Here is a 260,124-nt window from a genome sequence, read left to right on the forward strand (position 1 = left end):
GGGGATACTACACTCTAGCTGTAGAAAGACAAAAGGAAAATGTGATTCATTTACTCCCCCCAACTTGGTCCTGCACGTTAAAAATATACAGCAGTTAAAAGGTTTTATTATGTGTTGCTGGCCCAGAGCTTCTCATCAGCTGCTGACTTTCCATTGCATCCCAGAAAAGCGGTAGTAGAAATAAAAGGGGGTGGGCTGCTGAGCACTTCAGTGACTTCAGTAAATCCCTGGCAAAATAGCAATAAAGTGGTAATATGTTGCACTAAATGAGCAATGTCTTTGCAGAGCACTGTGAGTGAATCAACCTTGGTTGCACTGCTAGCAGCAAGGAAAAACAAAATTCTGGAGATGAAGCTTTCTGAGCCAGACACTGATGAGTCCTCACTCAATTCTCGCCTCATCGCTTATGCGTCTGATCAAGTAGGTTTTTATGGTTACAAAGAAAAGAAATTCAATTCTGCTGTCTCACCCAGACCATACAACATGAACTTGCATTTCTCCAAGAGAAAAAAAATAATGAATGCCTCACAAGTATGAACGAATCCCTCTAATGTTGCTTTCTGCAAATAGGGAAACAAAATCAGTGTGAGATGAGGTTTTGTACAGTCCCAGCAGTCCTCAAGACTGTTTCACATGACTCATTTCTGCACTTCCTTCCCATTTTCCACAAAGCCTTACTCCAGTAAGTAGGTACTGATCACATGCTGCTTTAGCTCTTGTTTCTTCGCAGCCTCCTTCCACTCAGGCAGGCACGCTCAGGGAGTTACCTCAGTGCTGCTCCTGGTTGTGGTCTCCACTCTGGGCTTCTGTGCTTGTTCTTGGACGAAACATCTACACAGTACTGTGGCTCTGCCTGCAAACCTGTTCTGTCCTTGGACTCCTGAACTGAGCAATCGTATTCCTCTGTGAAAACTGCAAAGGAAACACACTCATGCTGGTTCTCTTTCAGTATAACTAAAAGGGCTTTTTCTTGTGAGGGGTTTTGGTCTACCCAGATGTAGGCACACTTCAGGGATTTTTATCTTCTTATGGCAGGGAGGAAGGAGTAAACTGAGGTTGATCCATTTCTAGAGGCTCCTTTAAGATCTGAATTTTGATAAATGGCCCTCCAAACACAGGGTGAGGATGCCGATTATTACATTTTGGAGACCAGTACCCAAATAAGGGGAGCATATGTGTTCCTTGGAATTAACAGTGTATTATTTCTTCTCGTTACAAAGAAGAAACTTTCAGACTTGTATTATATGGATTATAATAAGGACCTTACCTCTGCTTTTGTTGCAACCACTGTCTTTTGTAAGACCGTAATTTATCACAGCTGTTCAGCCTCAAAGCTTGCTTTCTTACTGCTGCTTTTTTTTTAAAGGCACATTCTTCTGTAGAAAAGGCTGGCTTGATTTCTCTTGTGAAGGTGAAATTTCTGCCTGTGGATGAGAACTTTTCCCTCAGAGGTGGAACTTTGAAGAAAGCCATTGCAGAAGACAGAAAGAAAGGCCTAGTGCCAGTCTTTGTATGTTCCAACTTTCTTTATTGGGGGTATTGACATAGTGTTGTAATTTTTTGTTGACACTAAGAATACATCTGAACTATTTTTTATTGTGTTGAAATACATTAGCTGAAGGTTAAAATCTATACAAAAATGTCTATTTTATTGAACAAAAAAAATTTAATGTTTCAACTGTCTATGATAGCCTCTCCATTTTTAAAGTGCTGCATCAATTTATTAAACAAATGCCATCTTAACAGGTTTGTTTTCTTCTAGGTTTGTGCAACTTTGGGTACAACTGGTGTCTGTGCTTTTGACAATCTCTCAGAACTGGGTCCAATTTGTAAGTGTCTTTTTTCCTTATTTTGAACTATGATAGCACAGAAAAGATACTATGAGAATTTTTCATGCCAAAACCAAGAAGAGTAGAAACACTAATCAGCAGAGTTTTTCAGATGTGTCTCAAAGATTGGTGGAGTCAGCACAAGACTTTGCAGTAATTTTTGTAAGATTTAGATTAGAATGCTAAAATACATTCTACTCAAGATGGATGAAATTTGCCAACTAATAGATCTCTAATGTGGTTATTCAGGGAATACAGACTGTACAGTACAGTGTGCAGTACTGTTGTAGGATGGATACATAAATATTTCACCGAGCAAAGGAGTTTTGAAGGTAGTGTTTCATAGAACATCCTTTGTAGCCACCAGTTCAATAGGTAAATTTGATATGGTTGCAGATTCTATTCCAGCATAAATTCTGACAGTAGCTACTGAAGACCTGAAGCACTTTCTGTTAAGGGTCAGAGTGTGGCTTCTATCTCTGGGTCCTTTTTGCTTGTGACCATGGCTTTGTTCTGGCTTTGTGCAACTGAGTTGTACTGGGGAATTTCACTTAGTAAAAAGGCAGGTGAGAGAAATCAAACCTTAAAAAGCCTCACTCATATGAAATAAGGAATAATGAATTTTGTTATAGGGTCCTTCTGATTTCAGCGTTATCCTATCCACAGCTTTAGAATAAAACTAGATTGTCAGTTGTTTGTCTCTTGCTATTTTGTTGTCAGCCTGTCCACCTCCTGCAATAACATGCACCTAGTTTTCAGAGAGGAGAGATTAAGCATGTACTTTGATTCCTTATGTCCCTTACATAACAACATAACAACAATTTCAATTCCAACAGGTAATGCTGAGGGACTCTGGCTTCATATTGATGCTGCATATGCAGGAACAGCATTTGTATGTCCTGAATTTCGATTGTTCTTGGATGGAATTGAATATGCAGATTCCTTTACTTTCAACCCTTCTAAATGGATGATGGTTCATTTTGACTGCACTGGATTTTGGTGAGTAAAGGCAAAACACAAACAACACCAAAAGGATAACATGCAAATTGCCACGTCTTTCTCTGCACAATTTTTTGCTAAATACATTCATTCTACAATTGATAGGGTTAAGGATAAATACAAATTACATCAAACCTTCAGTGTTAACCCTGTCTACCTCAGACATCCCAACTCAGGAGCTGCTGTTGATTTCATGGTAAGTTGTTATTTGAGTTGATATTTTAAATTACCTATAAAATGTTCAGACAGAGTGCAAAATTCCTCACACTATGAAGCATGCATATCTTATAGCTGGTCTTATTACAATTATAGTGAGATCCTAATGCAGATTAAATAATAAAACTTTGAACTGAGGCCTGGTTATGAAAATTAATTATAGAATTGCTTTCAGGTATAGGGATTGAAGTACTTAAGATTTTTACACAGATGGGGATCCAGCCTTGCCTTTTTAGTTAGAAGGGTCATCTCTGTGCATTGTGTTGCTGAACTAATTCCTACTGATGGCATTTTGGCTGGTTTTCTTGTATCTCTGATATGTAGTAAAATAGAGAAAAGAGTAAGCAATGGAAACACCACACTCTGAAACAGCAGTAGAATGAATTACATTTTTCTTCAGATTAAGGTATTCGTAGCAGAGCTAAGAGGCATTTCACTATAGATCCATCTTACAGCAGATTTCGGTATAGTAAAACAAAAGAATAGTCACTGCTAATTGTTTCTGCTATGATCTCACCCTAGTGCTGAAAAGATAATTGTTTTCTTGGAACCAATAGTGCTTTTCACTAGAGAGTGTAGAGATGGACAGAAAAAAATATATCAATGAGTCCCTCTTGTGGTTAAATAGGACCCTACATGTAATTGTGTAGCTCCCTAGTATTCCTTTACATGTTTTGTCATTCTTCCACACATTAGGTGTTACTTCCTCTGGAAGGGTCTACCCCTGTATCAACTCTCACTGTTTATAGTTGATTTGGGAAAATGTTCCAGATGGCACTTAAATATGCAGATTACAGGATCTGAAGTGGGCACTCAGTCCTAAAGTGTAAATGGACACATCTTAAATTGATAATGATCTTTAAGTGCAAAAAGGTTTTGTTATTAGCTGGTAATTAAAAATTCTAAACATATCTAGACCATAGATTAAGGGGAGTAGCTAAAATCTTATTTTTGCAAATAACTGAAAAATATGTAGACACAGCATTTCTTCAATGGCTATTTCCTAGGCTTAGCAGATTTTCAGTAATACGAAATTATTTGTGTCAACAGAGATTTCTGACCTGAGTCTGAAGCAACAGAGGTAGCAGTGTAAGGGGACACTCCTTTCTATTCTTTTTGCACTCATTGATACACTGTTGTATTTTCACAGCACTGGCAAATTCCACTGAGTCGTCGATTTCGTTCTCTGAAGCTGTGGTTTGTGATTCGTTCATTTGGGGTGAAAAAGCTTCAAGCTCATGTCCGACATGTATGTGAATTATTAATGCAAGCATAAATATATTATGTTCATTTATTGGTAGCTGAGTTGAATAAATTCAGTGATGCAAAGATGAGTAACAGAAATCCTCTGACGTACAAAGCTTGCACGTGAATACTAAATGCATGCTGATTTTACTCTTACCTGTAGAGAATGACTGTGTAGACAAAACATTTTCTGTACCCTTCTTGGAAGCAATAGGCAATGGAAAGCGACTCAATAAGTCAATGCCTTCTGCACATTGCTGAGTACTAATCTGTAGAAGCTTTCTTTGAAGCAAAGTGGCAGCTGTTTGGGAGGCTGGCTGTGATGGATGGCTGAACCCATTGCTATGAAAATTTACAGGCTTAAGTCTCTGATGGAGTGTAAATACAAGGGATCATACTGTGGATCAACGGTTGCCACAGGACTCTAATCTGAGAAGGCACATTCTGTTTTCAAACCCTCTTCTAGAAAATTTCCACACGTAGTCCAGTTACTCTTGTTCATTGTCAAGGGTTTGCACAAATAGACAGACTTTCAACTTCTTAGCTTTGTTGTCATTCTTCTGTTTGCTACCATTCATGCACTGGAATGATGTATTTTAGTAAGGAAGGGAAATCTTTTTAACTACTTAATTTAGTGCCTTACAGTGGGTTTGTGACAAACCAAGACATGACTACTTTTTTTCCCTTAATTATAGGGTACTGAAACAGCCAAATTCTTTGAATCCTTGGTTAAAAGTGATCCACTCTTTGAAATTCCTGCCAAGAGACATCTTGGACTGGTTGTATTTCGTCTAAAGGTAAAGACTGGGCCTTTTGCATGTCTCTTTGGAATGAACTGTCTACAGCTGATCTTTCCCCAGACATTAAGAACTGTGAATAAACTTTCACATAAGAATTTGTAAAGCTGGAATTCTTACTGAGATGTCTGGATGTCACTGGAAATTTTAACTATAGTTGTTTTTTAGTTTCTTTTTCTTATTTGTATTTAAAACAGGGTCCCAACTGGCTGACAGAAAAACTCCTGAAAGTACTAAGCAGTTCTGGCAGGCTCTTCCTTATTCCAGCAACCATTCATGACAAGTTCATCATTCGCTTTACTGTAACATCTCAGTTCACAACCAGGGAAGATATTCTGCAAGACTGGAACATCATTCAACACACTGCAGCGCAAATCGTTAGCCAGAATTATGGGTTGCACTGCATCAATTCTGGTGGTGGGGCAAGAATCCCTGATATGATAGCTAAGCCTAGGTCTGATGCCATTAGTAATGCTTCTCAGCTTTATCTAGATGGAGGAAATTACAAAACACCTTCCAGAAAAGTAGTTGTTCAGCCTAAGTTAGTAGCAAGTCCCGGTGCATGTGTGATTAGTCAACAAGTGAAAGGTCAAGAGGATCCTCTAGATGACTGTTTTCCAGAAGATGTCCAAGATGTTACCAAACATAAGTTAACCTCTTTTTTATTCAGTTATTTATCTGTTCAAGGCAAGAAAAAGACAGCACGTTCCCTTAGCTGCAACAGTGTGCCAATGACTGGTAGTCTCGAGCAATGTAATCCCAAAGCAGCAGCCACTGACAAGAAGGAGTCTTATGCAAATGCCAGAATTCTTTCTAGGCTGCCTGAAGAGGTGATGATGTTCAAAAAAAGTGCCTTCAAAAAACTAATTAAGTTCTACAGTGTCCCAAGCTTTCCGGAGTGTAGCATTCAGTGTGGCCTTCAGCTGCCTTGTTGTCCTCTGCAAGCCATTGTTTAACAAGTAAAAGAGATTGGTCCTTAAGACCTCTCCACGTAGAAAGAGAACCAAAGTTTGCTTATTCATATGCAATACTACATGTTACTTTGTTCAATATGTAAGCAGTGGTAGTGACCTCTGAGAAAATGAATTCCTGTGCTTTTACTGGTGAAAACCTCATGTATTTATAGATTAAAATGTCAAATAAATCTTGTAGGCGTATAACATGAAACTCTGGTATGTAGACTGTGGTAAAGAAAATGCTAATTTCTTCCTTATCAGTCCTCGTAAGGGACAGTTTCTAGCTGCTAGGCTAGAACCATTTTGACAAAATATGCTGGCCTCAGTAGGGGGTAAGCAATTTAGCGCTCTATTTGCACCATTGATTTTTTTTTTCAATAACTTGACTTAAACTCTCTAGACTGCTCCAAGGATCTGTGTGTGCAGACAATGCCAGCGTCAATTCTGAACTGCAAAATGAAGGGTGTAACCTCTCCAACAGACTTTGCTGTATTAGGGCAATTTTAAAACTCCCTGAGTTTAAAAACACAACAGCCCTGCCATTCCATCCGTGCTAATCGCTTACAGTGCACAGGAGGCTTTATGCAACCATGCTGCAAGAGCAGTTGCCCTTGCTAAGCACCTGTGGCCTTTCTCAGCATTACCTAAGGTCTGTAAATCACAAATGCATGAGGAAAGAGAGTAGGAATGATACTTCACCCTTTCTCTTTACAGAGGAACTAAGGGGCATTACAGCAGAAAGGGTCTTTATGCAGCAAACAAACTTATTGTTACAAGAGGCCAGTGATTTACATATTTTTCAAGAATAATTAGAAAAACTGGGGGGAGAAAATCTATTGAGGGCAGCCTTAAATTTAGAGATACTACTGTTGAATCAGGAAGCATGATGAGTGCTAGGAGATTATTCTGAGAAAGCACTGCTAGATGCTCGCTGCCGCCTTCATAGTTGTTTCCAGACATGTACAATTACCCCATTTTGAAGGCAGTTTACTTGACCAGATGGATCTTCAGTGTGACCCAGAACAACTATTCTCAAGTTACATAAACAATGAGTCTAGTTAATCAGAACAATTTCCATACTCTTATACAACATTAGCTAAATTCACAGTAGGGTATTTTGAGGCATGTATTACAAGGGGCAGTAAAATTTGGCCTGCTAATTCTTTCTAGTAAGAATAGATTTTTTTTATTCCATTCTGTAATATTATTTGCCTTTTTTTAAACCCTAGGGAAATCTAAGCCACACTTTATTATGAAGTATCTGGCCTGCCATTACTCTATTTGCACCCAAAGGGAAGTATGTCTTAGTTCTTATAAATTGTTCTCATTCTGTGTATGTATTATTTGGTGCATGAAAAATAAGAGGGCATCTCTGTGGCAATGGATAAAAGTTAATGTAAACATCTAATACAGACTTTTTTGGATTAGTTAATTTCAGACAACTGTAAGTTTCATTAATGGTCTTTTTAAATGAGTTTTGTGTTTTGACTTAGGGATGTAATTTTTACTAATGCAGTTGATCATCCTTTAATATGAATATAAATGTATTTGCATAAAGATTTCTTACATTGTGCCTACTTTCACATGCTTAGGTGCACAGTATTAACATTCACAGCATTAACAATACATCCATACACAGCAGGAAGGTAGGTAAGATTCAAAGTATGAAGGAGAGGAGAAGCCAGGCTAAGATAGAAGTAGAGTCAGAGAAGTTGTACTTTATTAAAACAATCTCACATTCACACTTTATTTCAGATATTGATATTTGCTAGTATTAATGAATAGGATTTCCTGGCAAGGTTAGAATAATAGATGCTTTAAAAACTGAATATTATAAAACACAGATTTTTTGACATGCTCACAATTTGAAGTAATGTTTTTTTACTGAGTTATAAATGTCCTGGGTCATTTGTACATACAGGTTTTCTTTGTCATCCAGGAAATACAGGTGATCTTTGATGACTGCTGGATTGAAACCCTCCTCCACTAGTTGTACTTTACGGTACTTAAAAGTTGCTGTAAGTTCAATGGCACTCTACAAAACAAAATTACATCTCTACTTATTAATGTCAGCGTATAATTGTGGGAATTAGATTAGAATTCCTAAATTTAAAGGGAATCATGTTTAAAGAAAATCCATACAGCACAGAAATTGAAGCCTTACTAATAGAGGTCTAAACTATCTGCATTCATCGGATAATAACTGGACTGTGGAATATGTGGGCCAGTAATTGCTCTGAATGTAAGAAGTGCTGTGGCCACAGAAACATTATTGAAAGGCTTACCTTACTATTCTATTTAAATGAGGCAGGAAAACATTAGTTTCCAGCTTTTCATCAGAATCAAGGGGTTTACTGAGAAAATTATTTAATAACGTTCCTGGATCAAAAACCAGCAGAATTTTTCTCAGAAAAGAATAGTAAAGAAAAGCAAGACTCGATGTACTTTACATGGGATGGCAAGACAAACCACTACCTTAACTGTTCAACTCTTTTGTTTGTGTAACCCAAAAGTTTAAAGATTGATTAAATAATTAGGCATGCTAGTATCTCTTCATTAGTCCTCTTGAATCATCTCAGTGAATACTCAACCTTTCTCAAAGGAGCAATGTTTATTTTAAATAAATAACTTGAGAAGTACAATGAGAGTGACATTCTTGCAACATTTTCCTAATTCAAGTTAAACTTCAGTTTAGAATGTCGCTATTCACTAGTAAAATAAAAATCTAAAGCCCCTCTTGAAAAAGAAAGACAGCTCTCTTGCAAGCTTTTTTGTGGGGATCTTTATTTTGCACAGAACAGTCTGTAGAGGGAGCTACACTAAACTGAGAACACAGCTGTGTTACTCTGCTGAAGGAATCCAACAGGAAATTTATTTTCCACCAGGAGATCTTCCTGATTTTGTATGTTAAAATGTGCCAGGTATCCTGTAACTGCTCGTGCAACTTGTTTTTTTCAGGCTGAACTGAAACATCTGAGCACAGTTCTACTTTCATGTTGGTAAACGACAAGAGCACGTAAGAGACAAGCTAGTGTCACTAGGAAGTCCATAGTCCTCATAGAAAAGAGAAAACACAATGCAGACAGACACACAAAAGCTACTTAGGATCACTGGTTTACCTTAATCCTTATAAAACGAGGTCTTGCATAGTTTGGAAGGTGATTGTTAACATATCTGTAAGTACTTTCTCCATTAAATTCACAGTTTTCCTTTAGTCGAATACATGCCATTCCTGTTCTGCCTTCATAACCTGAAGCAATAATGACAGCAAATAACTGTAGTTCATATACAAATTTGACCTTAAGGCTAACTTTTTTTTTTTCCTTTCTCCTATAAGTGAACCCTTCCTTCTAAGCCACTTTGGAAAACATACTAACATATTTTCCTTTAAACATCTAAGTGATCAGATTTTCTTAAGGCTTCAGCATGCTAGATGCCAAACTCCTTTGAAAGCCTAGCATCAGAATTATAGATAGCAGACTTTTTGAAAATCATCCTTCTTTCAAAAGTCATTGGAAAGACTTTGGAAAATCAGGTCTCAGTACTCTGAAGTCTGCCTGCAGCAGTGTTTAACTTTGGGGTTTCATTTACTTTACAATAAATCATGGTAAATATGCTTGTGCTTGTTGTGCTGACAAGCTCATCCATGCAGGAAGAGGACAGAAAGGAATAAGATCCAGTTTACCATTGCTTACTACCATATGTACAATTAATTAAGCACTGCAAAAATCCAAGTACTTAAGACTTTTTACTTTTTAAACTACGTACCAGGAGGGCTTCTTCCCTCCCCTTTTGGTGGCTGAGGGATGGGACACCGTTTAAACACAAACTTTTTGGTGTTCCTTCTGTTTTCTGGGATTACAGGTAATGCAGGAAGAAATAGGTAATTCTTACACAAAGTTTTATGTTGGAACCATATGAATGCTTTCACAGAGTTGTGTGCAGGAGGAAGTGAAAATGGAAAGTAGCACCTAGTGCTTAAAAGTAGAGCACAAGCATAAACTAAAGATGAACTGTTCTTCAGTTTCTTTTGAGTCTTGTTTCTGTTTGCCTTTAACACCATGTATTGATGACAACTGGCATTCCAATTTGTTTATTAAAAAATCTATAGTGTTGAATTAATGAGTTCTCAGGTGATGCATCCTATCACCTCCAGCTACATTACTAAGGTACAAATATTTCTGTCATGTAAAACAGACCCCCCCCTCCAATCCATTCAGTTCTAACACATATGTAGGGTGAGAACAGGTTTGAACAATATTTTTTTTTCCATAAAGTTGTTCCATAATTAGGTATTAACAACTCTTCAATGTGGTTTTACAAGAGCATTGACAATAAGAGCATATCTTCCTCATCTAGAGTGTAATCTGAGAAATACATGAAGAACTCTAGAGCATTGACATTGTTACCTCTCTTTTGAAATGTCTCCTGGGGCAGCTGTGTGCTTATCCCTACCACAAAGCAGCTGAAAACAAGACTGATTTAAAGAGAGAGGCTTTAATTTTAGATCAATAGGTGTAGCAGACACATACATGATTAATAAAAAGTTTATTTATTTGAATTAAATTCACTATTCTAATAGATCATCTTGGTTTATAAACAGCCTTGTTATCCTAGCCTTAGAAACACTGGGCATTTCTATTCTCATGTCTTTCACTTTTAGTAGAGGAAATAGTGAGTGGATCATAACATTAACAGAATCTCTCACATGTTGAATAAATGGTGGAAGGAAATGGTGGATGTAGGAGGAGTGGCATCTTTAACACACCTTTCAATTCCAAAATACTAAATTGTCATTGATGTGACCGATGTTATGATATAGCGTAGTCTGGAAGCCTTTCTGGAAAAGTGTGATACCTTATTTAATTATAGTATAATATAATTGATTAAATTATTAACTTAATATTGTTAATGAATTCATAATTAATCTGTTATACCTGTTAATATCTATTTAGTTAATAGGGGTTCCAAAATTCCTCCTCCTCCTTAGACTACTCTAAGGGCATGCAACGTATTATGCCACCTAGTCCAAACCACTTGCACAATGCAATACTCAGGATTTCAATCAAATCTAACCTTGTTTGATTTCAGATCCCTACATTACACTGTAAGAGCAGGTTCCATTTTAACTGTCCATCACAACCCAAATGCAGTGAGGAGCTAGATGGGAGTCCTGCAAATCTTGGGTAAGTGAGAAACATGGACAGGAAGGTACCTCCAAAATACAGGAAACAAGAAAGTAGACTAAAGCTATCTGTTCCCTCTTTTGTCTTCCAATATTTCTGGGAATCTACCTGTAGCAGCAGTGCTTCTGAAATTAAAAAAAAAAAAAAAAAAAAAAAAAAGAAAAAAATCTGCCATAAGCACTTAAAAGAATTTATAAAAGTTCAAAGATTTCACAGATTCTTGAGGAGTAGAAAAAAGGCAGTAAACATGTCAGAACTTCGTGCATTCCTTCAGATTGTTAGAAAGGTGAAAAAGGGAGGAATCAATTTCTTAAGCCACGTTCTAGAAACTCAAGTCCATTTTTGTTTGTCCCACTCTACAGTAATTGCAGAGCTATATTCCTGTAAAAGATACAATGTTTATATCCAAGATACTGAATCTCAAATGTTCTTCCCTTCTCCTGTTAGTAGTCTTGTCATACTAGGCTATGATTTTTTAGCTAATTAATATTGCATACATTTAAATGATGGAATGTATCAAATGCAGCTTATGAAAAATAAGCTGAAGTATGCTTACCTATACTCTGCAGTTCAGTATATTGGTATTTTGTTAATGTATTAAAAAATCTTTCGTTGAAATACTTGAAGTGTTTCACTCATACCTGGAACAGATACTCCATATACAATAACTTCTTGAACGCCATCAATCAGTCCTAAAACATCTGCAACTTCCGTTGTAGAAACGTTTTCCCCTTTCCACCTAGAAAATAAGCAATCAATAGTCATGATTTCTATGTGTATTGTGTATAGTAATCTCCAGTGTTTTAATGTCTCACTTTACAATGGGCTGAGCACCGAGCTTGAGATCAGAAAGCACTTTTGCACTAGAACAAGGAGCTTGTTATCAAAAGCAGAGAAAAACATGCCACAAAAATTCAGCAACGCATTCCAGATTATTGAGATCTCAGAAGAATTTAATACATTTAGTTTAATCATGCTTAAAATGGCTCTAAGCAAACAAAACCCCAAAATATTACTTACCTTAGATCCCATCCAAGGCTCTATTCTTTCTGAGTTTTAAAACTATCGTGAATGTGAAACCACAGTGGTTTTGTTCTATGAATGTAACTGGCTTCTGACTGTTCAAAATAGCATCCATTCATCACCCTAAGCCGAACCTGTTGTAGGCTCTGTGTGTAACTGTGAACACAATTGATAAAATACAATAGTGGAGGTGACTTGGAGCCCTCTCTTTTTCTGACTGAAGTCAGAGAAATTTCTCTTTGTCAGCCAGTAGGAAATACTGAACATGGATTCAAACCTGAGAATGAGTCAAAATTTTCTCTTGTGACAAGCATTTAAATAAATAAACTAACCGGAATGTGTCTCCAGTTCGATCATGGAAATAAATGAAGTTGTCATGGTCAATCACTAAAAAGGTCACCGCTATTAAAATATAAATCCCCTTTTTGGAAGACATCTCTTAGTTGCTTCTTCTCTGTTTGCTGTTTTGCTCCTGCATAGCCACTAAATGGTGCATATTGGGTGATTTTGCATATCAGTAGTCCAGGTTTACCTATGAAAAGGAAAAACATTTGTTTAAAAAGCACAGTGTAAATTGCCAAAAAATAACTAATTTTCATTACATCAGTGAAGTTTGCAGATGTTATAGAATTATTTGAGAATTTTGTCATAATCATCATCTTTTAAAATCAGTTGTGGAGGTACAGATTGAGTTTCACCTTGTCCTCTCAATTCACTAGCCCTCAAAAATGCCAGCAGATAATACAATTTATCACCTGCTTTTATTAATACAGCAAAAAGGAATCTCTGAGATCTTGTCTGGTAAGTGGAAAATAGTTGCCCAGTTTCTCTAGACAGCTTCATAGACCTCAGTTTAAAACATCTGACTCAATAGGAGTTATGTCTACAAAGGAAACTTACACATGGCATCAGACATGTCTCTAGAAGGTGACCATTGGTACAGGCTACTTCCACGTAACTCAGTTGGTGTGGGGCAGCCTTACTCCTCAACCAAAAGATTCAGTTGGATTTAGGAACCAAATATTGGGGTTCAGCTTGCTTACTTTGAATGGAAAATAGACCAAAAGACTGCTTAGTATGTTCTTCAGTCTTTCACGTGCTAGAGCTGGAGTAAGTTATGAAGAGAGCAGGAACACCTGTATGTTTATGTAAATTGAAACTCAACACCATTTTATATAGAGCTTTGCATGGTTGTTACACACTGGAGTGAATTTTATCTCTATACAAAATAAATTACAGTCTGTCCCCATCAAGGCTGGGATTTTACATATTTTCATGGGTTTCTCTCTTACATTACAGATATTTTCCATGTCTCTGCAGATCAGCAACTTAAACATTGGGTGCATTTATATAAATATGGAACATACGTGTGCACATCCCTCCTCATCCCAACTCAAGAGACTGCATAGGGAGAGTTGGCATAGGAGGGTATGCCTATGGGGCAGACACTTGTAACATAACTAGTATATTCCTCAGCAATGAGAATTTAACACAGTTGGCAACCTGTCCACCTGTTCCCTTATGCACAGAGAAGGTGAGCATTTCTGGCCTCACAGTAATGACTACATATGTAACAGAACACAACAAAATCAAAAAGTACCACAAATGTTTAAACACAGGTTTACCTGTGCCAATGTATAAACCCCTCCTATGAAAACTGATATTAAGATATATTACAAAAAAAAAAAAGTATTTTCATGTGTGCTTTCTCTATTGGCAATGGCAAAAAGTTTCAGCCACTGCTAGAAAACAGAACTGCTTTCTATTTTGCAAATGTTTCTTTAGTGGCATGTTAAGTACAAAGTCTGAGAAGAATTAAATAGTTCCTGCTAAAAGTCAAGATCTGTACTCAAAAATGTTAGCGTGTCCATTATTAAAACTAGACAAGTTATTAAAATCTATGTATACAGATGCTGCATTCCCCACTGTACCTTTCTGTATGTGATCTGTTACATATTTGCTAACTTGTATTTAAAAACCTGGCTTACTCAATGGCAATTCTTAGCATCCTTCTGGATAGAAGTGATGCAGAGATGTAATTTTAAAAAGTAAATATCTTTCTGAAATTTTTTAAAGGTGTTAAGTTTTTACCTTTGGGAACTCTTATGCAGTATCCATTTTCATCTCGGACTGGTTCATCTTTCTCTACGTCGTATTTAATCAGTTCATAGTGTAAGATTTTCTAGTGAAAATTTGCAAAATGTATACACACATGAATATTCAATCTTTGAAAAATATTTTCAGAATTATACTATATAGTCAGCTTTCTGTTTAACAGGAGCCGAATTCATCACACTTCAACTTGATGTGTTGAGTCTAAATGTTCTTTTGCCTGAATTAGTGAGAGATATCTGTGATATCTAGCATGGGCAGCTATAAACTGTACTTGGGGAGAATCTTCTTCCTAAACAAATTTATAACTGAGCCTTGGGTTCTTCCCAACTTGTCATACAATTAGTCTGGTATATGCCCTGGGCAACACACCAAACTTCACCAAGGACAACATGCCAGGTTTTGTTGTTATTCTTACCTTCTGCAGGCAGTTTACTCTTCCCACTGCACCAATTTTTCCAGTGTAATTAACAAAAGAAATGTTTCCTTCAGTTGATGCATAAAACTCCAAAATATTAATATTTCCAAATCTTTGGATAAATTCCCTCCAAACATCAGCCCTTAGTCCATTTCCTATGGCAAGTCTGACTCTGTGATCCTGATCATTGTTTCTCTAGAAACAAGAAACAGTCATGAATTCACATTTCTGCTGAGTGAAAGCAGAATTTCTACTTCTGGAAAACTCTGAAGAAAACTTTAGTCTAAAAGTATTGAGCATATTCTGAAGCAAAATGTGTGCAAACATCATTACAGTTAAGCTCAAGATTTTGATGTGGAAAAGGAAAGGAAATTACTGATCAAATAAAGCTATATATCGAACTGTAGTTAGTAGTTAACTTGATTTGGATGAAGACAGGAATGAATAATTCTATGCAGAAGGTCAGAATGAAACTCAGGCACCATGTTAAACTATTTTGTTTATAAGTCTTGTGGTGACTATCTGCAGAAGAGTGTAATTTACTCTGAATTCAGCAAAACGTTTGCAGGATTTCAAATGGTGTTTGGGTGGAAAAGAAATCCCTTTTGCCAGTGTACATGCAAGACTGAGCCTGCTAAAAAAATCTATTACCACACTTCAAATCACTTTTAGTAGTGCTACTCGATCTTTCTGTTTACACAGTAAAGTGATAAATGCATAGTGAGGATGGCAGTGCATTTATGCCTTCTCTTAGATGTTTATATTTATCCTCAACAATAGGAAGTACTGAACTGGGTCAGCCACTTGTAATTCATAAACATATCTAACATGCTAATGAGTAACAATAGCCTGAGAGAATTTTAGCAAAATATGGAAAGGCTCTTTTGTCCCATTTCCTGCCTTTTTCCCCACCTGTTTTTTTTTTTTTTATTATTACATGATTTAATAGTATTTTAAGGCATGAAGAGCCTTTTTAAATATATACTGGCTTCTTAACTTGGAACACTTTGTTGAAAGAATAAGACTGTTCTATCAGCAACAGACTGGATTGTGTATTTGTGCAGAATAAGTGTGTTGGCTCTATGTCTTTCAGGAAATACAGTGCAGAGGGCAATGCAGTAGATGGTAGAAGTAGAAGATGAGCACGGAACACTGGAATTGCAAAATGCTCTTTCAAGGAGCAATTCAAGAGAGAAATCTGGTCATTAAGACAAACATGGATTGGTCCTGCAGTGTCATATTCCCAGAAAAGACAAAAAAATGCCACAATAAAATGGCTACAATATTTAAATACTGTAAAACTTTAATTTTATTTTGGACTTCAGTTGTATCACTTCTGGATTATTACTGCTTTTCTGCAGAATAGTCTAGAAATGGGTGTTTAAATTTAATCTAAAGAAGAAATACGTTAATATATAGTCCTCTCTCTGATATTGAGAGATCTGCCATTAACATGTTAGCACAGCACCAAGCTTAAAGTAGAACAATGAAATCTGCTGAAATTCTGCATAGTGTCTAAATGACTTGCTATTCAGTTTTTATAAAATCTTTGTTTGTGGTAGATGATGCTCTATAACACAACACTGTACACAACACCTTAGTCTCTCATGAGGGAGACTCCAGTTGATTGGGCATTTTTACATCTGAGCTTAAATATTTTATTTTTAAATTATTCACTGGGGACAGGATGCTGCTAGGATCCACATTGTCTCTCATCTTCTTTGGTTCTTAAGTCTGTATTTTCAATCTTTCTTCCCCATTTGCTTAGTCAGATAAAGAAAATTTGTTATTTAGCTATTAATTAGTCACAGTTAATAAAAGGAGGAAAGAAGGTCTTAACAATTCACCCTTAAGGTGATTTCTATAATATTTAGACTGTTCATTTGTTCTGAAATGACTACATAAGTTAGCTGGAAATAGAATTAGAAAGAAAACTATGACACATACTGAGTTTTTTTCTTCTGTGGATACGTAAAGGAAAAAAAGTAATAGCATAGATAAAAGTCACTAGCACAATAAGGAAGTTCAACAATTAAATGGGATTAGTTAAGACAGATGACACCCTGCATCAATGTGGATCTTGCTTATACTGTGAGTTTCTCATGGAAAAGACTGTCTCTGTTACATCTGCAATAACAGGCCAAGCCCTCTTGGCACTGTGACGGTTTAAGTAGTAATATCCATTCTGTCAAGTTCTTGCATTCTTAAAATGTTAATCCCATCTTTCTGGGAGACTTGTGCACTCAAAGTAGCATGCATGTGACTACACAGGATCAGATATTAAGCTTATAAACCTTGCTTATGTAAAGGTGTTTTCTCCACTGGTATTGAATTCTACATACTGACTAAACAAAAATCATTATATTAAACAATTGAAGCTAAGCTACCAGTGTCTATCTTAAAATCTGACCTTTGTAGATAAGCAGCCACCAATAATGAGTAATCCATAAGACAGCCTCAAATAATACTCAACTTTATCATTCCATGGGCTTCAAGTTCAGCCATTCATGTTCTTTTTGATTCATAGGTTACTTTAATGGTTAAGCTAAATGTCTCTGTGTGGCTAACATTACCATACTCACTCCATTTGGAAATTGATTTGTACTTGCCTGGCAACTGTACACAGCTTTGAGATACTGGTTGAATCTGAGAATTTACAGAGTATGCCCTATGACTGTTACATTTGTGTGTGCATATATGCTATCAAGAAACACAACTCTATCAAAAATGAGTATATTAGCTCATTCTTTAAGTTTGTTTTTCTAAAAAACATTCTGTATGAAAGCAGATAATGTAGTTTTTTACTTTTCCCCCTATTTTATTTATACCAGTTGAGTACTGGCTAATTATGAATACTTTGCTAATTGGGATTTTCCATGAACTGCAGGACTGACATAAAATGTATAGTTAAGGGTGGTGATAAGTTATAAGTGTCCAGTTCCTTTAACTCAGTTTAAATCTTCTCCAGCCACACTTTTAGATTAAAACTAGTGGCCCAATCCAGAGGCTAAGTCTTCTGATTATTATAAGACTTTATTTTATTAACTGCTCATTTTGGGCTAACAACTCATGAAGAAATAATACAAAGCATAGCAGAATCTTGCTTAGATACCTAATTCCTGAGGAATCCTACTGACTTCCAGTGAAGTTATTTTATATCTCTGTAACTGACATCACAATGAAACCTCTGTATATTTGATATTTTGTACACATACATAAATTACAAAGAAACTGTAGACCTGATTCTCTATTCTGGCTTATGATTATCAAATGGTGCTAGGAAGACTGATTGATACCTACCACCTTTGTTCTTACTAAATTCTAACTGCAGTTCACTAGGCCTTACCTCTGTGAAAGTCATTTTATGCAAACACATTTTTGAAATTAAGGATTAACTAATATAATTGCAGGGATCTCAGCAGGAAAAGTGCCTATGAATAGGTGCCCTGTGAAGACAGTATGTTAAGTACATCTTCAGAGGGGGCACTCTTTAAATAATCATATTAACACTTTCACCTGGAGATCACCTGACTGTTTTGTGTTAGGACATCTTAGCTACAAAAACCCCAAAACTCACATTGCCCAAAACACAGGTCCACTGGTTCCTAGAGAACTGCTCATTTTTGGTTTGCAGCTGGAGTGCTCATACAAGGTAAGTGTTTACTCTGCCCGTTTTAACAGAATGTCAATTAATGGATTGCCATTGTTCCACTATTCAAAAGAATTATTAATTCAAGCCAAAAGGTCCTTTTTTTTTCCACTTAAAAAAAAAAGTTAATGTTAGCATGCAATGAGATTACAGACCTCATTAGGGAAGGTTTTTGTTGGACTTTTTTTCCCCCTTCCTTCATGGTTAGATTTTTAAGCATAATGTAACAAATATACCCAGTAATTTAATTACTCAAAAAAGGCAGGCAGTTAATGTTACCTGTGGCACGCTACATAGATACCGAAGCACTTCCCCAATATACTGTATCACTGTTACATTATATTGTCTGCAATCATCCCAGAACTGGCTTGCTGAAAATCTGGCACGCAAAACAATAGTTGCACCTGTGTAGAATGAAGTAAAATAAATAAAACAGAAGGAACAATTCTTATTATATCATAAGACCATATAGAATTTCCTAACACAACACTGTAGAAAACTTGTAGAATTAGGGCTATACAGCTTTTGGAATTACTGTTCCTAAAATGTATTGAAATACAATCTATGCTGAGTAATTGGTTTTACCTCTGTTTCTGTTCGTCAGAAGTTAAAGGCTATTATTGTGGATGAAGCTCTGTACTAATTTGCTCTAAAACCATGCAAAGAGCTGTCATGTAAGATAGGATATACCCTGTTTGTCCAGGTGATAAAATAAAATTTGTACAAGATGAAGATCTGTGCGGGTCATATGAAAATGACAAAGAAATGAGAATGTCTCTTGACTTCTGGAATTTCTGGTAACAGACACATACATAATCAAGTATTTCATCTCAAAGTTTGGTAGCTAGGGAAAGGCTTACTGTATCTGTGATCATATCTGTGCATGGTACCTTTCATGATACATCCATGGACTCCAATGAGGAGGGCAGAGCTATGATAGAGTGGTAGAGCAGTATACACAGTATCTTCCGAGGTAACATTGCCAGCATCAAACAAACCACAAGCTAGCATTATGCGTTCATGGTTAATCACTGCAGCTTTGGGAAGACCTGTTTAAAATCAAGCAAAAAGGTGTGCAACTTCACTTGAACAATAAACATAGTAAGACTAGTTGGTTTCACAAGGGCTTAAGAAAAGATTTGCTCTCATTCACTGATGCAAGTGATAGTTCCAGAGTTCAGGGAAGTATGCAGCTCATGTCTATGCAACACACTGGCATTTAGCCTTAGGGAGGATGTATCTTGCCCACACGTAACTTTTACGTGATTACCCCCCGTTAAGTGCCAAAATTCCCAATACTATGGTACCTAGGAATAGCAAGTACCTAGCAAATGAGGAATTGGGATTTGGAGAATCTAGCATGCTGAGCAAAGGGAATGGAAATGCTAAAACAGAGGATAATCTCAGATCTTGCATCTCTCCTGGAATTAGGTATCTCCTTGCAGCTCCGAATCATCCTAGATGAAACTGGAATTCATACTACAATATCTCTTCTTGGTTTCCCATCAGATACAGTGGAACTGATTACTTGTTGAAACAGGTGCTAGAAGACAAAATGATGGTAATGCTTGCCTATTCTCTAAGAACAGAGATGTTAGAGCCCTTAACAAGGATGAAGGACACCTGAGTTATTTGCCTTCTGTAGCCCAAGCAGGATTGAAATTTGTACTTACTTCCTTCCAGGGGAGTTCCTGCCCTAAGAGGCTCAAAACCTGAGCTAGTACGGAGGCATACCCTGCTCTTCCTAATTAAGCTATAGGTTTGAGTGCCTTCAATCGTTGTCTTCATCTTCATCCTTGTCACCCAGTTTCTGCTGTGGCTAAATGCTCTTTAGGCTAGATGCCTTTATGTAGAGCAGGTTGCAGCTCCTATACCAGCTGCAGTTTTGCACAGTGGCCATGACTTACTGTATTTTGTGCTGCCCTCACCATTTTTGGTACTCTGACACCCAAAAACTTAATGGCCAGCATTTAGAGTTCACGATCCAAAGATACTGAGTATAAGGTAGGTGCCAAGACACATACCTAGGCCAACAGTGTCTCCAGGGGTAAGAGAGAGCAGATGTCTAGTGACCTTACCGGCATAAAACTTGTATGTTTAATTGGCTTTTACTTCAGTCCCTCCCCACTGATTTAGTGCTTGGAGTCAGCCTATATTCTACATGCTTTTTGGTTTTAGATACAGATATCAAATTTTCAGTTTCCTGAGGGGGAATGTATGAGGGTAGGAATTAATGCGAAATAACAGATTCTCTTTCCTTACTGAAATATCACAACGTTGGGAGGAACATTCACATTCTATAATGTGAATTTACATTACCTGTAGTACCAGAAGTATAAATGTACATGGCAGGAGTTTTAAAGGTGATATCTGATCTCCAAGACAATGGAGTAGGCTCATCAGAAGCAGCATCTACTTTATCAAGAAAGCTCTCAACTCCTTCTGTAGCAGATGTCTTGCTTAAATAATAAACTTTAACATTTTCTTTCTTCAAGAATGGCAGTATTTCTTCAACAGATTGCTTCAGCTCTTAAAGAGGAGAGAAAAAAGTGTTATAAGAAAATTCTGTATTACTCTGTGAACTATACTATCGGTGTATCAACTTTGGCTCAGCAGCTTTCACATTTATCTGCTGTCAGAGAAATTCATGTTCAAGTCACTTCAGGATCGAGCAGAAAGGACTGAAGAGGAACAGTGTCTCCCCACAAAACTGGGAGTGACTTGATTTGATCTGATTTTCTGCAGCAGGAACAGAATTGCAGAAGAGCAATCCAAGCACATTTCCCCTTGCCTGCAGACCCTGCGGGACTCTGAGGGAGCGTACATGTGGCATCACCAGCTCCATATTGCTACCTTCCCTCTCCATCGTGGGGAAATGCTTCGGCTGGCAAATGCCCACACAAAGTTAGGTGCTGCTTACATCACCACCGTGTTTTATGCATAAACGTGAACCTTATCTTTCTCAAGTCCCAACACAAATGGAAGAAACACTGAAAAGCAGAATGAAGTGTGACTTACTGAGTAAGTAGTGGTATTACTGAAGCCTAGACTCCTAGATAGCTGTGTTCTGTCTCTCTCTATGCACATCTCCTACATGTGTCTCGATTAACCCCCTTTCTCCTCATATTCCCTCTGGTCTCTCCAACCAACAAGAGTGCATGATTTCATTTATGTGCAATGCGTAGGCTAACTCCCTGCATGATCAAGTCCTGCCTGCCTTTCTCTTATTGAAGTAGTTATGCAGGTCTCTCTCCTCTACCCACTATCAGTTGCAACCAAGATGGAAAGAATGTAGTCGTCCCTGTGGCTTTTATTCCCTTAAAGAGCTGGACAATGGGATGAAGTGAAGGTGACCAGATGGCTGGTGCAATTGTATATATGTGTTTCTTTAGGGATCCAGACTAAAAGCCTTCCAACTCACAGGCACTTTTACTTGAATAGGTAATCCACACAGTTTAAAACAAATCCTCAACACTGAAACATCATAATAGAAAACTTTCCATAACATGTAATTTATTTTTTACCACTTCCACTTTATTTCAAAGCAAAGAATAAATTAAGTGTTATTCAACAGATAAATCTCTGAGGCAATTTAATACTGAAAACTAAATCTGTTATTGGAAATTATATCTCCACACTAATTGACTAGAAAAAGCCAAGATCCACATCAAAAGTTTGTCTCAGTTGCGCAAAAGCAATAGCTTTAATAAAAGCATTACCTTTTCAAGTCTGGCAGACTCTGCTATTTCCCATCAAACAGTTCTGTACTTCTGCTGCAACTGTGGTCCAAAAAGCATCCTGGGATTACCGTGGGTGCCCTTTAACCACCAAGCTACTCATGAAAATCTAGTGAAGGCTTCTTTTAGGGAACAGGTAAGGAAGCCTCAAAATACTAGTACGGCCTAGTCTGTCTTCCTCCATTCCACCTATGCTCTCCAGCACTGCACAGGTGCTGGACGGTGCAAAGAGTAAAAGTTGGCTGGGAGGAGAGTTCTGCTCTCTCTGCCCGCCACCTCGGCGGGCAACCGACAAGCCCCCCGTGGCTCGGCTCGGCTCGGCTCGGCTCCGCTCCCCCCCGGCCGGGGCCGGGGCCGGGGCATTCCTCACCTGGGGCCGCCAGCAGCACGCTGGCCGCGCTGCTCTGGAAGCAGCGCAGCAAGGACGCGGCCCTGATGCCGGAGTTGAGGCACGCCACGGCGCAGCCCAGCTTGGCGCAGCCTAGCCAGAGCCAGACGTAGGCGGGCCGGTTGCCCATGAAGAGGGCCAGGCAGCCGCCCGCCCGCAGCCCCGCGGCGTCGCGCAGCGCCCGCGCCGCCTGGCTGCTCCGCCGGTCCACCTGCTCGTAGGTGGACACCTCGTCGCCGAAGAGCAGCAGCGGCTTGTGCGGCGTCCGTCGCGCCCGCCGCGCGAAGACGTCCAGGAGCGTGCTGGCGGGCCGGCGGGCACCGGCTCTCCGCGCCCGCCTCGCTACCCGCGCCATCGTGAGGGCGAAGCGTAGGTCCTGGAAGAAGTAGGGCCAGGCGCGGCGCAGCAGCAGCAGCAGCAGCGGCGGCAGCTGCAGGAGCAGCAGCCCCGCCAGCGCCGCGCACAGGGCGGGCAGCATGCCGCCGCTGCCGCCACCGCCGCCGGCACCCCTTCCCGCCGCAGCCGCGGCGCCTCGAGCCGAGGCGGGGGGGGGGGGGGGGGGGAGAGGCGGAACGACCGACGGCCGCGCCTCGCGCCCAGGACGGGGCGGGGAGGACCAACGGCCGCGCCGCGCGCCCAGGGCGGGGCGGGGAGGACCAACGGCCGCGCCGCGCGCCCGCCTCCTCACAGCCCCAGGGCGGCGCGGCCGCGTCAGGTGCTGCCGACCCCCGCAGTCGATCCTTCTTCCTCCCAGGCTTCAGCGCCCCCAGAAGAGCTGGGGTCTAACTGGATGGCAGTCCCTGCCCGCCGTAATTATAGGGCCTGCGTGATGACCGCTGCAGGGCATCGAGGCGCAGGAGGTGGTGGGCGCCGAGGCGGGGTCGCAGCTTCGCGGGCGCTTGCGGGCTCCCTGCATGCACGCCGTGTCAGCAGCTGGGCCCAGCGGTGCAGCTGAAGAGCGGCGCAGATTCAGGGTGGAAGGCTGGCATCTTTCGTTGCAAAAAGGACCCGTGCCTCTCGCGGAGGCTGGATGCGTTCCACGTGGGATACGGGCCATCTGCACGTCCCCTTTTGAAGCTGCAGTCACCAGCGGCAAAGGCAGCCAAGCCTAGTCAAAGCTCACACTGGGAGAAATTTAGGATGAGGCTTCTTGGCAGATTAAGTGGTGAGCCGCCCTGGGGAACGTGTTCCTACCCTCCTCTTGTACCAGCCCTGGTGCTATTCCTCACTAGGTGGTAAACAGTCTAATAGGTAAATAGTAGCTGAGCCAACTGACAATTTGGGGTGTGACTTTTTTTTTTTTTTTAATTAAAAAACACCACGTTTATTAGTATTCTAGATGCACAAAAGGAATTCGCACTCTCAATCTCTCTGTCTTGCTCTTGTCCAAGGCTGAGACACATTAGTTACTTGGACAACCTTGACGCAAACTCCAGGAATTTCACCCTTCTGACTGGACCCAGTGACCAGAACTCAGTGCTTTTCTTGGTGAAGTTTAAGCAGCAATTACTGTGAATAAAGACTGCTTTTTTTTTTTTTTTTTTTGTAATTATTTTTAATTTTATCTTTTGCTAAGTACCACCAAGGGGACAGTTTCCTGCCCTCTTGTTCACAGTTTTCTGCTCCCCTTTTATGTCAAATCTGATACTTCTCACCACAAGGTGAGTTGATTGAGATCATTGATCTGCCAGGAAACTTTTTTCTTCACCACAGGCTTTGTTTCCCCAGCCAGATAAATTCACTTTGCTGCTAGGTGAGCTGCAGCTAGCTCTGATGAAACCCAAGTGCTGGATGTTCAAGCAGGGTGGGAGGGAGCAGAGCCATCCAGTTAGTTTAGCTGTGGTCAGACCTCCCAGGCAGCTTCTGCAGTTGAAACTGGACCCAATGGATTGCAAGTGGCCTACAGCCAGTGTTGCCTTTTCTGCTCACATACTCCTCCCCATGAGCCTGTGTTAGAATGCATGGGACTGAGTGAGGAGCTGGTTCAGGGAGATAGTGCAGGTGAAAATTAACTCTTTTATACCCGGGCTAAATTCTGACAATCATTAGGCTTCAGCATTTGGATAAATTAGAGGGGTTTTACAGTTTTCTCTAGCAGCTACTGTTTCAAACTGGTGCCTCAGGTATTTTTTTTAAGAGTTGCTTCACAGCTTAAAAGCTACAAAATATTTTTGAAAGCTTCTTTATCTGATCGTAACTGCCTGGGAGGAGTATGAGAAATTAGTACACCCTGTTGGCTATGTTCACAGCCAGTCTTTCCAAAGCATTGCTGAACTACCATAACTAATTCCAGCCTCTTGCTCAGAAGAGTGTGTAGCAATATTGTGCTGTGGTCCTGCAATGGGCTTTCTGAAGAGTTTTCCTATATATCATTTTCTTCTTCAGTTACATCTCTGAATTTCTCGCATGGGCAGTGGCATTAGTGCTGTGACTTTAGTAGGGAATCATAATCAGCAGCCTGGAGAGCTAGAAGCCTCAGGTTAATTGATCATGAATGTGTCCCAGTGACATTTTGAAGGACCTTTGGCTACCTTATTATTCAGGGCTAATTTTTTTAAAAACTTGTAAATTTTCACGCAACAAAACCTTGGTTTGCTGGCAAGCTTTTTCACAATACATTGTTCTTCTAAGCTATTCCTTGAGATAACCCTTTTCCACTGACCTCCAATTACAGGCTCCTCGTAAAGATTTTCAGCTCTACAAAGATTTCAGTCATGAGCTAGCTAGCTTGCTGAGACAGTTAAATTTCAGAGGCAATATTTACTGATGCTTAACCTAGCAATGGCAACTAGAATTCAGCAGTTTAAACAGTAATTATGTCAGCATTACTAGGCATTTGGATAGCCTCCAAATCTGAAACAAACTACACTTCTTTGGTTCCTGTTATTTTCTCTAATGTTTACCAAGCCCTAGCTACCTATGTCTGTAGTGTTCCTTTTGATATTTTTCATTTAGCACTAAGTTTTGTTTTGTTCTCTAACACCATACAAAGCTAAGCCCTCTTAGGAATTAAGTCTGTGCTGCCCACTGGGACAGTCTGTTTTTCTTCAGGAATTCCAAGCGGTGAAGGTGTGTTAGTCCACTGCTAGATACAGTTTTGTTTGCTCAAGTATTTCTCATTACTATAGCAGTTTTAATATGTAATTAACTGCTAATTCATATGTTGTTTGAGATTAATATATCATGAAATGTGTCACGTGGTGTGACTTTGAAGTGGTTGGAGCTTTTCTGGTTTTTTAAGTTATTTTTGTGAGGGAATTACTAATCTAGGCAGGGGGGTTTTTTGTGCTTGACTAACGTTATGGACTGCCATTAATGTATGTCGATATTTTTGTTCCAACAGCCGTCACTGCTATAAATTGCAGTATGTAAGCTTCAGTACTTTTGCTGAACCAAATATCAATCTAAATATTGTTAGTCTAGGGACAAGGAGTGCTTTTTTAATTGACTTAGTTGTTTGCTAATTTTTATAGTTCAGTAAAACCTATTTAATACCTTATCTTCCTTTTTTTTTTTTTTTTGTCCCCCCAGTTATCTACTTTTTTTGGAGAGAGCTAATGGAGCTTTCTATGACAAGTTGACACTTGTTTGTTGTTACAAAGAGGTGTGCATGCTTGAGCCTGTGCTGAAAACTGCCAAGGGCTTGCCAGATCGTGGGCAGTCAGCATTGCTGTCCTGTGCTGGATGTTGCCCATGGGACCTGGCTCTGCAGAAGGCCTCTTGCCAATGTTTGGCACTGCCCGAGCACCCCTTCAGAGCCTGCACATTCATAGGCTGTGTGGTGAAAAGATGCTGCTCGCAGCTACTCACCATGGTTTCAGTAGGTGCTCATTTAATGAGTTTATAACTTCCCATGTATGCTCCATTTCTGCAATCTCCTCAATTCCAGCTTTCAATCTCCTAATGCTTTGTGAAAGCACTTGAAAAACAGATATATTTCTACTATAGCTTGATGATAAATAACATTCATGGAATACTTTCTTTTCTCTGCATCAATATCCTCCATCTGGGATGGATTGAATTTCAAGGTGCCTGCAAAGGTCACAAGAGACTTTATTTCTTGTTATGTAGAAGTCATTTTTTTCCTACCTTATGAGGCTACAATTTAAACTTATGTAATTAACTTATATCATAAACTTATATAAATTTAACTTATATAATGAATGCCTAAGTATTTTGAAATGGGGGCTCCAAAATTAACCATCCAAAATCAGTCAATTTTTAGCAAAGTATTACTAACTTTTCCATTTCTTACTGTCACAACTTGAATCTGAGCTGAGTTTTTAGTTCCAGCTCCTGTGAATGATGCACAGGCATACTGGGAGGGTTAGTTGCTTAATATTTACAGGGTACAGTGAGCTGTGGTTATGAGGTGCTGATTATTTCCTTATTCCTACCACTGTGGCAAACAGTGAATAGGTTCCCCTTGACTTCAGCTAGGAAATCCTAATTACTCAACACTTGCTTATACTCAGCTTTAGACACTAGAATCTGTTTTATTAATAGAAAATATACTTCATTAAATTTGTTCACTACTCTCCTCTTTTCTCAGTTTCTGTGCTTCACTCTCTCATATGCTTTTTTCCTGCTTACATCTATTTTCAGTTCTTTGTAGGGTGCTTGTTGCTACAGTGCTCATTTGCACTATCCACAGAACAAGAAAGGAAGGAAAAAAAAAGCTAAACCTTGTTGGATGCTATAGAGCTCCTTTGGCTTCGGAAAGAGGCTCCTACTCAGCAGGTTCAGACCCGGGTTTGCCAGCCTACAAGGATATCTTGGTTTGACCCACGAGATGTCACCAGAGGATAACAAGCAACTGGAAGTTTGTATTAAATTGGGATTCAAGCTCAATGTACTGTTAGTTAAGGGGAAAGTACATGGACAGGGAGCATGGCAAAGCTCAGCAGGCTAACCATAGGATGCTCCAGGCTGCAGCATCTTCTGTGCAGACAGCCTCTTCTCTTTTCTCTTCCATTTGAGATATCACTGTAATGTTACAAGGCAGCACGCTCCATTCTAGCTAGCTCAAGTGATAATAATCATACCACAAAACAACACTTACCTAATTCTTCATGAATGATAGAGATGGGATTCAGAGAAGATGACCTGTGGCTTCAGTGAAGCTGTGTAATAGGTCAGCTGGGTTTTTTCTTTTCTTACGTGTTTCACCTGACCCTTCCCACTGAAAGCCCCAGTTGGGTATTTTTCAGGATAGCTAAACTGAAGTCTTCAATCTTCAATTTCCAGTTTCAAATGCCTTTCTGTCCTGTTTTCAAACTCACAGCTACTACAGTTGCTACTAAAGGTTCATTTGCAGTATTAGCAGGGTGTTTCTGTAAGGTTGCAATCAGATGAGACAAGCTGACCTGATCTAATTCACTGGTGCTGCCAATTCTGTTTCCCTCTCCTCCTTATGTGGCCTCCTAGCTCCACTGCCTCCCTTGCTCCGGCTCTGGTGCTCTTCTGACACTTCAGTGATGAATTTAGCTCACTAAGCCAGCAGAAAACTGTATTTTGCTGGCTGAGTTCTCTGCTGACTCACTGAGTAGAACTGGCTCATCAAGGAGTCACATTAGTACCAGTATTAGGACTAATGCAAAGGAAGGAATGAGGAGATAGTAAGCAACAGCTTGATCTCCATTCCCTACATGCTACACCTCAAATTCTCCTTCTGTTCCCTTCCCACTTGGCAAGGGGTGCAAGGTGTCTATTAGCCAGGCAAAATATTTTTTGTAAATGTAAGAACCAAGTTCATAGTTTATGGAGATATAAATCACTGAACCTACTCATGGCAGAGTTCAGGCCATTCCATTTTTGTCCTCCCTGTCTGACAGTGGTTCAGGAGATGAAGGTCAGTGAAACACATGCTTTGGTACCACTTAAACTGTGCTAACATCAGCAGTTTATTGGTATTTTTTGAGATCTTTCCCAGCTTCTGAGGGATGATGCTTACAAAATTGTAATGCATCAGGATTTCTAGTTGGTCAGCTAGGTGAGCTGACTTGCTGTCCAGTCTGCAGCTGATTTGACACCTCTCCACTGAAATACTTTGCAATCACCAACCTCCAAAAAAAAGTCTCCTTCAAAGTGAGTGAACTGCTCCTGTGACCCTGGAATTTCCAAGACAGTTTTGTCTAATGGATTACCCAGGTCCCTCCAAAAAGCAAGAAATCTAGATGTTCCAGGGTGCCTTTACTTTGCTGCACTATCACAAGCTCTTTTACATTCCTTTATGTTAATGACATTGCTTTTAAAAGATGAAAAGGGTGCAACCTGGCTATGAATAAACATGCCATGACCTGTTAGACAAAACCATATAGATAGTTCAGATTTGTATGCCGCACATATAGATATCTAATAGTATAGACATACAGGAGATCTGCTACACTCCACAGAAGATGACAGGTGTGTTATTAGGGTAGCATGGAATGACAATACTATTACTATGTATGCAATTAATAACTATGGATCTTAGCTACTCCATGCTGCATATCATGACTTAGTAGTTTAGCCCACTGTTTAGAAGCATATATGGTATCTTGAGAGGGGACCTGGTCTTCAAAAGCATCTAGTAGCTCTAGTTTGAGATCTAACCATTTTGCTGCAAAGCCAGAAGGCTTGCAGCGTACATGTAGCACTCACAGCAGACTGTGAGTGTCTGTCTTCCCAGCAGCCTGCATGGAAAACTGGAGCAGAAAGTGGAAGAAGGAAAGGGAACCTTTCCTCTGTTCTGCCTAAATTTATTTGATCTAAAACCTCTTAATGAAACCTTTCAATTTCAAGAAATTGGCATTTTGCAACCAAGAACTTGTTTTGCTAGAAAATTGCCCACCAAATCTCCTTACAATTCTGTGGTTGTTTCTAGGCTATTGAAAAAAAATCTTAAACTACTTTGTATTGAGTAGTGAGCTTAGGCTTAGCTCTCTGCTCATTTATGACTGGTTAAAAAAACTCCGGGTGAAGCTGTTAGAATCATAGTGAGACTCATCTTTCTCAGAGGTTGCAGAGGTGTTAGAAGCAACGGGTATGAAAATTCTAGGAACAAAATTGTAATATTCTACAGCAACATTTGAGAGATTCCTGGTGTTGGATGGTAACTAGATTTTTGGCACTGACCCCATCCTCATCTTCCTTGGATGACATGGTTGGGATTCAGCAGAACAGACGTGCTCTTCAAGATCAGGGAAGGGAGCTGTCAAAGCTCAGGAGTGACCTCATCTCCTAACACAGAAAGTCCAAAGGGAGCCTTGCTCAATTCTCTTTCATAGAATTGAGAAAATGTTACCATCCCATAAATAGATTTTGAATTCTGTTAGTCCATTACAGATATACAGCCAAACTCATTCCAAAGCTATCCCAGCAGAAGTTCATTCAGAGTTCAGATAGTTAGGTTAGTACAGGTATCCCAGTCATTGCAAGCAAGCTACTTGCTCTCTCCTCTCTGCTGAGGGCTTGTTATCTGTCAAGAACTGAAGTGGCCAAGACAATATGAAAGGGTAAGGATTAAGCAGAAAGCTTAACTGAGCCTTGACCTCAGGAGAATTTAAAATTACTACTTTCCACCAAATTTTGACTTTGCCATATTTTTTTCACTTGTGATGAAAGAGTAAATTACATCCATGTGTCCAAATCCAGTGTTGTTTTTTAACCACTAATGTTAGGCTTGAATCAGATTCAGCATAAAACTTACAATGAATTTATGAAATCCTCTGAAGGAGACACTCAAATCAAACCCTAATTGTATAATTTATTACTATCCTACCATCAAGGCAAGCTTATGCTCAGCAGCCTTTTCAGAGACATTACAGTATGAGCAACATTCATAGATGCTGCCAACAAGAGCATCAAGTGTTGGAATGTGCTTGTCAAAGAAAGAACTGTGTTTTCTTAGAAAAAGGGAGGGGGAAAAAGAGGCTTTATTCTTACAGCCTTATTTACTGAGCAGTAGCAAACTGACCAGACAACATCTGCCATCTAGTTTAGTCTAAGGGTACTCCAACCTCTTTCACACGAATAAACTGCATGCATATGCTAGAAGTTCGTAACTGAGTAATTGCTTGTCTGTCAAACAGAATATTCAAAAGCTCAAGAAACTGCACAGAGTTACTGAGGTTCTGTGGCTTATTCTTGTCAGGGAGTCTCTTCAGGGCATTCTGTGGTTCAGTGTAGAAAGCAGAAGCAGAGGAAAGCTGTTTTTTTGTAGCATTCTCTAAAGTAAAGAGAGGTCTAATAACTTTGGTGCATTGGGCTGTCCTCTCCTGGAAGCTTGGGATGGATTAAGAGGTTATTGGAGAGCCAAGGCTTCCTGTCTCTTCCAAGAAAGAAAACAAGTGGAATAAATGCTAAGTATTGCCACAAAAATCATGCAAACCCCCTTCACATTAGGAGGCCAGTAGCTTACTTGAAGTTTCTACTCACACAGTGGTTAAAGGAATGAGAATTTGTGAAACTGTTGTTCGGATGTATAATGTGATATGGCTGCAATTTTGACTCCAGTGAGAGTGAGAAGAAAACTGGATACAGTTATTATTTCAGGGGCACAGCAAAGTTATATTAATAATTTCTATAAATATTCTTCAGGAAAGATGTGAAGCAGTTTTCAGATTTTAAATGCTAATGTAGAACAGGCTATGTTGCAGGACCATATATTTGAGATTCAAGAGATTTCAAATGTCCTAGACCCATGAAGTTCACTTGGCAGCCCTGAGAGAAAGTATCGTCACAGTACTGACCCTAGAAAATGTTGGCAGATCATGTTACTGTATACATGGAAATACTGGTCTGAATGAAAACTATCCCACCAAGTGATGTGCCTTTTGCTGCATGAATCTCCTGTGTTTTTCAGTAGTCAGCACTGCACTGCCTCTGGAAATGACAGAGTATAAAATGTCATGGATTAAGATCACCAAATCCTTTGCCTTCATAGAACTTTATTCAGCTCTGTCACCTTTCTATAATAGAAATGTGACATCTAAAATTAAAACAGATATTTATATGTATGTTGGTAGTCATGTTTATGTGCACATACAGTGTAGCTAGTCAGAATGTGGATTTCTGCAAGCTCTTTTAGGAAAAGAAATTATTACATCAGTCATTTCTATGATGTAACATACTTTGTGAGTAGCCAGAAGGACAGTGGAAAGTCCAATCTTCCTGAGATCAGGTGGATTTAGTCATCAATTTTATTTGCTCAAAGTTCCAAACTTTTTTTTTTTGACTACTTTTAAGCCAGAAGTTTTGTCTAACAATTATCTCACCAGAGCTCTATCCTTGTGTTTGCTATTTCAATTGCAATTTCTATAGCCTCGCTGGCCAGTGTCCTGCCCTTCACATATATATATATGCACCTTTACTACATGTACTGTTTCCTTTATTCAGTTACTGAGCCTTGTTTTGGGTGCGGATATATAACTGTTTCTCTACCTCCTTCCAGTATTCCAGCTACCTGGTTCCCAAAAAAGGAGTTAAATTATTTCCTGAATTATTAGACATGCTTATGAACATTTCAATACATATTAATATTGATATGTTCTTTTGAGTTACATCTGTTGAAATGCATTTTGGTTATATGCATGATTTGATTGCATTTTGCAATGAATTTTTAATGATATTTTAACAGAAAGATATGAAGAGCAATGTTTGCATACATAAAATAATACACTAAGAATTTAGTCATACCAGTATGCTAACAATCGTACAAAATTTTTATCTATTGCTGCCTAAGCTTCATACAGAAAACATCTACATAAGTCATCTGTTTTCAAACATGAGAAATTTTTTCATCTTTTGATATCTCAAAGACAAGGAAGGTTTTAGTCTTGTTAAGAACATAAGGTTATATGGCCGTGGGTTGTGTATGTGTGTGTATGTCTGTATCTGTTCTCTCCTTCCCCTCCCTGTAACTTGAACCTGTTGGCTGCTTTCAGACAAATTTGAGTAAGGGTCATAGGTCTCAATGGTATTAAGTTCCTACAAGTTTTGTGATAATAGCTAGCTGGATAGGAATAAAAAGACCGCTTAAGTGCCCCAACTAGCAGAAACATTGCAGAGCTATTAGATACTGTGTCTCCACATAATGGAGATTCCATATAAATTCTGATCTCTGATTATGGTAAATACCATCCAGTTTATGATTATGAATTATCATTTACCATATGAATTGCACAAAAAGAGAGGAAATTAGTTTTACTTAGTTCTTCTACTCAGCGGAATGTGTAGTCAAAACTCCATTTTAGCAGATTGCATTCAGCCTGACAGAGAATTTGGCACTTCAGCATGCCACACAACAAAGATATCCTGACAAGGAAGAACAGAAAATCTTCCAAGAAGTACCCAGAATTGGCATTTGGGGAAAACTACAGGACTTGTTCTTCAATAACTATAAAAGATAAAATAGGCAGAAGCCATGTAGAGTTTGTCAGCAAGTTTAAAGATTAAATCGGGTTCGGTGAAGCTGGGATTAGGGAGAAAGAATTTCCTGCCTTTTTACATACGTAGTTTGTTTAGTTGGATAAGAGATTAAATCTAATTATATCTTTCTTTTGAGTGTGAAGAATGATAAAGCAAGGTTTATATTATTTCATTGAAATTGAAGTATCTTTCAAAGGACTTTGAAAATAGTACATTGATTTTCAGCTTTTATTATAGGTCACAAGTTAAAGTGAAATATTTTAAATTAAAGAAATCATTTTAATTATGTGTAACAAAATATTTTGACTGGTTTTAGAGTTCAGAGTTGACTACAAAATTATGAGCTCAAAGGAGAGGAAAAAAAAAAAGAAAAGTAATTTTAATATTTTGAGGTGCATTTATTCTTCCCAACTGGAACAGTCCAGACTTCTGAAATTCAGGAAGTATGAAACTGGCTTTCTAAGAAGCATACTGGATTTTTCTATGTTGTTCCTGATAGCTAACAGATAAGATGTGCTGTGCCAAATTCTCTTCTTGTGGGTGTAGTCTGTTGGAATTAAGCAAGCAGTATCCTTGACAAGGCATTAGAAAGAACTGAAGTCTCTCTCCTTTGTATTGCTGAACAGAGTAAGTTTCTGTAAGTAAAGTAAAAGTAAGGATAAGTAAAAACTGTTGAATATATGTAAATGTTAAGACCAGCTCACACCAGATATCTTATACCAAATCGTTTTAATCAGTAACATAGCAGAGACACTGGTAAGAAAGGATAGGCTGTTCCTTAACCTTAAATGTGTCCCTCAAGTGATTCAGGCATGTTGCTACACCACATTACAAATCTAAACAACAGTGTATGCTCTCAAAGGCAGGACCTCAATTCCTAGACAGATGGAAATTCATGTTTTAACAGTAGTATAATCCCTTGAGACTAATGTTTCTCTAATGCATATGTATTAGAGAAAAAGATACATGAGGCCGAGACCAGATGCTGTCCTAAAACATACCTGAATTTATACTTTAATCTTCACTAACACTGGTCTTGCTGCCAAGGTTAACTTCTTGCTGCCAAGGTTAACTTCTCTCTACTGCATGTGTCCTGTTGCTTTTTCTAATTCTGCGCTTTTAAACCAGAATTTTGCTACTTAGTATCCTATTCTCTAATACTGTTGGGCCAGAATGTTGTTCTTGGTTAACTGGAACCCCATTGCTTTAAATGGATTATTACCCAGTTATCAGAATGAGATGGTTTTATATAAGCCTGCAAGGTACCTTATGTCACTTAAAATTGATGGATAGAATATTATGAAAAATGCATAGAGCCTCATTAAAAAAAAAAACCAACAACCAAACAACTTTATAGTTAATCTTTATCTCAGCAATAGTGATGTGAATCTCCTGTTCCTGTTTCAAGCTAAAATTCCATACTGAGGTGAGGTTTGCAGTGGAAGAAAATATCTTTACTAGATCAGTACATAATTTTGAATGTAATTGGCAAGCTTTTGGGTAGTGAGCTGAGCTTTCCAGGTGTTATAATAATTCTAGCAGTTGTTTGTAACAAGATCAATGGTGTGGTCTTTATAAGATTTTTGATCCAAAGAGCTCAGCACTTGCTTAGGGAACCACATGTTTAAGTAACTTTCTTGTATTTGTATGAATGATCTTGGCTTTATATACATTTGAATAATCATTACTGATGTCATGCTCCATGATTTATGTCACTGTTAAAACGTACATTGGTAGATCAAGCCCTTCTTGTAGCAGAGGAAGAAGAAGATATAAAGAGCTACCTAGTACACAAAAAGCAAGAGGACTCTCATTTTGATGCCAAAGAGGGAACTGTGAAGAATGATACTTCCATACACCATAAATGCAAACCGTATGAAGTCTGTATTGGGTGTTAAGGGATAAAAAGATGTAAGCAGAGAAATATAAGTAAGTGACTGCTTTAAGGAGGCAAATAAGATTTTTTTCAAGTCACCCAGAAGATGGTCAAGTGATGAAAGAAGTGTAGGGATACCACTAGAGTGCATTTTAGATGGTTAGTGCATTGGTAGCACTGCAGGTATCAAGGCCCATGTGAGGGCAATCTGGGGGTCAAATGACTGGTACTCAATGAAGGCTGGAAGGAAAATGCTATTTACCATGAGTAAAGATTTCAAGGTCAGATCATAAATGTGCCAGTTAGGAAAAGGAAAGAATTTCTGCTTTGATTGTACTTAAAGGAAGATTGGCTTATTTTCAGGAGGAACTACCCTGAAAGAAAGGAAAAAACCAGACCTTGGAGATATGGGAAAGAATGTTTTCACTGAAAAAAATGTGAGCAGAAGAAATGCAGTCCAGCAGAAAAATAAAAAAAATGGTAGAGCATTCAGCACAAAGCCCATTGCAATGATGGCGAGGACAATTTTAGGGACCCTATAAAGCATCAAGCATATGTAGTAAGTAGGAAAAGAAGTATTGTGCAGAGTCAGAAAAACTATGTAAACTGAGTTGATAAAGAATGATCCAAAGGTCCAAAACTAGCTGATAAGTTGAAACGGACAGAAAAAGAAGCGAGACCTTTGGATTTAGCCACAAGCCAATCATTAATTTTTTTAGGAGGTCCATGTGAGTAGAGTGATCTTGGCAAAATCAACTGAATCAAATAACAAGCATTTGGGCAGAACTAGCATAAACTTAGGGCTGTTTTTTTTATTAAATAGGTGACAAAAATTGGTAACTAGGAATTAAGTAGCATCAAGAAAATTCCTTCTTGAAACTAAAAAAAAATCCTTTTATCCTTTTTGATACAAGAAGAGTGTTTGAGGCAATTATGTTACAAATGAGTCCTAACTAAGACCAGTGAGTTATGAAAAAGTTCTGCAGTCATATGAAACAGGGTAAAGCATGCTTGATATCATACCAACTGAAACAATTAACTTTTCTCTGAGAAATATGTAAATTCATGAAGAGAGCACTTGTACTGTCCTATTTCTCCTGGGAACGTGGAGTGTTTACCTGTGCCAAAAAGGCAAACTGCTGAATGATTTAATTACCCAGTAGAATAAAACTTGCTTACTTATATGTCTAAGGTGTGTTAAAACTGTAGCTGATTTGCTGTATTCTAAGACCATAGCTTATGTTTTAATATATGTTACTACCAGCGATGTTTACCTTTTTCCTGCTATAGATATGTCTGCTGAGTTCACTAGCTCTACCCACGATCTTACATATAGAAGTAGTGTTAAATATCATGTCTGTTCACAGCCATGTCCCACTGTCCTAGCTCTGGATAATGGCTGATGGAGTATTGACCAAGGCTGAAGAAATGCTAGGTACTGTGCGGGTGATAAAGGCAGAACCAAAAGTAATAAGGTTGAAAGAGAGAGGCAGATTTTTACAACTTTAAACAGAATAACTCTGGCAAAACTATTTTTTTTTCGCTATATCTGCTTTTTACTTTTGTAAGGCAAAATCAAATTATTTAAAAGTGAACTTGTATGCAAAGTTGAGAAAATGCAGAATAATGTATCAGGCTAGTGGGGATATACTAAATATGAGTAGAGCTGGTAGCAAACAGGTTTCTCGTTGTAGACTGCAGTTCTGTTGAGATCGAAGTATCCTTGAAGATATTTCTGTTGATTTTTTCATGGAGAGGTTTTGCAGGGGAAAATAAGTATAGGTCTACAAGGAGCTAACTGGTTTAGGTTTTCATTTTAAGATGACTTTTCATCATACTACAATATGCATTTTGAAAAGCCGGAATTTGAAATTAAGTGTTTGGGATATTCTTGAAACACCCCTTCAGTAATTAAAGAATTAAAATATTTTTAGCTGAATCTCAAAATCTTTTGGTTGTTGTCTGAAAATCTGAATTCTTAGCATATGAACTGTTGGAAATTGGGGTAAAATCGAATTTGTCTACTACAGGTTTAATGAAGAACATGCGTATTTGGTGACTAAAAATAACTGAATGATGCGCTTCAGTCCACTTTTTAGAGAAGAATTTGAAACCTGACTGGAAACCTTCAAAATCAGATTGCTGCTAAAGAGCCGTTTGTGGAAACGAGATCCAGGTATGTCGAAAGAAGCCGTCAGTCAGCTTTACAGGAGATTGCCTCATCCAGCTAGGCTGCGCCGCCCAGGGCCTGGGTCTGGGGCTCCATCTCTCCAGCTGCTCTTTCATCCCGACGGGCGGGCAGCGCCGGGCGATCCCTGAACCGTGAGCGGGGGGGCGAGGGTGGTCGGCGCCGCCGTCCGGGCCCCTCCCGCCGGGGCCCCGCCGCCGCCCGGCTGCGGCTGTGGAGGGGCGGGGGGCGCAGCTGCCGCCCCCAGTAGGGGCTCCGCGCCCCCTCAGCCCAGGGGCGGTGCGGGGGGCGTGGCGGGCCGCTATAAAGGCTGCGGGGCGGGCGGCGGGCGCTAGGTGCGCTGCCGGCGGGGGCGGGGAGCGGCAGCAGTAGCAGTGAGCGGTGCGGAGCTGCCCTGCCCCGCCAGCAGAAATGCTGCGAGTGCGGTGCTTGCGCGGGGGCAGCCGGGGAGCCGAAGCGGCGCATTACATCGGCTCGCGGGTTGGTGCCGCGCTGATCCGCCGCCGGGCTCGGGAGGCTGGGGCTGAGGACGCTCCCTCGGGAGGCGGTCCTGCGTGGGGTCTCCGCGCCGCCGGGCGCGGCGGCGCTCCGGCAGGTGGAGAGCGGGCGCGGGGCGGCTGCAGGCTCGTGTGGCCGAGGCTCGCCCGTGCGTCCTCCCAGTTCAGCAGCACAGAGTTCGGTGGCTGTGGTCGCCGCTGCCGGTGCCATTACCCTTCTAAACCGCGCGTATTCTAAAAGGCAGATTGTCCTTTAAGCATCTAGTAGGCTGTGAATAAATTAGACTGGCTGGAAGAGTGTGTTTCTGTCGATGCCCCAAATAACGTGCATTGCTTTGGGATGACAGTGTAAGGCACTCGCGGACTGAACCGTTGCTTTTTGCCCCTTTTGTAAGGGAAACGTAATTTTCATTCTTATTTTTATTTTAAGCTTGGAAGAGTCTTTACAGGATGGGTGCAGCGATCTTTCCAGAGCACCCGGGCAGCTACAGCCTCCCAGAACACCTGTGCTGCTGATGACAACAAGGCTGCTAGCCCTGTGCCTAAGGACTGTCTTGTTTGCTCATACAATGAATGGGACCCACTGGAAGAGGTCATTGTGGGAAGAGCTGAAAATGCTTGCGTCCCACCTTTTTCTGTGGAAGTTAAGGTAAACAACAAAAAAACAACCTTAAATAGGAAATAATGTGGTTTTTCTATATACAATTTTCTTAAGCTTTACAGTGTACAAGGTGTGGTGTTTACTCTTGAGGATTCTTTTTTTCAAACTAGTTGTTTACATCTGTGAAACTGGACAGCATAGCCGTGTTGGTGGGGTTATGCTTTTTCTTTGCACTTTCAACTGAATTAGCTGTCTTAACAGAAGTCAGTAGTAGAGAGAATCTCTAATACGTGCAGTCTGCTCTAGTAATATTGCCCTGATGCTATCAAAGTACATAATCTAGCTTTTGAGATAGTTGGTAGGAATGATGAAAGCTTAACTGGACTCAAAACTAAGTCGGGTTACCACTTGAAGAAAAGTGTAGTTTTCTACTTAATAGTCTGAGAAAGACTGAGTTCTATAGCTGTAGACTAGCAGGATCATTCTATTTAAATAGCTCTTAAGTAGCTCACTACAACTCTTACGTTGCATATGTACTCCTCTGTTTTTCAGGGCTTTTCTGTGCCTAAAGCTACAACAGCAACCTAAATAAATCCACATTTCTTTGTTCTCTGAAACGTTGTATTTTAGAATGGGAACACTCAAACAATGGGCTTGCCTCTGATTTTTATTGTGCACTTTACCTGGACTTGAAAGTTGCTAAGTATGTGTTGTTTCCTGCAGTTGTGGGGATGATCTTGAATTGTTTTCTTCTGGTGTCACAGTACAGTACTACCTCCAAGGCAGCATGTAATCCATGGCTATCACAGCAAAATGAGCTGGCACACTACTTCTGCTGAAGAGACCTTAGTAAAATTTTTAAAGGGTATTGTGACAAAGTTGACCAGAAGACCTCAGGTAGAAAAAGAAAGGGAATTCTTCTGATCTGACACTGAAGAAATGGCAAAGATACTGAAAATATGTTTAAAGTGCTGGAAATAGTAGTTTAGAGGAAGCTTGGGATGTACTTGTGGAGACTTCTCTTCTCCTAGCCCCTTTTACATTGGTATATTTTTCTTTAGAATCTGGGATATGAATCTGGGCAAAAGTGATTGGAGGAGTGTGAATGAATTACTGCAGCTTGGTAGCTCTAATCCCCAGACTGAAGAGTTATCATCTGATTTACATTGGGACATTTGAGATGGTATCTTGGCCCCAGTGAGTGGAATGAATACTACCACTAACTTCATTATGACTTGTATTTACTCCTTGAAAGCTGAAGCTCAGTTACCAATGTCTCGAATCCTGTTTCAGACACTCCAAAGGTATTCTAGCAGCTTCAGAAAAAGCAGCAAATGAGGACTGGTATTTCTAATATACAAGTGTATGTATGTTCATTTATGTACTTAAAACTGCTATAATGAATGTAGAGGAAGAGTAAGGAAAAAAACACGTCTAACATTTTTTACATTTTAACATTAAATGAGGCAAAAATCTGTTCTCAAGTAGCGGCCAAGGCCTTGCTTTAATGTCAGAAAAAACACTCTTTGAAATATCTAACTTGCTGAAGTGTGACATGCTATACAGCTAGCCTGGTTCTAATGCCTATGAAGGCATAACTGATCAAATGAGGTCAGAACTTCGCTTTGTGTTGCATACAATATCAAAAGCTCAATGAGGAATGCTGAACTATAGGATTACCTCTGCAATTCAAATACGTACAACTCGGGGTTAAAGCAAGCTTTAGCTTTGCTTTATGTAAACTGCCAAGTCTAAAGGATATGTTGGCCACAACAGGTAATAGTAATAGAGCGCACCAGCTGAGATGTGGTTTCCTCTGGTTTTCTCTCTTTTTTTCTTAAATTGTGCTGTAGAAACTGCAACAGTAACTTTGCTTGGGGGCGTTGCTGAATAATCCAAACAGTAGTCTAAATCCTACCTTGCCAATACTGAAATATATTAATAGATTCAGTTATTGTTCAAATCTCTATGTGGCTGAAAGGCAAGGCATGTATGTGTGTAATACAGTAGGCAGAAATCCCTGGTACTGTCCCTGTAAGTAGCAATAGTGGGGTTGATGTGTATCATGTGCCTTCTGCCAAATATGAATGAGGTCATTGTTTATAAAAACTGCAGTTTAAAACTAGCGAATTTGAGTTGTATAAGGAAAAACTGAGGCTTTAGACCTGAGATGTTTTAAAAAACACAAATTATAACAGTTTGGTAAATACTTGCTTTGAGGTACTTGTAAATTGTGTTTTAAGATTGTATGCATGTTTATTTACAAAACATTTAAGTGCAGGAAGTATGGCTGCATTCAGCAAGCACTCTTGTACTTTGAGATGTGGGTTTGGTACACACAAGTCTTTCTGCTGTGATGTGGGAATGATGTGCTTGGTGTAAGAAGGAGGAGGAATGAATTGAAAAGGGAGACTTACATATCTGATGAATATTAATGAGCTGACACTTTATTGCCTATCCTTTTGGGAGCTTGAAAGGGGCTATGTAGGTTTTGTAGAGGTAAATACACTACTGGGAAACATGGGAAATCTTAACTAGGAGGTTAGCAACTACATTAATTAGGAAGATGTCTTTTTTTGGACTAGCACTTTGGTCAAAAATCTCAGTTCAGCTGTATTCTTTTGAAGCGGTTGACACTTAATCAAACAGTTGAGTTTTATAGCTTTGTACTCTGCAATGTTTGTCAGTATATTTTGTGAATAATGATGCATTTTTTGTGAAGAGGTGTTATTACCACAGATCACTATATCTGGGGAGGGGGTGTGTTTACTACTGAGTTAGGCAAAAAGCATTTTTGTTGAATTTCTGGTTTAATGTATTAAATTTAATAACTGTCATTACTAGCTTGAAGGTACATCTTCAGAGCCTTAACACTGATAACATTAATTATTTTCCACAACAAATATTTAAAATATATAGCAACTATAGGGAGTAATTCTGCTGTTTCTTAAAGACAATCTTTTCCTTACAGCACACTCTTACATTTCTTTCTGAAAAGAAAGAGTTTTCCTGAAGTGCTGATACAGTTTCTCAGGTACTCTCAGACAGGAGGTTATAAGGTGCATTGAGAAGATTATTTAAAGCTCTTTTCTGTGTCCTGGCCATGGTACTTTTTGAAGAGTCTGAAATGAGTTGTATGTGTATGATCAAAGGGGCCTGAAATCTCAACCCTGAATTGGTATGTAGTAGATGTCCCAGTCATATACCCTTTTCCCAGTTATTTAGAAGGTAGGGAATATGAGTGTTCTTATGGTGTTATCCCCTACTGTGTTGTAACTTTAAGATTATGCCATTCTATTAGTGTAGCGCAAGTGTAATTTCTCAGGTTTGAAAAAGAGCAGTACTAGAGGACACCTGGTGAAGAGGGGAGCTGCACCTCTTAGGACTTAATAATACTCAAATACATCACTGGTGGCTCTGAAGATTACTAGCTTTGCTCCTCAGGACAAATTTGTCTCATTAGCAGAGCAGGTTTCCATAGGAATGCTAGGCACTTCATATGATCTGCCTGTGAGTTCTGAACAGCTGGCAAGGCTGAGGTGATCAAATTACCCAAGACCTCACTTAAAGAAAAAGAATAAATTCCTTCAGGAAGGACGGGAGGAAGCTTCAGTACTGGATGAGCAGGATGGCCATGCTGAGACCTTTGCCTGGTCTGCCTATATAAATGTTAAGGATGTCTAAAAGGTTGAACTTTGTCTTCCTTCTGTCTTACCTCTCTAGCATGAGGGCAAATATCCAGAAATAGTGGAGTGGATAGCCTGGATTGTTAAAGGAGATCAGGCATGCCTTCAGATGAATGACCTTCTTGCCTGCTTGGGGCTCACTGACAGTACTAGCACAAAAGAAACATCATTGCATTGTTTTTGTCTGGAAGATTGCTTTCTGGAAGGTAGTCAGGACTGCAGCATCAGGAGATAACCTCATGTTTGGAAGGGCAGGTTCTCCTTCATCCCATTGCTGTCACTTGTGCTACCTGAATGAGCAAGACTCTGTTTGGTAGAAGGAAGGCCTGACTGCTTGCTCACCTGTTCCTGACCCCTTCTGCTGTTGTTCCAGAAGGGCTCCATATGCATTTGTTTCTCTGCCATCTTAGTGTTAGCAGAGATGCATCAAAACTGCTGGTTTCACAGCTTATAAATCTGAATGAAGTACTTTCAAAGATACTCTGAACTGAAGCAGCATAATTTGTTTGATTATATCTCTGGTTTTTCTTAACCATGAGAACTAGGACATTATTTTGAATTAGTTTTTAATTCAAGAAGACTATCACAAGATTTCAGGAGCAGAGGATTTAGGCCTATAAATGTTGTACTTGCTGTAATCCAACCCTGACAGATGAATTTAGTATCTCTTGCATTTTCTAGACTGCTACTGTACCTGAAGTATGGCCCCTTCTAGCCAACAAGGCATATTACCTGTACTTGGGATGGTTTTAGAATTCCTGATGTCACCACTGTGACAGTACCAAAGTGAGGTTTTAACAAAGTGACTACAGATGTATGCATTTTGGAGATGAGCTCAAGGTTGTTTTCATTTAAAAACATGTCTGCTAGCCTTATTAAACAGCAGAGTCTGTAGTGTTTGGTGTGTGTTCATACAGGTCTAGTGTAATAAGGACCAAATCTTTCATGGCCACTTGGCAATACTAGCCACTAAATACTAACTGAAGTGTAATGTAGTCTCTTGGTTTTCATCTGTGGTTTGATAAATAATGAGGCTTTCTGTAGCACTATGGCTAAAGAGGGGAAGAGACTTCTAGAAATATTTATTACATTATTTATAATAGTATTTCCATCAGTAGAAACAAGTAATATAAGCTGCTGATCCATCTATATCAAAAAATATGAGGAAATGAAATATCCTGAAAATTCCATCTAAAAGTCAAACTAAACTTGCAAGTGGGAGTGAAATGTGTACTTACTTCTCCACATTCCAGAATGGCTTTCCCTTTTTTCCTGCTGTTCCTTAGAGGACTTCTTTCTTAGGCATCATGCCACATGTACAGTCCATTAGCAGTACTGAAGCTATCTGCTAGTTCAATGAGCCTGCTTAGCACATACAGCTGAAATTTAACTTTGTTACTGTGTGTAAATATTTGTGAAGACATCAGCTGTTCACAACTAGTCTGACACCTGCACTTATGTAAGTTTAATGGCTGGACACATGCACATCATAAAACATCTGAGTGAAACCTTGCCAATGGTGTGTATAAATAGAAGTAGTAAAGACAAAAAATAAAGACAGAGTGCTACCAGGACAGGGATTCTCAGCCAGGAATAATTGAGCATTTATCTGAAGCATTGATGCTTCTCCCTTCCTTTCCTCCCTTCCCTCCCCCATGTCCCTTTATTTTGGAAGAATCAGCAGGACATAAACAATTCTTAGCAACTCTTCAAAATATTGCAGGAATCAAATATAAGGCACACTACGACATGTTAGGGTCATAACACATACAGAACAATGGGAAGTCGGTAGAAAGAAGAACAAGAAACTTTGAATATTAAGAACTGTGTCTTATGCATCTATCTCACTCTACCAAAATAACTGATGCTTATCCTTTGTCACTTACCTGTCCTTTTGTTTTAGGCCAACACATATGAAAAGTATTGGGGGTTTTATCAGAAATTCGGAGGCCAGAGCTTCCCCAAAGACCATTTAAAAAAAGCTATTGCTGAAATTGAAGAGATGTGCAATATTTTGAAAAGAGAAGGTGTAATTGTCAAGAGGCCTGATCCAATTGACTGGTCTGTGAAGTATAAAACACCTGATTTTGAGTCTACAGGTAAATGTTCTTCCATTGTTTAAGGCCTTGTCTGTTTAGCTCTTGTCTGAGACAATTTGGGTGTCATCTAGTCTACCTTCTTGCTTGGAGCAGGATTATTGCCAGTGCTAGATGAGGTCAGTGATGGCTTTGTGTAGCTATGACTTGGAAAATCTCCAGGGATGGAGATTTTGCCACCTGGTTTGCTGACTTGTTTCAGTGCTGCGTGGATTTCCTAATGAAAGATGTTTTCCTAATACCCAACCTGAACTTCCCACACCAGCATCTGTTGCCAGATTTCCTTGCTATGTTGTTGCTGCCACTACCAAGAAGTATTCATCTCTCCTGTTTAATGTCCCTGAAAGTAACTGTAGGCTTAGTGCTTCGTCCTGTGCTTGCCACATGAAATAAGCTGAGGTCCCTCCACTTCTCCCAGGTCATGTGCTGTAAGGTGCCCCTGACTGTCTTGATAGCCCTTTGTTGGATCCTAGAGTTGGATCCATCTTAAACTATGGAGGCCAAAACTGAAAACAGTTTCCCAGGAGAATCCTCACTAGTGTCAAGGAAATTTTAATGGCTTTTTATCTCCTGGCCACATTCCTCCTTGTATAGCACCATATGGCTTTGGTTATTTGCAGTGAGAGCACAGTGGCTCACACTCAGCTTTGCATCGTGTAGTCTCCAGGCTCCTTTCAAGTCAAATCTGTTCTTAAGTTGTTCTAGTGGAATTTAAATTCATTAGGGAACAGATAATGTTAATGAAAAATCTAATGGCACTACTTCCTGCACTAGTTCTGTGTTCCATCAAGTTCCTCTGTAGCAAAAAGTCTTTTTAAAAGGGTGGCATATAAAGAAATGAGGTCCACTTGGAAAACTTGCTACCCATCATCACCTTTTCAAGTTGTCTAAGTAAATCATAAACATTTGTCTAGTTAATTTCCATTAACCAAATTACAAAGTGGAGGCTTGTAGATTGTGGATGGCTTTCATGTGGCTGTGAACTTGTTATGAGTGAGGCTTTGTAGCAAAAGTTGCATGTATTTTGAAGAAAAAAATGTCACTTTGAAAACTTACTGAAGAATGTAAGGACCTCAAATTATGCACCGGTTTCCTGACTTTGCTAAAGAGGCTTTCTGCCATCCTTTTGGATGGTAAAAAGGAGGGTGAAAAGTTAATAAGTTGAAAGAGCTGAGAAAAGCATATTTGTCTCATAGGGTAATGGCCTTTTTTCTTTCAGGTATGTATGCTGCCATGCCAAGAGACATCCTGTTGGTGGTGGGAAATGAAATTATTGAAGCACCGATGGCTTGGCGTGCTCGGTTCTTTGAGTACAGAGCATATAGACGAATAATCAAAGAATATTTCAACTGTGGTGCTAAGTGGACAACTGCCCCCAAACCCACAATGGCAGATGAACTCTACGATCAGGTATTGTTCTCATTGTGCTTCAGAACTTCAGTTCCGGTTATACAGAATTTTGTTGATAGTTTCAACCTGGTATTTAGGTTTCAAAACTGGGGGAAAGGCAACAACAACAAAACAACTCTGGGAAACTTGTGGCTTTTCTAATGTATGCAAATATTCTGTGGCCTTTCCAGCTGAAACTGAGTGTGTGCAATTAAGGAATAAGAAATGGGAAGTTGTGTCTATTGAATTGAAGTCTGCTTTGAATTGTTTTGATTATGGGCTGTAACTTAGCATTACTAAAGAAGGAGGAATGCTAGAAAGACATCACAAAGATCACTTTAAAGAATTAAGATTCCCTGATAATGTCCGTATCTCCTAAGTGTATCAGGAAAGTGGGAAAGAAAATATATTTTGTCACAGGAAAAAAACTGTCATAATCTTTGTTTTGTATGATGATTAGTATTTTGAAAGTTACATAAAAGAAATAGTGGAGGATTGAAACTGTGAGTATTTATCTTCCAAATATTTAAGTGAGTATTTTCTTAATTTTTTTCTTTTGTAATAATTTTGACTTGGACAATTTTGATAGTTTCCTATAGGCCCCCAAATGCATTAGGACCTTGGTAAGGGCATCCACAATAAGTGCAGTAAAACTAGTTGTGGAGTGATTATAACTTTCTGGGAATAGTGACATCTTATCAATGATGCAAAGAAGTCTTTGTTAAACAAAATTACCTTAATCTGTCAGTACTGGAAAATTTCCAGAGCCTGTTCTAAAGCATAGAAACTACTTATCCAGGAGTAGGGATTTTGTGCTGTTCTTCACACCTCATTTGTTCTTAATTGTATTGTTTCATTCTAAAATCTATTTAAATTTCTGAAGATCTACCTTCTAGTTTGAAGTACTGCTCCATTCTAAAATGTGGAAAAAGTAGGGAGTCTACCTTTGTTAGGAAATAGCTTCCATAACAGTATTTCTGTCACTGTGTAGTGATTTGTTGGATAGTTAAACTCCCCTGGTAATGAATACTTTTGATTCAGGAGCCAGAATATTATAAAGACATTGGCTCTGAAGAGCAATTAACTTCTCTGTATAACTGTTGCTGCTTATCTCATCACTTGTTCTTGAATGTACTTAAAACCTTTTACTCAAACTTCCACATTTATGCTTTCTTTTTTTTTATTCTAGTAACAAGTAAATCAAACCACTTCCAAGGAACATAATAGCTATCAATATAAACATATTTTCTTAATTTCAAAATACTCTTCAGTAGCAAATAGTTTGAAAACTTTCCCTTACCATCTCCAACCTAAAGTTGTTATTCCTATTTCTATAACCAGGATTATCCAATCCACTCTGTTGAAGACAGGCATAAACTGGCAGCTCAGGGAAAATTTGTAACTACTGAATTTGAGCCATGCTTTGATGCCGCTGACTTCATTAGAGCTGGAAGAGATATCTTTGTACAAAGGAGCCAGGTAAACAAAGATTTCTTCCAACAGTTTTGGTATCTACCTTAGTGATTGATACTTGTATTTATGTCTTTTTAAATCCCTGACCAGCATTAAAGTAAGAGTGCTGACAAAAGAAGTTGCTATTCGTAGAATGTCTGATATACAGGATGAGACTGTCTTACAGCTAAGGGGTTAACTAGAGGCACAAACTTATATTATTTTGGCTTTAAATATTTATTTAAATAAAACCTTAGACTAAGTTTGGATACAGTTTCTAGCCTAGTGAAACTTACTTTGTCCTGTTTTCAGGTTACAAACTACATGGGCATTGAATGGATGACACGACATCTTGCACCAGACTATAGAGTGCATGTAATATCCTTTAAGGATCCTAACCCTATGCACATTGATGCCACTTTTAATATCATTGGTCCTGGTCTTGTGCTCTCTAACCCAGACCGTCCCTGCCATCAGGTAAGAGTGTAACAGAGGCAAAAGTGTTTTGTGTTTAAAAATTACTCAGCTGGATTAGGTTCCTGCTGGATAATTGCTAATACACAAGTTTATTTTGTATACACTTGAATAATGTTATTGAATTTAAATAGCACTCAGACAGTTGTTCAGGAACTTATAGTTGTATTTGCATCTTGACTCTAGAACTTTCTCAGCAGTGCAATGACCATTTTTTCCCCCAGTTTTCTGCCACTGCTCTTTGTGCTGTCTTACTGTGAGGCTAGGCAGATGTGTTGTGTTTCTTCCTTTATACGTGGTTTAAATATGATGGAAGTGATCTATTTTGTAATAATGTAGTATCAAAGCAAGTACTTAGGGTATACTACTTCTCTGAACACTTCCACTACTTAAATATATTAATTGTATCCAAGGAGAAATTGAGGGTTTTCTGCTGCTCAGATGTGTAATCCCATGTTGTGGTTTAACCCCAGCCAGCAACTAAGCACCAAGCAGCTGCTCATTCACTCGCCCCCACCCAGCGGGATGGCGGAGAAAATCGGGAAAAGAAGTAAAACTTGTAGGTTGAGATAAGAATGATCTAATAGAACAGAAAAGAAACTAATAATGATAACACTAATAAAACGACAACAGTAGTAATAAAAGGATTGAAATGTACAAATGATGCGTAGTGCAATTGCTCATGACCCACTGATAGACACCCAGTTAGTCCCTGAGTGGCGATTCCCCCTGACCTCACTCCCCCCAGTTTATATACTAGATGTGACCTCCCATGGTATGGAATACCCTGTTGGCCACTTTGGGTCAGCTGCCCTGGTTGTGTCCTGCGCCAACTTCTTGTGTCCCTCCAGCTTTCTCGCTGGCTGGGCATGAGAAGCTGAAAAATTCTTGACTTTAGACTAAACACTACTTAGCAACAACTGAAAACATCAATGTATGCATTCTTTGCATACTGAACTCAAAACATAGCACTGTATCAGCTACTAGGAAGACAATTAACTCTATCCCAGCTGAAACCAGGACATCCCCCTTTGTATTCTTATTTTGGAAGCCTCTCCTTTGGTATTAACTCTACCAATGGCAGGAGGATGGTAATTGCTCAGGCATTTAATTTTGAATAACTGAGGAAGAAATACTTTTTGAATAGTAGGGAAGGAGAGACATGGCTCAGTATGTAAAACTGCTACTTCAATCTGAGAAAAAGCTAGTATGGCTAAACAGTGCAATCGGATCAGAAAGCCTTCCAGAAAGTGAGAGGTCATCTCTGTTGGACATGTTACCTGTATTGTCAGCGCCTGAGGATTTTTGTGAGGATGCCCGTGACTTCAGAAGCTGTACAACCACCTGGGAATAGTTGAGCTGATACTGAATCATTGGATAGAGCTGTGTGCAGCAGAGATTATGGAACACAGTGCACAGCATAGCTGTTAGAGGCAACATTAGCCTCTTCTCAGCAAGTGGCTTCAATGCAAATGGTCCCATTGAATTACTGCTTCTTGTAATATCCATTATGAGAATATAATTTTTAAAACAGTAAGTCTTTTCTTCCCCTTTTCCCTTCCGCCTGTTTTTCATAATCTTACTTGCAAGAGGAGCCTCTTAGTCTCCTTGTGTTAAACCCATGTGTTGGGACTTTTTTCATGGAAAACTGCTGTCTGTGTAGATAGAAAAGATAGATGCAGCTTTCTTTCAGAAAAACTGATTTGGGAGTTCTGGATGACTGGGAAATGGGGGATGGGGGGGAGCTCGGGTGAAAGGGGGCTTTTCTTTAAAATCTTGGCAGGTCAGGGTAGTTACTTCAGAATCAGAGCTCCACCTCGTGGTAACACATGAATAAAGAGCTCTTCTAAGTGTTTAGGAAATTGAAAAGTCAGTTCTCCTTAGCCAAACTATCCTCCTTATTTTTAACTTGATTGTGTAATTCTTAGAGACGCAAAGTATTCCTTAGGATGCCTATATTTTGTTCCATTTGTTAAATAACCTGCATATTAAGTTTCCTATGAAGCAGGATGCCAACATAATTTTATGTGGTATTTCTGGTGGGTTTTTTCTATGAATGGCAGTGTAATTCATATCAATGGTTTTTACAGTCATATGGGAAGAAATAATACCAAAAATAAAGAATTTAATTCTTTCGTGCTGTTGCTATTATCTTTACTTCACAGGCTCCAAACTGCATCTGTGTTTAACATATCTAAAAACAGTAGAAGAAAAATGCTAGTGGTATCCAAAGTTTGAAAAGGCTTTAAAAAAAATGCTTGTATGAAAACTGGGATGGTTTTTAGAGGGCAAGACTAGTGAACAGTGGGAAGGGCATGTCATGTACATTGAAGTAGCCTGAGAAAATGTGGAATAGGTTGGAGTACATAGTATGATACTTTAAGAACCCTGTTTTAGAATCTAATTAAATTGTTCTTTCAGATTGAGCTCTTCAAGAAATCAGGCTGGACCGTGATTCGCCCCCCTGTGCCACTCATCCCGGATGGTATATTTACTCTTTCTTTTCTAAGAATTCCAAGAGTATTCTTAAGAGTATTAATATGGGGCAACATTGGTACAGTAGAAGGTTTATTCTCATGTGTTTAGATCACCCCCTGTGGATGTCTTCTAAATGGCTCTCTATGAATGTCCTAATGCTGGATGAGAAACGTGTGATGGTGGACGCCAATGAGACATCAATTCAGAAGATGTTTGAAAATCTGGGTATGTCCTAACATATTTCAACATACACTTAAAATTAAATGATCGTGATACCAGCTATGCACATCAGGATGAATGGAGGTTTCACTTAAAGTAGTCAAAGCAGTCAGCACTGGAAAAGGTACTCAAACAATTGGATTAGCAAGTAAGAATCATTCAGTGATTTCTCTCCTGAATATGTCAGTCATGTGAATGCATCTTACAGCTTGTACCCCCTACAGCTTGCAGCAAATAAGGGTGTGAGTAGCAATTAAAGTTACAGTGAGCATGCTTTTGAATCGGCTTTTTAATATAAAACTGTCTGTTCAATTTGAAGGTCAAAATCTGTCTTGGAGAGGTTGAGTGCACCTATTGCTGAGTGATGTAGAGCTGGCTATCCCTCAGTGCCAAAATGCTTTCAGATTTTTCTAGTTTCTAACTCATAGTACTTTAAACTGACTATTTAAGACCACTTAATACAGGTATTTCTGCTCATTTATGGGGAATTTCAGTCCTGTGAGATGTGACCTCATGATAGAGTGAAATTCCTTCAGAAACACAGTGGCAGGAGAACTGTAATTGAATATAAAAGCTGAAAGTCTTATTATGTACAGCTTGCTGTGAAGGCAAATAATATAGACTTAAAAATCTGAACTCATGCCACTAATCCAACTGCTTCCATCGTGCTGGGAGGGAAAGATGTAGGTAGATCTACTCGTGGTTTATAGTTGGTTAGTAGGAAGGTAGCCAGATTGCTTGGTGCTACAGCCAGCTGACTATTGCTGCAGGATAAGCACATGGTGATGCAAAAGTTGATAGGGTAGAAAGAAGACTGATGGGTAGATGAGCAGTCAAGGGAAGTGAGAGATCATTGTACTGTAGAGTAAAAATACTCCCCAGCAGCAGAAGAATCCTTTAAAGGGAGAAAAATAATGGGAAGGAGAGAATGATCCAAAGTGTGGAAGATAGCAACTGTGAACCTAGAAGACGGGTTGGTGCCATGGATGTGAGTGCACTTATTGAAGCTTCCCTCACATGTGAGATGATTGCAGGTGAGAACCATGCAATCTAATCTAATGCTTCAATCTGCTTTTAAAGACTGGCTATGCAACCTTCAGTGTATCACTTAGCTTTTCAGTCTTAGATTGTTTTAATTCTCTGTGTGACCAAGGAGCTGAGGATCTATAAATGCTTGAAAGTACTTAAAAATGAGGCTATTAATGCTAACCATGATATGTCTTTCACACTTGAACTTCATAGTCTGTGTGAGTTCCAAATAAACTCCTGTAGTCAGTAAGTTCCTAGGACTGAGATGGGTCTACTGGGAACAAAACTATTGCTGACCTAGATGATGGATTCTATTGAGCTGCTCCTGAAAGTACCAAGAAGCAAAAAGGCAATCTTAACAGAAAGTCTTCTGATCCTAGTCTGTCTGTTGGGACTTTGTATAAGCTGAGCCACAGCTGAAACATCAGAGCTGAAAAGTGAGAGGAAGCTTAACCTGGGTAATAAGTATAACAACCTCTTTCCCCTTTCAGAGAAAGAGGGACTCAAAGCTCTGTACTTTGAATGTTTCTTTTCTTGAAAGGCACTTGAAAGAGCACATTCAGTGTCTGAACCGTAAATGCTCACAGATTTATGTAAATGTGCCCTGGTCATATATTGTAGCAGAATTTCAGCTAATTCTTCACATACCGCAAAAACTGTATTTCTTTTTATTACTGGCACATCATAACACATCAGACACTGGCTGTGCTCCAGGGACTGTATATTCCTGAGGGTATTGCTGGAATAAGCAAGCCAGCTATGTTCCTAGCTTGTTCCCCTGCCTAGAATTTGGGAAAATAAATTCTTAACAAATGAGTAGGAATTACTTTCTGTACTTGCATCTGATGTTTATGATCTGATAAAGCATTATTGGTTCTGATCAATGCTTACCACATGAATTTGAGATTTTAAAGTATGCAATGTATGTTTCTTGCAGGCATTTCTACAATTAAAGTGAATATTCGCCATGCCAATTCATTGGGAGGTGGTTTCCACTGCTGGACATGTGATATCCGCCGCCGTGGTACCCTGCAATCTTATTTTGACTAGTTATGAGCCAGATAGGTAGCAATGGTTCAGCTTCTAAAATAAGCATAGGAAATGAACAAATTAATGTCACTTTTGTTGAAATGACTGCATAAGCTTTAGTGCTTGATCAGTGGTGTCCTTACAGCGGTCTGGTAAATGACTTATTCTTACATATTCTTTGCTTTCAGCAGTATAATTGAAACTACTTCCATCAGCAATACAGGTTTTCTGGCTGGCTTTTTAAAATATATCCTTCATCTATGAAGCCTTTTCACATTGGCTTTGAATATAAAAACTTGACAAGATAGCTAAAAGGTCTTGCTAGAATAGCTTGGCCACTAATATTGCTCATCTACCCCTGTCCAATAGATTAACTAGATAGGCAGCTTGAAATGTTAAACTTGAGTAAACTTTTCTTATTCCTTTTGATCAGTTTATTGTTCTAATATATTTTTGTTTAATGAAGTTAAAATAGATGCAACTGTACAGATCTCTTACGGAACCAAGTAATTTTATAAAGTTTATCATGTTGAGCCATACAGATATTTACAGAGAGTTTCCAGTATGATCTAACTTTTTTAAGACATGTTCACTTACTTGCCATGTTCTTCTACATTTTCTTCTGATGCATGTTATGCATCCGAATACTTTTTTTTATATTGCTTTTTTGTATTGCTGAAGTTGGGTTTTATTTAACTTTTAAGTTGTACAGGTTTCACTCTGAATGTTTACATAATTTAAAAGCATTAAACAAAAAACTCCACCGCCAACCCCTCTAACCCTAAGCCTCTGACATTTTGCAACCCCTTCTTCCTCCAACTGTAGCAGATACAGAAAGATGTATCAAACATGCTGGATGCTGTGAAGGAATTTGAGTATTGATTACTGAATATGTACTTTTTATGCTAATAAAGGTTTTTTTTGTTCTTGATTTTGTTGCCCTTCTGAAAATGAGTAAGCATGAAATGTCTGGATAGGTATGTGTTTGTAGAATACAGGTGGAAATAAAAAATAGATGTGGAATTTTTTTCTGTAAAATGTGTAACATTTTAGGTGCTTGTATAACACAGAAAACCCTTCTACTATATTGTTTATATAGTATGTTTGTCTTGCACAGAAGTATTACTAGTGGGGGAGAGTAACACTAATAGGTGTTTCTTGCCAGAATGGGGAGGGAACATACTAAGTTAGACAATGCAGTGCAGCTTGACAGAAAAGATGTCGGGCATAACATGCTCACATATAAGCCATCTGGCCACATTTTACCCAGAGCTGGGTAGAACTAAATAGGTTATATGTCAACAATCTAGAATGCTTTAAGATATGCCAGACTGTAAGAGCTAATGAGACAGCTGCCAGCACTTGACCATGTAGAGATGGTCCCTCTTTTCCCTTTAAAATTGAGGCTCTTTAGACAACGAAAATTCATCTGAGTCTTTCTGTAACCAAGCTTTGCTTTCCAGTATTGACAATGGAGCTGGATGGCTGCATAGAGGAGTATGCACAGCAGGTGACCTTTCCTGTTGTTCTGTGTTGAAATGATGTCTGTGTGTTTGTGCTTGGTATAAGATATCACAAGGTACAGCTGAAACCATCAAAAACTCTGGCCAAATGTGGATTAGTAGCAGGACACATGCACTCCTGCTACCTCCAGGATTAAGGAGACTATATTTCCTATGTTATATGTGACCCCTACTTGACAGGGTCATGGTGCTTTTTATGAACATTACAAATGCTCTGACTTCATCTTGGTGTACTCTTCTGAAGCAATTGTTGTTTAAAACAATCATATTTTCTTTTTTTTCTCCCCTCAATGAACATGACTGAACCCCAATGATGAAGGCGCTGCATGGGCCATGACCTTAATGTTCCCTTTCTCTGGAGAACATGCTGCTTTCTGCTCTGATGTTATCAGTAATTTCTTTCTTGTTCTTCAGAGCAGCAGGAGAGGAAGGGTTGGTGGGGACATCTGCCTGTTTATTCCAATAATGAAGGTCTAGTTCCTTCAAAAATAGGAAGGATAGGCTGGAGCTTTTGACATCACAGGGAAACACTCAAAGACACATTTAGCTTCAGTATTAGGCTAATAGCTTAAGTGCAGTTCCCAACAAATGCTTGAACTCTAAAGTTTTTCAGTTACCACCTTTCATATGCTATTCTGAATTATAGTGTTGAATTAAGGCGTGGGTATCCAATGGTGAACATGACTGAAAAATTATAAAGAACTTTGGGTATTTGTTTATACCTATATGGGAGAAATGCAAAAACTAAATGGCAAAAAATCCAAGGAGGACTGTAATTTACCCTTTGTGTTAAATTAATTTTCTTCAGTTTGAGGGGAAAAATGCTAGAATTCTTTTTTAGCCTTTTCTCTTTTCTATGGATTCTTGCCTCTGTGATTCTTAGGTTCTGTTGCTTGTAGGCTGTTTCTTTTTGGGCATGTGATGTAATTCCATGGAACCAGGTACTCTCTGAATCTACTCAACACTTACATATTGTCCTAGGGTTTTAAGAAGGTGTAGTAATTATTACTTTGACAAACACGTAAGCTCTAATGCTGGCACATAGCTGTCTTTACAGCAGGCCTCGTTTGTTTGTTTGTTTGTTTGTTTTCTTCAGTTCATTTTAGGAAACTGAAATAACTAACCCAACCAAACAAAAGTAATGACTAGGAAGTTTAGGCTTCTAGTTTTACAGAAAAGCAATGATTTTACTATGCTTTCCTGTTTAGACCATGATAAAAAATAGATTTCAAATTTTCTAATGTCATAGTCTAACTTTAGCCTTCTTATTTGTAATACTAATTTGAAGAGCAGCTTCAAGAAATAATATCACTTTTCTTTCATGACCAGGAATTTTGTTGTTTTACTTAGGTGAAGCTAATACACAGATAAGTGGGAGTTACTCCCTTTCTGTACCCTTTTGGGCAAACTGAACTGTGTTTAAAAAAATCTGGATATAGTCTCGAAGGATCAGAATTTTTCTTTTCCATTCATAAAAGAAATTCCATTTAGAAAAAGATATTATTCAGCACCAAATTTAGGTGCCAAAACTTTGGCTTTATAAACATTTCAGCCTTTTCCCAGCTCTTTTTCTTATCCCTTATCAAATGTTCTTTTTTAATCTTAAACTGCACACATAGTACCAAGTCTTTCAGCCTGGAAACCATCAGTATGCTTCTGAAGTTGTTTGTTTTTTTCTGCCAGTTCTTTAACTTAATTCACAGAGGTTTTGACTGGTTTGGGAATAGTCTATTAAGTCATCTCTCCTTCAACAAGGAAGGCAAGGGAGTTGTTCTGTATGAGCAGAAGCTTTCTGTTCAATTTCAGTAGTAGTGTCAGAATACAGATTGGAGAGAGACACTAGCAGAAGTGCACTGATGTGAAGAAGTGTTACTACCATCATTTTGGGACAGAGGATCTGGTAGTGTGAATATTTCTAAGACCTTCTCAGACCTGACTTCTTCACTGACCTTAAATTGGTCAGTTAGCCAACCTGTTTCCACATCAGTTAAAAGGGAACCACACTTAGGTACTCCGTGAGGTATAGTGATGGTTAAACAACAAATTCCTGGAAACTGCTCCAGCCTACAAAAGTGCTAAAGACTATTTGGGAACCCTGTGGGATCCTGTGTATGTCTCCTGCAGCACAAGACCATGGAGGACAAAGTTTGTACCTCTCCTGGAACTGCACTATTTTCCCACCAGTGCAGGGAGTACGAGAATTTATTCATGGGTATGTTTACAAATGTCCCTGGGGTAGATATGCATGTCTGTATGACCAAATGTAAAATTACCATGTCCCACAATTTCTTCTGTCCTATCAGTGTTATTTGGAGAGATGATTGTGCTGCTATAGGAAAGAATTTATGAAGTGCAAAATACAAGGATAAAAAAAGTTCAAAGTTAAATTTTAAAGCTCTAGTGGGCTTTCTTTATAGTGGAAGAACTTGAAAAATGCTGATGAGAAGCAACATTTTCCTCAGTAACCCATTCAAGAGGGAGTGATAGAGAGACAGCAAAACCTTTAGAGGAATGATGAAGGGAACATGATATATAATATTGTTATGGTGGATGCTACCACATAACACCGATACATATAATCTTCCAAGCTATTTTTATTCTTGCAGAGAGGGAGGTCAGCCCATGTCACAGTTGGTTTTGGTTAGACAAGACCCTGGAAATAGGAATCTACAGTGAGAAACAGAAAGGCTTGGTTTCTGTTAAATTACAAGCAATTTTTTGAGGCCAAATTACATGTGGGGAACAGGATACTATTGGCTGGAGGAAGCAGGCATGATGGTGTTTGACCACCTCTGTTCCATGCTGCAGTTTATATGTAAATAAAGCAAATTAAATGTGGGCTGGGCTTGAATTCTCCATAATTTGTTTTTCACTGGCTGAGAAGGCCTTAAATACTTATTATTGCTTGGCAGAAGGTCAACTTCAGCTTTCAAAATAGATGGCACCATCAAAAGCAGAAGCAGAAACACAGATCTGACTGGGAGGCCTAAAACTGCATCAGTTAGAGCTCTAAGGAAAGGTGATAAATCAGTTGCCTGATCTACAGAGAGTTTTTCAGGGTGGACTCAGCTCACCTGTAGGGAAGTAGCTAATCACTCCATGGGCAGGGGCTCTGGGGAGCTGGGATTTTCCTTCCATTTTGCTCCTGAAACATGGCTGTAGTAAGCTCACTGATTATGAAAAGGCATGTGTATTTGCATAGATGCCTGTAATAAAGATTTTTCATGTCTGTTTTTTAGATAAGATCAAATTCTTAAAGTACCAGCACCAAGCTAGAGAGGATGTGGAAAGAAGGTAAAGTCTTTGAGGCCAGGATAGCCTCTTGCAGTGCATCCGTAGTTCATGGTTGGGAACACTAAGTTCCGATGTAATATAAAGTGGGGAAGGAGGGCAGTAGGTTTTGCTCTGTTTAGCGGGCTGAAGGGAAATAATGGTTTTCTCCAGTCGGTTGCTTTGGGCTGTGTCTGTGCTGGCAGAAAATGTTTGTTTCTTGTTTAAGTATCTCCTGAATGTTTCTAGCTTCAAATACTCTCTTTTGGCTCCATTTTTTGGCATCCATATGATTAATAACCCAAACTGCAAAGCTTGGTGGACAGTTCTGCAACTGCTATGTTAATGCTTAAGAAGGGTAGGCTGATGTCCCCATGCCTCCATATAAAATTAGTTTTGGTTTTTAGATCAAAAAATGAGGCCCACTGCGGAAGATAATTTTTTTGCTGGTTTTATGCAGTGCTGGTGGAAATTAGATTGTTGGATCCACAGATATTTCTGCCAGTCAAAGAGGCTGCTATAGTTGAATTCCATGTTCCAGCCTCCCAGACTGGCTGAGGCTCTTTATTCTTGCTAGGGAGAGAACCCAGTGTGTTTAGCTGTGCTGAAACTGTCAGGATGCCCCTCAGCATCTGGCATTTATCACTTCCCAAGAGGGTCTGCCTCTGCTTTCCTTCTGCTAGAGCGTTCTCAGAGCTTAATTAAGCAGGCAGGAAATAGCTTTATGATAATGAATGATGTCCCAGGTTAGTGGCTCATTCATTAGTTTATAGTAAATTGTCATGATTTAACAGTTAATGAAGTCAGATGTATGAATGAGAAACAGAAACTTCTGAACAGTTTCTTACTGCTATGTTATTTTCATAAGCTTGGTAGAGTGATCAATTGAGCAGCCTCCCCAAAAAGTAGACTTAACAAATCCAATGCATGCTCTGTAACAGTTTACACCATCTCCCTGCTCCCTCTGTGTCTTGAAGGACAAGAATGAGGGGGAAGTTATTTGGCTGAGACCAAACATGAAGGTGATTCCAGCTGGTAGGGATAAGCAGGAGGATGAACTGGCAGAGACTAAGGTAACTCCCTCAGGTACATTGATCTATCTGTTATCTATGTTGATGATAGTTTAGGGACCTGATAGACTTAACTATGCTTCTGCAGGTTCCCATGTAGAAAAAAGTGTTGAAATACTATTTCGTGTTTCTGTGTTGGCAGCTCATTTGTGTTGTTTCCTGATGTGTAATATACCTGTCCTTCTGCTTTAGAGCAGAGCTATAGTGAAGTAGGATTTTTTTTTTTTTTTTTTTTTTTTTTTTTTTAAGTTCCAGTGCTTGCCTTTAGGGAGTTTTGAATCTTTGCCTCATCTGTTTGGGATGTCAGATGCTAAAGTGACAAGCCCAGTGTGACTATAACTGTGGCCTTGCCACATCTGAGGCACTTGGAGAAAGGCAGATTCTGAGAACTGCATGTGAGGCACTCAGAATTATTAGAGCCAAATAATAAAAGCTAGGTTTGTACTTAAAGATAGACAGAAGCACCTTATGGGACTTAATATGATATGCACCCACACCTTAGACAGTATGGCAGAAACGGTATAATGGACATGATCTCTTGCCCTACACCTGCTACAACTGTGATGCAGGCATTTCACCATTGCCTGCTACTTCTTTCTGTCTGATTTAGTAGGATCTTGCATTCGTGCTTCCCAGGCACAAAGGATAACACACAGCAGTGTGAGGGGATGAAGGCCGAGTTGTTAATGGCTTTGGATGGGTGTGTATGTGTGTAGCACTTAAGGCAACATTAATTCCTCCCTACAGCTGCAGGGAGTCAGGTGGAGAAAGGGTGGTCATTGTGGTTTGGTTGCCCTGCAGCTGCTCCATGACTTCAGGAGAGCAATAAGTGGGGGGTTTTAAGTCATACTTAACCTTCCCCTTCTAAAACACGGTATCTCATTCATCCCATTTTACATACTCAGTCTTGCCTCCATCTTTTTATTTGATGTTCACCACTGTGGCAGATGAATTTTTAGCTCGTTTATGGACCTGGACTGTTTTGTTGTGACTGACAGTAGTTATTTTTGGGGTTGCATCTCTACGTTATTTGAAATCTGTGGGAGTAGTCTCATTTCTTTTCCACTGGACAATCAAAAAAATAATCTCTGCCTTTGCCCTGCTCTTTATTCCCATCATTTGGGAGATACTGTGCTGTGCTGTAGGTACTGTTAACACAGCACAAGCATCCTAAGTAATCGCAGCTCTTTATTCAAACATTTGTTAGTGCTGGTGGATTTGTCTCCTTAGTCATCTATGTCTCATTTTGTCCACAAGATGGTGTTGACATTCTGCCCTTATTGTGAGCTGCGTCAATGAAACCTTCACTGAGGCAGGTACCCTCAAAAGAGCTCACCATCAGATAACCTTTAGCACCACCTGCATGAGACCCTTGAAGGCCAGGCAAGCATTTACAGAGTACACTTTATCCCCATGAAGTAAGGGAGCTGTAGGAAAGGGAGCACCCTGTTGAAACCCCTTCCCAAAACCACAGTCCTGCAATGAGCTTGAAAACCTATTTGGCAGTTTGCGCAGAGTTAACGGGGACTAATGCCCACCCGTCAGGCCCTGGTGGCTTCCACCCACGCCAGGGCCTGGCCCCCTTTGGCCCGTGGCATGTGATGAGCGCAGGGCTTTCAGCAGTCAGGGCCCTGTATGCCAGATTTTGGCCAGCGTGGAGACCTCCGGGACTGTCCACTCTAGGACAGCTGAAGTTGCATCCTGGCACCAAATGTCGAATTTTATCTAGGAACGGCTGGCAAATCCCAATGACAGCAGCACTAGAGGGTGCTGCTGTGATGCCAGTAACTTTCCTCCAGTCTACCCTAAGGGATGTTTTAGAATAATTTTTGTTTATTCATCTTGTTCCTGTTGATGTTTTGATCAAAGTCAGTGAAAACACCTCCAAATGTTTTTCACCTGTAGGTATCATTTGTTTGATCATACGTAAAGTACTGTTTCTCAGCATCAAAAAGTATGTATCTATACATGTGAAAGCAATTGCTGTGGAGTGCAGCGACAGAGTCAGACATTTCCTTAAGGGCTGGCTCTATTGTTTAGGCTTGTGTAGGGTGTCAGAACTTACGTGAGGGCCAAATGAGGATTGATCGCTGCCTTTTGAAACCTCCCTCACATGGACTGAGCAGCACAAAAAATGTATTGACATAGCCATTAATTTTAAAAGTATGGCCCAAAAGCCATACATTTATAGGGTAATTCCTCATTTTTTTAGGTCCCTCCTTGGGGTTCAGTTATCCCTCCCTATCTACAGGGAATGAATGGTATTTTATTGAGCTGCGATACAGGTGAGATTTCTGTGGGTCATGTGGTTTATCTCAGCAGTTCCTGTTCCCTCAGATTGCTGTTCAGAATATTTCATTCTGTTAATGAAAATATACTGCTGCTCTTACAAATGGAAAAGGTATTTGGAAGAACTAGAAGTTAAGATGAACTGGAAGCTATTCACATTACCCTTAAGAAATTACAAGTCATTAGGACAAAATACAATTTAAGTTTCTACAGAAGCAGCAATTGCTTCTGAATTGCACGTTATTTCTGCAAATTGAAATCTCATCTTGGAAGTACATCAGTGATGTGCTTTTGAACAGCAAATTTAAATTCAAACACAATCTATCCTCTTTACTCTTTTCTCTATATTACTTCTGAGTCAGCAAGGCACTGACCTGCTTGATGTTTATAGAGTTGTTGGGTAGGGTTTGGCCCTAGCTAGCTGTAATACTGGACTGTGTTCAAGGGAGCTACAGTTCAGTGACCCAGGCTCTGTTACACAGCTTATGTAAAAATTATGCCAGAACTGTTAGTATTTTCTTCAATAGACTAGTAAGCAATATGATCACCACCGAGTGTGTGACATCCATGTAGAATAGGAAGTAATAACACTTTTTTTTCCCATAGCATTAAAAGTAGCATTACTTAACACTTCATGATGTCTATTTATCCAATACTTAATATCTACGAGTATTAGGTTTACTACAGGCATTCGTCTCATGGGGAAAAAAATGGTCATTGCATCCTTCAGTATGGTAGTGGCAACAGTGACTTTTTCTGGGTGTGCGGGCTTGCTGTTCCCAAGAGTCATGAATTTTGAAAATTGAGTAATTGTATACTTCCACCCTTCCTTTCTGGGCAAGAAATTCTGAACCAAATTTCTTTGGTCTTGTGGTGGGCTGGACTTTTCTTGGGATGGCTGACATGAGGACCTGGTATCTAATGTTGCAAGGTGTTTGTGAGTGCCATAGGCAGTTCCTGAAAAGAAGGGTAGAATGGGGGTGGCTGTCTTATTTTAAACAAGGCGAGGAGAAACCTCATTCTTCTGCAAAGCAAAGGCCTGCTAAAAGAGTCTCCTGCAGGAACTTACTCAATGTAGCTGACGTGGCTTTGTTTTGAAGGGAAAGGTCTCTCCAGCTCCTTCCCCCCAACCCTATTTACAAAGCCCTGTTCCTTGGGAGAACTCAAGGGCTGTCAGAAGGATGGTAAATAGTCATGAAAGGAGAAAAAAATGAATCGCAAAGACTGAGTAACCTGGCCATGGTGAAAGAGGAAATCAGATGAGATGTGGAGGTAAATAATCTGTCTTCTATGTGTGTGGCTTGTAGTTTAATCACATTGCTATTCTCTTTTCTATAAATCCAGTAATGTGTGGTAAATGGGACACTGGCCAAGAAGAGGCAGGGAAGAGGACTGCAGTGGTTGTCCTTATCAATTGTTAGGCAATGATTTCACAATTGTAGCTCATGTTCTTCATTGTGAAGCTAAGAGACGGGCTGTACTGCACCACTGCTGTCTGCAAACACCGGCATATTCAGATCCTGCCCCCACTTTTGCTAAAAGATAAGCACGGTATGATGCAAAATGAGATTTTTTTCCTAAACAAGAAGAGATTTATAATGGCCAAACACTCAAGGTATGCCTAGCAAATATCAAAATCTAAATGTTTTGCAATGGTCTTCAAGATGCAGGCATTTCTTTGATAACTTCGCTTCTGAGTTCAGCTCGCAAACCTTTTCTAACTGGAGCAAACAGGTTTATTTCACTATACCAAGAGTCTGTGTTTTCTCAGAGCAGCCCTGATCCCTGCCTTGCAGCTTATCTCAGGAAGGAAAAAAAATGTAAACCTTTGTTTAGTGTTGACTAATAGCGTTAAAGTTACAGCGGGATGTCGATTAACCTGTTCTGACACGTTTGCTTGTGGCAGCAGCTTGTTACTGACAGGCCAGGGCAGCCTCCGTAACTGGCAGCCTTATCAGGGCTCAGGTCAAAGGCCTGTAGGATCTGAGGTCCGAGTTTTATGCTTGCGCCTGCTGTGTGTTTGGCTGAACATCCAGCTCGGTGAGATGTGAACAGTGTCGGGGTGTCACTAACAGCCCAGCATTGTCAGGCTGGGTGCAGCTTGGAATAAACCTGCCTGCAGTCTGAAGTCAGATGTACCATCTCTGTAGCACTGGTAGCTTCCCACTGGTGTGCCTTCTCACGTGGGTCTTCTTGATGGCGTGAGCTTGGCTGGGAGCCATTTGCTCTGCGGGGTATTTGCAGGACCTCTTCCGTCTGCCAGCCCACCTATTTTTGTGAACCTGACATCTCTACTGAGTTTGCTTGAAGCTGGCCCTATTGCAAGGAACTTGAGCAGAGCCTGCAAGTAATACGTTGCCAATTTCCTTAGGAAACAAAACGAGAAATAGTTTTTAGCTTTCCCTGCTGGTCCAGAAGAAGTAATGGTCATTTCAGACACGTTCATGATGCTTTCTACTTGCCTCTGCATCAGAAATGCAAAGAGTTGTTTTGTCTCTATGGCCTCTTCCATTTAACAGCTCCTTCTGTTCTCCTGCAGAGGTGAGTGTTGCTCCTGCCTGCTTTCTGAGGGAGAGAAAGAAACCACACCATGCTGTGGGCTCTCCTGAAATAAAAAAGGAAACTGATACCCAGCTGCAATTATAGCTCTCACTTCCTGATCTCCACTCCTGGGCTATACTTCAAAGCCATCTTTAGACCCATCTGCATTTTCCTTTTTCTTTTTCCTCTTCTTTCCTTTCCTGGTGGACTTTCACATCAGGACTGCAGATGTACAAATGGGCTGGAAAGTTTAGTTTCTGGCTTTGTGTAAGGGCTAGATCCTCCAGCAGCAAGTCACCTTCTGATCGCGGGGAAGAGCCGTCACCCTTGTTTTACAGGGGAAAACCGCTAAGCTGCAGAGACAAATGTGTCTGGCCTGTAGCTGCCCAAGAAGTTAGTGACTAATCCATGGGGAGAGTCCTGATTTCCTAAATTAGTCTGGAGTAAACCAAGCTGTGGGCTATCCTTCCTGTGATCTGACACAAATTGGAACAGATGTCTGGTTTACACTAAAGGTTGAAGCTGAAAACCTTGTGAGTTTTCTTCTTCACAGCAACCACAGGAAAGTTTCTCTTAGGTTATGCTGTATATGGGAAAAGTGTTTCCTTTGATTACACTGTTTTAAATTAGGAAATGGCCAATTCAAAACCAAGAAACCTGTGAAAATTACTGCCACAGAATGTCATCAAAGCAGAAGGTGTAGCACAGACACCTACATGGATAATGGGATACAGCTCTTTTGCTTGCTATTTCACGCAAGCAAACTTCAGAAAGCTACTTTCGCCTACTCTGGGACATAGCTAATATGTCACTAAATGGGCGACCTGTAAAGAGAAACCCAGAGAAAAAACAAAATGCAAAGCAATTTCATATTTCAGGCAGGCCCCTTGCCTGCTCTCTTAAAATTCAGCAGGCAATTAGCGATCAGAGTTTTTAGCCCAAGAGAGTGAAAGGAATGGTGGAAAAGACTCCTTGAAGCTGCTGCGATAGACAGCCCTTGTGAATAATTGGGGCAAAGATTGGTATAGTTCCCCCACCCTGTTCCCTGTCTTCCACCCTGCCTGAGCCTGAGCTGCCTGCCCGCAGGACAGGGAGGGCTGGACAAAGTGCCCCGCGGAGCCTCCCTGCAGCGCCGTGAGGGCTGCAATGGTGAGCCAGGATCGGCTCTGGAGAGACTGTTGCATTCTGCGCTGTGAAAACTCTTTGGCTCTCAGAAAATGACCCAGCTGTATGAAACCAGGGAAAGTGAGACTTAAACCTGGTGAATATTTGTAGCAGCAGTCTGTGTGTAGCAGAATCTTCCAGCTGGGAAGGGAGTACCTTGGCTGGTTATCCGCTGGCTTGGAGAGTGAGTTCGTGTGAGCCTCGATTTATTTCAAAATAGGCAAAACTTCCGCAACTGTGCTGCCGCAGTGGAATGAGCATGTGCCCAGGACCTCGAGAACTGTAGGCTTGTGTTGGCCACTGGGAGAAGGCTGGGATGGTGTTACACTTGTGCTCACACCCAGCGGGGTAAGTCAGCTTTGCTTTTCCTTGGGCTTGTGTGGGCAAATGATAGGAGGAGTCTATGTGTCAGTAGACAGAGATGCAAGTCTGATGAAGACGTTGAATATCGAGTGCACGCCAGCTGTTCTTGTGAGAGAGTGGCACTGAGTATTGCTAATCTTGCAGCACAGGTGGGGAAACTGAGGCACAGAGCTTTTGAGTTACCTCTCAAAATCACAGAATCAATGGCAAAGACAGCCTAGGTTGCTGGTTTCCAAAGTTGCACTCTTATCCCTTGCTTTTCTGTCTCTCCATAAAGAGACACCTGTGCCCTGATACTTCTTGCCTATTTTGTTTGTCACATTTGACTTTACTTCTTTGAAATAAATATGCAATCAACAATGCATACGCCTGGCTCGCCCTTAGACATACACTACTTAGAGTGTTTGAGGGCCTGTAACTATTCATGTCATAGCCTCGATAAACACTTCTAGTTACTGACGATTTTGTAAAATGTAATCTCAAACTCCTTAAAGAGCAATTTTAATTAAACTGCTGAGAAATATCTCATGAAATCCAATTTGATTAATGAAAAGATGAGTACATAATCAAGCATGTGATTTTGAACAAATCACTTATGCACTTTGTGCTTCGGTGGCAGAAAGAGGTCTAAAAATCAGATCCCTGTACCCCTAATTTTGAATGATGCTGCCAATATGAATGTTTGACTAAAATATTTTATATTTTGACAGAATTAACTTTAATCTTTCTGCACAGTTGCCACAAAAAAACCCAAACAAGTTGTCTCCTGCCATATAGATATTTGCGAAGAATTGTTCAGCAAAAAAGGTCGCATATTAGAGAGAGGAAAAAGTGGCCTAACTTTTCCAGAGTAGCCAGTGACCCTGGACTCCTCTGTTTTGGGGATTCTTAAAGAGAGGCCTTTCCCGAGCAGGCCAAGTGGCTGCTCTGAAAATGAAGCCATGTGTGTCTTTAAATAGATGCCAGAGATCACAGTCAGTTTCGAAATTTTAGGGCACCAGCTATCTGCAGTGGCACTGCCTGATACGCAGTGTAAACAGAACAAAGAAGATCGATCTTTTGTTACCTGCTTTTATTTATATTTATTGTAGCCCCTCTTTATAACACATACGGCGTTTGGAGAGAAATGTCACTTTCTAAATTGAGCGTGCTCCTTTAGGTACGTGGTTGCTCCACACCCTAAGAAAAATAATCCATTTGCTTGAGATGATAGCTCCCTTAGGCAGCCTTATGGTATAGCCTGATTTTTACGGACCCTGGCAGGGAGCCGAGGGCTATTTTGTGACTTCGTCCCTATTTCATGCAGACTTTTGAGAGTGGAATTTTTTTAAGCTGAGCACGTGGCAGGTGGAAGTCTTGCCGGCACCTGGATGGGAGCTCATGGTCTCTGCTGCAGGGGACCCCGCAGGGGTTACCCAGCCCGCCGGCTGGGGCACACGGGTCTGCTCACCCTTAGGGAGACGTGCTTAGGGGTTTGACCCCAACGGGGTTTGCAAACAGGGCTTTGTGGTTTTGTACGTGGCCCACGCATGCCTGCTGAGAGCTTTGCGTCGATCAAAGTGAATGTATCTCAGCTCAGAACAGCCAGCCCCCCTGCCATCTTCTCGGGGTTTCTTTCATCTAATAATTTATCTACCCGAGCAATAAGTTGAATGTAAGTCAGCTTTATTACCGCCGTGACGTGGAATGGCTGGTTGCTGGGTGACCTTGCTTCTGGTTTTATGGCCTAGGCCCGCTCTGGCAGCAGAGAGGTGTGGCCACGCGCTGCACTCCGTTGTCAGCCTAATCCCGAGATGATCAGAGGTTCGGTCTCAGCCCTTCTGTAGTGCCCAGGAAGCCATAAACGTTGGCCATTTGTTATGTGAAAACCTGGATCCAGCAAGGAAGGTCTGAGGGAGATAAATGCCTGACAAGAGGAGCTACGAAGGCTTAAAGGAAAGGCCAAGCTCTGTGAAATCCAGCGAGGAACCGGGATCTGCAACCTTGGATTAGACCAGTGACCGTAAAACTGACGTGTGGCTTACTGCAGGGCTTTCGCAGACTGGGATACTGGAGCCTGCGTGGTTTGGTTTGGTTTTGCCCGGAGGGTGATTTAATGTTTTTCATTGGCAACCAAAGTTCTGCAACTAATCAGACATGGAAGAAAATGAAGGAGCAGATATTTTGGAAACCAGCCCTCTCTCTAATGGTCCTTGGTGCAAGGTGAGGACTTCCCCCCCCCCCCCCCCCCCCAATTACAGAAAATATTATCTCTTTCTGCTGTTTAGAAGTGACTTCAGTAAACCACTGCCCTTGGACCAGACTGAACACAACCTCTGCATCAGCCTTTGTAAACAACTTCAGAAATTCCTTAGAGTGAGGTTGTGCTAAACATTAGAAATAGAAATGAAATGGTAACGTGTGTGGTTAAGCAACTGTCATCCACCTCACTGGAAGTTTCAAATATCTGACTAACTACAGGTTTCTGTGCTGTGGAAACTACCAAAATAGTTTTCCTAGGTGCTTAGAAAATCCAGAAACTTCTTACAATTTTAGCAAAGCCACTGCTTTAAGATTTGCAGGTCAAATGTGTTTAGTAAAACCACAGCAAGGATAGGGTAAGATAAGCATTAACTTGGGCAAACAAATTGACAATTTAACTACATGGAACTCAATGTCCAGCAGCAAACTCCTCATATTCTCCCAGAGCTCGCTCGAGAGCATTTAACCTTCCTGATGGGTCAGCGGTGCTTCTTGTCAAATGCCGGACAGTGACGTTCGGAGATTGTTTTCTGTTTGCTTGTGTTTGTAATTTGATCTCGTGTAACAACATTGTCCTCAGCTCACATATAACCACAGGGGTAACTCTGACATCCTGTCTGAAAAAAAACCCTTGTTGTTTCCTGTGTTTGATATTTGAAAGATTTCCAATTTGGACAGGTTAGCATGTTTATGTTAATCTCATCCTGTTACATCAAATTAAATTATTAGTATTTTGGGAGCTGGGTATTCTACCTCCATTTTGGTTTCCCCCAAAATACTGGGGGGTTTTTGCTTCACAAATTTTGGAGGGGACTGGTGGAAGTTTTGCTAGTGCCTGTGCTGAGGCCAGGATTTCAGTCCAGACATTTGTGCTTTGGAGAAAGAGCCTCCGGGAGATCGTGTCAGGAATGTGCCAGTTTAGATTTTAGCTCAGAATGGCCTTTTCTTGATAGGAGTTACTGGAAATTAAGACAGAGAATTTAGGAAACTGGCAATCTGCAAAATATCTGAGTGTTTGCTACTCATTAAAAAATATTCTTAGTGAATACAGAAATGTGTGGATTTAATGAAAATATGTTTGGTTTCAAGAGCTGATCAAGCGAAAGAAACACAATCACCTTGTCCTGTTGGAACATCTGCTCGGCATTGATCACTTGGTGCATCTCCCACGGTATTGCCCAGACAGTCATTCTCGTTAGTGCTTAGGGTCCTTCACTGGAGTATCTCCAACAAAAATATGCATCGCTGTTGCATTTGCTGTTTGCTATTTTTATTTTCTTGTTTACAAAATTGGATGTCCACTTAAAAGGCAGAAGCAAGCAACACTCCAAAAAAGAAAAAAAAAAAAAAAAAAGATCGAAACAATGAGAGCAGTTTGTAAACACTGAGGCTGAAAATTATTCACTCCAAATATTTGGCAAGTGGGCAACAATAACAAAATATGTTCACAGAACTCTAGATCAGTTTGCAATCAAAACGTCTGTGTTTTCATAGTATAGATTATTCATCTCAGATCCTGATTTCTGTGGAGGCAGAGAGTTAGAAACTGTTTTCTGGAGTGTGCAGTTGTACCTCTTGCTCAGGCAAATTTTTCTACATCTGCAAGCGTACCTTGTTTCAAGGATATTGGCACTTTTTTTAGACACTGAGATTTGAGTTCATGGGAACCTGTGCAGGATGCATGGTTGTGGCAGGAGAGAATATATTGAATAATAATATGCACTCTCTCGTGGCCTAAAAGTTCACAGAATAGGTGAAGTTTTACATACTAGTGTTTCATGGCTCATAGAATATTATTTCCTTCTGTAAACCTGGGATTTTCTAGATTTCCCTTCAAAAACTGGGACACCTCCCCCCCCCCCGTGAAAAACCTAGAGGATTTTTTCAACCATGTATTAGTTATATTGATTGCAGTCTTAGAAATTTTACTTCAATGTGATAGCACATTTTTCTCAGTAAGTATTGAGAAATAGTATTGAGAATAGCTCATTAACCAGCCGTTCAGCAACTGCCTTTGCATTTTTTCAAGTGCAAATTTGTGTTTGCAAACAACTTTGTCTGCATCCCATTGTGGGTACAAATGTTACTCATTAGAGCTGCTTTGTCGGCATCCCAAAATGTGGCAACTGAAGATCCAGCTACAAATATTGGTGTTTGTGTTCCCTATCTTAGTGTTTAGTTTAAGAGGGTTCAATCTTGTTTCAAGATGCAAGAGAAAGTATGTTGATGTTCTTTTATTTATGTTTATTAGAAAATCATAAAATATTGTAATTTTCTGTAATTAGGCTGGGGAGCGCCTGTGCTGTGACTCAGCACGGAGACGTGCAGGCGGGCTGGCTCGCACCAGTGCCAGCAGGGCCTTGCTTTCATAGAATTTTAAATGCACTTGTAGGTTTTTAAATAAAAAGAAGCTGGTTAGTTATTAACTTGCAGAAATATCTGATTTTAGAGAACAGAAGATTACAAAACAAACTGGATTTCCACCAGCTCCTGAAGGGCAAACAGTACACTGCATCTGGGGGGAGAGAGAGTTTGCTCCTTGCATTTCCCTGCAGTGTGTTTGTGTTGAAGCTTTTTCACTCTCATAGTACTTGATGTAAATGTTAATTAGCACTCCGGGGGAAATGTGTTAACAAATGTACCTTTGACACAGGTCCACAGCCATGCTTTGCTCTGTAGCTGCAGGCTGGAAAGATTAGCTGGCAAAGTAACTTGTGCCGCTTTTGAGGAAACTCTTCAAACTGAGTACAGCGGAGCTTGCTGAACGCTTCGACTTTGCTGCTCTGTTGCAGCTCAGGCTGCGCTTGCTGCTCTACGGAAGAGGTTCCGGGTAAAATGTGAGCACTCGTAAGAAATAAGCGCAGACTCCTAGAAAAGGGATACTTCTAGCCGTTAGCAGGCTGCAAATAATTCTGCCTGGGCTATGGCTTTCATGTGATGAGGAGAAAACAATGGCGGCTTAGCACAAACTTTGTGGCAGAAATGATTCCTCCTCCTCCCCTAGTGCTGATCTTGATTAGCAATAAATATGGGTGGTAAAGTCATTACTGTAAGCTGTTAGAGTAGAAAGGTAACAGTAATGCATTCATAAATGCATTTACCTCATCACTGCACTTCTTTCCCTTTCCATAGACAGCAGGTCAGAGATTCAGAAGTGGAAATCGTTTGGAGGGTAGGATTTTTCAGCAGTGTTCAAGCCTGCCTTAACTCAGGTTAACTTATAGATATTGTGGTGGTGTCTGGCCAGGTTAATTCCTGAACCTGCCGTGACTTCTGTGAAAACATATGCAGAGCCGTTTTTCAAGATTTGGCTTGTTCAACTGTTCACTGCTGTGCAGTATGAAATCTTGATTTCTCCCTGATGAGGGATAGCTCGTATTTAAGACACAGTGAGAAGAGTCCAAGGTTACGAACAGCTCTCTGGAAATGAGGTCGGTAATTTCAGCCCAGCCCTCGAGAGCTTGGTCTGGGGTTTGTACCAGCAATGGCAAACCCTGCTGGGGGAGAGTCCCCGCGTCTGTGGGTCCAAAGGGCAGCACTGCTGTTGGGAGTCCTCCCCTTCCCTGGAGCAGGATGGCGTGTGAAGGATGCTGGTGTTACGACACGGCTCTTAATCAGCCGGTCTGACCCTGTACCCTTGTGTCGCCCTCAGTGGGTATTTGGAAGAAGCCTACCTTACACTTTTTTCCTTCATGTAAAATTACTTCTTGCTGGGTTTTATGGTCCTGTGGGGAGTTTAAAGCCCGTGAGCTGACTGTTGCTGGTGAGGGGCCATCAGCCTCTCTTTTGGAGCTGACTTTGAGGTTTTCAGAGACTTCAGCGAGGAGGAGGGTGGGCAGAATGTGGACTAGCACGTGTCTGAGTGGTGGGTTGCCCACAGGGCATGGCGTGGGCCCCCCGGGCAAGCCTGACTCCTAAGTCAGCCGTGGAGAGACACCACTGCTTTCTGCTCACCGTATCTCCAGGTTACAGGTGTGAACCAGACTGTGCAGAGTGTACTCGGGCTGCCTGTCTCAACTGTCCCTTCAGCCTGGCTGTGCCCGTTGGCTGTGGTCTGGGACAGTCCTGGGATGGTTTTCTGGCAGAGGGAGTTTACGTGAGCACTCTTATTTTGAAGTGCAGGTGAAAGAAACACCAATCTTCTCCACAGTGGGAGATCTCCTCGCTTTGAATTGCTGCTAGATAAATGTGGCCTTGACTCGGTAAAATATGTCCAAAACTACTGGATGGAAGCCCTCTGGCACAGTAATGCACGAGGACACTGCTGCTCAGGAGGAAAGTTTTATTGTGTTTCATGCTGCTCCCTTCCTTGCCTCTGCAGGGAGCCCCATCTGAGCAAACAGCCCCCCAGCCGCGGTCGCACAGAGCTGCCCAAACCTACCGTGCGGTGAGGCACCGAGCGGGGATGGGGAACCTGCAAAGGCACCCACCGCCCCACGGCACGCAGGCGTCCGAGCCTGCCCGGGAGCGTGCCGCTGTCCCGTTGACTCCGTCAGCCCCTCTGTCTGCATGGCTGGATTTTGGCCTCATCCTATCAGCCTACGAAGTGGTGACAGAGGTCAGACCTGAGCTACTACGCTGGTTGGTGTCGTGGATGTGTTAAATCACTTTATGAAGAGTGATGGGCTGGGTTAGGGTCTGGCCCCGCTCCTGCTGAAAAATTCAATGCGGGGGCTGCTGGGTGCTGGGTTGACTGCCTGCAAGCGCTGGTACCCGGCGTGCTACCTCTGACACAAGTTTTTTCTAAGGCACCAGGGCCCGAGATCCCTGCTCAGGCCCATTTCTGCCTAGAGCCAAGTGTTTTCACCCAGGGAAGGTGTGCGGCAGGGCTGTGCGGGGGAGCACAGAGAGACGCCTCCCTGCCTGGCAGGCTGTGGCACGAGGGGTCCCTGCCTCTCCTCAGCCTGCCTCTGGAGATGGCACGTTGCACCCCCAAGGTCAAGCCGTGGGGAGGTCATTACCTAGCAGACTGCTTGCTTCTGTGTCCCATGGCAGTGACAAAAGAAAGAAGTAATTTTTATTAAACCGACTCTTCTTTAAACAGCGCCCCCCCCCCCCCCCGATTGCAATTAGTCTTCTCAGCTGTTATATATCTGCTGTTGGTTTCTATATTCATAAATTCTTGTCTTGTAGCGAAAATAGATAAACCAGTCAGCAACTGTCTAAGATCAGGTAAAATTGAAACTTTAAGGACAACAGTTCCATCCACAGGGTTACTGACTGTCTCACTGGCTTTGATTTTGGTAAGTACTCTGACTCCTCAGCACCCAGCCCGGGGTTAAAATTCAGCTCAAGTCAAGCACAAAACTCTCTCGGGTTTTGATAACTTGTTTGCTAACTCAGCAATAATCCGGTTCTCATATTCGAATGAACTGATCACCCAACAGGAACTGGACTTCTGCCTTGTTGAATGATGAATGTTGCTTTAGTTGCTTGAAAGGAAAACATACAAGAAATGCAGAATTCTTGTTGACCGAACAACTGAAAGAAACATCACAACATTCCCTAAATCAGCAGATGGCAATTTTCAAAACAAAATCTGAGCAGCAGCCAGAAGCTTATAAGGCAGGACATGATACTATGGCCAAACCAAGACCTTGAATCTTCGCTGCCTAAACTGTGGGGATGAGCGGGGAGCTCTGTCTGGTGATGTTAGCTTGTGTCTCAGAAGGGCTGCTTGTGCATGAACGTACCTGCTTTGCAGTCAGGAAATTTAATTATTGCTTCCACGGTAGCCCTCACAGACTACCTTCTGCATGAAATATGCATTCATACGTGATATGTCCCATAATTTTTTTCTGTTTCCGCATATGGAGTTAAGGTTAATGTTCCATACACTGTGGACAAATAGTAGTTGCCATGGGTACCATAGCCTTGAATTTCCCGTCTCCTGAGTGATTACATTCCCCACCTTAATTTTACTTTATTTGTTTATTTCTGTAACTCCTTATTTCCTTGGTTCACTCTCCTTGAGAAGGCAAAGCAGGACATATCACAGGCTACTTGTATCTTCGCAGGCTTCTGCATTCTGCACACTAGTTTCGGGGGAAATTGCTGGTGTTTTTTCACAAGGTGTTTCAAGCAGCAGGAAATATGCCAGAGTGACACCCAGCACCCCAGAGGCTACGTGAGCCCTAAGCTCTGCAGTGGATACCCCGGCTTCTTAAAGCCTCTGCTACTGGAGATCCCGCAGCCTTGCTGGGCAGCCTGCTCTGATGCTTTTATAGCTTTAGCATTAGAGCGTTTCTTCCTACCACGCTGTCTCCGTGCTGTGTGAGCCCACCTCCTCTTGTCCTGTCCGCAGGAGATATGGAGAACAACTTTATCTGTTCTCCTCTGCAGGAGCCTAACGCTGATGGCAGCCAGAACGAGCGGTCAGCCTGCCTGCTGGGATTCACATGGAGAATCTCAGGAGGCATGTAATGGGGTTTGAGAGTTTTCATCTCAGGTCCTACAATAAGAAAAGGGCTACATTTGTCTGATGGGATTTGGGGGCCTTTGCGACACTGCTAGCTGCTCTCTCTCAGTGCCCTACAAACTGTCCAGGTGTTTAGATTTATTCCATAATCCTAGCCCTCCAGAGAATGGCATAAAATAATATTGAAATGGAAACCACAAGCTATAAAAACATAGCCCTAGTTGGTAAGTAAAATGAATAAGTAGCTGTTAAATGCAAAATGAAAAGGCATAAAAGGACAGTGGGAGCTTTTGCTGTTTAATCTGAAGTGTTCTATAAATAAAGTTAGGTTGCTACATATTGACAAAATTGGTCACCCCTAATTTAAGGCATGTCATAGGCAGTGGAAAAAGTGTCCCATAGACCTGACTAATGTGGATAGAAATAGAGAGCAATTTGGAAAAGTGATGATATAATGCCAGCCTTGTGACTGCAGACCCCGCAAGCTGGACGTCAGTACCATCAGCTGAATAGCGCTTTCCTCCAACAACCATTTATGGTGATTGAGGTCGATTAACGGACACTGTTTACTTTGAAGTCATGATAATTAAAGCTAGAGTGTCATATGCATTGCAATTAACATGCTCCTCTGCACCTAATTCATTCTGACAGTATAGATTGATGATGGTAAATGACCAACAAGGATTTATCATGAGATGATTCTTCGTTCTACAGGCTGCCTCACACAATTACAGGAAGCGATTGTTAAGTTTAGGCTATTGTCCTGGTGTAATCGTGCCTGTTCATTCTTAGCTTTGTTTTGCAGTAAAACCCATCCGAGGGCTTCATAAAGACTCAGTTACGGTCCCTAAGAGGCTGAGCCACGCTCGTAAATGGGGGAGAGAGTGGCACGGGCTGGTGATACTGCTCTTTTTCAGCATCCCAGTGCTTGTAGTCCCTGCTGATATCAGTAGGAGGTGGGACTGATCGGTATTTCTGCAAATCAGATGCTTTTGCAGATGTAATTCTGTTGGGAGGTTAGGCAACGGGTCGGCTGTGCAGTGAGGTGCCTACCTGGGGCAGGGCAGCCGTGTTTGGTACCAGTGCTCTTCCCTCGTGGCAGTGCTGGGGTCTTCTCCTTTGGTGCCTTGGGGAGGAAGGATCTTTTTCTCTGAAGCATGCTACAGGGCCACGGTAATTCGGCAGTCCTGTCTGCCAAGAACTGGTGTGCATCTAAGCAATAGCTTCAAGAGTGGTCAGTATTTTGAATGACCAAAGCAGACTATATAAAGGAGATGCCCCTTCAAAATGAAGGTACCGAGTTCCCTGCAAGCTTAGAGCCTCAGGGGGTTTCACAAGCCCAGCTTGCAAAATCTTGACTTTCAAGCCAAGCTGGTCATGGCTGGGGGCACAACACCATGTCACGCTAAGCAGAAGTCATGAAAAATTACATAAATTAAGTGAAATTTTCCAAAGCATATAAGGCACTCCATCTCTGGTTACTTCTTGCAAAAAGTAGTTTCATCATTGCCTTTTCTTATAATAGCTTCCTTGTGTACACAAGGACTTAACCTGGCTTATTTAAACCACATCATGTATTGCTGCAAGAATACCTGATTAACAAGATGATCAAAGTGTGCTGTTCCACATGTCAATCAATAGGAATTAATATGCAGGAGCCTAGTCTAAAAACGGGAGATTATAATGGAGATTTGGTTTTCTTTGTCCTGAAGCGTTGCTGTGTGAGCGAACAAGCGCTGATATGATGAGGTGAGCTTTACTGCCTCCCCTCCCTAAGGCTGGCATTTTTCTCACTCCTTGCCCGTTCCCCCATTTGTACCAATGCCAACCTCCCTCCTAGGTGTGGTGAAGATCCTTTGTGTTTGCAGCAGAGGTCTGAGATTATTTTTGTAAAAGAAGCGGAACAGTGGTATTGCACAAATGCATGGCGGTGGTATTTTACCAGCAGCAGGTATCTGACTGTGATGGGGGTTTGACATTTTCCCCTGATGCACGCACAAGCCCTGTGCAGAGAATCACACTGCATACCAATTGCCATAGCTTGTAGCAGGTACTGATCGCAGGCTTAACCGTTTATTCCTTAAAATAAATAGGGCACGTGGAGGATTTGAGTTGACCACTTAGTCAAGTGAAAGCAGTTTTCCAGATACCTCTTCTCAGGGCACACAGCCAGACCCTGGCTCGCTTTTCTTTGTAGACTAGATGGGCCAGAAGGAAACCAGTGATCATAGCCTCAGAGTTGAATGGGCTAATTCCTACATGACTATAATAAGGACCCTTGGCAGAATGCACAGCAAAACAGCTTCTCTCTAGTGGCACAGTAACATTCTGCAGTGCCAGGAAGAGCTTGGTTTGAGTACAGAAGGCGACTTTGTGGGCTCTGTTGCCCCCTCTGCACACTTGCTTTTCCTTTTCGTTCCTGACAGTAGCCAAGAGAAGGTGAGGAGAGTGGGATGATGGAGTTAAGAGGAAAACAAAACCTGCAACAACCAATGAAAAACAAAAAAGAATTTGGGATTTTGAAATTTACTTTTTTTTTAATTGACAGGATGGGCATTTTCTTAATAAGAGTAATAGAAGCCTTAATAATAATAATTTTTCTCCAGAAGAAGTTTGCTGGATGGAAACATTCTGACCAGCTCTATCAGAGACTGAAATACTAAGAGGAGCCAGAGGTTCAGCTGGTAACTCCAAGACCCTTAGTATTAAGACAGGTAAATGGTCCCCTGGGCCCTGCCTACCTTGGCAAGAGCTGTTTTCACAGTGGAGCAGGTCTACTGTGCATTGCGGGGTCACCCCGCCGGGGTCCCAGGCACAATTAGGGGAGCTGTGTGCTAGTGAACGTGCCTGGGACATAGATAGGCACTGGCATGGAGAGGATGCCTGGCCGCCACGAAGCCTGCAGGCGCTCGGACGCTGCTTCCCTCTGCCCTCGGGATGTTCCTGGGGTGCCCCTCCAACCTCCTGTCAGTCCCACCAACATCTGCAGCACCTTTTGCCGTGCTGGCCACGAGTGTGCGGTTGGCCGAAGCTGTCATCCACCCCAAATGGACTCGAGTTGGTCTCTGGTGTAGGTGATCTGCCAGTGTCATGTACTCCCACGCCAGCCCAAGCACAAGCTTAACTGGAAGTGTTTTTAGTGTTTATAGGAAAATATTGCTCTGCTTTGCCCGTACAGCCCCGGGGACGCTAGCTTGATCCTGGTAGCTGCTGGTTGTGCAACGGTGCTCCCTGTGCTGCTTCCCTCTGCTCTCTAACCACATAGTTTCTCTTCCAACAGTAACCACACAGGATGGGTAAATAGACCAGAGGAAACAAGAAAGGTGGGGAAAGAATGAAAAAGTAGAAACACTTTTTTATTTTTTTTCTTCCTTCCTTCTTCCTCCCCCTTGGAACAAAATCTATTGGGAAATGGGTGTATCTGAACTGTCCCTCCTTCCCCAACCTCAGAGAGACAGTGACGAGGTGGTTTTGGAGGGGAGGAGCGTGTGGATGAAAGAGGAGGTCTCTGGGGCACCATGGTCATGGAAACGCACAGAGTTGGCGTTAGTGTTTGTTGTTGTTGGCTGCAGAGACGCCTGCTCTGCACCTTCAGCCCTGAAGAAACTGGGGTACATCTGAAAGGGTTTATCATCTTTGCAGTTTTTCCCCTGTGAATAAGAAAATAGGGCTTGGGAGCAGAGCTGGATGAATGGTGAGTTTTTTGGTTTGCTCTCTGACTCGTCCCCCTCAAATTTGAAAAATAAACATAGGTGTAATGAAACTAAAAGCAGAGGTTCCTCTGGAAAAAATTGAGGGGGTTTAGGAGGAAAATAATGAAATTTTGCAAAATGTTTTTATTCAGTTCCAAACAGAATGCCTGGCATTGCTTTATAAGCTGTTTATTTTTGTCCCCTTTCATTTTGGAAAAGAAAAAATCAAACCCAAACCATTTCATTTAGAAAATACCAAAGCAAAACATTTCACAGAATCATAGAATAGTTGAGGTTGGAAGGGAGCTCTGGAGATCATCTAGTCCAACCCCTCTGCTGAAAGCATATTTGAATATTCTATACATTTATGTTTTGAGGTTTTGTCTGTGTTCACAATAATTTCCCAAATTTGGCTTGAATTTCCAAATTGATCTGGTCCCCCACAAATTGTATTTTGGGGGTCAACTTAATACTTACTGATTTTCTATTTTCTTAGACTTCTATTTGGGATATTTATGTCCTCTCTGCCAGGCTGGCAATGTACACTGTCTTTGGACTCCATATACACAGTGTTTCCCAGATGTCATGGATTTCACATAGGTCCTCTTTTCTTCTTCCATATAGCTTTATATAGCCACAAGTGTCTGACTTTATATTTGCTTATTACAGCACACTTCTTACTTGTGACTTAAAAAGACGTGGACATTCATGGAAGCAAAACATCAGTACTGGTTATGAAAAGTAGTAATATACTGTCTGGTTGGCTTCCTACCTATGTCCATACATTTCAAAATGCTGATCCATGTCTGGCAATGATTTACTAAAAGGACAAAGTAGTATCTGTCATTTATCCACTAACTGTTTTTGCCAGGTTTAAAAAAAGAAAAGAGACAGGGAAAAAAAAAAGGGGGGGGGGGGACACGACTGATAAAGAGCATAAAGAGCAGCTGATGCCCCAGAAACGTGAATGACTAAGATGCCTCAGACCTGGACATGCCCAAAAGTTTACACAAAGCCTAAAAAAAAGGTTGCATTGGGAAAGTAATTTATTGGTGCCCATAACAGTGTCACCCATGTGCCCTGTGGGATTTGACACCTGAGTTCCTACTAGTTGGGGGTGGCCGCCCTGTCTGAGCTGCCATTTTGGCAGAGATTTTTAATGGCAATTGGTGTGATTTGGACACTGGCTGGAGTAATAAAATTGGTTTTGTCACTTTTGTAGTCCAGGTGCTGTGGGCAGGACTGAGGGACTGTCTTCCATGTCTATATGCTAAGTACACTAATGGAAAGCTCAGGTAAAGGAAACCCCCATGCTTGCTTCCAGTACAGCATTAAACTTGTCCACTCTTTGTGAAATGGAAAGACAATAATGGCTCTGTCAGAAAATGCAACTCAGCCCTTCTATTTTTTTATTTTCTTCTATCAAGGATTTTAGTTTCCTTTTCTGCCTTTTCTTATTGTAAATCACAAAGCCAGGCTAAAACTCAGGGGTTCCTTTGCAAATCCATTCCTTCATGCTTTCAGCTGGAGCAATTTTCCAACATTGATATGAGCTCACAAAATGTTAGTCTGACTTTACATAAGATTTTCCAGAGTTGGCTGAAGGTTTTGGCTTAGTTCTAGAATAAACTGTTTTGGAAATCTTTCTGGAGTAGATTCTGGATAACCTGGCACCATTTAAAGGATTAAAAAGTCACGCATAATTTGCCCTTTCAAAATACTCAAGGCTTTTAAATTTCTCACCCCAGAAAATATCTTTCTTTTCATCAAACATCAGCTGTTTCCAATTGCTTTATTCTATTTTGGTCACCTATTCTCTTTTTTCCTTCCCACGCATGACTAAATATCTCCTTTAAATCAGCTTGAAGCAATTCGTTTTTCCATTCATCCATTCAGTTGTGCTGGTTTCTTTCGTTGTTGGAATGCTACATGAATGTCATACATTGAAGGAGCAATATCATCTGTGCAGTCCTGAGTGCGGGAGCACTTGGCGCCAGTTCTGCAGTTTAATACGTGAAAAACACAAAGACAGCTGCCAGTTTCTGCATGTTTTAACCGGTTTATTTTCTGCAGCTCTGAGCAGAAATGCTGGGGCCATGGCAGCCCCACACAACAGCATGATGCTCAGGTCTGTGGTCTCATGGTGAACGTGGCAGCTCCTGAACCGGTGGGACTAATTCTGTCTCAGCTCAGCACTAAGCTCAAGCAAACCAGTCCTTTTGAGAGTCAGGCACACCAACCCTAGGAGCCAGGCCACACTGCTCCAGCTGTGCTGCTTGTGGGTTATTCCTGAGCCATCTCTGTGCAGCGCTCGGCTGCCGGTTTGGATGTGCTGGCTTGCCCAAAGTGATGGCACAGGCTCTGCGCTGTGCATTCGTGCCTGGTGTGGAGGTGGCATAAGAAATTGGTTACATTACTTTACGTGTAGGTGAACTGGATCCCTTGTTAAAAGTGCAGTGAGGTGCAGGTGCCAGCCCTTCTTATGAGATATGTCTGTGCAAGTCCTGCATCGAGCTTCAGTGACCAAAGAAGTGTTGCTGCTTACCAGTCCTGCCAGCTCTGCAGCACCTAAATGCCATCTTGCATTTGCCTTGATTTGTATAGCTGATGAGCATGCATGCTGGTCTTCAGTAACCTTGGTTTGTTGCCCTCAAATTAGAATGAAATTTCTCCAACCTTTGATCTGTTGTATAATATACAAACACCCACCAGATTTCTGATCGATGTGTATACGACACATGCATTTTCTTTCCAGCTGACAAACACAGAAGCTGAAATTATCCAGAAAAAAAAAAATATCAAGGCCAAGCATAGGAAAGGGTTCGGGGTTTGGGGGGGTTTCTTCTTTTCGTGAAGAAAATAGTATGCTGGACACAGATTTGACAAAGTGAATGATCCAGGTTTTCATGGCAATTGCCTCCCAGCTCTAGCTGTTGTAGTCATGGCTGATCTAAGCTACACTGCATGCTGCAAGGGAAGGAGTTGGGTTCAGGCCTGCCAGAAAGCCCCAAGCACTAAACCTTTCTGTCCAGAGTGGGATACGTAAAGCTACATCTCCCCAGGATTGCTGCCAAATGACTAATCTTGGACACTTTCAGGCATTCCAGTATGTCTGGTTAGTGGTTACTCTAGCCATCCTATCGTGTTTTTGGGAACCAAATGTTTTGCACGCTAAAGCAAGGTGCATATTATACAAAGGGTGCCTATAATGGATTTAGGTAGAGTTAGTAGCCAGCACACAGTGGCTTTACATCAAAGATAACCATATGAAGAGGGAGCACTGTGTATATACTCAAAGTCTGAGACGCAAGGGAATCAGACCCCTTTCTACATATTTTACTTAGGAGTCATGGGCAGAGGAGGATAGGAGAGGGATTTTTAAACACTGAGTGAATTAATTAGTTCATTAACTTCTGTTTTCATTTCCATGCAAGTGACAACTACCTGTTATGCTCAGAGGTGAGCTAATGAGACAGTGCTCTGCAGTAAGCCACTGCTCAGACAAGCATCACACTATTTACAGTTAAAAAGAGCTCGTGTTTTCTATGAAGAGATCCCAAGCTCGTAGACTATTCTGTTCCATAACCTTGCTTGCTCCAATTTATTAATGAACTCCCTAAAACTGGACTAACTGTGGTGATTCCTTCATTGGGTGGTTCACAGAGCTGTCTCAGGGCAAACTCCAATGGGAATTCAAGCATCATCTCATAGGATTTTCCTTTTTGTTTAAGGTACAACATATATTTAAAAAAACAATAATATGTCCAGACACTGATCATCTACTGTACGTAGCTTGAATGTTTTCCTGTAGCCAGCACATCTGCCAGAGACTACTCCTGGTTCACGTGAATGCTTTTGGGGTTTCACTGTACTTTTTACTTCGATGATAAATTATTCTGGTTTCCAAAGGTTAATCGTAAGAAGAGATGTCCTGTCCAGATAGTATGGTTTCCTTTTAATTGGCTTTTTGGATCTAGCTTTGTTCTTATACTATGGGATAATGGGCCAAAGGCGGCACCGTGCAGGCTGTGTTGATGAGAGTTGAATCGCACTACAAAATTTTCCTTCTGATCCTTCTTTTTCTTCTAAACTCTTCTGCCTCCTTTCTCCCCTTATATGGAAGCCCTTTGCCTTGTATCTCCTGTTTGGCATCGGGACTTGATAGGCTGGATCAGGTCACAGTACTCGCTTGTCTGACAGACGGCATGGATATCCGAGAGGATGAGCTGACCTCACCGCAGCCCGTTACGTGAGGAGGCAGCCATGCACCAGTGAAATCGGGTTCCCAGCCCCAGCTAATACACAGCATTGTCCTGTCTTTGTAGGTAACACTAAATCTTTTTAGAAAAGTGTTAAATTTTGTGGTTACACGAATCTATTGTCTTTGTAGAGAACTGCAGTCAGTAACCTGTTGTACTAGTGCAAGGAGCTATTGTCATGTCCTAACATGTTCCCCTAAAATACCAGGTGTGCACACAGAGGATGCTTAAAAGCTCTTTGCCGGGGTCCATCCACCCTGGCTAGCTAAGCCCGATTTTAAACTCATACAACTCGATACTCTGGAAACACACTTTAAAAGAGGACTAACCAGCTGCTTTAAGTGGGAAGAATTAAGGGAGCTTGATGGCTGTGGGTGCCACCCACCAGTTCCCTGGCTGGCTGGCCGGGATGTGGAAGGGTTGGGGATTGTCCCCCTGAACGCCGCGTCCAGGGCAGTGCAGCAAGCCATCCCAGGACGCTGGAAAGCCACGCTCGGCCCTCCCAGCTCCACTCTGCACCAGGAAGGGGAGGGACTGCTCCAGCTGCATCCGTCCCGTCTGTCTGGCCACAGGAGGCCCTTGAAGTACAGAACAAAATAAATTCCCTCAACCCTAGCAATTTTCTCCAAAGCAGATCAGCAGGCGGCAGGCCTATGTTCTGTGGCTTGCAGCGGGCATTCACGAGTGTCCCAAGATGCCTGCGTTTTGATGACTATATCCCTAAGACATGCCTCTGGTGTTTTTCTGTGCCCACAAAGAACATTTGAAAGACATCACATAGGGACCAAAATCATCTCCAATGGCTTCACATAGGGACCAAAATCATCTCCAATGGCTTCAGGGGAGCTGCTTCTAATCCTAGAGCTCCTTGTCTGGGTACCAGCACCCAAGTGCTCCAGGCGGTTTGGCTGCAGAGAGCCGTAAGCTGGCTGGGAGAGAGCACACCAACACACCCCTGTGCCTGCCGCTCATCTTGCCAGAAATCCTGCTCTCAAAGTCCTTCTTGAACGGGAATCCAGCTGTTATGCAGAAAATGCCAACAGTTCCACGCTCCAACAAGAATTAGGAAGTCTTTTAAACCAGCGGAGTTAAAAAAATAGATGGAGATGAGAAATGTTTCCTTGTACAGCTGTGAGAGGTTCTCTGTGGGTTTCTGAGCTTCCTCAAGTGTCCTGTTATTCCCCACATACAAGTCAGAAACTGAGTAAACTCACTGTACATGTCTCCCCAGTGTAGCAGCTCCTTTTTCTGCAGTGGTTCCCATTTGTAAGAAAGCTGGGAGGCATTCCTTTCTAGGGGCACACCTGCTGCACTAAATCCCATCTCACTTCATTGACTGTTACTAGTGTTTTCATGATATATTGGCCTTCAGAGAAGTGCAATCTTAAATAAGTGTCAGAAGGTTGTTCTGCTTAAAGCCTTTTAGGTGATCATTGGACAGTTCAAGCCTGTGGTTGACACCAAGCAGTTTTTTGCTGGTGCTGACCAAGATGTGCTAACTCTAGGAGAGGCAGAGCTTTACTGCAAAATCGTAGGTTATGTTAGAAGTACTTAAAAATACAGAATTTTACTTGGCTGTATTAACTATCTTAAATATATGTTTTCCCAGAAACCACTGAAGTTTCAAAAGGTGAATGCTGTGGTGAAGGGGGTCAGATTACAGCCTTTATTCCAGGCAATGACAAATACTTCCTAGGTGACTTAAGGCAAGACGCTCAATTTATGTTTTCCCATCTGTAAGGAATTAGAATCATAAATCAACCAACATTTATGATGTGTTCCACTATGATATCCACTGTGATAAGGCCATATAACTTTAGATAAATGAAAGTTTACTTTTATTTGCTGCTCAAGAGATAAAAGAAAGCAGTATAGCAACTGTTCAAGAAGAAATCCAAAGTTTCTGTAATCTCTTCTGGAGTTCTTTTTTCACTGAAGTGGTTAACAAAGCTTGGATGTAGTGTATTCTAATGTGCATAATTTAGCTGAACACTTTAAATTCTTTTAGTTATATGGCTCCCGTCTGTCTGTTTTTGTTTTACTTTTTTTTTCCACTGCTGAGCTCCATAATTGTTCCTTTTAGCCACAGTCACCTAAGGTCAGGCTGTACCTTGCTGAAGAGCCGAACTGCAAACAAGGCTAGCTAAATCACGTGTCTCCAGCCTGTTCCTGTTATTAATCCTCCCAAGTTCTGGGCCTAGCACTTGGCAGAGCAACAAAAGTAAACTTGTTGTCAGAAGTTCACATTCTCCTGCAGCAGAGGATGAGCTGGGTAATTCCTGCCTTTTTTTAAGGCTGTAGTATGGGAGCTACCTCAGATTTATTTCAATAATGCAGGGGGCACAGACAACTGTATTTAAAGGCCAGTGCTTGTGCAATGTGAATTCAGTCTGATAAAATTCTGTTTCTGTTCCCAAAACGTCTTTCAGAGTGCTTTCATTAGTAAATATGCTGTCATTGTAACAAATATGATGCTGGCTTTAAACTGATGAGAAAATGGCCAAAGTACGTGCAGTTTATACTCTGACAGGAAGCCGGTCTGAGTATTTAGGTTTTGTCTGAAATCTACAGCACTACAAAGAGTTTTTATTCCTGCATCAGTCTGTGTCTAGCAAGGTCCCTGCTTAATTTACTTTCTCTTCCTCTTAAAATTTTCACAGTCTTCATCTCTGCTTCAGCTCTTTGTCTGTTAAGTTCATTGCGTGGGAGCAGGCACAGCAAATTCAGAAAATCCAATTGGAAAGGTTGATATACTTTGTCCCCAGAGCCTCCGGGCAGCCCGGGAGAGCCCAGGCGCTGCCAGCACAACCCTGTGCCAATACAAGGATCTAACATAAAATGCTATGCTGGGATAAATGTGGGCTCAATCTTCCCTAATTAAGGCAGCTCAAATAGCAGCATCAGATAAATGCCTCAGATGGGAAAGTATAATTGTAATTCTTAATGTGTTGATGTTATCAATAGGTCACTATATTAAGATAATAAAAAATGTCATGTGGCAAAATGGTGAGAAAAGTTAAAAAAAACCCCAACAACAAGATAAAAGTAGAGATCCTAAAAAGGGAGAAAACCAGCCGCCCTCATTGTCGAGTGTTTATGTACTCCTCATATAGGTCAATATTTAGGTACATGTGGGAAAGTGCTTACAAAATATTTTTGATTAATAGCCTAATGTTTCTGAGACATGAGGCAAGGAGTTACTTGGCATGCTTTGGGATGGCTTGGTGTGTTCAGGCATCCCCAGGAGTCGCTGTGAGAGCATGCAATCTATTCTGTTTGGTACTGGAGCAGTATAGCCGTGCAGCCCAACTGCATCTTGCTGTAATCAACTGTTGAATATAAATTAGTGGCATCCACAAAAGTCTAATATAAAGCAGAAATGATTAGTGTTTGACAGAGAAGAAGGAGAATTCAAAGAATGCTTCTGCTGTGGGCTGGAGATCATAATGATGTTCACACACCTGAAGAGCAACATCTAAAGGCAGCCTGGTTGCTTAGGAATAGCTAAACTACATTATCACCTGCAATGACATTGAAGTATAATTTCCAAGACTGTATCCCTAGCAGATTGTCCTAAACAATTCTGGGACATTTAGCACGTCCATCTTTTCCTCTAATGGGCAATTTTTTTAGGACTAACAGGAAGCTTTTAAAAATGTGGCTAATGCTGTGTTAAGATGAGTGTTGCAGCATTGTGCTAATGTACAAGGAACTGAAACTAAAGGCAGTGAGCAACAGTGAAGGTGGCTCATCTAATGGAGTTCTCTGTACTAATGAGAATGCAACACTACCAATAAACAGCCAAATAAAGAAAAGCAAATCTGATTTAAAATTATCTCAGTTTGCCTAAGTGCCGTGTCGTGACCACAAAGGAGACCTTCAAGAGGGATTCTGAGTACTAACCTCACTGCATTGGAGATAAGAAATCAGCAGGTATGAAAAAGTCTGAGTTTTCTTGGAAAACAATCTTGTGGTGAAAAAGTGTCTCCTTCTGTTTGACCAACACTAAAAGCCTGTGACTGAGGCTTGGATCAACAAGCTCTTAAGGGCTGCAGTGAGGTGATGCCATTGTGCCGCTCTCATGAGGAGCCCTGATCTCCTCCCGGCGTAGCTGCCCACCCTGCACTGGGTGCCCCGGCAGCCCTGGCCCTGCTGCAGGGCAGGGCCGGCCATTCACAGGGTCCTTTCTGTCCCAGAGAGTCACCTTTTGGTGATACTTCATTTCTGTCTTCCACGCGTTAAGGAACAGCCAACGCAGCTAGCCAGCAAAGGAATAAACAACAATGTGTTTTACAAAGCATATGCAATCAAAGGATCTGCTCCCTCTTATCTAAACCTGTGTGCCGGTGATTGCTATCTGAGTGTAATTCGTGCAGTGATGGATATCTCTATCGCTATAGTGCCTTTTTTCCATTCTTAAATGTGCAGCAACTTGTGCTGCCAGTCAGGAAAATTTCGCATTTCTCTGGTTTGTTTTGTAAAAGCAGCATCTGCATGATGCGTTACACTTAACATGTACACCTACAGTCTCTCTCCAAGCACAGTGCTTCCAAACAGCCCTTGTATACTAACTTTTTCCTGTTATTTAGCTTATAATGTTAATAAAAACTTGAATGGAAAGGCTGTGAGGGATGGAATTTGCTATATTGCTTTTTTCTTCTTTAATTTGTTTTTCTTTTTGATCATCTGTTACATAATCAGTGAAACACCTCGCAGCTGGATGCATAGTTTCAGCAGTGAGAAAGCCTCCAGCTTTTTTTGGTAAATGAGCAAGCACTTTAAAAATCAAAAGTGAAATACTGTTTGGGAATGAGGCCTAGTCCTGCATCCTGTCATTGCTGCTGATCCAAGGTAGGAGGAAAATTGGGCCTGAGCTCCTGCCTAGACACTAAATTAATTGTGGGTGTGAGACCTGTTAATGTCTCTTCTCTCTCCATCTCCTAGGGGTGTTCCGTAGAGAGCTGAATGGCCCCTTGCTTAGTCAGTGGCAGGTATGAGTTCAGGCTAGCCTGCTGCTGTTTTTTGGGGAAACCTGCAAGAGAGGGCAAGCGTTTCCCAATGTCCCCCTCCCAGAGCTTCCTAGAGATCCCCCCTGAATGGAGGAGAGTGAGTGGGGGCAGAGGCCCCAGGAAGGTTTGCCCACCTGTGCATGATGTATGGGCTAGACAGGGCACTGCCTGAAAAGTGAGCAAGTAAGATGGCAACTCCAGGTGCAGCAAGTGGGGAATAACAGCCCACGCTAACCATAAACAAGCGTCTGGGTAACCAGCAACAGCGGAGTGCCACGCAGCTGCAATTGCTGCCTGCCTCTGTGCAGCACAGGTCTCTCTGTACTCTCAACCCGCTGAGAGTAAGCTGAATTTAGACTGTTACCTCTTGTAGTATTTTTCTTGAGTACCTGTGTTTCTCCTCAGTGGAAAACTGATTTTGCTTGGATTTGCTGTTCCTGCTGAGAACAACCATGGGTGTCTTTGGAGAAAGTTTTTGTAGTGAGGTTATTTCAAGCATTTTAGTAAGCATCTTCTGTAGTAGACATACTTCCTTTTTTCCTTCTCACTTTACTCCTCTCTCTCAAGAGGCCACATGGCTTTTCCCAAGTGAATCTGTGAAATGGACAGCTACTAACTTAGTTTCCTTTTAAAAGGATAATTGCTTTAGGTCAGATTTTGAAGCTCTCAGGACTCAGAGCTCTTGCTGAAAAAGTGGTTATTTCTTTTGATGCCCATGACTGTCAAAAGGAAGATGTGATTTTTAGATGTTTATACTGGCTGACCAAGAGGGAAACGGTCTGCATGCAGGTCTAAAGAGATGTCTTGTGTATGGGATGACCTTCTCAAATTACTCTGATGCTTGCCTGAGAGTGCAAGGAGATGAACAAATGTTTACTTGTTTTGTCCAGTTTGGTATACTTGTTGTGGCAGTGAATTTAAGAGTGATTGTTCTGGCTTGGTTATTTTAATTCTTTGTAAGGCTAATGTGTGTACTGGTTTCCCCTGAAACTCCCCCAAACCAGAAATGTAAACCAGATTTGGGCTGTGTGAAAAGGTGTGTTTAGCACTTGGGGCATGAGAGAGATAAGGGAAGGAGTGGCACTGCTCTTGGTTATCTGTGGCCACGGAAGTGTGAGCTCTCATTTCTTCAAAGGTATAAGGTATAGGAAGCAGAGAACTGTGCCCTGGAGTGGAGGTATATCAGGGAGACAAAGCACCACATCTTATTTCAAGTAAGAGGAGATTAAAAAGCCTCTGGACTGAGCATGAGGAGCCCACCAACATGGGCACAGTAAGTGCAGACCCAGGAGGTGTTGCCAAGGTGGATATACACCATGAGATCAGCCTCCCCCTGCCCCATCTGTTTGAAAGTCTCTCAGGAGTTTAAAGGACATGTTTTAGAACTATTTTGCAGCTCCATTCCTGAACCATTTTGGTGAATTTTTTTTCATAGCGCTTGCTATTGTGACTGTGTTACAGAGCCTGTCAACCCCTGCAGCACCCAGCTGTGCTGGCTGTAACCATAATTCACAGAAACTGCCAAGTGCTGTTCTGCTTAATATGACAGATTCTTCCGTGATAGCTGTGCTACAGCCAGCCCTGGCAAGCATGTTGGGAAGGATGGTGCCCATGTGGGTAAGATTTATGTTTGTTAGGGCTCTGGTGAGTGAGCCTGCAACTGCTGCCTTCCCCATTTCAAAAACTCGGAAGATTTATCTCCCCGACACATCCTGAATTCCCCCCCCCCCCCCCCCTTTTTTTTAATAGCTATCCCCAGAAAACTTACATGGTCTGGTTTCTCCACCTGCCCTCAGTGTGGTTTCTCCTTATCTCTTCCCCAAATTGTCATCTCCTCTTGCAATTCTTGTGGTGTTGCTTTTCCTGCTGCTCAGCTGCATGTGCAGACAGCTGTAAAATGGAGTTTACAAGACTCATGATCTATGAGCACTGTGCCATGGCACCGCAGAGGTCGGATTCTTGTACATTCCTCCTCACAGCTGTCTGCACGCAGAGCTGCTTGCAGGCAAGTGGCAGGGAATGCAACTTCCCTGATGGGAGCTTACAGAAACAAGAATACAGTTGGAAAAATAGTATGAATCATGAATGAAACATTACTCACAGAGCCTGATTGCAATGTAAGAACTGGATGTGAAGCATTCCTGGAAAAAGGGGTACATTTGGAGAGAGTAATAAATTGCACAACCATCTCTGGGTTATCTGTTTGATGGTAAGGTATGCTTCTCTTGGTTGCTTAAGGGTTCAGCTTCTTGCATATGTAAGGATACTGCCTTGCTCCACAGAAAAAAGACCTAATATCAGGGAAGGATTGTACATAGTTGGATATGATTTGAGTGTATTTAAAGGTATTGGTTTGGCCCAAGGAAAGGAAATGTACATGAGAATAACAAGTATTCAGATGAGGTCTGGTTCCCTGTCTTATATTCAGACATGTTTGTAGCATGAATTTTTCAGATGTTTGAGTCATCTAGGAACATAAATCTCACAGCCAGTACATGGGATTTTTTGCTATTGTGAATGTATAATAAATTACTGCTGAGTACGGCCACGGACGATGGATCTGTTCCTTAAATAATAAATTCAGCTGCCGTGAAAGCTGTCTATTTTGCAGGTGTACAGCCTGTCTTAAAGAGGAATTTTAGAGAGTTTTTCAGCTCCTGCTGCTGCCATACCGCAGGGATGAGTTTCTAGCTCTGTATTTTGTTGTTCTCTTTGCCACTCTAATTCCGTCTGTCCCTGGGAAAGGTTAAGGAGGCTGGCCCAGGAAGGAAGGCTACTGGCCACTAGCACTGCTGGTTAACCAGGAGCAAGTGAGAAAGCAGCTGCTGGTCAGGAGGCAGGGGGGACCTGGGAGAGGGGAGATGGGGAGAGAGTCAGGGAGAGAAAGTGTGGTTTTGAAAAGCCTGTCTTGAGTGAGTCTTCCCTCGTTAGTCTGGACTGATCTTTTAGCTGCTGGGGTAGGCTGACAAAGACTAAGAACTTGTCCTTCTAGCTTTGATGACCAAAGAAAACCGACTTATTGATGGAGGAGCCAGGTTGCTTGTTTCTTTTCCTTTGCTTTCTCTTACTGGATCCAGGCAGGCCACAATGTGATACAGGGGTTATGGCATTAGGAACCAATTTATGAGACTGAAGGGTCCTGAGGCTGGGGTCACTCTTGGGCTGGGCCAGAGGCTGGCTAGTTAAGAGGGGGGATCCAATACCCTAGTGAAGCAGTGGGACAACAGGCAGCAAGGCCTGTAGGGTCTAAGAATTGGGTATACTATGCCACCTAAGCAGGATCAGTTTTCTAGAAGGACCGGTTCTCATCCTCGGTTTAGTAAATCACAAACTGAAAGGGTTGTGTACTAAATGAATGTAAGTTAGCTTAAAAATACTTAGGAAGAAAGAAGGGAAAATTCTCCAAGAGGGGAACAACTAATTCTCTATGGTCACAGCTGGCTGCATGGCACTGTGTATCCAGATAGATAATCCTGCTTGGGAAGCACAGGATAATTATAGGGGAGTGGGTGGGGACGACAGTGCTTTGTTCCTCCCTTCCCCACAAATTTTTGGCTGACTCGAGGCGAGGCCAGACGGTGGGAGCTGTTGCTTTGGCAGCAGCAGCTCACAGAGCACTCCTCCTTCCCGCTGAGCTCTGGGGTTGGCACTGGCAGAGCAGCTGGGTGTTACAGTGCAGCCTCCTGCATCCCATGGGTGCTGCATTCCCCGGGCTGTGTAGGGCTCCCGGGCTCAGGGATTGGAAAGACAAGGCTTAGGTGGTGGTCTCCTCTAGGTGGTGAGGACTTGGGTACTTGGGAAGAGACGACTGGGAGGGAGAGGAAAACCTGTGAGACTTTAAGATAGTGGTAAAGGCTCTGTAATCTGCTCTGGCCCCAGATCAGTCCAAGGACCTGTACCCACAGTGCCTAGAGAGATCAGCAGTGCTGTGGACGTCAGTCTCATCAGCCCCCAGATCCAGAGTCAGCTTCCTTTGCAGCAGAGGAGATGCAGGGAGACTGTGCTTTCACCCCTTTTCCCTGCATATGCCTTGCTCCGCTGAAGTCAGGCTTCAGCTAAGGCTGCTGTGCGCCAGCAGCATCAGAAACCCCATGTCCAGTCATTGATGTTGGGTGACAGAGAGATCTGGTCACGTTCGCTCTGCACCTGTGCAGGTGCTGCTCTTGGGTGATTTGGGGAGAGCCTACGAAAAACAAAGTAGAGAAGGTATATTGCTGGAGGATACTTGAGAAGTGTTGGACAGATGAACAATTGTGAAACCAGGAAAAATGGGGGGCTGTTGTGGGAGTTTTAAGGGGGCTGACGGAGCTTTTGGGAGATCATGGAGGCGAGAATTGTTTTGGGGCTGGGTGAAGGATTTTGATCTGATGGGGGAAATGGCAAGAGAAGGCAGATGACAAAAGGGGTACTTAGGAAACAAAAGGATCTGAGGAAAATGTAGGAAGAAGCAGGAGAGACTAATACATACAAGAACGGGAGACAAATCCTTAGGATAGGATGGGGCTAGGAAAGAGCCTTCCACATTGTGGGACAGCAAAGAGGGTAATCAAAGTGGGAAGGAGGTACAGTGAAGGGGGGTACATTTTTCTCCCAGAAATAGTGTCTATCCTGTTGATCACTACAGCTGCAAAAGCCATTTTGACACCAGTTATGACAACGAAGCTTGTACATACGTGAAGTATCTGAGCTTTAGACTTGAATGTCTTTGGTGCTAGGGTTGAAAAAGTTGCTGACTTAAGACTGTCTTGAAGGCCCTGATTTCCAAGTGGTACAGACAATTGTCTGTGTTCTGCAATTGCAATTATGCAACAACAGCAAGCCAGACAGCCCGCCAGGCCTTCAGACCGGCGCTTCTGTCGATTGCTTTGGGGTTTTTCAGGACATCAGGAAAGTGATGCAGAAAACAAACCCATTCTACTTCTGTATATTCCAGGAGCTGGGGATGATCTATCTCAGGACAAATTTTACACTTGTCTTGTGTCACCTGAAAATGCCCAGTTCCAGGGTACCTGTCACTTATACTCAAACATGCAGATGTACCCTGGCCTGCACATGGGGTGTAATGCTGATATTAACTTGTGGCTAAGGCAGGATATGGTCCCTGTTTTCTCCTCTGGAGTATCCTGGGGCTGGAGCGACAAGCTCTGTCACAGCTTGCATGTGTCAGTAGTTAGCAGCATAGAGTCCATTCAGCTGTTTGTGTGCTGGCACATTTTTCACAGTTCCACCTCCTCCCCGCTGCCTCCTTCGCTGGCCTAGAGACCAGCAGGATTGCCTAACTTTTCAGAAGGCCAAAAGACACAGTTGGAACATACAGCTGACCTGGGGGGAGAAGCAATTAAAACCACACAGAGTAATCTCATATCAAGATTGCTGCCTTGTGCTCACAGGACTGCAGGCAGGCTTGCTCTGCCATTGCTGAACAAACATTTTTTCAAAGCACACTGGTATTTGTTGCTCATGCAGGTGTCAGCCCATCATTTCTCCTGTGTAATTCTGCCTGTCAGTGTCTTGGGTACTGAAATATTATCAGAAATGGATTTTGGCACCAAACTTTTTCTCTGGGCCTTCATAGGCATTTTTGTGCGACCAAACAGGAGTTAATTGTCCCAGTGCTCATGCACAAACTCCTATAACGTGCACTGGGAAATGGTCAAGAGCTGTGTGAAATGGATGCATACTGCTGATACATCAAGGAGAAGTGCTTTTGCTTATGGAAATCTGGGAGGAGATAGCAGAGATGGGGAGCAGCGGAGGAGATCTGGGAGTCGGTGTGCTGTTCAGTCTTTTGTCAAAAAATGCAAGATCCAATGTAATTTGTCCATGAGATGGATGGAGAAGTGGCTGAATACTGTAATTTTCAATCCTTTTAAAATTTTAAGCTTATGTATTTCTTCTCTAAATACTTTGATCTTCCACAGCACCCACTTGCCTACAGACCAAGCTGATCATAATCATTCCAAGCTCTTTCCTAGGCTTCTTTCTTATTCTGCAGTCCTGAATGAAATTCAACCTTATTCTCCATAAATAACCTTTCTCATTCCCCAGCTGTCTCCTAGAGCTAGTTCTTTTCTGACCTCTCACTTACTGACTCTGTACTGACCTTGCGCTTCCCCCACAGCCCTAATCTGCCAGCGTCTACACTCCTATTCTTCCTCTGCTCTTTTGCACTATTTCATTTTTTTTTAATAATAGGGCCCACCATTTCCTGAGCTGCACTTCAGCAAATAAGCCTGAACAAGCCCCTTTATCCACAGAGTTCATACAGCGTAGTGACAAATGACTACCATTGGCAATGATTTTGATGTTTTCACTTCTTCTGTCTTTTTATTGGCAACAAAAACCAGCACCAATGTTTTCAAATTGAAGAGAAACAAGCCAATGTCTTGTTCAAATAGAAAGTTTTGTCTTTAGTTGGATTTTCATCAGTGTAGCAACAACTCTAGTGATTTCTCAGTGGAGTTTTATTAAACTCCTAAGGGATTATTCAGGCATTCTATGCTCACCTCATCCTCTTATTCAAGGCAGTGTGAATTCTCATCCGAAAAACTTGCAAGTGGGGGCTTTTTTTGTTTTTTGTTTGAAGTTAGGCCGTAGATTGAAATAATCAGAAATAATCTGCCTAGGGATTGTGTGGAAAAAATTTGAAAAAAGGCAAAGAGGTCATGCACGTCATATCTGCATGTACACTTTGTTGTTTTGTCATGCTGTTATTATATAACATTGAACAAAGCATTTCTCCCTGCTCGGTATTTGTTTGTGTGTCATTTGGATAAACTGAAGTATTGGTTGAGTGAGAATTTGTTTGCCTCCAAAATGGAAAGCAGAGATGGTTTTAATATTGATTTTTTTTTTTTTTAAATGACACCGTGAAATGTACATTTTGTCTTTGTGTAGGTGCAAATCAAACCCATTCATTTTACAAAGTAGAAAGCTTAACTCTAGGTGTCAGCACTGCAAACTGAATGTGGAGCTCTGAAAATGAAGTTTTGCTGTCTCTGACTCCTCCTATGCCACCAGAAATAAAGTGCTGTCAGCAGTTTTGCTGACATTAAGGCTGAAGGAGAGCCCACACTTGTGGTTAATGGCACAAGTAGGAATTGCAGCATTCTCTTCTTACTCAGCCTCTTTCTAGCTGCTCTTAAGTGTGTTCTTATTAATGGGATCTAGTAAATAACGTTTAACATAAAGAAAAGAATGAGGACAAGTTCCTTCTCCAAACAGTGCCCACTGTTTAAAGCAGGTATGTTAAGCCTTTCCCTTCATTTACTGTTAAGTGCTTATCTTAAGTGGGCGTGCAAAATGATGAGAGCACAGGAAGCCAGTGTCTTTTGCTGGTTCTAACAGGCTGTATAGGTCAGCTAAATTAATGGGGTGAACGAAGTTTATGTGACTATTGCTTATACTTGGAACTGCACAGTAGCAGAGAGATCAGGGAAGGAAAGACTTGATTTTCTAGCCTTTAACGCTAGCAATTATGAGAAGTAAATAAAAGCACTTTGACAGTGTGAGTACTGTGGTTATCCCGAAAAACGACATTTCTCAAAAGCACTGACTTTTTTGGCTTTGCATCTCCTATCCTTGTAAGGTGCTCAAGCGATGCTGTTAGGTATATGAATGAAGAGCTACTTTTTTTGCCATTCTTGTTGTCATAGTCATCAGTTACCTGTGTATTTTGCTTTTAATTATGACCTGATGCCATTTGTCACGTAGTTAAGGTACTGTTCAAAGGCTGACTGTTCTGAATGCACAGAAGGGCTCACGCTGAATTGGCTTCTTCTGAAACAGTGTGATTCTGACAGGGGAGCACAAAAGCATTCATGATAGAAATTTGGAGTAATTTAAGTAGTTTTCTCCTGAGATACGTCATTTTTCCTGCTCAGATGCTGGAGCTTATTGTCAAAACTCATGGTCTTCTCCATGCTCCTAAATCTAAAATTTGATCTGGCCTTCCCTAAACGGCTCTCTCCTCTGAGCTCTTCCTCAGCTAGTGAAAAGAGGCAGTACCTTGGAGAGGCACCCCTGCGAGTCACTGAGAGTGAAGGTTGGCAGAGCTACAAAGGACATAGTGAGGAAAGTGAAAGGCACGGATGGGGCTCTTACGAGCCCATTGGGTTTCGTGCGCTCTGTGGTAGTGTAAGGTGTCGTACGTCTGCTGTTGAAGCTGAGCTGGTACTTCTGAAACATGTATTGTCCATAGCAGCAAGTTGTCTTGCGCTGGGCATGGCGTTTTAAACGGCTTTAAGTACTCTTTCTCTCTTCAAGTATGTACAGACATCTAGTCTTGCAACACATCTACAGGATATGGAAGTACGGTTACTGCCATGTGATATAGAAACAGAAGCAGCTTATTTTACACACACGTCGCAGAAGAAGTCTGCCCGCAGTTCATTTTCCAAGCCCTAGGGTCTGGCTCTACCCAAGCAGCACCATCCGCCCTTTTCACAGTCTTTGCTTTCAAAAATATTTTCAAGGAAATTGGCATGGCCAGAGTTGAAAAGGAAGATGATGGGGAAACGCCACCGGAGTCCGGGCTGTGGCTGCGTTCCGGTTCCTGAAGGACGGAACCCAGCGCCCTTGCAGGGAAGCGGGTTGCCGGCTTTCCTAGGCAGGCCTGCCGCGGTTACCGAGCGTCCGCGGGCAGCCGAGCTTCTCCTCCCCACGCGCCATGCTGGGCCAAGAGTTCTACAGGTGGGTTTTGTCGGGGTTTTGTTGCCTTTTTTTTTTTTTTAAATCAAGAGAAAGAAGCTAATTGCCCCTGAAGCGGTTGGGGCCGTACTACTGCGCCCCGGGAGGGGGTTCTGCCCGTCCCCGTCCCCGTCCCCCCCCGCCTCGCGGCAGGCGGCACCGCCCAGAGCGGCCGGGCGCACGCGGAGCGGCGGTTTAAAGTTCGCTCGCTCGGGCGGAGCCGCGGCGCGGCGCGCCATTGGCCCCCGGCGGCTGATTTGCATTGACGCCAGAGCAGGCCGGAGGTCAGCGCCGGCGGGTGCTTTTATTGGCTCCGCCGCTGTCAAGCGCCGGGGCAGCGCGGGCGGGGCGGCCGCGGGGCGGGGCGGGGCGGCGGAGGGGGCCGCCGCCGCCGCCGCCGCCGCTGCTGAGGAACATCAATAATAACAAGGTGAGCGCAGAGCGAGGGAAGGCGGCTGCGAGGAGAGAGGCATTTCCCCCGCTGCAAGGGACGCAGACGCCACGGCCCTGGGAATTAGAGCTCTCGCCGCTGCAACCCTTTCCGCCGGGATGGGACGCTAGGATCGTTTTCCTTCTACTTCTCGCTCTTCTTAATTTTTCCTTTTTTTTTTTTTTTTTTTTTTTTTTTTCATTTTCAATTTTTTTTTTTTTTCTTCCCCCCCCCCCCACCCCGTCGCCGTTTCGCATCGTTTCTCTGGCCAGAAAATCCCCCCCAACATGGAGGCCCTTTGATGCCCCCGCCAGCGGAGCCGGCTCCTCCCGCGGCTCTGGGAAGCCCTCCGGGCCGTGCCCTGATTTTCCGAGGGCCGCCCCCGGCGCTCGGCCCGGGCGCTGAGGGGGGGGCTCCCGGCCGCCCGGCCCGCTCCGGTCCGCTCCGGTCCCGCGGCGCTGAGCCGGCAGCCCGCGCCCCGCCAGGCGGGATGCCGCTGCGGCGGCCAGAGAGCCCCGCTGCCGCCTGACGGGGGGCTCTTCCATCCGACCACGGGAACCTGAATGTCACCCCCGCGGCGGCCGCCCGCGACGGAGGCGGCGCGGGACGTGCCCAGCGCGGCGTGAGGGGCTCAGCCGGCTCCCCGCGGCGGCGGGGCAGTTTTCGGTTATCACGGTTGTTTTGGGTTTTTTTTTAAATTTATTTATTTGGGCCCCCCAGCCCAACCCCAAAGCGCGCCTCGAAGCACGCCCCCGGCACAGCGCAGCGCGGCGCCGAGCGGGACCGGGAGGAGGGAGCGCTGCTTGGCGGGGAGCGCGGAGGACGAGGTGGGGAGCGGCCCCCGGCCCGGCCCGGCCCGTACCCGGGTTAATCGGTAACGCTGTGCAAACCCAGGTGGAAAATGCGCCGTGCTCCGGACTAGGAGGGAGGAGATGGTGCAGTGCCCCCAGCCGCTCTGAGCGCCTGGCCGAGAAGACGCTGGGTTGTGTGTGCGTGTCGTTGGGGGCTTGGTTGTTTTTTGGTTTTTTTGCCTTTGCTCCCCCCCCCCTTTTTCTTTTTTTTTTTTTTTTTCTTTTCTTCAGAAGGAAAGAAAACCCTACCAAGATTCTCAGATGGCTTAAAAAATTTAATAATAATCTGTGAAAATATGAAGTCGACCGGTTCTTGATTTCCCCCCTTCCCTCCCCTCCAGCTCCCCAGCCCACTGCTGAGATTGAGATAAAAGGACCCGTTTCCTGGAGGACAAGGAGAACAGACACGTTTCTGGTGGTGTAGAAGGGACCGATGGCAATGCTTCAGAGTGTAGCGGAGACGCAGGAAAAGAGATTCAACCTGTTAACAAAAAATTAAGCAGGGGGAAAATACCAACGGGAAGGAAAGAGAGAGAGAGAGAGATACACATATATATATATATATATATACAATTTAGAAGTGTTCCCCAGGTGGCCACAAAGCATGGGCTGTGCTCCAAGCATCCACATCTCTGACAGCAGAGTGGTCTATCACAGTAGCAAAGAGTCTGAGGAGTGCAATTCCCCTCACCAGACCAACACAACCATGTCTCAACAGCAGCAAGGCAACCCCGTCCCAGGATTATTCATTAAATCCTCCAACACATCCACTTATAAGGTGAGGACTAATTCCTCTAAGAAAGACAAGAGGGAGAACAGCCAGAGCATGGAGGCAGAGACCCAGACCAGCAGATCCAGTGTTAAGGTAAAAAGGGTGCTAAACATAAGCACTGTTTCTCTCAGAACAGGAGTTGGCTGTAGCGGTTTAACCCAAGGAGTCTCCCTGCCGAAGCGATGCGTTGCGGGGGATCTTTTCCTGGCTTGAGCTGTTACTTTCGTTTATAAACTAATCGGTCTCATGAAACGACTTTATAGATGTACCCAAGCCTCTTTCTTCGTTTCACAAAACGAGTCTTCCTGATGCCGGGAAGGAGAGCGGTGTAATTGTCTTCGCCAGTCGTTAGATCCAGGGGCACGGGTCTCGCTTCTGAACGCGGAGGGCCTGTCCGTCCGTCCGTCTGTCCGTGGAGGGACTCTGCCGTGCGTGGGAGCTGCACTGCCACTAACTCCTGCGTCTTACATGTTTGTTTGTGCTGGGTCGTCCACTGCTGCTGTTTGTGCTTGTCTTGTTTGGAAGCAGGGGCAAATCGCAGTCTGAAGGATCTGCTAGTTGGGCTGATCAATTTGCATACCTCTTCCATTCAGAAAGTTGAAAGGAGAGCGACAGCGGTTTTTGCTCTGGGTACTGATTTACATTAACAACTTGTTGACCTTGTCTGTTGCTGCAAATAGGGCATTTTTGGGAGGCTTTTTTTGCATGTCTGTTAGTGTGCATGCTTTTGTGTAGAGATACAACACAAGGCTGTATGAAGTCGACGGGCACATACTGAAAAAAATTGTAATTTGTGATTGTTATTAATTTTTTTTAAGTGAGAGAGTTAGTGGTGCGGAGTGCTTGCTTGTCTGTTTACTTTCTGTTGACGGCCTGTTTGTTTATGGGTTGTACTTTAGGTCCTAATGCTGTAGGGTTTGATTATTCTATATCTTTGCTTTCTTGGGGGAACTGTCTCTATTTTGTAAAAATAAGTAATTGCAAATAAATAAATAAAAAAAAAAAATCAAACTGTAGCAGCCCAGGCGATATTATATAACATGGCTGATCTGCTCTGGGTTACCGTGATAAGAACTGAGATACACATGCCGTAAATATAAGATAAAGACTTGAGATGCAGGCAAGAACTAGGTAAATGTCAAGTGTTTTGCAGACTCGCAGAAACTCTCATGATTTGTAGTTTTCTTAGGATTTTTACATGCTCATTAAGACGGCTTCTAGAGTAGTGACCTGGAATAATTTTCTTCAGTACTGTGGGTGGTTTTCTTCAATTGTTTTCCTCCAGATTTAGTAGTCTCGGTTCTTAGGGGTTTAAAAAACAGACTAGAAAATGAGAAGACACTTTGTAAGTAGCGAGTTGGAGAAGGAATTAACAATACCTAAGGCAGAACGTGAAGCTGAATGGTGTTATACTAAACTAAATTTTTGTGTTAATAACACTGCGCAGGAAACTGAACTTTATGGCCCTGTTCACACGTGATAGACATGCTTATGGCATATTTAGCATGGTAACCACAGTAAGGAAACTTAAGTTGTTACCGGAATCCTGACGGTTGTTTTGCTAGCTGAATTTTTAATTGTGATTATAATTGCACACTACAAAATCTAAACCAAAAGTATTCTTAAAGTTTATATTCTGTGAATTTGTCATCTGTGTGCTTGCTTATGGGCAAAAAACCTCCAAAACCTGTTTCCAGAAGCATGCATGGGAAGCAGTCTTAGTTTTGTTAAATTTTGTTATTCGATCTCAAGAACTTTGTAAAAATTCTTGTTACTGGGTTTGGATAATTCAGCCAGATGCTATACGGTTGATATTGGTTCATATGCATACTGTAATCTCATTGGCAGTCATTCTGATTTTTATCAGTCATATTTTCTGCCCTTGTCATCACTCTAAGCACATTGCTGTGAAACGATGGGTTTTGAGAAGTAAGAATTGAATTGTTTGTGATCAGCTGAATACAAAATCTGTTGGACGCATCGCATCTGCATGACTTTCATGTACAAAATCCTGTAATGAACTTTAGAGCTATAAAGCAGCATGGTATTTCATTCTTTGCTTCTGTCATTAGTGTGTGTAGTATGATCAGATTTACAGTTCTTAGTGTGCTTAGATAGCTGTGTTGTCTCGGAGATTGTGCTGGAAAGAGGGCTACGCTATTGCTGGAGAGCAGTTTTCTCAGTACAGTGAAGTTGGTTGGAAAGAAACAGAGTGTGAGAACACTGAAGATAAGGGCCAGGAGTGTGAAATCCCTGAAGCCAAAAGGAGCATTGGGCAGGACACTGTGCTGTTTTGGAGTTAAAAGGAGTTTTGATTTAAGGAGGAACTGTAAGAATTAGGGTGCTACTAGGAACTATTGCTATTCTTCAGAGTGCATAGTACACCCTTTATGGCCCATAGGATACCCTCACACGAACAGAAGATGCTAGAAACCTTTTGTGCTTTGACCAATGGTGGTGTCATCAGAATTTGTGTGAATAGCCAGTAACCTGCCTGACTGGCATTTTCGCTTGGTTTCAGCGCACTTCAATTGAAATTCATTCACGTTCTGTTGTTGTATATGCACAGATTAAAGCCAAGAAAGCCCTATGTGAGAACTAAGAACAAAGCTTGGACCGTGTGGAAATCTCATATTTTCACTTCGGCTGGCATTAGCATTAAGTTTATTAAAATATGTATAATAGGTAGTGCAATAACTTTCATCAAATTGGTTTGTTAGCTATAGTGCAGATTTTTCAAGTCAGAAAGTGTCATAGAAAAAGAAATAACCCATGCTAACTGTAAAATGGCATTATATGTATTGCTAGTTAGCCCCCAGACTTATTCTGGCTTTATGTTTGTGTCTTATTATATCTTTCTTCTCATCAAATAGCAGAGGATCATTTTCTGGATGTGTGGTGTGAGCATACTGTATTTTGTGATTTGCATCAATTTACAAACTGTAGCCAAAAACTTACCTGTTCCTTCCTAATATGGAAAAATCTAAGTTTATCCATAGGAAATTTGCAAAGCAGTCCTGTAAGTACGTTTGTGCAGAGATAAATGCCATAATACCTATGGTATATATGAGTATGGTGATATTATATGAGAAATGGAGGAGCCCTTTTAATAATTTGTATTTGGTCATGGCCCCTGTATCTCTCTCGTTAATTAGTAATTTCATACATGGCTTTCATTTGAAAATTTATGAGCACCTCCAAGTAAGCGCCCTATCTAAAAAGCGAACCAGCCATGAAAATCCTTCCCTTAATTTTCGATGTACCAACTCCACAGATCAAACTCTATAATTTTCCCAGGGAAAGATGAGCAAGATTTAGATGCAGTAACAGTGACTGAGGTTTGATTATCCAGTCTTATGTTATCAAATGACACTTACCCAGTATTGTTGCAAAGGAGAGTTTTCCTGATTTTTTTTTTTTTTTTTTTTTTTTTTTTTTAAGCTCTAAAAAATCTCAGGAAAGTGGACTCAAAATTGTGATAGTCTGCCTTTTTCGTATATATTAGTTATGATTTTCTTCTTCAGACATTTGTGGTGTTGAATTTGTGGTAAAGGTACTTGACTTTATAGAAACCTGCTTAAACACCTTTAGAATAATACCTCTTTTTAATCTGTAGCATAAGTGGAGTAAGTGCTGGAATGGTATAAGGACTTCATGGGCATTTATTTAAAATTTGCTTGGGTATTCATAAGCATATGCTGTCCCAACATCACGTGTGTCACCCTTCTATAGTGCACTAATATACACTGTAGCACATACATTGTGCATTTATTTTGCCCTGTCATTCTTTTACGGGTGTGAGATTTCCTTCCTCTTCTCTTGTGTAACTCTCCTGGTCATGTATGTTTAACACAGAAATATGTGCGTTTGGGTGCAAGGGGATCACGGAGTAAATCCAAGCTTCCTTTATTTTAAATTAAAAGTAGTCCTAAGCCGGCAGGGCTAAATGTGAAGTAGCCTTTTGATTTACCAGCTGATATGGGACAGCCAGTTTAAATCCATGGCCCTACAGCCAGTAAGTCTTCTTCATTCAAACCCTGTGAAATTGCCTGAGAATTTTACAGTCACTGCAAACCAATGGTTGCATAATTCTGCATATAGGAGGCTGTATGCTAAACTTGTACGTGCAGTGCTGAAGTGGATCTCGTTTCAGCATTTAACAGCACATTTCTTAGTCCGTTAGGCTGTCTGCTCTTTTCCTGTCTGTCTGTCTGTCTGGTAAGTCCTTCCCCTTGAAACACACAAGCTCTCCCTCCCTTTGAAACTCCCACGCGTACTGTCCATGCTTCCACCGAGGCCATCCACCCTCTCTTGATTCCTCCCTGTTCCCACTGAAACCGTCCTCAATCATTTTCCCGACAGACCTCCCTGCCACCACCATTTCCCTCCCACTTCCACTGACGTCAGCCCTCCTCTACAGAGATCCTTGCTCCCACTGAGAGGATCCTTCCCACGCTGAGATACACGAACTTTTCTCAATCTTGACGGCTCCAGGCTTTCAAGCTGATGTTTTTTTATGCTGTTGTTGCAAGGCATGAACCTTTTTCTCCACGGGATGGGAGTCTAATTTTTAAATGGTGTGAAGCGAACGGGTGTAGTGACATGTGAACTGGGTTCATGTTTAAGACTATTTTTTATCTTTACCTTTTAATTTCCTGTTGTTTGTAATGTAAACTGGAAAAAACCCAAACTGTAAATCACTCGCAGCATATAGATCGCTACACTACTAAGATAGCATGAGCTGCTTTCTCAATTTTTAAAGCATTATCATTGGTATGGCTCCTGGTCATGCAAACCAGCTCATGCAAAAGGCACCGCTGCATCTGAGGGCGATTTCTTGTGTGACCGAGATGAGCAAGGTTAGACCCTGAACTTCTGGAGTACTTATTGTTGGTAAAAACTTCACCAAAACTACTTTCAGCCATAAATTCATCTGCTAGATGCGAAACACTGACTTCTCTCTGCCCTTTGCTTTGTTCTTCGCCGCCCCTGGTTTAAGCTTGCTTTGTGTCTCTTGCCTGACCATTTTAGGTAGTTAATTTCTAAGCTTTTCCTTTTCTGCCACCTGAATGTGTCAATAGAGGAAGTATTAAAAAAAAAAAGCCTTTATTTCTACAGTTCTAGGAATTTATCTTACTGTGTTGTACCCTTTGTATTCTGAATTGTATGCCTCAGATTGAGGTGTAAGTACATCCACAGTGAGAAATTTTCTAGTTGTAGAATGTACTTATAAGCCAGGAGAAAGAACAGGAGGTGATATACTTGCTAGTTCTCCCTCCCTTTCTACCATTCCCAGTATTACATGTGGTGTGAAATTCCAGTGCAAGGTACCAGCATTGCCTTGCTATTTAAGGTGCCAGCAATTCAGATTTTACATCCAAAATGCTAAGTCTAAATATAAATTAAAGATACGAAATGGTGAAATGGTTACACCCACTTGCAGATACTTCACGTTCAATGAATTTTAGATTAGAAGATGCTTACAATCTATGTGAATATGAAGAATGTCTTGTTAAAAAAGTTGCCCTTAGTTAATTTGAAAAGTAGAAGACGTACTGTTTGGAAGCTCTTTTGTTTCCCTGATTGCATGCTTTAATATCGGTTCCTCATGTTCAAGTAAATGCCTATGTCAAGAAAACGAGAGATATTTGAATAAAAATTATTTTTAACCTCCATTGAAATTGTTATATCCAACAGTTGCCACTACCAACAGTGATAAATTGCTGGTTTACTTTAGTTGTTACATGAACTTTGGTTCACCTCTCTTGGCTATCACCTTGAGAAGGGACTCCAGAATTGGGTTTCTTAAGCAATAGTAACAATACACTGAAAATATTCCACTTTTTGAGCAGTTGGAATGCCCAAATGAGTCCTCAAAGAGGAAATAAATATTTAGAGATACAGACAGGTAAAGCTCTTACTAGAAACTGCAAGCAAATATGGTAATGAGCAGATTGGCCCCAAGGTGAAATTGTTTCAATACAAGCTTTACGTAAGTTGTCATTTTGTCAGGGGACCACAGAAGCACGTGCACACATAGGAGAACAATTTAGCATTGTGTTCTATTTTGGTGGTGTGTATGGATACAATATGCCCACATTTAAACTGCTTTACCAGCCGTGGATGGAATTAAAACATTGTTAGCAACAGTTCTGAGACTGCATGCAGAGCATGATTTCATGTCCAAAGTGCAGTTTTCTGTGTGAATTGCAGTGTTTTTTACATGTCAGACCCATTCATCCAGTAGAGTTTCACTAGGAATTTGCTTGGCTCTGTGACATTCTACGCATTGCTCTCTGTCCATTGGGTAAAATAATTGGGTATCTTCATTTAACCATAATTTAAATTGGCACAGGATGACGAGATGCAAATTGAATAGCTTTAACATGCGTGACATACTAAGTAGTTTTGTTGCCCAGAGCCAGCTTTTTAAGTTTTCAAAGGCATCAAGGAAGTGATGTTGTTCAAGTCCTCTGCTTTTGAAAAAGATTTCGGCATCCAGCCCTATTTAGGTTCTTTCTTAAAATCCCTGTTAAAGCCAAAATGTGATAAATGATGTTGGTACACATGCTGTGAAATGAAATAGCGGAGTCTCTAATTTGTGCATTCTTCCAGACCATCCCCTTTTACTGTGGGTTGAACTGTTGGCCTCAGATCAAAATCCCAGGCTCTTTTCTCCTCTTCCTTGTAAAATCTGTAAGTCTGTCACTGTACATAAAGTAAAAAGCTTAGCATTCTGCAGACTAGCTGCCACACATATGGCTTTGCTTCAGGAGAAAGAAGGAGGTTTAGAACCTACTTTTTGACATGGAAATGTGTTGACATGAATTAAGTTATCTATTTTGAATGTGGTTGACAAGGTAGTTTGAGAAGGTTTTTGGTGGTGTTTTAAATGTTTAAAGGTAGTCTGCATATGTATGTAGAGAGTTAATGTCCTTCCAAAGCAAAAGAACTTGGAATAATAAAAGGAATATTCAAGACTTAAAATCGATTTTGGGAATAAAATACCGTTTGTAATGAAAAAGACTCCAATTCCAGCATGATGGACTCAAATTAGGATTCCCATCTTTGCTTGGAGAAGGAGGAAATACTGCTTTTTGTTTTACTACTTTATTATTTGATAGACAATTTTTGAGCACTAGATTCCTAGAAATTAGGATGAGGTATTTTTGTTGGTGTAAAGACAATCTCCTTGTTGGCCAGATAGGTCTTTCATTCCTGAGTGAACTAAATAGATAGTATTTCAAGGAAAAAAAAAATAATATTTTTTTTATTGATCAGGATAGAAATTAATCTGGTTTTTATCTAATATTTTTTTAAAAATTAAGTTGTGTCTGTTTCTTTATTGGAAATGAGAATTCACTCTTTTCGCAATAGCAAAATTAATTTGAGAGTTGCACAGGAAACTTCAAACATTTTATATGCCTGAAAAGATCAAACCTTTTCAAGTAAGAGGTATTTTCCTTTGTAAATCAAACATTTTACATAGTGACATGAACAGATTTCTGATACTGTTAAGGGGAAAATGGTAACCTTGAAATCTTTTCATTGTTTTTTATATTTCCCAGTTTCCTAAGTAAATCCATACAAAGAAAACACAGAATCACTGGCCAAATATGAAAGAATGTCATCCTCTACTTCCCATTGTTTTTAACTTTGAGTTAGCAATGACCTTTAGCTCCCTACTGGGATGCGGTGGAAACTTTGAGGCCCCATCTTACTTGCCACTAAAAGACAACGTATTTTTAAAGTTACACATTTACCATCGCTTTCTGTCGTTCAGTTCGAGGTTCTGTTATCTCTAATAAAATTTAATCAGACAAATAGCCTCAGTAAGTGATCAGCAAAGTAAAGCTTCTTTATAAGGATCTTGTTTGTTTGAAAGAAATATGCTAACATTTTAATTAAAGCACAACAAAAGAACCTCAATCCGCGTTGAATACAATCTTCCTGTATTTAGGAGTATCTACACTTCGCATCATCAGATAGATGGTGTTCCTTATTCATAATGAATTATCAGGGTTGTGTCTCTTCTGACACTGAAGTGTAGAACTCTGTTTTACAACAGCGGTTGTAATTCCAAGGTTTTAAAAGCACAAACGTATCCTTGTGATAGGTAGATAGGTTAAGATCACTGTTCAGCCATGATGACTGAGTTTGCAGGTGTGTATTTCTTCTTTCTGAAATACTGTCTGCTGTTTCTTTCAATCTTTTTTTTTTTTTTTTTTTTTTTTTTCATAAAAGTTTGGTGAGAAATTCCACAAATGGTTGAGGACAACCACACCTGCTACTTTGGTAACTTCAAGTGACTTGCTCTGCACACTGCTGCAGTTTAACTGCCTGGTGAAATTGCACTTTTCCATGAGCTGTAACACAGTGATAAATATCTCAGCATAGGATGAATGTCAGGACGTAAGTCTATAAGTACTGGAATCCCAGAGCTCTGCCACACACTGAAGTGTGAATGGCACTGGGGTTGTTGGCAAGATATCTGCATTTTATTTTTCAAAACAAAGCAAGGAATTATTTTCAAATACTAAAGAGATTTATTGATGGGCCAAATTCTGACTAATGACAGTCCTTCAATGCCATTAAAATTTGTGGGCTTGAGGGGTGTACCTAAGGCAGAACTTGGGACTGCTACGTTTACCTCTCACTATGGTAGAAAATAGCCCCCTGTTGGATACATGATTTGAAAATAAAAATATTGGCAATAATATTTTTACTAAGGGCTAAGTTATTTTCTGTCATTCCAGAAAGGCATCAGTATAGCTCCAGAGGGCAAGTTCCTGGCTGTACTGAAACTAGTGGCAAAGTTCTTACAAAGTTCATAACAGCCAGAATTTGATCTCTGGTCTGTAAGCAAAACTTACCTGGTTTCTCTGAAGTGCAACTAGGGTTATCAACCCTTATAGTTGGGTCCCATGTTTTATGATTTCTTAATGCATAACTAATGCAAAAAACTACCAATAACTGATATTAACTGTCTAATGATAGGAGTAATGGGATAGCAAATAGATTTTTTTTTTTTAACACCCCCACCCCCCACCCCCCCCCAGCTTCATATAGCAGTAGGGGCCGTTCTCAAGCAATAGCTGCATAAAGAATTTAAAGGCTTCAGGTCGTAAATGAAATCTCTGAGTCTGTTGTTGTTGAGAGTGGTGACTCCAAAAGTTAAAACTTTGAATTCCTACGCATTCAAAAGGACTTTTTTCTGTGTACTTGTACCTGTGTAGTTCTCCACTTGCATCTGAAGTGTGTTAGGACGTGTTATGTTTGTGGTTGCGGATGATCATTCTGTAAGTAATGATGCAGCAATGTGGCCAAGGCTAGAGATACTGAACTGAAATCAGAAGAACCAGGCTGTCACTGGTTAGTGTGCGGCTCTTTGGCCAACTCACTGTGTGTTTCCACTTGCACGCATGATCTTCATTATGTGTCATGCAGGATCAGGACCATCATATACCCAGGAACGTAAAAGCTGCTCTCAGATCAAACTGTCTCCATGTAACATAGTGCTTTGTCTCTAACAGACAGTGAGCAGAGTGTGCTTTGGAGAAAGATGCTGGGAAGCTATTTAAAGGTACAAAAATGAGAAGAGTTTTTCGTGTTCCTCTTCTGGCTTTAGTCTGGACATACTGATTTACTTCTCATTTTTCACAGTTTTGGCATGTAATATGATAATATTTTAGTTTTAGCTCCTTAAAACTTGGTTGCTAAGTTGACATATGCAATTAGAAAATTGTACTCTTGAGTGAAATTTTTGAATGGAGGATTAATTTCCAAACCAGTGTTAGCACATACTTAGCACTGAAACACCATCAGTGTGGATCGTTTATGTTATTTGTTTCTGCAAATACTGTTGCAGGGACCAAGAACAACTGATGAAAGTCTTTAAAAGAAAGCAAGGGGTATGAGTTGTAACCAGATATGGGTTTGCATTGTGAAGAGGACTTCATTACCAGAGAAGCTAGTGTTTTTTTCATACAAAAGGCAGAGTATCCTGCAGGTGGAAAAAAGCCGAGGGTAACGTTGATACTTTAGAGGGACGAAATGTTTAAAAGCCAGGCAAAGAGGGTTTTTCAAACCCAAATGGGTTTTGTTTTGTTAACAACTGCACTGAAAGAAAGAGTAAGTCCTGTGAGCTCAGACACTGCTTCATGCTTCCGTTGATTCTGCTGTAACTTTTAATTTACTTAGTATTTGTTTTCTTTTTGTCTTTTGCCATGGAAGTGATCTGTTTTCTGCAGAATTTCAGATGAAAGGGCAGTTCTGCTTATACTGTCAGTTAGTTATATTATCTTACGTCCTCAGTTCTGGAAATGATTGGTCTTGTTCCTTGCTATTTAATGCCATGGAGCTGAGATCTGTCACGAGCAGTCAGATTGAATTCAGTGGTAGTGCTGTCAGTCACAGCCCCTAAGCCTAGCAATGACACTTTTTCCCTCAGTGAATAATCTAACATTTTACCTTTGCCAAAGTATGGAATCTTTTACTTTGGGGCAGCTGCTTACTTTTTTGGAGGGGTTTATGTTTTCTGAAATACTATTGCAAGTGACAGCTCTTTAAAATTGAATGTGTTAGAGCAGTACCTTGTGGGGAACCAAGTTTTCTCCAAAAAGCAGCTTGTATAGCCTTTTCACAGTGCCCTGCCTCTGGCAGTGGTATCGAGTAGCAAGAACCAGCTTTTTGGAGATTAGAGAGATGTAGCTTTTATGATCCTTGTTAGCAATAATAAAAACTCATGAAAGTAATGAAACTGCTCAGTGAGGAAGCTGGTCTACTCCTCTCACCCTGGCTTTGGTGAGAAGGGCAAAGACAGTATTTGTCCCTGAAGGACAGGCAGGAGTGTCAGCCTGCTGTCTTGGTAGCAAATATTTAAAAAATGGAATTTTGGTGGGCATTGTTTACTGTTGATTCCTAGAGCTAAATATGGATGTATCCGCTTATGATATTTTACTGAAAAACACAATTCTGCTGTCACTGTTTGTGTGTTATGACATTTGGAAGATGGGTTTCTTTTTTGTGTCAGTGCAAAGCCTTGAAGTTAGAGTGGAAGTGGGGCTGGGGGATCAAGCCCTGCTAGTGGTTGGCAAGAGGTATGGGAAATCTAATGGCTTGTCTGATCTAACAGCTTGACTTAGGCCCTAGTCCCACCAAATTTTCAGAGGAGCGCAATTGAAGTTTGGATTTTCTAAAAAGCTAAGCTCTCTTGTGAATTGCTTACAGTGAGATTCATAGCTGGGTGGTCAAAAAAGTAAGCTGAAATTACCACCTCTTATTTTGCCAATTAAACCAAAAAGGGCTTCTTTTTGGAGGTCACATAGCTCTGAAGTTTTCTCTCAACTTTATCTTGGCTGTTCTGATTGCGAAGAGCTTTTACAGTCCTCTCTTGTGCAATTTGGGCGATATAAACTCTCTTCTGCTGTGCTCTGCTAAGGTTGTGGGACACTGTTCGTGGGGTAAATTTTGCTTTATGGGGTAACCTTACTTTGTTGCTATGCAAAGTCTAAGCAAACTAGATAATTTTAAGGATTGTGGAAATGCAATACGCCTGGTGTAGGTTCAGGGAATGGAAAAGTTTTCCTCTTTCCTCTGTGAGCCTTTCAGCTGTGCTAGGAGGTGCAGGCTGTGGGCGTTAAGAGGTGGCTGTGATGTTCAACCCTTTATTCTATAGACAGGAGTTATGTGGGTTAGGAGGTGCCTCCCTGATACGTTGCACTGCTCTGTCATGGCCTCCTAAATTTAATCATGAGGTCAAGACCAGAGGCCAGTGTAGACTGTAAGTGGGGTCCAGTGTTTCACTCTGAGGTCACTATGGGGAATGATTTTGCTTGTAGGTTGCAGAAGTCTCAGTTGTCGCCACAGGGATCTTTACCTAGTTATGGAAGAGTGATTTGTCCTAAAAGGCTGAGAAACCTCCTAAGTTTTTCCGTCATCAGTTGGAGCAAGGACACTGGTTCCCTCAGTCATTTGTTTCCTAAAGTGTGTGTTTAGCAATGAGGCCATGTGGTCTTTTGCCCTTTCTCCAGGGTTGACCTGCAAAGAACTATCATCCTGCCTCAGGAAACCTGATACTTTTGGTCAATGGCCCCTTACATTTTTTCCCCAGCTGGCTGGCATTCCAGCTGACTGATCAGGGAAGTACTGAGTTGCATCCACTTGTTAGGATTCGCTGTACCAGTTCCGTTCAGTTTCAGGATAAAGGTACCAAGGAGGTACGTTCTGTTGAGCATATCTGAAATCAGAGCGATGCTTCCCTGGCTGTGGTCAATCACTTTGACTACTTTAGCATCTAGTCTCCCCTTACCCTTGTAACAATATACTCAGTAACAGTAAGTATACATGTGAAGTATTACTTGAGAATCTTTAAATGCTTGACTACTATTAGCTTCATGCCACTTTGTAAGAGTTACAAGGACCTGTAAAGTACCTCAGTGTTGGTTTTTTCCCCTCTTCCCCCCCCCCCGCCCCCCCCCTCCATTTTGCGGAGAGGTGAGTGTGAGTGAAGGGCTTGGCATTTTTTTCGTCATCTTTCCCAACATGGAGAGGTCCCAAGCCAGCAGGTAGAATTTCTAGGAGATTCTCCTAAAGCAGGGGTCTCCACAGCCTGTTCTGAAATAGTTTAATGATTTTTAAGGTAACAACAAAATATTTCATGTAGAGGGTAGAGCATGACAGAGGATTGCTAGGGTGAAGGGATTATGGCTAGCAGCACTGCACCTCTGCTTTTGCTGGGTGCTGCAAGAGGTCTTCCTGAAGAGTCTGAGTTAGGTTTGGGAAACCTCAGCCTCTGTACTGAGGAATGAACTGAGGCCAGTGGTAATGGTTTGTTTAAACACAAGCTCTTAAACCCAGATTATTTGATTGCTATAACTCAGTTTGGTTACTACAGGTATTTTTGTCCTAGAACAGACATGAGCAGACTGACCAGAGGAACACATATGTACAGGATGTTTGCCAATTAGCTCGCAGTTAATTTAATTCAAGTTAATTTAAATAGAATACAAACCCCTGACTTGGGGGGGTTACCTAACCCTAACATCTAATTTTTTCATTTAGGTTGGACAGGGTCTTTAACATGTGCTAACCTGGTTTAGGTACAGGAAAGACAGCAGTATGTCTGGAAGTGCTTTAGTCAAAGCCATGAACAACAAGGATGGAAATACATTTAGGGAGCATAGAGCAGTTTGGTCTTCCTGATGCTCTCCGACATTGTCTGCCTTCTTCTGAGTAGGACAAACCTCTCAGATCATGGCTGCCATATCAATGCACCCATCTGCGGAGCTCAGTACCGTGTGGTGAGAGCTTGGACCTTCACAAGAAGGTTTCTTCAGGAGGCTCTCCTTCCTGTCTCCAAGTCATACATGTCTTTCTAGAGGTCAGGCTCTTATGAAACCACCACTGGCTGTTCTCAAGTGCTTATGCTTCTTAACTCTCTAAAAATAGAAAAAAAAAATTAAGCTCCCCAACATGCTGGGACAGCCAGGGGGCTTTCTTTAAACACTTCGTAAAATAGCACTATCTCTTATCACATGAGCTCTTAATTTCTCGGTTCAGAAAAGTGCACAGCAGTTTCCTACGGTGCGTAGCTGGGCAATTCCAGAGCCTGCTTCTTCACACAAAATTTTTGAAAGATGAATGTTAACTAAACTTGGCTTAATTAAGTTGACTATTTCACAGCTACTTTGAACAGCTCATTAACTGCAGGCTTCAGCTTATTTGCAGCCAAAGCTCTGCAATACATCATACAGTGAACCTGCTGACAAGAGGGTGCAACTTCCAACTTGTGCTTCAAGAGATCAGATTTATTACTGCAGCCCTGCTTCTTCTAAAACCAATTAAGGCCTCCTCTAACAGATACTGAAAATACTTTGATACATAGTATAGTCCTACCTAGTGCTGCCTAGTAGAGATACCACTTTGGGTGTTAAAGCCAATGCTGTTTTACAAATGCTCCCAAGCTGATAGTGGTGTTGGGGTGAGTGGCTGTCGCTGAGTTGTGTGAATTGCAGCTCCTGTATGATACTGATCAAAGATCTACAGTAATTTTTTCACTTTTTTTTAAAAAGATCATACATACGCAATTCCTTGTTACTCAGCTCACTTAAAAATAGAGAGCAGTTCATTGTTATCTGTTTCTTTATAAATTAATTGATCTGGCTTATTTTTGTGCTTTGTCCCTCCCCGCTTTCTCCCCCGAAAGTATAGAAAATTTAGTCTCTCCGAGAGCTGTTGGAACACCTGCTGAAGGTGATGGAGACTGAGCTTGCTGACTGCAGTTTAAGCTAGCTGGGTTTCTTTAACTTGGCCTTGGAGAAAGAGTAAATACTGTTTCAAAGAAGTTTGCAAACCTCTGCTGCCCATGACCCTGAAAGATCCCATCATATAGTTACAAAAACAAGTGTCTAGGATCTTAGGCGATGAGGCATCCTCCTCTCACCTCTTATGTTAATATTGCAATAGTCTGTTATTTACGTTGGTGATTTCTTACTGACGTGACTAGGGTAAAGCCTTGCTCTAATCGCAGCAATACTGACACTACTGTGCTTGTGACAGTATCATTTATGCCATTTGAGAGTACAAAGACAATGGTGTAACGTCTTCCACAATAGAAAGTTTTCCAGTATTTCTTGACTTGTGGAATTCTTCTTAGGGCACGTTTCTAATTTAGGCAAAGTCTTAATACAGTTAAGGCCAGGACAGTACGAGGAATGTTACCTACCCTAGAAATGTCAGTGAGAGATTTGGATTTTTAATAATATTTTATACTGGAAAAATCTCTATTATGGATATAGTGGTAGTGGATGAGGGGGAAAAAAAGCCATGCTTTTGTTAGAATAGCTTGTTTCATTTGAGGAACTGGTATGCAGTGTACCAGCAAACCCAGTTTTGCTAATGTTAGCTCCCTGTGCAATGAGAAAGCTTCCCAGGACACTTGTGTTTAAGGACTGTGGAAATGAAACGGAAGTGAAGTGAGAACCTGGTACAGAGTCAGCACACGGAGCCGTTTCCCTCCTCGTCAAGCCTTTGGACTGTGATAGTTTCTGGCAGCTGATGATGCCTTTGCAGCAAGAATTTGTAACAGTGAGAGCTCCAAGGAACTTTGCTAGCCCTCTGAACGTGGCCACGACACTGATGCTTTTTTGGAATTTTTCCTCTTTTGGACAGGTGGATTTAACAGGAAGTAGTCTGGCTGAAGTATGAAATCATAATGTGGGTATTTGCAAACCTTTGGTAAGAAAAAGCTTTTTTTGTCAGCAAGGCTTTGTAGGCTAGACCAGGCAGTTGAACAAACAGAGGGGAACAGTCCTTGAATTAGGACAAATAAGTGATTGTTAATGGCCTTTGTCCTCTGTTGCTGTTTGTGTGCCTTTTACTGTAGGACGCTGCTCTTCAGAACAGGCTGTAAGTATGTGGCTCCGCATTCTGCAACTTAAGGTTATTGAGGAAAAGTTGAACTCTCAGTTAATTGCATTGTTTAGAACCAATTTAATATTAGTAATTATCATATGAAACTATTCTAGATTTATGTTACAGTATGGGACAAATGAGTATTGTATGGAAGATACTGAATTACCAGGTGTGATTTGGTGACAGTTTGGTGGTAATGCAGAAAGGGAACTTGTGATACAAATGTTGTCATGCCACTGCTTCTGCAGCAGAACCACCATTTTACTGCCTGTTTCTTCTTGACCTTGTTACTTTGGCATTCATGGCGGTCTGCAGTTTTTCTTTAACTTATTCGGTTACACATAGCAGAGGTTCCTTCCTGCAGCTCCTTTTCTTCCTTTTGCTGTTATGTTCTACCTTCGACTGCCATTTTCATGTTTCTAATGTTTATGTGTGCATGTATCTGTAATTTTTTTTGGTCACAAACAGTATACATCCTCTCACTGATGAAACACATCAGCTCCTCTCACTTAGTAACTTTTTTTTTTTCTTTTTTAATGAAGTGCTTTTGTTGGGTGAAGGTCTTTGAGGAAGGTCTAGCTTCTTCCCACCCACTGGCATACAACAGTATCCTAAAAATGACAGAATCTTTTTGTTCACAAAGAAGCATAGCTAGTAAACAGATCTCTCTGAAAATCTTGATTTAGTACACACAGTGTACTCTTAATCATTTGCACCAAGGTCAATAGCCCTTAAAATGCCATTATTATAAATCAATCTGATATTAGAGGATTATTTTCATAGATGTGTACACAAACTCAAATAAACCAAAAAAAAAAAAATTTTCTTTAACTTCAGCTAAAATGCAGTAAACTTAATTCTAATCTGCCATGATAGAAAAAATGCAGCTTTCAAAATTGCAGTGTTGTTCTATGCTTAAAATGTTTTCTTCACTGACATTTTAAATTATAGGTATGTTCTTGTGTTGTTTAACCAAAAGAAGTAATGTTGTGGGGAAAAAAATAGTTTTGTTTTTCATAGCACAAACCATAAATAATTAGTTGATGTGTAAATTACTTAATTACAGTTTGTGGATATGAATTTTAGTTATTTAAATATGAAAAGACTGTCATAAATGACATTAAGCATGGACTCCTAGTCTTGTATGATTCAGCTGGTGCTGACACAATTTCATAACAAACATTAGACATTTTCCATCTATTTTTGTAACCATGCCAGTTCAGATACTTGCTGTAAAAAGGGAATATCTGCACGAATAGTTACAATCAAACTGAACTTTGATCTGAAATGGAAATTGATTTTTTCCCCTTACTAGGGATCTTGAAATGGCTTCCCAAAATATTGAAGCTCAAGCTACTTTTGTGAGAGCTTTCTTTTTTGACAAGGACCAAGTGGAAGAAATTGTTACTTTTCTTCCAGATTACACTCCCAACAACTGCCATCATCTCAGGTTTTTTTTTTCAAGGGTCATGTTCATTGTGTCTCTAATGTAGTTAACTGCTATGATACATCTTCCAATAATTTTGAGAGGTTCCCATTCTCTTTTGCACTTGCAGAGTTGGTGACCATTACAGAGATGAGTGAGAAGTGGTCCATGAATGCCACCTTGCTTATGGAGCTGCATCTAGTAGCTCCCTACTCTGCAGTCTGATTTTGGGCCACCAACCGTTCCTCTTTGGTTTCTTGAGAATAGTTTGAATAGACCGAGAGAGGCCTGGCTTTCATCTTGATTGCACTGAGGCTGGAAAAAAATTTCATTTAAGTGGTATTATGCAAGTAAACCAGAACAATGTGCTGGACTCTTGAGATGAAGCCTTTTGGTTCTGTCTTTGTACCCACATTCTGGAACCAGGCTGATGCTTCAAGCCTACAGGGTTAATAAAAAAGCTGGTTTTCTTAGAGTCATTACATTATTAGCTGGTTTTGGCTACTCTTTTCCCATCTGATTTGTCACTACAGAAACTGGAGGGTGGTCTGTACTGGCTTTAGCCTACTGAGGTCTCTTGTGCCACGTTAGAGCTCCAGCGTGCGCGCATGGTAGAGCACAGTTGAGTGAACCCTGCCGACTGGGAGAACTCGCTGCCGAACAAGGCTTTCTAGACTGAAGTCAACTGTGTGCTAGTGGCTGGAATGGTAATGGTCATCATTAGTATGCCAAACAGCCAAGTGCAGAAATGACAGAAAATGTATTAGAAATTAAATAATTTATATAAATTTGTAATACTGCCATAACAAAGTCTGTAAAGTTAGGCTTAGCACAAAAATATGCTACAGTGTATAGGTACAGTATCTTTATCTAGGCTGGAGATAGACTTGCATGTTGTGGGGAAGATGTTTATTGTATCTCAGCTCTTTATTGAATCTTAGCAGTCATTTCTTTTACACTTTATGATCTTCCAGTTCAGTCCATGGAAAATAAACCTAAAATCTAATTATTGTTCATATTTTATTTTTTGTTCTTTAATTTTTCTGTGCCTTTTTTTATAGCATCTTTCCAAAATGCCTTGCCCTCTATAAACATTAGGCTATTAAATTTTTGAAGCTCATGACAGTGTTGTTCCATAGATCACGCATTCACTGGCTTTTGCAGGGTAAACACCCTCCAACCAGAAACTAAGCAAGCTCAGTCTTTGTGGTATGCTCAGTCCTCATGTGCCCTGGGATCAGGAGTCCCTAGTCTGTTTTCATGTCACATGATGTTGTTTCACACTTTGGAGTACATCTTTGGGTCAGCACTTCCTTGCTTTTTGAAAATACTTCTCTTTTTAGAGAAGGCAATTGCTTGATTCTAACTGCTTTTAGTAAAATAGCAGCTTTTTAGGGCTAATAAGTAGGTATTTCTAAACTTTACAACTCCTTTCCGAGCGAAGACTAGCGTCATAGAATTAGAAATTACCCAAAGAAACAGACAGTGCCAGCAAAAACTAAGAGAGTTTCCTGGGAAAGGTCTTCAGTATTTTCAGCAGTCATCTTACAACCATCACATTACTTTTTAAAAAATTCTTGAGATTGATCACATTGTGCTTTGGCAAAGACTTTTGGGATCTAGAATGATATTTTACTTAGTGACTTGTGGGTTTTGTCACTCAGGCAGGAAGATAAGATGGTCAAATAGAAGAATGTTAACTTTGATTTATAATGGTCAGTCAAGGCCATTGTGTAGCTTGTTTGCTTTGTGACAGATAAGCAACCGTGGTGCAAGGACTACACGTGGTTGTTAGTTTAAAGATTCTCATTTAGCTTTGCCTAAATTATGGGAGCTTTTTTTCTGTGACTGGAGCTGTGGTTATTTATTTTTCTGTGTGGTGTTTTTTTGGGTTTTTTTTGTGGGTACAAATGATACCCAATTCTGCTGAAGTGATGTGTTAATCAAAGGCTTAATCAATGTGATATTTGAAAAAAAAAAAAAAAAGTGGAAATATGTATAAAATACCCGAAAACTTTCTCATTCCAATAGCTTGAGGATTTTAGATGTCATTGCTAATGTTAAGGAATGACTGGCTGTACTTGTGAGTTCAGTATATTCGGCTCATTTGGTAGCCTGTGTTCTTGTTGTTCTGTGTTGCTGGGGAGGGCAGAGGAAGGGGTCATGCTGCATTGAGGAAAACGGATTTAGGAGAAAAACAAGTAATGATACTGCCTAAATGCCATCTTATTTGTGTTAGCAGGCAGTAGCACGCTTAGTTTGTACAGGTCTTTGTAACTGTTTCTGATAATCAGTCTGGAAAAGTGGAAAAAAATTAGTGCTAACAAGAGATCCCATCTTAGAATGTAAACTCACTGGGGCAGGGATCATGTTTTCTTGTATGTTTATAGGGCTGTTATACACTTTAGTGCTTACATCTTATAAATGTAAAAATAAAAACAGTGATCATGTTAGGAAGTGTACGCTGTTAATTCACTCTCTCTAATGACATACACTTTTAAAAAAGATGTAAACTCATTCTTATTTATGCATAAGGAGAGTGCAAGAGTTGCATGTGCAATTAGAAGTAATTTAGCTCAGTAATAGATGACTTGTTCATCTGCTGACATAATTAATGATAGCACTGGTATTCAGTGTCCCAGTTATTTACAGTAAAAAAAAAAAAAAAGAAAATTAACACTGAAGCTATCAAGTGGAGGGAAGAAAAATCAGTCATCTTGTATCAAAATAATATATTGTGCATTTCCATATATTTGCATGGCTATGCTTCTATAATTAAATGTATTTGGAATGAATTTTAATCCCTGATGTCTTTAAAGTAAAAGGAGACATGAAAGCGTGTCCATGGCAAAGCATCAAGACAAACCCAGCTTGCTATGTCGAGTTGTATTCTGCGCCTGATTTTGCAACCGCAGCCTTTGGTAGACGGCGTTGTTCTGCCTGTGGTTGCCCTGGCTGATGTCAGTCAGCGGTGCTGTTGCAGATGGGGAGGACAGAGGTGGAGCCCTCGCCTGGAAGGACACGAAGTTCTATGCATAGCTGAAAGCTACCCAGGCAGATTAATTTATCTCTTCAGAGAAAGTGATTTTCTTAAACTGTTGCATTAAGCCTGAGGGAATTGAACAGGTCTATCAGAATAAAATGTATCCTGACATTTTAAACCAGACATTTTTTTTGGTGATTGCTGAACTGGGTGTCTCTTGGGAATATACTAAGCCAGAACTAGATAAAAAACACTGGGTAATGCTCCTTCAGAAACAAAACCAGGAGACCAGTTCACCACAGCATTCCCAGTGCTCCTGTCTGATGGCGGCTGGAGCAATCCCATGTGCTTCCTTCCTCCCTGCCTCTGCCCTTCTCCTTGGGGCTCTGCTGGATAGTGTATGTGGGGCAGGAGCCCTGTACCAGCTGCTTCCCAGGGCACCTCAGTACTTGAGATGGTAGGTCTAGTAGTTAGAAAATAAACAATAGTTAGAAAATAATTAACATACTTGGGGTTTCTTTGATAAGGTCTTGGACCTTAAGTGAGGTGCTAGAATTGCCTGAAACAGGTCTTGATAGTAAGATATCCAAAAGTATGATCTCAAGCAATATGGTCTAAGTTGGGGCTTCAGCTTCTCATCACAATTTTTTCTTTCCTGCCTGAATGGGCGATGTCAACATATGTTCTGAGAAAGCAGTCCCCAAAGGATGGGTACGGTGGCTGGCAGCTCCTTCTGGAATGGAGTGCTGACCTTAGAATGGCCTAATGCCCTGGGAAAAAATGATATTTGTTTAGGTTTTAAATTACTAAATTGGCATTAAGTTGGATGTGTAGAAGACTGTCCTGTAATTCATGTCCTTGACTCAATCTGATGCTGCGCAGAGATTAAATAGTTGTTTCCTGGGATGTAGAAAGAAGTCTTAATATGGGCCAAGCGGCAGTATTCTTTTGTTTGCTGGGAGGTAGGAGAGACTTGTGTCTTGCATCTAGGTGTAGAGGATCTTGTTCATGGGATCTGCTTGTTCCAGTTTGATCCTTCCTCGTCTGAACCGGTAACGAAATCTCTCAGTGTATCAGAAGGGCAGAGGTAGAGTAATAATACGTAGAGGAACGTGAATTAGTTAGTTCTGAATGACCAGGCCAGCCCTGGTAGCAGCAGTAGGAGAGCTGTGTAAACGTCAGGGCTGATGTGTGCATAGCACTGTGGTGAAACAGCTATAGTGTTCCCAGTCCCTGAGCAAACTCAGTCAGAGCTAGCTTTGATACTCACCACCCTGCATCCTGCTATGTAGATCCCGTCACAAAAAGCTGAGGAGATCAAGCCTTTAACGAGATGGGGGAAGGAGCCCAGAGTTGCCCTTTTGGTTCAGAGCAGCCTGGCCAAGGACTCTGTGGCCATGGCAGAGCATGGGATTCTGGACAAAGTGGGACAGCAGGTCCCCGGCAGTGCAATAGGGACCGCCTGTACAGTTCCTGCTGGGAGCAGACTAAATCCCACGGCTTGTGCAGGAATCCTATAGGGCAGTCAGCAAGTCAACAAGGGGTTTTTCTATGCTTGCACTTTTTTGGTCTTGTGAAGATGGGAAAAACTGTCTCACAGCAGGGCAGTGGCAGAGCCCAGAATGTAGCAGGGCAGAGCTTCAGCCATCCGGGAAGCTGCATACCTTTTCTTCCATATCTCTCACCTCTTTGATCATTCCCATATGATTTTGACATACCTCAGTGATACTTGGAGCTTTGCAGCACTCTTTGGCTCGTTCCTCCAGTTGCACGTGCGAGTGGCGTACTCAGGCTGGCAGAAAGGCAAGAGGGCAGAGGGTTGTTATCCTACAGCAGAATTATTTCCAGAAGTGACTCTGTAACAACGACAGCAGGAGGTTCTGCACTTGTTCTCTCTCAATCACTTGCAGATAAAACTTTGCTTAGTTTACAAGTCAAAAGGTGATTTTTCTAACAGCCAATATTTCAAACTCTCACATTTGGGTTTGACAATCAAGCTGTTTTCTGTCTGAATCTTACTTCATTGCCAGTAATAAAAATTCCAGCTCGCTCAGCCATGGTTATATTGGTTTTGCAGAGCTAACAGTAGTGAAAGCTTGTTTTTGTCCACAAAATTAGCAGATTAGGTCTCAAAGAAACGTCACCTAGACAACAGATGTATAGGAAAGTGCTCTTTTTTTTTTTTTAATTGGTGACTTAGCTTGGACCAAACACTACTGAAACAACTAAGTGCTTGTTCTACCATCATCAGCCTTTATGCATGCCCTTGCCTAGGTAAAGGAGAAGAGATCTTAACTTTGGAAGTATTGACGAGGCTTATGCAACTTGCTATGTATTACTGACTATTCCAACAAAAATATTCCATGTAATAGGACATACTTTCTCTCCTTTCTTGGTTTTAGTACCAATCTTTGAATCTCTGAAGTTAAACCATTTATTATCAACCAGAACTTTTTTCTCATAGAATTTTTAAAGCTCTATTTAAATGCTTAAAGGCTTCATTCCTCTTGTATGCCCTCTCTTTACTATTATTTCCTTACTTCACTTCAATGATGTCGTACAATTTCTGTTATGATGAATCCTTCATAGAGGTGACAACTTCATTTTGAAAAATGTATCTGCTTAAATTTTTATTTGTTTGCTTTGCAGTCTGTCACCAGAATTACCTGTCTGCCTAGCCTCCGGCTGCTTGTCATTTTCTTGCTGTTACAGAGATTGTTATCAACATACAAATGCCCATTTGAAGTAGGAATGTAATTCCAAAATCTTGAGGGCATCAGTACTATTAACAAGAATCTGTTCTCTTCTTTCCTTTCACTCTTAACTTTTAGATATGAACAAGGTAAGCATTTTATAGTAAAATAACATTTATTGTTTGAGATAGTGTCTTTTGAAGGTGTGGAAGAAACTTACCAATTGTGGAAAAGGCTGTTGCTGCAATAAAGTGATGTGGTCCCTCTGATAATTGCCTTCATCTTTTATTTGAGAGCTGTGTGTGGCAGGTTTTTCCAGCTACTGACAGAGATGTCTCCTGGCTGTTTAACCAGGGCGCTTGTTCCTGGTGATGCTGAATGCGTGGGAATTGATCACGCCAACCGATGCAAGAGCAGCACCCATGCAAGCTATCCTACATTGCCACTATTGTTGAAAATAAATCACTGTTAGCATTGAGAACAAACTTTAATGGAAAAAGAACAAATAGGAAAGATTACAATTTTACAGGTCAGCACCTCTGAATCCTGAATGTACAACTTGTAACTGGGGGAGGAGTATTACTTTCAGAAGCTCTGTATACAGACTCAGGCTAGTGCTGGGCCTTGACCTGGAGCAAGGCTGCAGCATCGTGTCCATCACAGGGCATGCTGCCTTTTATCTGGTTTCATGGATCTCGGACACCTGCAGGCAGCAAAGCATGGAATAGTTAAAATGGTATTTTTTTTACTCTTTTCTGAAGGTGCTAAAGTCCATTTGTTATTCCATGTCAGGAAGTATCCTGGTTCACGTGCAAAAATGGGACGTTAATCTGCTAAATGATGGTCATACCTTGGTGCATTGGTAGATGCTGGCACTTCTTACACTACAGCTGGAAATGCACATATCACATGCTTGAAAACGTTATTTGATGCTAGTGTTTTGTTCAGTGATGAATGAATTTCTGTGTATATGACAGGAGAAGCAATACAGCCTTCCAGGGGCTCCATAAAGGCAATGTGGTCCGTACCAGTAGAAAGATTTCTTAGTCTGGTTTCTCTGTAGGCTGAAACATTACAGGGGGTGCCCTGGGTGTGAGGGGCTCTTGTTTTAAAGAATAGCCAACATCTGTATCCTTCAAATTATGCTGACAGCATTGAAATCTGCGGTGGCCTTGTTTAGAAAGGAAAGAACTTCCAAAACATAGTGCATCTTTTGGTGAACATGCTGCCTGGTCACGGATGTGGGGTAGTCCCATGAGTATCTTAGGGAAAATCAGCAAGCAGTATCTTTTGGTTTGTCTTTCCTAACTGATTCATTTTCCCTTTAACCAAACGCAAAGGGGATTTTCTAACAGCTGGATGTGCTATGCCTTCTGTATTGTAATTCGTGGAGAGCAGTTAAGAGGTTGAGATGTGTGGGGGAAGAAAAGAGATGTTGGTTTGTGGTAAGAGCAGGACTGTGTCTTACTATGCAGATGTTGTGCACTTTGTAGTCTCCCGAGAAGCTTGTGAAGGCTTCTCCGGTGGGGCACGTTTTGGCAACTGTCAAGTATTTATCATGTGGAGTGTCCAAACTATTCAGCCTCTATCCTCGTTAGAGGATAGACACCCATGTCTTGTTTTGGAGTCAGCGTATCTGTTAATTTAGAGATTCTGGTAGTAGTCACTTGAGGGTTAAACTGTTCCCAAAGCATTATTTCCAACAGTTGTTTTTCTTCTGCTCTTTCTCCTCCCCATTACATTTGTTCTACTGAGAACCTGTTTCACTTTGTCAGGGAGTTTATGTCCTACCTCCATGGACACTGCTCGTTCCACTTTATTGCAAATACTACCGTGTCCAACAGAAAGCCCAGCTTGCAGCACTGAGATAAATTGAAACAGACACTGCTCTGTGTGAGGAGCCTTGTGCGGAGCAGACTTTGGGGCCACTTCCCAACTGCTGGCCACTGGATCTGGCTGTCTCTTCTGATTTGGAGCAGGAAGCATCATTCTGAGATTATTTTGCCTCCGCAGTTTGTACGGGGGATGTTGCTGGTCTTTGCTGTTGATTCTAAGCCCTATGCAGATCAATAGGGAATACAGGAACATAAACAAAACCAAATTAGACACTGCCAGTTTGAGGTTTCCCCCTCTGCGGGGCCTTTGTGGTTTCTGGGCTCAAGCTGTGAAAGCAGGCAACTGTGCTACCACAGCAATCTCTTACCCCGTGGCAAAGGTTGAGTTCCGGAGACTCGGCATGGCCATTGCTGAGGTTCTGGCCCAGGAACGGCATTTGCTGTGATCTTTCTAGCATTGCTCGGTTTTCCTGCAAAGTTATCAACTCAAAAGACCCTAGTTTCCAAGCTCTGGGGGAGGTTTAGGGGTTTTGTTTTTTTCTCTTCTTTGGACCTAATGTGTTCATGTGCCAGGTGTAAAGTTTTTGGGTGGCTAGTGTGATTTTTTTTTTTTCTTCTTTTTTTTTTCTTCTCCTTAAGAAGCCTACACAAAACAGATTTAGCACTGAACAGTCTTCCTTTTATAGCGCCTGTTTGTTACACACAGAGCCCCTTTCAGTTTACATTTGCCCCATTCCTCACAGTGAAGATTATTACTTTCTTCTGCCTTCTTTTCCTAATCTGTTTGTTTATTCCCATATATTTCTGGCGTAGTTTAACTAAAGCTGAGAGTTCAGTGAAACTTCCTGGCTCAGACTGCTTCGTGCTTCTGTGCAAACTGTCCCTTCATGACACTCAATTTACTGATACTTTTCCCTTGGAAAACGAATGCTATTTGAAAGATTTTTCAGTAGCTGCAAGGGTGGATACCTCTTACCCACATCCTAAATCATTATAAAATACTTCTGGAGAAGCTCTGCAGGCTCCCACAACTTAACTGTATTGAAAAATTATTTTACTTTTTAATGCGCATGGCGATATGTATTTCTTCTATTCAAGATCACCTAATTTTTTTTCACTTACTAAATTAAAACATGAGTACCCAATGCTGATTTAGGAGGCAAAATTTTCTGGATAAAACAGCAGAAAAGTGCCACTTTTGATGATCCATATCAGCGTACACATGCTCTGAATGAATACCTTGGTGCTTCCTTTTGATGCAGCACTAATGTTTCAGCTGACACATTGATGCTTTCGCTATTCTTCAAATACAGAGAAGTTAAGGAAATGAGCAACAATAAATTTCGAAAATTTTGCTGTACAGCCTTTGGTAACATTAGGCATGTACACAGTGCTAATGAGATGCAATAGACTTTCTGCTTTTCTGTCAGAATTAGAGTAATCTGCAGCAGAGTGGAAGAAGGTAGCTGGTGTCTTAGCTGCCCTGGAGAGCAAGCTCTCCTTGATCAAATGGTGGTAGTGTCTAGGTATTAAAAGAAGATGGTTTTGTTAAATGAAAGCTTCCTTGGTGTTTCTAGTCAGGGATATAAACATGGCTCTTGAGCCATTTGGAAAAAAAGAAAGGAGGAATAGTTAGTAGTCCTAAAAATCAACATTCTGGACATGAAAAGCCATTTTCTGGCCCATGCAAACTGGATAAACTTGTGTGGGTTGAGTGCTCTTGTTTGTGTATGTGGCTGATTAGCATGAGCCCTCTACCCAAGATTGTTGGTCTGTGTCAATCACATGTGTATCTAACGAAAAATGGCATTCTGCAGCCAAGTCCAGAGTCTGACTCAGTGGGTAGGGTGTACAGCCAAGCTATGTGCCCTTCAGTGACATGAAAACCACAGCCGTTTGTGGAAAATAGGGCTCTTTTCCTTTCCATAAAGCAAGTGGAGCAAAAGAGTTTGCAAATATGGCATATTTTCTAGATAATAAGCTTGCTTCTTAAGAGCATGCCATGAAAAAATATCACTTTAAAGAAACGTCACTGAGAAAAATAAAGCTATTTGTAAGTGTATCCAGTTTGGTCAAGTTCTTACGTGCACAAAGAAGAGATGCAAAATGTCAGAGTGTGTTGCTTAATAAGAAACCAGTTTAAGAAAAAAGCTAACTCATAGGAAAAAAAGATTATACGAGGCTGTGAAATGTGTCCCTTATCTTAAAGTCATTCAAGCCTTGGTCTTAGCGTAAACCAAATTTTGTGTTGAAATTATTATACCCAGAAGAAGAAATGATAAGCTGATACTTTTTCTAACCAAGCAGAGTAGAAATCTATTCTATGCCAGGCCTGAGATTTAAAGCAAAACAATTTTAAAGCAAAATAGTTTTATAAGGATGTAAATCTCTTGGACTTAAAAATAAAATAATTTTTTTCACAATCATTCAGCGTTAGTAAGGTTTAAATGAAACTATTTTTGATGAAATACTGGGTGTATGGCTAAAATAGGAACGATCGTAATTTCCTTATATGAGTATACATTTGTTTGCTAATGCATCTTATTGAAAAATGGATTTGAAACAACAGCACGTCAGTCTTCATGCAGATAAGCTGCGTTGCAGATAACTTGCAGTTTAAAGATACCGATCGTTTTGGAAAAAAGTCTCTAGACTTAAGTTCCTTGTGTTCAGATAACCCGCAGCAGGAGTGGGTCAGGGGAGGGAGGAGGAAGGGAGGAACCGCGGGCAGTGGGGTGAGGGAGGGCCTGGGGAGGTGGACTAGGTGTGCTGTGGGCAGGCTCCTCTGCCGCCCCTACGGCTGCCCCAGTCCACAGCTTTACAGACAGCTCCGAGTTGGAAAGTAGGGTGATGGCCTCGTGCGCTCGGAGCCTTCCTCCTGGGAGCGAACGCCGCAGATACCTTGGCGTGGGTTTCGGGAGTGAGCCTGTCCGAGAGCGCAGGCGAAGCCCGACGGGGGTTGAACGTGCTCTGGGCCACAAAGGAGGCGGCGGTTGGCAACTGGAAAAGCCAGGCTAGCAGTGTAACAAAGCTGCTTCTTCTATTTTTCAGTAAAAGAGAAGCTACTCCTGAGGAACAGTAGCTGTCTCTGCAGATAAGCGATAGAGGGCTAAAGGTAATTTTAATCTGTGCAGCAACGACTACATTTAAAGATTAAAAAAAGACGTAAGTCCTTGGGAGAGTGCGAATTACTGAACTTTTTGCAATTCAGTGGGACCCTGGGACAACTGAGTTTTTTTCATTTCTCTGTGTTTGAGGTATATCCTTAAACCCGGTGTTTTTCCTTTGGAAAAAGGAATGTTTCTCTAAGGAGTATGAAATCAGAAACAGAAGCCAATGCTACCTGGCTGAGAAGACCATTTCTGAATTAATTTTCTGGGTGTTTCTATAATTACCCCCAACCTTTTTGTTGCATGTTGTATAATCATAAATACTTCTACACAAACTCAGGCAGTGTTTTAGCAAAAAATTGGACCAGTTGAATGTCTTGTCAGCAACAAAGATTTAAGAACTTTCAGTGGAGGTTTAAATGACTGGCTTTCTATAAACATTGCAGCTATCCAGTTGTGTATGTAATGTAGGATTTGCTGGTGCTTTGTAACAAAACCCCAGACTATTTATTTCCCTCTCTTTAATATTAACAGAACATTTTTGAGAATGGCAATGCAGCATCTTAATATACAAAGCTGTGAGATTTATAGCAGTTTGTGATATTCTTTAAACTACCTTAGAGTCTTGTGTAGACAACTGAACTGTGATTTTTAATAGTAGTGCTACTTATGGCGCCTACTTTTAAATTATTAAAATTTTTCTTCTGATGTTTTTAACCATTCTGTTTATTGTGGAGACTTTAGAGCTATTCAGTAATACGCCATGAAAATAGTAATCTTGATGGCTTGGGTATCTGGATGAGTTTTCCAACTTAGAAAAAATAATCCAGATTTTTAAAATAAAGGATATTACATAATCTTACCCATATGAGTATTGTGAAAGTGAAAAATAGTTCTAAAATTTTAATTCTTCAAATGCAGACAATAACAAAGCAGTGAATTTGCAAAACAGTTGAAATGAAATTACTATTCTTGGAACAGTTTGCCATTAAATGAGCTAGTAGTGCCTGCATTGCTGTCCAGAACTTTGCTTTCTAAGTCTTAAATAAAACCAGTAATAAAGTAGTTATATAATGCGGTATTAGTAAAAAAAGGGAAGAGGGAGATATTCAGAAAACACTGCCTTTAGGAAATGAGTTAATGAGCAAGCTTTTATTTCTTGAACTATGATTTCTGAGATATTTTTGCAGTACCAGAAGCTTCTGCTCTGTTAGAGAACTGTGGTGTGGGTAATGATTTTTGTCCTTTTGAGCTTTCTACTCCTTTTAGTCTTTTAAAATGGAAACAGTGGAAGGGTGACATCCTTGCTTTTCATCATATAATCTTTCTGTATAGTACATACTGCGTGGCTTAGGGTTTTCTCTGAACGATGAGAATTTTGCTCATGCAGTATGCACGTGGGAAGCACACTGAGACAATGGAAGTGATGATGGGTTGGCAGCCAGTGTTTCCCCAGTATTGCTCCTGTGCAGCTCATCCAAGTCAACCTAGTTTCTGGCCCCGTGTGAAAGGCTGATAGAGCTTACAAAGCTGAAACCAGTAAGGTTCAACTGAAATTGCATTAAATTAACTGAAGCCAAAGCAGACGTAATTTTGTAGGAATTTATTTTGTGGTGGGGTTTGTACAGTCACTTGCTGTAAATGTTTCCTGACACAGTACACTAGCAAGCTCTGGTTTTTTGTTTTATTGTTATTTCATCAGAGTTAAAGCACTGACTTTAATTTGTCACTCAGGGGTCTGCCTCAGGGGTAATGTGTGTTTGTGTTTGGTTGTGTGTGAAATCTTCAGCCAAAATAGTGCCATTGTTTCTAAGTTTGGTACCATTACAAATATGTATTTGGGCCATGCTGAAACCCTGGAAATGTTTCCTCTTAAAATCTGTAATAGCTTGGGACCAGGAACCTGATAATTATCTGGAGTTTGGTGGATCTGTGCTGTCCTTAAGAATCAAATCTGATTTGAGGCTTTGTGGAAGAAAGAAATGCTTTGAGGGGGAACAACTTCTTGATGAGTGGCTGTCTTTATTAGTTTTGTTTGTTTGTTTTAATTATCTGACTGTAAATATTTTTCTGTCATAAAAAATGATGTTGATGTTATATGGGAACAAGCAGCATTTACAATGGGAGGAGAAGATTAAAATCAGATTATTTAATCAAGGCAGAAATTACTGCATATTGTACAGTTCAGGAAATAAGAAGCTGTTCATGGAAAAGGGAAAAAATTCAAAAGAGTTGGAAGAAATCACATTTGTGTCAAGTTCCACTAATGCTTGAGAATGACATGCACAGTATAATTATAAACATGTGATGTTAATAGGAAACACATAACTTAATCTTTATTATTTTTTTATTACAATTAGTAAACAAGTGACTACTACATGCATAGTGATTCTAAAGCTGCAAGAAGCATATTTTAAAAGTAAGCTGAAATGTTGGTAGACAGAAAGTTATTTTCAAACTTAAGTAAGTTCTGTTTTTCCATTGTTTAGAAATACTCACAGGAAATGGCTGTATATAATGGATTAAGAGTTTATACATTTTCCTGTCCACAGCTAAAAAAAAAGAATATTAATAACATATTGGCATGCAGAATCTGAGCACTCAGGGTGAAATTACACATTTCAGACACTTTCATTTGTAGTGATTGTCACATCTTTTCCAAGTATTTCTAACCTTTCTAACCTGTTTTTCCTTTATGGAATTGTGGATGCTTTTTGCCAAAACGCATCGCTTACTGGTATAAATGGTGACTGGATTTATTAAGCTGACAATTTATTAAGATAAGTCATTAAAATATTATAGTCCGATGCCAGATGTCAAACTGTTAAAGTTGTCTTAATATGTTTGTTGAAGCTGTGGGCTATTCCTCACCTTGGTAACTGCCATTTTTATACATTCAGTATTTTGAAAACCTCCTGCCTTTCAGCCCTACGTATTTTTATTCCATCCCTTTCCCCCAGCCCAAAGTCTCACCAACCAAAAAAGCCCCCAAAGAAACCCTGCGCTTTGGCTGCATTTTCTTTGCCAGGAACGCAGGGAATTAGAATACTATTTGGTTTTTTAAACAAATTCAGAAGGTTTCCCAAGATCAAGCTCAGAGAGAGAAGAGCTTTATTAGCACTATCAGACTTCATTTGGCTTAAACAATCTGTGCCTGTTCCCATTGACCTCATTAGAAGCAGCCCTGGGCTGTGGGTGTGAAGAGGCTGATCTCGCCTCTCTTCTAGCCCACACTTTGCTTTTCACTTGGGTGCTGCAGTGCTGTCCGTAGGCACCCATGTGGGAGCTGGTGCCCAGCTGCAGAGGGAAATCCAAGCTCACCCCGACAGCGTGAGCCTAGGAGCTTGTGGGAATGGATGACACTGTAGGATTGAGGCCACGTTAAATTTATATAATGCAATAATTGTGGAGCAAATATGATTCGTTCCCTTTTCGTTCCTTGTTTTGAATGCCTCTCTTCAGAGTATTTGAGCATTTTATGGAAGACCTTTTGGTTGGCTGGAAAAGGCAGGACAACATCTCTTTCTATAAATGGAATAATAATTGCACTGTGCGCTGGCCAGCAGAGACCAACATCTGGATCCTGGTTATCGGTTATCTTTTAATCATAAATATGTAAAACGTCTTTCTTCTCAGCTGCTCTTTGCCAGAGCCCAAGGCGTAGTCAGGAGGATAGAGTTATTGGCTGTGTATTCCTTGCCTGGAAAGTCAGGAGAGATGAAGTGGAACAAAGAGTGATGGCAGATTAGGATGACGTTTTAACGGTGCAGATATGCTCTTAAGAAACTAAAAATTTGTCGTAACAGTAGGCTTTTTACCCTTCAGGATTTTGGAGTTAGTGGAGAATAAAGGAAATCTGTGAGCATGTTTTAAATGTTAAGAAGAAACACACTTCGTGTTAGTAAAAGGTGCAGTGTAGATGGTGAAAATAAGCCAGATCCTCCTGTTAGGTGTGGAGTGGGGAAAGTACAAGTTCTGCTCCGTGCCCCTAGGCTGAGGATGGCTTTGCCTCTGTGCCACTCTAAAGTACTGTCTCTGCTGAGATGAAAAAGGGTGTTGGTGAGGACTTCTGTGTTTCTCTAAAAGAGGGCATGACTGTGTCTTTGAAGGGTGTAGTAGTGGCTGGAGTGCAACAGAGTCTTCATAGTGATTTGAGCAGAAAATGAATCTTTGTCTAAAGAGTAAGAGCGATAAAACTAGTAGTTCTGTAACCTAGCCCTGATGCACAGAGGATTTGAAGCCTTGTAAAAATCAGTCTCTAATTAGTGTAAGAATTTTGGTTGGAATATGATCTGAATGCATTCCCATGTTGGAATTTGCAGTTCTGTATTTTGGGGCTTCCTTTCTCAGTAGCAGAGAGGGTTTTTTTTAACCCCGAGTCTATCAATGTAACTAAATAGTTCTTAAGCAGTTGTCAGTAATGTACCAGCTCTTTAAAGAAAAGTATGTTGATTTAGTGCAGCCTGATTTTATGGAAAAGGATGGGATATTTTCACACAGAGTTTAGTTGCTAGCACTTAAAAAAGTTTGCTTCAAAGGCCTGTTTTTTTTAAAATGTGACCTTTACCTTCCTAATCTGGAGGGAGAAAGAGATCGGAAAAGCAGAGCTGACTTCTACCGTCGTGATGAACAGACATTTATCAATTGCAGTCTGCCTACATGCTGGGTTGTGGAAGCCCATGGCATCACATTTCAGGTGAATAGAGCCCTTAGTTAGGGCTCTATCCCACAGAAAATATTTGAGGTTTTTCAGTCTATGCAACCTTAAAAGACGCAGATTTCAGCTTTGCAGGAGGCTGACCAGTGCAAGGGGAAACTGGCCTGCTGTGGAAATGGGAAGCCAGCACTTCAAGCATAGTCAGCTCGTGTCTGGAGAGTGACACTCTCAAGCTCATTTGGTCAGCAGATCAGCCACCAAAACACTGTCATCTCTTCCCTTTGGAAGATGCTTGGATCTCTCAGGGCTCCTGTGCCAGGTTGACCAGGTAAAAACACGGGTATAAAAGGAGAGAAGAGTTTGACAACGTGGGCAAGGACAGTGAAGAGAGAACTCTGTGGTTTTAAAAAGTAAAGAGAACCAAAGGCAAAGTATTCTGAAAGATGGGAAGGAAAGGGAAAATGAATATGGGAAAGTGATGCTGGAGGAAACGGAGACCAGAAAATGAACAGAAATGCTAAGGAAAGTGGAGAGAGAGGAGGGCAAAAACTGGACTGTATCATATGTGCAATACACCCCACATGAAAAAGAACCAGGGATTTGGCAGTTGCTGAAAGAGAAAAATCTGAATGCTTCTGTCTCAGCTTTGGTCGAGGGGAGACTTCAAGCTCTGTGTCCTTTGAATACTGCAGAGCGCACACACTTTTTTTGAATATTTGCCATGGGTAACCTTCTTTTCCTCTTTGTCAACTGGCAGCTATGGAGATTCATTTCAAAACAGATCAAAACTTTAAGAAATGTGGCTGGTTTTGGGGTTGTTTTTTGTGTTTTTTTGTTGTTGTTGTTTTGTTAGGTTTTTTTTCTTCTAAATCTGGTTTTGTGGAAAAAACAGTGGAATAAAGTCTTCAATCTAGAGATAAAAAGGGTTCTGTTTGAGGGATGAAAACAATTTTTTTAAACTGAAGAGATGAGTTTACCTGATGAGAAAAGTTTTTTTCAAAACGGTTCAAATAAATGTACTTAGATAGTGGTGGGTAGGTCTAACAGGTGGGTGTACTGAAGTGAATTTAGTGTGCTCATGGGTCTGTGTTACTAGAAATACAGTAATATTGCAGAAATGTGATTGTTGAATGATTTAATGTGAACAGAGTCTTAAGAAGAATTATAGCCATCTGATATATTGTTCTTTAGGAACAGTCACCAAGAATTAGAGGCTTGAGTAAAGCCTACTGTCTCCTGCTCTTTATCATGCTGATTGATGCTAATTTATTTGCATTTCAAAAAAGCGAGTAGCCCAAGGACAGCCAGAGAATAGGATTTTGCAAGGAAGAGTGCTTTTGAGGTGGTACTTATTTTGTGCTTACAGGTACACGTTTGTGTTTATGGGTGATTTAGCAAGGCTTTAATTTTCTCTTGATTTTATTTTTCCAAATTGCAATCCAGAAGTCCCTTATTTTAGTTGTTACATGGGTAGCGCTGTTAGAGTGAGATAAAAGGTGAGTTTATGGTCAAGGAAGATTATACAGCGGTGTCTCTGGCTGAGTGATTTTACTAACCATCAGATTGTGAACTCCTCAGGCTAAAGACTCTTTCTTACGTGTTTGTACAGCATCTAGCAGAACCCGCTCTGGCATATGATTGGAGTCCTTGGGCTCTATCGCAGTACAAGTAATGAATAATAAGTAAGTAAGCGGCAGTTGTATTGGTTGGCTGCTCAGGGAGATCTTAACTCCTCTTTTATGGACATATATGCTGGAATTTCTTTGGCATCAGCCTCAGAGTGAAGTACTTCTCTTTGCCTGAAGGAGTTGTGCTTCAGTTCCTTGCAGCATATAAGGCTGGGATCCTCTGGAGGCTACACACAAGCGAGTGTTTGCAAGAGCTGGCTTTGGAAGTTAACAATGTGGCAATTACCACTAAACTGATTAGAAATCTAAGCCTAGATTTATAAATTAGTGCAAAATGTTTATGTACCTTATTGTGTTTGCTTTTGATTTTTCTCTGGGATCTTTAGGGTTGTCTACTTATTATTACTTTTAATTTAGTGCAATTATAAAAATACATGCTAAAATAAGCCCCACAGCTATTTGCCTTTGCTTTTTACCACAACTCGTAAGATGAAAAATAAGACTTTATTTGGGTCAGCCTTAAAAATAAAATAAAAATGCTTATACAACAGGCAGGAATTTGAAATCCTGTTTCTACTGATTAAGATATAGCCACATGGCTGAGCCTAATTCACCTGCAGGTCAGGTTGTATCTTATTTAATGAGACTCACTGACTGCTGTTTTCCCTGTTTTTCCATCGCATTCCATTAAACAAATTGAAGGAGATTTAGGAGTTTAGTGCTAATGCAGCCTTGAGAGGCTACTGAAAGTGTCTTGACCCGCATGGGAATGGAATGGCTGTACTGTGTCCTACCTGTGGGTTGCTGCATTCATCTTCCCAATGGCCTGGTTATATGTGAGCAGAGGAAGGGAGAGGAACTGCTTTGTGGGCTGGTGTAGGCAAACTGCTCATTCCATTAGAGCCATGTTGATGGTGCCACTGGTAAATGGAATATTGGAAACAAATACTGCCATGAGATGAGATGCAATGCATTCTTGTCTGGGTAATGAAAATTGTGCATTTTATTCTTTTTTTTTTGTTTCTTTCCCTTTCTATGGTGGTACCTTCGCTTGGCCCATGGTTATTTTCTAATGCATGTTTTTTGTTTGTGATCTTGTTGGTTCGGAATTCTAAACTACAGTATCCAAGGTTTGTCTGGGTTTTTTTATATGCTAAGTTACCGACGTGTTCAAAGAACTTGAATATACTAGGGACACGGGTCCTTTGCAGAACATTTTCTTATTTTTTATGTCATCTTTTTCTAGGCTTGATGCTATTTTCGTTTTACCATTTCAACCTCTTTGCTGGGCATAACTGCAGGGCTCATTGGTTTAAATTTCCTGCATTGCCCATAGATTGGGGGGGGGGGGGCGGAGTTTACCATAATTATTATACTCTAGTCCCCTGAAATTGTGGCTGGTTTTTTATTGCGAAACCTCTTATTTTTGTTAGCAGATCTGTCATCTTTTAGCAGTTTGGTCACGGTATAGAATTTTTAGACATAACTGTTCTTTCAGGCAACTTATTTGTATGCAAGTAGTTTATTATTTATTCTTGCACCCTTTCTAACATATCAGTTGCTGTGAATATTGTCCTGCCTATGAGGAAAGAGAAAGTCAGGGTACATTTTTTCACAGCTCTTGTGGCAGTGAACAAAATGGAGCTTCTCAGAAATACCCCAGGTCTGCAGTGGCTGCCATAAACTCACGTGGCACAGCAGAGCCTCCAATTTCTTTCTCCAGCTTTGTATTTAAAGGAGTCTTGTTTGCTTTTCTACCCGTACACTTATTTTGTCTTTGAAAGCTCCTTTAGCAGTTCCCTCTTAAATATTGCTCAATCCGCAGCCCATTCAGATGAATCAACCCATTCAATCACTGGAGGAAGAATATTGTTAAAGTACTGCTCCAGAGGAGTTGAGGCTGGGGGTGGTTCTTCAAGCTGTGTGTGTGTTTGCTGTAGAAACTATATACAAAAGTTAGGTAAGTTTATCTTTCTTGAAAAGCAAAATCTACTCCCACCTTTGCCAAAATGGGGCGCCTGGATAAAACATGAGAAAAATCATCCCTCAGCAATATGAGGGGAGCTTTTAGTGAGGTTTAAAGATACTTTTTTTTTTCCATTAGCCACTAGTTTTATTTCAGTATTTAGGAAAGGAAAAAGGACAGCTGGATCATGGCCTGAAAATTAACACAGATTGAGAAATTTAAAAAAAAAAAAAAGGTGTTGTGACTTTTGCTTTGATTTGTGGAATTTGATGTTGTTGAAGCGTGACAGAAGATACTACCTGGGAGCAAGTGCTGGTACAGAAAGCCTTGGGCCAACACTTTGCTATACTGGAAGAATCCTGATAAATTCTCCTTGATAGCACAGGTGTTTCATCGTGCATCTTCACAGTGCTCTCTTACAGCACCAGTACAAGCCCTTGGTAGCGCCTGATTGTGTTGCAGCTTTTCTCTCTTTCTAAAGAAGTCCGTGATTGAAATAATCACTCCCAGCGTTAGTATTGCTGCTCAGCACCCCTGCAGGGTCTGGCAGACACAGGTGCTGGCTTGCTGCAGAGCAGGGACCTACCTGGGCGCTCCTGCGCAGCCGGGGCAGCCAGCCCCAGCCTGGGACCAGGCAGGTAGGGCAGGGAGCCTCTGCCCCGGGGCACTGCCCGGGCGTTTGCAGGGTGACTGCTTGCCTGGCAAGGAGGCATTGGAGTTTAATGGTGCTTCAGTCTTTTGATGGGAGTCTCTAAGTCTGATTTCTAAGCTGCATTTTAGGATGAGGCAGGCAAAGCGTTTGCGCTACTTAGTAAGCCTTGCGCCAGTATAGAGTCCAAGAGGCATTCACAAGCAGGCAGAAGAATTTATATATGACAACTTCATTTGTTCTGGACATTCAGAAGAGAATCCTAAGATCAAATATATTTTGAGTCTGAGAAATCTCTTCCTGTCAAGTGCTTTATTCTGCACATGGCCGGATGCTTTCCGGTAGGCGCTGTGTGACTGCATCTCTAACTGCTCTCAGAGAGGTGCGCAGCATCCCAGTGCAGTAACTTGCTTTCCTCATTCCTCCTGCAGTTGGTAATTTTTGATTGGTTTTGTCCTGTGTGGTGTCCTTCCAGACGGTTGCACCACGGCAGCTACGTTGATTGAGGCTGAAGAGAAATGGCACTTTCTGGATGTCGATTTTCTCCTTCTACTTCTCCTCTTTCCCCCCCTCTTCTGTTTTGGATGAGCAGTAAAAACATAAAGGTGCCATCCAGCGTTTGAATGTTTGCTGCTGCTGAGAAGGGGCAAACAAGACATGCCTCGGTCCAACTTCCCGAGAGGCTCGAGAGTGGTTAGTTCATATAAATGAGAAAATGTCTACTTTCCTGTGGCAGCAGTGGAAGGCAGGATGATGCCCTGCAGAGCTGGGGTCGTGTGTCCCCCCTCCTTTTTTTTCTTTTTTTTCTTTTCTTTTCTTTTTTTTTTTTTTTTTTTCAGTGCAGTTAGAAATGACAATTTCAGTGCTGTCCCTAACATTTTCACTACTTGGGGATTAAAAAAGATTAAAGTGAAGGTGGGTGAAGAAAAAAAAGGTGAAAACGTGTGTTATTAGGGAGGGTCCCCTTTCAGCTGCTGATGTAGTTTTTGTCCCTTGAACAGCATGGTGTAAAGGCAGGGGGTGGGCTTTTGTCATGCTATAAGGCTTCCAGTGATTTTTGCCATTTGCCTTATAAAACAATTCTAGTGTTTACTGAAGGGCAAAACGTAGAAGAAATCTATTTTTGAACTTAGGTATTGATCTAAAATATTCATGAGTAGTTGGTTTGGGTTTTTTTGTTTTTGTTTTTTTAAAAAGAGTTTGAGTGCAAGAATTCACATTTCAGCTGCAGGTCACTTGCTTGCCTTCTGTACTCTGAGAAGCTTTGAGATGGTGGTAGGACCCATACTTTTGTTTTAAGTCAATAAGTGTTCTCAGGGCTTTTGTCTTTGTGCATGATAGATACCCTGCTTGTCAAAAATGCATATACTGAGTGCTGAGTAAGAGCCATACAAAGTAAAATGTTTGATCTGGGGCCTATAAGAAAATGAAGAGCCAATAAAAAAATTTATTATAGCATGTTTTATCCTCCTCTTCAAAAAAAGAGCCCATGCAGTCACAGAACTACGGTATTACTAAGTTTTCACTAGCATGACATAATAGTAAATTAGGGATCATTGGTGTGCTGAGGCCACTTCAGCAGCTCCTACCTTCATTTTAAACGTAAGTAAATTGCAGTTGGTTGGGTGCTTCCTGCCTTAGCTGAATCTGAATTGCAGAGAATCTTCTGTGAACAGGCCCCACAAGATGACACAGGGATTGCAATTAAAGGAATAACTTTCTCCTGTTAATTCTGTCTCTGCTCTGACCAAGGAAGGGAGGTAAACAACATCTCCGTGATTTTATGCCAACCAGGAACAATTTCACTTTTGCTGGCTCAAAGTACTTCATGTGTTTTCGTGCTTTGAAAACCTGAAAGCTTTGACATGGTGCATGCTATGAACTGATGCCAAACTGTGACTAAACAATCTCATTAAAAACGCAAAGTAACTGAAGCAAATATTTCCTTTGAAGAAGCACTATCAGTTAAGTACTCATTTCCTCTTTTAAGTCTGACATTAAAGGGGCAAAGACAGGTGGGCTGATAAGACCAAGATAAGGCTTGCTGAGTTAGTTTACCAGCTAATTTGGCAAAAAAAGCAGAGCCTTGTTTCATGCAGTTTTAAGAGCTCGTATCAATTATATTTGTTGTATGGGGGATCAACTGTCTAAATATCTAGTGTAATTGTGAAGTGCTTTTGTATGCACATGTAACTTGATATATTTACATATTTTCCACAAGATGTAATATCATTAAGATAAGATCTCACCTACATAGTACCCATAATCTCTGATGCTAATTCTGAGCCTCTAAATAGGCTTCTCCTTTAACCACAGCAACCCCCAAACAAATGCAGTAGTGTTTGCCTTTGTATTTCTAGAAGTGCACTGGAACCTGGTCAGTGATAGATAGCCCAATATTCAGCTCTTCTACAGGCTGTAGCAGTTGAGATCCAAAAAACCCAGTTTACACGAGTCAGCCGTGCATTAACAAAACAATTAAATCCTGCATTCCCTTAAAACCAGTGCACAGAATGAAGTAATCTTTCTTAGTGTGAAGTTCTGGCTTGTACCCAGGTTGGTGGATTGCCCCAAGAGGAGGGCATTCTTTGAATACAGAAGTACAACAACAGCCCCCATTCTCATGTGTCTTTGCCTGTTTTCTGTATCTGGTCTTTGAACTGGTTGTGATACCTGCTGCCAGCCATTTCACAAGCGTGTAGACAGGAGACACCTCCTCTGCAGGAGGATTCATAACTTGGCCCTTACATTCCAGAGCAATGCAATAGCTGTAGGGCGCCAGTGCAGCTGATGGGACTAACAAGCTCGTTTTATGACATCCAGGTACAGAATATGGTTGGCGTGACCAAATTTAGTGATTAACTGTAATTCTATCACTCATTAATTCTTATTTTCTCTTTCAAATCATTTTAAGAGACAAATAGCAAGAATTTTATTTGCTTTCTTAACCAAGGCATTGGGCATAACCGTGTAGAAGTCAGGAAAAAAAACTTGGAAGAGTCCCATAGCAGAATTATTGTGGGTATATTTTACGTATCAGAGCATCTCATGGCCATTTTGCCCACAGCTGTTACAGAATATAATTGCAGTTAGTGATAAAAATGTATACAGTAGTGTAAAGGCTAAAGCCTAGGTCTGGAGGGATTCCCATTTGTTTCAACGGGCTTTGGATAAGGCCCTAAGAAAACACACAAGACACTTTACAGAACAGACTAAAATTGTGCTTAATTTTTTTTGGCATACCACTAGCCTTCCAACGTTTACCCTTTCCCTTTCCATCCCCTAAAAATGTGGAGGTATTTTGATTCCAAAATACAGAGGTGCTGTGAGGGTCAGTATCCCAGATTGGGCAGCCATACCAAGATACCGGGCAGGTTAGCTCTGTTGTCACTAAATATTTTGCATCACTTTTCAAAACACAGAAACAGCCCATTCTTGCTCTAGAAAGTTCATCAAGTGAATGTATAGATTTCTTACTACCCTCAGGGGACTTTCAGCACCCAATTGTGAGTCATAATGTTAAAGTCTGGAAGGAAAGAACATCTTCTAAGTTGTTTCAGAATTGTCTTTTACCTCCTGTTTTAGTGGGCTCCCAAGCTTTTCTCTGGGTCAAGATGCATTCAACTTTAGAAGATGGGAACATCAGGGATTACAAGACATCCGTGACTTTTTCCATGAGAAAATAATAATAAACTTTCAGTAATTTAAGGATAAGTTCAAGCTTCCCTCTGGAGACTTGTACATGTATTTGCAAATGAGATAGTTCTGATGTCTGCTAAGAAAAAAAATAAGTATCTCACAACAGGAAAGAATTTGTTTGGAGAAATCTCTCCTCCACAGCTGAGATTTTTAATCATTGTCTGCACTAGAGAAACTTAATACAATGTTCCCAGCCTTGCAAACACCGGCTCTTCTCCCCAAGATTTAGCAGCGAGGGGAGCACTATGGTGCATGCATTTCCTTTTGCTGTTTGCAGGACTGCGACCCTTCACACACCAGGCTGTAAGAGCCCAATTCTGTCCCCATTAAAGCCTAATGGGAGCTTTGCCACTTTCTTCAGTAAGGTCAGGATTCCTTGTAAAGCAGTGGACAGGAAACCTCAGGACTGTAAAGCCACATACCAGATCTCATTGGCTTTTAATCACAAGGGGTGTATTAGTGCCTCCCAGGATGAGTGGAAGGAGCTTGGTGAGGTGCAAGAGGAGCCTTCACTGGCTTTTTTTGGTAGTTACTTCATGTGAGAGAGTTGTTTAGATAACCACTAAGGGGATGACTGTGTCCTTCTGGCAGCACCGTTTTTTAAAAACACTCCTGGACTATAAAATGTTTTAAGCTCTCTACCCTCATTTTCTTCTAATTTCCTGGGCTGCAGCAGAACAGAAAGGAGCGTTGTGCCAGTCCTGCTGCATGCCGCTCTGCTTCCCTGCAATGCCTGTTTGTTCTGCCTCTCACCGTCCCATGCACCCACATGCTTAGCTCTGGGAAGGTGCCTCTCCTGCTGCGAAGAGTCTTTCCAGGTAGCAGTGGGACCATGGTGAGGACGGTTCTGGCAGCCTGCACATGTGCCCACCAAAGACTGACAGCACTAAGCCTTCTGCACGCTCAGCTCAGAGCAACAGAGGTAGTCAGGCTTCTTGTTTGCAGGCTTAGAAACCAGGACTGCATCTGGTTACGATTTGTGACTGAGGACTCTGTTAGCTGTACAACCCAGAAGGAGATAGCTTGGATCCAAGAAAGACAGAAATACTTCAATTTGTGTAAAAGGTGACAGCGCTTCCCAGGAAAGCTCTGGCCTGTCCCTGGTGGACAGGCAAGGGAGTATTTAAGGCACTGACATTAAATTATCCCCTTTATTTTTTTTCCCATCGCTTTCTGAATGTTCTTTCTGGGCCTGTGTGGCCCTTTAATGGAATTGTTTTTTCCTGTATCTCATCACGAGAGCTGCACATTTATCCTCGTGTTTGGAAAAATTTCTAAATATTCACATAACATAATTTGTTTTCCTTTGTAGCTTAATAAAATCTTGGGTTTCATTCCGTCTAGCTATCTTTGGGGATTTACAGAAGGCCAGTGGGGCTGAAACACAGGACTGAACTAAGAGACAAAGGAAAACAAACAACTGTATGAATACCTAGAATTTGCTTGGAATGCAATGATGCAGCTCCAGTGCTACTTTTTAAAAAAAGATGGTAAATTATTAATGCTTCTAGGAGGAAATGAATACAGTAGTGGTTCTGCAATGTCTGACCTGCTCCGAAACGTGATGTATTTATGCAGGCTTCTTCCCTAGTCCCGTTGAGCCGAAGTTGTTTTACCAGATCTTCGCTCCTGAGTTACACGTCCCTCCCTCGAACTCACCAGCCTGCTGACACATGGGTTGGCAGTTCCCTTGTTTTGCTGGAATGTATCTGGTGTGGGAGACTGATGTTGCAGGAGAAAAAATTTTGTAGGCAACCATCCTTCCTTGCCAGTGCGGGGTCTGTATTTCATACAGCAGACTCTCTTATCTGGTGAAGACTTGCAACAGAAGAAATGTGTTTGCTCCTGTCCCAGCCCGGACATGGCTAAGCATGGCTGGTGTGTGCGGTCTGTGGCTCTGAGGCCTCAAAATCCTGTGATTTCATGCTGGCTGTCACAGGATTTGAGCTGGTAGAAAAGCCTTCTGTTTTCTTTGAGATCACCAGCTCCTCCTCATGTGGAGCGTAGATGTTTATTTGGTACAGTGAAAAAATGGTGCAGAAGTAAGAGTTTCTTAAAAGTTATTGTCATGCTAACGTGTTTTGGCTCCCATATCTTCTGCGAAAAAAGAGCTTAAAGCTTTAAGTTGATTTTCAACATTTACAGGAATAACAGATGTCTAAAAACATTCTACAAAGGTGTCTTTGCGTGTCAGTAGTCCATAGAATTCATGGTTTCATAGAAATATGATGGCAATGATGATGTCAGACTACCACTGTTTTGTTTCTTATTTTTTCAAATGCCTGATGGTTGTGTCTTTACCACAACTTCTGTAATTCTTTTGAAAGGTAATTTGCAGAAATAGGCAGGAAAAGGGAATTTGATACTTTGCTGTTTCTGGCCTGAGTGAATGATGATGAAATGAAAATTGACGAACTTAAGTTCCTTAAGATTCCTGAAGAATCAAATGTATTTTCTAACCAATAAGACTGAATTGGAAAGCAGTATAATAACAGGGGAAATATTTGATGCTTTTAATTTTTTAAGACTCTCTGGTTTAGAAAAAGTGAGGCACCATGACTAGAAATATTCTAATATTCTATTTGCAGGTATCTGGGTATAGTTTTACACTGGAGACTTGGTTACTAAATCAGGTATTTTGCTAAATACAAACTGAACATTAGTAAGAGGTTGTGTGCTACAGAACATTTGCTACTAATGTAAATTCATACCATCCAGTACAAGCTGCTTGAGCACAGAGGGAGTGTGTGTACACCCCACTTCCTTCGTGCTACAGGACATTTTCCACTTTGTTAGCCGTTAGAATTATTTCAGGTACTTGGGACAAATGTATGTTGTTTAAAGTACTCTTTATATCGGGCAAAGATGATCAAACCCAAATTTATTTAGTTTTAGAAATTATCAAGCACCTTTTTAGTAAACAAGAGTGATACTGTGTTCTTCAAAATGGAGACATGCCTGGATTTCTCTTAAAGCAGATGAAATCAGACAACACAGAGATGTAGAAACAGTAAAAAATATTGGAGTAGTTAATCATGTTTTGCATTTTAAAACAGTCTTTACTGAGACATTTACTATAAACATGGCAAATGAGATGTATTCACTTTAAAGGCTCTTCTATTGTGTTTATCAAATAGCTGTTATAGTATTTACAATGCTGTATTGAGTTGGAAAAAATCTGAAGCTGTTTTGTGTATTTTCCCTCAAGGTTAAAGCTTTGAATCATGGGATAATGTGTGATATCTCTAGGGCTTCTTGAAACAGTTCAAGAACATGCACAAAGGACTGTGGTTGTGCTGTATTTGCACAGAATTTAACATCATGTTCCTTTGGCGTAAGAGCAAAGATGAAGATATCAAGGAAAATACCCTTTCCTGTAGCACCACAGTATACATTTTAACAGAAAAACCTTTAACTGTTTTGCGAGGTGCAAAAGTTAGTCACACGCTATTTTTCTCTATTGTGATTTTTCTTTTAAAACTGCCCTATTAGCCTAATAGGAGGAGTGAAAGGAAATGCACTTCAGAGTAAAAACCTTCTCCTTTTCAGTTAGAATTTACTTTTAAAACAAGTTATTTATGGTTTGTTTGTGCTATGGCAAGTTACAGTATGTAAATTCAAAATCTCTCTCACATTTAAGAAGTCATTGTCAAACAAGTATTTTTGTCATTTAAAAAAAAAAAGCTGTGGAAAGTTAAACCCCTTGGTATTTATTTGTAAAATATATCTGTCTTGCTTTTTCAAACCGACATGTCCAAAGAAAAGCTAGTGAGCTCTTGGGTGAGAGTTGTATTCTCTCCACTTAGTGATGATTTCTTGTTAACTGCTGGGCAGAGGTTATACAAGCCAGCTCGTATTTCCATTAAGAAGCAAATTAAACTCATGCTCTGTAGTCTTACAGCAACGTTTGACAGTCTGCATAAAGCTGGCTGCATCTGCAGAAGTGACCATGATTTACACTGCAATTCTGCAGCAGCTTCCAGTTGTTACAGGTCAGACAGGACACAACACACAGGCGTGTTTCTGCTCATCTGTTTCATGGGCGGCTGTAATCCCTCACAAAAAAATAAAGTTACATTTATAAGGAAATAACCTTCTCTTGAGTTCTAGGACCATGTCATTAGCTGAGGGAAATCATCACAGTTCTTATCCCCTAATACTTTCTTCTTTTTATGCTTTAACATTTGCTGTCAAGATTAATGCATTTATTATTTTGTAACTTACTGCTTTCTGAGTTATTGTTTCTGAGTGTTTTCTGTATGTATAAATGTGCCAGTCCTAGAGCTCTTGGGTATTCCTGTATCCAAATACCTCCCGGTCTTTAACGTATTTCTCCTCTGTGCCACCCACGGAGCTATTGCTCAGGCGTGTGGGGAATAAACAACTCGACTGGGGTCACACAAAAACTCTGTGGTAGACCAAGAACTTGAACCCTGGCTTCCTCAGCTCCTTTTTCTTACTTCTTTAAGCTCACTTTTCTTACTGCAAAAATCAAACGTGCTCCACTTCATGATTGCTTAGTCATTGGCACGGGGTGTGTGTGCTAAACAAAGATATGAGGGTATATTCTGCACCCTGGCATCCGTGGGACACATTTGTGTGACAGCGAGCAGTTTGGAAGCTGAAGGTGCAGCGGGGCTCAGGACGGAGCAGTCCGGTGCTGCCTTGGGTCCAGGCTGCCCTAGCCTACCTCTGCTGTGTTTGGAGTCTGTGAACAGGCTGCCCGGGGAAGTGGTTGAGTCACCATCCCTGGAGGTATTCAAAAGACGCGTAGACGTGGCACTTAAGGACATGGTTTAGTGGTGGACTTGGCAGTGTTAGGTTTACACTTGGACTCGATGATCTTAAAGGTCTTTTCCAACCTAAATGATTCTATGACTTCTACGTTAGAGGGTGTCCACGTTACGGTCTGCATGGCAGACGGGGTTTGTTTCGGCACAGGGTGACAGGTTGTGTCTATATTTTGCTGTCATTCTGGAGTTTGTCAGGGAGCCAGGGGCTGACAGTCTGTTGGGTGAACAGTGGAGGGGTGGAGGATCCTCTTTCATCTTTCCGGCCTCAACACACAGTGTTTGGCCTCCAGACATGTGTAATGCTGTTTCTGTCTATTCTTTCCTGTGCAGAAACAGCATGGTATTTTATGACTAGAAAGAAACAGGCGAAGTCGGACATCTGTGTTCCTAATGTGTAGAATTTGATACCTATTTATCCTTTACTTGAGTAAAATAGAAAGTGCTTATTTTGATCTTTGTTATCTTTTTAGAAAGTTGTCTGTGAGTGTATTTTCAGAGTCTTTATTGTGCATGTGTGACAGCTTGGTACTACTTGCTGATTCTACACTTTGTAGCCTTGCTCAGATGTTGCCTGAGTTGCTTTCTGGATATTTTCAAAGGGTTTATGAAAGCTTAATACTGCTGTAGTCTCTGTACATGAATGTTTGCATGGAACCGATTATGATTCATTCTTCTAGAGGGGTTTTTGAAGTTAGCACATTACATGCTATTCATGTGTTGCAGCTAGTTCTTCAACATGCTGCGTCATGCTTATTATCTTGCACATTTTACAGCATTGCTGTGCATAATCTGTGCTGGTTCTGTTTGGCAGGGGATTGGTCATATGGTTTTAGTCTCGGCTTTGATCGTTTTCCTGCTGGATCTGTCCCTTCAGCAGTTTATGTTAGTTTTAAAAGGGGACAGCTGTGCTTTGGGTGACTGGCCTAAATCAACACTTCTTCTGGAATGAAATAAAGTGCAGAAAAAAGCCTATATAAATCTTTGAAGGCAAAGCCTCAGCCTTGGTGAACTGTTGTCGCTCCATTGACTGCAGTAGAACAAGTGCAGGTTTAGACCAGCTGCAACTGTCCCTAGTGAAGTGCAGAGCTTGGCTTTTATTAACCTCTGCAGCTTCAGTTTTCACCTGTGCCTTCAAAAGTAAGACTTGCAAGTGAAATCATAGTCTGGTTAGCAACTAGGCAGTTGCTGGAGAGAGACAATAGAGTGAGCTTCCAGACTAAGTATCTTTCTTCATGGCAGTGATGAATCTTGCTTAGGCCATTTTCCATTGCTTTGGCTTTCTGTGGTCACTTCATAAAAAGGACCATCAAATTGGGTAACATTTGCCAAATGAAACATCACTTTAGTGTTAGAAATTGAAAATAAGGAACTACTTTTACACTGAAGCTATTAAAGTATATCTTTTCTTTTCCCAGTAACACGATTGGCTTCAAGGGTGGCAACACTGATTTGTTCAGGAGGTGGAGCTGTCTCATGGGCCCATCCAGAGCTGCGCAATTTCCACCTGAGCAAAAAACCACAGCACAGTCATGCTGACTAATAAATACACCAGATGTGCATCTTTGATTTGCTTACAATTAAACAAAATTTCTGCACGTGATTTGTCCTTGTAACTGTGTGACTACATTAGTGATTGCCTTTATAGAATGGCTTCTGTTTTTTCTTTTGAGCTGTGTGTATGTTCTAATGTAAACCTTGAACTCCCCATTGGATTCAATACATTTATCTTCAAGAAACTCCTACAGCATTTGGGTTATTTGTTCCAACCTTCTCTTCCCTGTGAAGAAATGTTGAAATCATGCTCAGGAAGCAAACAGTAAGATAGAATTCTTGTGTTGAAGAGGTTAGAAGTTAATGTGGAGAGGGGCAAAATAAAGCTATGAAGAAATACTTTAGGGGAGAATTAGAGTATTGGTGGTTAATGAGTAAAGAGCAAAGAGGAAAAAAGAGGTCTTGCATAAACTGACCTGCAGATGCTCTGGGTGTGAGGGAAAGATAGAAAGCTGAGAAAATAATAGTGGGGACAATGGTATGGGAGGAGCTGCATGGGAGCAAAGATGTAGATGGTGTGAAAAACATATGGAGTACTGTAAGTAAGGAAGAAGCTTTTTGAGTTTGCAGTAATAACAGGAAACCACTGGAGAAATTCAGAGAAGATTTTAGCAGCTCACTTTTGGGCGGAGTGGAGAAGAGTCTGTGGATGAGGAAGCTAGACAAAGAAAAGCTGGGATGGTCAAGATGGTGAAGCAGTAACGAAGAGTTTTAGCAGTAAGGAAAGTGCAGAGCTTGGAGCTGTTGAAGAGAAAAGATGACAGGACATACGTAGACACTGAATTTATTGTCTAGCCTTGCCAGTTGTTTGTAAAACTGATATGGTAAACACCTGTAAGTTTTGCTTTTATCTCCAAGGCAAACAGTTTTTAAGCAGGGTCCTCCTGCTGTAAATAGTCAAAACAAGGTTTTATTTGTTCATTTTAATTAACTGCCATTTTCAGATGAAATCCAGCAAATGTTCAGAAGGTAAAGTAATACACATATCAAAGGAGAACTGTCTCTATTGTTTGCTTCTTTATGGTATGCATTGTTGTGTCAGAAGTAGGTACTGTGTACAGTGCTAGGTTTGAGATTCAAATGGTCAGCCTAGAAACTTGGCAGTGTTGTCAGTCATTTCAGTAAAACCATGTACAGAAACCAACTCAGGTTTCTTATCCTGTTGGTCAGAAGAGCTGGGACGTTCCTGAAGGTGAAACGCGTGAGCTTGGAGGGAGGAAAGAGTGCTAACTGCTACAGTGAATGTCATGAGCTGGAAGCATAAAGAGCTGGGGGGGGGGCGGGGGGAGTGCGTGTTGCAATAACAGCAAATTGCAACTCCTCAGAAAATGCTTAGACAGATGACTTTAGAATGGAGGTAGGATGGGGAGATGTTGTGGCTCAAATGATAGCACATTTGCTATGTATTCCCAGAAAAAGGAGAGGGGGCTGCATTAAACAAATATATCAGATAAATGTATTTTGAAAGGTATCTTGAGTTCAGTAACCTTACATGGCCCAGATGAACAGTTTCTTCTGAATTCTGCATTGCTGAGAAAGACAGTTTCCTTGGAGTCCATAAGAAGTCAATGTCAACAGGACCTACTGCAACATTTCCATGGTTTGCTGAAATGCAGAGACACAACTTGCCAAGGTTATTTTTGAGCACCAAGCATATTCTGGGGATGCGACATGCTCTTCTGAAGTACAGAGAACTTCCAGAGCCCTCATTGGCTTCAGTTGCTTAGTCAGCAGTTACGAAGCACAAAGATCATCCAAACCTTTAAAGCATGATAAACTGTGAAAATGTTTGACCTGTTTTTTTTCCTCCCAACTATCAGACTGTTTCCCAGAACTGAAGAGAGTATTATTACTTAAGTTGGTTAAATATAATTTAAGCAAACCTATTGCTTCGCATCCTAACACTGCTTTTTGGACTATGACTGGATGTAATCTAGTATAGGAGAGGCAAAAAAGACATTATTTTTTTTTTTTTAACTTTTCCATTTTATTTCTATACATAATCCTGTAAACTGATGTTTCCCTTACTGTTGTTGTACCTCTGGTAGAAAGTTACATGAGAGTCTAAAGCTTTTTGGAATGTGCATGGATAAACTAGGGTAATACCTAAATTTGTAGATTTTGAGATTGAGGCTTGGTGCTTAGACCCAAAGGTCTCTGTCTCCATCTGTTGGAATGAGAAGGGCATAGCCCTAATGGCTGCTTGTTTGGACTCATGACAATGAAACTGTAATTTCATTTTAACTGTGTCATCTTCCACTACTTTCAGTCTAACTGACATTAGCAACAGCAGTGACTTGACGGTCTGCTTTGCCATGGGGGCAGAAAGTTTGTCTTCACTGGAAAACAAAAATTATGGCAAGACCTCTTAAGGTGCTCAAACATCAATTCTGCTTACTTAAAGTCGGGCTGAACTGCTTAGAAATAAGTGTGATGTAAATCACTTAAGATCCAGTCCAAATCCCTTCAAAATCAGAGGGATTACTGTCTGACCTCAGAAAGAAACAGACCTGGGCCTTAGAAATAGGAGAAGTTTCTGTCCTACTTTAACCAAACTACATGCTGTATATCCCTACCAGGGGCTTGAGTGTAGAGAAGTGTTCAGAAGCTGGTTGTTCAGAATTTTCCTCCTTGGAGGCATTTGCCTCCTGGCGCCTAGAGCCCATTCACTGGAGAGTTCTCTACCTCCGCCTCTCCTGGTGTGTGAGGATTCATGCCAGGGACACCACAGGACTTACCAGGAATTGGGCAACCCTCCACAATGCCTGCACATCCCCTGTGCCTTCCTGTGGAGGAGTCCCACCTCTGACCTTTCACTGTTGTTTCAGTAGGACAGGGATGACATTGCATGCTGCATTGGTATAGAAGGGAGTTTTCTTTGTCAGTCTGTTGGAACCTTATTCTGTGATTTGGATAAAATGTGTTTATAAATGTTAAAAGAATATGTCATAGTATTTTTCTGCTTGTGTGACAAAGGGAGAGTACTATTTATAGAAGTTGGGACAAGTTCTTTTCTTCCAGTGATACTGATAAAGTTACATCCATGTAAAAGGCAAAGAAAGTGGGAGAAGAAGTAAGCTCATTCAGTTTTTGGATATCCTTATGTCACATCAGGATATTCAAAACATTTGAGTGATGAAAAGGATTTCATTAAATGCCTGAAAACAAACATTACTCTTTGAGGGATTAAAGGACAGGTTTATGACAGGTTCCCAAAATGCATGTGGGCACCAACTAGGATTTTCAGCAATCCTCATCTTATGCAGGAGCAATTTGCTTGGATGCTTTGGGAAATTATGAGTCACCTCTCTGTCTTCATGTGCTTAAACACCTATAAAGATTGTCCCTGTATTGGTTCAGTAAGAAAGTTTCAGCCAAGTAATTATTTGATTATGAGGCTATCTCAAAATCAAGTATGTTGGTCATCTAACTCAACATCACTAGAGACCCAGGAATTTCAGTTTAGTAGGCTAAACCCACTTTCTTCTGTGCCTTATCTTTTGCTGAGTTTTTTTCTCTTCTGTAAGAGAAATTGCTTTTTCTGCTGTGTGGCAGCGGATGTGTTGTAGCTCCTGGCTGGTGATGTGGCCGTTCCAGGCGGTAGCTTGCTTACTGCCGTAGATCGTGGCTCCTCCAGCTTGCCCTGAAGGTGCACAGCAGAGGATTCCCATAGGGCTAGCACAGCAGCAGCCTTTGCAGACTGCTTGGTCATTTCTTCTTCCAAAACTAACTATAAAGGATCTTCATCCGTTGGGATTAGTTTTCCTTTAGAGTTGTTGCTATTTGGTTTTAATAGTAGAAATGAGTCCTCCTTCGACTGGTGAGGATTTAGTATGCTTTTGCTTAGAGCTGCAGACTTTCCCTGTGTCCCTTGTCATTCTAATCAGCATTTAAAGAGGTCAAGGCTCAAGGAGCAAGGAGTGTTGCTCTGAGGGTGCCCAATGCCTTGTCTTGGACTTGCGAGCTGTTGGGGAAGAGTCTGTCCTTTGAAATGGTAAAAGTTTTCAGTACTGTCTTAAACAGTTATACAGCACTTTTCCTTTCTTTGTTGTATGATACTGTAAGTGTCTTATCCTACCTCAGCCTGAGTTTTAGAGTTCTTCCAGCAGAATTTACCTGGAGACTGATTTATTTGGGCTTTTCATGAATTTCAGAGTACATTTGGCTTTGGAAAGGACAGTGTTCCCTTTGACAGGTATTTGGAACTTCCTGTTTTAATAGGGTTTTAATGTAGTGCTCCGTAGGTTAATTAACCCTTTGCCTTTGGTTAAGCCACTCAGTGCATATAAGCTCGTCACTTCCAGGGGAGGCTTTATTTCTGCTAGCAAATGAATGCTAGGCTTTTGGACTTGCTATCAAGTTAATCAAGAATAGCATGCCTACCTTAAATACATTGTTTCCAAATAAAACCATCAATAAAAACCCCAATAAAGCCATCCTGTCATTATCTGAGATACTGAACAGTCATTTGCGAAGTTGTCAAAAGAAGCTATGAGATGGCAGATTTAAAACAAAGATGACACTTTTTCATGCACTGCATGCAACTAGACTGGTTGACACTGCCCCAGCTCTTCTTCAGAGGAGGGAATATTTTTTTCTGGCCTGACTCTCTGCTTGGTGGTATTTTTATTCCTCATATAGATTTCAAAACAAAACAAAGCAGTTGTTGCTTAGCTACGCCTCTGGAGTGATGGTCTCTCAACATTTTGCAACTCTCTAATCTCAATGTTGCATTTTTCGTTTGTTAGTATCTATTTTTACTGGCTGGTGTTTTACCCAGACACTTGTGGAACTTTTTCATCTGTCGGAGCGCCATGGCTGTGTACTGCTGGCTTAAAACTAGAGAAAGGAGCCTGGCTGGGGGGTCTGGGAAAGGTCCCGCACCAGGAACTGTACAGCAATGCAAAAACAAGTTTACTGTAGGTTCAGGGGTAATACTTACTCTGATGAAATCCCTTGCTTGGGGTGAAAGGGTCTGTATTTCTTCGCTGTTACCACATGCCTCTGTGTTAAGAATAGATTCATTTTGGATGAGGATAAATACCAGAAAGCAGAATATCTGACTCCCATCTTCTTCAAGACTTTTTGACTGAGAAGCTTTAAATTGGCATTATGGAGTCATGATACTAATTACTGCAGAGCACAGCAAAATGGAGCTAGCTCAACCGTTTATGCAGTCAGAAACAAGTCTGAAAAAATCTCTAGATTATTTCTGTTGAAGGAAGCAAGGCATGCCTAATGCCCACAGCTTGTACCTTTACCCTTTTTATGCAGCACTGGGGCATAAGGGAAGAAAAGAGGTTTCCTTAATGAAGAGTATCATTGCAGAGAAAAATCTCCATGTGGTTAAAGACTGTGGATTCTGTTTGGACCAAAATGAGGAAAATAGTTGGCCAAACACTGTTACGTTTTGGTTCCTCTGACCTGGAGGTAGAGCTCTCCAGGGATTCTGCAAGCAGAGTCAGTCTGAGACTGTGCATGTGTGCTTTGACCACTGAGCTGTATCTCTTTGCCTCCTGCTCTCTTTCCTCCATGGCATCCTAAGCAGCGGTCAGCCATACTTGCAAAACTAGCCTGGTCTTCTTAAACGTAGCCTGTTTCCTCTACTAGGTGCAGCTGACAGATCTTGGCGCATTTCTATCAACCCTGACAATGCTTAATTTACAGCCTTTAGCCACAATGCCGCTTTCTGGCGTTGTTAGAGAAATCGGAGTCTGTTCCCATAAAGCTTGTTGACAGCATTTACGTTGCATGACTAATATGGCAATGGCAGCAATTTGCAATTAGCTGTGTGTCTCTCCTTGCCTCCCTGCCACGTGCCCCAGAGGATACGTGTCTGTCTAAGCCTGACCTGCTTTCCTTTACAATTTTGTTTCTCTAGAATGTATTTTTTTGAGCTCACAGAGGGAATTGTGTGACTTGAATAACTGAACGATTGAACAAAGGCTGCAGACTTTAGATCATCAGTTTAGATCCGACTGTGCTGCAAAGTCACTGTCATCTCCTGGCTTGTTAGAGTAATGTGTAATAAGCCAGTGGTCTCAAAGGAGTTCCTAGAAGGCAGGTTACACACCACTGCCCTGCTGGTTTTGTGCTGGGATGGGAGCCTCAGCAGAGAGGGCCACGGCTGAATATGCAGGCACATGTGGCAAAGAAAAGACCCACTCATCCATGGAGCTGGCCCCTCTTGGGGAGTGTTGGAGCATTTTGCCAGGGCTGTGCTGGGGACCTGGCACTGCCAAGCACTGTTTTGTACTTGACAGAAAAAGCCAACCTCTAGTCTGGAAAGGCATGTGAGTATCCTGCTTCCTGCCAGTGTACGGAAGGTATCTGTCTCGCAGCGGCAGGGCATCCTCACCAGCACCCACAGGAGCGTGATATTATCGGAACCATTTGAAGCCCCTGTAATGATCTATATATAATCTGGTTCATTCCCTTTGACTCTGCTTTCACACATCAGAAAAGACCTGGCGAGGCTAGATGATCTGGTAACTCTGTCTGGAAAGGATAGTTGAGTGGGTTCCAGGAACAAGGGACCCCGCTCTACTGACGGAGGTGTGTGAGCTGGCGCCTCCGATTCCTGCCTGTCCCTTGCAGGAGCAGCACTGGCATGTCTCCCTTCCCCCAGCTGAGGCTGAGATTTCAGTGAATCAAAGCTATAGAGTATAGTTGAGTCAGAGCCAAGGAAAGGCTCTGGCTCAAATCCAGCAGCTAAAAATGAGCAAAGCTTTTGAGCCTGACTGGAATCTCTCAAAAAACAAACAAACAAACAAAAATCTTTCCCCAAATCCTTGTTGTCTTTTTTCCTTCTTTTGGTAAAATAATTCATTGCATTTTCATCTGTTTTCCAGATTTTTCTCTTCTTTTTCCTGATTATGTATATAAATGTGTCCCTGTACATACGTATATTTTAGATGTTTTCAGCCAGTCGTGGAGAGTGTTCCTTTTTGTGGTGTTTTCATTGAGACAATCAGGGGCAAAGTTCTTGTGGCAGTGCCAGGTCTAATACCACAGGAAGAGCTGTGTCCGCTGGAAATACCACAGAGAGTACAGAACCCACAGTATTTTCTAAAAACACAAAATGGTTTTGAAAGCAAGTCAAATACTGCAAAGTCAGCTTAGATTATTATTTTGTCTTGAATTGTTTATTTGGCTTTGTTTTGTTTTTTAAAGGGGTGCTGAGGAACATGGCTTACGTTAAATCTGGTTTTGCCACCGTGTCCTTCCAGTTATAAGTGCTGCCGTAAAGTAATGGAAATGTCACGATTGCATCATTTATAGTCCTTCAGAGATAGACAGTTCAGTCAACAGCCAGGGAACTGCTCTACCTTGAGGTTTTGTTGACGCTGTGTCTTTTTGGTTTTGCAGTCTTTGTACTCCAGTGGCATTCAGAAATACAGCTATGGCCCTGATTTCTGCAGGCTTGTATCTCCGAATGAGTCCTACCGAGATAACGTGTGCTACTTGGTGCACAAGTGCTAGCAGTATCAAGGGGCCCAGTCTGTAAAAAACATACCATGAGTAAATAACCTTATGGGGAGGGGGATGGGGAGTGAATATCTGCCATTAAAATGAAAGCAGTTCTACCCAGTCATTGGAATAGCATGGGAACATTTTTATTTTCCTCCTCCACTTTGAGAAGTAATTTGGGAAACACTAATTCGATCTTTTTATTAATCGTGGCTATTCAAGACCACAAGAAAACTATTGAATAAACTGTTTCTTCGTAAAAGTCTATATCACAAGAAGTGATTTTAAAAACTAAGAATCTGGAATAGGCAGGGAAGCAAGTGTTGAATGCTGAGGATTGGAAATATGACTTTATGTTTATGAAACAGCTTTCTTCTGCAGGAGGAACAGCCAACTCAATGTATTATTAAGTAAATGATTTCCCAGTGACAATGAGTTAATAGTGGTTGTTGTGCAGAGGATAACAGCTGGCCCCTGGAGTGAGTATACTCCTGGGTCTCGGCTGACGCTGCAAACCGTAAGAATACTGCACAAGTGGGTTGTGAATGGTACAAAGCCAGGAGTCTGTGTCTTCTCATGGGACAATCCTTGTTATTGCAATATGAGCCCTGCAACTATATGTTTTGACTCTAGCTTAGGGAGGTAACTTCAGCTACTTGGTGTCAATTTTAAAAGTTTTTACTGCTTTTACCAGTGCTAAATTTTACTGTTGCTTAATTATATTGCGTGTCAGCTGTGTTGTTTTTCACCTGTGCTTCAGCTTTTGTAATGTGCAAGAACATGCTATTAGACCTGCTCTGCATGCTAAGAAGCCTCCTTTTGTAGCACAGAACAATTTTTTTTTTTTAAGGTCTAATACTGTGCTTTAAGGATCTGTTGTCCTTCCTCATTAAAAAATGAAAGAGAAGGACAATTTTACACAGTTTACTCTACACCATTTCAAAGACATTGTCTGCCTGAGGGAAGAACTTGGTAGCCTTGTGGAAAAAGGCCAAAGCAAGTCGATAAACACCATGGATGTCAGAAGACTTGCAGGGAGATCTGGGTGGAGCTCCCTGGCAGAGATATAATCCTTTTCTTCTTTGTCTTTAATGTGTTGCCGTGGTCCACTCAGGAATTCACTGTGCCATTGGCTCTCTGGAGCTTGTGATGGATCTCTAGCTCTCCCCAAGAGTTGTCCCTTATGAACATGAAGTCACATCTGCTCAGTGGGACAGTGTCCTCTCAAGGGAATTGCATCTGAAATGTGTGTTTACATGCGGATTCTTCCTTTCTAATTAGCTTATTCCTAACGCAGCATTGATTCACTGTCATAATCCAGTTTTATGTAACCTCACCATCTTCTTGTGCCTCCTCCGTCCAGGCGACACAACGCAGTCAGCTCCAAACAAAAGCTTACAGACGATTCTGTTTCTAAAACTGCACTTATTATGGGTTTGAAGTTGACATATGTCAGTACTAAGCAGACCCCTCATCTTTTTCCAGCCCAAAGTAAATGTGACACTCCTCATTCAAGCCATCCCAGTCCACCCCTGTGAGAGTCTGGGAAAACAGGCCTTGCAGGGAGCCCCAGAGGTCAGCAAAACAGGCGCTGTCAGACAAATCAAGTATCAAAGCAGAAGTTTTCAGAATCTCTGTGGTTTAACAACAAATCATATATAGCAGACCACTGAATATGTGATGTAAATGAGGCATTCTGTGTGCAGTTTTCTTCAGGTCCCTTAGATATTTGGTTACTTACTGCTTTATAGAATTTTCTAAATAAATCTATAAAAATGAGGCAAAGGTAACTAAATCAAAATCAAGGTGGCACACAGCCATGCACGGGAGTCAAGGAGAGCATGCATAACCCCAGCAGGCCAACTCCCATCTTAGCCTGCATGTTGTTTGTGCGCTACGTGCTATTTTCTGCCAAAGTAAAGATTCCTATCGTCCTGGTGGCTTTCTTTGATGTCCAGTGGAGCAGATGCCTTGTACATATGGAGGAAACTGGAAAAGTCTATGTTCTGCCATATCCAAAGGTCATGTTTCCCAGAGACTTCTTCAGAGTCATACCTTTCAGGATTTAGTGTTGTCTGAGAGTAAGTAAAAAAAGTCTTTTCTACAAAACAAACCTTTGTCTTGATAATGAGCTGTGAAGCATTCACAGAGGAAGATTTCAGTTTTGAGCTTAAAGAGGGCACAAATATCGTGATCTTTTACAGTCCACTGTGGCTACTGACATAGAGATCGTAAGTTTTACGTTGGTCTGTGCATGCAGCTAAACCAGCACAGGGGCTGCTGCCCAAGATGGAGGCTTTACGTGCTGTCAGGGACAGGGATCACGAGCTGCAGGGCAGCTGCACTGGAGGGGATGACAGGTCTCTGTGTCTGTCAGCGTCACCAGCTGCGGGTCAGGAAGGGGGAGCAGGCTTCACCGAAAAAGGAGGGAAATCCCCACTTGATCGTGGTAGATCCTCTTGCCTGGAGTCTGCCCAGAGTACCAAAAAATCCCTGGGAAGGAGAGGGGATGACTGAGGGTGATCCCTGGCTGTAGTGATGGAGCTGAGAAACAAAGGTACGCAAAATGTTAAAATAGTGAAATGCAGCAGATTTACGGGAGAGAGCCTGGTTCCCTGTGGCACAGCTGGCTGCACCGCGTGGTGGGGACAGGCAGGTGCCGTGCTGTCTGCCTCACCGTGGGGACTTGGGTGGCACCAAGCTGTGAGTGTCATATGACAGGCTCACAACCCTCTGCCACTGCCTGCTGAGGGGGTTACTGGTCTGGCTGGGGCCCCCATCCATCTCTGCTCAATGGGAACGAGGACAAGTGGATGTTTGAGAAGGGGAATGAATGAATAAATAGGGCTGGAAGTGCAGGGAGAGAGAAGACTGTGAGAGTGAGTGAGGAAAAAATGAAAAGAGGAAAACCACTGAAATTTGAGGCAGCGAGGAGAGAAGAGGCAGACAGTGTGGAAGGGGGGAAACAAAAGCATGGCAAACGGTGAGCAGGAGTGCTTGCTTCCTCCGCTGCCCTGACCCTGCTGACCGAGCTCTCCCGGAGCATCTCCTTGTCATCTCCCCATGAACTGTCCTACCCCAGGGCACAGTGCCTGACTTTTCATTGTTCTTCTACAGCACAGCCTAACCCTCCTCACCTGACCTGTGGAGGGCAAGGTCTGCGGGAGCAGAGACAGGAGCCCTCCAGGTCTGTCTGCTCCTGCCTGCTTTCTGGAAGGCTTGATCCTTCACAGCATCAATTCCTTATGTTTCAGACTCTTGGGTCTCCTTAGAAAGAGAAAAAGTCATCTCCCTCAAGGGAAAGTTTGCGTTTGTGTATTTGTTGCTTCCCAGTGTGAACAATTCAAACCTGAGTTGAAAAAGCACAGGCAGGGGGAGGGGAAGGAAGATGTCTGTACTAGCAGATGTACCATTTCACACTGTGGGCACAGACCCACTCCTAGGATGGCAGGTCAGTCCTGGCACTGACTGCAGTAAGGCTAGACAAGGTGCGAATGGGTTCAAAGACCATGCTTCTCAGTATGGTAAATACAGTTTGCAGCACTAAAGGATTTTGCAAGTAGTTCCAAGGTCCATGGATATTTGAGCTCCTGACTTGCCTTGCAGTAGTGCCAGATTCCTCCCATTGCTCCCCTGGCCTGGCAACGTGGACTTTGCTTCGGTTATGACCGGGTTAGAAAGGAACCAGTCCAAAGCTTCTCCCTGCTCCCCCACACCAATTTGTGATCCATTACCTATTTCTTTCCCCTTCTTGGCAAGCCTCAGTATGCTATGGATCTTACTGCCTAGTCTCAGAGCTGGGCCATACATCTTATGACTGTCTCCTTCCTGTCCTGCTTGTGCCCTTTTTTTCTGGAAATTTTTGACCGTATGTACTGGGATAACTGCAGTTGCTAGTGGGAAAGGTGTACATTGCTGTGTGCATGCATTTGCACTGAGTGCTGTGTGCCAGTTAAACGTACCAATGTGTGAAGAAAAATGTCTTTCAAAGTAAAATTCAGTAGCAAACCCCCCCTTACTTCCTATTCATTAAAAATAAACTAAGTCAGTTAAAAGCTTTGCCAAACAATAACATAATAATCTTTGCATCATGGTGTTCAAGCTATATTTTGCCAGAGACCATTAATTGGACATGTGTTCATGGCCAAAGAAGAGCTGTGAACCCTTTGAAGCTTTCCTTGCACTCTATCGACTGTGGTTTGTTCCTTATGCTGCAAGAGAAGGAATTTTAATGTTCTTCTTTAAATTAGTTTTCAGCCTTAAACTGGAAAGCCTGCTTTTTCTCCTGAAGGGACTTGCCATTTGGATGGCACGCTACTTTAGGCTGGGGAGAGTCTCTTGTAAAATAGGACAGGAGAGGCTGAAGCTAACCAGGCAGACTTATATTGTCTGAAGTCACCGGAGAGGCTGGGTCACTCAAAACTTCAGGCAGATGGAACGATCAGCCGTACCTATACCTGTGCCAGAAAGCTGCTTTGCTTCTCTGCCAGATGGGAAGTTGTGACCCGGTTACAGGAGTTTGTAGGCAATCAATTTTCAGAGAAGAACAAAAGAGTGAGTCAATGCAAGTAACTGGGGGATGTTGAGGTGGACTAAGGAGCGAAGGGAAGGAGTTCCTACCTATATAGCTGGAGCGTGAGTGGGCCCATCGCTGGGACTTTCATCTGTCCAGAAGAAGGGGGGAGAATAAGGTGCTAAGGCTTCAGTGGCATGGGGTCCAGGGCTGCTGAACTGCGGGGCTCAAACTGGCCCAGAGACACTATGGCAGATGCCATGCCCCACGGAGATGGATGCTGCTTCTGGGCCTCCCAGAGGCTTCAGCCTTGTAGCACCTGCAGCCAGAAACTAAAGATGAGGAACAGAAAGTTCCTCTCTTAATTGGCTACAGTCTAAGTGACTCAATGCCATGGGAATCCCCCTTTAACCTTGCTTAACAAGTGAAGAAGAATATTTATACACTTAATAATACCGACATCTTTGTTCTGTAGTAAAGTGAGACGTAGGTAGTTTTGTGCTATGAGCAAATATACGCCTTTGATCCAGTTACAGTTTGATACGGTTACTATGATCATATCCATGTACTTATTAAAAAAGAATAGCATTGATGGGTATTCTTGCCAAACAGATTGTATCTTATCTGCTTTATGGTGCAGATACTGAACCATCTGAACAGCTATCAGAAAAAAATACAAGAACCCTAAAAGTGAGCTACACTTTTGAAGACCTTAAATGGCCATATCCCTGACTAGACTTTGCTGACAAAAAGTTGAAAATGTTTTCACACTGGGAGTCCTTGAAAGTCAGTTTCTCTTCTGCTTCACTGCCAAAACCCAGCCCAACTTCTCTTTCAAAAGCTGATAAAATTGCAAATGCCTGAAATGGGAAGGAGAGCTACAATACCTCATGCAGCTGATATGTTCACAGTGGGACACTGTAACAAAGAGGTAACAAGCAGATTACTATATACAATCTCAGTTGAAAGTAATTACTACAATTTTCAAAACTGTGTGGTGATGGAAGAGCTTCTAAACCTGCTGTTAGGCACTTTGAATGAAATATTGCGAGGGAATAAGGTAAGACTTTTGTGTGGCATTAACTCCAGGGTGGATGAGGTGATTTTGAAGAGGGACTTAAACATTAATGATTTTTTTTTTTAAATCTAGAACTACTTTAAGGTTTATATAGGTGCTGAATTATCCCATTCTCATTGAGCATGCTGACTGCACTGTGTGTCTAAATCACTGTGTGATTTAGCTTTGAAATGTCATTTGAGTGCCTTTACATGAATTTGGAAGGTGACTTTCAACTGGGCTTTACAGAGCTTGTACACAGAAAAAATGAAGCTTTTTGTGCTGAATGTTGATGCCAAATTCTTTTGTTTCTGTGGAATCCTTTACCAAGATAAATTTTGTCTTTAGTCATTGCAGTGTTAAGGAGAGCTAGCTGAGTTGAGCAGATAGAAAGCAGGGCAGCCTCTTCTATATTGGCATGCAGAAAGGGAACTCAAGGTCTCTTGAGTTTTGCTTCACTTTGCCAGAGCAGATCTAACAGACTCTCACTGCATGTGTAGTGCCATGTGTGAGGAGCAGCAACATTGAGAATCACACTGCCTGGCCAGGTCAGAAAATAAACAGTGAATTTGCGGCCATTTTTAGTATCAGCTGTAGGAGTGTCACCTGAGGTTCTCAAAATGGAAGGCACCCAGAACTGGAGTTAATTTCTGAAATCTTGTCTTAATGCTTGACTCAGTCCCATTCCCCCTTCAGTATATTTGTGAACTCCATATGGAGCAGGAATGAGTGGAGCATTTACAGCATGCTGTAAATGCACTTTTTGAGGGGAATTCAGCTTTTCTTTGCACTATGTGTGGTGTATCTGGGACCGCTTTTCCTCCTAACTGGCTGAAAAACAATCACCCCTTCTTTCTTCCTTTTTTCTTTAGAATTTAAGCAACTCTCTTGTAGTTTCCAGTATTAACTAACTGTGGAAGTAATGGTAGTAACGAACGATTTTAGCCCTGACCAGAGGGCTACACAAGCCTGTCATATGATGCACTGGCAATCACACGGCTATGCAGGCTGCCCTCTCCTCTTCTCTGGGATGAGCTCTGCATGCTGTTGAGCAGTTGCTTTTCTTCAAAATCCTAAATTCACATGCTGACTTCTGAGATTACTTTTCAGTCAGGGCATGGTTGTAATTATTTTTAATGTATTAAAGGCATAAAGAGCCAAAGTCAATAATTTTTATGACCTGTTTAATGCCAAACATAAAACCAGAAGATTTGATTCCCCAGTCGCTTTTGCGTTTTTTCTGCTTTGGAGTTGTGGATGGAAGATTTAAAAAAGTTTAATTTAAAGTATAACACATTTGGGTTTTTGATATCCTGACTTATTCTATTTTTGCTTAATGTATTTTCTTGGACTAACAATTTTTTTCCATACTACTTGTTTACTATTACACTGGCTACTGTAGCAGTGAATTGAGCACAAATCAAGCATATATACAGAGGGGGCTGAACAAAACGGGGTTTGGCCTTTTCTGTGTTCTGGGGACATATGCAGTTACTGGAGTAGGAGGGATGACCTGGGTCATGACGGTCAGTCCTCAGCTATTATGGGCAGCCACAGCATTAAATGTCTTTCATAAATGCATCCTGTACTGTCTCACAGCTAATTACTTTTCAGCCTTTAACTGTTCCTATTAGAAGGTTGTTCTAGATCCTTCTTCTGAGCTTTTCTAATCTTCCTTGTTTCAAGCCTAAACTTACTTACGGTGAGTTGATACCTACTTCTTGCGCCAAGGTTTTCCTTTAGCTTCAGTAGTTCTTCTCTCTACTTGCTCTTTTCCTGGTTCAGCATTTTCATAGAGAGCAGTCATGTATCCTTCCAGGCTTCATTTTGCAAATTTGTTCGTACCCAGACTTACACTGTGAAAGTAGAAGGGCAGAATGAAGGACACGTTTCACATCAGAAATCCAGGTCCCTCTGTCACTGGATATTCTTTGGGCTTATTTACTGTTCTGGAAAGCTTGCCTATGTTGCTGATGGATGCAGTGTCAGAAGCAGCCATGCTAGACCCAGTTAACTACGGCTGTGTCTCTGATCTGTTGAAAGCACTGCCTTCCACTATGGCAGTGCTGTTTCCTTGTATTATACTCCATCCATCTCCATCGTTTGTTCCGTCTCATATATTTGATCTGTAAGATGCTGCTCATTGTTGTGTTTTGTTGATACAGCACAACAGCATCCCATTCTGTGAAAAGGGCTCTTGGATATACCGGCAGTACAAATAAACACAAATAGTGGAGCTGATGGGAGAGCAAAGCTGAAATGGCGCTTGAGGCTTTCCTATTGCAATAACGGTGGTAAAGATTGTCAGAAGGAGCCAAATCCAGCAAAGTAAGACTTGATTTAGGTCTCCTCATCTAGGACTGTGGTCCTTAAACCACTTGGTTAAGTGCTAACTTGGAGAGTTACTCCATTGCATAAACAGAGGTGCCTGGTGCATGCCTAATGTGATGCCTGCAATATCTCATATGATCGTCCCTGGACAGCTACACAGTGCACGTAACACATGAGCTACAAACAACCTTCTGGACCAGCAGGGAGGGCCATGTGGGAGATACCAGGGCATCTCAAATGGCACAAAATACCTGTGTTAAGATTAAAACGTCTATGGATCTTAAAAGTTCTCTTTCTGGGCATCTTTGTTAGTGTATCAGCATTCTGATGTACTTAATTAAAGTACAAAGACTAACAGTAAATACATTTTGAAAATTGTAATAAAGCTTGCTATTTTGGGAAGAGGGAAAACCAGGGAGAGTGGGTTAAAAACTGTAAAACAAACTGAACAAAACTTGCCTGCGTGTTCTTCATACAACAGCCTCCCTCCATGCTCTCCCTAAAGCGTTTTGCAGATCACCATTAATAGAATTTTTTTCTAAATATGCATTGTCTATCATGTGAAGTTTTGATTGTGCAAGTCTTGCATCTCATTCAGTGAGGCTGTTCATATAAAAAAAGGACACTAGTATAAGGAAGAATCGAGGACTGTGTCTCATAGACTGCAGAGTCATTGGGGTAGAGGCCAAATTTCTGATGTTTGCATGTGATATCAACACTTAATTAATATGTTATAACAGTGATGAATAATCACGACCATCTCATTCAAGTCCTCCTCCTTGTATTCCCTATTAGATTTTATACTAGCCAGTTTTCTTTAGACATTATGTTTGCCAATTACTAGCATGTGAGTGATAAACTGTCCAATATTAATGTGTTGCAGGTTTTGTCCTTCACCTTCTCCCCTCCATATGAACTCTTGTTTAATTGAGCAGCTTTCAGGTCTGCAGACTCCATTGATTTATTTCATGCAAGCTCTTTTTAGCTGTCTGTGTTGTTACTATGGCAATAGGAAAACATACACAGTATAAATGAGTAATGGCGATAAGGAATTGTTAGCTGGCAACAGAGATGATACATTTTGACCCTTTGTGAGATTTCTTTGTTGTCTGAGGGCAAACAACAAAAGAAAGGGATGGATTTCATCTGTCACAAGAACAATATCCAGGTGGCGAATATGCTGAATTGGGAAGGGATGCATTAACCCCAGGGCAGCCTTAGACCTTTGGTATCTGTGACAGAGCCCTGGGGCCCAAAAAGACGTCCAGAAAGTATTGGGATGAAGACCCAGACTTGGTTGTTGTTATTCTGTCCTGGAGTGTGAGCTGTTCCAGCCCACAACTCTGTTTCTGTAGGAATTAATTGTCATCTGTAAAATATTGGTCGTACTTAACTCCTCACAGTGTTTTACCTCCCTGAGAGATTCCATTTCTCAGCAGTTCCCCCCTACTCTCTTCCTGAGCTGCTGCATTCCTCCCAGCAGGAAGGGCAGTATCACCACTTGACTCCTTGCAATCAAACGGGGGTGGGGTGGGGTGGGGTGTTCAGATGCTGCCGGGGGGACTCCCAGATCTCACAAGTCCCCAGGGACTCTGCTGAGTGAGTGCTTTGCAACATAGGCTTTGCCATATGTTTGCAGAGAGTCCCAAACCAGTGCAACTGCAGCCTGGTGGTCTGGGGGCACTTCAGAAAATGTAATTGCTAAGTCATGTGTAGAGTTTAAAAAGAAAAAAAAAACCACAGTTCACTTGCAGAGGTACTGGAAGTTACATTCAAAGCATGGCCTCTCGCTGGTGTAAATCCATGCAGCTCACTGGAATCTGCTGCAGTGACAGCTGATTATGCTCTCCTGAAGATCTGTCTGTCAAATAGGTTATTTGCTGACTGCTCATTCCTATCTGTTAGAAATGGGGGGGTGGGGGGGGGGGAGTGTAGTGTTACGTGTGAAGGATTTTTACTACAGTTGCACTCACAATTAATCTTCCTAGATTTGGTTTAGGTTTAAGTCGGATTGCCAACTTTTTTATTTTGTCCAGACTTTTCAAGGAGTAAGGTGCTGCACAGCAGGAGCTAAAGTATCAAAATCTAATCACCCGTGTTAAAATGAATTTGGATTCTTGGGATTAATAATTGCAAAAGCAGTGGAATAATGACCAATGACTTGATAGATGTCCAGTGTAAACAGATGATGAGATTGATGCTAAGCCTGTGCATTGCCATTGTTGCCTTTCTTGTTTTTAAGGACTGTGATTTTAATATCATCTGTAGGGAGTCCTGAGCTTTTAGTTCTATAACACATCTAGAAAGCTGTTGGCAATGAAATGTACTTCAATCAGTTGCAGCTGTGGAAAGTTCAACTTCCTAAATAATAGTAAAAAAGGGTCAGATCCTCACCTGGGGCGTTTTTACTGCTCCCAGTACTCATATTCATTAATGTCATATTCTAGTGCCCCTTAATAAGATCTTTTTGGGTGATGGTAACAGCAATAAACTGTTGGTGCGGTAAAGGCACTTTTGCCTCAGAAGACATGGAGTTGAAGTTGAATGAACAAGAAATGCAAGATTCAAGACCAAAAGTACTGGGGGTGTTTTTCTTGGCATAGAATTGTAAAAATCTTGATATATGTTAGCCTGAATTTTATGCCTGGCATATGCAATGTAAGGCATAATATCACAGTGGAAAAACGAACATATTGTTTCTAAAAACTCAAAGCCTATTTAAATGGTACAGAACATAGTTTCCTGCTGGGACAGCTCAGAGACAGGATTGTGAGAGCTGTGCCTGTTTAAGCCAAGGCTACGTTTACCTTTTTGTTTCTGTTACATCTGTTGGAACACATCCACTGCAACACTCAGGGAAGCTGCACTGAGGAACAGTGCACGTCTCGCATCTCTCAAGCGGGGCTGAGACCAAAGGCAGTGCTCAGACCAGAAACCTCCTCAAGTGCCTTGACCCCAGTTCATTTGGTATGAGATGCTGAAGTGACTGTAAAGGGAGGAGAGTGTTCTCCACTTAGATTCCACTTGGTGAAACACAGACCATGTTCATTGCCTGCATGGCGTGCTCCAATGCTAGAACCTTTCAGAAGCTGAGATATATGAAAATGGGAAGCTCTGGAAGTATACGATAATGACAATTTCCTGGTAATTTGCAGTAGTTGGTTAATGGAGAGTCAGAGAACAGAGAGATGGGATATGGATTTATCAGTATCAAGTAGATGTAGCGGCATTTATTTCCTAGTCTCATGACAATACTTACTCAGTCCTCCTTGGCTTAGTTGCAAGAAAGTCCATTTATTGCTTTTGTGCTATAAAGATAAACCCACAACTTCCTAGCAAATGGAAATTATGCTATTTTCAACATGGTTCAAAGCTAACCTGGTACTGTGCAATACGTGCACACAGCTTTTAAAAACCTCAGTTGATCATAGGCATAATTTCCTATTTAAACTGTGTTGTACTCTGACCCATCCCCTTATAACAAGCCAAGATAAAAGAAGAAACATTTTTCCATTCTAAGCAGTCATTAGGCATTACACAACTATTTCCTTTATACTTTCTGGTCTGCCAGAGTCTCATTCAAATTAAGTAAGATAAGTGTGACCAGTCTGTTGTTTTCCAGTAAGTTTTTTTCTCTTTCCTTTTATAAATCTATGAAAACTTCTTTTATGAGTTTATGTGCTCTGGAGATGTCAGTAAGCACTAACTGAGATTTGTATTTTGTTCTGAAATTTCTCTGAGAAATGTAATTATACAGTTACCTCCTGCTAGGATTTCTAGTGTCTTTACTAGAGTACGTAGTTATTCACAGCTGTTGTAATAAACAGTGAAATTCTCTCTTTGGGGATTGACAAAATCAGTCCAAGTGCAATTCTAAGAGCAAGATGTAATTCCTGTATGTCTAGGTTGTCTGATTGAAAATGAATATGTATTATAAACTTCCTTGTGTACAACACCAAGCTGTGATTCAGCAAGCACTTAAGTACAAGCTTAACTTAAAATTCTCTTGGTTTTAATAAGATAAGCTTGTTGCCCTAAGAAAGGGTATGTGTTGCCTAAGAAAGGCATGGTCCTTTCTTAGTGGAGATTCAGGGCCTTGTTTTTCAACAGTATAGTTTCCATGGAAGTCAGTGCCTGTACTCTCTCTAGGCATTTCCTAGAAATTGGGATTCAGCTGGTAAGGATTGTCATACTCAGACACACTGTCTGTGTCCAGCTGCTTATCTGTGTGTGCCTGCATCCCTCTGCAATCCCACCCATAAGTTGTGCTCAGCTATTTTGAGCTATTGCTCTCAGGTTGCAGTTTATACAGCTATGTAACAGTGTAACCTTTTGTTTGTTTGTTTGTTTTAATTGTTTTTAAATGCTTTGACTTAAAGGAAAATAACAAGTCTTTTACTTCTACAAACTAACCAGCCTTCAAATCTGGAAAAGGCTGCTACAGAGTGGAAGGGAATAATACATTTTTCGTTCCCATGGTGAATAGGGCAAGAAATATTACATTCGGCCTTAATTATAGAGAATATTGAAGTTTAAGTTGGAAAAACCTCCAAACAGAGGGGGCTGTGAAGCAATTCAGTAGGTTGCTGAGAGAGTTATGGAGCTTAAGAGAAGCTTAGCAAATGTGTTAAGGGTGACATAACTATATTAACCTTGCCTTGGGATAGAGGATGATCTAGATAACCTCTGCAGATGCCATCTAGCTCAGTGATTTGATGTTCTGCCCTGTGAAAGTGTAAGGTTTTCTTGTAGTGTAAATTATTGACTGACTTCTTTGCCCTGTGCAGGTTGATGTCTTGTCTCTGGCTACATTTTGTTCTGGCTTACCTGTTTCTGTGTTTGTTGCTCTAGTAGGGCATGCAGTGGAACCAGCTTTTTCTACCTTTGGCCTTTATTTGTCATACATGGTAGCCCAGGTTACTTTTGTCTGTCCTGGGCTATTAGACGTGTGATAATCCAAATGCTGGTTTTCCTATTGCATGTCTCCTTTGAAAAGTGGCAGTCTGTACTTGGGAACTGGGTGCTGAAGACAGCTGTGAATATTGATCGAGGGTCTGACTTTGGGCACAAGACTTAATCAGGCTGATCCTTGCCCTTTGACCCTGTTTTGCTTTGCACTTAAAAATGCCTTTCTTGCTCAGACCAAAGTCCTGCAGTAGTTGTGACCCGTTTCTGCTGCACTGATGCAGTACTGCCAGCTCCAGGGGATTAAAAATCACTATTCCAGACAAAAAAAAAAAAAAAAAAAAAAAAGCACTAAGCTTGAGAAATTAATTTTTTTTAAAAAACATGGCACATTTTGGTTCTCTCTGCTGACATTCTAGTGTTTGAACATTTAGGATTTAAGCTTTTTTCTGCAACTGCAAGAGGCCGAAGTAATCTTTTTGCCAGGAAAACCCACGATCTCATGCAGTCACATGATCCCAGGAACTGAAATCTGGCTTTGAGGGAAAGATCAACTATTCTGAGATCCCTTAGAGATTCTAGACCTGGTAACATTGGTACTTACAAGTGAAGAAAAAAAGAACATAAAGCCAAAGTACTATGAGGAAGAAAATTCTATCCAAAATTATTTGGTTTAAAGACCTTGTCAAATCAGTATTTGGATCTCTCCCAGAACAGTATTTCTATGCTCTGAAATACTTAAAAGAATGATTTCCAATACATAATAGAGCAGGGCATCTTGTCGTAGACCTATATTCACCCTGAAGGGAAAAAAAACCCAAACCCAAACATATTGGTGAGATACTGCTGCTTCTGTGATATTTTGAGGAATCACTGCTGCCTTTAACTAGATCTTACTCATAGTTTTTCTTTGATAGCCCAACTTGACAGCTCCCAGCTGCTGTGTTCTGACACCATTTCTCGAGACCTAATTTTTCAGCTCTTAATGTCTGTTCACTCTGATGTGCCCTAGAACTTGTGTCCTCTAAATTTACATTTTTATGTAGCATTTTATCCAGTTTTAAAGTTCTCAGTGTAGAAACAATTGCTTTTTACTAGGAAGTAATTTTCTTTTTTTTTCAAGGAGAAAAATGCTTCATTCAAAATTATATGATGACACGAAGGGCTTTTACAAATCAAAGATGTTAAAGAATGTCTTAATTATCTTTTTTAAACATCAATTTCATTCTTCAAATGCACTTACTAATTTCTCTTGGTATGTCAGCGTGGGTATCCTATTAAAGCTCAAGGGGTGAGTCATTCAGAAGTGGCAGATCCTCCTAAATCCCCCTTCACTGCCAGCAGCTCTGGTCTGTTCTAAGGCAGACAGTCCTCTGAGCTCTTCTGTCTCCTGAGCTCCTTTGTATCTGAAACACAGGTTCCTGCATTTGTCCATGAGTTAGAGAGGTGACTAGGATTTCCAGCTTTTTACTGCTGGCATCTTGGTTATGTGATTACGATGAGGCAGGATGGACCTGGGTCTTTATTTCCCTTGGCATAAGTGGTGGAGGTTCATTTTCCTCTTTTGCTCCCATTTATGTAGAAAGAGCTGAACTTCTTCATAACACCTGGAGATAGCCACAGTCCCACCAAGCAGAGCACTTATCACGAAAATGATACCCCAGCTTTCTAGTCTGAGATTTTCTGAGAAGTTCATAGCAAGCAGTTACTTTAAAAGGTGCCAGTCACCTTAAACCCATCAATTTTTCTGCACCTGCATTTTTTTTTCCTTCTGCTTTTCAGCTGGGTAGTTAAGTTGGGATCCTTGAGATGTCTGTGCAGCTAGGAATTGACTGCTAAAGTTGTGTTCAGGAAGCTTCTACTGCGTTCAGGAAGAGAGAAGCTGCTGCTGAAAATCATTTTGGAACAAGAATTATTTTACCAAGAATTGCATCAGAAACGTCCTGAACCCATAAATCAAATCTCATGATTTTTTTGTGTGATCCTTTGGTTATATCAGCATCACTTTGTTTATTACACTTTTTGGCTTATTGTGGAAGGTTAGGTTCACTGTTCATCAGTGATTTTCCTTTCTCTGTTCAACTCTTACATTTCTCTTGCAATCATCTGGACTCTTTTTCTCCGAAGTAGACAGGTTTCTTTATCCTCACCTTTAAATGACCTAACGTCATCTCCTTGCAAGTCAGTCCATTTGTCCATCTAGCCAAAAACATAGATTTTCTTGTTGAAAGTCTTCTGCAGTGTTGAAGAATTTTAAAGTATACATTCCTAGTATATGACCTCTTTGGCTATATGGTGATTATTAATATTACAGAAGCAACTAAGAGGAAATTACATCAGTAGAGAAGATGAACTGTGCAATAGCAGAAGCTTTATTCACACTGAATACACTATTCATTTGCACAGAAAGATCATTTCTCAATTCAAAGAGGAATATTCTAATTTAAGGTCTAACTTCAGCCATATGTCAAAATCTCTACAGAAACAAAGCTTACCAGTGTGCAGTGATCCCGTAAGAAACACATTCCCCTTTGTGGATGGGTGAATGGTAGGTGCATCTAACCCTTGGAGCTCTCGTTTTTCCTGACAAGCGCTCTTTTTATATCAGAAAACATTTCGGTCTAGTCCATTGCTAATTTAATGTAAAGTGACCCAAAATAGGTGTAAAATATAGGAAATACCATAGTTAGTGGCCTCCAGGTTAACTCCCCCATAAACCTAGGCTAGGTTTTTATTACTCATTTAATCTGATTAGAAGATGCTTTTACATTGCACTGCAGAAGTAAAATTTCAGAGTACTCTTCCATGAAGCAAAATCATATGTAAAAATTTAATTGAATGTAGGTGATAACACCGGATATTCCAGACACAGAAAGTTAAAAGGAGTTCTCTGTTTAGTTGCATGGGAAAAAGCAGGAAATGGTGGCCTGGCTTGCAAAATCAATTTCAGTGGTGTGGCATTGTAGAGATAACTGGAAAACATTTTGCATTTTGTGTCATATCTGCTAGTCTGGGCCTCAGGCCATTGAAAAAGGGGAGGGAAATCCTGTAAAAGTTACTATCCTTTTTGCCAGACCCTATCAAGAAGAGATAGTAACCTCTATGAGCAGATTGCTCAGCACAGCCTCCCACCCTTCCTATGCTGTCCCCGCTTCTGTGCTTTCACACAATAGGATTCTGTAGTTTCATTTATATTTAAAACCATGTGCTGTCTGCCTTTGGTCACCATGTTCACCTCTATTGGTATAAATCAGAACTTAACAATGGAAGGCCCTGAATACGTGCGCCATGTAGATGACAGACTTGTATAGTCATGTATCTCCACTCGGGTTGTGTCACAACACTACCATCGCTGTTGCTGCAGGTCAGAGCAAGGCCTCTTTCCCTAGCCATGTATTAGCTGTAAGCCTGAGTGGAATAGGGGGTTGTAGTACATGTTTTCATCCTGAAGCTGTGGGGGTTTTGCAGAAAACCTGTCTTCTGATAAGATTAACTTCTTGACATTGTTGGCCCACCTAGGGGAATATCATTCTCTGATGAATACTTTGGAGTTCCTCCAGACTGATTTGCTTATTCTTGGAAGTTTTTGCTAGTGATGTATGTATTATTTTTAATTTTGTCATGTAACCAAAGATAGAGGAGGGTTTAGAATGATCAGCTTCAGACAGGAGTTTGTTTTCTAAACCCTTACTTCTTACATTCAAACTGAGGAGTCAGGCAAGTATGACAGAACTGGTGCAAACTCATAGTCTGCTGAAATGGCAAATTAATTGAAACCAGGGAAATTCTGATGTAGGTAGAGTGAGGAATGAGAAGCAGTTTGGGGTTTTTTATAGACCTGGTTTTTTACAGGCATTTGTTGCTCTTCAGGTGTGTGTTTTTATTGACTTGTTTTTGTCTAGCCATTTGTTAGCCTATGGCTACTTGCCAGTATTTAGGAAGAACAAAGTCTGCTCAAGTCACAAGAGTTACATTGCAGATAGATTTGGCCCGGTATGTTTGCCTTGTCATTTGACTGCGGAGTTGACATGATTATTGGCGTTTCTTCCTCCCCAGGATTACATACTACATTTTTTTGTCTCCAAGGAGAGGAGAATTTGGCGAGGAGAGTTGAGAAGCATCTGGACGTCTGGCTCTTTCCTGTTGTTCCCTCCCTCTGAGAGTAGGGCAGTCTCATGGACAGCTCTAAATTTAGCTGCTAATTTTCATTTTAGGAGTCTGTTCTGCTTAGATTTTGGCTAGGGGGGATACCTGGCTGAGAGAAGAGTCCTGGGATTGTACCTACTGAATTGCATTCCCCTGGGGAACATCCCTGTGTATTTTCTGTAGGGCCCCCAGATTTTCCCGGATCATAAAGCCCCAGTAAGGTCCTAGTCTGACTGTTTGCCAAGAGCTTCTCTTAAGAACTAACTTGTTTAGAATAGGACTTAATTCTCTACATCCCTTTGAAAGGAATAGTTCAAAAGGCAATATAAAGGACTTGGAAAATGATATGCCTTGGTGGTCTCTTTACAAGTAGATGATTAGGGAAGTGAGTTTTTCCAGAGGATACCATTTTTCTTGATACAGTTGATTGGGTTGCAGTAGTGAAGCTCTGTGTTTGCGGTCAATGGTCAAATATTACTTCTTGCGGTTAAGAGATCTTTAAATTGGACAGAGATGGGCAGAATGACATTCAATTAGAGCAAAAATGTCTTACCCTACATTTCCTTTCTGCCTGGTATAACCTAGCTTTGAGTCATCGTTACGCCTAGCTGAGAGGTTATTTTTTTGGATCATGTTCGACAATTGCCCATAGCTGGAAAATTTGAGAGCAGATTCCACAATGCAAACACTGAAATCCAAAAAGGAGATGTTATACCTACTGTTCGGTTCCACTGGCAGAGTTCTGAGCTTGCTTCACATCAAAATATTTTAACAAGCATATTACATTATATATTATATGTGCATATACATTATATATATCTGTAAAACTGATGGTAGTGTGATCATAATGAAATGACACCTGCATTTCAGACACTGCCTTCCATACAGTCACTGAAGTTTGTCCTTTTTATTGAAATCAACTTTTTGTGTGTTTTAAAATAATGAGAACAGTTACAAACTATTTAGGATATCAACAACATGAATTCTCAAAAATTATGTTTTCAGGATCACAAAGGTAAAGACTTGGAGTCAGGTCTTAAACAGACCAAATTGATGTAGTTCCTAGATTTCCAGGGAGCAGCTCCAATTTGCATCAGCTGAAGATCTCTCCCTATTTCACTGAGACAGTAATTTTCATGCAAAACACACCAGACATCACAGGATTCCAGTAGTTCCGGCCCATTTGTCTGCTGCTGCTAGGAAGTTGTTTACTCTTTTGTATCACTCTCTGCTGACGTCTGCTCACTGAACAATGTCATCAAATTTCCTGTTTTTTGGCTTGTGGAAAGTAGCTCCCCCACCTTATGCTAAAGCTTTGCTGCATGGAGATCTGTGGAGCCGGATGCACCCAGCAGACAGGATGTAAGGTTAAATGCAGCATAGCTAAATAAATAAAGTAGGTGTTCAGTTGTGAACTAGAGCTGCCTACTTATCAGGAGGATAAAGCTGACAGTTTAATATTGAGCCATGATAAAAATCCATATTTATTTCAGGTTGTAGGGGGTTTTTTAATGGCTTTTGGATTTTTTTCCCCATGAATGTGTTTTCTTGCAGAATTATGTTAGGAGCTTTCTGAAGCAGCCTGGAATAGTTTATAATGTGGTGCTGTAGGGTGTATATGTGAAAACGCCTCCATCCAGGTATTGCAAAACATACTGCAAGCTGTTGACTGTGAAGCTGCTAGTGCTGTAATTCTGTAGACAGAAGAACTATCAACAATGCATTCATCAATAGTTCCTCTACTAGCTAGCGCAGCAGAGTCTGGTTGCTGAGATCAGGAGTACTGAAACTCTGCCAGGGGTCTGATCCCCTTACATTTTTTGTTTGCTTGGGTTTTGGCCAGTGCCACAGGGTTATTAACTTCTACTTGGACAAGAACCAGTGATGAGCAGAGCAGACCTTAGTTCAACAGTTCTTCCAGACAAAGCTTGGGGCAGCTTTAGTCCATAATGCTAACATTATCATCATATTAGCCTCCTGTGATCCATAGCAAGAGGAAGCACCTATTGGAAAAAAAACCCAAAACAACAAACCCCAACCTTGCAAAAATAGGGCACACTGTGTGCCTTATGGTACTTAAGTCTTGTGCTTCCCTAGCTCTTCTCTAGGTCTGTTGTGCTCTGAATGGTTCCCCCCCATCTTAGCATTACTCTGTCTCCAAAGCCTATTTTTCCTTTCTGTAAAGAGCTTGTGTATTTGGCAAAGAGCAGTTGATCATTTCATGAAAGCAGTTCTTGTAAGGAATCTTCTAAAGTCCTTTTTAAAAAAAACCAAAACAACCCAGAAAAATTAAAACCTCCACAACTCAGAACAGTTGGAGTTGCCCTGCAGAGCAATGAAGAAGTCAGGGAGCATCTGATGACAGACAAACAGGGTGTGCTGGAGCGGTATATAGGAACCAGCCCACCACCGGGGGGGTTGAGTTTGTTTTTATTTTTTTAAGGTTTTTATTAATGTAGAGCCAGAACATTTTGCCTAGTGCCTTTCTCTAGTGAATTCAGTTTTGCTGCACTGTCTCAGTGATGTTTTCAGTAACTGGAGTTTGAGTACTGAGTGTGGAGCATGTGGGCTGTCACGTCGTAGAAATGCTGAGTTCTCTTTGTCTTTTCTGACTTCTTCATGTTTGGGTCTGTGCAGAAAGAAAAATGCTGTTTCCTTCAGAGTATCTGCCTTTATGGTCAGAAAGGAATATAATGGGTTCCCCTCCAATAGTGTTCCTGTTCTTCCAGCATCCTGCATCCCTAATGGGGCCCATGGTCAGTATATAGAGAAATCAACTGGATGCAATACCCAGCCATGGGTACTTGTGTGAATTTGTTTTGCACCTCTAGGTGTTTGGATGCATTTGCAATGGGATTGTCTCATTAAGATCATACCAATCCCTAAATGTGAACATTCCCTGAGACAGGATGCGAAGTTGGGTCAGATGTGGTCAACTTGCACTTCAGTCAGTTAAACCCTTGCAGTGAAAACCTTGCACTCTGCACAAGTAAAAATAAAGAAGTTGAACTAGTCCCTGGTGTAGACCTGCCCATAGCACAGGACCTACATCAGTCACCTTCCGATTTGGAACAAGCACTGTCTGTGCTGAGGGAGGCTCAGGAAAGAAGCAGGAAAGGAGACGGCTGCAGACAATGAGTTCAGTGCCTAGGCAAAGGTAACACTTCATCCAAACAATTGGCAGGGGCTTCTCTCTCTTTGTTTCTCCCTTGCCCTTCTTCCTCTCTGTGTATTCCCTGTTCCCTCCTCTACATATTTTCAGAGGTTCATCCTGTACCTTTGTGCAGATAACAGTGGTGATGTTTGATTCTTTTGACCTCTGCCCCCCCCCCCCCCCCCATCACTACTCTGTTTGCAGTACTGTCCTCTTAAATTCCTCCTGTCCTCTTCTGCATTCCCCTTCACAGCTTCTGCTGAAGTTTGAACTACTCATGGTGTTACAGACAATGAAAATAACCTTCAGGGCTCCATTTCCCCTGTGGCAAAGCTGGATGAAGCTCCCAGTTGCTTCTGTGGACTGTAAGGCTGGATAGAGCACTCCATCATCGGGGAGAGGGGACCAAGAGAGCACACTCTGCCACCCAGTCTGCTCTACAGAGATGGCCGGACATGTGCACTGAAAACACAGTGGGCCCCAGGAGGCCTAATACAGTGTATTCCTTATCCTCCAGTGGAAGAGGAGAGCTCTGAACAAATTGTGCCTCCAGGGCACCTCAGTACCAACCTTCTTCCTGGGGCCTTTGACAGGGATTGAGCCAAAGGGCTCAAAATCAGAGCCTTCTGCCTCCTGCTCCTGATTAAATTTATTCATAACTTGCCCTCATGGAGATTTATAAGTACAGGTGCAAGCTAACTCCTGAAAAGATGTCATTCGTTTTATTTCTAACAAATAAATTGCAGATGTTTGCCGCTGACTCCTGGAGTGCTGATACAATCAGTTAGAGGCTCCAGTTGTTCAGTCTTGTGTTAGATGACAGAATAGAGAGTGAAATGAATGCTCTCACCATTGCCAGCCAGTGCCTTGCAGTCAAAGGGACACAGTTTTTCCAACCAGATGAAACTGGGAGAATTCCAGATGGGACTGGGAGAGTTGTGTCAAGAAAACAACTGGTAGGCACTGCAGTGATGGAAGAGTAATAATTAAAAAGAAAATAAAAATAATCTTGTCTGACAGAAATACTGGAAATAATGGAACATTTCAGGAAGAAAATATGCTATCATGTACTGTAAAAACTAGGTCTATACTTATCAGAAGGTGTTTCTTGCTGCAGACTCTGTGCAAAGCTTCTTACATGAGGAACATTAATTTGCATAGTCCTGCTTGTAAAGGCTGTAACTAAATTCTCAAAGTTGAACGTGGGGGAAGTGGTGTTTTTTCTTGACTGGCAGAGCCAACTCTAGAAAAAATAGCAAGCCAGAGAAATGGTAGTCCTGGTAATTCTATATGCCATGCAGTGTTTTTTTTAAAAAAATAGAATAAGCTAAAAATACAAAGGAGAATTGCAAAGCAAAATCATCAGTTAAGCTATTAAGTTGTCATAAACACTATGAAAATCTGTCTTAAAACTCTGTCTGAAGTAGAAATTAATATGTGGGATATAAGTAGAGACACCCATAGTTCCAGGTTTATGATATCAGCAAAATGTTATTCCCAACATAGGCATGTTTCTCTCGTTAAAAGAAAAAAAAATATCAATCTTAAATGCTTTAAATAGTATTAGTTTATGGTTCAAACAAGCCATGCTTTACTTCTGAAAGACTACATGGGTAGCAATGGCGGGGTTGTATTATTTAAGAATAGAGAAGGGGAATGAAGCTGAAATATCACACACGCTTGGCAGGCAAAGTATTTGTTAGATTTGTCTGATGAAATAGTTCACAGGTGATGAGCTATTCAGCATTCAGGGCCAGCGGCACAGAGAAAGAAGGACACAGAGAGCTGTGATGGACATTACATTTCTACAAGTGTCCTTTTTAGCTTTCATTGCTCACTGAACTCAGAAATGGAGGTGTGCAAGGAGACAGAATCCCTGCACCAAATGCACTAGATAATCTCTCTTCCAATAGCAGGAAATTGTTGATTGTGTCACAAAACCACTGCAAATCTTGCTTGCTTCATCTGGAAAGTATTTTCTGGGTACAACCTCATATTGTGGCCTGTGAATTTTGTTACTCTGTTTTGTGGGGAACACACTGTGAGTAATTTATGTCTAATGGAGTAGTGGTTTGATGCCACCTCTAATATTTTCCTGCTGTTTCACCGAAGGTTTGTTTGTTGGAATACACTTGAATGTTCTTAGCAAAATTAGATTACAAAATATAACTGGATTAAATTATGTACCTCATAGTATATTCTGAAGTCATCCAGAGTACGACATACTGGTTCAAATTAAGCAGTGAAGAAAAAAAGTAGAGCATCGGTGTTCCGTGGTAGGTGCCTGGACTGTACATGTTAGTGGTTCGTACAGTTAGTCAAAATATATTCCTGTCCCAGTGTAGTACTAAAATTGCAAAGTTCAACATTTAGCAGCACACCATTTGTTTTGTCTTTGGAGGATAAGGACAAAAGAGATGCAGAAAAATCTGCTAACCACACAAATATGAATGTGGTAAGAACATTAGTCCTGGCCCAAAGTAACATGCAAACACATAAAACAAGTCAAATGAAACTTGATTGATAAAAGCTTTCCTAATCAAGAACACTGTTCTGTCCTGCATCTATAGTAAGTAATTTCAGCCTTATGTTCAAAGTTCATAGAGGAAAAAAAAAGAAGTCAGGTGATCTATCTGAGTAATAAAACTTTTCAAGAGTCCGAGCTACATCATTCTTCAATGAGTTTATAGGTTTATTATTATTTTTTAACTCTTCAAGTGACCTGTAGTTTTACTGTAGCTTTATTGGAACTGTTAATAAAGTGAGTCTAGCTTTTCCTTTCTGTCTCTTACATGACTTTATACTAGAAAACTCTTTATGCCTGATATGTAATTTATTTGTAACATATATGTTATATATTTATTGTTTCACACAGGCTATCTTTTTACCATTAAACTGGTTTATAGAAATGCAGTAGAATTTTTACACAAAACAATAGGATTTTTTTTATTCTAGTCCTACAAATTTCCAGCTAGGTTCTGTGTCCTAGAAATCAGGCTGAGCTCAGAGTCATGCCATGAAACTACACTAAATTGGATATTTCATGGATATTTCATTAACAGAATTTTTCTGTTTGCTTTGGACATTCTTCTAGTACTTCATTGCTTGGGGGGGGGGGGGGGGAGCAAAAGAAAATAAATGAGTACACTTGGTTTTTTACTCAGCTTTGCTAGAGATACAGAGGAGTTTCTCTTCCATGTATTGCAGGCAGGTCTGAGGAGCTCTGAGTCCCCATAGTTTGGTTGTGCAGATACAACGTCCGTCCTCCCCGAGGGAGGACACCAAGGCTTGCAAATGAACATTTCCTGCTAAAATTTCTGGTAAAAGCTCCCTGCCAGAGCTATCAGCAGTCTGGATCACTGTCTGGGAAGAAACACTTGGTTCAGGGGAGGAAGAAGGAAATGGTGACTGTGAACTTATTAATGGTGTTGCCAGACAGGACTTTAATGTCTTATTTTCTCTTGTTTGTTCTTTGGCATAAAGCTTTTGTGCTCACAGCAGAAGGCCTAGGCTCATTGCATCCTTTCTTAGGAAAACCAGCAGAGTGAGAAAGCAAAAATGTTCAGTGTGGAAACATATTTTGGACAGTTGCAAAACCGATTAAACAAGCTTCCATCTTATCAGATGCTGGAATTTGTATCCCAGGGGAGATTGATTTTGGATGGATGTTAGTTCTCTTTGCAACTAATCGGGGCGGGGGGGGGGGGAGGTTTGCATAGGTGGACATTTTATAATCACTAAGTGGAGCCTCTTTCTTTCATATAGCTGCTTCTTCTAATTCATCGTTGTTAGCAGAGTGAGATGAGGATGTTGCTGCCTGACTAAATGATGCAGCATGGAGCGCTGTGGCATGTGACAGAATAGCCCAGACTCCTCACATGTGCACAGCTCCAGCACTGATTCCTATCATAGGACAATTGTGGAAGTCTCAGTTACAACATCAGACCTTTTTATATGAGCTGAAGGAATTTAGGTGTCAGTAAGATTGTGCAGAAGGTGGTAGTACCTGGTGATCCTAATATTTGAGAAGCTGTTTTGCTGTGCTAGTCTCAACTCTGCTCTGCTCACATTTTGCAGTCCTTGCTGGGTGAGCAGAGAACCTGCTTATTTCAGAGATCACACGTGGTGCTGGTGTACGTAAAAGGCCTGCTGTAGGATCTGAGAACTTGTAACTTAACAGGACTGATAAACCTTTTGAAAAAAAATTTCTTGACATCCTACGTACATCATAGGGAAGGCAAGCACCATTTTAAAATGGCTGTCCAAATGACACATGAAAAGTCCACATCTGCTTGACCAAATATACCTTTTAACCACTGCTAGCTGTGTGCTTATAAGTGTTCATGATGTTACATAGCAGTTATCTATCTATGCGGTTTGCAGGTGAATGCACATGTTTACATTATAGATTTATTCCATGGTTTTGCATCTTCTCTTCTTACCCAGTGTTCTTAATCCTGCATGTTACAGATACTTCCTTCCAACTTTGTAACTGCAGCAAGACTCTCTGTGAAAGGGTCACTGCTATCACGTAACCGGTAAAAGTATCTGATGCAAGTATCTCCACATGATGTCTCTCTTTCCTGGAAATCTCAAGGTTAAATAGAGATACATATGAGGCTATTCAACATCTATAAGTTATTATCTGCATAATTGTGGTCCTTGTACTTTGAGAAATACAAACATTGTACCTGGAGAGGATGTATCTAGATGGTACTGAAGTCAATGAACTTCACTGTGGGCAGGAATTCGTCTTAAGTGGATATTTGATACGCAGCTGAATTTGTTTCCTAGTTAACAACTAGAGTGGCAGTGTGCTTTATGGGCTTCCTTGCTGACGGGTTGTTTATTAAAAAGGAGCTCCCTCTTGGGAGACCTCGGTTGCCACAGCTTTAGTCCTTTGAAACTTTACTAGGAGGTGGTAACGTATTGGTCACTTGTGCATTTCTAGAGAGAAAATCATGCTCCGTAATAATTTATTTTATACAAGCAGTGTCTTCCTTGGCCTATCCAGCAGTTATTTTGTAAAGGAAATGCCTACCTGTAGGTAGAACGTGCAAGATTGCTCTGTATCAAAGATAAAGGTATAGTTGATTTTTTTTAAACAGATATTTTTCAGTTAAATAGAATGGAGTGTGCCTACCACAAATCCAGATAGAGTGAAATTCTGTTTACAAGAGAACTAGAATGAAAAGTTGCTTTGCTGCATCAAATTCTACTTAATTGCAATTCTGTTTATAATGAAAACCCCACTTTACTAAAGACATGCAGAGTTTAGGGGGATCAGTATAACTGTAAAAAGGTTCTACTGTACTTAAGGAGAAAAAAAAAAAAGAATGATCCCATCTACCAAGCGTGTAATATTTAACGAGCTGTGGGCTGGCAGAAGCACTGTGTGTTACTGAACCAGACTCAAGCAGAAAACCAGGGTCAGGTTTCAAACTACCCTGTAGGTCCTCAGAAATGAAGAGGCATCTGTATTAGCGGAAACCATTCACTCATCCCCTTAGCCAGTGAAGTTCCTCGTGGTCAAAAGAAAGAAGGGATCCCCAGCTCTCTGAAATCCATCTGTCTGTTTTCCTCCTTATGATAAAACCTGGAGTTAACCTGTTGGATTCGTCACTGGTGTGAACAAGCAAAATTAATGCTAAACCTTAGGGTGAAAAAAGGATGTACTACTGTGAATTTCCTGTATTTTACAAAAAGACATCTTGAATATGTCTGCAGTCTCAAGTCTTCATTTATTGGAGATGTAGTTCTCTATTTAGAATCTCTATTTGAGTGCCAAGAACCTTTCTTTCAGTTTTCTCAAATAGCAGTAGACAGTTGCACTCAGCCTGGTAAACCTGTATTCAATAAAGAAAAATACTGAAATGTTTATTATCAGTATTGAACACTTCTCTTTCACTGTACTGGCCTCTGTACCACTGCCTTAGCATTTGTTCTACCTGCAAAATTACATCAGAGAGACTGCATCTTTCCTGTCTTTTAGAGCAGTTCCCAGGCAGGGTACTGGATAGAGCACAAGTGAGTTCATGCTTACTTAAGGTGGGCAGAACACACCTTTTGGACCATACAGAAAACCACATGCTGGTGGTGTCCAGCAGGTTCACAGACACCTGAGTAAGCTGTGTGAAGGTGGTGTGCGTGGCAGATGGCTGGGAGAATGGGGAAGAAGGAGAGTGAGGCAGCTCCATGCTGTCACCATCCAGTCTCAGAGGACTAAAATCAACTGGTGTATCCAGGATGCCCACATATGCAAAGGCTGGAGATGTGTAAGATAAAGCAATCACAGGAGCTTGTGTTCAGTTCTCAGTTGGTCAGGAGGGGTAATCTCAGTTTGCAACCTGCACAACTGTAATCTGACAGCAGTTTGCTGCAGGCTGTTTGATACTGCTTGGGAAATGTATGCTTTTATGATAATGGCTGGCAGCAGATAGAAAAAATTACTATGGTCGGTAAAGCCTGAACTGCATCAGCGCAAACAATGAGTTATTAGTGACAATAGAAAAAGCAAGTTTGTTCCTTAACAAATGGAGGCTTAGGACAAAATAAAGATCCAGGAAGCCTAGCAGATCCACTGACTGGTTTATGCTATTTTTGTGCTGTACTCTCTTGCCTTGCTTGGTCTGTTTGCGGTGGTTGCAGTGTTAGTAGATCAAGGCATGAAGTTTGTTTGACATAAAGAAAGTAAGTGGAAATCTTCCTGATGGACTGGAACTTCCTTTTAGTCAGCTGACTGTTCAAATCCACATGGTTCAAGGAAAACTGCCACTGAAATTCATGTGCATAAAGAAAAAAAATAAACCTGCTAACGATGGAGATCTATTGTATCCTGATGCATCTGTAATCATCTCTAAAATAAAGCTAGTAAGTGGTATCCACTAGAAAGAAGAGAACTAGCTGATAGTTATGAAATAGATTAGCACTTATTGCTACACTCCAGGATCTTGCAGAATCACAAGAGAGCAAGCAGTTTTAATAATATTAAACAATAGAACTACTGTGCCATATTTAAGTCTCCCAGAGTGCCATGCAGCTCAACTGTAAAAGTGCAGGCAGCAAGAATTTCCCTCTGGGCCAGAAGAATGTAGTATTTGTACTAAAGTGTCTGCTCAAGTGGGGGGATGGAAAGTCAGCTACAGCCTGCCTGCAAAATTAATACACCTGAGGCAGCAGCAGGCAAATGAGAAGTTCCTTTTCAGTTAGACAAAGATGTTGGTAAAGCTGAGGCTGAATTTATTTGTTTGGAGTGATGCAAACCCCAATGTATTTAATGCTCTGGTTTTGAATGTGTCTTGGCTGATGACCTGCAAGACTTAAAGACCAATTTCTTCTCTGTCTTCTTGGCTAGCCTTTACATCTGGGTAGAGGTTATTCCTGCCAACCAGAGAGGAGAGCACACTGGAACTTTTATATTGATGCCGGCGTATGACGAGTTAGTTGGTCCCCAGAGCTCGGTTATAGCTCTCCTAGCCAGTGGAGTAACCAGACTTGTGTCAGGTGAGGGGAAAAAGGGAGAGGAAATGGGTCTCAGCCTTCTGGGATTTGCTAGATGCACCATTTTTATGTGGCTGCCTTTAGAGAGTTTTGTGAGATGGATTGTGGCTGGTCCTGATTGCAGAGGGGAAAAGAGAGTGCTCTCAGAATTGTTGGAGTGCGAGGGAATAGGTGCTGAAACTCGAGAGGTGTAATACCCACACATATGTGCTGTTCAGCTGCCCACAAGGTAACGTCTCATAAAGGCAATCACAACCCTTATTTGCAAGAAACCCCAGAATACCAAGGATGTCTGACTTTGGAGGAGATTTGCTCTGAAGTGGAGGGTATTCTAGCTCACCCTTGAATTTTGTCAAAAACAAAAAACCCCATGAAATTAGGTGCTAGTGCCTTAAAGATTACTTCTTTTTTCATCTGAAGCAATTCAGTTTCTGCATGTTGCACATTCTGTTCCTGTTACCCTTAAGCTGGACTCTCCAAAAAGACAAACACTTAAAAACTACATTTGACTTTGAACAGCTGAAAATGTTCATACTACATTTTTTTGCATTGATAAAGGCATCCATTTCTGCAACCTATGTATAGAAAACCATCATTATAGGGTTTAAAAAATTCTTCTAAAGTACAAGCCAGATCATTTAAGCTGCTGTTTTTCTCTTAGCACAGGATATAACTACAAATGCTCTACAGCATGCCCTCACCACACAGAAATACTTGGCCGTAGTTTAGTGAACAGCCCAGGGATCTGACATGGGGAGAGCTCACAGCCTGCAGACAAAGATCTGTGCCTATGTGGCCTGAATTGAGAAGTTCTTGAAAAACTTTGAGTCAGAAAGTGGAGACCTTAATGAAGACCCCACTGAGCCATCTCAAATCTTAAGATGGTGAAGGCCTAGAGCATTTAAATTCAGTGCTGGTTGGTCATAAAAGCATTTGGCAAAATGATGACCATGGGGCACAGACCAGTATGTGAAGGGTATTCACATCTCCAGGGTTGTTGTGGAGCATGATTCACATTTTTTCTCTTCTAAACAGGCAAATAGATGAAGTTTCAAGCCCTGTGTATTTGTGCATAGCATACAGGTCTGTCAGGGATCTCTGAATCAGGTAGATGGTGCAGCAAATACAACTTGCTAGGTTTGAATAGCTTTTGATGTGAGGAGTGGTTTCCATTCAACTTTGTTCTCTTTGGACAGAAAAAGTCAGTGTGGATTAATGAGTAGATGGCTTTCTTTTTCTGTCTTGTCTGTGATTGATTCCTTCCCTTTTTGGTGCACAGTTCATTGAGAATGAGGACCCTTGTGGAAGTACGTAGTGTGATATTTGCATAGTCGGTTTGCTGGAGTTGTATCTGCTTACTTAAAAACCTACGATTTAACACTGCGGTTACCGAGTTATGATGTAAATTGTATTTGAGTTATCAGAAGCTATCGTTTTGAATTCCAGAAATCCGTGGGTGTTTTCCAGATACCAGCTATTATCAAATGGTCCCAGTATTACCAGTGCCTGCTGCTGTCGGTTGGCCAGGAAGCAGGGGGACCTGATGCTGTGCCGAGGGATGCCAGGACTCGGCACAAGGTGTGCTGAGACTGGTTTTCTTACTCCATTTCTTAAGTTTTAGTACCAGCTGTGAACCAGTTTTACATAAATGGTGCCTTGGTTCCTCTGAATGTAAAAATGGAAACAGCAACCATTTCTTCCCTCTAGAAGTTTTGAGATCTATGTAATAGTGCTGTAGGCACGCTAAGTGATAATGATTTTTATATTATCACTTAAATACCCTGTCAAGAGCTAAAAAATTCCCCCAAATTGTTAGCGTGTTCTCTGTAAAAGTTCTGACCTTTAGCAATGGCAGGGACTGCTGACTGCCTTTTTGTCCTGTCATTGTACAACGTTACCACAGTGGGCCACTCTTCTGGGCTAGAGGCCACCCAGGCCTTACCGCATTACAAATAATAATAAAGTCACTTTGGGACAGCATCGTTAATTATTCCCAACAAAACAGAATGATTCACTTTTGCTAATGCCACACTTGCAGCTTGATAACCAAAGTTTCCTATAACGAATAAGGGGAGAATTTATAAACAGTACAAAATGGGAGTTCTCAATTGTGCCTGAAGTGTGCGAGAAGGCAGCGAGCCTGATTTCACAACAGTAGTACTCCAGTTTTGTTCTGACTTAGCTTTGCTTATTGCGGTGGAATAACACTGGAGAAATGCAGTGGGGAATTAGGTCCAGAATACAAACAAACAAACGTATATAATAATGGTTGGCATGTGTGGCAAGCCGAACACCTAGCCAAAAATCAGCAGGGGAGAGGCCCGGGAGAGGCCTGGTGAAACTAGGCCAGCCACAGCGTTCAGCACTGTGTGCTGGGACACCAGTGAAGCAGTCCCAGTCCCAGCCAGGTGTAGGTATCTTCTGGGCAGCTTCCTCAGGACCTGGGCTAGCCCAAAACTTGCCTCCAGACTGAACAGTAGATGAGGGGCTGGATTTTAGGAGCAGTAAAGGTGTTGTCAGGAACGCAGCGGATAAGAGAGTGGGTCTCATGGCTGACAGGAGCAGCAGCCTGACTTGAGAGCTCTGGCAACTCATTATGCTCGATAAAGCTTTTCTCACAAAAACCGCAAGCTGTCCAAATTCTGTGTTGCTAATGATATGAATCAGAGGCCAGAGTTTGGCTCTCAAGAGCTCATTTATGTAAAACTGGTTCACAGCTGGTACTAAAACTTAAGAAATGGATTAAGAAAACAGAGGGTGTGTTACCCCATCGCTTACACTATCTGTAGTATCATTACATGGCAGCATCACAGATAATTCTTCTAGGAATTTAAACAGATTTAAACCAGAAAATAGATAAAAAGAAAAAGATAACCAGAACAGAATCTCAGGTGATCTTCAGACCTTGTAATATAGATCTAAATCTGTATTGTTTTGTTGACAGAGATGCTTCAGTGGGAACCCAATTTAGATTAATGTAAATGGTAGATTTTATCAAAGCAAATTGCACTGAGTCAGAATGCTACATTATGTAAATTACTGAGTCTGTGACATCTGTCTACAGCTTTTATGAAACAGAAATAGGAAAAAAACATCAAGGGCTGGAATTAACATGTTTCTCCTAGGTTGAACAGCAGTTTTGGTAAATTTTAATTGCTTTTCAGAACTCTTGTCTTTGTATTTCAGCAAAGAATAAACTAACTACATATAGCTTAGGGTCTTTGAGAGACGGGCTTACCTTTGTCCTTGAATCTGTTGAGCAAAGGTAGAAACCTTGGACGTTTTGTTCTCTCCTTTATTCAAACTTGATGTGGCCTCCAAACAACAAAAGAAGTAGCTGCATGGGGCCAGACTCCCACTTCATTTACACTGAAGTAAACCCAGCATCTTTTCTTTGTATTTGGTGGAATTACTCTGAATTTTCACTGTTGCTTACCAGGTTGGAATTCAGCCTGTGGACTCTTAAGATTAATTTTGTTCTCTGAATAGTTGTGTGTGTTAGGAAGATCTGCTCAGCCAGCATTTTATGTTACTTGTGCCAATGTTAAGTTTGTAACAAAACAGTGCTGTCAAGGTCTGCAAGGAAGATGTGAACAGTGATATTAAGTGTCTAGCAGAAAGTGCATGGCAAATAGGAAGCTAAGTGTTAAATTCTCTACTTAGGTAGATTTCCACTGAGAAAGAAAGAGGTGAATAGCCATGGATTGGATTAGTATTCATATATTCCAGAAAATGATAAAGAATATTATAAACAAAGAAAAATGTGAATAGTGAAATCCTATAGCTGATCCCGAACATGGAGACTTTCTTGCCCAGAAATGTTAGCCACACTGAGTCACAAAGTCCCTCTCTGTTTGGAGAGAGGCACCGTGCGGGTATGACTTGGGCGGACTAGATCGTGGACCCTGTCATGCCAGTTTATACCGAGTGGGTTATTTCCTAGCTTTCAGCATCCAAGAAGATTTGGCTAAAGTTTCTTAGAAAGGGTACTATCATGTAGAATTCAAATTTCTGCCATTAATAGATCCTCAATCAATTAAAGTTTAAGGTATGGTATAAATTTATGAGTTGAATTGAGCTTTCATTTTCTGGGGTGATAAATCTATGCTTAAACCAGCAGGTTAAGAAAAATTGTATTTTTTCCTTTGTAAAATTAATCCCTTTGTTTTTCTTAGAATTATCAAAATTCAGTTTGTTAGCAGTCCTATAGCTCCTAGCGTATCTTGATGATCAAGACTGTCAAATCTTGCTGTGATGAGTCAACTCATGCTGATTTATATCATGTACCTAGTATATGCAGAAAACTTAAGTATATATTTTAAAATTAGATAGAACACTTTTTTGTGATGTCTTAAAATACTGATCTGAGTAAAATGATGAATTTTGCTGGCTGTAGAACATTAGGACCAGCGATAAAGTCTTACGTCTAATTACTGTGTCATATATTAAAATAACTCAGAGCCGTGAGGGTGAAGTCTTTATTTGAAGAGGCAGTTATTTAGTGTTTAACTACTAACAAATTCTCTGCTCATTGTCTGCTTTCTAAACGCGGATGTTAGCTGTACAGCAGCAGTTTCCATCTGCAGTCCATTCAGCAGAAGTTTATGTCACTGCTTTGTTCAAGTCAGTTGCAGGAAAAATAAGCTATTGCATCTCCTCCTGCAAACTCTAACCTGGAAAAGGTGAGAAGAGCAGCAGGAGCAGAAATGCTACCAGCTGCCCTTTAGGGAGGGATACTAGCAGGAGGCCAGGGCTGTGCATGGCAATTACATGCCCAGACGAAGAGTCATTCCTGTCATCCGCACAGCCCCATCTGTGGCAGAAAGGAAGTGATGGAGCAGTTGTGGATTGTGGAGGAGGATTTCAGGGAAGCACTCCTGCTCCCCAGGACGCCAGCAGCTCCCTGCCCAGCCCTTCTCGTGAGTGAGTAGCGCTGCAGCAGCCTGCGGTCCCAGCGCTGACGAGGGTTACCTTGGGCTGTGCAGGGCTCTGCTTTAAAACATCCCACAAAAGCTTCATAAAAGAAGTGACTTAAGAAAATCAGCTTCCAGAAGGAATGTGTTTGCCTTTCCATAGCAGGAGTATTGCATGGGAGTTAATAGCCAAAGGATTTTTTGGGGGCTGACTCTGCCCTTTTAGGAAGTTTGCTTTCCTCTCCAATTGGTAATGGTAAGAGAGGCATTTTGGAGAAAGCCAAGATATAAGACCTCTAGCAAATAGGAGACCTGTGGGCTGCTTTGATGTGTCCCACACACCAGCAAGGCAGTTTATCGCCATAGGGAGCATGTGGCTCAAGCTGGCTTTATTCCGCCCTTTATTCCTTTCTACTCTTATTCATTGAGCAAATTCATTTAATTTTTTTCTAGCTGTAGGAAGGAAAAAAAAGCAACCCAGCAACCAGGAACAGACCATTCCTGTAGATTCTGTTCTGGTAAAATATGAAGAATGACTCATAGCGAGCAGTACTTTACCAGGTTATATCAGGTCAGCATTGGGTTTGTTGTACTTTAATCAGATCAGTCACAGTTGTTTGGGTCTGGCTTTTTAAAGCTTGTTTCAGTTGTTTTTATTTACCAAACATTCACTTTTCTCTGGACATTGGAAACATGAAATATATCTAGCAGCAATTTCAATATTTGCAAGTTAGCTGCTACAGTGTGCAGATCATTTCTAGTGAGTGTTAAGCTGCACACAGCAATCAGTAGAAGACCTTGCCACTGACAGCTATCATATGTGTGGCTAATGCCATTGCCTTGGGACGGACCTCACTTTGTGCCAGGGCCAGGCCTGGTTTGACAGAACAGAAAATACAGTGTTTAAATAAGAAAGGCAGTTCTGGGGGAAAATAAGTGCTACCAGCAGTAGTTCAGCAGGTCAGAGAGTGTAAAATGGCTGCAATTGCTGTGTGTAAGCATTTAAAGTAGCCTGGAGTTGATTATCTGCTGTGTCTCTAAGCAGAGGGTGTAAACACTTGCTGCTGCAGTAACTGAGCTGCTGTCTGCAATTAAAGCTAACTAGTAGTTGCTGACCTGCAGCCTGCTATTACAGGCATCTCTCACTCCCCAGACCTAGAGGAACTGAGCTGCAGCTGTTGTGGAAATGCACTAGCACAGATGAGCCAAAAAGGTTTGCATTCAAAAGCCTGAGGATTAGTTACTGTTGCAAACTATTGTAGCATTTAGATGTTTTTGAGACCAGGAGCCCTGGCGCCAGTCGTGGTTTAAGTACCGGGCTGCAGTAAGAGCACGCTATGCTGTCAGAAATTTGCAGCAGGACCCCATCCTACCATGTGTTTGATTTGGTCCCTGGCTCCAAGTTACAGGCTGTTTGGCCAAGGAAGGATTTTCAAAAGACTTGCATTCATAGTCAGGGTGCTGAAAGTGTCCTGGACTCAGGTCTAGCCACAGTCACATATGCTGTACTTAGTCATGAAGTTTGCATCAGTGGCTCTTTAGTGAGGGGCCCAGCCCAGGTCTATCACGATCAATTCCAGGAACCTGCAACTAGTTCTACCTCTGTCTTCTCATACGCTTTCTTACAGGTGTGTGCCTGCCTGGAAGGCTGTCACATGCATAAGTCATGTCTGTCAATCTGAAAATATAGTTGGGTTTTTGTTTTTCAAGTAGGAAAGAAACTTCAAGGAAGAAGTAGCAAAAGGTGTGAGTGAATAAAGATGTGTTTGTGCAGTTACTATACATGTGAGCTTTGGCTGGGATTGGTTTTGTTATAAGCTTGCAGCGTTAGAAGTGTTTTTAAAGCTCATTTAGTTTACCGATAGTTCAGAGTTTCTGCTAATCCTTGCTGAAGCCTTGATTTTTGACACAGTACTTAATCAGCATGTTACTTCTCAGTGCTACCAGCAGCACACAAAAAGTTGAAATGATTAATCAAGTTATTTTAACAGATTTCAACAGGATTAAGAATTAACTGGAGTTCTCCAAAATTTTCCAGCTGAGATGCAGACCAGGGTTTTTCGTCTACTCAGGACAGCAAGTTAACACGTTACAAGTCAGTTTCTCTCATTTGGGCAGTGCTTGTAACTTAAGCTGAAATGGTGCATAGACACGTATTTTCAGTGTAGAAATGGTGGCAGGTTTCTGGCAGAAAAGTGTTTTTCAGGCTCAGTCCTTTAAATACTTTGATGACTATTAATTCACAACCTTTTTTTGAGAAAGAACCAGCTGAAAAGCAGTAACTGGCAATAATGGGTTTATCTCATTTGTTAAAATTCCCCTTGGACTGGGACTGGTAGTCCAAGGGTATGCTGGCCTGATAGATGGGGTTTTACATATGCCCAAATGCCACTGAAGTTCAGTTCTGGATCTGAACTTAACAGCTCAGGCCTATCTCTTGGTGAAACTTCCAACACTTGCTGCTTTATGCTGGCAGCTGGAGTGTACAAAATAAATGTTTCAAAATCCAATTTGAAGTGTGGTTATGGTCAGAGAAGTGACTGTAAAAAGGCATCTCTTACCCAATAGATATGCTTCCTCTGTATCCTTCAGGCATTTCTGCTGATCTTACTTATTCAGGACAAGTAGTTACTACTGTCAGTGCTGCAAAACCAGTAACACTGGTGCAAAGAGCTGGATTCCCTCCTGCTATGTGCATTATCAGCAAAAGTATTGCTATTTTCTAGTGCAGGTTTTGAATAATTGGATGATGGCCACAAGGGAGAATGAAGCACCTTGATTTTTCCAGCCGAAGAGAGATTTTTGGTCTCAAAATTAGAAAAAATTGACTGGAGAGTATTTAAACTAAGCTGATCTGACCAGAATGGCTGAGAGTAAATCTGAAACCCCTCCATGTCATTTTAAGATCAGCTTTTAGAGGCCCTCTTAAATAACACAGGCAAACACTGGTTCCTAGCTTGTTTTTGCAGGCACTATGTTGCTATTTTTCTTGCTTATTTAATGTTGCAATGATGATTTCCAAGTTGATAAATAAAGTCACACATGAGAAACTCTGAGGGCTGAGCGATGGAGCAGTAAGGTCATAGAAAGAATGGAGCATGTAATTCTAAAAGATTTTTCTGCAGGATATGCTGATGATTCTTTAAAATTACTTATTAGAAATATTCTAGGCTGCAAAGCAATAAATCTGATCTTCAAGTGTGGTTTTACTTTGAAAAACAACAGTGTAAAAATGCCACTGTTGTGCTCCACAGATCTTTTCTTTGTACGTATGAATCCAGAGATATCTTCCATTTACTGCATTGCCAAAAATAATTTTCTTCTGCTTTTTTACTCCAGTTACCTTTTGAAGAGTCTATGTAACTCCAAGGACCATTGGTTTCCCATTTTGAATGCTTTTATTTTTCATTTCTGAAACAAGAGGTGAAAAATATTTAAGCACATGAAAGTGCAGATACTTGTCTCATGGGAATTCCCAAAGAACTTAACCTGTGTAATCCTGTTAGTCTCCATCTTTAGAAAGTCTGTCCCATACCAATTGAAGAGTCATTCATGTTCAAGCTTGATTAATGTTTAATCGTATCAAAGAGAAACAGTGGTGATAAACAGCACTTCTGGTCATTGACCTCCATTCCTTGAAGTGACACATGGGAAGGAAGGTTCCTAGCTCAGTTTGTGCATCCTAAGCTAAACCGTTTGCCTGTGTTACTTGAACAGCATCTAGTGTGGGAATCACTGGCATGCAGAAAGCATGACATATGACAGCATTTTTGCAGGGTTTTTCAAAGGAAAGTTGCATGCATCATCAAGTACAAATATCTGAGTTCTGAAACCTTCCCTGGAGGGTCTGGGTGGGAAGGAGGGAATGCAGCAAAAAGCTCTTGAAGAAATGAAATTAGTGTGTGCTTGTGGCACTCTTGGGCACTGGTTACATGTGAAATTCTAAGAGCAGAGTTACGTATTTTTGCCTTTCTTCTGGAGATTTAATGCTTTTTTGGACCTTAAAAATTTTAAAGCAATTTTTAAACACTTTCATGTTTTGCAGAACAGCTGGAGTGATACAGAGGATACAGAAAAATAACAAACTGTCTACCAAACTTTCATGACTAATGCATTACTTTATGTTTAAAATAACAGTAAAAAAATGACTTGAAGAATAGCTTGTTGATTTCTGTGTTAATGCAGCTTTGCATATAAATATACAAAAGCAGAATAAGACCCTCATGTAGAAACAGCCTCATAATGATAGCAACGTATCTGCGAGACAGTGGTAAATAAGAAATGTCTTCTCTAACAGAGCTAATTTTTCTTCTTCCCTAGGTGTATATGTATTAATAAGATGCCTTATTTCTTCTAGGCACCAGTAACAGATGTGCAGTTTGGCCCTATGAGACTTCATCAAAATCAACTTCAGGTAATACAACAGTTCAATCTGAAGATTTTATTTAGCTTAAAATTTATGACTGGAATTTTTTGGGTATAGAGGTCTTCACAGAGCAATTTTGTCAAATGATAACATGCACCTAACAGATTTTTATCACAACATTCTATGCGATACCCTAAAAATCTTGTCTAACTCTTTTCTCCAACCATCTTTCAGTTCGTAAAAATAGAGCTATCTGTAGTTCTTTCTGCTATCAGTTAGCTTGTAATCAGTTTAGTGTGTGCCTTGTTTTGTATTTTACTGGTAGTCAATTCTTAATCAAAATCTCATCAAAATGATACTAAGCCAAATGTCCTGTCAGGGTTTATTGCACCAGCATTATTGCTAGCATCAACCAAACTTGCAATATCATCACAAAAGATATGAAGTGAGCTTGACAAAGTATGTTTTTTTTGTTATTCATTGTTGAGTAGCATTAATTCATCCTCCTTTATCTCTTTATTAATAAAGGTCATATGTCAGTTGCCCCTTTATTTTGCCTGGGATGGGTATGAGGTTTGCAGATACATGACTCTTGGACTTCCTCTGAAAATTCTCCTGTATCCCAAGACGTACTGAACCATTAATAATCCAAGATGTTCCTCAGTCAGCAATTACGAAACTCCTGAGTGAAAGTAATCTGGCCCTGATAATTTGAAAATGTCTGTCTTCAGGAACTGCAGTTCAACATCTTTGTTTCTGACCTGTCAGAACAGACAATAATATCATCAGACATCAGATTTTAGGACAGCCTTATGCAGCTGTTCCCCAAGTATAAAGCAGAAATGTTCCTCGAATATTTCTGCCTCCTTTATTGTTATTAATGATTGTGTCACATGTGTCCAGTCACAGGCCTCTCTAAAATTCTACCAATTTATCCTGGTAATATAGCTGGCAGGTATGAAGGAAGGAGAAGTTAGACCACATCACATTTGTGCCAGAATTGATCATACAACTCAGATCTGCTGACTTTCTGTGCTATTGCTGAAAACCGTTCTTCTACTCTTACAGAGTGCTATAAATGAACTTCACTAAATATAGCCCAAACTATGACATATTTTTGCAAACAGTTTTGCAGGTTGCTATAAAAGGAATCTGAAAGAAATAAATACAAAGTCCTTCATTCTTACAAAAATATGCACTACATGGAAACGTTAAGATTTACTGGTAGACATTCCACCAGACTGGTCCAAAGTGTAACCAGCCCAGGAATTCCTAAAATCACCCAGAAGATAAATGGCAGTGGGATGGGGTACGAGTTACACATGCTCCACGTTATTGTCTGACCAAAGCAGGTATCTAAGTGTGGTTTGATTAAATTACTGAAAGACTGATGTCTTGGGACAGTAGACCAAATGCTGGTTTAGTTATCCATCTTTCCCAAAAGGCTGCATATACCAAGTCATCCACAAAATCAACACTAACATAGATCTGTAGTCTGCCATTCTGTGTATTTCAGGCAAAAGGAGTTTTCTTCTACAAAATATTATCCTGATCCAAACTACAATCACATCAGTGAGAGTCTTCCTTAGCAGACTTCATGTTTATCTTCTGTACTGTATTCAACCCTAGAATTTGAAATACATTTTAGAAGGAATTGGGCCTTATCATACTTTGAGTATGTAGGCATTGTATTGATTTTAAAAAGGCTCAGAGGGATTAATGTTATTGGCAATTACACAGCCAGTTAGGACAGAGCAAATACTGGCTCATCGATCTGACTTCCTGTTCTGGATTTCAACCACAGTAATCTCTTTCTGGGATATAAATCCCCTGGCAAGCTTTGCATAGGAGTCGCATGGGGATGTACTCCATATACAGAGGTGTTGCTTATGATTTCAGCCTTGCATGAGTTCACCATGACCAGCCTGTCTGTAGTTTCCAGAAACCCTGGGGAGTGGGCTGCACCCAGTACTTTGGGGAACTCAAATGAGATTAAAAGGAAAGCACATTTTTCATCATGCCATTGAAGCACCGTTAAATATTAATTCACACGAGGTGAACCATGGCATTATTTTTCTGGAGTATGATCCTGGCAAGAAAAATAAAACCCAAGAAAATGGTTGTATGTGAGATAATTTCAGTGAAGAAAAGTAGACTCGCTGTCATTTCACGTACACTGTCTGAAACATAGGCATGTAGTCTCAAATGATTGCCTAAGCTCTCTTTGTAGCTAATGACGAGAGAGCCACTTCCCAAACTTGTTCATCCCATGTGGATATAAATGGCTCTGGCAGACTGTTTTATCCACTTGAAACACCTCTGTAGACAGACAATTACAAAAAGCAATAGTCATATAAAGCAATTCTGTTAAAAACAATGGATTAAGCCTTGGAAGTGGCTTTAAAAAACATGTTAAGAACAGGCAAAAGCCACAGAATCTACTGTATATGTAAGCATTGTTTGTAATTGTTCACTGTCTGTCTTTAACCCAGGTACTTCTAGTGTTTGCCAAAGAAGATAACCAGAGTAATGGGTTCTGTTGGGCATGTGAGAAAGCTGGATTTCGATGTAATATTGCCAGGACACCTGAGTCTGCACTAGAATGTTTTCTTGATAAACACCATGACATTATCATTATTGACCATAGACATTCCAGATATTTTGATGCAGAAGCATTATGCAGGTAAGCACCATTTCAGTGTAATTAATGCTTACCTATGTAGTTAACACATCATCAAAGTTTTTTTGCTTTTATATAACCCTTTTATAAAATCTATCAAATGCTGATATTTTTTTGGACAGATGTCCACTGGCAGCATCAAATAATGTTACCTCAGTGCTTTATATCTGATAGCTGCAGCATTTTCGGTTGTGTGCTAGGATAGCTGAAGCTCAATCTGGCTTGGAGCCACAGCATACAAATTTCTTGCCATAGTGAACTCTTGGTTTGGTTTTTTTTTGTTTTGTTTTGGTTTGGTTTTTTTCAAATACCTGGTTCCTTGTTTGCACATTAAATTAACTGCAGAGATCACATGTGCCACCAAGCAATTTAATGAACACATTCACTTTATTAGTGTTCTGAATTTTTTGAAATGTCATTTGCTGTTGAGTAACTCCAGATGCAAATAGGCCATGTCTTATGTGCACGTTTCCATACCTACAGCATTTGAAAATCTGTTATGAAGAGCAAAGTTGTGAACTGATTCCAAAAATACTTTCACGAACTGCTGTAAAGCATGAAAAAAGGGGAAAAGGATTTGCCTTTCTGAGTTTCTCCACAGAGAGTTGACAGGCGGTGATGCCTTGCTTCAGTGACTTTCCAGTGAAATAACCCTTGGGAATGTGTCTAGACTAAATAACAGTCTGTGGGGTGGGGTGTCAGGGTCAGATTATGTACCCTGGGTGAGTGTGGTGGGTTCAGGGCATTGGGACAAAGGCTCTTCTCCTTGCTAAACTAAAGTAACTAGATAAGATCTTTGTCAGGCAAAGACTAGATATCAGTGTTGTTCCCCTTGTCACATTTTTACCATTCTGTCCTGGAATAAAGTAAAATGCTTCTTAAATGAGTGAGGCCAAGTCCTTCGAACAAGTCCGTTACATGCTGTTTCAGAGGGTGGAATTTTTGCTATTCCACCACTGAGAGTGTTTGAGGTTTAGATTAATCTACATTCTCTGTGTCTTTTTTTTCATGGTGTCTCAGACACTGCTAAATTTATTCTCCTTTCTTAGTGGTCCAGCAGGCTCGGGATTTGATTTTTGTTCTGTTGTTAAACCCTTTAAAAGAAACATTTTAAGAAAAGTACTGTGTGAAGATTCTGCAAAGTCATATTTTCTGAAAAGTGAACTTAAAAAAAAAAAAAAGGTTAAATAACGTTGCTTTTTATTTAAAGGTCTATCAGAACAACGAAACCCTCAGAAAATACAGTCATTATTGGTGTAGTACGAAGGTAAATACTAATCTCTTTACTTGCACATGATCAACAAAATGTAAATCTTGGCGTTGGAAAAGTAAATACTACATTAAAAAACTTTAATTAGAACTTCTTACTGTACTAGTGATAATGTGTTATACCGTATAGAGTTTTCACCATCATTGACCACAGGATTGGGACAGGATTTTTGATTTCTAGTTTTTACTAAAGAGATCTCATTTTGGATTGTTTTGTTTTATTTTGTTTTTTTCCCCTCTCCTGATCACTGGGGGCTTTAGGAGTATGTTTCAAATAACCTCTGCAACATCATGTACAGAACTGTGGAACTGCCTCATAGATCTGTCTTTTGGTATTAATAAAAACACTTTGAACCTTTCTTGATCTGTCTTTTAGTCTGATTAAAGTCAGCACAAACAGGAGATCTGCCGAGTAACAAAAAAAGATGTAGAACAATTTGATAAATTTAAAGTAGCATCTGACCATGGAAGTATTAAAAATAAAATAGACTGTATTATGACATCTCAGTAAAGCAGTGCATATGCCTTTTTCCTCCTTCTCCCTCTGCAAACTTTACTTATATATCATAAAATAATGTAAAAGTAACAAAAATATTTAATCTGAAATTAAATAAATGGAAGAAAATTTGCTTGAAGTACAATTTTTGGAATTGAATGTCTATTTCTCAAAAAACACTTATTCTGAAAACCAATTCTGAGGTGTTGACATTTCCCATTAAAAATCCTGTTTTCCACCACCATCTCTAGTGAACAAAAGACACTAATTAAAACATTCAAAAGGATTCCATTGTGAGTATCATCTTTAATGTTTTAATGCCAGGAATTCTTCTGACTGTGGTAACCGTTGCTTCTACAGTCAGAATTGTCTCTCATCGAACTAATACAAAAGAGGAAAAAAAGGAGCGAAAGAGCAAACAGTAACTCAAGAGCTTCTTCATGTACGTCAGAGAGAAAGGGACCCGTGGTTCTGTGGGCCAGCAGTTCCTCTCAGAAGTGAGGAGAGCTTGGAAGCTGGGCTGGCTGATTCAACATTAGGAAGCTGCTCAAAAGGGGGGTTTCCCTGCAACTCATTTTTCTCTTTTCAAAATGTTCACATTGTGTGTTGGGACAAGATCATAGCCCCCTGCTATGACAATATCTCAGAAGCTTGAGTTCTCAAACATTTCATATGTGTCTTGTATCCCTGGATTCTGGAAACTTCTGAAGTGAGTTTGCCTTCCACTGGGACTGATTGACTGTGTCAAGTTCCCGTGTGCTAAACACAAGCATTCTTGAGTTGCTATTTAGGATTTTACAGACAGAGAACTTCTACACATTTCCTTTCTTGCTGCAAGAGGCATATTTGTGAAAAAGCTTGACATTATCATATGGAGGGTCTTCTCTTTCATTTTCCTGCAGTTCAGTTTGTTGGGTTATAAGTTTATTTTTCCCTGCAGAATGCCTGTCCTCTTTCTTTGTGCTTCTGGAAGGCAGCATTACCAGATAGTTGTCATGAGGAATGGGGAGATTTTTCTGACAGCTGCCCTTCTCTCTACTTAATCTTGGGCAAACCTTGTACTTTAGTAGGCATTATTCTCTTCATCATAAGAAACAAGTGCACAGAAAACAAAAATAAGAGGTGCCATGAGATTCAAAATTTCACGCATAAATAAAAGCTATTGTGCCATCTGCTAAACTTGACCAGCTTCTATCTGCTCATTTACAGAAACTTAACATAATGGCCTTTCTTCCAGATCCCAGCCATACATTCACATATGTTAGAGTATCTTTTAACAGTTAGTATAGCCAAGTTTTTCAAAATTATTCAGATATCTCATTTTAGGTGTATGTCACCCCCAAGTGACTTAATAGAAGGTGCTGGGTAGACAACACTAGAAAATCCATCCTCATTCAGGCGTCTTGAGTTGCCCATGTAAGATTTAGTACACTCAGATAACAAGTCATTTCTTAAAACTTTGGCCATGTAGACTTTCAGGTGCATCTTTGACTAGGGACAGCATAAACAACAAATAATCCAGTACCAAAAAAGGAATAGTCCAAGAATCTAGCTAATTAATTTGTTTTCTTGAAGCATTAGTTTTTTGTGATAAGCAGCTTATTACATGCAAAAAGGAGAATAACATTTTGGCTTATCCCTGCCAAAGATGAAAGCTTATAAAAATAACAAAAAATATGTTTTACTCATAGATCCTATAAGGATCTAACCATATTAGCCTTTAGTGTAACTTCTGGGGTACAGGTATGTCAATGGCTTGTGAAATTGGGTCTCAGTTGATTACAGAAATAATCTCTGACTTTATCATTCTTCTTTAAAAGGCATGCCGATCGTGAAGAGTCATCAATATTGCCCCTGATCTCTGCTGGCTTCACAAGGGTATGTGTGTTTTATACTCTACTAGGTTGTTCTGACATTCAACAATTGTCATGCAAGAAACTATCCAGAAGTTTGGCTGTCAGTGACTGTTTGTGTCAGTAATCCAACTTGTAAATCTCATTCATGCTGCTTATTCTTATATATATCTATCTCCCAATTCTGAACCACCATACACCAGTGGAATTAGAATAATGCTAAGGAGGTGGACATTCTCAGAAATAATGGTGCTGAGACTTTTCTGCTTTATGCATTTAGTTCAGAGTAAGTATATGATGCTCTGCTTGAAAGGTTGACATTGACAAAATTGACTCTAGTGACTATACCAGACCCAGAGAGCAGCTCGCAATGAGCAACAGAATGTGCTGTGGGAAATCTCTATTATCAAATGCCAATTCACATCTGTAAACAGGCTTCAGACACTGTCAAGTGCTATTATGTGTTGTTTGGAGGCACCTGAAAAGTGTTACGTTGAAATCTGTTCCTTGGCAACTATTCCAATTAATCAGGAAAGGTGCTTATTATTGCGTCAGTTAAGTGGATTCCTCATTGCATTAATCTGACAATGAAACAAAAATGTGCATGATTTACAATGTGATTCAGAGTTTTTGGTTGCATGCTCACCAGATTTTTTGCTATCCCATCACAATCTATTTGCACCAGTTTGCTTACTTGTAGTAAGGTCCTAATACAGGAAGTGCTAGCCTGAAAATAACTGTACTTATATGTACAGAGTCATTCCAGTGGGCACATAAATAATCTGACACAGGTTCTGAATTACTTATGGATCAGAGCCTTGGAGATGGGACTAACGGCAAAGCGTAGAAAATTTTCTTTATCAGCCTTGATGTGGTGGCTTACCTTTGGTAATCACTCCTCCCTACCAAACTATCAATGTCTGTGGTAGTTTAGCATGAACACAGATTTAACATTCAGGCTCATACCCAGTAAATACAAGATGTTTTTAAAAAAATCAAAGATACTGAGGTTATTGCTATACAAGCCCCCAAATGAATAATTGTATCCAATAGTGGGTATATTTGTCAGGAAGTTTTGCTTTCTTCTATGTATACAAATAGGGGTATTAGCAGTTGGAAACTCATAATAATCTCAAAATTTGATGACTTGAGACACAACGTAATTTTTTCACCGTTATTGTAAATAAGTGTCATGAAAGCATATAACTTCATTAAAAGCACATCGTTTTATATATTGATCATGCTGACAATCACAGAAAATAAACAGATTGGTTGAACCTCATTGCTGTGAGGATCTGTCACCTTTTCAAAATGCAGTATCCTGAAGAATTTACTAGTCTCAGATAATCTCATGTTGCTTATGTTACAGCATGTTCATTTTTTGCATATCTACTCCTTTTTAGTTCTTTATCAAGCAAAAGAAAACAGAGCTTTATACCCTTAAGTATGGAAATGTGTATTAATGAATTATTTCTAACCTTTTATTTGCAGAGATATGTGGAAAATTCTAATATAATGGCCTGTTACAATGAGTTGATTCAGCTGGAATTCGGAGAGGTGCAGGCACAATTCAAACTAAGGTAATTTTACCAAAAACATTATCAACAAAAAAATGCCAATTCAGCCACATCCTTAAAAGAGTATTTTACTATACTGTAGTTAATTATAGAATGTCAGTTAGCTGAAGAAAATATGTTAATCATTAAAGTACAACTTTATTCAGTACAGAGTTGCAATACCTTATTGTCATATACAATAAGAATTACGTGGGTTAAATCTAATCAGATGCCTTTTTTTTTTTCTTTTTTTTTTCTCCAGGGCATGTAATTCATTATTTACAGCATTAGAGAAAAGTCAAGAAGCCATTGAGATCACAAGTGAAGACCATGTAATACAGGTTTGTTCCAGTTATTTTCATAAGTACGGATAATTGCTCTGTGGACTGACTGTATTTTATTTCATCCATGATTACATTTACTCTTTCTTACAGTACAAGAATCTAACCTAACTGAATGGTTCTAAAAAGATTGGAGTGAGTTTAGCTGTAGAGTAGAATTTTCTCCATTTAAAATATCTTGCATAAATCAGATCAATTTTAAGGGAATTTTGTGTTTCTGAATGAATAAGGATTTACTCTCATGTTTTTATTTTTTTGTAATGATTCTTTTATATCAAGAACAAATGCAGCCACTGCCTTGTATGCATTCTTTTCCAAAAATATTGTATGTTATTTTGATGCTCTTGAAAAGCAAATCTGATTGAAGTTGTCTTTAAATAAAGGTAGTACACTTCTTTTTTTTTTTTTTTTTCTTTTTTTTTTTTTGCTTAAATCTGATACTGTTTGATGTATTGAAATTCTTGGGCAAACTTTTTGAATGTAATCCTTTCTTAAAACTTTCTTTAAAAAAGGGAAAAGAGTTGTGCTTAGGTTTGTGGTCCTGAAAAACATCATCTTCATAAGGGAGTTAGTTCCATTCCTAGCTATGAATGAAGGCTGAGAGGAGAGATGTTATTATTGGTAAAGAGCTTGAGTCTAAGCTTCTGGGAGTTATAACATGCATATAAATTGTGCCCTCTTGACCCAAATCTCAACAATGGCAATTTCATTGAAGGATGTGTCTTCTTCATTGCTTTTACAAAAATAACAGAACGCATCCTGGAGTTGTTTTAAATACGTTTTTTCAGACCAAATTTTGTCCCTGTGCTGACAGTCCCAGAGCATGAGAACTGACACGTGCAGGAGGCCTGGAGCTCCAGCTGACAGGGCTTTCCCATATAGTGGGGGAATCTTTTGGAAGGAACCTTTAGGGGGGGATCTTTAGGAGCAGAGGGCATCCAGTGGTAGGCTTTTAATTTCTTTCATATTGAAACATTGTAAATTGTGAGGCTTTCACATGCTGTTATGACAGCACCTGTGTCTGTAACTCAGTGAGAGGGTGGTGAAGGTGTGGCCTATGGGCACCAGTGTTCAGCTTTGTTGGGCCAGGACCATAAAATTGCAGTGAAATGCAACATTCATTTCAGAGAGAAAGTTGCTTTATTAGATTCCACTTCCAGTCTGCTTGGCTGAGCTTTGCCTGGACAGGGGAGTAACAATTGATTTGTCAATAGATAAAGTTAATATTCCTATGGTATCCCACCATCTAATTTGTGATTTTTAGGAACACTGAGGTAGGTTTGAAGGTTTATAGGTTTGAGAACTGACAGAGCTCATTTTTCAGGAATTCGTGTTGTCTGTCTAAACTCTGCGGATATGTAATACTCAGCTGTTTCCATAATGTCCCTCTCTTTGCTCACATGCACACACTCTGCACAACTCTTCTAACATGGATATTCCTGTTTTGCTTCACAAAGAAAAAAAATGTAGGCATCTCTCTCAGGAGCAGTACTTATAGAGATTTATTTCAGTCTGGGAAAGAGATCCCTTGGTTTAGCAAATAGGAAAAAAAGGGATTCTGTTGTGCTTTAAGTGTGTGTTCTGTGAACTGTGTATACTGTTGAATGTTTTTTTATTTGTTTTTATTTCACAGTACGTCAATCCTGCTTTTGAAACAATGATGGGCTATCAAATAGGTGAACTAATAGGAAAGGAATTAACAGAAGTGCCTATAAATGAAAAAAAAGCTGATTTCCTAGATACTATTAATTCCTGCATAAAGATAGGAAAGGTAAGTAATGGCATTGCATCACTTATCATTTGCTACCTGTAAAAGTGTTTATTTTCCAGGGATGACACATGACGTAACTTGCAGTTTCACAGACACTTAGCATTTGCAGCTTTCTTACTCAAACAAGAAGAGGAAGTAAAAAAGTGCTCATTTTTTAAGGGCTTCTTTCTCTTTTCTTGCTTAGAAGAGGAACATGTTTTATGAAAACAAGTGACTTGCTGTGTTTCTTTATAATATATGCTGTATGCAGCAAAAGGTGTGGGAATACCAAAGAGAAATGGGCTTGGTGCATGTTATCCAGTGTGATGTAAATGAGAAAAGAACCATGTTGAAGTATTTCAGCATGAAATGTGGAAGTTCATCTGCAAGTTCAGAACGTAAAAATATCGGAAGACACATTTGCAATATCACTTGAGAGTGATAGGCGGTGCCATCTGCCAGTATATTTTATTCTCTAATGACATGGGAGCTGTCTAATGGATTTCCATTAGAAATGTTTTTGCACCAAGAAAGTGCATGAGGAAGTGCAGCTGCCTTCAAGGGAGGTCATTACAGGGAGACATTACTGTTTGCCTGGTAGCTCCATGATGTTCCTTTGGGACTGTTGTAGCTGTAGTGTGAGGATCCATCTAGGAGTTTTCATTTGCATTTTGACAATGAGGTGTAAATGCTTCTGATGTCATTGAACATGTCATAGTACCTTATAGGAAGAAGATCATTGGAGGTTACACAAAGAGATTTGGGAATTGGTGTGTTTGTAGATGCGTCATGGCCCATGCTCAGACCTGAGTCAGGATAGCCAGTTGGGTCATACTGACTGTTGGCGGGGAAACAGCATGTTACTGACACAGAGCAGGGAGATGCTAAAATGAATCATGGCACTCTGTGTATCTAGGCAGTGATGCAAAAGCACCGATGCAAAGTTGTGATGAGTCATACTCTGTAAATCAGGGTACTAACATAAGCATTCATCAACAAAAACTGCACTCTAGCTGGGTGCAGATTGCATGTGCATTTCAACAAGAATGTGTCACTTATTTCTACATGTATTGGCCTTTTGGAAGAGATCCCAGCAATAGACAATAGCTTGGATTATGGTGCTTCACACCTCTGTTGCCTGACCAAAATTATTTCGGTAAATTTGTGTAATACAAAACTGATGTTAGGAGGGAGTATTTGTTAAGTTATAATTCAAATACATTAGACGAGTCAAGCTTTAAATCCACAACATCAATTCTCAAGATATCAAGTGATTCATTTTTTAGTATTTTAGTGTGCTGATAAAAGTGTCTTTAATAATGGAAATATATTTTACTCTACGAATGATAGAAATCTAGCCCTAATCCATCTGCTTCCTCGCACTTATTTTACTCCTGGCTCTAGGACTTCCAACTGCGAGGGCTAATGAAATACTAGTTATTTAAACCTGTTTCTCTGGAACAGCTTAAGCTGTTTTAGGTGGATATATGCTGTTGACATGTTTTCTGTTTTTCCCTTTGGAACATTGTATAGTGTGCAATCTATGTAGCCTTACATTTACATATTAATAGAAAAATGAATTGCAAGTTAAATTCTTACAGGAAGTATTTGCAAGTAGAGGTTAACTGTGCAAAACAATCTTTGAAATACTGCAGCTTTTTGAAGGTGCTTTAGTTTGAAATAATTTGTGTCAAGATGTTACAGCATTTTCAGAGGTCCCTAACCTGCATTTGGATCATTCTAATATGGTCTGTGTGTTGTTTTCAGGCTTGTGATTTCTTTATATCCTAAATTTAAAAGACTGCTTCCCATTTCAATAGGCTATATATGGGCTACTGTAGGTTATAGCATACAAAAAAAGCCAACTGTCTACTACCATGATATTCTTCTGTCAGCAGGTTTCGCTTTTGTGTTTTGGACAAACATGGTAGTATAACAAAAATAATAGAAAGCAAGATTTTCTTATCTTTAGAAAAACGTAAGCTGTATAAAATCTACCTCTGGTCTTTAAATGGAATTTAGGAAGATGAACTCTTGCAGCATTTCCCCTCTTGTGCTGACAAACATAGCACTGTGAGCAAGTTCAGTATATCCAAACAAAAGTTCATAGGCATTATACACAAAAATTACTAATTGCATGGTACATAGAGATTCTTGGGTTAGGATGTTGTTTCTCTTAGCAGAAAAAAAAAAATAATCTCTGGAAGTTCATTTTTTCTTACTACAGCTGGCTGTAATTTGCAAGAAGCCAGCGTTATTGAAAGGCATTTTCAACCATCCATACTTGAGGAGTTAAAAAACAAGTTGTACTTTCTTCATTCTTCTGCTTCATGATTCAAATTACATCTATTAAGATGAAATGTGCAATTCTGACTAGAATTCTTACTGCCTCTGATCTCTGCAGTTTTACACAAAGCTCTTTATCTTAGTTTCGCTTTTTCTGAAGTGAGATGGATAGCTATCAATAAATCAGACAAGACATGCAATTCCTCTCACTCCTTGGGAATTATTTGCAAGATAGCTATCTTTACAGAGGGGGTGAGAGAGCGATCATGCTCTATGAAAAAGGTCTATGGCAATTCCTTCCTAACTCGGCCTTACTTTCTGTGAGATTGTTTTCATGACATCTTGTGTTCATTTTGGTTTGTTCTGTTTTCTGCAAGTAGCTTGCTGAACTTCGCTGTCTCATGCAAGAAGCCCCAGTCTAAACGGAAGGCTGAACTAGAGGATTACTTACTATGAATGTATGACTGCTCAGTGGGTAGATGCATGCCATGGCCTTCTTAATGAAGTTTGAAACCTCAGTGTTGATTTACTCTATAAAAGATGAAACATTTTTTTTACTGTGTATGGTTTTTACTCTGCATTCGATCCTAGCACACCAGGCCGTGCAGAAGTGACTGATCGCTGTACTTGTGTGCCTGTAATGTAGACATAACGATGAGCTTGACTGACAGCACATCTTGTGAAGTAGCTCTTCTCTGTTGGATTGCTGACAGAGGCTCTGTGAGAGAGCATATGGTGTTCTTAAAATATGTTTAAGTAACATCCCTGGGAGAACTTTTCCTACCAGCAGGAGTTTGGCTTGGACCTCCTATTTCTCAGAATTCTGCTGACCTTTTCCTTCACATATTTCCTGCGACAGTTTCACAGGTTTTAGAAATTCACAAGTTGAAAAATTGATCTGTTGATTAAGAAGAACACATTAGTGAATAACCTGTCTTGAAAAGGATGCACTTTCAATGTGGGAATTACCCAATCTGTACCTTATGACTTCACCCCTTTGTGCATATTCCAGGTTTATTACCTGGGTTAGAGATCGATTACTCATCTCTGCCTCATCCTGTTTGTCAGGAAACTATTGATATGCATACTTTTAATTATAAGAGCATTGAATTTTGTGATGTTTTCTTTATCTTCATTAGTATTCCTCATGCAGCTCACAGGAGAAGATACTATGCTCACTTCAAAATTTGTTATGCGCAGTTCTTTTCTCTGACAGATCCTCAGAAAAACCTTTCATATATTTTTCTGCACAGCCTGTCACCATGCAGCTCTCTGTGGGCTGGAATCTTTATTTGCTGGCTCCATCAATGTAAATGCAAAACTGTTCTTTCGGTACCTGTGCTCTGGCCTGCTTGACTGTGAGATCTGTCAGTCTAACATAAATAAATGTATCATCTGCCTCATGAAGGTATTTTCACATATGTTTGTAAGATCTGATCTACAGTCTGTTGAATTCAACCGAAAGACAGCAATTGGCATGGGTAGTTTGTATTAAGTGAATATGCAATATGGCATCAATTATTTATTAATCACTTGGTATTTATTAGATGCTCAGCTCAAAATATGCATCTGCTAAAAAAGACCACAAACAACTATTCTAGTGATGGAAACGTGTAGGCAAGATTGTAAATTTTGTCAGCTGCCAGGTTACAAAAGACTGGCTCTGTTGGAATGTTACTGGCTGCTGCCAGAAATGAAAGGGGGAGACCCAGAGTTCCCAAATTTTGCTTTTCCTGAGTTTTGGTAAATAGCTCTGTGAGGGGGCAACTCTAGTCCAGGCACCACACACAAGGGTAGACCCTGGGAGGTCCGTCAGTTTTGTGGTATATGTCTTTGCTGTGGTACTTGTAGCACAGTTTGAGAAGCAGCAGCAGCATGGTGAGGAAATTGGGAGGGAGCAACAGGTAGGGGGGCCCATGCCCTGGCATGTGCTGAAGCTGCATTTAGCTGTGTCCGCATGCATCAGCACGGGAGCTGTCCTGCTTCACAGCGTGGGTGTGAGCTCCACTGGAGGTGGTTTGGGGCTGGGTGTTAGACCGTGGTGGTGCCTTCTGGTTTTAAAGTCTCTGCATAACAAAAGTGATTGTTTTAACAGTATTTCATTTTAAGCATGTCTTAAACAAGGGAGAAGGGACATTTCCTGAGTCTTATTGAAAGAAAAAATGAGGCTCTGCACTAGAAAGAAATGTCTCATTTCCAGAGGAAAAAAAAGACTTCTCACTGCAAAATGAAAAATTCCTTTCCACCCTGTCTTTTTTTTCCCATTTATGAATTTTATCAAAACCCAATGATACTGGTAGTGACAATGTGATACTTCAAAAATTGTCTACTTGAATGTGATCCTGAAACCAGAGTGCCTTTAGAAGGGACATCAGCAGATGGGAGGCAGAATCCGGTAGCTATTCTGCTAGGCTCTCTTTTGCTTTAAAAAAGCCAGGATAAATCTCTGCTGCTTTTTGAGACTGAACTGACAGTGTGGAAAGTAAATGTGCTAGGATACCAAAGCGCTTTTAGTCACAGATATATTTAATGTTAACCAGAGATAAGACTTCCCAACTCTGCAGGAGAGACAGTGCAGTCCAGAAGTGAAGGTGGACAGATCAGCGTAATGGTTTCTCACTGACCTTCCTGTCCAGGGAGGAGTCAGTGCAGTCAGGGAGGAAGTCAGGCAGGTCAGCATAGTAGTCCCAGTGTTGTGGTGGGTGGTCCTGGGGCAGCGCAGGGGGCTCCCCCACTGTTAGAGCCTGCAGGCGCTCCTGGAGCCTCTGGGGGACTCTTGCTCCAGGGGCTGGTCTGAGCTCTCACTCTTGCAAGGGTCTTTGATAGGTCTTCTCCCCCCAGTGACTCCCAACACCATTGAGGTAGGACTGGGAAGAGAATATGTGGTTCTGATTCCCACAGCACCTGAGGTTTGGCTGTTGCCATCAGGGCACTCACAGGCTGCCCCTCTGGAAGTTCTCAGTGCTTTGGCAGCAACACAGTGACCTACAGGTTAGTTACAGGGGAGAAATTTGAGTGTAAGCACAGTTTAACCAGTCCTGACTGGTTTTGTATTGTAAGACAGCTTTCAATGAAAAAAGGTATGAAGCTTCAGCTTCTCTTGCTGTTTTGTCTGAACTTCCTTCCACTTGAATTCCTTTTTCAGGAATGGCAAGGAATGTACTATACGAAAAAGAAAAATGGAGATAGCATACAACAAAATGTGAAGATACTACCTGTTGTTGGACAGGGAGGGTAAGTATGAAAGCTAAAGCTATGATTTAGGTCTGAATCAAGGCTCAGTTTAGAGTTCAGTTGCTTTCAGCAGACATTGGATTGTCCTGAGTATAAAGGAAACTTATGCAAGGAAGGGAGCCTGAGACCTCTGCATTTAATTCCTTGGGGCAAAATCAACTTTACATGCTGTGTGCAGGGACAGTATGATTCTCCCAGTTCTCCCCAAAAAGGAGCCAAAGATCCAGATGTGCTCACTTGTGACTCTTACTCTTCTAATACTCCCTGAAGTGCAAGTGCACTCTTAGCTCTTTCTGTGCATTGTGTTGGGACCACCAGGACCTATGTCCTGTTCCACTGTGCACCTGTACTGTGTCCCTCTGTGCTCTGCTACTCAAGGCTGTTGCTGAGTGTCTTTATGTGATTAGGTCACTGTGTGCTTTGATCCTGGTCAAAATTCAAAGGAGAGAGAGAGAGGAGACAATCTTTGCAAAAGATGCTTCCATTTTGTATGCCCTATCATGTGCAGAACTGTGGGGTTTTTTCCATTCTCAGTTGAGCCTTCCTGCCAGAACAGGATTTGTCCTATATTAATTCGTTGCTCTTACCCATTTTGTGTATCAGCAGTGAATTAGAGCTGAGGTTTGGATGGGAATTAACACGCTGTTTTTTGCCTACAGAAAGATTAGACACTATGTGTCAATTAGTAGACTGTGCAATGACAACAATAAGGTAAGTGAAAATAGTGCTATGCTTGCTTTAGTTTGAGCCCTAAATATTACAAAATAATGGGAAGGTTCTGACTAACTGGATTTCTCATACTAAATTGTAGGCGGAGAAGACATGTGAACGTGTTCAGGCTGAATCTCAGACAGGTATGACACATCTCTTCTGTCCTAATAAGTGGAGAACATACCTGGGGAAAGAGTAAAGCCTGTTAGTGATCTGACTGAAAACCACAGTTGCACAGGACAGCCTGAACAGTACTATTTAGTTAGCGATAAGCTGTGAATCCAGCTCAAAAAGCAAGAAAATCAATACAAGCCCTCTCTACCTGCCTCATTTGTTTTAGAAGTGATATAAAGCAACCCACCCTTGAAAATGCAGTAGTAGGGCCTCAAGTTGATATTGTGACACTGAATCCAGCAATATCACATTTCAGGTGTAGGCAGTGGATCCCTGTGACAAAATTAGAAATAAGAAGGTTGCTGTCTAGTTGTCCTGTTGCTGTGGCTGGTCTATAGCTAGTGGCACGTATGTTTGCGTTGCTTTTAACTGTATTGTGCGGTATTTGCATGTGGGTGGAAATGAGGATGACCAACACTACCATTCACCCTCATACCACATGTCAACACTGCAATTAAGACATCCTTGGCATCCATGCTGCAGGTACTTGTTGTATCTGTCGGAGTCTGTAAGGGACCTAGGATACATTGCCTAGTTTGCTAGCATGTAGTTTACTTTGGTCCACCAGTTCTTTGTGGCAGTTGTTACTTGAGTGAACTCAGGTGTGTTGCACAAGTTGTATTCACAACTACAATTGTGTCACTGTGCCAAGAGAGAAACTTTTCCCTCCACACTGTTAGATCCCTTCTGCAAAAACACTTAGGTGTGTTCTGCCAGAGAGCATGACTGGGTTCATGACAGTGTAATTGGGCGAGAGTTTAAAAAGGAGCTTTCATTGGCTCTCGTCTGCTGAAGCATTGTGGTGTCACTCAGCTGCTATCAGGATTTCACTGAGTTTCAGTTCCTTTAACATACATCTTAGGCACAACTTAATGTCATTCTACATGTCATTTTCTCCACAGATATTCAGACTGGCAGACACAAAGACAGGAGGAAAGGATCACTAGATGTCAGATCCACAACATCAAGAGGGAGTGATGGTATGTTAACAAATAGATTTTTCTGATTTCTATATATATTCAGATTTTTATGTGCATACATACACATACAAATATAGGTAACTGTGTATGTGTGTATATATACACAAACACACACATGAATAAAATAGCAAGTTATCAATTCACAAACAACTTTACATTTGTCACATAGTCCCATTTTCTTATCTTGAACTACTTTGAGTCTTTTTTTGAACCAGTGGAGAATGGAAGGCTATTGTCTACTATCCTGCCTGGAAGACCTCATGAGATTCAACACAGATACTTTCAAGTACAAATGGCAAACTCTAAACCTAACAAATTATTACATTTCTTACCTCTTCTCTCATGATAAAAATATGAAGATAATTTTTTTCCGAATTTTGTTTTCTTTTCACTTTGTTGTATTTTGCTCTATTAGATCACCCCAAACTTGATAGATGAGTCACATATTCAAAACTGTTGCTGATTCTTACATGATTTTGTTAAAGCATACATCATTACAGTCTAGGCAGCATACACTAGTGAAACATGGAAGTGAGTCTGTGGCAGTGAGAATACAATCATGCTCCAGTATAGCAAAAATGGCATTGATTCTTCTTAAGAGCTGCTCAGCACAAAGAGTAACAGAGATGTATCTGCATTTTATAGGTAGCACAACATCATTATCCAGAAAAATCCCATCTTGGCCTTTTCTCTACAGAACCAAAATTTCTAACTGATCTACAACATTTGTTTTTCAATTTCCCATGAATAATAGGCCAGAACCTCTGCTGTTCTAATTTGGCATAGCTGTCTTCACTTCAAAGGAGCTTCACGGATTTACCTCAGCTTGGAAGCTGAATCATTATGACTTGTCAAGTTGCATCAGGCAGCACAAGTACATGTATCCCGTAATAACCTAAGTACAATAGTTACCTACCTGTGCCTGCCAGTTTATACTCACACACACCTGTATAGTCTTTTAACTGAGTTTTTAACTGATTATTTTAATTAGTTAAAATAAATAACCAAAGGCCATGATTTTGCGAGGCTGTTACAGCTACTTATCTCTAATCAGGGATATCAGTGGTTCAGCAAGCATCTCTTTGCATTTGTGTGTCCCCAGCATAACAAGCATGTGTACACATTTTGCAATAGATTGTCTCTGAAGGGCACAGCAGGGTAAGCAGTTCAGAAAATGAATCAAGATTTCTTGGCTGATTCCCCCTGTCATGCCTTGTTGCTGAAATCAAGATACAAATTCTGCTTTATTTTCCACACAGGCAGCTCACAAAGGCGGCACTCTTCTATGGCCAGGATACATTCCATGACTATTGAAGCACCCATCACCAAGGTAATGTGCACTGTCACTAGCTGTTGTCAGTTGTGCTGTACTGAAATACTGGGGCACAAGGCTCCAGTAAAGCATCCACACTGAGGAGCAAGGCAGTGCTGGCCTCTGGTGCAACGTCTTCCCCTGTTCTACTTGCCCACTGGTGGCACTTCAAAAAGCTAGATGCTCTGAACAAAGTTCTCCCAAGCCTGCTTAGTAGAGTGCCCTCCATGAGGTCATTGCATGACCCTTTTTAAGGACTTTTGCCTATGTGAAGGAGGGACTGGAGTTCCTCCTTCTTACTTATGAATTGCAAACTGCTTTCTGAAACTACTCAAGGATTTGGCAAAAATCAGCTCTTTAATAAACTGAGAGAGGCAAATGGGAGAAGGTTATATTAAATCCATTCAGAGACTTTTTGAGGCTGTGCCTTGAACGGGAAAGTCATTAATAAGACTGCTGTCTTTAAGGCCACGATCTTGTTCCCAGAGTCAGTAGCAAAACATCAGTGTTTTATCAACATCCCTTTCATTTTGATTCTCCCACATGTGGATTAAAGTTGTAGATCTCGTTTATTTGCTATGAGTTTTCCATAGGAATTGATGAGTGTCTCTGTTCTTTCTAAAATCACTTCTAAATTCAAAACATGTCTAATGCTAAACTAGGTAATAAACATCATCAATGCTGCACAAGAAAGCAGTCCCATGCCAGTTGCAGAAGCTTTAGACCGGGTTTTGGAGATTTTAAGAACCACTGAATTGTACTCTCCACAACTGGGAACAAAAGATGAGGATCCACATACAAGTGACCTCGTTGGAGGGTTAATGACAGTAAGTACATACTGCCACAAACAGCTATTGATTAATGTTCCACTGCCTGATTTTCCCAGTTACTCGATCTTTATCATCTGGCATGTGCTTTGCCTCTACAATGGCAAATTTTCAGGAAAAAACTGCACATGTCTTTTTGTGGATTCCCCCCCACCCTCACCCATTAATAATGTAGCTCTGAAAATGGGAAGAAAATTGCCCAGTCCCTTTGAAGCATTAGTTTTGCTAGAAGTAGAGAGGAAAACCAATTCTTTTTTCATTGTGATTCATTTTAGAAAGGTATAGATGGGAGAGGAAGAAAGGAAGATAGATAGACACTTGCATTTATTAATTAGGATTAGAATGGCATGTTTGGGGGGCTTTTCAGTGTATAGAAAGGATGTGTTTTCAAAATAACGCAAAATATGTATTTTTATTGCTATTTCTTGGATTAAATTTGTACCAGTAGAGACTTGTAGAAAGATCAGAGTGCTTTGAGCTAGAAACATGAATGTTCACGTATTAAAACAAAATCACGCTCCACAGAACTCATAATTTAAATAAATAAGGCAAGAAAAAGACTGAAGAAGGCATGTATTATGTTGTTATGTTATGAAAATAGGAATGGGGGCATTGGAAAAAGAAGTGTTATACCCAAAGTTGAACAAAGGGCACGTAGCAAAGCAAGAATTGAACCCAAACCTTCAGAGCCTGGGGTCTGGCCCTCCTGATAATAACTAGATGAATTTGGATGAATGTTACCTGTGCCTTAAGGATATGTGTTCCCATTAGTCTGTAGGTTGCATATAAAAGGCTACCTCAGGAAAAAAATTGACAGTGTGTTGGATGCAAAAAGGCTCACGAGATGTGAGCTTTTCAGAGATGTCTCTGGACTATTATAATTTCATGCTGTAACTATCAAGATGCCTTTGCAGTATGTTACCAGAATTTTGAAGCAATTTACGTATATTTTTGCCTTTTAAAATATCAGAGCAAATATCTAGTCAGGAGAAACATACGAGAGACTTCAAGAATTCCAGAAGGCCTGAACGGTTCATACAGGATTGAATTTACTAACTCAGTAGCCAAAATGTATTGTTACCTTAACTATAAAAGTGTAGGAAGAATATTGATACATATCATCATTAGAGTCTCAAAGTGAATCTTTTCTCCTGCTGAATACACACAGACTATAAACTCAACTGTTTTCTCCTTTTTGTGGATTGTTGATTATTACATATATTTCTAGTTTGACTGTATTCAGTCCGTGGTCTCAGACCATGCAGGTAACAATATTGCAAAATATAAAATCCTTACTAAAAATAAAACAAAGGCTATTTTATGGAGCAATAGAAAAGCTGAGAAAATCAATTTCAGAGCATGAGGGTATATGGTACAGTATGAGTTTTAAAACTATCTGGGAGAAACATTTTCCAGCAAAAGGTCTGTTGAAAACAGAATCATATTATTCCATTTCACTTTCAGAAGTTATGTCTGAGTAGAGGAACAAGTAGTAGGTTATTGGATTTGAACTCTCAAGGAGAATTCATGATGGGAAGGGCATTTGGAGTTCAAAGATGGATTTGCCAGATACAACTACACCTGCTATTTCAACTCTTAAAAAAAAAAAGAATCTTTGATTCTAAATGATAGACAGCATCTGGTATCCTAAATATTTGTGTCCTAGCAGTGCTATTGAAGAGTCACTGAGCCAGTTATAGGAGTAGTACTCCTTTTCCTTTTAAATCGCAAAACTCCGGACTAATTTACTTACAAATGTCAAAATAAAAATGAGATATAATAATTCTTTTAAGTGCAGACATTGCATGTTCAGATATAGCATCCACATTTACTTCTGCTCTACTTTGGGTGCATAACATTGTTAGTAGGGTGCATTCAGGTTTCTTTTTTCAGTAACTTTTTTTACATCATGAGCTAAACATTAATGTGCAGTAACTAACAGCTGTATACATCAAAAGAGCAAGCAGGATTTGGGCCACAGCTTTTAGAATTATGAGCTGAAAAGTAAATATTAAATATATCATTCTGTTAGTTTTAGTCCTTTGTCTCAGTTTGCACATCTAGGCATCATGCCAGAATTAAGCCTAGGAGCCACTGAATTGGAGAACAAACAAGCATACGTTCTTCTTTGATAGAAGGGAAGCCTCAGAGTAATTTGTTGCTCTGCAATCCCAGCAATAATCACGAGATTCTTATGCTGCTGAGGTGACCTGATCTGCCAATACCAGGGGGAGGAGAGCAGAAGCATGTCTCCATTCATCCTCTCCCACCATCCACCTTTGCTCGTTGATGGGAAGTATGCAGACATACCGTGTCTGCTTTGTGGCACACATCCAGAACCTGTGTGTGTGTTGTCCAGACAAAGGTGGATGTGAGGCTGTAATTCCACACCTCCAACGGCACCTGAGAAATTTGAGTTTCTACCTATCTAAGTTCATATTGTACCCCATATCGTGCAGTTTCTCATCCATTATGAACTATTTGTAAAACAGGCAAATCTTAACAGTTCACACAAATAAGGGAGAGGTAGCTTTGATGACCGTGACAGGTTGCAGTCAGGCTTCTCTGAAGTCATTGTGCTACTATTTGGTGTCATTACCTTATAGACCTTTTGTACAATACCCTGCATTTAACTCTCAACTTTTATTGAACAGGATGGTTTACGAAGATTATCAGGGAACGAATACATATTGTCAGCAAAACGTAAGTTTTAGTTTGGTGGTTACTGAGATATTAAAACATGTTAAGAGATTTAAGAAATGGGAAATGTGATCAGATGTTCTTTTTTATAAGCATTGCTTGGTTTTGTTTTATTTTTATTTATAACCATTGCTCAGCGGCATTACTGAGCTTTATAGAAATGAGAGTTGTCAGGCATTACTACAGAAAAGAAAACATGCACATTGAGTAAATGTGTATCTCAGGGTTATTAATGGTGATCTGCAAATATATTCCTCAACAGAAACTCATCAGGTCGCTGGCAGTTTGATCTCTCCAATCTCCCTCAATGACATACCCCCACAGATAACACAAGCAATGGAAAATGAAGAACACTGGGATTTTGATATCTTTGAACTTGAGGCTGCCACCCATAAAAGGTCAGTAAACTCAAGAGCTCATAAATTGAAGTTGCTGAGAACTGACTTAAATGTCATCCTGTAATCAGCTCTTTAATTTCTCTACCTGTGCTTTTAAAATGGAATTACTTCTATTTTCAAAGTCAAATGTTTGAAATTTTCTCATTGTCATTTCTAGTTGTGTATGAACCCATTAAATATCTTCTGTTTCATCATACACTATTTCCTGCAGATTCCCAGTGGATGTAAGTGAAGATTATGTATCTTTGATATGGTATAATAACAAACCAACATAATTTTCTGTTCTTAATAATAGAGAAGTTCTACAATTCAAATTGTTTTCTTGTGGGGATTCAAATTCAAATTTTGGCCAGCTACACACAGAGTCAACATGCTGGTCTTAATTTGATCAGTTGATACAGATCATGTTTCATTTTCTCTCCATGTAATTGGGTAATTTTTATTCCTATACAGTTCAAATACAGCTTTTCAGCAGAATTCCCATTGCCTTTCTCTGGGATTAGAGGAAGGTCTTTATTCTAAAATCTTGGCAGGCTACATTTTATGTGTAAGATTAACTGAAGAATATTTACTGATAAAATGTAGGGCATACCAATTTCCACCACAGAACTTTTCAAAAGAGATCAGCAGTTTCAATAGACTCTACTTCATTAGTAGAAAATGCTCCCACTAAGACTGTAAATTGATCTTTCTTTTTAAATGCTTGTTTTTATTTTCTGATGCTTATCAAAAGTTCTCCTTTAGGTCTAGTTTCATGTATCATGCTTTGTCTTAGCTTAAAGCTTCTATAAGACAGTAATTTGGAAGCTAGTTCCTGCAATGAATTGACTATCTTAAACCCTTGTCAAAACACTAGATCTGTAAGAGCTTTGAAAGGTATTCAAAAACAATGTCTAAGAAGGATATCAGGCATTTAGTTAACATACACACACTTCATTTTTAGACCATGGTTTTATGAGCCAAAAGAGTGGAAAAATAATCAGTTTTTTATTCTTCTTTAAAGTGATTTTATTGTAAGTGAAGAAATTTACATCCAGTTACTTTAGGCTTTTTTTGCTTTGCTACATTTCCATTTCTAATGAAGTGTTATAGATACAGTAATTAAAAAAAAAAAAAAGTAAAAATGTAGTCACTCTGTGTGATTTACAACATTTAATATGCACATTGCAGTAACTTAAGACTTAATTATCCTAGCCAACATGCATGAGATCACCAGATAGGTTTCTCTGTTCTTAGTGATTTGGAGAGACCACAGAGGGACAAAGGAGGTACTTTGTTGCCTGTCCTCTTACTAACGGAATTATAATTATGACTGATTTCTGCTGTGTTTAAATAAAGGCAATTCATTTATTCAGAGAATTAAAGTGATCTTCAATGAATCACAAGTATGAATATGTTATTAGTATTTTCTTCAAGTCCAAGCAGACATGTGGTAGTAAAGCGAAGATAATTCATTAAATCTAAGCTTTAGTGCATTACAGTTCGCAGACACAGAAACCTGGAGAGACCTTTGTCTGATGGTGCTATGTGGGGGGGATTAAGGGGGATTTAACTTTAGTATATTATGCTTCTAGTATATGACACAGCATTATTGAGTGGTTTTGCCGGAAGAAGTACATCCAGCTCTAAAGTACCTCAGCAACTCTAAATGACCTCACCTCACCTGTCAGGTGCAGCTAAAAATCAGAGTGCTCGATGCATCTAGAATCAAGCAGCAAAGTGAGATTCCAAAATAAGGGTTTAAGATCTATTTTTAAGAATCTGTTTTTGAAAATATTTACCATTATACCTGTTCTTCTTAAGCAAAAAAATGTATTGGACAAGAAAACAGTGATATTAACTGGGTCTGGAAAAAGGCTAGTGAACTAAAACTTGGTTTACTTTTTTTTTCATTTGCTCTATTAAACATATTGCACTTTCACAGCTTTCAGATTAGAAATATTCTGTACTGCTGTTCTGATCTTCATTCACCTGCCAGTCATTTGGGTTTAAATTGTGCAGTTTGGCCTGGGAGCAGCAAGAGTACTGGAATACAGTGATGTTGGCTGGTTTTGGAGACAGGTGTCTGACTGGGGTAGCCTGAAGGTTCATCTGGCCCTTATAGTCTTCTAGAAATGGCATACTCTGGCCTGGTCATTTGCTTCCAGAATACCTCCATCTCTCATCCTCCCTTGCATGCAAAGTTAGTAAGCAATGGAAGCCTGCAAGGGTGGGCATAAAAGAAATGGAGCAGATCTGCAGTGCAGAAAGAATAGTGATTGCAGCATTGTATAGTATAGATATAATTAATCTAACTGTAAACAAGCTAGTTTAGGACTCTATGGCAGCAGCAAGATTACCTCCCTCCTCTTATGCACAGAGTTTAGTACTTGCTAATTAGTCTCATTTTGACTGCAGTCTGCCAACATAGACTCCCCAAGCCTCAAAATACTGCTACATGTAGCACAGCAGCAATATAGAGCCTTTTTAATATTCCTGGGAGTGTCAGGAACTGGCATGATTCTAAGAGTGTGCACGTGATGGGTAGGCAGAATATTTCTACAGGTCTGGATTGTAATTATGTAACAAGTCCTTATACCTAATCTGATGTGTCATTGGTTAAAAATGCTGTATAGATTCATACGATTTATGCTGTGTAATATTCTTTCAACCTTATTTGTTTCAAAATTTTGTGTTTATTTTTCTCCACAGGCCTTTGGTTTATCTGGGTCTCAAAATATTTGCTCGCTTTGGAATCTGTGAATTCCTAAACTGTTCAGAATCAACCCTGAGGTCATGGTTACAAGTTATTGAAGCTAACTACCATTCTTCCAACTCCTACCATAATTCTACTCATTCAGCAGATGTACTACATGCCACTGCTTATTTCTTGTCTAAAGAAAGAGTAAAGGTAAGTCCACATTTATAAGAAGCAGTGTAGGTGGGAAGTACAGGTATGTTCAAAGGAAGATTGCACAAAAAAAGATGCCGAGAGCCAAATGTCTACCTAGTGCCAACCAGTTTGTTAACTCTGAGGTCTAAGAACTGGGCTGCTTTAAATGAGTTCTAGGATTGTCTTACAGTATATGTGGAAGGATGGATACTAATATTACAGGAATTGAGCTACTCTTGATGGGAGAATAAGAAAACCTCCTTTTAAAACAAAACTTCTTTGTATAGTTAAACTTTCTCAGATAGTTGAGCTAATGACACAATTATTTTTGTGACAGTATATGCCAAATCCAGATTTAATGTAATAAATCACCATCTCTTATGCCTTGTGATGGTCATTTTGCAGAAGACTCCCGGGACAATATAGGCCATAAAATAGGTTAAGTGTTTCGAAAGCTATATCACCCCCTGGACAAGACACCCTGAGGCTCAAAGAGATGGCATTGGAGGAGAGTATTCAAAAAGATTACTTGTCACAGTTCCTTGTACCATAACACCCACTGGCGTATTAGAGCCACTGACAACCAGAATAAATCAGAGCAACCTTTGTTCTCACCTGCCCAGAGGGCAGACTGGAGAAGGGGAGTTAAAACAGTGCTTGCATGTGTATGCAGTGGAGTGGCAGTACGTATTTCTGAGTTGCATTTTTGGATAGAAATTCCTACCCTGAATTGGCCTGCCTAAGGATAGTGCTAGTGATGGGCACCTGGCTGAGACATCTGTGACTGTAAACAAGCTTCTGACAGCTCATTAACTGTAGTAAGTCCCTTAACCTGGAGCTGCAGCTCATTAGTGTGCTCTCCAGAGGCTGACTTACAAATACTATATGCCAAGTGGGAATAGAACTTCACTGGATATTATCAGCCCCTGATTTGCCAGAGGTTTAGCTGGTCTTCCCAAGAATATCTATGAAAAACAGACAAGATCTGGACTCACTTTAGTGCCACAGAAGCATGACTGCTTCCTCCTTTTCCAGAATGTTATTTCCATTCCCCTGTAGACATAGGAAGAGAAAAAAAATGTTGCAGCAGGAGCAGAATCAAAGTTCAAAATTCTCTAATCTTTTCAAAGTTACAGCCCAGCTGCTTTTGCGTTGTCGAGCGTTCGACTTAACCTAAATGCAGAAGGCCAGATACTGCCACTCAAATTCACACTGAGATTGTTTTCAGTAAATTGAACTCGGTTCTTGCCTGGGAAAATTTTCTTGCTCCCAAATTGGAGCAGTATTCTCAGAATCATTTCCACTTGTGTGACACAGGAGTTAAGATGACAAAGTTAGAACACTTGACCTGAAGTTGGGGGTGAAGGTGCTCTAAATCCCTGCAAAGTTTGTTATGTCAGACTCAGGAAATAGGGGTCAGATACACTGCTGTGGTCCTACAAGTCAAGTATTCTCCAGTTTCTGGCCACTTCCCATCCGCACAGGTCTTTCTCAGCCAGACTGAGCACTGGTCACTGTGTCCCTCTGAGGACAGCCTGTTCTAAAAATCTCTCTTCTAACTTCATACCACAAAAATAGAATCCCATGAGCAGTAGCTGAGAGAAAGAAGGAAGAAGCTAACACGCAGCAAATTGTATTTCAGACAATGCTAACTATGTAACTAGAGTAGAAATAATTCTTTGCCTTTTCTTGTACTCCACAAGACCTTCCTGACAGTCCTCAGTGAATATCCTAGCTCCATCATAGTCAAGTCACTGCATTAATTTCAGGAGGTGTAAAGTGGGGTAGGGGCTGTCTTTTCACCTACCAAGTCTAACCATTCAGAATGGTACTGGCAAAGCCAGTAGAGAATTTAGACCTTAAATTCAAGCTAATTTGAATGGAAATTATCTGCCCTGCTCCCAGATTCAACTGAGAACATTTCTGCTCTTGTGTCTCTTTCATTATATTAAGATTTCTGACATAATTGTTTTGTAACTGTGATCCTTCACAAAAAGCCAGCACAAACAGCATAAAGGCTAGTTTCCAAACTCATACAATACATTTCTGAGATACTTCGTTCTTTTTCTGCTTTATGCTATTAATACAGTATTAAAACTTATGTATAAAACCTTAAAAGTCAAATAGTTTGTATTTCATTAGACATATTATAATTAGACATAAAGCAATGACCAATGTAAGTAGACATGAAGCATGGAATCAAGCATGCTAAGAGAATGAGAATCTGATACAGAAAGTAGAGAACAGTGTGTCGTGTAATTTTTCCATGGATGTAAACCATCAAGTATTCTTCGTAGAATTCATATTAGTTGTAGCCCCAGGACATTGTTGTTATAGAACTGGATATATGGGAAACATTCCTTACAACTGTAAACCTAGCCAGCACGTAAGTGAAATGTGATTAGGACACATTAAGTTTACAAAAGAAATGAAGGGGTCTGGTGGAAAGAGAGTAATTTTTAGCAGTGTTGGTCTTTTTTCCAAGCCAAATACCCTAACTCCAAGTGAAGGTGGTCTCTGTGTTGTTAGAAAACACAAACTAATTTATTACTTTGCATTTCTTTAATTTGATGTGCTTTGTCAAAGGTGTGGCTTGAGCAAAATTCAAGAGGCACAAAATGGCCAAAAAAGTCATGCAGTGTTCAGTGAAGCTTATAATGAATTTTCCATTGCTCTGTCTAGAACATCTGACCCTTACTGATCTGCAGAGTCCTGGTTTTTATTCCTCAGCAACTTGGCTTAATCTTATGGACAGAGTAGGGTTTCTAATGAGTCTGCCGGAGCTGTTTAACATCTTTGTTGGCAACACGGACAGTGGGATTGAGTGCACCCTCAGCAAGTTTGCCGACGACACCAAGCTGTGTGGTGCGGTCGACACGCTGGAGGGAAGGGATGCCATCCAGAGGGACCTTGACAGGCTGGAGAGGTGGGCCCGGGTGAACCTCATGAAGTTCAACAAGGCCAAGTGCAAGGTCCTGCACATGGGTCAGGGCAATCCCAAGCACAAATACAGGCTGGGTGATGAGTGGATTGAGAACAGCCCTGGGGAGAAGGTCTTGGGGGTGTTGGTTGACAAGAAGGTCAACATGACCCAGTAATGTGTGCTTGCAGCCCAGAAAGCCAACCGTATCCTGGGCTGCATCAAAAAAAAGCATAACCAGCAGGTCAAGGGAGGTGATTCTCCCCCTTTACTCCATTCTTGTGAGACCCCACCTGGAGTACTGCGTTCAGCTCTGGGGCCCCCAACATAAGAAGGACATGGACCTGTTGGGGCGAGTCCAGAGGAGGGCCACGAAGATGATCAGAGGGCTGGAGCACCTCTGCTATGAAAACAGGCTGAGAGAGTTGGGGCTGTTCAGCCTGGAGAAGAGAAGGCTCCAGGGAGACCTTATAGCAGCCTTCCAGTACCTAGAGGGGGCCTACAGCAAAGTGAGAGAGGGACTTTTTACAAGGGCAGGCAGTGATAGGACAAGGGGTAATGGCTTTAAACTGAAAGAGGGTAGATTTAGGCTAGATGTAAGGAAGAAGCTCTTCACTGTGGGGGGTGATGAGGCACTGGAATGGGTTGCCCAGAAAGGCTGTGGATGCCCCATCCCTGGAAGTGTTCAAGGCCAGGTTGGACGGGGCTTTGAGCAACCTGGTCTAGTGGAAGGTGTTGGCAGGGAAGTGGAAACTAGATGATCTTTAAGGTCCCTTCCAACTCAAACCATTCTATGGTTCTATGATAAAACTAAGCATCCTTTTGTTTTCAGCAAACTCTGGATCCAATTGATGAGGTTGCTGCACTCATTGCTGCCACAGTCCATGACGTGGATCACCCAGGAAGAACAAATTCTTTCCTGTGCAATGCTGGCAGTGAGCTAGCAATTCTCTACAATGACACCGCAGTGCTGGAGAGCCATCATGCTGCCCTGGCTTTCCAGCTCACCACCCGGGATGACAAATGCAATATATTTAAAAACATGGAGAGGTAAGCTTAAAACCCGAGCTCCTTGTCTGCCCACTAACAACTCTCACTTTATTCTGTGTAACATAAGATAGTGCAAACAAGTATCCTAGAGGAGGGCAGTGCCTTGTGGATAACTGTCCATAGCCCTTGTAGAAGTTTGCTTCTAAAACAGTAAAGTGCTTCTGCCTGTCCTGCCTCACTCAGGAGTAATCCCATGGTTTCTGTTCCTCCTGTGGATAAAAAAGCAGACCCTGTCTAAGGAACTTAGTGTAAATCCTAATGTTAGCAAGTCTAGAAGAATCATTTTGTATCATTGGACATTGTGGACAAGCTGTGGCTGAGTGGGTAGGTATTTGCTGAGTAGAACAAGGATAGAAAGAGTCACAGAAAGAGTAGAAAATAAAATGCCTTGTTGCAATGGGAACAATAGTGAGGACCTGTTGTTCTTCCAGCCCTAGAAAGGCATTTAAGGTGAGGATGTAACCATTGCTTTGGCCCTTTCAAGATACAGCATAAAAGTATCGCTGAAAACTTGGCTAGAGCATGAGCCACTGCTCAGTGTCTGTGCTAAAAGCCTTGGGAACACGTTGGTGTGGCATGTCCTGGCAGCCTTCCTGAGTAGCTGGTGCCTCTGATTCTGCCCAGCTCTTGCACTGTTTCTCCTAGAGATCCAGTCGTGCTTCTAGCATATATGTGTGCGCACCAAAGGGTACTTCATCCAACATAGCTGCAGCTGCCCAAGCCTTTATTACTGTTCTTTCTTCCTGCAGCACCTCTCTTCAACGGAAACAGTCTGTAGCATTTTTGTTAGACTTGTTTTAGCAAGCAGCCCTTTGTGAACCAGCCAACATTCTTAATTGTTTCCTTCTTTAAACAGGAATGAGTATCGAACCCTTCGCCAAGCCATTATTGACATGGTCCTAGCAACAGAAATGACAAAGCACTTTGAGCATGTCAACAAGTTTGTCAACAGCATTAATAAGCCCTTGGCAGCGCTAGAAGAAAATGGGGTAAGCAACACTGCAAGTCCTCCTTAAAATGACTAGGCAGGGACTGGGAACGCTTGGCAGCAGGAAATTCCCATATGGTATTCTGAGAAAGTTCATCAGAAATGTGGAGAAAGAGAGACTAGAAATGTGTCTTTCACCTCTGGGTTTGAATGCCCTTCTGCTTAACATGGTCATCACACATTTTGAGGGTGAATGGGGCTCACTTGGATCCTATTAATATTGAAGTGCTATGATGTTGTACTTGGAACCAGAACCTTGGGTATTGTATATTTTCCTGTTAAAAATGCCATTTTGATGAACCCAGTCACTCCCATGGAGAGAGTACTAGTGGCAAGGCTTGGCATTGTTGTTGGCCATTTCTGGAAAGGAGCAAAGATTTGCCTCAGAACAGAAGCTGAATTACTCCCTCACTCACAATGGGAACCGCTGGTGGTGCAGCATAAGGGCAGGTATATTGACTGCCATATGGCTCATTCTCTGGAAACGAGGGCCTTCACTGCTGCCTGGCAGCATTCATGGTTTTTCTGTCTACTTTTTTAAAAAAATCAATTTAATTTGTTACCAATCAAATCAGAGTAGGGTAATGAGAAATAAAACCAAATCTTAAAAACATCTTCCCCCCACCCCTCCCTTCTTCCAAGGTACAACTTTACTCCCAAATTTTCTACCTACCCCCTGCCCCAGTGGCACAGGAGGACGGGGAATGGGTTTGAGGTCAGTTCATCACACGTTGTCTCTGCCGCTCCTTCCTCCTCAGGGGGAGGACTCCTCGCTCGTCCCTTGCTCCGCCGTGGGGTCCCTCCCACAAGAGACAGTCCTCCACGAACTTCTCCAATGTGAATGCTTCCCACGGGCTGCAGTTCTTCATGAACTGCTCCAGCATGAGTCCCTTCCACAGACTGCAGTCCTTCAGCCACAGACTGCTCCAGTCTGCAGGCTTTCCCACGGAGTCATGGCCATCTTTGGGGGCATCCACCTGCTCCGGCATGGGCTCCTCCATGGGCTGCAGGTGGATATCTGCTCCACTGTTCATCTCCATGGGCTGCAGGGGGACAGTCTGCTGTCTCACCACAGGCTGCAGGGGAATCTCTGCTTCGGTGCCTGGAGCACCTCCTCCCCCTCCTTCTTCACTGACCTGGGTGTCTGCAGGGTTGTTTCTCTCACATCCCACTCCTCTCTCTGCTGCAGGTTTTCCAGCAGGTTTTGGTTTTTTTCCTTCTTAAATATGTTATCCCAGAGGCGCTACCATTGTTGCTGATTGGGTTGGCCTTGGCCAGAGGCCGGTCCGACTTGGAGCCAGGGAAGCTTCTAGCAGCTTCTCACAGGAGCTGCCCCTGCATCCCCTCCACTGCTATCAAAACCCTGCCACACAAACCCAATACCATATCATATAGACATAATCAATACCCATCTGGAACGCCATGGACACAATAAAATTGCCTGGTAAGAACTCATTCTGAAAAACCACACCAGTTTCAGTAACAGCTTCAACCAGCAGTTTTGTTGCCAGTAAGAGCAGTGTATAATTTTGTTGGAATGTTTTTTTGCAAAGAGAAGATTTTCAGAAATGATTAAAGTGCATCGGTGGCAACGTCCTGTAGGAGCTGTAATGGTTTTATGTGTTTTCTTACCATGTTTTTTAGAAGGCACATTTATGACTGCTGCATGTAATGGGGGAGGGCAGTCTTTCTGTTATCTGAAGGTGGGAGAGAAACAGGTCTTGTTCATTCACCCATCAGAAGCAGACTGGATCTTAATTGGAGGAGACTGCCTTTGTCCACAGTAGAATTAGCTTTGTTCTTGGCACCCAGCGATGCTAATGAGAACTATGTGAATGTGAAGCCAAAGTCCCAGTAGGATACTAGTTTTGCTGACTAGGAGAAAGGCTGTTAAGTCCTCAGTTGGACAGCCTCTCTGGGTGACTGTATCAGCATTCAGCGTAGGAGGGGAAGAGACATGGAGGAAGAGAAGGGAGCTGCTGCTTCTGGGTGACCTTGTGGAGTGTGTAACTGTCTAGGGCACATGGTCCTGCTGGAGGGCTGTGTACTGGCCTTGCTTGGTGCGCAGAGCCCCTCCTCCCAGCCCCAAGAATTGGGATGGAGCAGTTTTTTGAGCAGCAGCATCCATCCGAGGAGCCAAACTCCTCTTCTTGCCTGTTATGGAGAGCTGAATAGCTGTTGCTGTTGAAGAACGGGGCTTGGACCTGTACAGTCAGACAGTAAAAACAAATACAGTGATGTATAGAAATCAAACAAAAGTTTAATTCTGCCCTTGAGCCCCAGGGGCTGCAGGGAAGTAACTGCCCCATAAGGCATTTGTGATTCCGAGCAAATTCTGCCCAAGGATGGGAAGAAAGACAAAGCTTATGTAATTTTTATTGAAAACAAGAAGTAAAATGTTTCCCTTCTTTTGGTTGGGAGTTTCTCAGTTCAGCAGGTTCCTCTTGAAAGGCCTGTAATGTGTGAGTGGGTATACCACCAAATCATTAGCTGTGCTTGTTGCTAGTAGAACAACACTGGCAAATCCTCTTTCAAGTCTGGTTGTGTATCTGGTTGCAGTGGCAGCGTGTGTTTCCTGGCCTGGTTTCCAGTCATGGTGGTGACTCAGTGTAGTGTTTGCAGGCTGAGCTGCCAACCGTGTGTTCCGAATGGGACAGTTCCACTTAGGTTTTTTTTATTTATTATTTTTATACATATTTGTTCAAAGAGCCATGCTGAGAAGCTGCTCTGTTTGTTTCCTTTCTTCTTTTGTTTCATAAACTGAAAAAAATCTTTTCCAGCTCCAGCATCCTTTATCCTCCCATTTCCGTTCATGATGTCACCTAAGCCTATGACAGGAAGCCAACATCTGACATGCAGAGACACCTCTGCACTCTGAGCAGGATGCTGGGACTAAGCACAGTTAGCACATTTTATTCCCAAGACATCCGCATACGGTGCCCTTGGTTTGAACAGATCACAGAAGCGAACATCCTTTCTTGATTCCTGGTGGTTTACCTACTAGGATATTCTCTACTATCCTTAACTGAACGATCACTAATAATTTTCAATGCTTAATTTCCATGCTTGAGTTTTCTGGAGCTTCCATCACTTTATTCTGGCTTTCTCTTAAGTAATTTTGCCATGCATTTGAAGATGTATTCACCTCACTTTGTTTGCTCTGTATCTTCCCTTCCACATATCTAAAAATGAGGGAAGAGAATTGGTTTGGGAGTCTCATTTTAGTGAGAACTGTGGAGCTGGTGTTTCTGAGCCAGTATGCTACCAAATAATAATTTTTTAATTATTGTCATTTTCTTCCTTTAGGAAGAACTTTCTTCCCCCACAAGACCTTTCTTCTGAAAAATATGTCCTAATAAAAGAACAGAATGTTTCTGCTGCTTTGTATCTCCCTCTTCGTACAAAATACTGCAGGAACTGGTGGCACATTATTATTATCATAATTATCATTATCAGTTTTTACTGTTACTTCTACGCTGCTCTGACTATAGAGCAAGACCTTGTTAGGTGCCAGAGAAGTCTAGCATACTCCTTGCTTCAAAGAGTTTCTATTGTGAGTAGATGGTGTTGTAAATTTCTATACCTACCCATCCCTAAAAAGTCAAATAATAATACTGTACTTACAGGTAATTTTTTAAGGTATTTTAATCCTGAATCTGTGTCCTTTGGAAACTTACTTTGTCAGAGCTCCACAGAAAATAGGTTCTAATCTGGATCATCGGAGCCTTTACTCATATTAGCTATATACTGGCTCCAAATATAGAGTACTGTTGACGCACTTATATGTCCAGCCTGGGAACCAAATATAAGCTCTGTGTGGGCTGAAAACTTTCCTAGACTTGCAGAGGCAAGACGAGGCTGTTCAGAAGCATGTTTCTAATACATTGCTTTAATACTGATAAGCTCAGAAAGCAAAATTCCCAGTCAGATCAGAGACTGATGGACTAACGTGGGTCCAGTGGAAGGGAATGAGGAGCATGCCTGGGAGGCAATGTGGGATCTAACTCTCCTAATAGTAGCAGCGCTGTCAGATTGATTGATGCTCACGCCATTGAGGTTTGCATGCAGAGGATGACCATGCGTGTCGGGTCAGTCATTTTTTTTAAACCAGCTATTCCACACTCTTAATGTGCAAGTCCACTAATCCTTGGATTTCAGCAGAGAATTATATTTTTCTGCCTAGACAGTGCTCACCACTATGTGTGTAGTGATGAATGGATCCTCTCCACACTTTTAAGAAGGCAGATAAGGCACAGAGGGATTAGATGACTTGCCCAAAGATGCCCAAGAGATCTGTCACAAAGACAGTGACTGAATCCAGAAACTGAATTCAGTACTAGTTCAGAGCTGTGCTAACATTCATAATCCCCCTATAAATTTGGCTGGAGGTCAAATATGGTAGCCAGTAGCAGGACTGATCCTTGTAGGATCTGCTGAAAGCGTTCCCAAGGCACAAAGCTTTTGAGTAAGTGCACAGAGACCTTGCTAATGGATTGTTTTTAATTCTTAAATGTTACAGAATAATGGTGATGGAGAGTCAATCAAAACTGTTCTCACATCTCCTGAAAACCGTATCCTTATCAAACGTATGTTGATAAAGTGTGCTGACATTTCCAATCCATGCAGACCCATAGAACAGTGTATAGAGTGGGCTGGACGCATCTCTGAGGAGTACTTTGCACAGGTAAGGCAGCTAAAATGGGCTGCTGAAATTCCAGGTGAGCATCTCTTGAAAAGGGAAGAGAAGGGTGCATATACTGCCAGTGTCCCAGAATATCTAAGGCTGCATTACATAATGTGAAAAATAACAACTTTTTAATTTACATGATGGGATATTATGCGTGCCAATACAAGACTAGATGCCTTCAGAAAGACGAAAGTTGACAACTTTTACAGTGCAGTTTTTGAAAAATTTAAGCTTTCATGTTGTTCAGTATGGAGCTGGGCTTTTTGAGTTTTGCCTGCAAATGTGTTCCCATCACAAGAGGCAGAGGAAGGGTGCCTTCCGTGTACCCACATTCTGGCTATGCTTCAATAATGGGATCATCAGCTCCTAGTGCTAGCATGGGAACAGCACTCACTCCAAGAAATGCTGTAAGACCTTAGCACACTGTGCTGCAGAATGGTTTTAGGAAGATGGGGAAAAGGAGAGGGCAGAGTCGTTATTGCAGATGATAGACCCAATGCTGCAATTGGGACTTGGTACCTCAAGGGGGGAAAAAGAGGATAAAAAAGATATTTTGCCATCTCTGAGTTGTACAGATTGTCACTTCCATCAGAGACTGAAAATGATTGAGCATCTTTTAGCTCCAAAGCAGTTATAATTTAATCAGTAATGTGTGAAGTTACTTAGGGTCAGCTTTGTGTCTAGATGCAGAAGGTAAATGTATCACTGTGGGAAGCACGGGAAGGCACTATTTGTCTGCTGTTTCCCTGAAACCTAGGAGACTAGGTGCTCAAGATTAAATTGCTGCTTCTTCAGATGTATTCAGGTTCCTCTGTTTATTTAGCAGTTGCATGCTTTAGTCAGTGCCAAACAATCTGCTGCTAAAAGAAGCCAATTAACAGAATGTGTCTTAGCTGAATAATCACAAGAGTGTTTTTTGCAGACTGATGAAGAAAAGAGGCAAGGTTTACCTGTTGTGATGCCAGTTTTTGACAGAAATACTTGCAGCATCCCCAAATCCCAAATATCATTCATTGATTACTTCATTACTGATATGTTTGATGCCTGGGATGGTAAGCAAAACTTTGCTATATTTCCTGACAATAACTATTTTGTGAACATTTGAAACTACTGTGATACAAAATTGCTTTCTTATGGCTCCTAGAGAAAGGGAGAGAAAAGGGAAGGTTTCTGCAGTTCAAGTAAGCTTAATAACTTCATTATTGCTTAGAAGTATTTTGATACTGCTACAAGCCATTCTCGTGGCTTCTCTTTAATATATTAGATTCAGGCAATGTTTAACTTTCTTCGTTTTAAACTTGCTTCTCTGTAAATGGAGAACAGAACATATTCTCCTTGATAGCACTTTGAGCACAGTTATTTTGTCCATGTTAATATCAGTTATTCTTCAAGACAAATTTCTACATTCTGGAAACTGCTTGGGGGAGCAGCTATTTCCTTCCAAGTGCTGCCTCCATGGTAAAAGTGGTCAGAAATGTGACGCTCCTGAATAGCAGATCATGACATGTGACTGAGATTTGATGAAGTAGAATAATTACAAGCATAATTAGCTATGCCCCTCCTGGAAAACTGAGTCCCTTTGCTGGGACTTGCAATACCAGTATTAAGTACACTTACAGAACTGTTCTCAGTGGCCTGAGTGATACATGAATGATGAAAGCTATACAGCCAAAACCATTTCAAGTATCAGTATGACAGATTTAAGCTTTCCTACTTAACACAGTTGCCAAGACATTTCAAATGATATTTAAGCAGCAGAATCATGTGACTGTTTCGATTCTGCAAACTAAATACACTCTGCCCTTTCTTCCCTAGCATTTGCAGACCTGCCAAATTTGATGCAGCATCTGGATAATAACTTTAAATACTGGAAAGGACTAGATGAAAGGAAGCTGCGGAGCCTTCGACCACCACCAGAATAGCAATTAGACCATGGTGTGTAATTTACTAACCAGATGCATATTTATTCAAGTTCACTTTTATTCATGTGATTTGAGATTTGTTTTGGTCTCTTCAGTATTACAGTAAGGCTAGCCCATGCACTTGGGGAACTTTCAAATTCAAGAGAACATGAGGTCAGCAGTTGACTTCCATAAACTACCATGTGTGGACTCCAATGAAATAAGCCTACCAAGTGGAATTACACTGGATTGCTGCAGTACTTGTCCTGAAGAGGGTTTATTAGTGAACATATTTTTGTGATATCTTCATACCAGTATGTGAAGCTGGAAGACCTTGAAGAATCTTCATAAAAAGGACATTCACTAGAAGATTTTGCTTAATCCTCAATCCTGCAAGTGAAAAAGAATTATCTATTAATAGAGACTCACGGCTTTTATGAGAAAGCTACATGCTTTTTATAAGCACTTAAGACAGTTACATAGAACAATCAGACATTTAAAATGCAACTCTATAAGAAGGAATTTTTGATCTATGAAAAATAGATGTACTCTATTTTTTCACATCACAGAAGGTGCAATCATTCACTTCTGAGCACTACTGAAAGTGAGTTCTCTAAGAAATTTAGTAGCAAATGTAAAAAATAACACAAGAATTTTTGAGGTTGATCGTTAGCATCTATGATTAAAATGATACGTTTTATTTATTTTGTTAGATGTTCAATATTTTCTATGAATTTATAAATACTTAAAAGCCAAAGCCAACTTTAGATGCATTACAAATTTACATGATTCATACTCATTAATATACATTTAATTGATGTACAGACCTTTTATTTTCATAATGCAAATACAAATACTATACAATGATACATTTTTATTGCACTGTAAGGATAGATGTGTATGTTTAAATATTGTCTGATTTATGTTAATTAAAATAAGTTTTATTGAAAAGCTATCACCTGAGAATAGTAGAATAAACAAGAAACGTATACTGTCTGAGCACCAGAACTGCAGTAGTTCTCCCACAAACCAGTGATGACCACCTGATCTTCCCTTGGCTACAAAAATAATAATATGTTGGAACTTTTTGTTTTCTTCCATGAAATTTTATGACTGAATTCCCTGTCAAAGTCTGCCTTATTTTATATAGTATTTCTACAAAGCATTCCACAGCATATATGAAGAGGTAATACTAAACATCTAATGAATTTCAACATTTTATAGCCTATGTATTTTCCTCTGCCATGAAAGAAACAGAACATAAAACCACCAACAAAAACCTTTAACTCAAGAAGTTTGTAAAGGCTATGTACCTTCACAATTTGAATGAAACCTTCATAGCAAACACCAGAAAATAATAAAATGTATATTTTAAGAAGCATCAAAGTCCTAGCCATTTCATTTGAAACTTATATTTACTTTGTAGTTTGCAGACTAACAGATACATGAAATTCTTTTAAAAATAACTAAGATACTTGCTGTGTGGGGAAGGGAAGAGTTGAGGGGGTTGGACTGGTATAAGGGTGATGAAAGGTGGTACGTGGCTGTCAAGCCCCTGTATTTCTGGCCAGCCCTTGGCAAGCCCATCAAACCCTTGTGTGCCCTTGGACAAGTCTCTTCACAGCTAAAGGCAGTGCCACACTGTATTCCACTGAAGGACTGAAAGAGTATCCTGTCAGCCTCCCCGGCAGGCAGAAAGGCTCTCCAGAAGCACTGAAAGAATTGCTGACTATTGTCAGTGCAGAGGCAACTGACTGTAGAGGCATTTTGAACTATTCCTGAAGAAGCACAAGCAGGGGCGAGATGGATGATGGTGCAATTCAGGGACTGCAGCACTAGGAGTCTTAAAGCAGGTAAGAAAGGAACAGGTGACTGCTCCAGGTGTTACCTGTTTCTGTGTTTCTTCTTAATCTCCATGCTGATGAGGCTCATGGACCACCACCATTTGTAGCTCACTACTGTTCATGTTTGCATCATGCCTTTCTGCCTGTGCTGCCCTTATGCAGCTTGTGCTCTCCCTTCCTATGCAGAATTTGGGTTATATGTTGTCAGGGCAGGGAATTCCCTTTCATCATTTCCTTCAGTTCATCGATGCGTGTGTATTGCCTAAGCCAGCGGGGCTTGGATCCTGCCTAGGAGTGCCCAGACCATGCCACTGTCTCACTGACAATAGTAGGACAGAAGGCTTGGGCTCCTTATCAATATTCCAGGGGTTGTACAGTTGATACTGAAGGAGCAGATACATTTTCACTGAAGGCTGAAAAAAACAAGTATCCTATTTTCAAAGGGAACATGCAAGGAGAGGGAGAATTAGCTGCTAGATACATTGTTCTCCTAGCAATATTACATTGTGTTTGCCTAAATATGCACCTTTTGTAATCAGCCATAATTTGCCACCTGGTATTAATCTCTTCTGTTGCATGCAGGCTCCTGTGCCTAGTTCAAGGAAAAGCTATTCTGGCTGCATTAGAGGGAAGCTGCGTCACACTGCCAATATCTCTTCTACTTATCTGCTGCAGTGAGGATAGGAGAAGAAAAAGTAACAGCATATGGGCCTGGAGAATGTCTGCAGGAAGGGGGTAAAAATATTTCTTCATAAGCATAGTTAATATTCTGGGCTATATTAATGAAAGGTAAAAGCAGCTAATTTAACCTGCTATAAAAATGGCTGATGCATCATCATTGAAAAGATGTGATCAATATGATTAATTCCCTGAAATTCACATTGCATCTTTAATGCTATTACTTGGAGTGTAGAGCTGTGCTAATCAGCCCTCTGTATCAGCCAGATTTATGTCCATATTGGTGTACAATAATTTCACTTCACATAAAACACTGATTTGCAGCTACTAAATGCAGCTCTGTTCATTCTGTTGTCCATTTAAATTTCGCTGTTGCCAGGGACAGATTATAATTAAAGTCTGGAACCACCATGCTTGATCCTCACCTAAGATCTCTTCCCACTGAGCTTCTCTCTACAAGCTACACCTCTTAGACCTTCTGTGCAGTGTGAGGCTGTGCAGGTTCAGTGGGGGCGATTCCAGGCTGCTGCCCATGCAGCAGGAAGGGCCTTGCTGTGGAGCAGTAATAGCTCTGTGATATTCATCGCTCCAGGATCCGGGTGTCTTTGGATCCCATTGCAGATTCTTCAGCCATTCCAGATCCCCTTCCTTTTCTTCGCCAGTATTACATAGCAACATCACATGCCCTGTGCTCTGAAGCCTTTCCAGTTTAGTATCTCTTCCCATGGTTTTTGAACTATCACTCGGCGATGGAACTCCGCTTGGGACAGTAACCATGGCTTTACTGATGGTCCTTCACCATGGAAGGAAGAACACTGGAATAAACTGAAAGAGTATGATTGAAGTTATTCCCAATTTCAGACAGGCTGGCAGTCTTATACAGTGTCTGCACTTTTCATTTGTTCTTGCTTTAATGCTAATACAAGAATAAATTCCAATGTAGACATGATGAAGGAGAGGTCCTTTATGCACCTCCAGGATTTTAATCTTAAAGCTTTGTGTTTTAAAACTGAATAAGGTTCAGCAATTCAGTATTAAATGACCCATTCAGAGTGATTGGCTCTATTTTCCATGCTGCATATTTTCAATCGGGTAATACTGCTGCTAAACCTGGGTATTGCTTTAGTTGCTTCCAGGTGAGTCTGAACTATTATGATCTGGTAAAAAAAATGTTGGCTTCTCAGCAAATTGCCATAGATTAATATCTTGGTCCCTTCAAGGGATTGGTGTAAAATTCTGAGTAATAATTTCTTATTCTTGCAAAAGGAGAAACCAGACAGGTGTTGTACGCAGCTATCTTGTCACAGGTCTGACGATGGCTTTCATACTATGATTTTCCCAATGGCTATATATAAATTAAAAATCACCTGAAATGGAGCAAATGCCTTAGTTTTTGTTGCAGTGCTTTTTGCTATGGCCATCTCTGCTTGTCTCAGTAGAGGCATCACTGATACAACACTTAAGAAGATGTGTCATGAACATGAAGGAATTGAAGCAATGACAGAGCCGTTCCTACATAAAGATACGAAAGGGTAATAAAATTAAATATCTACTAATCCCTTACATGATGCTTAAAAACAGCACAGGGAAACTGTAGTCAGTTGCACCCTTCTGTGAGACCAGAAGGGTTTGAGTCATGACTCTGCGCGGAGCACTTTGAAATGAAGTCTCAGAGCTATTCACAAGCTTCAAAACAAATAATCTCTCTGCTGACGTGTGACATCATGCCTCCAAGGTACAGTGGTCCCAGGGGTGCTCGTTAAATGATAGCAGGATGGATTGCGTTTCATCCTGACATGATGTTTGGATGCAGAAAATGAGCTTTTAAATTACTACCATGTCTCTGTGCAGCCTGTATTGCTGGTTCAGAACAAAGGGGATGTCCAGGTGCTTCAGCTATTTTTTGTTCTGCTGAAGCTATGGCTCTGTGGGCAAAGGACTTCTGTGGCTTTCTCTCAGTGCCTGCTTTGAATGTTACTAAAGCAAACTATCTCATGGTTTCTTTTTCCATTGTTTAACATCTTTAAGAATCTCCTCCCACATTTCCCATATAATCTTCAGTGAATTATCTTTGCAAACCTTGCAAAGCTATGTGTTAGCATCCTCTTTAACAAGAAAGGTAACTGAGTTAGAAGAGGCCAGAGGACCCAGAGCCATGAAGTAAAATGGGTTTGATGCTTCTAAACAGCTTTGAAGTCCTGGACCTTCAAGCCCTACCTGTGGTTTAACAGTAAGTCTTTCTCAGGCCAGGAAACAGTCTGGTCTTCTGATGTTCCACTTTTTCCATCTCAGCTTCTCTGTCTTCCGTTTTTCTTCTGATTCCATTTGCTAGGAGTCCTTCCCTTAACTTCCACTGGCTCTGGATCTCCCTCAAACACACAGCCATAATGCTGGGACTAAATCTTTCCTTTCAAACTGACTCTTGCTGCTTACAACAACTTTTAGCACAAGAAAATCTTCTTTTTCAAGAAGGTTAAAGTGAGCCTGGAAAAATACCCTGTAGTGGCTGAAAGGCTTTCACTGGTATCCACACGCAGGAGGAGAATACAAACATAGTTAACTAAAACAGCTTGTGAGCACTGCATTGCTACTGCGTGCAGTGTGAATATGTATGCAAGGTCTTTTGTATTGTACTCCCACATGCAAATTGAAGTTCAGGAGTGTTCCCAGGCACCTCTGCCTTTGATGTTATGTTAGCAAATACAAGCAACTGTGGACACTTGTTGAAATTTGAATCTCTCTTTTCTTGGTTTGCTTGCTCCCCCCCTCGAGTGGCAGGAGTCATTGCTAGAGCTAAAACTAATCTTGATTCATTCAGCCCATGGTAATTAACAGAAGTTACTTCATCATTTAATCACACATGTTTCTCTTGAGGTAGTGAAATAGCACAGCAACGCACAGTTTTAGAGAAGAAGTGAAAAAGGTGATTGTCTGGTTTTGAAATGAAAGGAGGAATTTAGCCAGTGTGTAATTATTCAAGTGAGAAGTTGGTCCTGTCTGTCTTTAATATTCCAAAGTGGTATTTGATGTAAATCCTTTCCCACAGTTCATTACATTAGCTCTTAGCTCAACCTGGGCATGCCGAGTGCCAAGTTGAGTGTGCCGCATGTTTTATAACCAAGTAGAATGACATCATCCTAGTGATCCTGCAACTCCCTATTTCCTTGGGAGGAGGTATGGCTTTGTCTTCAGCCTAAAGATGAAATGGAATATGTTTGGCGAGATTCCCTTGGTATTTGCAGCGTGGATGTGTGAGGAATGTTGCTTTGCACCTCCAGCAAGAACTGTCCCTTTTTGCCTAAAAAAACCCCAAAGATGTTACTTTGCGTGTGATATTTTTCTTTACAGAAAATGAAATTTTTTGTTTACAGATCCCTAAGTGCTTTACAAGAAGACCCACAGAGCCCTTTCGCAGGTGAGTAAAACAAGTTGCAGGAAAGCACAGTGGCTTGTCGGCATCCACCCTGTGGAAAACCCTGGCCTAGTCCTGGAGGCTGCCAGGCTGCTGCTGAGGGCTCTGGGTAGAACCATCCTGACTTTCAAAAAAAGTGGGAAGAAAAATTTAAAAAGCAGGTGCTTTCATAATGGTTTGTCACTGCCACTTTACAGAGATACTGGTCAGAGCTCCTGAGAAGGCAGAAATCTGTCCTCCCTCCCCACGTTGTCCTGACCTCAGTGAGATCTGCGGGAGTGCCGAATGCCATCGGTGTGTGCACATAGAGTCCCGGTGCCTGTCCCCAGCAGTGGCTGGTGCCAGCTATTTCAGATGCTGTTTACCGTAAGTAAGAAGGACTGCAATGATATAGCATGAATGTAAGTGCTAAGAAACAGGCAAGGTGCCCAGCCACCCCACTGAGACTGGGCTGGGAATGGCATGCATAACTCACACAGCTTTTGGAGTTAGGGAGAAATTGCATGAATAGACAGTTCTCAGGACATCGTGAGAGCAAAATGAAATTCTCCTTACCATACAGCCAAGCCCTACAAGTGAGCAGCTTCTCCCAGCTCTTGAAAATCCAAGCTGGCAGACTCAGTGCAAATATGCTGTCCCCTGTTAGGACAAATCTCTGACAAGCCAAGGTCAGAAAGCAGAAAGTTTTAGCTGCTGTCTCATGCCAGGAACAAAAAAAGAAAGAAAACAAAAAGCCTTGTTTTAAAATAAGCTGTTTTAAATAAACAAGTGTTCTTTGAACCACATCAGAGTACATACCTAACAATATTTGTTAAGTAAATATCAGTGACATGTTTTAAGTCTGGCTCCCTATGTATTAGCAAAGTGGTATTTGTGTTGCTTTTGTTGTAACAAGAGTCAACAGTGTTTCTAGAAGGTGGTCTGAAAAAAGGGACTTTTGGGGTTTTTTCCTACTTAGCATCCCACAGAGAAACATCTGCCCACCAGTGGCCCCACCTCAGGCCTTTCAAGTAAAAAACCTTCCCAACGCACTGATTTTGGTGAAGTTATACTTCGCTTTCATTGGCTTAGTTCAGTTCATAATCTGCCTATTAGGTGTTATTTTTTAGCCACAGATCCACCTTTTAGATAATTTTGGCTTTCTGAAGGAAGTCTGCCCTGAGACTGGTTGCAAATACATGGTCACATTATTATAGTCTGTACCTGAAATGCCACGGTGCCGTGGCTGAGCAAAGTTCAGACCTGTTCCCGCCTCTTCTGATAAGCTGCTCCCTAAGCTTAGATTTTCTTCAGTTTGATACCAGTCCTGTAAGCACAGAGAGCCACCCCTGCACAGGCCTGCTCTTCATAGCTTCACAACTGAGCTGACCCAGCATCAGCCAAGATACACTAGCAGTATGCAGAAAGCCACTGAGGGACCAAGAGGGCAACCACACAGCCTAAAAGCCAATGGTTGCTTTTCCATGTGCAGCAAAAGAAAAAAGTCATATCAATTTCTAATTTAAACAGATCTTTGTATATGCATGTGTATTTTTGTCTGCCTGTCCTTCGACTTTTCAGCTTATTTAACTCTTCCAAGAGCCAGATATTAACTCTGGGGTTAATGCAGAGACAGAGGAATGCAAAGCAAGAGAACAGGTTGTAACAATGATGATGCCAAATTTTAAGTTCTGCACCAGGAACAAAGGTTTTCTTTTACATCTAACGGGTTGTGAGGAAGTCGGACTGCTTCTTAAGTGTCCTTTCCCGTTTGTCAATACAAGTGATCTCTTTGGGTATGCGCAGAAATTTGGGGGCTTAATAAATCATCACTGTAGACCACGTGCTTCCATGTATGGGAAGCAATGTGACTTTTTCTCCCTGCCTTTGTGGGGTGTTGGAGAGGAGGAAAGGTCGTGCTCTGTGGGACCCAAGGGGACAAACTGCAGTTCATAAATCAGGCTTGAGCTACCCCAAAGTCAGGCCACTGAAGTCACGGTGAGGCTCTGCAGGCAAAAATGACACCTAGGCTTTCATCTGTATGCCATGGCATCGCAGGTTGATACTATGACTTCTTTCTCTTCTTTTAAGCTTTCATGTCAGAGGAATCAAAGCCCCCTAGCTCCCCTTCCCAAATTGACTCCAGTTAATAATAGCACAAACAGTAGTTAGCTCAGATTTGAAAGAGGCTTTGATGAGATATTGCTCTTTGATAAGCCATTTCAAGGGCAGGAGGCAAAGTGTTTACTTTGCTTGGAAGAGGAGTCTGATGAGCAATTTGCTTTTCTTTTGCTGAGGCCAAGCAGAGCTTTGTTACCTCCAGAATACAGAGACTGCAGAGGTGGTTTAGGGCTACTGCTCTTTACCTCTGGCTATTTCTTTGCCTTGTGCAAGAATAGAAAGTTACGAATGAAGCCCAGCAGCTGGTCCCTACCTGTGACAGCTGCCTCTGTGCTGAGCCTTAGCAACCATCCGCTCCCCAGCTTTCCCTCCTGTGGCTGCTTTTCCTGCCTTTGGCTGTCCTGGGAGGCCCTGAGGAATCGGGAGTACAGTGAAACCCAGGAGCGCAGCTGGTCCAGAGGAGGCCAAGCTACAGACAAGCTGCAGCTTCATGAATAGCTGAGCCCTTCTAACCATGCACTATGGCACAAGGTGGCAAACACGCAAATAAGGCTTCAGGTTGGGCTGGCCAGCCTGACTGGTGGTGGGTCAAGCTGTAAGACATGAAAGTATTTAGTCTGAGGATACTGAAGCTCTGCCACAGCCTAGGCCCATACTAAATGCACCAGGTGCTTTCCTGGAGGCAGGAAAAGCCATAGCAAAGGAGCGAAGGCAAGCAGGGCTGCTACTGATTCTTGCTAGAAGAAATGTTTACAAACTCAGATTATAAATGGCGAAGCTATTCAGTGTTCATCCAGCGTTTTATTACACAGGCTGTGAAATCTGTCTAACTGCACAGGCACAATAAACAGGTTTACTCCAGCAGCCTAGCTGCAGCTTTCAGGTCAGCATGGGAGTAGGACAGGGCAGGAGGTGTTGGGGCGGCCCCAGGAATTTCCAGACCACATACTTCCCCAACACTGTAGATGCAACATAAGGAATTTTATTTAGAGATTGAGGGAAAACTTGAGTGTGTATCTGGCTGGCTGCAAAATACCTCCAAATAGAGGGCCTCTGCTCGCTACTTTTGGCCCAGCCCAGCCTGGATGGCGAGGGTCCACGCGGGCGGATTTGCGGGCTGTGGACCACCTGCCCCAGGGGTCAAGGTATCTCGGCAGTTCTGCCGTGGCCCCAGCCTGGCTGTTGGACACCCGGGGGCTGCTGCGGCTGCTGGGAGCTGGTGGCTCTCACTCAGCTGTGCCGGAGCTATGCCCGGAGCGGGGCGCAGGGGGCAAGGAAATCGCTCGCCCGGCCCAGTAGCAGGATGTTATTCACACGCTTAGATCTGCAGGATCAAGCGCTTGTTATCGGAAGGAAAGGAGACGGACGAGATAAGCAGGTGTTGCACAAGATGGTGGCGTCTGGGAGAGGGCTGCTAGAGGCAACAGATGAGCTACAGCCAGAGCCGTCGCTGGAAAAAGCCGCGCCGCGGCCCGGCCGACGGTCAGGCAGGGCGCACTGCGTGCTGCCCTCGGGCTTGGTCACTTACTCCTCGGCGAAACGCTGCGTTCGGCGCCGTCCCGAACCAGCCGCCGCCTCCGCCCCAGTCCCGGCGGCCCCCGCCGGTCCCCGGGCGCCTCCGCAGCCACCATTTCCCCCCGGGACCGGCGGCAGGAGGGCTGACGGCGGCCGCCGCCACCGCGCTGCCCCGCGCGGCTGGCGGACGGAGCTCCCACCCGGGGTGAAACACGAGTCGTCTCGGCCCGCGCTGCGCCACGGCCACGCCGGCGGAGGGAAGGCAGCGCCCGGCTGTAAGGTCATGAAGGAGCCGGCCCCCGCCCGGCGGCAAATGCCTGCCTGCCCGCCCGCCCCCCGCCGCGCCCGGGCAGGAAGCGGCGCTGGGCGGCCTCTCCTGGCGGCGGGGCGGGGGCTCGGCTCGGCACGGCACGGCGCGGCGCGGCGCCTCCGCCCGCAGGAAATGGTGGCCGCACGAGGTGAGGCGGGAGGGGAGCCCTCATGGCGGCGGGGGGCTGCCCGCGCCCCCGCTTCGGCGCGGCGTCTCCTCCGCCCTGCCCGCGGCGGGTTAAGCCGCCCGAGGGCGGGAGAGCGGCGGCCGGCGGAGCTCGGCCCGGGGCCGCGGCGGCGCCGGGGAACGGCCTCCCGGTGAGGGATGGCGGTTTTCGCCCTCGCTCCGCTGCCGGGTCACGTAAAGGCCCCCGTGGAGCCGGGCCGGGCCTGGCCTCGTCTCCTTCCCGCCAGAGCGGGTGCCCTGTGCGGTGGGCGCCCTCCGGGGCCGCCCTTCCCGCTCCCGGAGCAGGAGCCGCCCGCCGCGCTCCCGGCCTCCTGCCCGCGGCCCTGTTCGTTCCTCGAGTGGCGCCTTGCAGGACCTGCCGCCGTGATGTGCGAGAGCCTGGACGCGGCCGCGGCCGTGCCGGGGCTGGTGAAGAGGCGCTCCTCCCGCAGCCCTTTCCCCGGGGCGGCAGGTAAGCGCTGCCCGGCCCCTTGCTCCTGGTGGTGCCCGGCGGGCCCTGCTGCCTGCAGGCAGGGCTTGGCTCGGGCAGCGCCTGCGGCAGCGTGAGGAGGGGCTGCCGGCGGGTTTGGTTTTATGAATTAGCTTGAGACCCCGCTCTTCGCTGCTGCAGCCCTTCTGGTGCCGTGTTTAAGCCAGAGCTTTGCGTCTGCAGAGAAACGCTTCTATTCGGTGTGGGATAAGCACCCTTCCGGCAGAGAGCGCAGCCCCTTTTTGTGAAGCAGTTTATGGCCTCGGTATTGCTTGCATCAGAACAAGTGAAGCTTAAAACATAAGCCTGCTTGGAAAAGGTTTAAGTAAGCTGGGGCCAGGGCGGCTGAGTGCCAGTATGGCACTGGTGATTGAGCACACCGGCATAAAAGCAATGGAGAGAAAAGTTAACAAAAAGTCACAGCGTTGTGTCCTGGGCTGTCCCGGGACTCTGCAGTGAGTCAGTGGAATCCAGGTGCTGAGCTGAATGGGAAGCGGAGCCTCACCTTTGCGTGGTCCCGGGCTGCTTTGCTTTGCATTGCCGATGAGCCGTCTTGGTTACTGTTGGAACGCAGAAGTGGGCAGTTACAAAGATACAGCCGAGCCTGAGGGCAGGAGTGGGGAATTGCCTTCCAGGTCAGGAAGGCAGGCTGGGTGGTTAGGCTCTGCAGTCGTCTTTGTGAGAGCACGCTCGGTTCCTGAGACTTCCCAGGAGTTTCTTGCAGGGATTCATCTGGAGGACTAAGAAAGTGGAGCCAGTGACATCATATGGACTCCACTGATACTATCCTCCTAAATTAAACGGTGGAAGAACAAGGCCTGCCTGTGAGTGAAAGTCAGGACCTACTTCATCTACCTACAAGGTTTTAATAGCAATTAGAGGGAGCAAGTTAAAAGTCAGGTCTTTCTGTAGAAAATGGTGGGTGTGTTTGGTTTGAATCGAACACAATAAACCATTTTTCAGGGCTGCTGTGTTGCCTGTTGTTGTATTTGCAGTTTTGACATCGTCTCACCTCTGTGTTTTTGCTCACAGGCCCGTGGGTCCCTCTGTTCTGGCTCCAGGACTGGGTGAGGAGGGACGCTGGACGTGCTGAAGGATTATGGTAACCAGTTTGGAAACTGTAACTTGCCTGTTTAACCATAGAATGTTTGCATAAACCTGTCTTCATAACGGGTGCAGCCTTATGAAAGGGCTTTGTGTGATGCCCTCCAGTGGCAACAATGTGTTCTGCTACTTTAAATCAAGAAGGAACAGAAGGGAATTGGAAAAAGTCATCCTTTTTGCTCACCGTAAAAGGGTTTGAGGGGGACTCCTTCTAAGCCCGAGGGCCTTTGGGCAGCCCTGGCAAAGTCCCCAGTTAGCTTCTGGGTGAGGTGTACCTGGGGCTGTCCCATCCTTTGGCAGTTGCTGCCGCTGCAAGCTCTGCAGGGATACGTAGATCACTGCTGCAAATCAGGGAAGCCTGTGGGGTTCAGATGGCCAGTACTAGAGGTTTAGGCATGAGCTTCTCTCCTTCATGGAGGATGAATTTTGCTGTGTGCCAGTAAATGTGCAGAGTGGAAAGGAACAGGAAGAAAAACGCCAAGAAGTACCAGGAAAAATGTATCTTGCAGCACATAACTCACTGTCAGAGACAAGGACGTTTTTAACTGTTGTCTTTTCGCGTGATCTAGTTCAACAGTGAGCCTGAGTTCCTGTAGACAGGGCAGAGATGAGAACTGGTTTTGCCTCATCTGAGAGACCTTTCAATGGAAAGAAATAGCTCTCAGCTCAACAGCTCAACACAGTTCTCCAAGATCAGTGCTATACTTATGTTTCCAGATAAACTAAATAAACTTCGTGTTAGTCTGCCTTAGGGTACCATGATGGACTTGTTAATGCCCTTTAGTGTCATTAGGAGACTCCCCTTTTACTGTCAAATACAGCTTCCAGTTCTGTTCCAGGTTTGGCCCTTACAGTCTCACAGGTGTCCTGCACTTCCCCCTGTCTGGTGGGCTTATACAGAAATATGAGGTTGATGTGAACTTCCAGCTTGGGTGCTGTACTGGTCTGATCAGTAGACCCTGTAGTGGAAGTGGTGGCCTCCCTGTAAAGGATGTATCTAAAGGTAATTCACAGTGACGGCTCATTTTGAAAAATTGAGGTTGTTCATGCCTTTTCCTTTGCTGTATTAAGTGACAAGGTTGGGATTCCTAAGGGAGGAAGTGCTTGGGTTATTGCTGACAGGTGAAGCTTTTATTAAACAGAAACATGCAAACTCATTTCCCATATTGTTTTTAACCTAGTAGCCAATTATTGTTTATTTGGGTTTTTTTTTTCCAGATATTTCTGTTGCTGTCTTAGCTGTCCTGTACCGTGCTTAGCAATGACAACTGAGTCATATTCTGCTGAGCAGGCTGCTCCATACTTAGCCATCAGACCTGCATTCTCCAGCAGATTGATCAGGCTGGCAATGTAGTGATGGAGCTGTTTGGTACCTGTAGAGTCCCACTACAAGGGTTTCCGAGCACTTTGCGTTTAGCTCAGAAAATAGGTCGTTGCAGCAGTCCTGTGAAGGGGTTGTGAAACCCCGGGGACTCCCAGGGCAGTTCACCAGTTGAAAAATATTTTGGATTGGGTTCTTGTATCACCTGAAGTGAACGGCTAATCTTGCTGCCAGGGTACAGGTACGGTTTAAACACTTGAGGTGAAAGCTGTTGGTGGGGAGCAGTGGGACTGTTCACAACAGAACATCTGCTTTCATCAGAATCGTTGGGGTCACCAGCAGCCTTTCTGCATTAAAGGCTTTCTTCGATGGTTCAGACATCCTCATACCTCTGCTCTGATACTCCTGTGTTTTACTCTTTCAGATACCTACTCGAGAGTGTGGCGCTCTATTTTTGGCAGATAAAGGTAAAACATGTTCCAGTGGGTGGTGGCAGTTGGACCCTATATCAAGGCACACATTTTTAAGCAAAGAATGGTGCTTTCTCGCCACTTCATTCGATGGCAGAGGAGCTGTACGCTTTAGCTGCCATTCTCTGGTACGGCCTTGCCAATGTCGGCAGGGCTCACGTGGCCACCTCCTGCCTGCTGCATTGGCAGTGGTTGCGGGCTGAGTCAGCTGTTTCTGGTGGACACGAGTTGTGCTCAGTGCAAGACATAGCAACTGAAAGTCTCTGGCCTGCCTTACAGGAGGTCTGACAAAGTGACCATAATAACCCTTTCTGCCCTGGAAATCTCTGAATTCCTGGCAGGCCAAGAAATGACTCTGTACTTATATAGCTCAGTGTTGCTAAACCTGTCTTGTTTTGAGGCTTGCGAACCAACTAGATACCCAAGAGAAGATGGTACTAATCACTGCTGTAATGACATATTAAACTCCTGTTTTTATGGTTGCTGCAAAGCCTGTTTTGGGGAGACTTTTTTTAAGCTCTTTGTGGAAGAACAGACAAGCTTTTGGCATGCAATTCTACAACAAATCTCTTAAGTTTTGCTAGAGCTGTGTTTATTTGTAAGACCCTGTATATTTTAGAGGCTGCTGCCCGTTCCTGATTATTCCCTAGAATGGAAACTTGAAACAATGATTTTTGTAATGAATGTGCAATAAATCTGTGGAAAAGATTCTCTGTTAATGACTGTTGACTGAATTCAGGAATACACAAATGAGGCTGTTTAGAGCTAGGCAAGCCTGCTTGACAGGCAGTGCCTGATGGTGTAGTGCCTGGAAATGAAGCCTAAACAAGGACATTTCACTGGAATGCTGGGCCAGAGTACTTCCAGCCCCCACTGGACACCCAAAGCTTCAAGGGCACAGCATCCGGGTGAGAATTCTTCAGTGCTGAGGGGGGAGAACAGATCTGTAGGTGGGGAGGATATACCCAAGTGGAGGTGAGCATGGCCAAAAAAGAACGAGCTAAAAATGATGTTTTCGATTTCTCTGTAGAGGCAATCAAGCACTGCAAAAGGCCTCGGTTGTTTTTTTGGTGTTTTTTTTTTTTTTTCCCCTGGATGAATGAATGGAAAGCATGGGCATTCTGTAAAAATGTCTTTTAATATTTGAGACTGTAGTGCATGCTTGGGTATTTCAGAAAGCCTCACTGTGTATGGTAAGTGCTAACAGTTCACACACAAAGGAGGCGTATTTGATTATCTTGTGTCACAGACTTCATGTAGCAACAAGAATACTTGATTGTGAGACCATCTTCATGGTTGGAGTGTTTTCAGCTCTGCCTAGCAGCTGTACAGTGATTATGCCTTTTGCTATTTTTGTTTTTCTTTGAATTTTTGGCTCTTCAGCAGACAGAAGAGTGGAATTAATGATCGCTCTGGAACAGGGGAGTTCCCTAGGCCTCAGATGGGTACTGGGGGAACCAGTGATTCAGCTGCCCCTGCTGCTTGGTGACAGTGTCACCTCTGAGAAGGATGGTGTCTATTTCTAAATGGAGAATTCTGGGATGCTGATGGATCTTGTGACCATAATGGTTTTCTCCTAAGATCCTGCCGAAGAGGACAGAAACTGTTGTCAGGGCTCAGGCCTGGTGGCTGGTTTGGGTCAGGATTGCTTTGCTGTCTGTCTTGGGAGAGAGCTGGTTTATGAGGGAGTGTGATGGAGCAGTTAATGCTGAAAGAGGGCATTGCTCAATGCAGGTTATGTGTAGATGTGGGAGCTGCAAAACATGGGTTATGGTAGGGCAGTCCATGGGGGTATTGCAATTCCGGTATGTATCCGTAAGATACCAGGTGTTTCCAAAGCAAAGCAAGGGTGGACGTAATGCTGGAAATGTGAGTTGAATGCATAAAGGTGCTGGGCGATATCTGCATTGAAAAATGACAGTCTGCAGTTCTCATAGTCCAGCAGGATGCCAATCCTTCTCGGGGGGATAGTAATTCTGATGTCTGGTGTCATCCCGCTGTGCAGGAATTCGTACTTGTGCCTGTAGGTAAGAAACAGACAAAAAACTTGAGGGTACCCTGGCTGCTCTCAAAGGGAAGCGCTTTGTGCACATAGGTGTGTTCCAGGGTATGCTTCCTGCTTCACAGTCCCATCCCTCCTGTGTGCCCTGTGGTTACTGCCCCAGTCCCATCTACTTTGCTGAGCAATGGCTGTGTTTGCCGAGGAGTGGTGTGCTCTGCGCTTCCACAGCCTTATCCCACAGTGCTCAGACCTGCCTGTGTAACCTGCGTAACAAGCCTCCTGTTTCATATCCCAGTCTGTCTGTGAATAGTTGGGTGGCAGCCCTTAGATATGGACGAGGCCAGAGCACAACATGGGATTTCCGTTTTTTTTCCGTGTCTCGGAGCACAATGTGGGTTCCCTGTAAATCAGAGGGTGCACCCTTGCCACTAGGTTTAACCTGAAGTAGTCCCTCCATGAAGGAGCTGTGCTCTGTTAGGCCAGTTAGGCTTGCCCCAGAACAACACTTGTGGTCTCCTCAGCCTTGCTGCTATACAGCTGTAGGCACTGCCGAGGCAGTTGGTGTGATGACTCGGTCCTGTCCTTCCTGGCCCTGCCATGCTGCACAATTGCTCCCCAAGGGTCTGTGGTACTGAGCCGTCGTTCCTGCCAATGTTATGGGAACTGCTCACGCCCACACTTACAGCAGCAGCAGCAGCAAGGGAGCGTAATCCCTTGGGCAGAAGCTGCCTGACTCACAGTGTGGCTAGGCATCCTCCAGACTATTGGACATCATTTTTCAAACCCCACTCTCTAAATGATGTTTCTGGCTGCTTTTCCTACAAGACTTCCCTGCTCAGCCAGGGCAGTGCTGATGGGGAAGTTCCACTCTTCATGCTCATCTTCTAGAGAGTGACATCTTTTAATTTAAGTGATTCCTGGACTGGATTGTTGGAGGCCAGGAAGGCGCTCTGTACATAAGCAGCTTTGTCATGAGGGTAGCCCTCTTCCCTGTGTAGTCGCTGTTCGAGTAACGTTGAGGTCATTTGACAGTTACTCAAACAGCTCTCCCTAGTGTGGCACGCTGCAACCAAAAATATGAGACTTCTATGGGAACATGTGCCTTTCGGAGCAGAAATGAGAAGATTTATTCAGCTGAAGTGAGTTATCTGGCATTTCGTAAGGGCCAGCTTCTTCACTAACCACCTTCTCCACCCACACCACTCAAACCTGAGAAAATTTCCCTGCAGAAATGGGTATGGCAGTGAGTCAAACTGAGCAATGGCCCAGCTCCCTTTTCTCTCTGAAGTCCGTACTCATTGCTCCAGAAGAATGAGAACAAATCTCAGTGCACCTCTTAGCTCAATATAGCAAGGAAGTCAAATTAGCCTGTCTGCAGGGTATGGGAGAGTCATTAGCTTTAGTGGGTTTGGTCTCCCTCATTAAGCAGCATTTCTTTCTCTGTGGGAGGTGAATGCCAGCACTGCTAAGGATTCTGGCTATGCAGCAGGCCAAATGCTGGGGTGCCAAGAGCAGCAGGCGCCTGGGGAGGAGGGTGTGCTCCAGCCAACTGAGCTGCATGTAAAACCTCCCTGTGTAGCAGCAGGCAGAGGACATGCAGGTGTGGGTCCATGCAATGCCATCCTTACTATTTACTGACTGTGCATGCTGAGGGCACTCCGGTGGTGTCCAGGCTCCCTGTTCAAGGGGACCCAGCAGCACCCTGGCAACTCCTGCAGGCTGAGTGGTGAGCCCTTCAGGCAGGCAGTAGGCAATACTCAGGGATGCCTGGGGGTGTGACTTGTTTTCTTGCTCCTGGGTGTTTCACAGGGTGCCCAAATCTCACATGGGAGTCAAAGGCAATGACGCTAAAATAATAGCATCAGGGGGAGAGCCAGCAGGTTCAGCTGAGGCATACGGGGAGCTGGCATTTCTGCATGCAGATATGGCTTTTAGGTTCTTCCATAGGTAGGAAAGAGATCAAAAACAGTTGCATGCATCTGGGTTTTGCCAGATATGTAGTTTCTAGGTTACGTGGATCTATTACTCTCTGTCTTCCCACCTGGGTTTCAGTGACCTAAAACAAGGCCTTTACAGCTAACTTCTGTAATGCAGATTTTATCCAGAATTGTTCTGGAACTGCCTATTTCAACGTGAGAATGTCATTAAGTAGAATAATTTGCTAAAAGGGTCCAGTATCCTTACAACACCAGCTGACAGTGCCAACGGTGGAACGTCAGAGGCCCCTGGTCAAGTGCTTGGTCTGGGCTTTGATATAAAACCTCTGGCTCCCCCCTGCAAGCAGGAGCTCTCTGCTGCTCTGCCTGCAGGTGTACAGGTAGGATGCGTTTCTGTAGGAGACCTGTAGCCTCCACAGCCCTTACCTTGAAGGTGTGATGATATGCCTCATGCACCAGGATGAGTTGTTTGCCCCCAGATAACCATGTCTCGGAGTGTTCTCAAAAGCCACACCGATTCTGTACTCTGTATCTTCCTCAACTTCTACCTCCCAGTAATGTTTTCCTGGAAATGGGATCAGACTGCCCAGGATCCCAATACACCTGTGGGAGAGAGACAGGAATATGTGCTTTGGCAGGGACTCTCTGCAATGCTAGTTACAATCTTTAGGTATGTAATGTACCTGGACATTACATACCAATAAACAAAAGCCACTTTTGCTGTCTCCTTAGCAGTGCATGTAGCATGGATTTTTGACTGCAGCAAAGTCCATGTGCTGAGGACCTGACACAGAACCTGCAGGTTTCTTTGTGACACCTACCCTGTTTTTACCTGTGAGTAGCTTTGTATAAATAAGTGCCCTGGGCACTTTCAGGAATAGCGGAGAACAACATCCTATGCTGCCTGGGTTTTCCGGGAAAGTTATTACTTGCTCGAAAAGAGGGTGCCCTGGTGAACCCCAGTATAGCAGGGGAAAACGGCTACAGATTTTCTATTTTCTTCCCAAACAGCCCAGGGCTTTACATGTCACTCACCACTAGGAACTGAGCACTGTAACACCATGAATCTCCTGGGGCAGATGGGAAGGAGGAGACCTAACTATGCTGTGTTTGGAGAGATGAGCAAGAACTGAACACAGTAGAAGAGCTTAGAATATGCTTAGGTACCTGGGCCATGAAAAGTTTTAACAGTAGACTGTCATTCCTAGCCTTTATGATAGGAACCATGTAGAAGATAACTCTTCAAAAGAAAGCCTTTAGCTTGACTTACAGGCAGACTGTCAGAGTCAGAGGAGCTGGGTGCTTTGAAGATGCAAAAAAACAGGTTCTGAAGCAAGAAAGTTGGGCAAAATAACCCATGCCAATGCTTCTGAGACACCCGAACTTGATTTAAGATGGCAACATGAATCTTGTAAGACTACACCCCCGTTTTTCCTCAGGAAAAGTACATGGTATATTAGCTGTCTTTGCTGCATCACAGGGGTAGCAGGTTTCAAAACACACCTTCATTTTTGGATGGGGAGTCACACACAACCGGTATGTTTCTGTGGTAGGGTCATCTAAAGTTGTAAATCACAAAGGCAAAGGATGTTGCTGGCAGACACTACGAGCTCCTCTGCCTCTAGGTAATGCTGAGAAATAGCTGCACTCATCATTCAGAGGACCTGACATGTAAGGACGGGCATGCACAGCAAGATACCTGTACTCTGTGCCACCTCAGCAGCAATCACTTAAAGCAAGTGTACAGTTCTTGCAAGTGCATGTAGATGTCTTGGGAATAGCTTAAAGGCTGCTAAAATCAGGACTGTGTTGCTACAGCTTGAGAAGGAAAAGGAACGATGCAAAATGGATGGGTAAACATCTGTGAACAAAATATTACCATAGTAATGAGAGTTGCAAAGCCACCAAGGCAAACCTGAGACTGTAGGAGCTGCTGTGGTTAGGAAACACATTAGCGTTTCAGAGATCAAACCTCAGAAGAAGAGTTTGCGATGTAATTTCCTTGTAGTATGAGTGTTAGTCATTTCAGCTTGGGAGCTTTTTCTTCTTCTTTTTTTTTTTTTTTTCCCCACAGTATCTTGGCATGAAAGAGGCTTCTGAAAGTTCACAGTTGCAACAAAAACTCAGCCTCAGAGTTCAGAATGAGATGAGTGCCAGCTCTGGCTGTTTATGTGAAACATAAAAGCACCCTGTGGAAGTGGGGTGAAATCCCATTTAGGCTTACCATGATGACTTTAATGAAGAGAATCATCTATCTCCCTGCTGTTTTCTACCGAGCCCTCTAGTAACACTGCATTTCCATGGAGGGACTAAGTTAATAAGGGCTTGTATTATTCTGTGTCTGCAGATGCCTGTTCTGGTTATATGCTGTTTCTGTGGTTCTGACTGGAAACATGCATTTCAGCAAGCTAAGTCTCATTTCAGTGGCAAAGGGCCTAATTCTTTTTTGAAAGTAGGATCTGTAGGCCCAAATAGTATCAGCTAGATCTTTCAGCAAGAGTAAGTATTCAGATCCCTCTCCTTTCCTTAGCATTTGCTTTTGCACTTAAATACCTGTTCAAATTTAGCTCAGTGTGTCCAACATGTGTAAGCAGGTTTGGACATAATTGTGGCTGGCTGCATCTGTAATCCTCTTTATGAATTTGCATTAATTTCGAAGTGATGCTTAAGTTCCAAAGAGCAGCTAGAGAGAGAAATATTTAAACTCACAAAATCAGTGAGAGCTGCTGAAAGCCCCATTAGACACTTCCTGGCATTTATTTGGAAACAAAAACCAAAAAACAAACAGACCAGCTGTGCTTTGAACTACAGAAGCTTCTTTCAAAGAAGAGAGTCAGGTGCCCAAAGCACCAAGAGGTTTTTTTGCCCATTCTGTAGCAGTTGCTGTAGTGAACAAGTTTTACATAAGATGAGTGTTTGGTGGTTTCCATTGGACAGAGCTATATAAAAACAGCTGCCAAATCTCTACGTGTGAAACCAAGACCAAGGAAGGATAAGGATGGGCAGAGACTCCTGCACATTATGTGCAAGGTTTTATCACGTTGGCAGCTTGCAGAGGAAGGGGCAGGAGAGAGGGAGCAACAGCCAGCAGAGAGGAGCAGCTCCTCAAGTCCTGGAAGTGTGCAAGTGCTGGATCACTGTAATTAAGAGAGAACCTAATAATTATGCCTTTCCTTTTTTTTTTTTTTTTAAATCCCACTAGTGCTGTATTAAAAGTATATGGGGTTTGATTTATTTATTTTCTTGTGACATTTTTCTGCCGTTTTGGGGCTCTGTAAAGAACTAAACTGGAGGAAAGTTTTGGAATTTAATAGAAGTTGGTGCACAGATCATGCAAAGGGAGATGTTGTAGATAATATGTATTAGTTACCCTAGAAGTTCTCAGAAAAGAGCAGGAAGCCACAGGGAGTTCAGTAATGGTGCTCAAGAACGATAACCCCAGTGAAACTATGGGGCCTGGGTAAATTGATATGGAGATGTACTCTCCAAGGAACTATGGGGAAAGCCTACCATTTCAAACTGAATAGTTATCTTAGGAGCCCAACCTGAAATACCTTAAAGTAAATCTGATTTTCTAAAAGATGAGTAATCTGTATTTTAGAATGACCAACAAAGATGTTTGCCGTGTCTAAAACTGAAGACAACCATAGTCACTTATGCAAAAACCAAGACAGAAAAAACCACTATACATTATACACACACACACATTCTGGAAGTTTTACTTGGTGCCTGGCTTGAAAGTGAGGAGAGTTGCAATACTAGTAAACCTTTTTGGTGGATTTAAATTCAAGGCAGGGGTGTGTCATGGGCATACCAGCCACAAACCACATGCATTAGTTGCAACTGAAATTCTTCCATATACCTCGTAAAGCTGTTATCATAGACAGGCAGATCACACTCTGGGTTTTCCAGTTCATCGCATGCTATTGTAAATCCGTCATCTAGAATCGCCAGTAAAGGATGGGCTGTGTCCTCGTTAAGGCAGAAGGAGGTGCCTGCAAGAGAGAATGCCTGAGGGTAACTCCAGCACCTCCTTATGGAATTAGGGTTTGCAGCAAGTGTGCGGTGAAATGTTTGGATCCACAAAAAGATCAACCAGTGCTTTGGAAGGAATCTGTGGCTGACATTGAGAGGACAAGATTGTCCATTTGGAGTTTTTCAAATAAATGGGTGTTTTACAGCTTAACACTGTTTAGCTACAGCCTTCTGAAAAGCAGAAAAGGGGCCTTAACCTGGTTTTGAACCCAGCCAGGGCTCAAAGCTGCGGGCATTGCACAGGAAATAGCTATTCGAAGATGAGGGGTCCTCCCTGGAATGGACTGTCCGGTTTCAAGTCATCTTCGTCAGAGCTGAAGTGATCTATTTTTAATCACTGAAAGGAGAAGGGGGGTTTAAAGGCCTCTCCATGGCCTCACTCTTCCATGTAAATGCTGACCACAGTTTGAAGAGAAGGGATCTCTACAAAGGTGCCACATGCAGTATCCCTCATGCTTCAGCACCTCTTCATCAGATCAGCCCTCAGAGAGGTAAGTCAGCTAAGCCAGCCCAAGATAAAAGCACTTCTGCCTTTCTCCCTTTGGAGACTTCACAAAGCAGGTCTGATGCACTGCACTCTGATGAGCAGCCATGTGCGTCACAGCTGCTGTTTGTAGTTGGTGTTTGTGTATCCACCCCAGTAAGTAAGAATCAAAGGTCATTTCCAGTGTTGGAGGTGAGCGCTTGCAGCTGACAGATCAGTTTGCATCAGCTGTTTGCATAATGTAGACTCAGAGAAGATAAATCTCTCCATGCTAATCCCAAATGAAATCATTATAATCAAACTGCAAGTTACTTCAATGCAAATACAATACAAACAATGATGGGACAATTACAGGCATGTGCTGCTGAAAACAAACACATGCCGTGCAAGCAGAATTGGCAATTTCAAATATTGAGTTTGATTTAAGCAGCTTAAATACACACAGACAATGGTAACACAATGACAGTCTTCCTCTCCAGGGATTTAAGAATGACCATTTCTTTTCTGTGGTGGCACTGATGCATAGCAGACAGGTTTCTTACTGAAACATAGCCTTTCGCAGATTGATGGGGGTGTGGTCAGGTTGCTGAATAAGAACAATTTGCAAATCTGTCACAGAAGGTAAGGGCAGAAGAGACTGGTATGGTGTGAAGGCATCCGAGAGTGATGTGGGAGGTTTGAGACACCCGAGTGAATTTGCAGCATCATTATAGCAGTGGTGAAGACGAAAACAGGTGTCTACCTAAAACTCACTAAAATGAGCTTTGATTAGATGGCCGGGAGGGGAAAGGGCTTCCAGCTTCGCTTTGGGGGACAAGGTTATTCCCTGCCCAGTGTGACACGGAGAGCAGAGATGATAATGCTATGTTAGTCACTAAAAGCAAAGCTTCCAGCTGACAGTTGGACTGCCTTTTTCCTGATGAATAAAGGGAACCAGCCTTCAGAGCTTCCCCAGGCAAACTGGAGACATTCTAATATATAGGGAGGAAGAGTTTACATATCCAAATGACTCTGGAAATTGCTGACTGTTTCAGCCCTACTTTCCAGCAGCAGCATTGTTACAAGGTAATCTCTGAAGTAAAGTAAAACCACACTACAACTTGCTTCATTGGTTTGTCCGTACTTGGCAAGCTGGCAACATCTGAGGGCGTTGGGTTGATATTGTCTTTTAAAATGTTTAGAAATTAGTAACTTTCAAGTATCAAATGTACTGGACAGAAATAATTTTAAATTACAGAGCTAAAGCAATGCACTTATTGTTACAAAAAGTGCTTTTTTCATTCCTAAAAGGTTACCAGGTGTGTAATTAGATGTAAGAGATTAGGACCTGATTCAGAGGCCATTGAAACCAGCAGGAATCTTTCTGTTGAGAAAATAGATGCTACAAAAGGCTGCTGGAGTTGTTCTGAGCTGTATATTACCTGTGGTGTGTATCAGGACAGGTTCACTTCTTTCACTGGAACCACCCAGGTTTAGGGCTCTAATGCAGATGCGATAGCTTTGTGTTGGCTGGAGGTGAATTAGGACTTCACAATTAGGAATCCCAACAATAGATCTACAGAAAATAAATCCATGGAAAACGACAGGGTAGAGAACAAAGGTAGGCCTTTGAGATAATTTTTCTGAACAACAAATAAGAAATTATATGATCAGCTTCTCTTTTAACCCATCAACAACACTTTACTTGTACCGTTGTCAGTAGCAGGGGCAAGAGTCTGTGACAGACTATGCAGATTTTTACATTTGTTTCCGCCCTTCTCCCATACACTGTATAGTCATTTTCCATTAACTTTATACAATTAATTTTACTAAGAGAAATGTTTATAAAGGTGAATTCACCAAAAGGTCATGAGTCCTTTCTTAGTGCTATCTGATGCCACATGACTTGAAATGGTTTCAACTCTACAGGTCATGGATTTAGTAGAATAGTGACTCACTCAGTAATAGTATCACCATTTTCTTCATCTGTCAGCTTGGACAATTCAACCGTGTAGGAGTCAACAGGGTTAATGTCTCTAGATTCCCAGCACACCAGTGCTGCATTTTCACAGCTTCGGATCTTTTTATTCTTTATGGTAGGTGGTGAAGGAGCTAAAAAGTAAGCAAAAGAACAGTTCTAAGCTGTTGCTTGAAGATGTTTGCAACACACGTGCTTTGAAGACTTATAAAAGAGAACAGAGTTGTTTACTAATACTATATATTTAAAGAAACCTGCTTCCCCTATGGACAATAAACAGCAGGCACAGTGATTAACAGTACTATTCAAAGACTTAATTTGGACTATAAAGGTCCCAAGAGAATTAATCAGAGCAGTAACATAGATAGGGACTGATTACACAACCATCTTCTTTCTATCATTGGTTTTATCTTTGTCATAAAGGTGCATCTCTTCTCTGCTCTAAGATGTCAAAGACATCTGGAATGAGTGCTTGAAAGTCTCACTCTGACTTGCTCAATCTGATGTCAGGATTTCACAAAATATGCTTGTCTGAACTGCAGTTACAAAGGGCAGCATTGCAGGTGAATCCACAAAATACCTACAGGGCAATAAAAGGAGGGCTGGCATCCACCTGGCAGAACTGGGAGACTTGAGCCTTATTCCCAGCTCTTCTACATGCTTGCATTTAAATAATTTATTTTGTCTCTGTGCTTCTGTTTCTTCAACTCTAAACCAGGGACAATTGGCCTGACAGGCTCTCCAAAGAAAAGTAAGAAATTCCCATGCAGTCAGTAGACTTACATCAGAAGAAACAAAACGCTCAGAAAGCATTACTGGCATAAAATTCAGAGATGACTGTGAATTTCACTATGAAGGTCACATAGTTGTATGAATAAAATATTTTTACCTGTTACATAAACTGTTCTTTCACTTGGTGGACTGATACCAGAGGCATTTAAAGCACTGACCCAAAATTCATACTGTGTATTCGGCAACAGATTAGTAATGGTGCAGTATGTTTCTTTGACTTTTAGCGTATGCTCTGAAATGAAAACAACAAAGCATTTACAGTGCCTTTACACAGTTACCCACTCTTCCCCAAAGCTGCCTCAAATAATGGAGTTGAGGCACATTGTTTTGTGTACTGAGTTCAAGAGAGCTCCTTGTGCTCCATACCCTTTGATTAGCTGTCAGGCTGTTTTACCATGCCTTCCTCTAAGGAGGCATAAATCAGATAATGCATCAGCTTCTGAAGGAGCCACACCACTCAGAAAAAAAAACCAACAAAAAACCAGAAAAAAAGGTCACACATCTGTCACTGAATTTTTTCTAAAAAGACACTGCACGTTCCCAATCCAGGGATGCTGTCTGGTCAGCTCATCCCAGCAGTGAAACAAGAGCTGAACCTATTTCCCTACCCATTTCTCTTTCTTCATCTTACAAAATTTAGATAGGTTCTGCTTTTCTTTCTGAACTGGCCATTTGGCACTCTACTGGCTTCCACTTTTGCTGGAGAAGTGACTCCAGCAAGTCACTTCAGAAGTGGGTGTTTTCAGTAAAAGGATATTATTAGCAAAGGCAGTTCTGTCACAAGGCTGGGACATTTTAGGATGGTTCTGTGGATCTATTTTGTGCATGTGGGTGATGGGGAGTTACAGCCTATTATTAGCACTGAGATAAACTGTAAAATGACTGTGGGGGCTTCAGTGCGTGTGCCGATAATATGATGATTTGCTCTCTAAAAATACTGTGCTTTGCAGTGGATGCAGCGCATGTGTATCTAATGCACTGCCTGCCTTCCAGGAAAAGAAATGCTACTGTTGAGACCTGACACTGTCCCCTTCCCACTCCTGCTATCCCAGCTGACGCCCCGTCCTGTCTGCTCCTGTGATGGGTCCTGCTGCAGCTGACAGCATGGCAGACCTGGCTGGGGAAGTGTGACAAAGACAGAAGCAGGAAATGTGGTGGCAGATATGACAGTTTTGGTGGCAGAGAGAGTGCACAAAAAGTGCACTGGTTGCCACAGCAAGTCCAGAGGCACTTTGGAACCAGCTGGTTTTGCCAGTGGAGGGCTGAGGTGTCCCCTTGGGTCCAGGCTTCCTTACCTGCTTGTTCATCACTGCTCCTCTCGTTGCTCACTGGTTTATAGCACAGTTGGTAGCACTCAACAGTATCATCTGAGAAGAGGCCCCAGCAAACTCTCAGTGAGGTGCCAGTTGCTGTATTGGGAGCCTGAGGATTTATCACAGGGGCACAAGGAGCTGCAGAGGGGAAAATGGGTCAGTTCTTGAATGTATAAGCATGGTATGTTGTTCGCAGGCAAACAGCTCCCCTCTCACAAAGGTGTTTGCACAAAGCCTAGGCATTGAATAGGGTCATATTCTTCCCACACGGCAAAAAGTTAGGAGGTGACCCTGTAAATAGTTGCAGATAATAACCAGGTCACTGGTATATGTACTAGTCTTGCTTCAAATCAAAATCAAAACAACAAAATACCTAAGCCTCAGCCTAACCCTTGTCCGTAAACTTGACCTCCCCTGCCTCTTGAGGGCTGCAGTTCCCCAGCAAGCAAGTACAGCTCTGCAGGAGCAACATCTGACATGCACTGCATTGCTGTGGACTAGCCGAGGTGCTGAGGACCCTCTGGAGGAAGAAAGATGAGGGAAAAGCTGTACAACATGGGGTCAGCAGCACAAGAAAACAAGTAGCAAATGCTATTTTACTTTAGGAAAACACAATATATGGGCATAAAAAAATGCATATTGTTCTTTCTGACCATTTGTGGTGTGCCAGAAAAGATTTGAAATACTTTGTATTTTTATTTTTTTAATTATTAGAAATTTGTTTGGGTTTTGCTCTTTTTCCTGTGGATAATAGAAAAAATGTTTGCTAAATAGCAGAGGAACAAGCCACTGAAATCTGGTTATCGAGAGAAGCTGTGCAGGTTGTTTAAAGCAGTCTGGTGTCCCTCTCTACTTTGTTCAAGCAACTACAAGGTAGGACAAGTTATCACCAACTAAGCATGCGTGACCCCTCAATGGAAGGGGGTAGTCTTTGTGAGTGTCCTGGTTTCAGCTGGGATAGAGTTAACTGTCTTCCTAGTAGCTGGTCTTCTAGGAAATCATCCAGCAAAAGCAGGGAAGGCCAAACTTGTCAGTTCTGTTAATTTTATACTGAAAACAAATGAAAAAAAAAAATATCCAAAAATAGCTTCCAGTGTTTCTTTATATATAGGCAAACAAAAAAATCTAAAGGGACAACTAGGGAGAAGCTAATTCTGCCTTTGCAGTTCTCCTTTAAAAGAAGTAACAGACTTCTGCTTAATACATATCCCTAATTAAATGTAAATAGGTCTGAAATAATGATCAGATAGGAAGAGTACCTGGAATACTATTAATGGAGTTCATTAGTTGTTCAACTTCAGAGAAATCTATGACCCGCTCTTCAAAGTCTGGCAGTGTTGAAAGCTCTAAATCCACTTCTTTCTTTAAGAACTCTTCCAGCCTGTAATCGTAGGAAAAAAAAAAAAATGTTTAATTGGAAGTACCATAGTGTTGGAGATACCTTTCTACGATACCTATTGGTAAGAGGAAAAGAAGCACAAAATCTAAAATAACAGCTATTTCCTTAAAATAATGTTTTCATAGTTGTACAAAGCTCAGCCTCCCCATGCCCTTTGCTTGGAGATACATGGCCATACATCAGATCAGTGCTCCAAGATGCCAAACAGAGCTGGATGCTGAGGAGACTGAGTGACCGCACTTTTTGTGCCCTGCTCATGCAGCGAGCTGTCTGCTGCACACTGCACTCCCACTGAGCAGGTGAGTGAGGTTCCCCAGCAGCCCTCCGTGGGAAGCAAGCTATTAGCTCTATGACTTTCATTATTTTGAATTTATGACACTGTTACTAATTCAGGACCTCATGGTTCTAGGTGTTTTAAACTTGAAACAAAGGGGTATCTTTTCTCTGTGTTTTCACAAACTATGACAGTCAATTTAAATGTATATTTTTTGCAATTGATTTACTGCGTCTTAAGACTTCTTCCAACTGCTCCAAGATCTTTCACTATCTGTTTTGAGCTCCCACAGCTTGACTTTCTATCCCTCTATATTAATGCATAAATAAGCCTGTTACTAATCTATTTAGGGAGCTCAGTTTTAGTCAGATTTGTATCCAGAGCACTTCTTTCAAGATCTTTAGCAATCCTGTTTCTCAGTCACTGAAATTAGTTCCTTATGACTAAGCTGAAAACGGTCATTTATTCATGCTCTAACTCTCCCTTTGGGTTTTTTTAAATGGGCTCAAAACTAGTTTTGAGTGTTAAACTTCTTAGACCATCTTTTCCTGCTGCAGTTTAAACCAGAAATACTAAAGATTTCAATAGCTCTAGATAGTAGCTTAGATAACATCTGTGTGCCTGAACGGAGTCCAGAACATGCAAGTGTCTCCAATAACAGGTCCAATTAGCAGGAAGAAATGTGACACAAAATCCCAGACTGTGATACTACCTGTCAACCATGGTTACTGCTGCCTGTAGAAAAAAAGAGAGAGTGTTAAAGACAGAAATGATACATTTCTTGCATTAGTCCAGAGTCCGACTACATCATGCTGTTGACCTGTCTTACATGAATTGTCCCAAATGCAGCCCTTAGAGTGAACTAACTGGCTTTCACCCACCTCTGAGAACAAAGCCATACCTAACCATTCATTCAAATGGACAGATCTTGGCTGAATTTACAGTAAGGTAACGTGCAATATCAGACCAGTGTCTACCCATCTAGGCTCTAGACTGTATCCTTCCTCAGTTGTCCCAAGTGCCAACAGATCCTTCATAAACAAAAAACAACAACAGCTCAGGAAAAAACTTAGTGAAATTATTTGCACTGGAGGGACTCTGAGAAGTGCAGATTACTGGAAGACAGACGTACAGTCCCTGGAAAAACCTAAGCATCTGAGAGCTCATGACCAAAAGCTATTCACTTCTTGGTGAATAATGGCTCCTAAGGGTGATGTAAAACTCTTTATGAGCTAAGGAGAAAATAAGGTTATTCCGGAAATGCAGAGAAATGGGAAAAGTCAGCTCATCTGAAGAACTCAGCAGGTTGGAGCGACACAGCAAGCTGATCCATTGGAGCAGACCGGAGGTGTTAGATTTGTTTACTGACCAGTTCAGAAGTTACTGTGGCTGTGCTATAAAAATGCTCCCATCTAGCTGAGTCACAGGACAACTCAGATTAGAGCAATCACTCATCAGCAGTGAAAATTCTCATTTTTTCCCCAATTATTTTTCTACCTGCTAGAAGAAAATAACTTCTTGACACCTCCTCAACAGTGGGATTCATCCATCACTTTGCAGGAGCTCCTGATGTATTTAGTTTGGAGCCTCCTGTTCAGCTGAACTTTCCAACAAAATGAGCAAGAAAAAGAAACACCTTCCAAAGTGGTTGCATCAGCCTGCCGGCTGTGAGCCCAGAATAGAGCAAGAGAGCTGAGCCTGCATGAGATAATGAACACTAAGTGCTTCCAGAGTTTCCTGAGATAAGCTTTTTAGAGTGATATCTTCTCTTTGAACCCCAGTGAGACTCACAAATCATTGAGCGTCCAAGTTACAAACTAATGCTGCTGCTGCTTCTACATTTTGGCCCCATTTTGTTGCCCCACTAAGTCAATGCCACCATGCCAAGCACCTGGAGCAGTGACAGCATCATGGACAAAGCACCCTAAATGCTCTCTAGAAATAAAGCCACTTAGGACTTCCCAGCTGGGGACTACTTGCAAGCAGCAAAGCATTTAGAACGGGCCTTGCCAGTTAAAGCTCTTTACCTTCATAAAATTGGCTTTGTCACTTTCCAGGTAAAGCTCCTGGGTTGCGTCTGTGAGCTCCTTGCAGGTGTCAAGATGTTCCCCACAACTGACCAGCTGCCCATATAAAGCTTCCAGCTTCTGCCTCTTCTCTTCCCCCAGTGCTTCCAACTGTTCTTCGTACTTCTGAGCAAGCACTTGTACTGCATCATTGTAATGCACCTCAAAGTTCTGCTCCTGCCTCCCGAAGTTTTCCTGCAAGGCATTTGGGGGTTTGTTCCTTGGTGTCAGGCCTGATTCATAAGTCACCCAGAGAAAAATCTTACTCCGGTCTGCCTAAAATTCTCCTTGCCAGGGAGGCAATGCCAGTACACAGAAGCTGTAATTTGACTAATTTGCATTTTTAGAGGTTTATTCTAATCATTCACCCCCACTGAGGCACAAGGGAGTGTTGGATTTGGTTCCAGACATAAGAGCATCAGAAATTATAATAAAAACAATGATGGAAGGCAACTGTCTCCAACCTAAGACCAGGAAGCACAACTAGGGATATATCCTAGCCATAATCTCACAAGTGTTTCTACCAACACAGTCAAGCACATCCTTCCATGACAGAAACCATGGCAACCCAGTGGGATCCATGGCTTTGCGCTGGGGGAGATGAGAAGCTAATGCTAGTATCCTCACTCGCTGCTGGAGAAAGCATTAGGAAGGAAGATTTAAGAAGCGGGCATGGCTTTATTGCCAGCAGCTGCCCACTGCTCAGGCACCAATGGCCTTCTGTGCCACATGCAGCAGAGAAAAGACAGTAGGTGCCTTGAATTACTGCTTCAGTTTGACTTGCTGCCAGCTGGTCCCCTTCCCCCAGGGCCAAGTTGACATCAGCCAACCAGTAGCACAACACTTTAAGTGCTGTAGCTCGATGCAGCTGGTCCAAAAGTTTGCCTGTATCTGGCACCTCTGTAAATGAAACTGAATGAACACAAGGGGTACATTCTGGATGGACTAGTTAGATCACAGGTCCTTGTCCATTTAAAACTAAGATAACCTGAGGGGGGGCAGTGTCACTTTCTTTCTGAATGCAAGTAAGTGTCTGTGCAAATGCTTAATGTGGTTTTACTAGCCCACTTAAAAAATTCACTAGGATGAATTTTCCCGAGTACCTCAGTCTAGGTAAACCGCAAGATAACTCTGTGCTCTGTTACCATAATTACTCACCTAATTAACAACTGAACACTACGTCTGTCAAAACTGTTCTAACCCCAGTACCACAAAATTAGCCCAAGAAAAAATGCCTTACCTCTACAGTGATGAAGATTTCCTCCAAGTGACTGGCAAAGTTTTCCATCTGAGCAATCTGCTCTTCCAACTTGCACATGTTTTTATGAATCTCCTCCTACCAAAACACCCAGTGTGATTCTTAGTATGTCTGAACACTGTTTCTGAGGTACTGCAGTACAGTTGTATTACTCTTACCTTTTCACTTTCCAGAGCACTGGGGAGCTGAGCCACCTCGTGATCCTTGTGCTCGCCAAACAGTTTGTCAAAAGCTCGGATTGGCATCTTGCAGGTAGAACAAAAAATATCTGCTGCTTCCTCCTCACTGACAGCCTGACTGTTCCACTCATCCGACATGCCACTGCTGCTAAGCCCCTCTCCAGAGCCTATATGGCTCTCAGCCTTATCCTCTGCTCTGGCTTTGTTCTCTTCTTCATCTTGAGAAGCCTCTCCAGGAAGTCCCTGTTGCTTTGTGCTTTGACTTTGGTCTTTCATTGGAGAGCTGCTTTTTGATGCATTATATATGGAGCCTTGTGATCCTGCTTTTTCTGTGCGAGCAGGTGGCCATCTGCTCTCCACCATCTCCAGATGTCCTCCAAGAAGCTCAAGCTCTTTTTCTCTGTCCTCATCAAGTCCATACATCTTAGCCAACTCTTCAACCTCCTTTTCCAAGTCATATCCAGCTTCTTGTGAGCGCTGAAATTTTTCGCTACTCAATGCAGATTCCTTTCTCGTATCCCCCAGAGATCTGTCTTCTTGACCAGTTAGCTCTTTGGGAAAGATATCAAACCTCTCTTTTGATCCATAAAGATCCATGTGATAAAATATCAAGCCTTCAGCCTCAGACTCACTAGACTCTGGGACTGGTGGGAAAGCTGAAAGACCGGGTGACCGGTCACTAGTTTCATACTCTCTTGCGCTGCCAGATCTGGATGACATTGGTATCCTCGGTGAGGCTTTTGAGATGATGAGTCTCAATCCTGTAAAAGATAAGAAAGATCCTTAGCTACATACTTGGATATCAAGTATGAGTTTTTCTTGCTTAAAAATATGTAGACAGGTTTGGCTGAGGACTGCTCAGGGCCTGTAGGTAGACATGGGGAGGTAGGCTTCCTAAGTGAAGCTTCTGAAGTGAAACCACTAGAAGCTTGTTTTTTCTCATGTCTGTGCAAAGCACAGCAGAGCGCTGTATCTGTTCTGCATCCTATGTTTTCTGAGTGGCTCATCTGTGAACCTGATGTCTGATTTCCCAACTGTGGAGTAGTCCTGTCCTCAGTTCAGCGCTGCGACTGGGCTTCAGGCAGACTTAGTGCTGTTCCTTACAATTGGAGGTGGCCTGCTTTGAAGTCTGCTCACCCTTCAGCTGCTGTCAAGTGCTCTTTCTGAACTGTCAGTCAGGCATACTGTGGAATGCCCTCTCTTGTGACCACTGATGCTACATAACACACTAGTAAATGCGCTGAAAAATCCTGTTCTGGATTTTTCAAGTTGCCGTTCTTGATACTGAAACTTGAGGTTTCTTTAATATTATTCTAAGTCCAGGTCTCAGGTCCTTTCTATAGAACAGGGAAGAATTCTGCCCTTCGGGGGTTCTCAGGTGCTGTGAAAATATATATTTTAACATAAATGAAACTCAGAAAAAAAGATTGATGATGATCTCCATGATAAAGCATACAGTAACTAGGAAGCAAGGCAGGTCGTTGACCCCTGAATTGAGAGAAGTCCGCTCTGACCTGGAGCTTGCACACTTTGTCCATTCTGTGCATTGAAGGAGGTGTGAAAAGGACATGTGGATGTGAAATGCAAAGCTGTATGATAAAGCAGATGCACATGGGACAACATTAAAGGTGCAAAGGCAATTTTAACGCTGACTCCCCAAGCCCGCTCCTTCCAAGCAGCCTGTATTAACAACAGCACATAAAACAATGCTAGTACAGAGACAGTGCTCAGTCAGAGCTGAAATGTCCCCGCAGCCCTCCATTGCTCATTAGCACAAAAAAAATCATGGCTACAAAACTACTCAGGTCAATTTTATCAGCAGTTTACAATCAAAAGAGTTTATGGAAAGATTTCAGCTGAATATTAATGAACCTATAGTAACATCTAGTCCTAGCTAAGTGAAGCATATGAAAGCTTTAAAACTACTTTCTCATAGAAAAAAAGCCAAAAAGTCAGTCAGACATCAAGGTTATCAGAGCTTGTGCAGAAGCTTTCGCATAAGCTTTACTTTCAAACTACTTTTTATGGTCTTTGTAGTTTCGAGTACTTGCTATCACCTCAAATTTATTACATCAATATTTTACTAATATTCCTGAGGATTACTTAACTAACAAAGTAATCAACCTATTCAGTGACTTATTAGAAAGCAACTTCTCAAACTGGTGAAAAATGCTAAGAAGCTTCCCACTCTGGTTTTATATCAATGGCTGAAAACAGTCCAGCCTACCGGATCTGTAAGAAAACACACATAGAAGTTCACCATTTGTCTCCTGGCACTGCCAACATGGGTGTGGATTCTACAGCTAGCAATATCTTACTCTAGACAAAAACACTGAAGTTAGGCAGAAATACTATTTATGCTAAAGGTGATAAAATTAATCATGCAAATTCTAACATATTAAACAGAGAAAAAATCTTGACACATACCAGAAAATGTTGTCTGGCTCCCACAAAGACTTTTTTCCCCATAATTATAACAATAAGGCTTGCTTTAGAAGCTACTGCTAACTAGAAAAGTGAATTAACAAGTATTTTTCCTACAAAAATGAAATTAAATTACATAAATTAAAATGAGCATAATTAAGCTTGTCTGGAACCCTGATGCCTAAATAAGATTTTCAAATGATTGCTCAGTGTTTGCTCAGTTTACAGGCACAGATACAATTACAGTGAAGAATGTTTAAGTCCGTGACCATCAATTATCAAAAATATATAGCAAAGAATGTTACTACCTAAAACTTGCCTTCTATCTTAAGACGTCATAAATTCTTCTGATAGCTCAGATGGCATCAAACTTCACATTTATTTCGCCTAGTAAAAATTAATTCACATGAAAGCAATTCCCTGCCACTTTCCTATGACTGCAGTTGGAAGACTTATTGCCGTAACCCTAGAGTGCCTCTTTGCTCAGAGAGGGACATGCCAGCAATGAGCAATGAAACAAATATAGATGTGCCCCAGCTGTCCTTCAGCAGTGTGCTACTTGAGTGTCACCAGGATGAATGTCATACACTGAGAAAAGGCTCTGAAGGTTGATTCCTGGACCTGAAGTACTTGGAAAAATTATAGAGAGCCCTCACTAAAGCCAGAGCACCCTCTCACTTTCTGAGGTGGTATTAATAAACCCTGCAGAGTGCAGTCATTGACTCTAGGTGCGATTTCCAAGGCTGTGGTGCTAGGCAGAGTATCGTGTGTGGGATACACAAAACGTGCATCCTGCAGAAACTAACTCAAACGGCTGGATGCGTGCTTACAGCATTGCTGCACAATTAAATGGAAATATCTGTTCTGTTCTTTGCAAATTTTTAATGGCAAAGTTCTTCTCTCTATTAAATTAGCAGAAGCTTTACTAATGGGGTTGAGTTGGAATCAAGATCAGATTCTAGAAAAAATATTAAAATTCAGAATTTAGAAAAAAATCAGAAATCATAATGTTGCATATACTTATTACACATATACATACATCCCCACTCTGTATGTGTATGCTAGACAACTGGAAAGCTAATGATGGGGAATAAAGTGGCCAATGGCCCAGCTAGGGAGGGTTTTCACGAGAACATACCCCTTCAGCCTGCGCTCAGTAGCGGTTCACCTGATTAAAAACCAGGCTGTATACTACCACTGATTATTGTGATTACAGTAGCACTTGAGCTACAGTATCCACTGAAACCCACAGTTGTCAAGCATACATAATCTTCTGCTTGTGAACATGCTACTGAGCCAGCCTTGCTGGCAAGAGATTTTTAAGCACATTTGAGAACGTTGCATTATATACATCTTGAGCTCAGGGGACAGCGCAAGGGGAAACGTCTATTGGATCTTCACACAGCTCTGCTTCTTCCTCCTCTTCCAATCAAACTTGGTGTCATTTCCTCACGTTTCTAGCCGTGCAATTGTTTGCTGTTTTGGTAAGGAATTAAAAGTTAATTACCCTTGCAGTCATGATCGCATTACCGCTGACAGTGCCTCTGTCATCTATAAGATCAGAGCAGAAATGTTTTCACATAAACAATGCAGCCTTTGCTGAAATGTTAACATTTATGCTGTCAGATTTTATTAATTTTTCATCCGAGAACTTATTTTTGCCCTTATACTGTTAAGTTACACTACCTTACAGGCCTTAACTTATTGAAAAACTAGTAGCGTCAGCTCTGCTTCCTAAGCCTGTAACATTCTGTTTACCGTGAATTAAATTCAGCCTTGCACGAGACCCGAATAAGAGATGTGCTATACGAAAACCCCTTTGCTCTCCGCTCCCCTCAGAGGCCCGTGAGGCGGTGTTCAGGCGGTACAGTAAGTATGACCACCGTAGGGCTGAGAGGACAAGCACCGTTTGTCTGCGAGGTGGCTTGCGGCCATGGCCTCTGGGGCCTGGGGCCTCCTGCCACCCCCTGGGCTTGGAGGCTGACACAGGGCAGGGCGCGTCTCCATTTTAAAGCGCAGGGAAGGACCGTGGGGTTTCAGAGAAGGGGACGACTTGTGAAATTTTCCCCGGCTCAAGGCAACGGTGGCTAGGGGGAAAATCGCTGGCACGCGGCAGCCTCCCCTCAGCCAGCAGCCAGACCCGTCAACGGCGGACACCCAGGGGCTGCAGGAAAATGGCGGAGGGCTCCCGCCGTGCGGGAACACCCTGAGGGAATGCCCCGCCTCCTTCCCGCAGGGCTGTGTGTCTTGTGCACCCTGCCCACCGCTCCTCACAGAGGCGACTGCTTATTT

The 260,124-nt window shown here is 41.5% G+C and overlaps 5 protein-coding genes and 1 non-coding gene across 12 annotated transcripts in view; 4 read left to right on the top strand and 2 right to left on the bottom strand.

Moving 5' to 3' along the window:
• The window catches only part of HDC (histidine decarboxylase), a 10,572-nt gene extending 4,521 nt beyond the window's left edge, over positions 1–6,051 (top strand). The window contains exons 5-12 of the mRNA XM_049812545.1: positions 286–420; positions 1,367–1,510; positions 1,763–1,829; positions 2,666–2,828; positions 2,934–3,024; positions 4,195–4,293; positions 4,985–5,086; positions 5,284–6,051. Coding sequence (XP_049668502.1) covers positions 286–420; positions 1,367–1,510; positions 1,763–1,829; positions 2,666–2,828; positions 2,934–3,024; positions 4,195–4,293; positions 4,985–5,086; positions 5,284–6,042 — 1,560 coding nt within the window. The 3' untranslated portion in view covers positions 6,043–6,051. The remainder of the gene's footprint in view (positions 1–285; positions 421–1,366; positions 1,511–1,762; positions 1,830–2,665; positions 2,829–2,933; positions 3,025–4,194; positions 4,294–4,984; positions 5,087–5,283) is intronic.
• A 1,848-nt stretch (positions 6,052–7,899) lies between these two features.
• SLC27A2 (solute carrier family 27 member 2) lies at positions 7,900–23,033 on the bottom strand. Its single transcript, XM_049812546.1, is given in 11 exon segments — positions 7,900–8,077; positions 9,162–9,292; positions 11,870–11,967; positions 12,584–12,642; positions 12,644–12,783; positions 14,343–14,433; positions 14,782–14,976; positions 18,710–18,834; positions 19,321–19,479; positions 20,750–20,959; positions 22,538–23,033. Coding segments are annotated over 11 exon segments (1,881 nt in total). The 3' UTR covers position 7,900.
• Positions 23,034–37,440: 14,407 nt separating this feature from the next.
• On the top strand, positions 37,441–52,887 carry GATM (glycine amidinotransferase). Its single transcript, XM_049812556.1, has 9 exons — positions 37,441–37,509; positions 37,957–38,175; positions 43,717–43,912; positions 45,129–45,319; positions 46,640–46,777; positions 47,063–47,227; positions 49,646–49,709; positions 49,811–49,927; positions 51,888–52,887. Exons 1-9 carry the CDS (start codon positions 37,441–37,443, stop codon positions 51,998–52,000), a joined length of 1,272 nt encoding a protein of 423 aa, XP_049668513.1. The 3' UTR covers positions 52,001–52,887.
• A 13,100-nt stretch (positions 52,888–65,987) lies between these two features.
• PDE8A (phosphodiesterase 8A) lies at positions 65,988–225,681 on the top strand. 7 transcript variants are annotated; one of them, XM_049812537.1, is made up of 23 exons: positions 94,909–94,936; positions 96,129–96,652; positions 187,310–187,366; positions 189,811–190,001; positions 191,209–191,265; positions 193,584–193,641; positions 195,108–195,196; positions 195,435–195,513; positions 197,147–197,284; positions 202,695–202,783; positions 203,443–203,494; positions 203,595–203,637; positions 204,571–204,648; positions 205,908–205,978; positions 206,623–206,787; positions 209,442–209,490; positions 209,750–209,885; positions 212,577–212,775; positions 216,510–216,727; positions 217,584–217,716; positions 222,235–222,399; positions 223,325–223,454; positions 224,218–225,681. In XM_049812537.1, exons 2-23 carry the CDS (start codon positions 96,392–96,394, stop codon positions 224,322–224,324), a joined length of 2,565 nt encoding a protein of 854 aa, XP_049668494.1. In that variant the 5' UTR covers positions 94,909–94,936; positions 96,129–96,391; the 3' UTR covers positions 224,325–225,681. The 7 variants fall into 7 exon arrangements, with proteins under 7 accessions (XP_049668497.1, XP_049668498.1, XP_049668499.1 ...); XM_049812538.1 differs by lacking the exon at positions 94,909–94,936 and having other exon boundaries at positions 95,987–96,652; positions 224,218–224,337; positions 224,420–225,681; XM_049812540.1 differs by lacking the exons at positions 94,909–94,936; positions 96,129–96,652 and adding an exon at positions 65,988–66,401.
• Positions 225,682–235,549: 9,868 nt separating this feature from the next.
• On the top strand, positions 235,550–235,680 carry LOC126044165 (small Cajal body-specific RNA 15). Its single transcript, XR_007507600.1, has one exon. It is a non-coding gene; the product is annotated as a small Cajal body-specific RNA 15 (non-coding RNA).
• Positions 235,681–238,882: 3,202 nt separating this feature from the next.
• FSD2 (fibronectin type III and SPRY domain containing 2) lies at positions 238,883–256,298 on the bottom strand. The gene is made up of 12 exons (XM_049812555.1): positions 255,388–256,298; positions 255,212–255,307; positions 253,933–254,166; positions 252,618–252,640; positions 251,492–251,613; positions 250,215–250,370; positions 249,017–249,151; positions 248,108–248,261; positions 247,592–247,725; positions 245,514–245,646; positions 242,078–242,254; positions 238,883–239,733 (listed from the first exon to the last, which is right to left on the bottom strand). Exons 1-12 carry the CDS (start codon positions 256,126–256,128, stop codon positions 239,481–239,483), a joined length of 2,358 nt encoding a protein of 785 aa, XP_049668512.1. The 5' UTR covers positions 256,129–256,298; the 3' UTR covers positions 238,883–239,480.
• Between the last annotated feature and the right edge of the window lie 3,826 nt (positions 256,299–260,124).

This window comes from Accipiter gentilis, chromosome 10 (genome assembly GCF_929443795.1).
Source record: "Accipiter gentilis chromosome 10, bAccGen1.1, whole genome shotgun sequence".
In the NCBI taxonomy this organism is placed as follows: Eukaryota; Metazoa; Chordata; class Aves; order Accipitriformes; family Accipitridae; genus Astur; species Astur gentilis.

What these genes read in the sequence shown, in the direction of transcription:
- GATM (XM_049812556.1), top strand. Translation starts at nt 37,441, where the DNA reads ATGCTGCGAGTGCGGTGCTTGCGCGGGGGCAGCCGGGGAGCCGAAGCG. An exon ending in CTTTTTCTGTGGAAGTTAAG is followed by an intron (nt 38,176 to 43,716) that starts GTAAACAACAAA and finishes CTTTTGTTTTAG; the next exon opens with GCCAACACATATGAAAAGTA. An exon ending in ACCTGATTTTGAGTCTACAG is followed by an intron (nt 43,913 to 45,128) that starts GTAAATGTTCTT and finishes TTTTTCTTTCAG; the next exon opens with GTATGTATGCTGCCATGCCA.
- PDE8A (XM_049812537.1), top strand. Translation starts at nt 96,392, where the DNA reads ATGGGCTGTGCTCCAAGCATCCACATCTCTGACAGCAGAGTGGTCTAT. An exon ending in TCAGGCTGAATCTCAGACAG is followed by an intron (nt 203,638 to 204,570) that starts GTATGACACATC and finishes TTTTCTCCACAG; the next exon opens with ATATTCAGACTGGCAGACAC. An exon ending in CTGAGGAGTACTTTGCACAG is followed by an intron (nt 222,400 to 223,324) that starts GTAAGGCAGCTA and finishes TGTTTTTTGCAG; the next exon opens with ACTGATGAAGAAAAGAGGCA.
- FSD2 (XM_049812555.1), bottom strand. Translation starts at nt 256,128, where the DNA reads ATGTCATCCAGATCTGGCAGCGCAAGAGAGTATGAAACTAGTGACCGG. An exon ending in ACAAAGCCAATTTTATGAAG is followed by an intron (nt 252,641 to 253,932) that starts GTAAAGAGCTTT and finishes TTTTTTCTACAG; the next exon opens with GCAGCAGTAACCATGGTTGA. An exon ending in GCAGTAACCATGGTTGACAG is followed by an intron (nt 251,614 to 252,617) that starts GTAGTATCACAG and finishes CTACGATTACAG; the next exon opens with GCTGGAAGAGTTCTTAAAGA.